Source organism: Pinus tabuliformis, chromosome Q (assembly GCF_031772625.1).
Source record: "Pinus tabuliformis cultivar Carrire ecotype Pingquan chromosome Q, CPIR1, whole genome shotgun sequence".
Lineage (NCBI taxonomy): Eukaryota > Viridiplantae > Streptophyta > Pinopsida > Pinales > Pinaceae > Pinus > Pinus tabuliformis.
In genome coordinates, this window is record NC_142296.1 from 157,117,909 (window position 1) to 157,406,266 (window position 288,358).

Consider the following 288,358-nt stretch of genomic DNA (forward strand, 5'->3'; position numbering starts at 1 on the left):
GCTACAAATGCAACTGGAGGAACTATTGGAACAAGACGAGGCTAGGTTCTTAGCAGAATTTCACCAATCATCGAGTAATGAAGGCAGAAATCATGGCACGATAGACACATCAAGAAGAAATCCTTCACAGTTGGAGTAAAGCTTTTGGTATATGTGTTGGCTTAGGGGGTCCTCACCCAGGTTCGTTAGCTGCGCCAACCAACAAAACCCTACACTACTGGCCCTTTTGACAACAACCCGCGTAGCACAAGCTGCAGTCTCAACAAAGAAGTATGGGGGATGCAAGAACCAAGTTTCTGCATCCAAAGACTAGTGTGATGTCTTTCAGCACCTCAAATCTACGTTCACGCAGATTGATAAAATCCTAGGGCACGTTGCTGCAACTCTGTGAAAACATCCTTCAGACCTTTGTGAAGGTCTACGATTAGTCCTTGTGGACCTCTAATAGTCTATTTGCCTACTTACGTGTATCAGAGAGTAGTCCTAAATTAATGTACGCGCAGATTTACTTAGGTTATTAGTAAACATAAGAAAATTCATTAGAGTCTTTGTGAATGTACTTAAACATCCATTGCGTACATTATTAATACTTATCTAAGAGGATCGTGTAACATTCAATCAATATTTCATAAATAGATCATTCATCAGCAGTATATAACATTAATAGAGATAAACAGAATACTCATGAATTCTCGGAAAAACTATCTTTATTGCTCTTCAATTCAAGGTTACAGACTCAAACTACTCTACGCACACAGCTGCAGGGGTTCGCGCACTTAGCTGAGGACTCTACCTAGGCCTCCATGCACTCAGTTGTTGAGCCTTTATTCTTCTATCTTACCCACTTCTTCTTGCTCACTACTACTGCCTTAGACTCTCTAAGACACACCTATTTATAGTATTTTTCATACAATTCCCTGGTCTACGGACCATGGGTGAATCTCAAAACCGACTAAAAACTTATCAAAACAAGGGGTTAAGCCCCTTTGACTCCTATTCATCTACACGCTCCGCATCCACAAATCGTAGAGGCTTTACATTATTTACAAAATTGTATCAAAAATTGGGTTATCTTAGCCCTAAACTAACCCAGGGGACCCCATCCCAACAGGCACCTAACACAAAGATCATGACTCGCCCTTGAGTCACTCTGTTGGTGCTGTGATCTTATGCGAAGACCCCCCAGCTCTACTTGGATTACTGCAACTTCAGCAGCGATCTGTGTCGCTGCCTATTGAACCTCCTCAACCAATTTATCAGTGGTTGGTCCATCTACTACCAGCCATATCATTTTTTGTGTTTGCTTCAATCCTTTAAACTTATCCTAAATGGACGTTGTGACCTGATAAGCCTCCTCTAACTAAGGTTGCAACTTGGCCTTTAGCAAGGCCTCCTTCTTTTGTGCTTCCTCCACCTGTGCCAGTAGTTGTTTTCCTTCCTGTAACTTGGCAAGGCGTTGTGTTGGTGCTAAGGAGAACACAGTCACCCTGACCTCATTATATTGTTGTTGTAGCTCCCTTACCTCTGTGTTTAATGTCTGTAGGTACGGATCCTCCTGCAAATTAGTCACTAGCTCCATAGCCTGCTCGAACAATGTCGCACAGTCAGTGACTGTGGCATCCAAGGTAGTCATGCCTTCCTTTATCCTGACTCTGCACTGCTCCTAGACCTCAGGCGAAGTCGTGGGTTGCAACTTCAGCTGCATCTCTATAATCTTCATGTTGAACTCGAAAGTGACTCATCCAACTTCTGCTTTAGCCTCCCGCACACCAGTGGCTAGTTTGCTCATTTTGGCTTCAAGCTATGCATCCTCTGGGATGTGAAGCTCAATCACTGTTTTGCATGCCTCTGCTACTATTGACTCTATCTGTGAACTATTTGCTTGTAGCGCCTCATTTTCCTTTAGAGCCTATGTCTTTTCAATGAACAATTATTGATTATTGACTTTAATTTCACTGACAACACTGAGTGCTCGCTATTCTCTGATCCTAAGCTCCACCACAACTCCCTGCAGAAATACATGTAGAGATTCAAGGGACAACGCAACAAGGTTCAGTCCCGTGTTCATGACTTGGTGAAGCAGTGCGCATGTTGCTCATTTGTTTTGGTACAGAGTGACCCTTCAGGAAAAGGGAAGACTCTCACATCCTGCGGCCAGGCCATCTCCATGATTGTATTCTTTCCTCGCGCCAGATTGGCTTACACACCATTCGTCTTCCCAACATCTTCCTAGACCCTAGTTGCTTGGAGCTGAAACTCTCGTAGATCCTTCTAAATGCCCCCTAATGTCTACATGTATTGTTTCTCAAACTGTTGCAGCACTTCTGTGGCGGTGTCCCACATTTTATCACCGATCTCATTGAGATCGCCCTCTATTAGTACCATGGGATCAACCTGGGTTCTATCTTATTTCTGCTTCTTCTGTGTTCCACCCTTCTGCTCCTTCCCACATAATTTCAAAATAAATGGGGTGCTCTGCCCCTCATCTCCTCCACTGCCTTGTCTTGAAAGCTCTTCTTCCTCTGTCTCCTGCGTAGGTGATTTATCACCTTTCGGGAACTCGTGTTGTTCTTTTTCCACCTACTCCACAACAACGCGTTCCTGCTCAATGCGAGCCTTAGCTTCCTCCTTTCCTTTTGCGCAGCAGAACTTCCCGTGCTCATGCTTGTTCCAGCATCTAACTCTGATGGGGCACGCCACTCTGTAGGCCATTTCGAGACAACCACCTGCACATCCGTTTCTGACACCAAATAGGGCAACTAGTGCCATTTTTGCTCTGGATCCTTCCGCACTTGAATATAGATTCTTTGGAAGTCATCCTTGAACGCCATATAGGCTGACAGTTGCGTTAACAAGGTTGGGGACAAACTCGGATGTTGATTGATTGCCATACGAAGATCCCCATAAGGACCCAAAATATCTTCGTTTCTGAAATTCACGTGGCATCCTTTGTAGACCATAAGGAAGCGAATTTTGCTACCTCCAACAATCCTTCCTCAAGCGGAGGAAATTGGCTATCCTCTGACAATTTCCATACAATGAGTATAATTGACTGCAACAACCAAGCGTAGTGAAATGGCTTGGTTTCATATTGGGCCTCTTGGCAATTTGCTAGGAACTCCTAATAGAGGTATCTTTCCTAATTAAATTGGATGCCTTTCACACACTGCACAGCAAGGGAAACTATAGGCGTCAGAACTTCATGCGTGCAACATTTTCTCATCACCTTCCCTGCTAAAATTTGGGCAGCAAATTTAACTACTTGGTCTGTTATGGAAATAATGGAATACCCTCGTGACATCTTGAGGAGGCCATAATCCTTCTTCATCCTCTCTGTAATATCTTTCTCCCCAATCTTCCACCAAACTCCTTATCTGGGTTCATGCCTTTATAAATTAGGTGCACGATTCTGTGAATTAGCATGTCTATAATGGCGATAGGCCCTCCTAGCCATAAACATCCATCATGCACTAGTGTGACAAGATGGCGCACACATCGTATTAATGGGGGTGCGGTGATAATGTGGCACCAACAACAGATTGAGAAACCCTAATTTCTCGACACCGCGGACCCATTCCTCCGTCTCCAGTGTTGTAACACCTATTTCTTCATAATAGACCCTTCGAATATGTTTTTTCGTCACCAAGTGTGGAAACTTAGCATGGTTTGCGATGTCCCAATCCTCCATTTTTAACAACGAGATCCTTGCGAGCCGCAGGCCTTCAAAAGGGACCTGCTCAGGTAGCAAGGGTGTGGATATTGTAAAATTCTCAGAATCCGGGTCCTTTGTGACCTTTGTTTTTCCCTTCTGCGGAGGGATATACTGAGGCATCCTTGTCATGGATTCCACCCCTTCATCATCAACATCCTCTGTTTCCTAGGCTTCTTTCGCCTCCAAGTCCACTACTCTCTCTGGCTACATAGCTTTCTTTTGCTTTTGTGTTTTGGTATGCTTCCTTGGGGATGCACACACTGGCACCGAATTTTTCTGCTTTTCCTTTGTTGTGGGTTGCTTCTCTTTCATTGCCGGTTGTTTATCTTTTTCCATGGTCTGTTTTGGCCTGGGCATGTTGGGTCCCTATAATACTAGTAATTACCCCATTACTATTGTAGTTGCATCCCTTAATAATATTGTTGTGCCCCTATTATCCCCATATTGTTATTACTGTGTCCCATAGAATCCCTCTATTGTTATTTTTGTGGCTTTATATTATTATTGTTAGGTCGGCTGGGTTATATTGTGACTCCTTAGACTCCTATATATAGAAAGGAGGTTTTTTCATTTGAATCATCCAAGAATTGTTCATTTATGTAATATAAAGGAGGTTACCCCCTTGAAGATGCTGAATTCTAAAGCGTTGATCTATCTTTTCTATCTTTTTCTTGAGCTGGTTTCATAACATTCGGTATCAGAGCTTTGGATTCTAGGGTTTTGCTGCTCCAAACAGGTCATCGTGGAATTTTCCCTATAACTTTTTTTCTGCAATGTTTTAGAAGTTTCAAATAAAACCCATTTGAGAAGAAATCGTGCTGAACCTTGAGTCAAAATTTCAGAGCTTTTCGCGCTATATTTGCGGAGATATGATCTGAGGAAGTTGGTCTTTTTGCAGACTCCTGAATTACATTCCAAACAGGTGACCTAGGAAAAATCGTCATAACTTTCTCTATGGGGATCGGATTGAAATTTCGTAAGAAGGTACAGAAAGAGGACGGACTCTAGTTTCTTGTATGTATTTTTCATATCCAAAGGTCTAAACAATGACTCATGGCACGTCGTAAAAGTTCACTCTACTGAACTAGTCTATAATCAAGTTGATGTGGGAGATTTCGTATAAATCTTCCTTGAAGAATCCAATTTGGGTCAGACTTGTGGCATTGGAAAGAGGACAAAAATGGCTACTGCAGGTCACAAATTTAGAACTAGATGATTGGAAATTACTGAGATACATCAGAGGAAATATCGAGCTCCTACAAAGTGAAAAAAGGTGTGTAGATTTTCTTAAATTTTTGCTTAAGCTTGGTTTGAAAATTTATTTTGAAAGAATTCAAAGGGCATAGTAGAGCATTATCAGTAACTGATGCCCCGAGGAAAGAAAATGCAAACACCTAGTAAGGAACCTGAAAGTTCTAGCATGACTCATGAAGAAGAGGAAGAAATGCTACATGATATATCAAAATTACAAGAACAAGTGCAACAAATGTCACTGTCACAAAAGCTAACAGAAGCTAAGATAAATGGCGTGGAAGCTAAGATGAATGGCATGGAAGCTAAGATGGAAAACTTGAAGATAGATTTGAACACAAATTTGAAGACAGCCATGGCAGATTTGAAGACAGATTTGTCAAATTTTCTACAAGAAATACTTACCAATGGTGAAAAGGTAGTAAAGGAAACTCATGATGCGAACAAAAGAAATGTTAATCATGATTTCTTAGACTCTAATGTGGGATCGAAAACCCACCATATTCCAAAAATCGATATGAGGAAGTTTGATGGTAAGGATCCCGCAACATGGATATTACAAATGGAGCAATTTTTCGACCTCAATAATGTGCAAAACACACAAAAGGTACGTATTGCAACTTTATATTTGGAACCAAATCAGTTTGTATGGTATCAATGGCTTTGCTCTCGTAAACAAATTATCACTTGGGCAATTTTTATGGAAGAATTGATAGCACATTATGAGGATACAAAAAGCAACATTTTTTTTTGGACAATCATTCCAAGTTATTTGAGACTCCCAAAGGTCTCCCACCTATTCGTGATCATGGTCATGCTATTCATTTGATTCCAGGAAGTGTTCCTCCAAACATCAAGCCGTACAGATATCCCTATGCCCAAAAGAGTGAAATTGAACGTATGGTTGCAGAAATGCTAGAGGCTGGTATAATTCAACCAAGTCAAAGTTCTTTCTCTGCTCTAGTAGTATTAGTGCGCAAGAAGGATGGATCATGGTGCATGTGTCTAGATTATAGGGAGCTCAACAAGCTCACTATTAAAGATAAGTTTCCCATTCCCGTCATTGATGAATTACTGGATGAATTGCATGGATCAATTTACTTCACCAAGTTGGATCTTCGTTCAGGATATCATCAAATCATAATGAATACTGAAGACATTCCGAAAACAACATTTAGAACTCATGAGGGTCATTATGAATTTTTGGTCATGCCTTTTGGCCTTACCAATGCACCTTCAACATTTCAAGGTTTGATGAATTCCATTTTCAAACCATTCCTTAGAAAATTTGTGTTAGTATTTTTTGATGATATACTAATCTACAGCAAGTCTTGGAAGGATCATGTTGAACATGTTGACAATGTGCTACAACTATTGGAGGAGAAACAATTATATGCAAAAAGATCCAAATGTTTCTTTGGAGTACAAGAGGTAGAATATCTGGGTCATATTGTATCTCATGAAGGAGTTAAGGTAGACCCTAGCAAAATTAAATCCATTAAGGAATGGAAAATCCCCACATCCATAAAGCATCTGCGAGGATTTCTCGGGTTGACAGGGTATTATCGCAAGTTTGTTAAGAATTATGGGAGAATAGCAGCACCTCTAACAACATTATTGAAGAAAGATGCATTTTCATGGACTCCAGAAGCAACAAAGGCCTTCGAACATTTTAAAGAGGCAATGTGCCAAGCACCGGTCTTAGCTACACCGGACTTCACAAAAACCTTTATTGTGGAATGCGATGCTTCAGGAAATGGAATTGGTGCTATTTTAATGCAAGATGAAAGACCCATTGCTTTTGAAAGTCGTCCAATCAAGGGAAAGTTTTTACACAAAGCTATTTATGAGAAGGAAATGTTGGCAATACTCCATGCACTTAAGAAATGGCGACCCTACCTAATGGGAAGACACTTCAAGGTAAAAAGGATCATGATAGCCTTAAATACTTTTTAGAACAAAGATTATCCTCTAAAGAGCAACAAAAGTGGGTCACAAAGATGTTGGGTTATGACTTTGAAATCATCTACAAAAAAGGGAAGCAAAATGTGGTGCCAGATGCACTCTCAAGAAAGGATGAGGATGTGGAAGCATTGTTGTGCGCCATTTCTATTATCCAACCAGATTGGATAAACGAAGCAAGGGATGAATGGAAGAATGACGAAGAAGTATGGGTACTTATTCGAAAGTTACAACAAGATTCCAGTACGTCTGATACATTTAGCTGGAAAAATGATTTTTTATGGTACAAAGATCGCTTATACCTCTGTAAGAATTCCCAACTAAAACAGAAGATTCTTATGGAATTGCACAGTTCTTCCTTAGGAGGGCACTCAGGATTTTTAAAAACTTACCACAGGGTTAAGAAGGAATTTTTTGGGATGGCCTTAAATCGGATATTCAAAAATTTGTGGCGGAATGTTTGGTTTGCCAACAAAATAAAGTTGAAACAATTAAGACACCGGGTCTATTACAACCTTTATCCATTCCAAGCCAACGTTGGGAGCAGGTTTCAATGGATTTTATCACAGGTTTACCCAAGTCTGAGGGAAAGAGTTTCATCATGGTGGTAGTTGATAGACTTACCAAGTATGCACACTTTTGTGCATTATCACATCCATTTAAAGCCAGTATGGTTTCTACTGCATTTATGGAAACAATTCAAAAGCTACATGGAAACCCAAAGATTATTGTAAGTGACAGATATCCCATTTTCATTGGAAATTTTTGAACAGAATTATTTTCTTGTCTTGGTACTCAGTTAGCTCATAGCTCATCTTATCATCCTCAATCTGATGGGAAAACTGAGATAGTAAACAAATGTTTGGAAGGATATCTTCGTTGCTTTGTATCTGATAAACAGATATAATGGGTCAAATGGTTGCCTCTAGCTGAATGGTCGTATAACACTTCCTTCCATACAGCAACAAAAATAACCCCATTTATGACACTTTATGGACATCAGCCACCATCCATCACATCATATTTAAGAGAAAATTCTAAGGTTCAAGCAGTGGAACATCACATCGAACATCAAAAACAAGTCCTCCAACTCTTAAAGGATAACCTCGTGTTGGCACAGAATAGAATGAAACAACAGGCAGATCAACATCGCAGCAAAAGAAGTTTTGATGTAGGTGATTTGGTATTCCTACGGCTACAACCATATAAGCAAATGTCCCTCAAGCAAGCTAAGAAGGATAATAAATTATCACCAAAGTATTATGGTCCGTACAAGGTGTTGCAAAAGATTGGTACTATGGCATACAAATTGGAGCTTCCTACAGCTTCTCGATTGCACCCAGTTTTCCATGTTTCATGTTTAAAGAAGGTTATAGGCGACAAGCTCCCAGTTCAAACAATATTTCCAGAACTTGACGAGGAAGGAAAAATTATATTGGAACCGGAAGCAGTCATAGAAACAAGAACTCGACAGCTACGAAATCGATCAATTTCAGAGTATCTTATCAAGTGGAAGAACTTATCCGCTGAAGATTCCACATGGGAGGATGAGAATTTTATACAGAAGCATCCAGAACTACTCAAGTGTTGAGGACAACACTTTTTTTGAAGGAGAGGGGCATGTTGGGTCCCTATAATACTAGTAATTACCCCATTACTATTGTAGTTTCATCCCTTATTAATATTGTTGTGCCCCTATTATCCCCATATTGTTATTACTATGCCCCATAGAATCCCTCTATTGTTATTTTTGTGGCTTTATATTATTATTGTTAGGTCGGTTGGGTTATATTGTGACTCCTTAGATTCCTATATATAGAAAGGAGGTTTTGTCATTTGAATCATCCAAGAATTGTTCATTTATGTAATGTAAAGGAGGTTGCCCCCTCGAATAGGCTGAATTCTAAGGCGTTGATCTATCTTTTCTATTTTTTTCTTGAGCTGGTTTCATAACAGGGCGACCTCGTGCCATGGGCACCGCAAGCGTAGCCTCTAGACTTGACACTTATGGTCTTGGTGCGTCGGACACAGCTACTTTCGAACTTAGGGCTTCGGCAAGGTTGGTGGCACTCATTCTCTCTATAAACAACTCGAGGGTTGTAGAAGAAATGTTTGTTCATGACAGGAATTCTTCCCAAAATGCTCAGTTCATGGGCGACAGACAGCGAAATTCACTAACAACTCTTAGAGTGCAAAGTGTTCTTTGTTGGGCTGGCACGCGTAATTTATAGGGGATTTTGAATTCAAGTCCGATCGTTCCCCACAATTTCTGATAATAAATTTTTTTTTGGCATTAGATTTTCAAAGGATTTTTCCTTAAATGCTGCCACCCCACTCCACTTAACCGTCTTCTGGCTGTCAAGTCATGAACAATAACTCCAACGGTCACTTTCCTGCTATGCTGTGTTGTACCTCCCCCCATGGTGCAGCTTCCTGGATTTTATCTCCAGCAGTCTCCGCGCAGCCTACTCACTGCGTTGTCCTCCAAGCTAGGAAGTGTAGTTTATAGTCAAGCGCTCCCTTGCAACTTCTTGAAGCACTAAGACTATCTTCTTTCCATATAGTCATTGTGCAGGATCCCCTGTATACAATTTCAACCTGCTCCCATTCACTCTTCCCAGGAAGGGTTCCCCATTCAGCTTCGCGAGCTGAACTACGCCTCCATCTGTAATTTCTTTGACAATATATAGCCCTAAGCAATGCATCTTGAGTTTACCTAGAAATTTAGTGAATTTACTATCATATAATACCACAAGATCGTTTACCTTGAATGTGTGAAGCTTGATATGGCGATCATGCCATGCTTTTTTGCGTTCCTTTTGTACTTGTTTATGGAATCCTACCAAAAATTGATCTTCTTCGAGCTCCATCAGTTGCGTGAGCTGATCCTCCAAGGCCTCATGATCTGCCATACCCGTCAGAGCTGCTATGCGCACACTAGGCACAATGTACTCCATCGGCATCACGACTTTGAATCCATATACTAATCTGAATGGCGTTTTCCTGTCATCTTCTTACAAGTAGTCCTATAAGCCCATAATACTGCAGGTACGTGTGCATCCCATTCATTCGCGTCTAGATTTAGAGTGATCTTCATAACGCCCAAATTGCCAACTATGCCCTTCAAATTTGAAAACTTAGTGGGGAAGAGATCCTAATATTCACGGAGTAACTCAGCGACTTTATCCACTGTAGCATCGTCCCAATAATCTTCAATTTTCATGAACTTCAGTTCTTCTTTAGTGCTAATGTTTACTTTCTTTGTCTTCAAAGGTGTAGAGATGTCTAGGTTTTCTATTTGTGGGCCTTCAACTTTGCGATGTGCTTCTTCCTCTGGAATATTAATGTTTCTCGGATCATCATCTTCCTCTTCAACGGTTACATCATAACATTCCAACGCCTGACACAGTTGGGTACTCCAGTCTGGTTGGATCCATTCCATAGGTTCCTTCGGCATTCTGAAGATAGCTGCCTTAATATCTTGTAGTGCTTCATTGATGCTCGTGAAGCCGTCTTCAAAGTTGAACGTTAATAAGAACCCTTCTTTCAATACATCCCATTCCACAGTACCATGGTGCAGCTCCGTTTCCAGATACCAATGCATGGGAATTGTATCCAAAGTATGGAAAAATACATGTACCCACTTTGGCTTCGGTTTTGTTCCCTGTGCTTTAGTCCATTTCACTAGGTGATCATGCGGATCGTCCTTCCATTACATTTCTCAGTCATTCTGGAACCAGTACGCCCAAACCATATCTTCATCATTCTTCTGTAGTCTTGCCATCCAACAAATCTATCCTTTTGCATACCCCACCATCGTGCATACGTAGCGCGCAGTTCCAACTCTAATGCTTAGAAGCAGTGATCCTCAGGGAATTCGTGCTCAAATTCATCCAAAAACAAATCTACATTAGTTAAACCATCGTAATAGGGTATTTTCCTTACCACTCAAGGAACCTCCACTGAAACCCAAAGAAAAAAAGAGAAATATATTCCCTCATCCTCCGGTCCTACAATTCCTAAGGTTTATGCCAAAAGAAGTGAAAGACTTAAGAAAACATAGCCTATTGCTAACCCTCCCACTGAAAATTTGCTTCCTATTGTGATTTCCCATCATGCTGAGAAGCCACTCACTTAGAGTTCCCCTACAGAAAATCATCCACCAAAGAAGACCAAGGGATGAATAAGAACCCTCTTTGTTTCAAATGTTCAAAGGGGGTAAAATACCACACACCAAACCCTTAAACAAATTAAGGTTGAAGATAAAGTTAAATCAAAATCCTAACCTCGCCAAGGAAGTAATAGATGTGGAAAATGTCCCATTAAAGGACCTGATAATAAACAAAGGGAAAACTGAAGGTTCTAAAAGTCAAAGGATAAAGAAACTAAAAACAAATCCCTATGGAAACTAAATAGAGCAAAAGGCAAAGAATGGACAAGGTGGACGTTCTTTTGGAGGTGGTCAGTACCCTCAGCTAGGAAGTTGATAGCCATTTTTTGGGTTTTTTATTATTCACTACTAAATTGAATTTTGTTGCTCTATCATTGATCATGCACCTGTCAATGTATAGATACATAACAACATAGAGGAGAGCTGACATTCGCATTATCAGCAAATTTTGCATAGAAGGGCGCTGACAGTTGGCACGTTAGCAAAACTATCGGTTCAGGCAAATAAAGGACTGACATCTGCAACATTAACGTATTGCAGTAGGGATGACATAGAAGACATAAGAAAAAAATAAACATGTTTTTGGAGGATGATAAGGTTGATCTACAATGAGGGAAAAACAATCATGATACATTTTCTTAAACCCATTTTCAACATAAATTTCCGCAAGTTATTTTGATTTTTGATCTTCTTAAAATATATTTTCATATGCATGTACCTAAGATATTTATATTTCTATTTTTGGATAACTATAATTATTTTTGAGCTACAAACATGTTTAATTTGTTTTAATTCTTATATAAGCAAGAACTGTAGAAGGAAAAAGGGTTGGTGTTTATTTGAGATATATCATCCTTGTGTATTTTTGAGTAAATCGTTAATGAAAACAATCTTCATGATCATTTACAGAAATTCTTGTGTTGTATTTCCTTGTCTGTCTTTTACTATGTTTTATATTTCCTCATGTCTGAAAAATTGAGTGTATGAGATTCAGATTCATATTTTATGCTCTTGTTTCTTTATTTCTCATACATTAACAATTGTTGTTCACTTAACCCTTACACTAATTTCCTTCATCTTCTTCTAAATCACGTAAGTATCAAAGGAATTATTGCTACCCTGCTTTTGTGTTTTTGTCATCGAAACTGTGTTTATATGAAACCTGATTGGGTTAGACTCCATGCACAATGGTAGTATTTCACATAATCCAATAGAATTTCAATCATTCTTCAATAAATTTGGCAATAGGACTCAATTATAAACCTTCTACTACAGTGACCTTGAATAGTTGAGTTTAGGAAGAGATCCCTCTCCAAGTTGAAGGGCCAACTTTAAACCTCAAAGAGGTTTGAGGTTACCTTAGAGGTTTTCGCACAGCCATGGTTTCCTCTAAGAAGTAACATTTTGGCGTCGTTTCCAAGGAGCGAAAGGAATATTTTCCCCACACTATTTATTGTTGAAAATTATATCTCTGAGGGAAAACAAAGTTTTGTATATCAGTTTGGCTACAAGGTGTTTGCTCTGGTGACTCCATTTTCAAGAATCCAGAGTCATAATCTTCCATGGTGACTGCATTATCATAAGGATTCATAGCTCAAATTATTCAATGGTTATTTCACTAGGCCAATGAAGAAATTAGATGTTGTTATTATTGTTTTAAGGTATGCAATTTTAGATTTTACAGTTATTCATGGTTTTCATAATCATCTACCCAAAGATGAATATTCTCTAAGAAATGGACCAAAATTTAGTGGTGATGATTTGAGCCTGACTTTGAAACATATCGCAAATTTTCATGACTTTATTAATCTTCTTAAATTCAAGTGTGAAGATGTATACATGAGATTATTTTATGATTCATTCCAAGGGAAGTGCAAAAATTGGATTGAATGTTTGTCTGCAAAGTCCATAACATCCATAACAAGATTTTGGGTTATCTTCTTGGAAACATGGATGGAGAAAAACGAATCTGTAGTAGATCATGTTTCCATTCAAGGTTTTAGAGAATGGAATGATGGGTATACTAATGGTGAAGTGGATAATTTTTTTTTTTTGCATTTTTGTCCTCTTATTTAAATTCATGCAAATGTAACTCAGAAGAAAAGGTTCATTTCATAGAAGAGTATTCCAAGGAAATTCAGATAGAGATTGTAATCTTAGAGGATCAACAAATTTTTCCATATCAAGATCATTCTTTTGGAATTTCTTCTCAACAACAACGAAAATACATATTGCTTCCCTCTCTTATTAAGAGTGGGGAATTTTATGTTTTGGATTATGAATTTCAAATAGAAAACATGCAGGAAAAGTTCAACCATGTTAATCAAATTACATAATACATTGAAGATCAAGCAAGATATGGCACCTATGACTTTGATGATCCTGTAACCATTTATTTTGAAGATTTTTTTAGTTTAAATTTTCAACCATGGTTTCAGTGTGAAGATCACATATATTCTGAGCTATCATTATATTATCAAGTTTTTATTTTAATCAACTATAATCGAGGAGTCCGATTTTCAAATCATCTGTTAGATTGGTTACATTCGAAGTTTCATATAACTTGAAGAAAGATAAAGTCAGTTGGTTAGAATAGGAACATTGTACATAAATAAGCTCAAAAGACAGAGCATCCTTTCATTTTGGAATTTTAGTTTTTAGTTTTCAGCAATCAGTGTTTAGGTTGAAATGAGAGTTCGAGTGTGGATTCGATTATAATAAACAATTTTTAGCTTTCACATTACAGTATAGTTTTCATTTGGTTTGGTTTGGTTTTAGATGATGATTGGACTAAGTTAGAGAGAATTTCACAGAGTAGGATACAGGTTTCAGGTAAGAAGTTGGAAATAGCTCACTGGATCAGGCCTCTGGTCTACGGGATTCTTGTTGCCATCCATGATCTATAGAATTCCCGTGAAGCCAGTTGTTATCACATTTTATTTTGAGTTTGAAATTTTTTAAGAAACCCTGACAGTTAGTGTCAATTTTTATTTTTATTTTTTGTAATAAACAGGAGAAATGTTGATAATGGGACTATCAATGTTTTTTAAGTTCAAAAAGTTTTTAGCAGGAATACACTGACAATGGAAGTGTCAACATCATCGAGTATTGCTAACGATAATTTCAATGCCAAAATAAAAATTTGAATTTTGATCTTTGAATTGCGCTGACACATTCCACATCAGTGACACAATAATCATTGCTCGGTCATGCCAAGAATAATCTGGAGGTGAAAGGTACGTTTGAAAGGAAGGTTTTCCACCACTAAATATGTATTGATGTGGTTTTTGTAAGTATCAAAGGGTTAAAATATCATTTCACCTCTCAAACAGTTATTCCTCCTAAAAACCTCATTGTTTATCCCATTTGTAAGTTTTGTTAGTTTATCGTTGGAGAGTTGTTCGTTTCAAATTAATCGGTCGAGATACAACGTTGGATCCTGGTCTCTCATGTGCATAATCGCCAAACCATAGGGATAATGGGGAAAAGAGGTAACCTTAACATAAATGAACCTAAAGGTCCCAACCTCTTGGAGATTTACCTAGATATACAACAGCAATTCCAGTGGGATAGGTGGCAAGAAAGTTTCCAACATTGCATTGATTACCATGACGTTGTGGCTCGAGCATTCACCCAGGAATTTGATGGTCACCTTGTGGAGGTAGGAGGGATTTTATTCCTAGTTATAGAGGAACTAATTACAGAGGTTACAACTATTTCTATGGATGGGGAAATTTTTTTCAAAAGCACGTTGTAGCCAGGATTGATGTCCCATTTTTCTTGAAAGTTGAGTTCAAATGAAGAAACTGGGAGGCAGGGGTGCAGATATCATTGCTGGAGGACAAATGGCATGGGATGCTACGTATTACCCAGTCATATTTCATGTGTGAAGGCCATTTTAACCAGGTAAATCTATACCATTTTCATTTATTAGCTCATCTAGCAGGACAAGTAAGAATGAATGCATGTTTTTATTTATTGGAGAGTCTCAAGCACATGGATGCTCATTTTCGGGCTATGGCAAACCCATCCCCTCATTTTGTTTATCACAAAGCCTTAATTAAGTTGTTAATTGAGAATCAATTGGCTAAAGTTGGCCGAACTTGGAGCCATTTCTTGTTTTTGGGAGGGTTTCAACCCCAACCCCCTAAGGCTAAATGAGGGAGGTAGAAGAGTACCAAATAGGGCATGAAAAATTAGGCATAAACCTCCCCTCGAGGCACCTCCACTGAAACCCAAAGCCGAAAAGAGAAATATATTCCCTCATCCACTAGTCCTACAATTCCTAAGGTTTATGCCAGAAGAAGTGAAATACTTAAGAAAACACAACCTACTGCTAACCCTCCCACTGAAAATCTGCCTACTATTGTGAATTCCCCTTATGTTGAGAAGCCACTCACTGAGAGTTCCCCTACATAAACTCATCTACAAGAGTATACCAAGGGAAAAGAAGTTGAAGTTGAACACCATGATGAAGAAGAACCGTCCTTGTTTCAAATGTTCAAAGGAAGTAAACTACCTCACACCAAGCCCTTAAACAAATTAAGGCTGAAGATAAAGATAAAACAAAATCCTGACCTCACCAAGGAAGTAATATGTTGTAACAAATTTTTGCACAGCTAAAATTTCAAATATTCTTGGATAAGTTGTTACAAAAGACTTTGTTGCCAGTATAGTCATATTTTTAATTGATGTTGTACACCTTGTGTTTAGATTCATGGGTGATCATAACAAGCTTATTCATTCAGTTATGCTTTAAATACATAAACGAGTTGATAAATGATATGTTGGGATTGAAGAGGAAAGATTCAGTTTTCGATGATGCAAACTCAATATTCTCAAATAAGCCTCTAGTTTGCAGAAGTAGAGGGACAATGAACACAGTTGTTCATGACCATCAAAAGGATGTGGACTAGAAAGAAATCATAGGTTCATTTCTTTATCCATCAACTAACTGTCAGGATCAAGGGGCGATGTTTCCTTGACTTTGATTTATCCATTAGATTGCATGATCATTTTCTTGAGCTTTGTCGATTGCATTATGTCATTTATGGATCCCGTGCTCTAAGGAAAGCATGGGAGCCGGAGTGTGAAATTTGTATATCATGGAGCATGAAATTTGCCTTGAAATAGTAGAAGACGAAGTGAAAGTGGTTTACTTTAAATAAAACTGGAATTGTAAGTCCCCGGCCTATGGCATAATAGCATCTTCATGGGAAGAACATGTCACATATTTACGCAAGAAGGGAGTGAATGATTATGCTGACTATACTAATACAGAAATATGTAAGACTCAAAGAGAGAAACAATTTGCTATTTATGTTGATGTTTCACGAGCAATGGTGAAGTTGAACGACTTTAAAATGAAAAGTTTAACTACACAGAACTGGTTGCCAAATAGTGAAGAAAAGTTAATTTTTGAGTGTCTTAGTATTTCAAAACCATCTGCAGTGAAAGAAAAATCTACACCATTGGTCACTCAAATGAGCAGTAGTTGTAGTGAATATTGGCATTGAAGCACTGCTGAAACAGAAAACTCTATTCAAAGAAAATGTAAATTTAAACGCCTATGCAAGCGCAAAGATGCTAGTCACGCTGAGGTTTCTGCATTTCCATCTCCATGTCAGATACCGTATACAAGAACAAAGAATCATGGCACTAGCAATGACATTATACACAAGAAATCAGGGCTAGAAAAAGAAAAACGACATTCAAAGATCACTGACCAACTATTCATTGATGAGGAAGCAGAGGTTTCTTCAGATAATAACTTGTCTACAAATGATAATGATGAATGTGAAAATAACATCAAAGGAGAATCAGAATCATATAGCTTTATAGACGATAGGGTAGAGCCAATAGTAGGATCTACTCAATCTGAAGGTGATATGGTTGACATAATGGCGGTCTACAGGAGGTCCTTATTTACACAGTCACCACTAGCCGAAGAGTTGAATCCCTGGGCTCATTCTTGTTGGACACAGGACAATGATGGGAATGGAAGTTCAGATCCTTCAGGAAGTGCTAATCCTTTTGTAGAAAACAATATTGGATCTCATACAAGATATTTGGCTACATCATCTGCACCAACTCTGATTCAGGACACAGATACTAAAACCTCTAGCTCTATGGGACGTTACAATGTTGTTGAAGATTCAAGGATAGTTGATGTCAAGCCTAGCTCAAGTGAGGAAAGACACAATAAGATGGAATCTAGAAACATAAAACTAAGTTTCTTCCAAGTTGATTCTACTGGAAAGTCAAATTTTCTTGAGAACTATGTACCACCATTTGCAGTGGAAAACTTGGGAGAAAATTTTAATAGTTCATCATCTAAAAAAAATGAGCCCAATGAGTCCATGGGTTGCACATTTGATGATGATATTTTTGAGGGCCTCGACCTTGATGCTCTAGAGGCAGAAGCTACTGAGATGACATGTTTGAGATCAAACATGAATGTTGGGGAAAAGCAGATGACATGTTTAGTGAAATCATGTTTGCCCAATACTCATGCTCTGGAGTTTCATTGTTCTGTGAAGCCAATTTCCTTCTTGAACAATGCCACTGACATCAAGCAGTCAAGTAGGACATCGATGGAAACATTTGTTGTAGACAATTGCATTAATGGAAAAGTTAATATGAAAGATCATAAGTTTACTGAAGGATTGAAAGAAAAGAACCAGGAAAGTATAAATGATGTGGATCTGGATTTTCTCTGCACACCTTCTTTTGACCTGGGAATATAATATAGACATCAGTCAAGGAATCCTTTTAGATTTCATATGTCATGTTGTGAGTGGTTTTTCTTCTCCCAAGACTCAAGAGTGAACTATAAACTCACTTGTTTATTTCGAAGTGATTTCAAGTGGTAATGCAGGAGCATCAGAGTAATTTTGAACATGGCAGCACTAATAGTGCTTCAGAACATGATGGTGCGCAAAACATGATAATGCTCAGAAATATGACAGTGTTGTTGCAGAACATGATATTGCTTAGAAATGTGACAGTGCTCTACATTGATAGTAAATGTTGTTGAATATATCTTGAGAGAAATAGAAATCATCAAGAGGAAATTTGTATGCATGTGTACAAGCGAGTCCAAAGGACATGATGAGGAAAATGCATGCTAGTATAAGTTGGAAGGTCATGTTGCATAAGAGGAATCATTGTGAAAACGACATAAGTTGAAAATGAAAAGGCATGAGCATTGGTAGTTGAAGCAGCATGAGAAGACCATTTGGAAGTGGAAGGCAGACATTTTGCTGAAGATAAATAAATAAAACATCAAGGAGGCAAGAATGGTGGCTTGCAGAAAAAATAGATGTTGGGTTGAAGAAGAAAGGAGATCAATGACTCACATCATTTTGAGTTTGAATCAACCAAATCTCGATGTCATAAAATTTAATGGAACGGTGCTCCTGCAAGGCAATATGTTCAAACCACTCATTAAACAAATCAACGGTATCAATTCATTACGGTGGCACTCTCTCGTACTTCCAGAAACCGACGAAGGTGGTCACATGAGTAGTAATTGGCTTTCAAAAAAACCTTATGCGGTTTTCTCGATGTGCACATAACTACAACAGTGGGACCCGAAATGAATTATTTTTTCTCGTCTCACTTGTAAAGGAGGCGGGCTTATTGTTTTTTAAAGGTTTCAGGTTTTATATTTTATATATATATATATATATATATATAACGTTGAAACTACCTTTTGTAATTTAAATTAATTCAAAATTTCTTAAAACTACCTTAAGAATCAGCTTTGAAACTGATTATAACAGTTAGGAAGTTAAGTTAGGCAACAAAATAAAAGAGCGAAAATTAGACGTGGGAAAAGGTTCGGAGTTCAGTCCTCATGATTGACTATTGTAAACCATAATTTTTTGGAAGCCTGAATAATTTATGTCAATTTGATTCCAACATTGGTGTTGCAATGATTGTTTTTCTCATGTGTCTCAACAATCATATATGTTTTTCCTCTCTCGGACAGTGTAAGATGCAGTTGGCACTTTAGTTTATGTTTTTAATGAATTTACTTCGTTGTATTCATTAAAATTTCATTGTAATCATTAAAAAATAATCTTGAAGCCCTTAATGAAGTGCTCCACATCCGGGAATCTCATCCATTTTATTCTTCTTCATCCATCATTCTTTCTACAGAGTTGAAGCAGAGATTCTTAATTTCAGGTGCCAAAACTTTGTCTCATTTTCTGCTTTACATCTCCACCCTACATGTTATAGACATTTTTGTGCCTTACAGCATTGAGCATGAAATGTTCATAATCTAAGGGATCCAAAGTCCCTAAACATGTTGTTCCTACCCCTAGAGGAACAAGGCTAACAAACCACAACAATTCACAGAAGTTCTCCACCAGAAACTGCTCAAAAACAAGTCAATTCAGGATCATTTCAGTGGCTATACTAGCTATTAGCACTGAATGTCAGAGCCAACACTGGCTACCTGCGTTGAATGTCAACTGGAACACTAGCTACCTGCGCTGAACGAGAATGGACAAGTGGCAGGCTCATTTCTCAAGGTGTCAAAACCCAGGAAGCTTCCAAAATGACACTTGCCTCAAGGAATTCGACTGGTGATGAGTAAGAGGTTCCAAATCTCCAAGTGGAAGCAAGAACCTCCAAGTGGACTCAAGAACTGACAGAGGGAGAGGACACTAGTCAGATCTCAAGCTGACTCATCCTCTCTCCAAACATCTATATATGGATCTCTCCTCCATGAGATCCGGAGGCTGGAATTTTGTTATTGCAAAGAATTGCTGTTGGTTTGAGACTGGAATCATTGGGTGCTTAATGCTTTGAAGGGGCTGAAGATAGGAATTCCATTTGCTGGGAAGGAGATGCTGGATTGGAGCCCTCTGGGTTGTATCTCTTCCTGAACCTTGTTATTCATCAATAAAGCTATCTTGGTTTCTCCTATATGCTGATGTATTTTGATGTATGAATGTATTAGTGTATTTGGTTTATCTCTAATCCTAAACTAGTTATGAATGTGAATATCTGTCTTTGTGTAGTGTTCTTCTCTTGTTGCAAGTAGCTGTTCTCTTGTCGCAAGTAGCTGTTCTCGTGTGATCTTGCAGGAAGTTGAAGCTGGATAAGCAAGAAGGCAAGTAGCTGTGAACACCCAAAGAGAAGAGAGACCGGATCGAGGGACAAACGGAAGACACCGGTAAGTCTATTGATCTCTCTTCTTTCACATTTCATAAAGGAAGAAACCAGCATAGCTGTACTCGTTTGTTGCTAAGGCACTGTCACACCTTAGGTGGATAGGATCGTCCTGCATAGGCATTTTTCCCCACAACAAATTGGCGACTCCGCTGGGGAGATCTGTTTAGTCATTTTATTTGTGTTTCTATCATTGTTTGTTTCATAGACTTGACAGCAACAATCGAACTGCATCTTTCCCGGATGCAAAGTAGACAGTTGCTGCTTTGATCCAATCGCTGGACTTGTCTATGATCTGAACAATGGACTCACAAATGATTTGATGATCCTTGTGATAGATCTTAGTAGCCCTTCAAAGCATCCCTTTGATTACACCTTGCTTGTTGCTTTTATTTGGCCTAAAACAGTGAATTAAATAGCAATCTGTGACCCAGAACCTGAGGGAAACGAGAGTTTCTCCTTCAGCACAGACCCAGTGAAGGGATTCTGCATTTCAACGCAGGTCCCGTGAAGGTTACCTGCGCTGAATGTCAAAACCCCTGTGTTGAGGTTGCGCTGAACCAGTTTGTCCTTGTGCAGCTGGGGTTCTCTGCTCTGTTTTGCCTTGTTTTGATCTCTGATTTTTGCAGCCTGTAACCAGCATAGGTACCAGTCTGATAACTCCTTTTCTCTGCTTAGATTCCGCCTCCTTTTGTACGAAAAGACTGTGAGTGTTTTTATGTGTTTGTGGCGTCATTTACAGTTTTCCTTTGCATGAGTGAAATAGTCATCCTGTAGCCCTTGATTCAGATCTGTTAATTGTGATCTTAGAAGAGAGTTCATTGGCTGTTTGCAGATTGATTATACATTTACTTTTGCTTATTGGTTTGAATTTGTCTCTTTTAAGTGTCGAAACAAGTCTTTATTTCGAAAATCGTTAAGTGTTGTAATCTCTTCTACCCTCTCTGATTTCGAAAAAGTAAACTTGTTTGTATTGATCATTTAAAAGCAAATTCAAAGTTGTACAAAAAGCTTTCTTTGTAGGCATCCATACTAAGAAAGCGGAAAACAAACACCTGCATTGTGCATTTGCATTTGATAGTTTGCATGTCTGATTTAGGAAAAGTGCATTAGAGTGTGCTGATTGCTCTTTGAGAAAAGATGGTGTCTTTCTTTTCCCTTAGTAGCTAGGATTTTCAAAGTTGAAAAGATATAAAGCTTGCTTATCATCTTTAGACTGCATTTAGGAATTTGTATCATACATCTCGTGGTGAACCTTGAAAGGAAAACTTCTAAAAAGATCAACCTAAAATAAATTGAATGAACTTAACAACACTTTGCAACACAACGCACAACATAGAGGTCTAGGCTAGAGACGTGTTCCGGCGTCGTTAAGCCTGGTGACTGTCGATCTCGTGGATGGTGGGTGATTCCTCCTGAGGGACGATAGCGCCAGTACTGATTGTGCTCCCACGTACCGTCGCGTATATATTGGGAGACCCCTATAAGCATAAAACCTTTATCCTTAGGAAGCCGTGTCGGCCGCCCTACTGATCGCAATGCACTGAACACAGCATTCAGGAAGATCGACCGCCCGTACCCTAAAAAGTATTCTGCGGTTTTGCGAAAAGTTTGGCACACCCTCTGCCTAGAACTCCAGAGCAGTTCCTTTTGGCCTTTTTCAGACTCTATAACGGAAAAATTCCATCCGAGCATTTGTCACTTCGGGCTCGTTAAAACATCGAAGGAGACTAGAGTCATCTTTAGCTTTTTCTCGACTCTTGAAAAGTGAAAAAGCAAGTTGTGTCTAAGCGTCGTTAAAAATTTATTTTAAACGAAATAATCATCACCTTTCCCCCGTTGATCTTCGAAGTTAGTCTACCTTCATCACAAAGTTCTTGTAGAATCGTTAGAAAATCTTTTGGATAGACTAAATATGTCTGAACAACCGTCGACATCCAGGACTGTGTCATCCGACACAGCAGCGGCAGAGCTTCCTGCCGCTACTCCAACGATGTTCGCTGGTATACCATCTGTCCCAGCAAATTGTCAACAACAAGCTGGAGTCCAATCAGAGACTGTTTCGACGACATGGTTAGTTCCTATTTCTTCATCCGGATTATCATCTGGTATTTATTATGTTGAAACTCAACAAATTGATCCAATGTGTCTTCAAAGGCCAATCTACCCTTTAAGTACTGGATTGCCACCATATGGAGGACAGTATGCCTTTTCATTGTTCCCCCCCGGAGAACAACCATATGGGAGTTTACAACAAAGTTTAGGTCAAACTGGAATTACATCCAGCGGATGGGTACCGATACTGCCTCAGCAACCAAGGGTTGCATATTCAATGCAACCAGTCCACCCTGTGTCGAATGTTGCCACTATGCCTGGTATGGTGATTGCGTCGCAAGTACAAGCGCTACCTGTTGTATGTCAACCCCAAGTTTCTCAGGTTTCCATACAACATCCTCTTGTCTCAACAACTCAATCACAACCTCCGGTTAGTGCCTCCTTATCTGGAGCGACTCAGGCTCAAACAAGTACTATGACTCCTCATCTTGGTCAATCATCCAGTATTGGACAATAGCAACTGGTCCAACAACCAGAGCTGGTTCAAACTCACCAACCCCCATTCCAGCAATCATATCAAGGACCTGAGCAACAAGTCTTTGTAAGTAATGGGCAATTGCATTTCCAAAGCGGTAATCAACAACCATATTATAATGGTTATGCTCATCAACCTTGTCAAAGTTGCCAGCATCAAATACATTATGCTGGTATGCAAAGACCCACTGCTCAGGCGATTCCATTTTATCCTGGGTATGCTTCGCCTAACCTGAATCAACAGTTGCCCTTTGTAGCAACTCTAGAATTACCAAATCTAAACCGACTGACGAATGATCCGATTGCTTATGCCCCTTGGTGGCCAGCGATTCCGCATAAACTTCCGTCAGATATTCCTAAATTTAATGGAAATCCGGGTGAAGATCCGTCGAATCATGTGATGACATTTCATCTGTGGTGTTCATCAAACACCCTGAATGATGATTCGATAAGACTTCGCCTTTTTCAGAGGACGTTAACGGGTCCAGCGGCAAAATGGTATATTGAATTGCCTAGAGCTTCGTTCGACAATTTCAATACCCTAGCCACGACTTTCTTAACCCATTTTCAATTACCGATAAGGTATGAAACAGGAACGGAACTCCTAACCAACTTCAAACAGACAACGGCCACTCACATATCTGATCATATACATGAGTGGCGACGTCGTCGTAGGATGGTAAAAACGTACGTTCCCGATCAGCTATTACCTGAATGGTTTATCAAGTCATTACTTCCTGCCATCACGGAAGATGTGGCAAAGGGGGGAGTCGTAACGGAAGAGCAAGTCATCGCTCGTGCGCAATATCTGGACTTGGTTTACACTCAGTCCGGCACGCTCTACGACAAAATACCTGATGCCCCTAGACCGGAATTCTCAATTCCTCCTCCTCCTAAATCAAACAATGACTCTCATGCCGGCGATGGCGTGATTGGCGCAACAGACATGAAATCGACAAAGGCTATATCTAAAAAGGCCCGTAAGATTTCCGGTCAAAATGCAAATGAGGAACTTCTTGCCTCGGAAGTAAGTGCCGTGTCGGACGACAAGGGAAAACAACTGAAGCAACCAGGGGGCAAGAAGAAAAAGAAAGGGAGAAAAAGGAAACCCCCTGCGGGGTGTCATATATGCGATGAGGATCATTGGACAGCAGATTGTCCATACAAAGCTGAGCTTAAAAGATTCTTTAAGAGTTCGAAAACCTCAGCTGTGTTGACTGATCCGTTTCCAAGCCTGGGAACCGAACTGGTTGCTAATCAAAATGCTTCCCGATCCCAAGTGCTTATGTTGTTTGTATCAAAGCAGCAAAATAATGCTTTGACGAGGAATAAAGATTACAGGAATCCAAAGCTGTCGAACAACAAGGCTAATGAACAACCTAGTAGTTCGACAACAACTTTGACCAAAGTTGTGCCACCCATCGTTCCTGAGCCAATGATAAAGTCGCAAAAGGGAGCAGTACACAAATCGACATTTAATCCTTGTGCCAAAATAGCACAGATAGAGGACCTGGCCCAATCGCCGTCCGCTATGTCGACACTTGAGGTACCGCAAAATTGCTTCTCCCAAGAACAAGCTTTATTATCAGTAATAGGTGGGATTGACCCAATGGATTCCAATCTTGTGGCCTTTAATCATAAAGGATATGACCCTCAGTTACCAGCTCAACTAGCTTTCCTTATTCAAGTGAAAGCCCTCAACAAAACTGTTCATCGAATAATTATTGATGAGGGGGCATCTACATGCATTATGTCGATGAGTTGCTGGAAAACTTTAGGATCTCCAACCTTGTCGCAATCTTCGACGACATTAAAAGCATTTGATGGACGGACATATACCCCATATGGTATTCTAAATAACTTGAAAGTTGAACTAGGAGGGAAAACAGTAGAAATTGATGTTGAAGTAATCGACGAAAACCTTGATTACAACATCCTATTGGGAAGACCCTGGATATATGCCATGGCAGCTGTTGTGTCGACCTATTTCAGAAAGATTGCATTTCCCTTTCAAGGAGGGATTACAATCGTCGATCAGCAAAACTTCCTCCCCAATGGTTCTCAAGTTACGGGAAGCATTCCAATGATCCATGGAAGTAATCATTCACTCCACAATATCGGAGTAGGTCTCCTAAAAGAACCTGCTTTAATGGGTACTTTTGCCCTACCGCCTCCAAGTAATCTGGCGGAAGTGGCCACAGTGGAATATGAAACCTTCTACATCTAATGGATTTGGACTCCGAGGACGGTTCTAATCTCGTGTCAACCTCGTTAAAAAATGAAACAAGGAAATCATGAGGATAGTTCTTTTACTGTGTCAACCTCATTAAAAAATGAAACAATCCCCTTTCCAAATCTCAAAGGTAAACCTTCATTCCAACCACCAAGTTGAATGCAATGAAGCTTGGGGGGCATGCATCTCGATTTGCGTTGTTATGCTGGGGGCATGCAAACTTATCATCGAGCAGTTTTAGCACACAGTTCATGCTCGTTAAAAAATAAACGCAAGATTCGAGCAGTTTTAGCACACAGTTCATGCTCGTTAAAAAATAAACGCAAGATTCGAGCAGTTTTAGCACACAGTTCATGCTCGTTAAAAAATAAACGCAAGATTCGAGCAATTTTAGCACATAGTTCATGCTCGTTAAAAAATAAACATAAGACCGAGAAAATGTTTCCACCCGCGTTTAAGCTCGTTAAAAAATGAACTACCCGGTAAATAACCACTGTGAATGTAATATCATCAGCCATTAAAGCCTTGGTCGTGTTTGCACCGTCACCTCCACTTTTCATTTGGCCGATCGTTCACCTCCATATGATTGTTTACCCATTTTGAGGAACAGCTGCGAAGAGTGATTTCACCTAGCCATCCTTGTGACACTGCCGTGATTGGAAAATTCCAACCTGTACCTGGAATCTGCTGCTAACCCTGTTTATCACTCGTTCCTCAAAAGACGAGTCTTCTTTAAGCTCTTTTCAACTGACTCGTAAAATATGAAAAGATTGCCGAGTTTTTGCCTTCCAGCTCGTTAAAGCGACCGGAAGAGCTATCCCTCCTCTAGATTTTAATCTTTTTGGACCTGAGGGATTATTGCACAAAAAGATCGAGCGCTTGTTTTGTTCGGCTCGTTAAAACTATCGAAAACTCATCCCTTCTGTATTGTTTTATACTTTTTCGGACTTAAGGAATTAGATGACGAAAAAGGACTTTTGGAGTTAACTTTACGTACCTTTTCAGACTCTCTAAAAATGAAAAGGACCGAGTTATCCTTGTCGTTAGACTCGTTAAAATCATTAAATAGCGACAAACTTGTCTTTAGACGAGAACGAGTTTCACTATCGCTAGGCTCGTTAAAACATAGCGATGGGCTTGCCCGAAGGGCAGGTTATAGAACAAGCATATGTTATCCTCCTCAAGCTTGACAAAAATAAAGAGGTACTGGTCAGCAATGACTGGGAAAAAATTGGGAGAAACTAAAGAAAACTTTGATGGTAGCAAGTCGCTCTTGAACATGACACTTTTCCTCCGTACCACAATCGGGTTGGGTTGTTTCATTCACCGGTCACATCCATGGTCTCGCCATACCATCCATATTTGGGGTAATGCTACCGATCCATCGTATCAGTGTCGCCACATGTTCAAGAGAAGTCGTTCAGAAAAAGTCAGCCGTGTCCCATCCACTTCCATACATTATCCTTCATCCTTTCATGACCGCTACCCTGAATCATATGTCACAGATCGTTTTCACCTCCATTAAAATCATTAGCTCCGTTCCGTGTCACTGATGTGGGATTCATTAAGGCCCTCCTTTGATGAATCGCTTCTTGTCGACATCAGCTCATTATCCAAGAAGTTGATCTAGGAACAACCCCTTCAGTACTTTGAAGCTTGCATGCCACAATGGCAAGTTTCTCACTTCCGGCGACAGGTATACATCAATGACCTTCGACTGAAAGATTTTGCGTGGTGTTCGACGCCAAGTCCTTTATTCACACCACGTGAATTGTACTACAGTACCTTGAGGGTCATTATCATTATCGGTGATTCCTCTCGCACTTGTTAACGGTTTACATCATTGACCGGTAATCAAGCGATGTCTTTCTATGTTCGACTTCAGAACATTTCTCACATGGATCGACTTGTACTTAGAGTGAAGATCGAACGAGTTTGAAGACCCCGGATCTAGTTTCATCCATCCGGGCTGCGATATATATTCAGGAAAGATAAAGACATTGACATGTACATCATTGCAGTAGATAATCATCCTACTCAAAGGATGATAATTTCATCAAAATTATCAGTCTACCACCAGACGATTGTCTGTTCTATGTACAGAAAAATGAATTTATAAAGCTGAGCATGGGAATGCCCGCCTCAGCTAGATCATGAAGGCAGTATGAAAAATAATGTATTGTATTGTATCTTATTACAGGTCTCCTCCCAGCATTGGATGAACTTCGGATCCCCCTGATAAAGCATTTCGCCCGATAAACAGCCTCATACTTTAGGGGGCAACTGTTATAGACATTTTTGTGCCTTACAGCATTGAGCATGAAATGTCCATAATCTAAGGGATCCAAAGTCCCTAAACATGTTGTTCCTACCCCTAGAGGAACAAGGCTAACAAACCACAGCAATTCACAGAAGTTCTCCACCAGAAACTGCTCAAAAACAAGTCAATTCAGGATCATTTCAGTGGCTATACTAGCTATTTGCGCTGAATGTCAGAGCCAACACTGGTTACCTGCGTTGAATGTCAACTGGAACACTAGCTACCTGCGCTGAACGAGAATGGACAAGTGGCAGGCTCATTTCTCAAGGTGTCAAAACCCAGGAAGCTTCCAAAATGACACTTGCCTCAGGGAATTCGACTAGTGATGAGTAAGAGGTTCCAAATCTCCAAGTGGAAGTAAGAACCTCCAAGTGGACTCAAGAACTGACAGAGGGAGAGGACACTAGTCAGATCTCAAGCTGACTCATCCTCTCTCCAAACATCTATATATGGATCTCTCCTCCATGAGATCCGGAGGCTGGAATTTTGTTATTGCAAAGAATTGTTGTTGGTTTGAGACTGGAATCATTGGGTGCTTAATGCTTTGAAGGGGCTGAAGATAGGAATTCCATTTGCTAGGAAGGAGATGCTGGATTGGAGCCCTCTGGGTTGTATCTCTTCCTGAACCTTGTTATTCATCAATAAAGCTATCTTGGTTTCTCCTATATGCTGATGTATTTTGATGTATGAATGTATTAGTGTATTTGGTTTATCTCTAATCCTAAACTAGTTATGAATGTGAATATCTGTCTTTGTGTAGTGTTCTTCTCTTGTCGCAAGTAGCTGTTCTCTTATCGCAAGTAGCTGTTCTCTTGTGATCTTGCAGGAAGTTGAAGCTGGATAAGCAAGAAGGCAAGTAGCTGTGAACACCCAAAGAGAAGAGAGACCGGATCGAGGGACAAACGGAAGACACCGGTAAGTCTATTGATCTCTCTTCTTTCACATTTCATAAAGGAAGAAACCAGCATAGCTATACTCGTTTGTTGCTAAGGCACTGTCACACCTTAGGTGGATAGGATCGTCCTGCATAGGCATTTTTCCCCACAACACTACAACTCGCATAGTCTTTGGCCATTCTGATTTAGAAGGCTAGGGTTTCTAAACAAGAACTTTTGGTTACAAGCCTTCATGACCTATACTTCTGGGCATTAATTTAAATATTTTATCCAATCTCAAAATGTCTCAGGCACTAGTTCCAACACAACCAGGGATTGTCTCCTGAGGTACAACATAATAGATGTGGACAATGTCCCATTAAAGGACCTGATAATAAACCAAGGGAAAATTGCAGGTTCTAAAAATTCGAAGGCTAAGGAAACTAAAAATAAAATCCCTATGGAAACTAGACAGAGCAAGAGACAAAGAATGGACAAGGTGTACGTTCTTTTGGAGGCTACCAATACCCTCAGCTAGGAAGTTGATAACCATTTTTTGGGTTTTTGATTATTCACTACTAAAGTGAATTTTTTCATCTATCACTGATCATGCACCTGTTAGCATTTAGATACAAAACAACACAAAGGAGATCTGACATTCCCATTGTCAGTGAAGTTTTCATAGAAGGGCATTGATAGTCGGCCTGTCAGAAAAACTATCAGTTTAGGCAGATAAAGTACTGACAACAACAACACCAGCGTATTGTAGCAGGGATGACCGAGAAGAAAACAACAAAACAAAAACTTTTTTTTGGAGGATGACAAGGTTGATCTACAGTGAGGGAAAAACAATCATGATTCATTTTCTCAGCCTCATTTTTAGCATAATTTTTAGCAAGTTAGTTTGATTTTTGATATGTTTAAAAAGATATTTTCATATGCATGTACCTAAGATATTTATATTTCTATATTTGGATAATTGTAATTATTTTTGAGCTATAAACATGTTTCAGTTATTGTAATTATTATATAAGTAAGAACTGTATAAGGAAAAAGGGTTGGTGTTTATTTGAGATATAACATCCTTGTGTGTTTTTTAGCAGATCATTAATGAAAACAGTCTTCATGAGCATTTACAAAAATTCTTGTGTTGTATTTCGTTGTCTATCTTTTACTATGTTTTATATTTCCTCATGTCTAAAAAGCTGAGTGTATGAGATTGGGATTCCTATTTTATGCTCCTATTTCTTTATTTATCAAGCATTAATAATCGTTTTTCACTTAACCCTTACACTAATTTCCTTCATCTTCTTCTAAATCGCTTGAGTGTCAAAGGAATTACTACTACCCTAATTTTTTGTTTTTCTCATCGAAATTGTGTTTATATGAAACCTGATTCGGTTAGACTCCATGCCTAATGGTAGTATTTTCACATAATCCAACCAAATTGCAATCATTCTGCAATAAATCTGACCATAAGACTCAATTACAAACCTTCTACTACAGTGACCTTGAGTAGTTGAGTTTAGGGAGAGAACCCTCTCGAGGTTGAAGGGTCATATTTCAACCTTAAAGAGGTTTGATGTTACCTTAGAGGTTTTCGCGCAGCGAAGGTTTCCTCTAAGAGATAACATTTTGGTGACACTTCCAATGAGAAAAAGGAATATTTTCCCCAGATGATTTCAATGTTGAAAATCAGATCTCTGAGGGCAAACAAAGATTTGTATATCGGTTTGGCTGCAAGGTGTTTTCTCTAGCGACTCCATTTTCAAGAATCCAGAGTTAGAAGATTCCAAGGTGACTCCATTGTCAAAAGGATTCATAGCTCAAATGATTCAATGGTTATTTCACTAGGCCAATGAAGAACTCAGAAGTTGCTACTATTATTTTATGGTATGAAAGTTTAGATTTTACAGTTATTCCTGATTTTCCTAATCATCTACCCAAAGATGAATATTTTCTAAGAAATGGACCAAAATTTATTGGTGATGATTTGAGCTTGACTTTGAAACATATGGAAATTTTTTGTGACTTCACTGATCTTCTTAAATTCAAGTGTGAAGATGTATAAATGAGATTATTTTATGATTCATTCCAAGGGAAGTGAAAAAATTGGATTGAATGTTTCTCTACGAAGTCCATAACATTCATAACAAGATTTTGGGTTATCTTCTTGGAAACATGGATGGAGAAAAAAGAATCTGTAGTAGATCATGTTTCCATTCAACGTTTTAGAGAATGGAATGATGGGTATACTGATGATGAAGTGGATAAAAATATTTCTACTTTTTTGTCATCTTATTTAAAGTCATGCAGATGTAGCTCAAAAGAAAGGATTCATTTCATAGAAGAGTATTCCAAGGAAATTCATATAGAGCTTGTATTCTTACAGGATCAGCAAATTTTTCCATATCAATATCATTCGTTTGGAATTTCTTCTCAACAACAACGAAAAGACATATTTCTTCCCTCTGTTAATTAGAGTGGGGAATTTTCTTTTTGGGAATATGAATTTGAAATAGAAAACATGCATGAAAATTTCAACCATGGTAATCAAATTACATAATACATTGAAGATCAAGCACGCTTTGGCATCTATGACTTTGATGATCTTGTAGCCATTTATATTGAAGAGTTTTTTAGTTCAAATTTTCAAGCATGGTTTCACTGTGAAGATCAAGTTTATTCTAAGCTATCATTATATTGTCAAGTTTTTATTTTAATCAACTATAATCAAGGAGTCTAGTTTTCAAATCAGATGTTAGATTGGTTACATTAGAAGTTTCATTTAACTTGAAGAAAGATAAAGTCATCTGGTTAGAATAGGAATAGTGTACATCAATAAGCTCACAAGACGGAGTATCCTTTCATTTTTGCATTTCAGTTTTTTAGTTTTCAGCAACTGGTGTTCAGGTTGAAACCAAAGTCCGAGTGTGGATTCAATTGTAATAAAACAAAATTTAGCTTTCACATTACAATATAATTTTCAATTGGTTTGGTTCAGTTTCAGTTGATGATTGGACTAAGTTAGAGAGAAGTTCACAGAGTAGGATGCAAGTTTCAAGTAAGAAGATGGAAATAACCTAATTGATTAGGCCTCAGATTTATGGGGTTCTTGCTTCCATCCATGATTGACAACATCCCGTGAAGCCAGTTGTTATCACATTTTATTTTGAGTTTTAATTTTTTTAAGAAACCTTGATAGTTTCAGTGTCAACAGATTTTTTTTTGCAATAAACAAGAGAAATTTTGATAATGGGACTATCAAAAAATTTTAAGTTCAAAAAGGTTTTAAGAAGAATACGCAAAAGATGGGTGTCAACGTTATTGTGTTTTGGCTGATAACGGGAAATTTCGATTTTTTAATCACACTGACACATTCCGCGTCAGCGACACAATAATCATTGCCTGGTCATGCCACGAATAATATGGAGGTGAAAGGTACGTTTGAAAGGAAGGTTTTCCATCACCGAAGAGGCATTGATGTGGTTTTTGTAATTATCAAATGGTTAAACTATCATTTCACATGTCAATTAGTTATTCCTCCTAAAAACCTCATTGTTTATCTTGCATAGTATTTTCACCATTGTCATTTGTAAGTTTTGTTAGTTTATCGCTGGAGAGATGTTCAAATTAATCGATGGAGATACAACGTTGGATCTCGGTCTCTTATCTGTGTAATCGCCAAACCATAGGGATAATGGGGAAAATAGGTAAGCTTAACAGAAATGAACCTAAAGGTCATGACCTCCTAGATATTTACTGAGATATACAATAGCAATTCCAACAAGATAGGTGGCAGGAATGTTTCCAGAGATGCACCAATTACCATAACGTTGTGGCTCGAGCATTCGCCTAGGGGTTTGATGGTCACTGTGTGGAGGTAGGAGGGCTTTCATTCCTGGTTACAAAGGAACTAATTGTAGAGGTTACAACTCTTCCTACATATGGGGAAGTGGTTTTCATAAGTCACGTTCTAGCTAGGATTAATGTCTCGTTTTTCTTGAAAGCCGAGTTCAAAGATGGAAACTAGAAGGCAATGGTGCAACAATCCTAGATTGAGGACAAATGGAATGGGCTGTTATGCATTACCCAGTCATATTTCGTGTGTGAAGGGCATTTAAACCGATTAAATCTATACCATTTTCATTTCTTAGCTCATCTAATAGGAAAAGTGAGAATGAATGCCTGTTTTTATTTATTGAAGAGTCTCAAGTACATGGATTTTCATTTTCAGGCTAGGGAAGACCCGCCCCCTCATTTTGTTTATCACAAATCTTAATTAAGTTGTGAATTGAAAATCAATTGGCCAAAGTTGGCAAAACTTGGAGCCATTTCCTGTTTTGGGGAGGGTTTCAACCCCAACCCCCTAAGGCTAAATGAGGGAGGCAAAAGGGTACCAAACAGGGCATGAAAACTCAGGCTCCCCTCAAGTCACCTCCACTGAAACCCAAAGTCAAAAAAAGAAAGATATTCCCTCATCCTCTTGTCCTACAATTCTTAAGGTTTATGCCATAAGAAGTTAAAGACTTAAGAAAACACAGCCTACTGCTAACCCTCCCACTGAAAATCTGCCTCCTATTATGAATTCCCCTCATGCTGAGAAGCCACTCATTGAGAGTTCCCCTGCAGAAACTCATCCACCAGAGCAGACCAAGGGAAAAGAAATTGAAGTTGGACCCCATGATGGAGAAGAACCATCCTTGTTTCAAATGTTCAAAGGGGGTAAAATACCTTACACCAGGCCCTTAAACAAATTAAGGCTAAAGATAAAGTTAAAAAAAAATCCTAACCTCACCAAGGAAGTAATAGATGTGGACAATGTCCCATTGAAGGACCTGATAATAAACAAAGGACAAACTGCAGGTTCGAAAAAGTCAAAGGCTAAGGAAACTAAAAATAAAATCCCTATGGAAACTAGACATAGCAAGAGGCAGAGAATGGACAAAAGGGACGTTCGTTTGGAGGTGGCCAGTACCCTCAGCGAGGAAGTTGATAACCTTTTTTGGGGTTTTTGATTATTCACTACTAAAGTCAATTTTGTTGATATATCCCTGATCATGCACCTGTCAGCATTTAGATACAGAACAACACAAAGGAGAGTTGACATTCCCATTGTTAGTGAATTTTGCACAGAAGGGTGTTGATAGTCGGCTTGTCAGCGAAACTATCGGTTCAAGAAGATAAAGGACTGACATTGGAAAAATCATCGTATTGTAGTAGGGATGACCGAGAAGACAACATAAAAAACAAAAACTTGTTTTTGGAGGATGACAAGGCTGATCTACAATGAGGGAAAAATAATCATGATGCATTTTCTCAACCCCATTTTCAACATGATTTTCAACAAGTTATTTTATTTTTTGATATGTTTAAAAGATATTTTCGGATGCCTATACCTAAAATATTTAAATTTCTATTTTTGGATAACTGGAATTATTTTTTATCTAGAAACATGTTTTAGTTATTATAATGCTTATATAAGAAAAAACTGTAGAAGGAAATAGGGTTGGTGCTTATTTGAGATATAGCATCTTTGTGTATTTTTTAGCATATCACTAACGAAAATAGTCTTCACGAGAATTTACAGAAATTCTTGTGTTGTATTTCCCTATATGTCTTTTACTTTGTTTTATATTTTCTCATGTCTGCAAAACTGAGTGTATGAGATTGGGATTCAGTTTTAATGCAGATGTTTCTTTATTTCTTGGGCATTAATCATTGTTGTTCACTTAAACCTTACATTAATTTCCTTCATCTTCTTCTAAATCACTTAAGTGTCAAACGAATTACTGCTACCCTGCTTTTGTGTTTTTCTTATCAAAACTGTGTTTATATAAAACCTGATTGGGTTAGAATCCATGCCCAATGGTAGTAGTTTCACATAGTCCAACTGCATTTCAATCATTCTTCAATAAATTTGGTCATATGACTCAATTACAAACCTTATACTACAATGACCTTGAGTAGTTGAGTTTAGGGAGAGATCCATCTCTAGGTTGAAGGGCCAACTTTCAACCTCAAAGAGGTTCAAGGTTACCTTAGAGGTTTTCCCATAGCCAGGGTTTCCTCTAAGAGATAACATAGGTGTTGTCTAATGTGCTACTACTCGAAGGGGTACCAATAGGGGTTATAAGGGATTCCAACAGGAATGACCTCCTCTTGTATTTCCTGCGTGTATGCTTCCCCAATCATAGGTTGATGTGCATAACAATAGATCTTTGTAATTTAAAGATGCCATAACACATTTATAGCCTTAAAAACGTTTTTGCTAAAATTGGTGGTGTGGTTGGCCCAAGAAAGTGCTATGATTCCACTTATAGTATGCTTAATCTGCAGAAAATATCAGAAGTGTGAAATATGCTAGAGATACTATAAAAAATAGCACAATGTGACGATAGGAAATGGAAATATTCTATTAAGATCTACAAAAGTATTGTTCACTTGCCTCTTCAAGGGGGAAACCTCTAGTAGTGAAGAGCTTAAATAAACAACACAAGACAATACTTCCCTTGCTATCTTTGACTATATATAGTTTCATGAAATACAAAACCCTAACTACTCATGGCCCCTTGCATAATGTGAGTTAACCACTTTATTTATTAGCTATGGCCCATTTATTCATCATCCTTAACTAAACTAACTAATTGTGGTCCCTTTTTTGTAATACGGGTCAACCACTTACAATCATCATTAATGTGGGTGATTGCTTATAGGCTTTATTTATTAAACTAACTAATTAAGACTCTTACGGGACCCCTTGGGCCTATTACATTAATAATGGGGTCAACGTCGAACCCTAATAGCCATGCACTAACTTATTTGCACCCCGTATTGCCCAGATACCTCAAATTCTTTGAATTCTTTTCTCTCTACCAATAATGTTTTCACTTCAAAAACCTTTTTTTCTCTTTAATCCTTGGGATTTTTAATAAGTTTCATATATTGTTCGAAAGGTCTTTGAGAGAGCTATCCAACTACACACTTTGTAAGAGCATTTGAGTAGGTCCAATATAGAAAAAATGCCTTCAAAGATAGGCCATTAAATCATACATCCAGTAGTATGCAACCACCAAAGGACACTGCAAAAATGAAAAGCACATCAGTAAACACCAACAAACTCCCCATGAACTTGTAGTCCCTTGACATCAATGACAACCAAATTTCCATTTGCTAAACAATCTCCTCTTTTGGCATTGATGGGAACATTGTCAACACCAATTGTCCAATGTGTGCTTGGTCACACTTTGTTGATGCTACTTGTTCAATTTATCCCTCTGTTTCTAAGATGCCAAAGGATGATCACACTCCCCCTTTGCACACTGTCCATTTTCTCCATTTTTTTCAAATGTTTGGGCACTTGTCCTCCTTTGACATCAATGGTTAAGGGTGTTGACTGCTTTTTCATCTATTCCACTATTAATAGTTGAAGAATCTTCCCCTAAGATCATGCTCCCTTGTAAAAGAATTACTCAACACAGAAATGACACCAATTAACAATGAATAGGTGGATACTAAGGAATCATGTAGTGGGCATTCTCATTGCCACTTGAACACACTTTTCTCCCCATAAAGAGGATTACTCTTGATGAATTAAGTTTTTTATTGAGGATTCAAATGCTCCCCCTGAACACTTCTCATAGCTTAAATATGCAACTCCTTTTCACATGATACAAAGCACTGAAAAAATCTCAATTCCATCATTCTTATCCTACAGTTTACTCTCTAAATTTCTCAATATGTTGATTATTTGTTAGTCCCCATACTAATTGAGTCATTTTGCTAAAGGAGATATCACTCCCAGTCGTTGTTTGAGATACTCAAATGTTTCTCTATGAAGTGGTTTGGTGAAAATGTCTGGAATCTAATAATTAGTGCCAACATATTCAAGCCTAACAACATGGTCAACAACTTGATCTCTTAAAAAGTGAAACTTAATAGGAATGTGCTTCATTTTTTAATGCATAACAAGGTTATTGGAAATACTTATTACATTGGTATTGGCACACATGATGGGGATATGATAATAAAATTCAACCTTGATATCCTTGAGTCTTTGCTTCATCCAAAGGATTTGAGTACAACAAGTAGTTGTTGTTATATACTCAACTTCAGTTATAGATAAAGAAATAGAGTTTCGTTTTTTGCTAACACAAGACACCAGACAATTCCCCAAAAAAAATGCTACACCACTTGTGATCTTTCTATCATCAATGCTACCTGCCAAATATGCATCAGTATATGCTCTTAAATTGAACTCTTTTTTTCTTCCATACCATAGAACAAAATCAATTGTACCTTGTAGATATTTGAATATCCTTTTGACTTCATTCACATGGCTCTCTTTAGGGTTTGATTGAAATCTGGAAACTAGACCTACAACTTGCATTATATTAGGTCTTGATATTGTTAAGTACAGAAGACTTCTAATCATTGACCTGTAAGTAGTCTTATTAGCATTAGGGGACTCATGATTATTTCTTAATTTGCATCCAATCACCATGGGTGTGCTAATAGGCTAGCACTCTTCCGTACTAAACTTTTTTAAAATTTCTTTTAAATACTTGGACTAGGAAATGAAAATACCTTTGTCTACTTGAGAGACTTGTAAGCCAAGGAAAAATGATAGTTCGCCTAGCATGGAAATTTCAAACTCCTTCTGCATTTCTTCAACAAACTATTGACCCATTTGTTCCAAATCATTCCCAAGCATGATGTTTTTCCCCCCAAAAAAAATCGTGACTTTCATTATACAAAATATTGAAAAATACATGTTGTAGATGTTGCGTAATGAGAATATGCCAAAATTGTGATCATGAAATCCACTTAGTGTATGAAGTTTAAAGAGTAGTTATTACATAATTGTAACTGAAAAAGTGAGAAACAAAATGATATATGCATTTTCGTAGTTCTGATAACCGACACAAAAATACAAAAAGAAGGTCCATCTATAATATGTGTAGAATCATGTAGTTGTTGCCGCCAGAAGATGATGCTCAATGAAAGTTTTGTCATAATATTGATAACACTCTTGTCTAGCCTTCTCCTGTATCAGCCAAGAACCACAAGGTTGATGCATTGCTTCCTTAGAAAGCATGTCATTAATCTGGTTCCTCTCCGTGTATATATGATGACAAGATATATAGTCAATTGCGATTTTAAAGAAATAATCATCCAGCAAATTTCTAAGTGTGTGCAAGTGACATTGTGATTGAAGTTTGAACCAATTAATGACAAGTTTGGAATCGCCAAAGATCTGCAGTTGTCGACATCATTTCTCAATGGAAAATATAAGGAGAAGTCTGAGACTATTGAGTTATGAGTAGTTATTTGTGCCTCTTCCTAAACCCATCTTCATCTTGAAATAATGTTCTTCATTTAAGTACAGAACTGCTCCACCACCACATCCATCATGCTATGTTGATCCATCAAAATATGCCCAAGGAAATGACCTGTCAATGGTTTCTACAATTATGTTCCTATTTTTTTTTGTTTTTGTTCATCTTCCGGGATTAAGTTGTATAAGGATTCTATATGGTAGCAGGTGAAAGTCCAGTTAGGGGCCTTATCTTGAAAAATGTGTTGATTTTGACCTAACCGGATACCCCAACAAACCAATAGGGGAAGGTTACGAAGCTTTGAAGGATGAGCTCTGTTCCACCATGATTCCCAAGATCCTTGTAAAGAGTCACCCTGCCACCTGATATTAATTGCTAAAGATTGAAATATCTAATTCCATATGTGATTTGTTGAAGGACAATGTAAGAATAGATGGTCAATTGATTCTATGCTATTCTTGCACAGAATACACCAGGATGGTCCTTGAAAGGATATTCGTTGTAAATTGTCCCCCGTAGGAACTTTGTTACACAGTAAATACCACATGAATAACTTTGCTTTTTCCGAACCCTTTAATTTCCAAAGTGGGCGTCACCATCAAACAATATTTTTAGGTTCTTTTTCAGCAAAGATGAAATGTATCCTTCTTTTGGTGTATATCTGTCATGCGAGGAGATTTCCCAGAGTAATTCATCCTCTCGATCTTGTATTCTTACATGAGCCTCTGAGAGGGAATTAATGGAATTGACCCAGTCCTAGTGCCAATGATCAGGAATCTATAGGTTCTGAGCTGATTTCCATTTTTTACCAAAGATGGTCAAATTTTCAGGGTTAACAATGTGATTTAGTGTCTGAATACCAACCATATTCAAGAATTGAATAGGTTTGGGAGGTAGAAAATGGGAATTACCACTACTTGACCATGCATCCCTTCTAATTCGAACCTTTACACTTGTTTCTATTCTCCATTCCAAGTATGATCTAATAGATTCAATGGAATCTAGTACAGATTTCCAAATTGTAGAGATGTCCAACCTATTCCATTTGGGCCTACGGATCCATTCCTCAATATGCATTGAACTAATTTTTTTTTGTATACCACTTTTTACCATAAACTGTTTGTAGTTAGAAGATGCCACCCCATTTTGGCTTCGACAACTTTTGAAAAGAATCTCAGGTTTTTCATCCCCCACCCTACCCATTTTTTTGGAGTGGAAATAAGATCCCATCTAACCCATGCGAATGTCATGCCTTTCTTATTCCCTCTCCAAAGAAATCTACATCATATTTTTTGGATCCTGTTTAAAATTCCTTTGGGGATTCATGATAATGACATCCAATATATAGGGATAGCCTAATGTTGATGGTGTTGGACCCGCCAACATGTCAGGGGATCTCCCCGGTAAGAAGTCCCAACTAGACCTCAGACCATTTGGAGTGGGATTCCAAGCATTGGGTAGTATGGTATTGTATAGACTATGATTGCATATAGAGGTAAGTGAGATGTCCTTGTTGGAAGCAAGGGTGTGACCTTGCAGCAAGTAAAGGAAGGTGCATGAAAGGATCTAACACACGGAAGGGGAGAAGAGTGCGCCCCTTAGAAGCATATGATAGTACACAGCTTGAAATGGAACACACGAGCTGAAAGACATCATGAGATCGAAAGAAAGATAGTCGACAATCCAAAGTGATGATTTATGCCAACAACATGCTTCGATATGATTCATACAAACACATACATAATAGTCCATACATACATGCGTAAATTACAACTACATACATCGTTAGAGTAATCAGGATAGTCGAACTACAATAACAATATATGCATGAAACGTGTTGGCTCTGTTATATTAAAAGAGTGAAATATCTAATCATACAAACAACCATGACAACAACTAGCCCCAACAGTGGAATGTTACAATCAGTTCCGCCTGCTCCTCCAAAGATATGTACTCACTCTTCACTGTGGAGAAGCCAAGGCTCGTTACAATACACTCCAAGCTTTCTCTAAGTTATACCTATCAGAATCTTGGCTCCCAAAATCCCGTACTATGAGTTATGAGGTTATACATATAGAAAATGGTGGGGTGACCCTTGACATTCCCCTTTATGACTTTTCACCTACCCCCATGACTCTTCAACTTACACATGACTGTTTACATTCTACTATCGACACTTGGTCTTTCACTTTACAACATGTTTACAATAAAATCTGTACATGTACCCATGTGAGACTAAAATGGGCTTGAGTAAGCCATGCAAGGCATCATTGAGACTCAAAAAGTTGTGGGAATACTAACTTGTCGACATCCTCTTGGTGATATATGGTTGCGAACTGATGCCAATCTTGGTAGTCTGTTATGGTGTCTGCGTACTCTGTGGTGACATCCTTCTGAAAGTGAAGTCTTGCCTCTGTTGCATTTGGGTACACTAATTTGGCACCTCTTTCCAACTCATTATCTAGCATGTGCATCATGGTCTTGAGTGAAACTAGACTAGCGACATACTAGTGCATAATGTCTGTGCTCATCTGAAAATTTGTGTTGGTGGCTATGCACATCAACTACTCGAAGTACATGTCTAGCTCCAGTCAGACTTGGTTCTTTGCTTTCTCCTCGATGAGTGTGCGAATAAATGGAATTGCATGAGTGCACACAATAACATCCATGCTCTTGAATAATCGTGCATGTGAAGCCTGTAAGCTAGTGATGAGCTTTGGGAGTTCCTCATAGTTCTGGGTCGGGCTGCTGATGTGTGCCTTCAACTCCACTACCTTTGGCTTCATCATCTTTGACAAGTACAACGGGGCTCCCTTGCATCTCATTGTCTATATCTGCATGTGATTGACAATAGTGTGTATGTCTGTCAAGATGTATGCTCTCCTAGCACAACGCTTCTGCCAACCATTAAGATGGACAACTGACTTATGCACGGTGACGAACTTGAAGTACAACTTTTGCATGATTGTCTCGAGAGATGATACTTCATCAAGTATCACTTTCTTCAACTTTGCTCTGGAGGATGTTGTAGATTTCTCTTCTCCCTACTTGGCCACTTATAGCTCCTTATCCATGTGCTCGTTCTTGAGTATCAAGAATCTCACACTTGAGCTGGTGGCTTCGGTATATGCCTTTGTAGCATCGGCCAATGCAGCTAGATATATGCGCACATTAGACACGATTCTCGAAAATGTGTAGGAGATGCATGGACATCCGGAGTGGGCACTCTGCGCTACTGCACAACTCTGTGTTGTGACTCATCAAAGGATATGTTGTGCACATCTACTTCTGGATTGTCCTCAAGGATTTCAGTATCTCCTTGATCACTTGGGGCTTGCTCTACTCCTGGATCTGGTGATGCCAGTGGAGTGACCTCTTGGTATTTGGGCATGAGGTCTGTATCCTAATCCTTCTCTGGCTGAACCACATCTGTGTCCATCTGTTCCAACATTTGTTCAATCTCTTGAGCGAAGTCCTACTCCTATGACTGCTCACCCTGTTTGTTATCTTCCAGTTGTTTTGATGAATCAATAACCTATATTGGTGTAGTTTCATCAATGTGTGTGCATTGCGCCTCCTACTTTCCCTGTTCCTGCTGCACTTCCTTCTCTCTTTTGCACAGCTCCTGTTCTTCCCTTAGTTGTTTCTTCAACTCATGCAACTTCTTCTCTGCATCCTCTAGTTTCTTCTTCTCCCTCTGTCTTTGTGCAATCCTTCTATTGCATTGTGGCATCTTTGCTTCAATATCCAAAGCTGCTCTTAATACAAGTGGATCTACTTTGAACTTGCAGCTTTTCTCCGCCTCTGTGTTGTCAGAAACCTTTATCTTTCCTTTGTCATGTGCAGGTCTGCTTCCCTCTATTGTCGATGTTGTTTCTCTCTTAGATATTGCTACCTTGTGCACTGCTAACCACTCTATAGCCACTCTGACTAGTTCATTGAGCCTTGAGGAGTTGTAGCAATATCTCCATGGGTCTTCCTCAAACCAATGACATGCCCCGTGGATCCAAGGATGATACACTCTCACATAGTGACCTTACACTAAGCGATGTGGTTCATATGGATTTAAACTTTTGGTGTCGAAGGTGAATCTCATGAATTCCTCTGTCTTGGCCTAAGCATGCTTGAGATTCTGGATCTCATACAACCCGATCTGCAAAGGAAGAGCGGGCCAAGGTGCCTTCTTCTTCTTATAAAGTCTTTCTGACAACCTTGTCGAGATGTGGTATGAAACCTCTTGCATGACCATCTTTTCTATGGAAAATTTTGGTAACACATGCAGAGCCTTCTTTGTGTTGTACACTAGAACGAAGGTGCCAAGGGGTGAGGCATACCAATCTTCTATGTTTAACAATACCTCCATCACTTCTTGTGGCATGCAAGGCGAATCCTGCTCAAAGATCATCATGTACACCAGGGTGGCGAAGTGGCCTGATAGTTGTAGTATAACTCCATGGAAGCTGCACTCGGAGAACAACCTGCAATAGATATGCACAGAGGTTTTTCAAGGTGTCCATGCCCAACCCAAGTCAGGGAACTGCTGACGAGCATAGATTGCATCAAGTATATAAGCGGACATGAAAATATTTTCTTGTTGATCCTTAAGCAGATGTTGTGCATTTGTTACTTTCCCCTTCAGCTGGAGAGCCAACATGTCAAACCAATTTAAAGGTCTTCCTTCGTTCGCCACCTAATCCAACACAATCACCCACCTTATAGGAAGGTCTATGTACTCTCTTGGTCATATAAGCGACGTGCAAAGATGACCAAGAACTGATACTCCTTCCACAATTTCTTTGTCTTGTATACTTGGTTGGGTGTTTTCCTAAACTTAGACAACTCTCTCACACAGATCGTCAAGATGTCTCTTGAGTTCGCATTGTTGCTGGGATTGGTGAAGGGTGCATCCATTGTGTTCACTGACTATAGCAAGTGATACATCTCTTGAAATTCCTCTTCCCTGAAGGTAGCAAGTTTTGTTCCACTGACACTTCTCAACACCATTGTCTCTGGATCAATATGCAAGACAATCCAGTGGATCATGTCCACACATGGAAACATGGGATACCTACATGCAACCTGGTACAAGCCAGACTTGTGTGTATTCACATAGACTCTATGGTCCTCCAGATTCTCCTCAAAGGTGCCTGAGAAGATGTCATTGATGTCCTACCATTTGATCTTGATATCCTTGTCTATGAACAACTTAGTGTCTTCATAGATGGGCAAGCTCATAAACACTTTCTCGTCCATATCTCTAGTTGTGCTTTCAATGGTGTCCTTTGACCTTGCTCTCTTGGAAGCCATAGTACCTATACTTCTGAGAGAATGATGAACACCTTTGATACCTGGAGACAGATCAACACTCATGGCAAAAGAATTGTCAGTTAAAAACCAAAAGCAACTCGAGGACTAACATGTAACACGCCTGGGTGACTGATTTGGAAATTTGTACAATTTTCACTGGGAGGCTAGGAGATTGATTGCCAGAACTGCGCAGAGCACAGTCCAAACTTCCAGTGAGCTAACTCACTGTTGAAACTATGCAGAGCACAGTCCATATTGGCCTATTGAAACTATGTAGTGCACAGTCCATCTTGGCCTATTGAAACTATGCAGAGCATAGTCCATCTTTTCCTGTGCGAACTGGGTGCATACATGAGTCAATGAACATGCATGTAATCAGTGAGTGCAGGATTCAGTAAAACGGGAAAAAAATGAAGTGTGTGAAGCGAGTAGCCGCAAAGATGATCGTTAGTGAAGAAATAGTGTCATGCATGCGAAAACAAGGAGATTCAATGGAAAACTTGAAACAATGCTTCTATAGGCTAAGATGAATTAAAATGACAACAAGCGTTCAATAAAACCAAGCAAACAACACTCACACAAACAAAATACAAAAAGCGACAGAAAGGAAGCAAAAGATATGAAAAGCAGACTTACTTGGAAAAAGTTGTGATGAGTGTGCCGAAGGTTCCTAGTTGCGATGGGAATGCCAGAGCTCGAAGATCAAAGTGAAGAATGAGCTCTGAAGCATCAAATAAATAGTTTTGACAAGACCAAGGCTTATGACATGCATGCCACAAATCTAGGAAAAAGCGACACTTGGCGGGAGGTTTATAAAACGACTTTTTCATGTAACCCCCAAATGCTAAAAATAGATCCCTAAAATTTAGGGATGCTTTTTGCTTTTTGATTTTCGGGAAAAAATTTCCATGCATGCAAGGAAAGATTGCACAGTCCTAGAGGGAACCGGTCAACTTGTGAGCACATGCAATAGACAACAAGCCTCATGATGACTTATGCGTAGTTTCTGGGTTGAGTGGCTCTAGATGCCCCTCAAGCTCTACGCAATTTATGGACTGAAGCCAAGGCTGCCAGCTAGAACTGCGCAAATTCTGAGAGCAAGCTCACGATGGGCTACTCTACACAATTTTCAAGGGGAAGGAAGCCTGCATGTTTTGCGCAATTTTGGAGAGCAACTGACTACCTGGATACTCTGCACAATTCTGGAGAGCAAGGCTAGTTTCCCTCCAGTTCTGCGCAATTCTCCAAGCCAACACAATAACCAGTTGAAGACCAACTCTTGGGAAGTCAGCATGTAGGTGAAAGGAAAACAAGTTAGGGGACACAAGATGATAAGCCAAAGAAAATCAATTGAAAGCATAAGTACCTAGGCAGTGCAAGACATGCTGCTAAAGATGGTTGGTAGGGAGGCTCCAAAATGAAGCTAAGGCAAATTTTGGAGGATGTTGTAGCCACTACAACATTGGTGACACAATGGTAGAAATCCATCTCTCTGAATGAACATTGTTTCATGAAAAGCAAGTCTAACTCCTCCGGAAGTATTTTTGGATTCTTTGATCATCGTGGTTTCCACACCAGCTTGAGTGAAAGATGTAGCACCTGTCATGCTCTTGATCGGTCAGTACACATTCCAAGCCAATTCAACTTATTTTTTTCGATTGGGGGTGAGGGGTATATTGGTGCACAATTAATATGACTGTCATAGTTTAAGTTTCATCTCTGGTGTTTCTCTGTTGCCAGCAGGCTTGGACAGTACCCCAGCGGAGTCATGTAGGAACACAAGCATCGCTCCGCTGCCAGCAAACCTCGTCACTACCTCAGCAGATTTACTTGCATCACCTCTCTGTGCAGGAAGCCTTTCTCTTCTTTTGCCTTATTCATTTTTTCAAAATTTTCATATTTTCATTTTTTCATTTTTTCATTTTTTTCATTTTTCAAAGAACTGTGCATATGCACTTATTTATTTCAGAGGTGGAAGAGGGATCCCGACTTATTGAGAGTAGAAGAGGTTGTTCCTTCAGAGAAGTATGTTATGTATACCTATGACATACTTGTTAAGGTTTTCCCCCTCACCTTACTCTACTTGACTAAGCTGACAAGGGTTAACCCAAAACAACCGACTAGAGTAGGTGGTACTAGTTAAAGCGCAAGTGTTGTGTTTTCACCAAGATTCACTTCAAACAGAACGTATTTTCCATTGGTGTATCATTGACTGAAGACAACAAGTTCTGCATAAAGAGAGAAGACAACAGATAACCAAGTGTTGATAGTTGTACAAGTCCTCTTGTACTTTACCCTGCTTGTGTTAAGAGTCTATCACGGTTTCATGCGAAACTAACCTACAGAAGTAAACAAGCAAGAAAACTAATAAAGAAAAGAGAAGAAGTGAATGTGTAAGCAAAGCAAGTAAGAAAAGAATACAAACAAGCAAAAAACAAACAAAGAAATAAAGCAAATATGCATGCAAGCAAACAAGACACAAAGTAAACACTACTCCTACTCCTAAGCTAACGGTGCATGGGTTTGTTCACGTGAAGTGATATTTCCAATGCAGCCACTGGCACATTGGTTGACCCATGTTGGTGAAGGCATCGTTCGCGAAAAGGGCAGTCAAGCGAACTAGTAAGCATGAAAGATATAACAATGAATACCCACACACTCTGAGTTTAAACACATCCACTGAAAAGAAAAGAGTGAAAGCGCAAGACAAGCACTCTGCGGACTTAACATGGTGTTGTGACACACTATGTGCAAATGATAAGCATGTGCACTCTCTTGAATGTGACAGACAAGCAAACATGAGAAAGAGAGACAACTTACATCTTGAAATTGTGCTTGATGTGTATGAGTCCTCCAATGCATGAGCGATGGGATCATGTGATTCTAGTGGAGGAAGTGAAATATGTGTATTGGATTGATCTTCAATGCATATAGATGGGTGATGAGGAGCCTGTAACAACCTCTGGGGTAAATGTGCATATAAAAATAATAATCGGAACAGAAATACAATAAACATATCAGCCATCAAAATCCATATATACATCAATACATTTTCACATGAAAATCAAGGGAATCAATTTTTCATTAATAAATGCAACGAACCAACCGGTGATGGGACTACCACATTCCACCCGACCATAGATTGGCTAAGCCAAGTCTCTCTTCAGCCAATCACCCCTATGCCATATTCCAAGCATGAATGTGGGACTCATAGAACACATCGAAAAACACGAATCAATGTGGATGCCACCGGAATTCTCCACCTACACCGTGAGGAATTTGAGTGCCTCCTAGTCTCTCGGGCTTTACCATGCATCCGCAATCTAGCCTAGGGATCACTACGCCCTACATCGAGACATACTCTTCAGGCTTTACTGTGTATTCCATCTCGCAATCACTAGGCCCAACGAAGAGAAAATCCACCTCTTGGCTTTACCGTATATCCCGCCATTCATCGACAAGGATTCCTAGGCCCACCGAGGCACACAATCTGGCTTTACCACAACCCACAGTTTGGTTCAGGGGTTACTAGGCCAGTGGCTTCGTGCATCCTCAGTCTGGTTCAGGGGTTACTAGGCCAGTGGCTTCGTGCATCCTTATTCTGGTTCGGGGACCACTGCCATCATGTGTTTGTCAATTCATAGATCCACCCCACTCAGCTTTGAATCCAATCCGGCCATCCCCCACAAAACACATGAGAGAACCCATCTCATCAAATCTATTAGGAAATGGTAAGGTTAGGCTAAAAATACTGTCACACCTGGAAAAACCCATGCCATGGTAGAAAAGAACCACATGCAATCCCATGCATGTGAAATATAGCAAGGAAAATACACATGCAAGTTGATACCTGCAATGAAGCTTGTTGTAGCTACTTGATTCTGCCTTTCCCTGCTTGATCTTTGCTTCCTCTTGCCTTCTTTTTCCTTTCTTGCACCAATTCCAAAGTTCTCCAAGAAAACTCTAAGTATCCAAGAGAATGAGAAAGAGAGAGAATAATGAGAGAGCTCCAAAGCTAAACTGACCAAGTCTTTCCCACTGATCCTCATAAGCCTTTTTATTAATGAGGCCTCCATTTTCTTCATTTTCCATTATTTTTCGTTCAATTTCCTCCTCACATGTAACCTATGATCTTTCACCTTCCTTTTCTCCTAATTTCCATTATTTTCATAAATAAATGTGCCAAAAATGCCTTTTTGCCTCTTTAAAGCCTTAGTCATTGCCTTTGCCAATTTCCTTAGCCATAAACAACCAAATGAACACCCTCTAGGATGTTTTGCCCACCATCCAGCTTGGAATACATGTCCCATCATCCATGGTATTTATATATTTTTACATGGAATTTTCACCAGAGTTGTTAGAGAACCCTCCCCCTTGGGGGAACACCATCCTCAGTGTTCAGTGACACCTATAACCAACAAGACTGCTGAAAACAAAACATACTGCCCATGGATATTTATAACACAACTCGTTGCAGTATTTACAATGAAAGACCTGCTCAAAATAAAAACATCATGACAACTTGACAACATACTTTATACTGGAGATTTATAACATAGCTCATTACGGTATTTATAATAACCACATATACATATACACATATGCACATTTTCTCAACCAGCAAATAAAATAATACGATGTCATATCAATCAATAAGGGAATCCAGAGGCTCATACCTCCACCCTCAAAGTAATACCATGATTCACCTCCTTCCCAGGAAGTCCAAAATCCCCTGCAAAGTCTAATCTGCATCCAATGTCCAACACTATAATCCTACGCCACTTGTCCTCCCAGCGAACAGTTACCATCTCATTGTCCCAGGGCACACTCCCAATATGCATCTGATTCCATCTGGCAATGCTAATGACCAAAACAAATCCACCCATGACCTTCCCTTCTTTGCTAAATAGTCCCTCGAGAATTCAGTCACCTCTTCCATGCAGTCACTCACCTTCAAAGTTCCACTAGCACCCGTATCCTAAGTAGTCCATCCCTTAGCAAGGCTTTCTCGCATCGGAAGATACAAAACCAAGGCATATACCTGCCTCAACACATCATATCGGCCATAACATGCTCATGGAAATCAATGGACAGTATTGGGTACCAGTGTCCCACAATGGCCTTGCTCCTGAAGTGCTTTACCAACATACTATTGCATGTTCCAATTTATTTTGCTGCTACTGCCAATTCTTGCAGTCGATTTCAACCACCCAATTGGGCATGTTCATGCTTCCTATACCAAGAACATAACTTCCATTAGATTCAAAATGAATTGAATTAACTTCATATCATACCTCATTGGTAGTTCATCAATAAGGTACACTTGGAATCCTGTTTGCTTCCTATCACAAGAAGTCAAACTAGCATCTTTGACCAAATCCACATGTATAAAAATATCACACCAGGTTAGCTCAAAACATAGCCATCAAAATCATAAATTATATGTAACCATAATAAATCAAAATCATAGATCACATGTAATCATCATAAACCAGAATCATAAATCACATGCATAATAAAATTGAAATACAATACCGATACTTGTCTTTCATTGATCCTTACTTCTGCCTTTCTCTTTATCCCATACGCACTCTGGATCAGTTGCCACACCTGATAATTTCCCTGTGCCTTCTCCTCAACCAGGTGCATAGACACATAGTGTGCATAACACACATACAACCACATGGCATACCATACCATGCAATATATGCATCTACACCTGACATACAACACATACACCTACACCCAGTGTATACAATACAATGCATCCATCTATACCCGATGTGCAATACCACCCATACATGTAACAACAGTTAGTAGAACACAACGAGTATGCACAATACCATGACTAAATGATGCACATACATAATACCGTATGCCCATAATACAACATGGATGACATGCACACAATACCACACATGCACCAGTACCATATGTGAAACATGTACACAGTACCACCGGTACACTGCACCACCTGCACAACATGTGCACAACATCACATGTACATGGAACCACCTGCAAAACATGTACGCAACGCCACATGTACACTACGCCATTGTACAATGTGTACACAATACCACATGTGCACAGTACCACACGCATGATGTGTATGCGACACCATATGTACATAGCATCACATGCACAACATTTACATAGCACCGCATGCTCATAGCAACCTTATGTGCAACATGTACATGACACCACATGCTCACAACACCACTTGTACATTCATGGACACAACACCATATGTACATAGCACCATATGCACACACACCGCATATATATCATGAAGATAATACAATATGTATACAACACCCCATATGCAATATTCGCACAACCCTATTTGTACCATCTTGTACATAACATTGCATAAATAACATGTACACATTTTGTGTATACACAATACCACAAGTGCACACATCATAGATGCAACATGTACAACATATACAACGTATGCACAACAATAGTACCACACATCTAAAACCACACTATCCTTACCAAGAAACCTTGCTTCTGGTATCTCATCCATGCTTATCCTAGCATGTCACAGACCATGCTGCTTTCACTTTGTTGATGTATCCCTTGGTATAACATGTCCATAACATAAGCATAGGCATAATACAAATATACAATACCAAATCATATCCACATGATACTAACCTCGTATATTTATCGTGACTACTCTTCCCAATTGATTCCTCGTAAGACTAGGAACCTCTTCATGTCGTTCTCCTGCATAAGCAATCATTCCTCCACAAGAAGGATCCCTGACAACCCTATCAGACAGTAACATAGTCACATGGATACAAACATACATATATAAATGTTAGCATAAAACAATCATGATCGTGTCAGACATTGACATACATACATGTATACATATATAAACATCAACATAATCATGATCATAACCAAATTTCCAGATAACATAAGGTCAAGGTTAAGAGAACTTCCTTTATTCATGCATGACATGCATGATATTGAGAACAACAGTTCCCAACATAGCCAAGGCATGTGACGCCTTAGATCCATTTACTCTACCTTTTCTAGTTACCTTTCTCATGTCTGCATTACTTATGTCCATTTACCACAATGGACCCAACCAGTCCAACTGAATGTCATAGTCTTACCTTCCGCTACACTTACTCATACACCGAGATCCATCCGTGTCTTACATTACCTATTGAGTACCACACAGCTCTCCTCAAGCTACATTAACTTTCCTCTTTCCCAACCAATTCCCCAGACTTAAAACAATAAAAGAGAAGACAAGAAAAAAAACCAAGAAGAAGACTATGAAAACCCGTAATGATATGACACTACTACAAAGTGGCAAGGCCTTGCACCAGACATAAACAAAACCGCAAATCAATCTCAAGAGACCAAAGGCACAAGACTGACACCATGACTCAATCCCCATGGTTCCCAAGGAAAGCGCAACCTGAGCCATCTTCAAGATTTCATGGCAACCTCTCTTTCCAACTCCCTGCATCATGCTCACACATGTCAACCACATGTTGGTTGACATGTTCCAAATATCAAGACAATCATATTTATTAGTTTGAAATCAACTTTTACAAACAATCATGTCATAATCCATAGTCATTAGACATAATTCTACAACTATCAACTACATTCAAGTACATATCAATTATCTCAATACATACATGTTAGTACAATCATCTTAAAACAAAATCATTTGAACACATACTTATATTAAGCAATTCATCAATCATTCAACCACTTGCAAACATACCATGTTAAATAAATCAACTAGATGACATAATAGGCACCAAACACTCAAATACCAAATAGACGTCATAATTAAACAACCAAGCACCAAATATACGACATAAGAAAACTCATACCTTAATGCATATATCAAGGGAGGTTATCTTGTCTACACAATAAATCTAGGTTAGCATGATACAAATTCACAACATATCAACGAACGTAAATCATGATAGCCCTAACAATAACTAACTAACATGTTCACGACATAAGCTCATAAGCATTTGTCGTTCATGCATAACAATCACATATGTATGATCAATCTAGATTAGTACGACACCATATCACAAATATGTCGGCTCATACCTGAATATTGCAACCATAACCATCTGCATAGGCCAAACCAGGTTAGCACAATACATATAACATCAAGATCTTCAATGCAATGAACATAACCATCATGCATATGACCAATCCAAATTACGACATCAATATCTCAATGAAATAACTCTAATCATCAAGTTAATAGCACATAACAACAACAAGTTAGTCTATCATGCTCATCAACGACATATAACACAACAATAGCAATGCATACAACTACAGGTTACTATCATTCTTGACTATCTAACACATGTGCATATAGCTACACTAGTCAACTAAGATCTATCATGAATGTAACCATAACATCAAAATACATGTACGTAAACCTAATGTATATAACCCTAATGCATATAACAATCCTTAATATACATACTTTCATGCCAAACATACAAAACTTGTATGACGATCTGCTCTTATCCCAAAGTCCAATGCCGCAACCTCATTATAATGATCTGCATCTCCTGCTCTATCTCAACCAACATATTAGCATCATAACATCTAATAGCACCATGATGACCTAAATTGCATACAATGAATTCAAAAGGCATGTTTGAATTACTATACATGCATAATCATAGCCACGACCATACATGCATAACAACAACCATTACTCCATTGTACACATTGCCACATGCAACCAACAATATGCATAAACAATACCAAATCAACTACACCTACGCATAAACGCATGTAGTCAAACATAAGCGATCAATTCTTGTAATCAACCTACAAGGCTGATACATGTAATCAAAATATTAAAAAATGTAGCCCAACATACAAGGATGTAAGTAGGTATCATGAAATCTACATGTAAGCGACATATAATCCATACACAGTCAGTCACATGCTTATTTCAAATACATTTCATGAAATCAATATCAAATTCTCCACGATAATTGTACTACAACCCTAATCCATCATTAAGAAAATGCAACAAGTATGTGAGTGTAAGAGACACACATGCAACTGATATGCATGCATGACCGGCACACATTCAATCAAGCATTCAAACAACTTAAGCATACCCCCTTCCTATCCATGGTCCACACTAAGGTAGAAGGAGGAAGCTACTATAATGGCCTGATCTCCAACGTCTAATTATGGAAATGGGATCTCCAAAGCTCTACTAAATTTAACCACACTTGAAAAGAAATTAATTTTTATTTCTCATACATTTTGTATGCAATTAAGTCAAAACATTTCACTTATTCCACTTGTAACATAATAACTAAAAACATGCCACTTTTCCATTTCCTTACATGCAACTTTCAAATTCCTTGCATGCAACCTTTCAAATTCCCTACATGCAATTCTTCAAATTATTTGCATGAAAATAGGCATAGATCAGCTACATCCATATTATCATACTACAATAATATCCCATCCAAAAAAACAACATTTTCTTCAAACAACTACTATACTATTACATTTGCATGTAAGCATTTCTTCAAACACTTTACATGCAAACTAATATAGCAAACTATTTGCATACAAGTAAGCATATATCAACTACAATAATACTATTACACATCAATACTATCCCCAACCACAAAAAACATACTCATTGGGGCATTTTATCAAACAATTTGTATGCAATTAATCATTGAACCATTTAAGCATTGCATCAAACACTTCGCATGCAAACTAATATAGCAAATGATTCAATGCATATATCCTAAAATGTAGTAGTACAAGTTATGGAAACTGAACCATATTATCAGTGGTATTTTTCCTCACTATGGTTCAAGTTTCAACTTCTGAGATTTCATAGATGAAAAGTTATAACAAAAATACCAACGCAATCCTATTTGGTGCACAATTCTAGGAGTATGCGGAAATCTCGACTTCCACCGGTCATATCTCCTACAATGTAGCGAATAAATGCCTGGAATTTTTATCACAATATCAATGGGATTTCCTCTCATTTTCTAAAAGAAAATCAGCTCCTGAGAGTGCCCAAAAGATAAGTTATAACAAAAATGTCAGTGTGACATGTTTGAGGCCTGATTTTAGGAGCATTTAGAATGCTCGACTCCCTCTACTCATATATCCTAAAATATTATGACCCAATATCTGAAATTTCTACCATGTAATAAGTGGTATGTCCCCTCAATGTGGACAATTTTTCAGCTTCTGAAAGCCTACAGAAGATGAGTTATTGCAGAAATTCCAACATGACCTGTTAAAGGTGCATTCAAGAAGGTTATCTTCCTTATATCATAATTCCTAAAGTATTGTCAACCAATATCTGAAATTTTTAACACATTATTAGTGCGATTTACCTTCAATATGGACAAATTTTCAACTTCTAATATGCCACAGAAGAAAAGTTATAACAGATATGACAGAAAGGTCTAAAATTTAACCTTTTTTCTTCATTTCCCCTATGATAGAACCCATCCAATCCAAGTGTTTGAACCATGCTATGATACCACTCTGTAACATCCTCTAGGATAAATGTGCATATAACAATAATAATCAGAACAAAAATACAATAAACATATTAGCCATCAAAATCCATATATACATCAGTACGTTTTCACATGAAAATCAAGGGAATGAATTTTTTATTAATAAATGCAATGAACCAACTAGTGATGGGACTACCACATTCCACCCAGCCATAGATTAGCTAAGCCAAGTCTCTCTTCAGCCAATCACCCCCGTGCCATATTCCAAGCATGAATGTGGGACTCATAGAACACATCAAAAAACATGAATCAATGTGGATGCCACCAGAGTTCTCCACCTACACCATGAGGAATTTGAGTGCCTCCTAGTCTCTCAGGATTTACCGTGCATCCGCAATCTGATCCAAGGATCACTAGGCCCTACATCGAGACATACTCTCCAGGATTTACCGTGCATTCCATCCCAGAATCACTAGGCCCAACGGAGAGAAAATCCACCTCTTGGCTTTACCGTATATCCTGCCATTCACCGGCAAGGATTCCTAGGCCCACCAAGGCACACAATCTGGCTTTACCGCAACCCACAGTCTAGTTCAGGGGTTACTAGGCCAGTGGCTTCGTGCATCCTCAGTCTGGTTCAGGGACCACTACCACCATGTGTTTGTCAATTCGGAGATCCACCCCACTCAGCTTCGAATCCAATCCAACCATCCCCCACAAAACGCATGAGAGAACCCATCTCATCAAAGCTATCAAGAAATGGCAAGGCTAGGCTGAAAATACTGTCACACCTAGAAAAACCCATTCCATGGTAGAAAAGAACCACATGCAATCCCATGCATGTGAAATCTAGTAAGGAAGATACACATGCAAGTTGATACCCGCAATGAAGCCTATTGTAGCTACTTGATCATGCCTTTCCCTGCTTGATCTTTGCTTCCTCTTGCCTTCTTTTGCCTTTCTTTCACCAATGCCAAAGTGCTCCAAGAAAACTCTAAGTATCCAAGAGTATGAGAGATAGAGAGAGAATAATGAGAGAGCTCCAAAGCTAAACTGACCATGTATTTCTCACTGATCCTCAGAAGCCTTTTTAGTAATGAGGCCTCCATTTTCCTCATTTTCCATTATTTTCCTTCAATTTCCTCCTCACATGCAACCTATGACCTTTCACCTTCCTTTTCTCCTAATTTCCATTATTTTCATAAATAAATGTGCCAAAAATGCCTTTTTGCCTCTTTAAAGCCTTAGCCATAGCCTTTGCTAATTTCCTTAGCCATAAACAACCAAATGAACACCCCCTAGGATGTTTTGCCCACCATCCAGCTTGGAATATGTGTCCCATCATCCGTGGTATTTATATATTTTAACATGGAATTTTCACCAGGGCTAGCCTTGGGTGTTTCAACAATTTCCTAATCATAAGTGAAACTAACCTCAGGAGAACGAGGGCCTAACATAACCACCAGCTCAGGCTGAAGTGCCTCGACAACCTGCGGGGTTTTGACTTTATCGATAGATATATCATCATAAACGGGTGGCTTTGATATATCAAAAACAACTGAATCAACATTGTGATCGAATATAGGAGTAAAGAGATCACGACAACTACAATTAGAAAAATCAATGAGTTCATCGGCATCCTCATGATCTGATGAATCCTAAAAAGGGGTGGATGAGAAGCAAGAATGTTCACCCTCTATGTCTCTGGAAAAGACAGATGAAATATCAAGTGGATTCTTAATGAAAGATTTGTCCTCGTCGTTGTCGAATGATGGGATGACATCGAGTGTTTTGCGAATGATCAGAAGTAGATGCATACGTGGATGGATTTATAGAAAGAAAATCAGAGATAGTAGAATCACCAAAGGTGTCAGGAAAAAGTGGAGGCACGGACAGAAGGATGTCATCCTTCACCGCAGGTTCATGCTCAAATTCCCAGTCATACTCATCGTAAATGACAGCGCAGTTTGGTTGTGCAACGCCAACTCCATCGACGACTTGAACCTCATTCACAACAAGTGTGGAGTCCAGAACCGAAGAACACAAGAAAATACAATCCAGAGGATCAACGCAATGCAGAGATGGAGGTTAAGGAAAAAAGTGCATATGAAAATCCATGGGCTTCCCAACCAAATCTACACAAAAATTAATAGTGAGGGTGGGAGGGTGTGACAGTTGAACAGACTTATGTGCACGCTCTCCCACGTCAATCTGCAGGGGCGGAGCTGTTTGATGAGGGGAAGGCAGACAGTCACTTGTGGCAGTGACTCTATCCACTTAAGATTGCGCAGCTCCATCACCGAAGTATGCTGAGCGGGTTTGAGATTTTTCTTCACTTTGGGACAGAGTGATTTGATATAGGCATACTCATATTTTTCCATAAGATATTGGAATTTCATCTGACTTTTCGAAGCTTGAAAAGAGAGTAGACAGAAGCGCTACCAAAATTCCATTAGAGATTCATGTGGGGCCTTCCGTTGTTGTAACATTTTCTTATCAAGTGCTTCAGGATCAAAATGATGAAAAACAAATTCTATTAGATCACTAAACTATTTGAATGAGTGCATGCAATTAGGAGGCAGTGTGCGACACCATAGAAATGGGTATTTGTGAAGTGTGTGTGCGAGAAACATACAAACCTCTACTTCATTAAAACCTTCCACATTCTCCATGAATGCATGGAAGTCATCTAAGTGCTCAGGCCAAGCCACTTCGCCTTCACCATCATACGCGAGTTCTGACAAGTCATCAAAGAACTCCCTCTCGACTTCAAAGGGATGTCCATTGGACAAACATTGCAGAGGGTTAACTATAACAATATCCATGATAGATGTGCGAAGATTCAAAACAGGATGTGAGGACTCAACTTGTCATCTAACCCTCCTTCTAGCGCCAGAAATGTTGATGGTGTTGGACCCACCAACATGTCAAGGGATCTCCCTAGTAAGAAGTCCCAACTAGACCTCAGACCGTTTGGAGTAGGAGTCCTAGCAGTGGGTAGTATGGTATTGCCTTAACTACAATTGTGCACATAGGTAAGTAGATGTCCTTGTTGGAAGCAAGGGTGTGACCTTGCAGCAAGTCAAGGAAGGTGCATGAAAGGCTCTAACACATGGAAGGGGAGAAGAGTGCGCCCCTTAGAAGCCTGTGATAACACATAGCTTGAAAGGGAACACACGAGCTGAAAGACATCACGAGATGGAAATCAGGATAACTGATAATCCAAAGTGATGATTTATACCAACAAAACTCTTCAATAAGATTCATACAAACACATACGGAATAGTCCATACATACATGTGTAAATTACAACTACATACATCGTTAGAGTAACCAGGATAGTCGAACTACAATAAAAATATATACATGAAACATGTTGGGTGTGTTATATTAAAAGAGTGAAAGATCCAATCATACATACAACCATGACAACCACTAGCCCTGATAGCTGAATGTTATCATTGCCACCTTCTCCTCCAAAGAGATGTACTCGCTCTGCATTATGGAGATGCCAAGGCTCGTTACAATATACTACAAGATTTCTCTAAGTTATACCTATCAAAAACTTGGTTCCCAAAATCCTGTACTATGAGTTATGAGGTTCTATATATAGAAAAGGGTGGGGTGACCCTTGACATTCCCCTTTGTGACTCTTCATCTACCCTCATGACTCTTCAACTTACACATGACTGTTTACATTATGCTATTGACACTTGGTCTTTCACTTTACAACATGTTTACAATAGAATATGCACATGTACCCATGTGAGACAAAAATGGGCTTGAGTAAGCCATGCAAGGCATCACTGAGACTCAGACAGTTGTGGGAAGACTAACTCGTTGACATCCTCTTGGTGATCGATGGTAGCAAATTAAGGCCAAGCTTGGTAGTCTGTTATGGTGTCCACATACTCCGTGGTGACATCCTTCTGAAAGCAAACTCTTTCCTCCGTTGCATTCGATTACACTAATTTGGCACCTCTATCCAACTCGTTAGATAGCATGCACATCATGGTCTTGAGTGCAGTCGAACCAGTGCCATACTGGTGCATTGTGTCTGCGCTCATCTGCAAATCTGCGTTGGTGGCTATGCACATCAATTGCTCAAAGTACATGTCTAGCTCCAGTTGGACTTGGTTCCTTGCTTTCGCCTCGGTGAGTGTTCCAATGGATGGGATCGCATGCATGTGCACAATGACATCCATGCTCCTGAACACTCGTGCATGTGAAGCCTGTATGCTGGTGATGAGCTGTGGGAGTTCCTCATAGTTCTGGATTTGGCTCCAGATGCGTGCCTTCAACTCCACTACCTTTGGCTTCATGATGTTTGGAAAGTACAATGGGGCTCCTTTGTACCTCATTGTCCATATTTGCATGTGATCGACAACACTGTCTATGCCTTTCAAGATGCGTGCTCTCCTAGCATAGCATTGTTGCCAACCATTAAGATGGGCAACTGACTTATCCACGGTGATGAACCTGAGGTACAACTTCTGCATGATTGTCTCGAGAGACACTAATTCATCAAGTATCACTTTCTTCAACTCTTCTCTGGCCAATGTTGTAGCTTGCTCTTCTCCCTTCTTGGACGCTTGTAGCTCCTTATCCATGCGCTCGTTCTCAGTTATCAATAATCTCACACTTGAGCTGGTGGCTTAGGCATATATCTTTGTAGAATCGGCCAACGCAGCAGGATGTATGTGCACATTGGATACGATCACTTGTTCTTGAAAATGTGCAGGAGATGTATTGACATCCGGAGTGGGCACTCTGCCCTACTGCACAACTCTGTGTTGTAACTCGTCAAAGGATATGTTGTGCACATCTACTTCTATATTGTCCTTAAGGATTTCAGTATCTCCTTGATCACTTAGGACTTGCTCTACTCCTGTATCTGGTGAAGTTGGTGGAGTGACCTCTTGGTCTTTGGGCATGAGGTCTGTATCCTGATCCTGCTCTGGCTGGACCACATTCGTGTCCATCTATTCCAACATTTGTTCAATCTTTTGAGTGAAGTCCTGCTCCTGCGACTGCTCACCCTGTTTGCTATCTTCTAGATGTTCTGATGAATCAATAACCTGTATTGGTGCAGTTTCATCAATGTGTGCACGTTGCGCCTTCTCTTGTTCCTATTCCTGTTGTGCTTCCTTCTCTCTTCTGCGCGTCTCCTTTTATTCCCTTAGTTGTTGCTTCAAATCCTGCAACTTCTTCTCTGCATCCTCTAGTTTCTGCTTCTCCCTTTGTCTTTGTGCAATCCTTCTATTGTGTTTTCGCGTCTTTGCTTCAATCTCCAAAGCTACTCTTAATACAAGTGGATCTGCTTTGAACTTTCAGCTTTTCTCTGCCTCTATGCTGTCAGAAACCTTCATCTTGCCTTTGTCATGCGCAGATCTGCTAACCTCTGCTACTGCTGATGTTGCTGCTCTCTAAGATGTTGTTGCCTTGTGCATTGCTAACCACTCTACAACCACTCTGACCGGTTCATTGAGCCTTGAGGAGTTGTAGCAATATCTCCATGGGTCTTCCTCAGGCCAATGACATGCCCCGTGGATCCAAGGATGATACACTCTCACACAGTGGTCTTCCAGTAAGTGGTGCGGATCATATGGATTGAAACTTCTAGTGCCGAAGGTGAATCTATTGAATTCCTCCATCTCGACCTCAGCATGCTTGAGATTCTTGATCTCATACAACCTGATCCACAGAGGAAGAGCGGGCCAAGGTGTCTTCTTCTTCCTATGCAGTCTTGCTGACAACCCTGTCGAGATGTGGTATGAAACCTCTTGCATGACCAGCTTGTCCATGGAAAACTTCGATAACACATGCAAATCCTTCTCCGCGTTGTACACTCGGACGAAGGTGGCAAGGGGTGAGGCATAAAAATCTGTTATGTTTACCAATTCCTTCATCGCTGCCTATGACATGCAAGGCAGATCCTGCTTAAATATCATCATGTACGCCGAGGTGACGAAGTCGTCTGATAGCTATAGTATAACTCCACAGAAGATGCACTTGGAGAACAACCTGCAATAGATATGCACAGAGGTTTCTGAAGGTGTCCATGCGCAACCCAAGCTAGGGAACTGCTATCGGGCAAAGATTGCATCAAGTATATAAGTGAACATGAAAATATTTGTTTGCTGACCCTTGGGAGGATGTTGGGCATTTGTTACTTTCCCCTTCAACTGGAGAGCCAAAATGTCAGACCAATTGAAAGTTCTTCCTTCATTTGCCAGCTGATCCAACACAAGCACCCAACTCTGTGGGAAGGTCTTTGTACTCTCTTGACTGTATAAGCGACATGCGAAGATTAACAAGAACTGATATGCCTTTTGCAATTTCTTCGTCTTGTATGCTTGGTTGGGTGCTGTCCTGAACTTAGACATCTCTCTCACCCATTTCTTCAAGATGTCTCTTGAGTTCACATTGCTGCTGGGATTGTTGAAGGGTGCATCCATTGTGTTCACCAACTGCGACAAATGATACATCTCCTGAAATTCCTCTGCCCTAAAGGTAGCAAGTTTTATTCCACTGACACTGCTTAACACCATTGTCTCTGGATCAGTATGTGAGACAATCCAGTGGATCATGTCCACACATGGAAACACGGGATACCTGCATGCAACCCGGTACAAGCCAGACTTGTGTATGTTGACATACACTTTGTGGTCCTTCGATCCTCCTCAAAGGTGTCTTAGAAGATGTCATTGATGTCCTGCCATTTGGTCTTGATATACTTGTCAATGAACATCTTATTGTCTTCATAGATGGGCAAGCTCATAGACACTTGCTCGACCATATCTCCAGTTGCACTTTCAATGTTGTGCATTGACCCTTCTCTCTTGGAAGACATAGTACCTGTGCTGCTGAGAGACTGATGAATGGTTGTGATACCTGGAGATAGAGAAACACTCATGGCAAGTAAACCGTCAGTTGAAAACCAAAATCAATTCGAGGACTGACATGCAACACACCTAGGTGACTGACTGGGAAATTTGCGCAATTTTCACTGGGAGGCTGGGAAACTGGCTGCCAGAACTGTGAAGAGCACACTTCAGACTGCCAGTGAGCTGACTAAATATTGAAACTGCGTAGAGCACAGTCCAACTTGGCCTGCTAAGGACTGGAAATGCACAATGCGTAGTTTCAGTCAGCATGACTGCAACCTGGGAAAATTGCATTTCGCAATTCCAGGGGCCAATTGAGGCACTACCTCTCAGAATTGAGCATATAACACTCTGGGAGGCCAGTGTGAGGTAGGCTCTGTGTAATTTATGGGAGAAAGGTAAGGCCTTCCATCCCAGAAATGCGCAGTGTAAGTCGGGCAAGGCAGGGTCCAGGCCAAGGCAGCTCAAAACCACCGACGGGCGACTGAAAACATTAAGGACTGAATGCATCTGTGAACTGGGTGCAAACATGAGTGAATGAACATGCATACAATCAGTGAGTGCAAGATTAAGTAAAATGGGAAAACATTGAAGTGTGTGAAGTGAGTCATCGCAACATTGATCGTTAGTGCAGAAACAATGTCATGCATGCGACAGCAAGGAGATGTAATGGAAAAATTGTAGCAATCCTTCTATAGGCTAACATGCATTAAAACAACTGAAAGCATTCAATAAAACCAAGAAAACAACACTCACACAAACCTAAATACAAAAAGCGATAGAATAGCAGAAAAAGACATGAAAAACGCACTTACCTGGAAAAAGTTGTGTTAAGTGTGCAGAAGGTTCCTAGATGTGATGGGAATGCCAGAGCTCCAAGATCGAACTGAAGAATGAGCTCTAAAGCGTCAAATAAATATTTTTGACAAGATCTAGGCCTATGACGCACATGCCACAAATATAGGAAAAAGCGACACTTGGCGGGAGGTTTCTAAAACGACTTTTGCATGTAACCCCCCAACCGCTAAAAATAGATCCTTAAAATCTAGGGATGTTTTTTGCTTCTTTTTTTTTTTATTTTTCCTTTTTTGGGAAAAATCTGCCATGCATGCAAGGAAAGATCGCACAATCCTAGAGGGAGTTGGTCAACTTACGAACACATGCAAAGGACAATAAACCTCAGGATGATTTCTGCGTAGTTTCTAGGCTGAGTGGCTATGGCTACCCCTCAAGCTTTGCGCAATTTCTGGACTGAAGCCAAGGATTCTAGCTAGAACTACGTAAATTCTAAGAGCAAGTCCGGTGATGGGCTTCTCTACACAATTTTGAAGGGGAAGGCAACCCACATGATCTGCGCAATTTTGGAGAAAAATTGGTTGCTTGGATACTCTAAGAAATTCTAGAGAGAAAGGATGGTTTCCCTCTAGTTCTGCACAATTCTCCAAGCTAGCACAAGAATCAGTTGAAGACCAAGTCTCAGGAAGTCAGCTTGTGGGTGAAAGGAAAACAAGTTAGCGAACACAAGCTGATAAGCTAAAGAAAACCAACTGAAATCATAAGTACCTGGGAAGTGCAAGACATGCTGCTAAGGATGGTTGGTAGGGAGGCTCCAAAACGAAGGTAAGGAAAAATTTTGGAGGATGTTGTAGCCGCTACAACACCTCCATAACTGACTTGATAAGAACTAATCTACCTGCCCTAGATAACCATCGATGATGCCAAACATTAATTATGCTTTCAATCTTGGCTACTAGCCACATCCAATCCACAATTATATATTTATTGGGCTTGAGCCGATACCCCAAATATTTGAGGCCATCTTCAAAAGTTGAATTCCTATATAGAAATCTCTATTTGGCATCGACTAATTCGTGTTGGGTACAATTCATGACAAATAAGGTGGATTTCCCATGATTTGTTTCCATTCATGTACCCTTGCAAAATAGATTTAAAATATTGTTGAAAATTGTAGAGTCATTGATGGCCCATTTATAAAAATGAGGACGTCATCTACAAAAATTAGATGAGACAAGGTAAAAGACTCTGCAATTTTGACACCTTTGATTCTCCCCTGTTGCCTTTCTTTTGAGATCAATCTTCTCAAACCTTCCATTACCAAGAGAAACAACAAAAAAAATAATGGGCAACCCTCCCTGAGACCACAATCAACGTGGAAACAAATTGATGTTGATCCATTTATAAGGATGTTGTATGAAATAGAGGTAATACAACACATTATCCAGTTAATGAATGCATGACGAAAACCTATATTTGTCAGCAGCATGTTGATGTACAAACAGTTGGTCCTATCATATGCTTTGGAGAGGTCAATTTTTAGGATTAAACCTTTCAAATTCTTAACTTTGATGGAATGTAGACCTTCCTGTGTGATACCAATAGCTTCGTGGATCTTACGGTGGTCCAAAATACAAAATTACTCCTTTGATATATGTCAGGATAGAATGGGCTTAATGCGGTTTGCAATTATCTTATAGATGCAATTTCACAGAGAAATGGGTCTGAAATCATTAAAGGAGATAGGCTTATTGGTTTTGGGAATCAAAGCTATGAAAGTGGCATTGAAAGCCTCATACATTCTCCCATTCACCCTACAATCCTCAATCACCCTAACGAGATCATGACCTATCAATTCAAAGAAATCCAAATAAAATTCAATAGGCCATCCATCTAGAATCAGACTCTTATCCTCTTTAAACCATTTCAGCACAACCTTTAGTTCCCCCAAAGACACTAGTTTATTCAAGTCTTCGATTACATCCTCATTATAAAATCGTGGAAAGAGACTAGCTACCTTTATCATTTATGCAATGGACGCCTCCTATGGTGTTTTAAAAAAATTGCCAAAGTGATGAATATCCATATTTGCTAAACTTTTAAAATATTGAACTGTGGAGCCCTCCTCATCTTCTAGGTACCAAATAGTGTTAAAATCCTTCCTTCCTCTAGCATGTTGTTGAAAAAATATGGTATTTTCATCTCTCGCTTGGAGCCAAATAGCTCTACTCTTAAGTCACCATGATTCTTTCGTTTCTCTTAATATCTTGAGCTCCTCTGCTTCTAGTTGTGTAATATAGAGCTTGGCTTAAGGGGAGACATATCCACCAATTCCAAGATCATCTAACCTGGCTAATTCAACTTCCATATTTATGAGGATTTCATCGTCTTTCTTTTTCTTAGCCTTAGCCGATTCTATCGTCCTTTGTTTAAGGCAAAAAAGGTTTCCTGCTAGGTGTGTCTTCGGAAATCTATCCCCAATTTGAGAGTTATCGTGCCATGTCTCTTTTATGATACGATGAAAGTCCTCATCCCTTAACCATGTCAAATTAAATTTGAATGGAGCCCTTGGCTTTGGGGATATACCAACAATTTCAAGGAATATAGGCGAATGGTCTGATATACCTCCCGAACCAACCCATTGCTTGATTATATCAATCTTGTCCATCATTGGTACCTTGATTAGGAACTGATCAAGACGCTTGGCTAGCGTAGTATCTCCTATTCTTCTATTTCTCCAGGTCAGTTGTATACACGTGACTTCAATATCAATAAAATTGTTATGCTTTAGAATCTGCTCAAAAAAGTCCATGAGAGAATCCATGAATCCACCTGAGCATGACTACCGCAATATTCTGCATGTCCCATAGAAAAGTTTAGTTCCCCCCCTAGAATAATGTTGTCTCCCTGCATGAAGGAAGATCCCAGTAATGCTTCCCAAAATTCGACACGATTATGACAGTGGCCATATATATTAACAATTCTAATATCAATCCCTAATTCTTCAGAAAACATATCCGCCATTAATACGCCTTCCCTCCCCCCAATATTCACTAATTTCATTGATCTGTGATTTATACCTATAGCAATGCCACCAGATCTATGACGAGCATCTAATGCGTGGAAGGTCCATCTTGGGGATATAACTTCCATGAGTTCGGTAATTTGGGTGTTGTCACCAAGTGTCTCTTGAAGAAAAATTACATCCAATATATCCAGTTCTAATAACCTCCTAAGGGTTAATTTTTTTGCAGGGATAGCCAACCCTCAGCAATTGAAGGATAACCACTTCATCTTGTAACCATTTTCAAGTTGCCTCTTGCTCTAAAAACCCTATCAAGTGATAACTATCTACCCTTCGCTACATCCACATTGGCCCTATGAATAGCCTTTGATATATTGGAATGTCTACCTCGAGAGGGTTTGGGGAGCTTTGGAGGAGATGATATACCAATGCCATAGCCAACCATTAAGGGTTGTTTGGATAAAGATCTCATGTTATATCTATGGCTAGTGCTAGTCTCAAAAGAGGTATCCTCCCTATCGAGCAACGATACTTGGGGAGAAACATGGATGGTAGTAGAAGGAGTCGAGCAACATATAGGAGACAAAACCGATGTACGTACAATCTATCTCAAATTACATAGAGATAACACCACCCCAGAATTTTATATAGGACAAAATGCAGAATTGCATAAATATGGATAAAGAGAAATATGAGGTTCCAAGGATGGGATAGAGAGATCAGTACCCGAAAAAGGGTCGGTTGTTGAAGCTCGAGCATGAGTGACCCTCGGAGATGGACGATAGGATGATGAAGCTTGAACCCCTTTGTTTTTGTCCCTCCCCTGTCGCTGATGAGCTGAACTTTTAGGACGCAGTTGGTTCATGTCAGTTGGGTTAGCTCCAAACCCATGAGATCTAACCTTCCCATCCAATGATTCCACTACCGACTTGTCTTTAGCAAGCAACGGACATTCTTTGTAGAGATGTTCGACTTCACGATACCTCCTACATCTAAATGGAACCCCCTCGTAGTCCAATTTCTACATCCTGGTCTGACCTCGACATTGAAGCTTCCAACTTTCCACCAACCCCTCTCTAATGTCCAGATGAACCAATATACAAGCATACGTCATCTTACCTGATTCTATGAAGGATTTGTCATAATCCAGGAACACCCCCAATACGCCTGAAAACATCTTCGGTCCATAATTGCAGAGGTAAACCTGACATTCACACCCAAATCAGGCCTTCCCCCAGTTGTTCTCTCTCTGGATAAAAAATATGAGACCTTCTCTTCAGCATCACAGGAACCATTTCAATATGCCATAATTTGGCCAGTACCCATGAGGCAAGTTCAACCCTAACAAACCACAAAGCAAACCAACCCATGGTCATAGTCACTATAGACGGAAAATTATCCAGAATCTGACCCCAGATCTCTAAGACCCATTTCTTAAGACGTGTCGAGGAGTAATTTCCCCCGCGAACCCTTCCTACCATAACAGAGTCTGTTGTTTCCATGACTTGGTCCAATTTGATGCCTTCTCCTAGGACCAACAGTCTCCCTCTTTCCCTAACCTCAGTACTCTTTGATTTCTTTTCTGATTTCTTCTGTGTGCCTTCATTTGTTTTCCCAGAGGATTGCGTAGGGTTTCCCTCTGAAAAACAAACCCTAGCCTCCTCCAAATGACATCCAGGATTATTATCAAGAATCCCTACAAAGCAACCCGAGGTCTGAACAAATGAAGTAATTTGGGTCTCTTGTGATATGTGGTCAGTCTCAATGCTCTGAACTTGGTCAAGTTCCTCACTGACTTGATACTTAAGGGGTTCTGGTTTACAAAATTGATTAGATACCCCTAAATTCCCTTCTTGATAGGGAGATTTGACACCATGGACATTCGTCGAACTAGGATTAAGGCATTGCTCCAAAAATTGTAGAGATGATGGGGATGAGATCGAAACGTCCTGTTGTTATTAGATGTAGTCAAATATAGGCTCCGTAAAATTCCCTGTGCTTTGAAACCCTAGTGAAACTTTCCCTGATGCCGACAAAATATTTTCAAATCCCATGGTTGTGGAGCTACCTAAATCCTTCTCTGTAGAAAGCCTAGATGAGGCAACATACATAGCCAGTTCCCCAAGAGCTCCTGGTGACTCCATACCGGGTTGTTGAGGTGGAAACTTTGTCTAGATTGGCACAAAATCTAAGGGGTCAGAAGAATAATCTACCAATTATTCATCCATCTCAGCTAAGGATAAAGACCTGTAGGTGTTTAGTGATTACCGCAAATCTCGAAAGATACGCCTACACACACCGATAATGCCTACCCGCACCCCACTCCTCTAGTGCGGACCATTCACAAAAATCCTCTCACCTCCACCCCGTACGGCCTTGACTGCAAGTTTCTATTGAAACTTAACCGAATCCTAACGATGACCGTAGGTTCACAACCTCGCACGACTTCAGAGCCATCTCTCTCTGATTTCTCTCAAGTACCCCAAGAATGATGTCATCTACATACATAAAAATGATTAGCATACTTTCATTATCAAATTTAATGTAAAGATTGTTGTCTGTTGTTCCTCGTTTAAATCCCTGTTGTTGTAGGTATTTGTCCAATATGGCATACTAAGCTCTTGGGGCTTGTTTTAGCTCATACAATGCCTTCTTTAGTCAACAAACTTGATTTGCATCTTCAAATAGCTGAAAACCCTTTGGTTGTTCAATGTATACTTCCTCCTCTAATTAATCACTAAGAAATGTTGACTTGACATCCATCTAATACACCTTAAATTTCCTATGACTTTTGGAAGCCATAAACATCCTAATAGCTTCTAATCTAGCTATAGGGGCAAAGGTTTATTCAAATCAATACCTTCTATCTGTGCATTTCCTTTACATACCAATGTGTCTTTGTTTCTTACCACCTCCCCTTCTGCATTTAGCTTGTTCTTAAATACCCACTTGTTACCAATGACATTCACTCCTTCTAGTTTGGGGACCAACTGCCAAGTGTTATTTTCTCTATCTTATCCAGCTCTTCATCCATTGCCTTTATTTAATGTTTATCTTTGCTTTCTTGATTGAAACATTTAGGTTGTATTTGAGACAGCAAAGCATGATTTTCCTATCTATGATTACCTATGAATTTTGTTCTTGTCTGAACTCACAATTCTTTCTCCAATTATTTGAGTTTTAGGATGTTGCTTTTGTACGTATCTAGATGGAGTTTTGTATTTCTGAGGGTCCTTTGCTTCTTATTCTTTTCTTCATCTCGTTCTTCTTAATCTTTGTACTCTTTGAAGACACACCCTCCATCACCCAATTTTTCATTTTCATGAGGTTCTAATGAATGTGGAAAGGCTTTATCTACTTTGACATCAATGCATTCCATGATCTTCTCTTCTTATAACACTTGTATCCTTTGATTTTAAGTGAATACCCAAGGAAAATACCCTCATCTACTCTAACATCAAATTTACCCAGTTTGTCACCATTCCTCTTTATGTAGCATTTGCTTCCGAAGACTTTGAGGTGTTTTACTGAAGTCGGTCTTCCTTTCCATGACTCATAAGGGGTTTTGTCACTATTTGGTATGATCATAATCATGTTTGATAAATACACATCAATTTGAGTTGCTTCTCCCTAATAAGTGTTTGCAACCTTGGCTTCGTCCATCATTGCTTTAGCCATTTATTGAACTGACATGTTGTTTCCTTACACTACACCATTATGTTGAGGGCCTTTAGCCACTGAATATGGTCTTTTGATCCCATGCTCTTCAAAGAATTTCTCAAATTCATGTGATATGAATTCTCTTCCTTTGTTCGACAATAAGCATTACTTTAATACATTTATCTTTATATCATGTATTAATTTCCATTTACATGATATTTGAAAACCACTTTAATAAATAATCATAATTTTTTAACTAATTTTTTTTTTTTACATTTTTTCTTAAAAACTAAAATTACAATAAAAAAAGAAAATGATAAAAATATAATTTATTATGTATCTCATAAAGTTTCTAAAAGAAAATGATAATTGGAATTATTTTTTTGGAATTGGAGTAGAATTCTCTGTTTGAAAATGTGGTTGTTGAAATGTAAAGTAATGTTTAATGAAAATGTCCTATTCAATTAGAGTGATTAGATTTTGAAAGTTATCAAAATTCAAAACTTAGAAATACTCCAAAGTAAAAGCCCAATATTGTCAAAATTAGAAATTTAAAATAATCTAGAAAAAACAAGAAAAACAATAATAAATTTATATTTTTACGGAAACCCTATCCATATAGGCTATCTGTATCTCAATTTGTAACTATACAATCTGTAAACAAATATGTCAACGCTTGCGTCACGCGCATTGAATAAGAGGAACCGGAGTAATTAAGTTCCTCTACTCCCTCCTCAGGTAGAAACATACCATTTACTGCACCGTCGCAACCAGATGAAGAGGAAGGGGACTATTAATGAGATAAATGATATTTTAATTTTTATTATATTTAAAATAGTTTATTGTATTATTGTTTTTTTGTTTTTTTGTTTTTAGTATTGGAATTATTTTTTTGGAATTGGAGTAAAATTCTCAATTTGAAAATGTGGTGGTTGAGGTGTAAAGTAATGTTTAATGAAAATGTCCTATTCAATTAGTGTGATTGGATTTTCAAAATGATCAAAATTCAAAACTTGGAGTAATCTAGAGAAAAAGCCCAATATTGTCAAACTTAGAAATTTAAAATAATCTGGAAAAAACGAGAAAAACAATAATAATTTTATATTTTTACCGAAACCCTATCCATATATCCGTATCTCAATCTGTAACTATACAATCTGTAAACAAATGTGTCAACGCTTGGGTCACGCGCATTGAATAAGAGACCTCGGAGTAATTAAGTTCTTCTACTCGGAAAGGGCTAACCAGCTTGTTATTGGGCATTAAATGTTCGTCTAGCTGCAAGCTTGATAATCATATAAAACAGAATAGGGACGGAGTGTTCAGAAAAGCACCGTACACTTCTATTTTATATGGCTATTGAACTTGCAGCTAAACAGACATTTAATGCCCAATAACAAACTCGTTAGCCCTTGCCCCTCTACTCCCTCCTCAGGTAGATACATATCATTTACTGCACCGTAGCAGAAAGGCTACCCATTCCATTTTGGGGTATTCCTTCCTAGACTCTACACATACATTAGTCATTAATTAAGGTGGTGTATTTAACACGATTTGTTCTCTCTCATGAAATCATTATATGATTAAGGTGGTGATTATATATGTATTAATTATTACTAGCTGTGCAGCAAACAGTACATGGTTGAATGAAAAATCGATGTGGGTGGTTTTGAAATTTATATAACGATGTGGGTGGTTTTGAAATTTATATAACGAAATTTTAATTAGTACTTTAAAAGTTAAATGCAATTTAATTTATTAAAATTAATAAATAAAATTAATATATTTTTTAATTAAATTATATTTTAAAATTAATTATTATTTTAAAAAATGTGAAATAAAGAAATATTGGTTTTTTTATTCATTACTAAATAATGAGAATATTGTTGCCTCTGGTATATAAATAAAAAAAGTCCATGGTCCAGATTCTAGACACAACTCCTGAATTGCCAAGGGAATTTTTACCCAAAAAAAAATCATTTTTAATGATGGTAAAGACTGATAGAAATTCATATAAGAGATTTTTACTCAAAAAAATCATTTTTAATTATGCTAAGACATGCTAGAAATTTATATCAATTTTTTTTTTTTAATTATTTTTTCATTTTCAATTATTAATTTTTATTACTGATTTAAAATTTATTTGTGAAATAAAAATATAATAATCTATGAAAATAATATTGAAAAATATAAATTTTAAGTCGGTAAATAAATAATTGAAATACAATTAATATTATAAAATAAAGTAGATTATGTCGAGCAGTTTTTTAGTTCATTATAATAGAGATGTTGTAACATAATGTTTAACATTTTGACTCAGTCAAATTACATAAAAATAAAAATAAAATTAAATAAAAAATTAATGTAAATATTTTAACTTTTTAAAATAAAATAAAATGAATAAAAATAACAAAATAAAAAATGACCCTATAAAAATAAAATAAAAAATGATCGGTATTGGCCTATGCTATTGAGAATCCATGGTATTGGCCTATGGTATTCATGTGGTATATAGCCTATTTAAAGGTGGAAATTAAACCAACCTAAATCCATCTTAACTCTCATCTACCAAGCCCCCAGAGGGATCAAATCTCTTGAGATGCAAACTTCTTTTAGAGCGAAAAGAGATTTGATCCCTCTTAGGGCCGGGTAGATCCAGAGTTAAGATGGATATAAGCTAATAATAGAGATGTTCAATTTCATCTAGTTTATAAAATTGATATTGCTTGAAAAATATAACCCTTTTCTTACAAAGAAATCAATAATTACATATAGCAACATTTTTTTTTTTTTTTGTTTACCTACACTAATATCTACACTACACTACTCAATACTCTATATATATTTATATATAATTATATTAACAATAGCCTTCTTATGATGACATATTAACACTAACATTTTTACAAGGAAAAATTATAATTATCATTATATATATAGTATTTTATGTTTTTAATGAAAATTTTGATTCTTTTCCTTCATAATTAGATAATGAGAATATTTTCTATCTCTTATATTAATAAAAAATCCATTGTCTATTGACATTGTTTCTAACCATGCATGAACCTTTTTTCAATGTGAATTTTTATCCAAAAATATCATTTTTAATGATGAATAAAAACATGTTTTATACTCATTTTTTTTCCAAAAAAAAAAAGACTTATAATTTTATTATTAGGGAGATATAAAATTGCATTTTGTTCATACATGTCTCACATGTATTTGGAGGTATGGATCGCAAGAGTGGAACTTTACATACATAAGGTTATGCCTTTACAAAAAGTATCACATAGATTAGTCCAAAACTTGTGTAGATATTGTTATTGTTTTACAAAAAGACTGTGATACAACAAACATTATATGATACTGTTTGTGTATGATATAGTATAGTATACCAAAATATATATAAAAATGAGTGTATGGGTCCGCTAGAAACTCGTCCATAAAGGGTTGATGATAAAATTCACATAAATTTTCATTTTGCTCCACCGCGATCAACTAGGACCCCATATCCATTGACACACCCTCTTCAGATAAAGCATTGGCATCAATATTTAGTTCCCTGGAAATATTAGATATGGAGAAAATATTAAATAGAGATTTCAATCTATTGATTTTTGTTGAATATGCATAATTCAAAGATTGTGACACTGATGGTTGTCATTGATCCAGTTGATCACCAAGGGAGAGTCCCCATAGACATGGAGAATAGTGACAACTGACTCTAGTGCATATACAAGAAATAACTTCAGAGCCATAAGCTCTACATGGTTGTTTGTACCATCACCTATACCCATTTTCATTCGACATAGATGTGTCTCACTAAGACGTAGTATCGCCCCTGCACCACATAGATGAGATTTGCCTAGTGAGGCACCATAAAAAAGTACCAGGGCAATGATTTGTCAATCGAGATATCAATTATAACTCTATAGGACTATGTGTCTTCGACTTGGGGGGAAGGCATAAAATAGTCAGGGACTTGTAGTTTTGATCTCGGGGGGGTGGGGGGGTGTACTTATCGTTGAAGATGGATCTATTTTGTGCTAACCAAATACCACACCATCCTAATAAAGGTATAACCTTAAAGTCTTTCACTTCTCTATTTGTGCTCCAATCTACCCATAAATCTAAAAGAGAGTTCCCTTGTCATCGACACATCGGTCCTAGTTTAGCAGATGTTAAAGACCAAACAACCTGTGTGTAGGAACAAGAAAGGAACCGATGTTAAATTATCTCCTCAGGTGGCCTACATAAACAACACTTGCTCGGGACTTCCTTTTTCATTTTCTGTAGAAAATCCTAGGTAGGGACCTTGTTTTCCAATATGCACCACATGAAAAGTCTGGATTTTGTTGGAGATTTTAGTCTCGAAAGATCTTTCAACACCAACCTACTTGATTCTATGGAATATGAGCTACAATAAGGAAAAATTAGCCTAATTTTGGGGTATAATGGCCATTCGTATAATGACACCATACCATCTCATCCTCTTCCTCATTTAGTCAAATGTGGATTTTAGTGAGTGCCCTGGTGTATATATTCCAGATGTCTCTATGAGCTTGTGGAAGGCCAATCTATTGGTAGAAATCCACACCTATGGTCTCAGTGGATTCCTTCCCTCTCCACAATTTGAGCAAATGTGAAAAAACCCCTTTCCTATAGACATTGAACTAGGTCCCCTAGTAAACGTTAAACCTCATTGAAGCCATACCACATATCAATGTTTTATCCTAAGGCGTGTGTCATTTCCTATCTTTCTTGTCTCAATGATGAGAAAAGAGGAGATAATTACTTTCTGAATAATTGAGCAATTTTGATGTGCTTTGTTTGGTGTTTGAATACAATCCTTGTCTCAATGATGAGCAAAGAGGAGATAATTACTTTTTGGATAATTGAGCAATTTTGATGTGCTTTGTTTGGTGTTTGAATCGAAGGTGAATTCATTTTTGATACTCATATCATTGTAACACATTTTTTTTTTCATTTTTCATTATTTTATTGTCCATTATTTTTAAATTATTAATATTTATTATAAAATTTGAAAATTGTTTGTAAAACAAAAATATAATAATCCATTAAAAAAATATAAAAAACTATAAATTTTAGGCAGATAAATGAATTATAAAAATACAATCACTGTTATAAAACAAAACATATAATAGAGATGTCCAATTTCATCTAATTTGTGAAGTTGATGTTTCTTCAAAAAAAAAATAACCATTCCTTAGGAGGAGATGAGTAATTTCATATAGCAACATCTTTTTACATATAATGATATCAACACTACACTACTCTATACATATGTGCATATAATCATGTTAACATATGACACATGAACTTACTCTTATTTATCTATCTATCTATATATATATATATAATTTAGTAAATAATAGTATTTTAATTTTATAAAAATTATTATTGAGTGAAAGTGAAAGCATATGAATTGAATTACCTATGAGGTGTAGACTAGTAGGTGAATCACCTATGAGGTGAGACTAGTAGGCTTGTTTGGGGTTTAATATTGGCCAGGCCATGGGGAGGGGCTAAGAATGAAAGTAGCTAGGGGGAATTACACTTCCTAATCTTGGTGATAAACATCCCATTATGACTCATCAATACCTCTTCCATATAAGGGGTTGGCCCAAACCTAAGCTTAGCCTAGACACAATATATATATGGGTTGGATTACATGAATTATTATGGAATTTTAATCCAATAAAAATATAGTCCAAACACCAATAAATAAATAATATATATATATATATATATATATATATATGAAATGAAATACAAGAAATATGGAGTTTTAATCAAATAAAAATTTAGACTAAATAATAATGGTGATGGGATAAAGTTGTATAATAAAACTATAAATAATTAATATGCAAATATATATTATCTATATCACTTTATTTATGGTTTAATATGCCATCACTAAAGTTGTATAATAAGACTATAAATAATTATTTAAAAGTAATTGTACACATAATTATTATGAAAATATATGTTATTTATATCATTTTATTTATGATTTAATATACTGACTATCTATTTATTTATTTATTTATTATTATTATTATTAGTTTAAATAGTTATGTTCTTTTTTTTTAACCATAACAAGTAGTATATTTATATATAAATTGTGCTCGTTCGCGTTCAAAATCGGGATTTTACATCAAAATTTCAAGCCTGCTGAAAGCTTCTGAAACTTCATTTGTTCCTCATCCCTTCCCTGAGAATTTTCCCCGTACTTCTTTAAAAAATATCCCATTGCTGGTAGCCTGTGGCTATACATTCTACAATACTGATATAGCAAATATTTACACGTATAGTTTTCCATAAAAAAAAAATAAAAAAAAAATAAAAACATTTTTAAACTAAGAGAGAAAACAGATTACTCCTCCATCAACGTTGGACTGTTAAGATCAAGTCTAGTGCATTCTTCTTCAGTCTCCGGGATGTTATCTTCCATTTTTAGCCTCAGATGCTCAATTTGTTGTCTCAGCGCATCCACCTCATCCTCCAGTTGTCGGATGTGCTCCTTCTTTTCTAGTTGATGCCCCTGCATAGCCAGTGCTTCCTTTTGCTGCTGGTGGATACACCTCTGCAAAATTTTCATACCTTCCGTTAATTCCAAATTCTCTTACACACAGTCCTTACAGGTATGCATGTTGTTGCCACCTTCCCGAGCTCTACCTTCCCTTGACCCCCGTGTCCTAGGTTGGCAGTGGCCCCAGGAACCGGACAAAGAACTTTCCTCCACTGAGTTACTTTGCACGCTCATTTTCTCCACCGAGGAACAACCAAAATGTCTAATCTCCAAGATACCGCGGACCCCCAACTTAGGAATGTTTCAGACAATTTGAATGGATCCTTTGGCTTTGGGGATATACCAACAATTTCAAGGAATATAGGCGAATGATCTGATATGCCTCCCGAACCAACCCATTGCCTGATTATATCAATCTTGTCCATCATTGGTACCTTGATTAGGAACCGATCAAGACGCTTAGCTAGCGTAGTATCTCCTATTCTTCTATTTCTCCAGGTCAGTTGTATACGCGCGACTTCAATATCAATAAAAATTTTATGCTCCAGAATCTGCTCAAAAAAGTCCGTGAGAGAATCCACCTAAGCATGACTACCCCAATATTCTGCATGTCCCATAGAAAAGTTTAGTTTCGCCCCCAGAATAATGTTGTCTCCCTGCATGAAAGAAGATCCAAGTAATGCTTCCCAAAATTCGACACGATTATGACAGGGGTATATATATTAACAATTCTAATATCAATCCCTAATTCTTCAGAAAACATATCTGCCATTAATATGCCTTCCCTACCCCACATATTCAATTTTTTCATCGATCTATGATTTATACCCATAGCAATGCCACCAGATCTACCATGAGCAACTGATGCCTGGAAGGTCCATCGTGGGGATATAACTTCCATGAGTTCGGTAATTTGGTTGTTATCACTAAGTGTCTCTTGAAGAAAAATTACATCCAATATCTCCAGTTCTAATAACCTCCTAAGGGCTAGTTTTTTTTGCAAGGATAACCAACCCTCTGCAATTGAAGGATAACCACTTCATCTTATAACCATTTCCGAGTTGGCTTTGCTCTAAGAACCCTGTCAAGTGATAATTGTCTACCTTCCGCTACATCCATATTCGCCCTATGAATAGCCTTTGATATATTGGAATGTCTACCTTGAGAGGGTTTAGGGAGCTTTGGAGGAGATGATATACCATTGCAACAACCAACCATTATGGGTTGTTTGGATAAAGATCTCATGTTATATCTATGGCTAGTGCTAGTCTCGAAAGAGGTATCCTCCCTATTGAGCAACGATAATTGGGGAGCAACATGGATGGCAGGGGAAGGAGCCGGGCAACTTATAGGAGACGAAACCAATGGACATACAATCGAGCTCAAATTACATAGAGATAACACCACTCTAGAATTTTATATAGGACAAAATGTAGAATTGCTTAAATATAGATAAAGAGAAATATGAGGTTCCAAGGATGGGATAGAGGGATTAGTACCCAGATAAGGGTAGGTTGCTGAAGCTCGAGCATGAGAGACCCTCGTAGATGGAGGACGAGAGGATGAAGCTTGAACCCCTTTGTTTTTGTCCATCCCATGTTGCTCATGAGTTGAACTTTTATGAGGCATTTGGTTCATGTCAGTTGGATTAGCTCCAAACCCATGAGATCTAACCTTCCCGTCCAGTGATTCCATTACCGACTTGGCTTTAGCAAGCAGTGGACATTCTTTATAGAGATGTTCAACTTCATGATACCTCTTATGTCTAAATGGAACCCCCTCATAGTCCAATTTTTGCATCCTAGTCCGACCTCGACATTGAAGCTTCCAGCTTTCCACCAACCCCTCTCTAGTGTCTAGATGAACCAATATACAAGCATATACCATCTTACTTGATTCTACAAAGGATTTTTCATAATCCAGGAACACCCCCAGATCATCCCCAACATGCCTAAAAACATATTCAGTCCATAATTACAGAGGTAAACCTAACATTCATACCCAAATCAGGCCTTACCCCAGTTGTTCTCTCTCTGGATAAAAAAGATGAGACCATATCTTCAGCATCACAGGAACCATTTCAATATGCCAGAATTTGGCCAGTACCCATGAGGCATTTTCAACCCTAACAAACCACAAAGCAAACCAACCCCTGGTCATAGTCACTATAGAGGGAAAATTATCCGAAATCTGATCCCAGATCTCTAAGACCCATTTATTAACACACGCCAAGGAGTAATTTCTCCCTCGAACCCTTCCCACCAAAATAGATTTCATTGTGTCGATGACTTGATCCAATTTGATGCCTTCTCCTAGGACCAGTAGTCTCCCACTTTCCCTAACCTTAGTACTCTTTGATTTATTTTCCGGTTTTTTTGTGTGCCTTCATCTGTTTTCCCAGGGGATTGCGTAGGGTTTCCCTACGAAAAACAAACCCTAGCCTCCTCCAGATGACATCCGGGATTATTATCACGAATTCCTGCAAAACAACTCGAGGTATGAACAAATGAAGTAATCTAGGTCCCTTGTGCTATGTTGTCAGTCTCGATGCTCTGAACTTGGTCAAGTTCCTCAGTGACTTGATACTTAAGGGGTTCTGGTTTACAAAATTGATTAGATAGCCCGACATTCCTTTCCTGATAGGGAGATTTGACACCATGGCCATTCATCGAACTAGGATTAAGGCATTGCTCCAAAAATTGTAGAGACGATGGGGATGGGATCGAAACGTCCAGTTGTTGCTGGATGTAGTCATATTAGCTCCATAAATTCCCTGTTCTCTTAAACCCTACTGAAACTTTCCCTGATACCGACAAAATATTTTCAAATCCCAGGGTTGTGGGGCTACCTAAATCCTTCTCCATAGAAATCCTAGATGAGGCAACATACATAGTCAGTTCCCCAAGAGGTCCTAGTGACTCCATACAGGGTTGTTGAGGTGGAAACTTTGTCCAGATTGGCACAAAATCTAAGGGGTCAGAAGAATAATCTACCAATTATTCGTCCATCTCAGCTGAGGATAAAGACCTGTAGGTGTTTAGTGATTACCGCAAATCTCGAAAGATATTATGATGCAGGAGCATTCAACTTAGAAGAATCATTGTATTTTATTAGACATAGGGGGGTCTTTTGTTTTAAGGAAGTTGGTTTCCTAAGTGTTGAATTAATGTAATTACCTAGGTTTTGAGTGATTTTAATGAAAATAGGAATTAATTAAGTATTGTGAAGCATATTGTAAATGTTCTCGAATGAAGGGGAACATGAGAGAATCAGGATAGTTAAGAGTTCATAGGAATTGATAGCTTTGAAAACTAATTGTAGATCTTGAATTAGGAATTAGTTCATGATTTATAGGATTGAGAGGATTCTTAGGTTTTAGTTGAAATTATTAAGGATTTGAACCAAAAATTGGTAATAGACTCCTTTTGTATAAATGTAAGCCAGAAAGGCATAAAAAAAGTTAGTCAAGTCAAGTTAGTAGTTAGAGGTTGTGAGTTAGAGGTTTGATTGTAAGCCTACAGGCAGATCATGAAACAAAGGCCACTGATATTGGAAATCAGGCCTGAGAGAAGAAACTGTGTAAATACCTGTTTATTAATACAAGCAACTCGATTATGAGTTTATGGTGTGCGTGAAGTTATGAGTTTTATGTAATTAGTGTAATTCTTTATAGTATATGTGCAGGTGAGGTTCGAGTAGAACACAGAGAAGAAGGGGAGTATGTAGGATTGGGGTTTGATCGATGAATCCATTCAAAGGATCCAAGTGAAATTCAAGAATGGCAGTGAATAAGAATACACGGAGTTAAGGAGGAAGTTGTGATGCAGAACAACTAAAGACCAGAACCCTGGAAGAAACCCGAAACCACAGGAACACTAAGAAATGGCCTAAACGCGAAGTAGGCAGAAAAGAACGAGAACCGTCAGATCATTTAGATCGACGGATATGAATGGCAGGATAAAAATGGTAGAGGAATAGACTGCAGGGAATAGGAGTGTATGGATGTCTTGATCATGGTCAAAGGCCCGCACTCAATCACAACCGTCGATCTAAATTTCAAACGCTTATGTCGAAGTCAACTACGGGGGTTGAGTTGTTTGGTAATCTGTGTGCTAGTTGAAGGGCTGCAAACCATAGGATTTGACGGCCTATGTTATCCAACGAATATCAGGCCATAAAGAGATCAGACTTTAACTTCAAAGGCAGACCTGAACTTTTATAGATTAAGGATTTATAATCCTTATCGGCTCCGTAAGGGTGGTTAAGTGTCACTCAATTTTCTCGTGTGATATCGCTATTGACTGTTAGATCAAGTGTGCCTTGATCAAATGGTGGAGGATGGCGATTGGGTTTGTTGATCATGTGGATCAACTACCGTTGGATTGAATGGTAAGATCAACGGCGTAGAGTGAAGTGCATGTGCAAAAAGGGAAAGTCAACGTGGGGAGTCAACGTGGGACGGTTGTTGTTCAATTGTTGAGTGGACTCGAGAAGTTTATCCACATGAGTTTATATTTATTTGGGTTATGGAGGATGGATGGAGATCACGCGACAGCCATTGATCCTATGGAGTGAACCCGAATAAGGTAAGCCTCGGTAAATGTGCAAAGGTTGAGGAAAGGTGAAAAGGTAAGTTCACGTGTGTTTTATGTGTATTTCTATTATACGAAGGTTATAATAGAAATAAAGCAAATAAATGTATTTGGGATAAATCGAGTTAAACCAAAGTTTAACCATGGGATGGTAAAACGAGCGGATGTTAAGAATTAACAAGAGGCTTAAGTAATAAGGGTTAAGGATTAATTAAAGTTTAATGAAGGTGGAGTATAAAGTACCGATGGAGAGGTTAATTAAGGTTTAGACTATTGAATAGTCTTTGAAACATTTCCGCATGAGATTTTATTAAGGGGCCTTAAACCTTAATTTATGAAGGTTTGACTAGGCAAGGAGATTGAAATTCCTAGGATGAATGAGATTATGCTTTTTATATGCATACTGTGGGTATTGTCGGCTTAGCCCGCCATCATTTTGGTATCAGAGCAGAATTGTGGTTGAAACATTTGGTATCAGAACAACACAAAGAAATTATGTGTGAAAATTTCTTTGAAAAGAATTTAGAACAGAGTTATGTTTTGAAGGTGTGTATATAGGTGAATGGTGATGAAAGTATGCAAGAGGAGATCAAATTCTAATCTGACAAACAGTAAGCGCATAGGGATAAAGTGTAGCAGAACTTGCAGATGCAAGGAAACAGAGGACAATCCATTGAAAGTGCAGGTGAATGGTAGAACAAGATCATGCATAGGTCTTGAAGGTGAGAAGATTGCAACAACTTAGAGCAAGGAGTGCTCAATTGGTTCCAGAGGAAAGAACCGGATAAATGCTAAAAGACTGAGCTAAGAGGAGAGAAGCTTAGTGAGGCATATGTAGCAAGAAGGAGACTTGTTACTACAGAGGTATTGTTGCATCTCACAAAGGAAATTCCACAGGGGATGTGTTGGGTGTGGAGCCTGATTATCTTATGTATTCAAAGGTATCTCCACATTGGACCCCAGTTCGAAATGGGTCGGCAACGCCGCCTATAAAATATTCGCTGCAGGGGGGGTCCAAGGTGGGGTGGCTGCGAGCTTTGGGGAGCCCCCCCCTGGCGGGGGTTTTTGGGGTAGCGCCCTCGAAGCTAAAAACAGATGTAAAATTTCCTTGTAAAAGTATAGTAATTTCTAGTCAATCTGGGCCGTTCATTAGGTGGATGATCTGACGCTAGAACTTATGTTTAGTTTAGGGTTTTTTCCCTAGAAGGCAACCCCTCTCTTTGTATGAGGGCATTGTATTGAGTCTGTGTAATATATGTGTATTCTCTGAGTGAGAACCAGTGAGGTGAAACTGTGAGAGAAAACAGAGGATATTACAGCGGATCTGCTGTAGGCTGTGTCTCCTCATTTTGCTAGATAATAGAAAGGAAGGATTGGCTGTTCAGGGTGGACGTAGCCCAAACTGGGTGAACCACATATATCTGTGTCTCTCTTGTTTCATGTGTTTTCTGTGTTTATATTTCTGCAATATTTTATGTGTTCCATTGCTCCGTAATATATAATTTTCTAACAACTGGTATCAGAGCCGAAGGTCTATTTGGTTGATAAACTCGCAGGAAAGAAGGTTTCCTCGTTCGAGTGGGAGCAATGGCGGAAGATGGTAAGTTTAGGGTCAAGAAATTTAATGACCAAAACTTCTCGTTGTGGAAGATGCAGATGGAAGATTATCTGTATCAGAAAGATCTGTACCTACCATTGGGCGGAAAAACAAAGATGCCGACGGGAATGACAGATGAAGAATGGAACCTTCTCGATAGAAAGGCACTCGGAACAGTACGATTGTGCCTCACAGCGTCGGTCGCCTTCAACATTTCGAAGGAAACAACGACAGAGGGTTTGATTAAGGCATTGGAGAAACTATATGAAAAACCCTCGGCCTCAAACAAGGTATTTCTTATGAAACGGCTATTTAATATGAAGATGTCAGAAGGTGGATTTGTTGCAGACCATTTAAATGATTTTAATACTGTTACAAGCCAGTTATGTTCTGTAGGGGTAAACTTTGATGATGAAGTTAGAGCTCTGTTATTCTTGTGCTCATTACCAGAAAGTTGGAATGGTTTAGTAATGGACATTAGTAACTCTATTTCTGGATCTAGTACTTTAAAGTTTGATGATGTTGTCGGTGCTATCCTTAGCGAGGAAATGCGACGGAAAAGTTCCGGTGGGACATCGGGTAATGCTTTGAGTGCAGAGTCTAGGGGAAGAAAAATGGAAAGAGGAAAGAGCTCAGGATATCGCAGTAAATCAAGGAAAGGCAGATCCAAGTCTATATCGGGGATAGTGTGCTGAAAATGCGGAAAGAAAGGACACCTAAAGAAAGACTGTAGATCTCAGAAGGGAAAAGAAGGAGATGCACAGCAAGAAAACAATCATGAAGCAAATGTGACAAGTGAGGTGTTACAGGATGCTTTGATTCTTTCTTTCAAAAATATTACTGATTCCTGGGTGGTAGATTCAGGGGCCTCATTCCATGCCACACCTGATAAGAAATACTTTCATGACTATGTTCAAGGAGATTTTGGGCAAGTTTGTTTGAGTGATGATAAACCCTGTAAAATTGTTGGAATGGGTAAGGTTCTTGTAAAATAGCAGAATCGAAACCAATGGCTACTAAAGGAGGTAAGGCATGTTCCAGATCTAAAGAAAAATCTGATTTCAACAGGGCAATTAGGCGGTGAAGGTTGTGTGACAACTTTCATAGATAAAGCTTGGAAGGTTACCAAAGGAGCCCTGGTAATAGCAAAAGGCGAAAATGTTGGTACATTGTATTTATGCAATGGTATTTCTAACTCTGTTAATGCTTTAACTTCCAAAGGAGCAGATGCAGCATTATGGCATCATAGGCTCGGACACATGAGTGAAAAGGGGATGAAGATTCTTCACTCAAGGAATTTGTTGTCGGGTTTGAAGAATGTTGATTTGGACTTCTGTGAGAATTGCATTTATGGAAAACAGAAGAATGTCAGATTTCTTAGAGTTGGGAAATAAAAGAAGAGCGAAAAATTAGAGCTTGTGCATACAGATGTATGGGGACCAACTCAGGTATCATCTCTCAGTGGCTCTCGTTATTATGTTACTTTTATTGATGATGCAACTAGAAAAACTTGGATTTATTGTATTAAGAATAAATCTGATGTATTTGATACTTTCAAGAAATGGAAAGCTTTGGTTGAGATTGAGACAGGAAAAAAAATTAAAGTGTCTCAGATCAAATAATGGAGGTGAATATTGCAGCAAAGAGTTTGATAGGTACTGTTCAGAGCATGGAATTCACAGAGAGAAGACAGTTCCAAGAACACCACAAGAAAATGGTGTGTCAGAAAGGATGAACAGAACAATCATGGAGCGTGCAAGGTGCATGAGATTGCATGCAGGATTGCCTTTACAATTTTGGGCAGATGTTGTAGATACTGTTGTTTATCTAATAAACAAAGGGCCTTCAAGTTCCTTGGATGGTGGTGTTCCAGAGGAAGCATGGACAGGTAGAAAGGTAAACTACTCTTTTTTAAAGCCTTTTGGTTGTGAGGCCTTTGTCCATATTGATAAAGAAAATAGAACAAAGCTTGAGGCAAAGTCAAAGAAATGTACCTTTATTGGATATGGTGTTAATGATTTTGGTTATCACTTATATGATTACGAAAATCACAAAATCATTAGGAGCAGAGATGTAATATTCAATGAAAAGGTCTTGTATAAGAATCAGTTGCAGGAAAAGAAACAGGAAAAAGAAAACAAGGAATATGCAGTTCTTGATGAAATCACTGAAAAAGTAAAGGTGCCTGAAAATAATAATAATCAACAACCACCACAACAGCAACAGGCACCCCAAACACCTGAAAGTGGTGTTAGAAGATCTACCAGGATAAGTAGACCCCCTGAACGATACTCTCCTTCATTATATTATTTATTGTTGACTGATTCTGGTGAACCCAAATGTTATGAAGAAGCAATGCAGGTTGAAAGCAGGAAGAAGTGGGAGGTAGCCATGGAAGAAGAGATGGACTCCTTAATGCATAACCAGACTTGGGACTTAGTTAGGTTGCCTGCAGGTAAAACAACATTGCAGAATAAATGGGTTTACAGGCTGAAGGAAGAAGATGGAGGAAAACAGAGGTACAAATCTAGACTTGTGGTGAAGGGGTTTGCACAGAAGAAAGGTATTGATTTTGATGAAATATTTTCTCTTGTTGTTAAAATGACTTCAATCAGAACTATTTTAAGTCTAGTAGAAATTGAAGATTTGCATCTTGAGCAGTTAGATGTAAAGACAACCTTTCTCCATGGGGATTTGGAGGAAGAGATAGATATGCAACAACCACAAGGATATGAAGTGAAAGGGAAGGAGAAACTAGTGTGTAGGTTGAAGAAGAGCTTGTATGGCTTAAAACAGGCCCCAAGGCAATGGTATCTAAAATTTGACAAGTTTATGTTTGAACAAGGTTATATTAGATGTCACTCTGATCATTGTGTTTATCTGAAAAAGCAAAATGATGGCAGCTATATTATATTGTTATTGTATGTAGATGACATGCTTGTTGTAGGAAATAAATGTGCTCAAAAGAAAATTAGAAAATTCATTTGCAATGAAGGATTTGGGCGCTACAAAACAAATCCTTGGTATGAGAATAAGTAGAGACAGGAAAAATCGTAAATTAACATTGTCTCAGAATGATTACATACAAAAGGTGTTGAAAAGATTTAATATGCACAATGCAAAACTAGTTAGTACACCTTTTGCTAGCCATTTCAAACTTAGTAAGGAAATGTGCCCAAAGACCCAAGAATACATGGATTATATGTCTAAAGTTGCATATGCATCAGCAGTTGGAAGCTTAATGTATGCAATGGTCTGCACAAGGCCTGATATTGCACATGCAGTGGGAGTTGTAAGCAGGTACATGAACAATCTAGGAAAGGAACATTGGATGGCAGTGAAATGGATTCTCAGATATTTGAAAGGTACCACAAATCAAGAATTGGTGGTTCAAACGTTTCTCTACAGGGATATGTTGATACAGATATGTCAGGTGACAGAGATAACAGGAGGAGCACTACAGGATATGTATTTATTGTTGGTGGAACAACTGTCAGTTGGGTTTCAAAAATCCAAAGTGTTGTTTCACTTTCAACAACAGAAGCAGAGTATGTTGCTGCTACAGAGGCTAGTAAAGAAATGATTTGGTTACAAAGGTTTATGGGTGAATTGGGTAAGGAGCATGATATGGGCACGTTATATAGTGATAGCTAAAGTGTCATTCATCTTGCAAAGAACTCAGCATTTCATTCCAAGAATAAACACATGCAGCTCAAGTACCATTTCATACAATCAGTGTTGGAAGATGGAGAGTTGAAGCTGGAAAAGATACACACTAGCCATAATCTTGCAAATATGCTAGCAAAAGTTGTAACCAGGGAGAAACTAAGAATATGCTCAGTTTCAATTAGTCTTCAAGGATGACGATGAAGATGAGAAACAGTCAGGTCCAAAGAGGAGTCATTGTCCAGCAAATGAAGCAGCGGTGGAGTTGCTATAATCAGTCTCCAAGTGGGAGATTGTTGGGTGTGGAGCCTAATTATCTTCTGTATTCAAAGGTATCGCCACATTGGACCCCAGTTCAAAATGGGGCGGCAACGCCGCCCATAAAATTTTCGCTACAGGGGGGGTCCAGGGGGGGGGGTGGCTACGACCTTTGGGGAGCCCCCGCCTGGTAGGGGGTTTCAGGGGCAGCACCCCCAAAGCTAAAAACATATATAAAATTGCCTTGTAAAAGTATAGTAATTTCTAGTCAATTTGGGCCGTTCATTAGGCAGATTATTTGATGCTAGAAATTATGTTTAGTTTAGGGTTTTTTGCCCTAGAAGGCAACCCCTCTCTTTGTATGAGGGCATTGTATTGAGTTTGTGTAATATATCTGTATTCTCCGAGCAAGAAGCAGTGAGGTGAGACTGTGAGAGAAAACTGAGGATATTACAGCGGATTTGCTACAGGTTGTGTCTCTTCATTTCGCTGGATAATAGAAAGGAAGGATTGGCTATTCGGGGTGGACGTAGCCCAAACTGGGTGAACCACGTATATCTGTGTCTCTCTTGTTTCATGTGTTTTCTGTGTTTATATTTCTACAATATTTTATGTGTTCCATTGCTCCGTAATATATAATTTTCTAGCAGGATGTGGGTAGAATTGCTAAGGAATAAAAGAAGCTGGTAAAAGATTTTGAATGAAAGCAGAATGTGGCAAAACCTTGAAGAATTCCAACAAGGGTTGGATAAAGAAGACAGTTGTGTTCTTAAAAAGTGCAGATGAGTTGAAGCCTAGAAGGAGTAGAGAAAAGTGCTCAAAAGAGGTTCCAGAGATAGAGAACCAAGTGCTTGCCAAAAGACCAAGTACAGAGGAAATCTTGGTGAGGTAAGTGGCAGCAGGGAGGACTTGCTGTTGTAGAGGCTTTAATGTAGCTCATAGTGAATGAGTGAGGAACTCATAGAGATGGAGAAGAAGATGACTACTGATAGTCATAGTGGAGGTTCTGAGGAAGACCACAGTAGAAGAAAAGTGAAGAAGGAGGATGCCAAGGCAAATGGAAAGAGAATGAGTCAAGAGGAAATTGACAAAGAGATTGTTGAGATGAAAGAACAACTCAATGTATTAATGATGATACTTGAGGAAAGCCAAAGACTAGGTTGGGTCTTGAAGAAGAATCCAGTGAAGTGGCATAAGTTACAGAGAAGGCTACAATAGAAGCAAGTAAAGTGGCTGATGGAAAAACTCAGAGAAGCTGAGTTGGAAATGGAAGTGTCCATTTGTGAACCAGAGCAGGGTGAAGTTCTGGGTGAAGATGAAGACTTGAAGACTGAAACTTCAAGTGAGACCAAAGGGTCACATGATTTTAAATCTGATAATTTGTGTATGTTTGCAGGTGAAACATGTGAAGAAGGACAATTTGCTGATATTGACATAAAGGAGGAAGAAGACAAGCAGAATCTAAATTTTGTTCTGAAAGAAGAAGTAGAGAAGGATATCAAGCAATCAAGTGAAGGACTTGATGAGATTGAAGAGAAGACCATTGAAATATTTTTGCGTCATGTAAAGGACTTGGAACAGTAGGAGGACTTGGTGATTGAATCATCAAATGAGATCATGAGGTCTTGTGGTTTTACAACTGACAAGTTGTGTGTGAATGCAGGTATTGCAGAAGACAAACCATCTTATGGAACTATCTTGAATGAAGCTGAAATTTTCCAAGCAAAGTATGATGATGACTGTCTTTCAAATGAAGATCAAGTTGAGTTATTACAGCAGAAGGAGTTCATAAATTCCTTGCTTAGTGGAAGAAATATCTTTAGTAGAGATGAGATAGTTATGTCTTATGATAAGGAATTTGCTATTGATGAGGACAAAGAGGAATTGATTTTCTTAAATGGCCAAAGGGAGAGTGATGGACAGACATCTAAAACTATCATAGAGATGGAGGATCAGAATGAAGAACTAGTGTCAACAAGAAGTTATACTTGTGACAAAGAAGAAGATAGTGAGGATTGTACAGAGCTTTTAGGAGAAATTCCAAGTGATATGGCAAATTTATGGCATGAGTTAAGTCTTTTAGAGAAAAGGCTAGAAAACCAAAAAGTAAGTGTTCAGGTGTAAAATCAGAACTGAATTAGAATGAAGAAGTTCACTACAGTGGACAAGGACATGAATACATTATTAAAACAGATGGTGTGGAGGAGAGACTAACTGATAGTCTTGAGAGTACTTTAGAGAATTATTTAAAGAATTCTTTAGAGAAGTTGAGTCAGCATACTGATGTGCTGATAGAGGAGGAGAAATCAGAGCAACATACTGATGTGTTGCCAAAGGAAGAAAAGGCACAGAAGCCTTATGATTTTTATTTTAATGATTTTTTGGTGAGTGCAGGTTTAGTTGCAGATGCTAGGTTAAATTTGGCACAGATGAGCAGCGAAATAAAAATGAACGAGGAAGATTCTATGGAAGTATTTAATCCATGGAACATAGATGTTCAATTGCTCGAGAGAATGCTGGATAGTCAGGATTCAATATAGAAAGAGATGATCATGAAAGAGGGTAAGGATGAAAGGGAGGCAGAACAAGTAAAAATAAGTGTAGGAAAAAGAGTAAGTGATAGAATTCGACAACTTCAAAGAGAAGAACAACAATTTGAAGAGTTAGTAGACAGCAGCAACAACCTGAAACAAAGAGAAAGAGGTATCAGTAAGTGGCAGAGTATGGACCAGCCCAAGGATGTGTTGGAAATGGAGATTGAAGAATTATGGCAGTTGATGATGAAACCGTCCATATGGAGAAGAACGACAACAGGAAGGATGATCAATCAGAACTTGAACCTGATTGACAAGGAGAGGAAGATGAAACAAAATATAGCTGACATACAGCAGCAATAAAGGTGCAAAGCATTCAGACAACTACAAACGAAAGTTTGGGACCCTAGAGGTTTTCTATGAACATATGAAGGCACATGATCATGAGATCATGAATGTTTTCTACTTTGGGAGTTTGATGGAGGAGCATTTAGCTCAAAAGAATCATTGTATTTTAGTAGACATAGGGGGGTCTTGTGTTTTAAGGAAGTTGGTTTCCTAAGCGTTGAATTAATGTAATTACTTAGGTTTTGAGTGATTTGAATGAAAATAGGAATTAATTAAGTATTGTGAAGCATGTTGTAAATGTTATTGAATGAAGGGGAACATGAGAGAATCAGGATAGTTAAGAGTTCATAGGAATTGATAGCTTTGAAAATTAATTGTAGATCTTGAATTAGGAATTAGTTCATGATTTATAGGATTGAGAGGATTCTTAAGTTTTAGTTGAAATTATTAAGGATCTGAACCAGGAATTGGTTATAGAATCCTTTTGTATAAATGTAAGCCAAAAAGGCATAAAAAGAGTTAGTCAAGTCAAGTTAGTAGTTAGAGGTTTGATTGTAAGCCTATGGGCAGAGCGTGAAACAGAGGCTACTGATATTGGAAATTAGGCCTAAGAGAAGAAACTGTGTAAATACCTATTTATTAATACAAACAACTCGATTATGAGTTTATGGTGTGCATGGAGTTATGAGTTTTATGTAATTAGTGTAATTTTGCATAGTATATGTATGCAGGTGAGGTTCGAGCAGAACACAGAGAAGAAGGGGAGTATGTAGGATCGGGGTTTGATCGATGAATCCATTCAAAGGATCCAAGTGAAATTCAAGAATGGGAGTGAATAAGAATACACAGAGTTAAGGAGGAAGTAGTGATGCAGAACAATTAAAGACCAGAACCTTGGAAGAAACCTGAAACCACAGGAACACTAAGAAATGGCCTAAACGCGAAGTAGGCAGAAAAGAACGAGAACCGTCAGATCATTTAGATAGACGGATATGAATGGCATGATAAAAATAGCGGAGGAATAGACTGCAGGGAATAGGAGTGTATGGATGTCTTGATCATGGTCGAAGGCCCGCACTCAATCACAACCATCAATAAATTTCAAATGCTTATGTCGAAGTCAACTACGGGGGTTGAGTTGTTTGGTAATCCGCGTGCTAGTTGAAGGGCCACAGACCGTAGGATTTAATGGCCTCCGTTATCCAACGGATATCGAGCCATAAAGAGATCAGACTTTAACTTCAAAGGCGGACCCGAACTTTTATAGATTAAGGATTTATAATCCTTATCGGCTCCATAAGGGTGGTTAAGTGTCGCACAAGTTTCTCATGTGATATCGCTATTGACTGTTAGATCAAGCGTGCCTTGATCAAACAGCGGAGGATGGCGATTGGGTTTATTGATCGGGTGGATCAACGACCGTCGGATTGAATGGTAAGATCAACGACGTAGAGTGAAGTGCCTGTGCAAAAAGGGAAAGTCAACGTGGGATGGTTGTTGTTCAATTGTTGTTCAACTGCTAAGCAGACCCAAGAAGTTTATCAACACGAGTTTAACTTTATTTGGGTTACAGAGGATGGATGGAGATCACACGACAGTTGTTGATCCTATGGAGTGAAATCAACGGTGGAGAGTGAACCCGAATAAGGTAAGCATTGGTAAATGTGCAAAGGCCGAGGAAAGGTGAAAAGGTAAGTTTACGTGTGTTTTATGTGTATTTCTATTATACGAAGGTTATAATAGAAATAAAGCAGATAAATGTATTTGGGTTAAATCGGGTTAAACCAAAGTTTAACCATGGGATGGTTAAACGAGCGAATGTTAAGAATTAACCAGAGGGTTAAGTAATAAGGGTTAAGGATTAATTAAAGTTTAATGAAGGTGGAGTATAAAGTCCCGATGGAGAGGTTAATTAAGGTTTAGACTATTGAATAGTCTTTGAAACATTTCCACATGAGATTTTATTAAGGGGCCTTAAACCTTAATTTATGAAGGTTTGACTAGGTAGGGAGATTGAAATTCCTGGGATGAATGAGATTATGAATTTTGTATGCATACTGTGGGTATTGTCGGCTTAGCCCAGCATCATATTTCTACACACACTGATAATGCTTGTCCGCACCCCACTCCTCTAGTCATAGACCATTCACAAAAAGCCTCTCACCTCAACCGCCTACGACCTTGACCGTAGGTGTCTATTGAAACTTAATCGAACCCTAACAGTGACCGTGGTTTCAAAACCTTGCATGACTTCAAAGCCATCTCTCTTTGATTGCTCTCAAGTACCCCAAGAATGATGTCATCTACATACATAACAATGATTAACATATTTTCATTATCAAATTTAATGTAAAGATCATTGTTTGTTGTTCCTCATTTAAATCCCTGTTGTAGGTATTTGTCCAATATGGCATATTAAGGTCTTGGGGCTTGTTTTAGCTCATACAATGCTTTCTTTAGTCAACAAACTTGATTTTCATCTTCAAATAGCCGAAAGCCCTTTGGTTGTTCAATGTATACTTCCTCCTCTAATTAATCATTAAGAAATGTTGACTTGACATCCATCTAATACCCCTTAAATTTTCTATGACTTGTGAAAGCCATAAACATCCTAATAGCTTCTAATCTAGCTACAGGGGCAAAGGTTTATTTGAATCAATACCTTCTATTTGTGCATATCCTTTACATACCAATGTGTCTTTTTTTCTTACCACCTCCCCTTCTTCATTTAGCTTGTTCTTAGATACCCACTTGTGAACAATGACATTCAATCCTTTTAGTTTGGGGACCAACTCCCAAGTGTTATTTTCTCTATCTTATCCAAGTCTTCATCCATTGCCTTTATTTAATGTTTATCTTTGCTTTCTTGATTGAAAATTTTAGGTTGTATTTGAGACAACAAAGCATGATTTCCCTATGTATGATTGCCTATGAATTTTGTTCTTGTCTGAACTCATAATTCTTTATCTCCAATTATTTGAGTTTTAGGATGTTGCTTTTGTATGTTCCTAGATGGAGTTTTGTATTTCTGAGGGGTCTTTGCTTCTTCTTCTTTTTCTTCATCTCATTCTTCTTAATCTTCATACTCTTTGAAGACACACCCTCCATCACCAAATTTTTCATTTTCATGAGGTTCTAATGAATGTGGAAAGGCTTTATCTACTTTGACGTCAATGCATTCCATGATCTTCTTTATTCTCTTGTTATAGCACTTGTATCCTTTGATTTTAAACGAATACCCAAGGAAAATACCCTCATCTACTCTAACATCAAATTTACCCAATTTGTCATCATTCCTCTTTATGTAGCATTTGCTTCCGAAGACTTTGAGGTGTTTTACTAAAGTCGGTCTTCCTTTCCATGACTCATAAGGGGTTTTGTCACTATTTGGTATGATCATAATCCTATTTGATAGATACACATCAGTTTGAGTTGCCTCTCCCTAGAAAGTGTTTGCAACCTTGGTTTCGTCCATCATTTCTTTAGCCATTTTTTAAACTGCCATGTTGTTTCTTTACACTACACCATTATGTTGAGGGCTTTTAGCAACTAAATATGGTCTTTCGATCCCATGTTCTTCAAATAATTTCTCAAATTCATGCGATGTGAATTCTCCTCCTTTGTTCAACGGTAAACATTACTTTAATATATTTATCTTTATATCATGTATTAATTTCCATTTACATGAGATTTGAAAACCACTTTAATAAATAATCATAATTTTTTTAGCTATTTTTTATTTTACATTTTTTCTTAAATACTAAAATTACACTTAAAAAAGAAGATGATAAAAAAATAATATATTATGTATCTCATAAAGTTTCCAGAGGAAGATAATAATTGGAATTATTTTTTTGGAATTGGAGTAAAATTCTCAATTTGAAAATGTGGTTGTTGAGGTGTAAAGTAATGTTTAATGAAAATGTCCTAGTCAATTAGTGTGATTGGATTTTGAAAATTATCGAAATTCAAAACTTGGAATAATCTAGAGGAAAAGCCCAATATTGTCAAACTGAGAAATTTAAAATAATCTAGAAAAACGAGAAAAACAATAATAATTTTATATTTTTACGGAAACCCTATCCATATATCTGTATCTCAATCTGTAACTATACAATCTGTAAACAAATATGTCAACGCTCGCGTCACGCGCATTGAATAAGAGACCCCCGAGTAATTAAGTTCCTCTACTTCCTCCTCAGGTAGAAACATACCATTTACTGCACCGTCGCAACCAGATGAAGAGGAAGGGGACTATTAATGAGATAAATGATATTTTAATTTTTATTATATTTAAAATAGTTTATTGTATTATTATTTTTTTGTTTTTTGTTTTTAGTAATTTAAATTTTTTTATTTAAATTGATGATGAGTTAGTTTAATAATAATTTTTCAAATTGATAATGAACAGTGTAATTTTTCATTCATTTTTTTCAAATTGATAATAAGCTAGTTCAACTTTCCAACAATTTTCTCCTTAAAAAACAATACCAAAAAATAAATATTAACATATTCCATCACTTTCTTTAATATTTAAAAAGATATTACCCCTTTCATTTTAAATTATTACTTCCTAAATTCTACACATACATTAGTAATTAGTCATTAATTAAAGCGTGTACTCAACACAGATTTTGTTCTCTCATATGAAATGATTAGATGATTAAGGTGGTGATTATATATGTATTAATTATTACTAGCTGTGCAGCAAACTCGACATGGATGAAAAATCGATGTTGGTGGTTTTGAAATTTATATAACAAAATTTTAATTAGCCTTTTAAATAATAAATAAAACTAATATAATTTTTTAATTAAATTATATTTTGGAATTAATTATTTTTTTAAAAATATATGAAATACAGAATATTGGTTTTTTATTTATTATTAAATAATGAGAATATTAGATATCATTTTTAGGATTCACCTAGGTTAAGTTATTCATCTATGATTATTTCCATGAGAGATAGTCATAACTCACTAATTTCTCATGATTTTTGAATAGTCTACTTAGCACTCGTTGCATTGGTGATAAAAAAGTTCACACTCTAGATTCTAGATACTGCTCCTAGAAAAACAACTCCTGAATTGCCAATGAAATTTTTAACCAAAAAAATCCTTTTTAATAATGGTAAAGAGATGATAGAAATTCATATAAGAGACTTTTACCCAAAAAAAAATCATTTTTAATAATGCTAAAGACATGCTAGATATTTATATCAAAATGTTTTTTTTTTACTGATTTAAAATTTATTTGCGAAACAAAAATATAATAATCTATGAAAATAATATTGAAAATTATAAATTTTAAGTTGGTAAATAAATTATTGAAATACAATCAATACTATAAAATAAAGTATATTATGCTGAGTAGTTTTTTAGTCCACTATAGTAGAGATGTTGTAACATAATGTTTAATATTTTGACTAAGTCAAATTACATACAAATAAACTTAAAATTAAAATTAAATTAAATAAAAAACTAATGTAAATATTTTAACTTTTTAAAATAAAATAAAACAAATAAAAATAACAAAATAAAAAATAACCCTATGAAAAAAAAATGATCTGTATTGGCCTATGCTATTGAGAATCCATGGTATTGACCTATGGTATTCATGTGGAATATAGCCTATTTAAAGGGGGAAATTAAACCAACCTAAATCCATCTTAACTCTGGATCTACCAAGCCCCCAGAGGGATCAAATATCTTGAGATGCAAACCTCTTTTAGAGCGAAAAGAGATTTCATCCCTCTTAGGGCTGGGTAGATCTAGAGTTAAGATAGATATAAGCTTATAATAAAAATATTCAATTTCATCTAGTTTATAAAATTGACATTGCTTAAAAAATATAACCTTTTCTTACAAAGAGATCAATAATTACATATAGCAACATGTTTTTTTTTTTACCTACACTAATATCAACACTACACTACTCAATGCTCTATATATATTTACATATAATTATATTAAAATTAGCCGTCTTATGATGACATATTAACACTAACATTTTTACAAGGAAAAATTATAATTATAATTATAATTATATATATGGTATTTTATGTTTTTAATGAAAATTTTGATTATTTTCCTTCATAATTAGATTAGATAATGATAATATTGTTTATTTTTTATATTAATGAAAAATCCATTGTCTAGATTTTAGACATTGTTTCTAACACTGATTGAACTTTCTTTTCAATGTGAAATTTTATCCAAAAAAATCATTTTTAATGATGAATAAAAACATGTTTGATACTCATTTTTTTCCAAAAAAAACACTTATAATTTTATTATTAGGGAGATATAAAATTGCATTTTCTTCATACATGTCTCACATGTATTTGGAGGTATGGATCGCAAGAGTGGAACTTTACATACATAAAGCTATGCCTTTACAAAAAAGTATCCCATAGATTAGTCAAGAACTTCTGTACATATTGTTATTGTTTTACAAAAAGATTGTGATACAACAAACACTATCTGATACTGTTTGTGTATGATATAGTATAGTATGCCAAAATATATATAAAAAAGTGTGTCTGAGTCTACAAGAAACCTGTCCATAAAGGGTTGATGATAAAATTCATATAAATTGTCATTTTTCTCCACCGCGATCAATTAGGACCCCGTATCCATTAACAAACCCTCTTCAGATAAAGCATTGATGATGCAGGAGCATCCGGACATCTCAATGAAAAAAATTAAAGGAAGAAGACAAGTGGACGATCACGTGGACAGCCAGGCCAACCACAACTGAATTCTGTTCAAGGAACTAAATTTAGTTAAAAAATTAGTTATAACTGAATGTATGTATAAAGAACTGAACGATTCCTGAGTGAATCAAGAAGAGAAAAAAACCGAAAATCCTGTGTGAGAGAGGAAGCAAAATGTAGTCGCTGGAGAGTTTTGATTAAGGCTGAAATGCCTTAAGACTGTAATTTTAAGTTTGTGCATAATACAAATGCGTTTGTGAATTTATGTCTTTGTGTATTTCTATTTGAATCGTTTTTCTGGTTTTCTTTTCAACTGAAAATGAAAATGTGAATGCCACAGAACAGGCATGTAAATACGCAGGGTTTTCGGTAGAGTTTGTGAAGAATTGAACGCGCCCATTGAGATAAGAACACCATGCTGGTCGGTGACACAGGAAAAGAGAAAAGAACGAAAGAAAGGGTTTCGGAGAGAGTTTAAATGACTAGATATCACTGAAGTTGTGCGCTCTCGGTCATCCTACTTCAAGAAACAATCCGATTCTTCGACCTTTGAAGGTGTTCGCCGACTCCTGGAAAATGATCTGGGACTGGAAACTTTCACGTTGGATGCATACCAGCAATTGATTAAGAATCTTTTACAAGAGAACTTCGATAGTTCGGAGGAGGAGGATGCCTCTGGGAATCTAACAGAAAATGAAATTGAAGCTGCGGACTCAAAATTAGAAAAAAGGTCCAGAAGTTCAGAGCCTTTAAAACAAAAAATGCAAACTGAATATAATGGCGTAAGTTGTCTCCCCGGAGATTACATTCGGCTAAGGGCGGTCACATGATTCCAAGGGCCCAAGTGGTAGTGGCAACCGGTAGAAGAGATCGAGCATAACGCGTCTGAATCAGGACCAGAAGAGAATCCAAAGGCCAATGCACCAATGGCGTGGCCGAGAATCTGCTAGATGTGTTGGACCAAGAATCCTCAGCGGAAGCATGTGTGGACTGAGAAGGTGCCAACTCCAGTTGCTGAGAAAGGAACGACCTGCACAAGAGGAAGCGAACCTCTTCTGACGGAGAAAGTGACAGTGACCCGAAAGATCAAGTGATTGCTGTTTTGGAAAGAAACAGCCAGGTGTTGAGCGCACATGAGGATGCACAGAATCTGATGATGATGATGAACAGATTGCCTGTCACAGGTTATCGGTCTTGTTGAAATCCGGAAGTAGCTGCCTGGCGAGAGATGTCTCTCATCGTGGTTAGATCAGTAGAAAGTGCTGCGCAATCAAGTTAAGGAGACTGTGAGAAGTCTCAGAACGGCTTCGTGGGCCCATAACCCACAGGTCCCAAGATCGAGGGCTTAAAAATACTGAAAATGAAGATCACCCAGACTTCGTTTTCATCAAGTGGTATCAGAGCGGGAAAGATTTCCTGCGGAGAGGAAGAAAGAAGGTACGAAGGAAACAAGAGGTACAGTTTTTAATTTTTAATTTATTTTGTGAAGGTGAGGAGATTGCAGCAAACCTAGAGCAGGAGTGCTCAATTGGTTCGAGAGGAGAGAACCGCGGAGATGCCGAGAGGACTAAGCTCAGCAGAGAAGCTTGGTAGGGCATCTGGTAGCAAGGAGGACTTGCTATGGCAGAGGTTTGGTTGCAGCTCACAGAAGGCAGTTCCACTGACGAAGTGAAACAGTGGATAGAATTGCAAATTGTGAAAGAAACGCATATGACCAGGAGGTCATAATTTTGTACCTCGGGAGCATATGACCAGGAGGTCATAATTTTTGTACCTCGGGAGTCTGATGCAGGAGCATCCGGACACCTCAATGAAAAAAATTAAAGGAAGAAGACAAGTGGACGATCACGTGGACAGCCAGGCCAACCACAACTGAATTCTGTTCAAGGAACTAAATTTAGTTAAAAAATTAGTTATAACTGAATGTATGTATAAAGAACTGAACGATTCCTGAGTGAATCAAGAAGAGAAAAAAACCGAAAATCCTATGTGAGAGAGGAAGCAAAATGTAGTCGCTGGAGAGTTTTGATTAAGGCTGAAATGCCTTAATACTGTAATTTTAAGTTTGTGCATAATACAAATGCGTTTGTGAATTTATGTCTTTGTGTATTTCTATTTGAATCGTTTTTCTGGTTTTCTTTTCAACTGAAAATGAAAATGTGAATGCCACATAACAGGCATGTAAATACACAGGGTTTTCGGTAGATTTTGTGAAGAATTGAACGCGCCCATTGAGATAAGAACACCATGCTGGTCAGTGACACAGGAAAAGAGAAAAGAACGAAAGAAAGGGTTTCGGAGAGAGTTTAAATGACTAGATATCACTGAAGCTGTGCGCTCTCGGTCATCCTACTTCAAGAAACAATCCGATTCTTCGACCTTTGAAGGTGTTCGCCGACTCCTGGAAAATGATCTGGGACTGGAAACTTTCACGTTGGATGCATACCAACAATTGATTAAGAATCTTTTACAAGAGAACTTCGATAGTTCGGAGGAGGAGGATGCCTCTGGGAATCTAATAGAAAATGAAATTGAAGCTGCGGACTCAAAATTAGAAAAAAGGTCCAGAAGTTCAGAGCCTTTAAAATAAAAAATGCAAACTGAATATAATGGCGTAAGTTGTCTCCCCGGAGATTACATTCCGCTAAGGGTGGTCACATGATTCCAAGGGCCCAAGTGGTAGTGGCAACCGGTAGAAGAGATCGAGCATAACGCGTCTGAATCAGGACCAGAAGAGAATCCAAAGGCCAATGCACCAATGGCGTGGCCGAGAATCTGCTAGATGTGTTGGACCAAGAATCCTCAGCGGAAACGTGTGTGGACTGAGAAGGTGCCAACTCCAGTTGCTGAGAAAGGAACGACCTGCACAAGAGGAAGCGAACTTCTTCTGACGGAGAAAGTGACAGTGACCTGAAAGATCAAGTGATTGCTGTTTTGGAAAGAAACAGCCAGGTGTTGAGCGCACATGAGGATGCACAGAATCTGATGATGATGATGAACAGATTGCCTGTCACAGGTTACCGGTCTTGTTGAAATCCGGAAGCAGCTGCCTGGCGAGAGATGTCTCTCATTGTGGTTAGATCAGTAGAAAGTGCTACGCAATCAAGTTAAGGAGACTGTGAGAAGTCTCAGAACAGCTTCGTGGGCCCATAACCCACAGGTCCCAAGATCGAGGGCTTAAAAATACTGAAAATGAAGATCACCTAGATTTTGTCTTCATCAATTGACATCAACACTGAGTTCCCCGAAAATATTAGATATGGAGAAAATATTAAATACAGATTTCAATCTATTGATTTTCGTCGAATATGCATAATTCAAAGATTGTGACACTAATGGTTGTCATTGATCCAGTTGATCACCAAGAGAGAGTCCCCATAGACATGGAGAATAATGACAACTAACTCTAGTGCATATACAAGAAATAACTTTAGAGCCATAATCTCTGCATGGTTGTTTGTACCATCACCTATACCCATTTTCATTCGACATAGATGTGTCTCACTAAGACGTAGTATCGCCCCTGCACCACATACACGAAATTTTCCTAGTGAGGCACCATCAAAAAAATACCAGGGCAATGATTTGTCAATCGGAATCTCAGTTATAACTTTGTAGGACTGTGTTGTCTTCGGCTTGGGGAGAAGGCATAAAATAGTCAAGGACTTGTAGTTTTGATCTTAGGGGGAGTGTACTTATCATTGAAGATGGATCCATTCAGTGCCAACCAAATACCACACCATCCTAATAAAGGTATAACCTTAAAGTCTTTCACTTCTCTATTTGTGCTCCAATGTACCCATAAATCTAAAAGAGAGTTCCCATTCCATCGACACGTCGGTCCTAGTTTAGCAGATGTTAAAGACCAAACAACCTGTGTGTAGGAGCAAGAAAGGAACCGATGTTGAATTATCTCCTCAGGTGGCCTACATAAATAACACTTGCTCAGGGCTTCCTTTTTCTTTTTCTGTAGAAAATCCTAGGTAGGGACCTTGTTTTCCAATATGCACCATATGAAAAGTTTGGATTTTGTTAGACATTTTAGTTTCCAAAGAGCTTTCAACACAAACCTACTTGATTCTATGGAATATGAGCTACAATAAGGAAAAGATAACCTAATTTTGGGGTATAATGGCCATTCACAGAATGACACCATACCATCTCATCCTCTTCCTCATTTAGTTGAATATGGCTTTTAGCCAATGCCCTGGTGTATATATTCCAGATGTTTGTATGAGCTTGTGGAAGGCAAATCTATTGGTAGAAATCCACACCTATGGTCTTAATGGATTTCCTTCCCTCTCCACAATTTGAGCCAATGTGAAAAAACCCCTTTCCTATAGACATTGAACTAGGTCCCCTAGTACACGGTAAACCTCATTGAAACCATACCACATATCAATTTTTTATCCTAAGGCGTGTGCCATTTCCTATCTTTCTTGTCTCAATGATGAGCAAAGAGGAGATAATTACTTTCTGAATAATTGAGCAATTTTAATGTGCTTTGTTTGGTGTTTGAATCCAATCCTATATAGAGAGAAGGTGAATTCATTTTTGATACTCATATCATTGTAACGCATTTTTTTTCATTTTTCATTATTTTATTGTCCGTTATTTTTAGATTATTAATATTTATTATAAATTTGAAAATTATTTGTAAAACAAAAATATAATAATCCATTAAAAACATAAAGAAAACTATAAATTTTAGGCAGATAAATGAATTATAAAAATACAATCACTACTATAAAACAAAGTGTATAACAAAAATGTCCAATTTCATCTAATTTGTAAAGTTGATGTTGCTTAAATAAACAAAAAAAACCATTCCTTAAGAGGAGATGAGCAATTGCATATAACAACATTTTTTTTACCTATAATGATATCAACACTACACTACTCTATACATATATGCATATAATCATGTTAACATATGACACATTAACTTACTCTTATATATATATATTTATATATATATATATATATATATATATATATATATATATATATATATATATATATAGATAGATAATTTAATAATTAATAGTAATTTAATTTTATAAAAATTTGTATTGAGTGAAAGTGAAAGTATATGAGTTGAATGACCTATTAGGTATAGACTAGTAAGTTTACTTGGGGTTTAGTATTGGCGGGCTAAGAATGAAAGTAGCTATGGGGAATTAAACTTCCTAATCTTGGTGATAAGCATCCCACTATGGCTCATCAATACCTCTTCCATCTAAGGGGTTGGTCCAAACCTGGGCTTAGCCTAGACACAATATATATATATGAAATGAATTACAAGACTTATTATGGATTTTCAATCAAATAAAAATTTAGACTAAATAATCATTATGGATTTTCAATCAAATAAAAATTTAGACTAAATAACAGTGATGGGATAAAGTTGTATAATACAACTATAAATAATTAATATGAAAATATATATGTTATCTATATCACTTTATTTATGATGAAAATATATATGTTATCTTTATCACTATAAATAATTAATATGAAAATATATATGTTATCTATATCACTTTATTTATGATGAAAATATATATGTTATCTTTATCACTTTATTTATGGTTTAATATACCATCACTAAAGTTGAATAATAAGACTATAAATAATTATTTAAAAGTAATTATACACTTATAATTACTATGAAAATATATATTATCTATATCATTTTATTTATGATTTAATATACTTACTATCTATCTATCTATTTATTATTATTATTATTATTATTATTAGTTTAAATAATTATGTTCCTTTTTTAAACCATAATGAGTAGTATATTTATATATAAATCACACCCGTTTGCGTTCAAAATCGGGATTTTACATCAAAATTTCGAGCCTGCTAAGGGCTTCTGAAACTTCATTTGTTCCCCATCCCTTCCCTGAGAATTTTCCCCATACTTCTTACAAAAATATCCCATTACTGGTAGCCTGTGGCTATACATTCTACAATATTGATATAGTAAATATTTACACGTATAGTTTTCGATTAAAAATAAAATAAACTGAGAGAGAAAACAAATTAGTCCGCCAACAACATTGGACTGTTAAGATCAAGTCCAGTGAATTCTTCTTCAATCCTCGGGATGTTATCTTCCATTTTGAGCTTCAGATGCTCAATTTGTTGTCTCAGTGCATCCACCTCGTCCTCTAGTTGTCAAATGCACTCCTTCTTTTCAAGTTGATGCTCCTACATAGCCAGTGCTTCCTTTTTCTGTTGGTGGATACACCTCTGCAGAATTTCCAGACCTTCCTTGAATTCAAAATGCTCTTGCACACAATCCTTATAGGTATGCATGTTGTTGCCACCTTCTCGAGCTCTACCCTCCCTTGACCCCCCCGTCCTAGGCTGACAGCGACCCCAGGAACTGGAAAAAGAAATTTCCTCCGCTAAGTTACTTTGCACGCTAATTTTCTCCACCGAGGAACAACCAGAATGCCTGATCTCCAAGATACCGCATACCCCCAACTTAGGAATGTTTCAGCCAATTAACCCAAATCTCGTGTTTTGTTGCTCAAACTCCCCCACCCAACTCAACCTACTAGCACAATCTTTACAACACTCAACATATCAACACCCAACTTCCACTCCCAACTGCATACACCACCTGAGACCACCCTGATGGTCAATACTTTGACCTGAAACCCGCAGCAATAGCTCAGCGACTCCAACTTCAGTCGATGGGCCTTCGCAGAGACCACCTAAGCATAAATTAACCAGAAACCATGACAACAAATCAAACTATTACCCCATTTAAAGAAGGTGCGGGTCTGTATTTTGATGCAGGACTAGAGATTGGTACTCACGAAACTAAGATCACAATCCTCCACCATAATTTCTCATCTATCCACCATAATTTCTCATATATTCTCATCGTCCTTCATCCTAACCGATGCCTTTGATCCAGGTGGATGTTGGTGGCCACCCACCTATCCCACATGGAGCCCCACAACTGTCTCTGTTAGTTTTTCAGTTTCCTTATTTGCAGGACAATTTACTATTTTGAGCAGTTTTTCGAGTCCTGAACTTCTGGAGCCGTTTTGAGGCCCTAAACGACGTTTTTTGGGAAATCTGGGAGCAACATGGAACCATGGACCAATGTTTCTCTTCCGAAAGTTGTAGTTCTCGGATAGATATTTCTAACGACATATTGTGCGCGTCAAACAGAGATAGTATGCCAAATTTACGACCCCGGGAAGTTGATGTACCAATTTACCCAAACGAGGCCCATAGTTTGGCATTTCATCTTCTAGAGTTAGGTTTTTGGATGTTTAGGGTTTTCCATTGTTTCTTAACAATAAATAGGTCTTCGAGCCTCATTGTAACAAAGTTCAAAGGCATGTAGCCGCCACATCTCTTCTCAGAGATAAACTACCATCGCCCTAGCTAATTTATTTCCATTTATGTTTGTAAGCATATTTCAGTATTTTGCAGTAATGAAATGAAGTATTATTTCTGCTACATATCTGTATTTGTGGTTATCATTGTAATTTGTTGTGTTCCTATTTAAATCCGGATCAGTGGTATCAGAGCGATATGCTTTTTCTCTGTTTTTCTTTGCATGTCCCCAACGAGGTCGGGATATAAGGAGTTAGCGCTTGAATTGGTCGAACCTTTGAAAGACCAGCCTCACAAATCTTGATGGCGTCCCATGGTGGATGAAAAGAAAGACGAGGGGCCAGGAGATCATATCCAAATCTTTCTCGAAGAAGCCCTCGAAAGACAAAGGAATGCGATGATGGACAACTTTGCCCAGATCCTTTAGCGGCTACCCAGAGGGGACGTATCGGCTTCCAATAGCTACTCTAGAAATGCCACACCATTTAAGGTACAAGTTAATTTTGAAATCCCCATCTTCGAGGGTCAAATAGACGCAGATGCTGTAGATAAATGGTTAAATTTGTTAGAAGGGTATTTTTTACTCATGATTTTTCCAGTTGGGAAAAGATTATTTTCGCTCTTCTCAAAGAACCCCCCACATCAGGGACTGGTGGGAAACCTACTACGAGCAGAAGGATGAAAGTAAGGGCTCATTATTTTTAGCCACACCCACATGGAATTCATTTTGGGATGCCATCAAGGAGCAGTATTACCCTGTAAAAAGCTATGAGGATAAATACATAAAGTGGACCATGTTGCGGCAAGGAAGGGACCAAGATGTGCTGGAGTTCACAAACATTTTTCATACCCTTCGCACACAGTTTGGTATCAAGGATTCTGAGCTACATTTGGTACTCAAATACCGCGGCTACCTACATAGGTGCATGCACGGCTGTTATAGACATATTTGGGCACTGCAACCCTAAACACATATGTCCATAAAACCAAGGGCTTCCAAGTCCCTAAAAGTTTTGTTTCATACCCTAAAGGAGCAAGGTCAACTGATTACATCATCTCCTAGAAGTTCTCCATGAAAAACTACTCAGAACTGGTCAAAACAGGACCATACAGACTTCCCAATGCTAAGGGTGCGATGCATCTCACCTGCCACATGCAAAAAGTGTGATGCATACTGGAAAGCCCTTTTGTAGGGTGCAATGAGCGAGAGCAGAAAAATGGCAAAAGCAGTTTGCTAGGTGGAGACCCTCAGAATCTTCTAGAAGCAGCTCATTTGACACTTGTCTCTCTGAATTCGCCCAGGGATGAGTAATAGATCATGAAATCTCCAAGTGGAACCAAGAACTATCAGAGAGATGACACTAATCAAAATCCGAGAAGCTGACTCACCCCCCTGCAAACATCTATATATGGATCCCTCATCCTAGAGATCCAGAGGCTGGAATTTTGTAATTTGCAAGGAAGTGCTATTGGTTTCTCTTTGAATACATTGTTGGGTGATCTTGCTTTGTATGAGGTGAAGAGGGCTTTCATGCTGGGAGGATGATGTTGGATCAGACAGCCTGGTTGTAATCCTATCTTCTACTACTTCTATCAATAAAGCTATTTGAGTTTTCCTTCATATGCTTGTATATCTCTGAATCTTGTTTGTATATGCGTCTATATGGTTAATGTACATCTGATCCTACATTATTAATGGTTATAGATCTCTATGCTTTGATGTTATTTTGATGCCTTTATTCTATAGGTGTTCTTTGAAGCGGGAAAAGTAAGGAAGGAGTGGCGAAATTCTGTCAAAGGGGAAAGGAAACAAGCAAGGAGCCAAGCGAAAGACTAAGGTTGGTACTCTCTGCTTCTTTCTCATCTATCTCTCATAAAGGAAAACACAAGTGACTTTAGTTTGTTTGTTTCTAAGATAGCTACGCGCCTTAGTGGGACTAGCAGCTCTAAATAGATACTAGTTTTCCCAATAACAAAATGGCGACTCCACTGGGGAGAGAAAACTTTGATTTCTTGTCTCTATTTTTTTGCTTCATAAACTACAGACGGAGCCTGAAGTTAAGCCAGCTAGCCTTCAAACTGCATTTGCTATGCAAGTGAAAAGTAGATCAACACTGCTTCAGTCAATCTCCGGGTTTGTTTATGAACTGAATAGTCGACTTTCAAACATCCTAAGTGCCCTGGTGGTAGCTTAAGTAACCTCATTAGATCAGTCCCTATACTTTGTATTTACTGCCTATCATTAGCTCAGCCTAAATCCCTGAACTAAGCTGCAAACTGTGACCAAAGACCAAGTGAAAGTCTCATCACTGGATCATCGCACTGTCTCCTTTTGACATTCTGGATGCATCACACCTCCCATGTGCAGTAGGTGGGATGCATCCATGTTTCCCTGTGTTACAGGTGCGATGATCAGATAAGACTGTTTCTGCCTCCAGATTTTCATTTTTTCTTCATTGTCTTCAGCTTTATTCAGGAGTTTTGTTGTCTGTGATCAGTGTATCACTGTTGAACTCCCCTTCCTTTGCATTATTCAGCCTCCATTGTATAAAAAATTGTGAATGTTTTTGTGTATTTTTCGCCATTTATAGTTCTCCTTTACAAAAAAGTAGCTTAATCGAAATGTCGTCTTTTGATTTGAAAGCGTCGCAAGTGTCATTTTCAGTCAAAGAAAAGAATCCTACTCTTTTTGATGGTCGATTACACTATTAATCTTGTATTTGATTTGAATTAATAGTATTTCAAGTGTCGAAAGCAGTTTTCAAATTAAAGTTGAAAGTGTCGCTCTTAGCCTTCCTTTCATTTTTGAATTCGAAAATTGTTAGTATTGTTGCTTTGAGAGAAAAGATAGTTCAGATTTGTACTTAGCATTCTTTTTGTCACTCACACATTAAGAAAGCAGAAAACAAATACATGCATGTGCATTTGCATTTAGACTACTTGTTGATTTTGATTTAGGAAAGTGCATCTAATGTGTCGTCTCTGCTCTATGTTGAAAGAATTTCGCTTCTCTTTCCTTAGTAGCTAGGATTTTCATTGCAAAAAGAAGAGTAAACGACTATTTATCATCTTAGATTGCATATTTAGGAGTTGTATATCTACATCACGCAGTGAACCTTAAAGGCAAACTTCTTAAGAAAGATCAACTGTAAAATAAATTCAATGAACATAAAAACGCTTTGGAACCTAATGCACAACATTTAGAAGTCTAGGCTAGAGACTTATTCCCGTGTTGTAGGTTGGGTGATTCCTCCTCTTTGAGACGACAAGTGCCAGTACGGACTTGTGATCCCACGTACCGTCGAGTATATATTGGGAGACCACAATAGGCTATATCCTTTATCCTTAGGAAGCCATGTCTACCGCCCTATCGATCGCAATGCACTGAACACAACATTCAGGAAGATTGACTGTCGTACCGTAAAAAGTGTTCTGCAGTTTTGCGATTGGTTTGGTAATCCCTCTGTCTAGATTTCTAGAGTAGTCTTTTTCGTTCCTTTTCAGACTCCTTAAAGGAAAAGGTCCATCTGAGCACTTGTCACTTCAGGTTCATTAAAAATCGAAGGCGACTAGAGTCATCTTTAGCTTTTTCTTGACTCTTAAAAATTGAAAAAGAAAGTTGTGTCAAAGCATCATAAAATTTATTTTAATCGGAATAACGTCACTGTTCCCTCGTTGATCTTAGGTTGAGAAAATGGAGTCCACCAATCAAGGATTTCCCCTTGGGGGAAATCCTAGTCCTTTCTCCTCTTGGGGAGATGTTGGTGCACCTCATATGGCCACATTGTCCCTTCCAGGATTGACAATTGGCCTGCCAGTATGGCTCTTCTCGACCTCTGTCATTCAAAGCACCGTGATTCCTAAGCAATCAAATTAGCAACTAGATGATACTAGAGTTACCCCCCAACCTTCTACTTCATTTGTTTCTCCCTCTCCTTCTTCCTCTCCGCTTGGTGAAGCTAGTAAAACTAAAAACCAAGTAATTGAGAAGAAGAAGAAAGGGAAGGAGAAGAAGAAGAAGGAGCCAACGGCAAAAAGGGGCAACCATACATCGTCTAGAAAAAATCCACACACTGCACCGTCCAAACCTAAATCTCCATGTGTCATCTGCAAAGGGGACAACTATCATCGAGATTGTCCTTGCGTCCCACAGATCTTAAGGGACTGGTCTCCTGCTTGCACAATCCGGTGTCGTCAACCTCTGACGATCATGTTGAGAGTACACTGTCAACTAGTGAAAACAAAGTCAATGGACAAAAAGGAAGATCTAAATTTCCTTGTAGACTGTGTGAAGGCGATCATTCCATCCACCGATGTCCCTTCCTAGATGAAGCTAAAAGATTCTTGGATAACCGTCCTACTTCACCGCTACGGCTTCCTTCTGGATACAAGAAACTCTTGCCGAGTCCATCACTAGTTGAAAATCCGACTGACACACCTTTATGGTCGGTCGAAGCATCTATCATTGAAGATAAACCCTCTGAGTCCACACCAAACCAAAGTAAACAAGTCGAGACGGCAGTCGACCTAGTCTTGTCTTTAGAAGGTTTACCTTCAGATGATACAGTCACCAAAGAGAATGAGAACGACACCGTTCAAATTATTTTCGTAAACACAGACTCCGATGAACATGCGGGAAATCTACCTGTTCCTTTATCGCAGGAAGGAAGTTTGTCAGAGATGTATCCGGCCGTTTATTTGGTCCCACCTCCAAGCAACCTAGTCGTTTCCTTCGATTGGAATATACTAGGTAGACCCCGTCTACCATCTAATTTACCATTCCGAATCATAGTGCAAACTTACAGAATGGTCATGGTTGGTACCATCATAGATGAAGCATCTTCTATGAGTATCCTTTCCTCATTTTCTTGGAAAGCGCTTGGTTCGCCTTCGCTTCTTCCTGAGATGCGAAATCTGACATGCTTCGACAAAGGAACCAGCCGACCGTTAGGGATCCTTCCAAATTTTCCTATAACTTTCAGAAAGAAAATCGTTTATCTGAACATGATGGTAGTCCAAGGACCTTTAGATTACAATCTACTCCTTGGGTGTGACTACATTTATAGCATGGGAGCTATTGTTTCCTCACTCTTTCAAGTGATGTGTTTTCCGCATGAAGGCAGAATGGTCCAACTCATAGACCAGCTTTCATTCCCTGGTTCACACATAGCTAATAGTCAAATGCCATCCCTAACTGGTCTTTTTGTGCAAGGAATGTCTCATAAATCTCCAATCTGTCCACCTGATGAGCGCTAATGATTCGGTGATTGTGACTGAAACCTAGGAGGCATGCGCCCTAGTCTGCTTCGACAGGAAAACCCTAGTTATAAGGTGGGTTTCTGCGTAGGAATATGACTAGTCTCACACACCCGTCCGTTTAGGAAAATGGGATTAGACTGGAATAAGATACCTCTGTCAGAAGGTAGGCCTTTCCCGACAGAGCAAGTGTTTTGTCTGCAAATTGAAGGGTAATCTGGAAACTCTACTTCATTATACCTGGAGGCATGTAAACCTTTTTGCATGAAAGTGAAAAGCGATCAGCGTAACTCTAACCCCATAGTTTTTACTAACTTCGACTGCTTGAGTTAGGTGATTGGTCTGATCAACCATTCACCTTTGCTGGGACCAACGGAAATGGCAAAGTAAAGGAGATGTTTCCCACTGAGAAGCTATCCTACCTAACCTTAGTAGTTCTTTAACCCCTAGGACAGTAGTTGGTCATTCCTAGCTTGCATACAAAAGGCTCCGGAGCAAAGTTTCGAATGGGGCAAGCTCCCTAAAAAATGAACCTATCGATGAGACATCCTTATTATACGACTGGGACGAGCAGTTTTATGTGAAGTTCAAGCTCATTAAAAAATAAACCTAGCAATGAGCATATGTTCCACCGGAGTTTAAGCTCATTAAAAAATGAACCCACCTTCTGTAAATAACCATTGCAATTGCATTATTATCAGCCTTTGAGCCTTGGTCGTGTTCTTACCATCACCTCCACTATTTTTTAGCCGATCATACGCCTCCATTTGATTGTTTACCCCTTTTGAGGAACAGTTGCGACGAGTGATCCTATTAGCCACTTTCTCTACACTGCCATGATTGAAAAAGTTCCAAACCTTATCTGGAACCATCTGTTATCCGAAAAAATCACTCTTTCCTCAAGAAACGAGTCTCCTTTAAGCTCTTTTCATCTGACTCATAAAATATGAAAATATTGCCGAGCAATTGGCCTCTCCAGCTCGTTAAAGTGATTGGAAGTACCATCCCTCCTCTAGATTTTAATCTTTTTGGACCTGAGGGATTATTACACAAAAAGATCGAGTGTTTGTCTTGTTCAGCTCGTTAAAACTATCGGAAAGTCATCCCTTTCGCATTGTTTTATACTTTCTCGGACTTAAGGGATTATGTTACGAAAAAGGAATATTGGAGTTTCCTTTCCATCTCTTTTCAGACTCTCTAAAATTGAAAAGAACCGAGTTATCCTTGTCATTAAACTCATTAAAACAATAGCGACAAACTTGTCCATGTAGACAAGAGTGAGTCTCACTATCACTAGGGTCGTTAAAACATAGCGACGGGTTTGCCCGAAGGGAAAATTATAGAACAAGCATATGTTATCCTCCTCAAGCTTGACAAAAATAAAGAGGTACTGGTCAGAAATGACTAGGGCAAATTGGGAAGAAAACTTGAAGAAACTTTATTGGTAGCAAGTCGCTCTTGAACATGACACTTTCACTCCATCACCATGATTGAGTTGCGTTGGGTTATTCCGTTCACTAGTCATATCACCATTGGTCCACCGTACCATCCACTTTTGGGGTTAATGCTACCAATCCATTTCAGTGTCGCCGATATGTTCAAGAGAAGTCGCTTAGAGAATTCACCAACCTAGCTTGTGTCTCATCCACTACAATACCTTCACGCTTCATTCTTTCATGACCGCCACCCTGAAACTTGTATCATCAGATCGTTTTCACCTCCACAAAATCATTTGCTCTATTCCGTGTCATAGATGTGGGATTCATTAATGCCCTCCTACGACGAGTCACTTCTTGTGGACATCAGCTCATTATCCAAGAAGTCGACCTAGGAACAACCCTTTCAGTACTTTGAAGCTTGCATGCCTCAATGGCAAGTTTCTCACTTCCAGTGACAGGTTTACATTAATGGCCTTCGTCCGAAAGATTTTGCGTGGTGTTTGACATCGACTCATCTATTCACATGACATGAATTGTACTGCAGTACCTTGAGGGTCATCATCATCATCGGTGATTCCTCTCGCGCCTGTTAATAGATTACATCATTGGCTGGTAATCAGGCGATGTCTTTCCATGTTTGACATCAAAACATCTTTTCACATGGACCGACTTGTACATCGGGCAAATATTGAACGAGTTTTGAAGACCTCGGATCTAGTTTCATCCATCGAGGCTGCGATATATTTAGGAAAATAAAGACATCAAATGTACATCATTGCTAACAGATAATCATCCAAACCAAAGGATGATGGCTCTACTAGAATCATCAGTCTGCTACACAGACGGTTGTCTGTCTATGTACATGAAAATGAATTTATAAAGATGAGCATGGGAATGCCCGCCTCAGCTAGATCATGAAAATATTACGAAGATAATGTATTGTATTGTATCTTATTATAGGTCACCTTCCAGTTTGAAAAACATCTGATCTTCATGATAAAGAATTTCACCCGACATCAGAAAGATTTATGACCTCATGCTTTAGGGGGCAACTGTTATAGACATATTTGGGCACTGCAACCCCAAACACATATGTCCATAAAACCAAGGGCTTTCAAGTCCCTAAAAGTGTTGTTTCATACCCTAAAGGAGCAAGGTTAGCTGATTACATCATCTCCTACAAGTTCTCCATGAAAAACTACTCAGAACTGGTCAAAACAGGACCATACAGACTGCCCAGTGCTAAGGGTGCGATGCATCTCACCTGCCACATGCAAAAAGTGCGATGCATACTGGAAAGCCCTTCTGTAGGGTGCGATGAGCGAGAGCAGAAAAATGGCAGAATCTGTGTGCTAGGTGGAGACCCTGAGAATCTTCTTGAAGCAGCTCATTTGACACTTGCCTCTTTGAATTTGCCCAGGGATGAGTAATAGATCATGAAATCTCCATGTGGAACCAAGAACTATCAGGGAGATGACACTAATCAAAATCCCAAAAGCTGACTCACCACCCTGCAAACATCTATATATGGATCCCTCATCCTAGAGATCCAGAGGTTGGAATTTTGTAATTTGCGAGGAAGTGTTGTTGGTTTCTCTTTGAAGACATTGTTGGGTGATCTTTCTTTGTATGAGGTGAAGAAGGATTTCATGCTGGGAGGATGATGTTGGATCAGAAAGCCTGGTTGTAATCCTCTCTTCTACTACTTCTATCAATAAAGCTATTTGAGTTTTCCTCCATATGCTTGTATATCTCCGAATCTTGTTTCTATATGCATCTATATGGTTAATGTACATCTAATCCTACATTATTTATGGTTATAGATCTCTATGCTTTGATGATATTTTGCTGCCTTGACTCTACAGGTGTTCTTTGAAGTGGGACAAGTAAGGAAGGAGTGGAAAAATTCTGTCAAAGGGGAAAGGAAACAAGCAAGGAGCCAAGCGAAAGACTGAGGTTGGTACTCTCTGCTTCTTTCTCATATATCTCTCATAAAGGAAAACACAAGTGACTTTAGTTTGTTTGTTTCTAAGATAGCTACCTGTCTTAGTGGGACTAGCAGCTTTGAATAGACACTATTTTTCCCGATAACAACGACATACTGATACGCTGTCAAAATTGAGCAGAAGTTTAAATAGAAGAAGCGAGACTTTGGATCTACGAATCGAAAGACTAAAGGAAAAAGCCAAGGTGGGGTGACCCAAGACAACCCGTCGAAGCCACAAGAAAAGAACAACACCACAAAGTCCAAGAAGGACATAGGAAAGTGGTGTGAGTTCCATAAGAGCCCCACTCAAAACACAAGTGAGTATCGGACGAAGCAGTTACTGGTGGCCGAGTTGAAGTCTTCAGAATCAGATTCATGTTCCAACCCTGAGTCAGAACCCGAAAGGGAAGCAGATCATTGATGCGGAGCCCAGCACCATTGTTCCCACCGCCAAGATCCAGAAGAATGAGCCTGAAGATCTAGAGGAGGGCGAGCGTATTTTACACTCACAAATATGGGTGAAGGGTTCGCCGCTGTAATTCATTGTTGACAGTGGGAGCCAAAAGAACCTCATTTTAGCAGAGGTCGTGAAGCGGTTGGGCCTACAGACTACACCGCACCCGCAGCCGTACAATATCAGGTGGCTTTACCAAGGACGAGATCTTCGAGTTTGCCAGCAGTGTCACCTTCCCTACAACATCAAGCCCTTCATAGACGAGGTATTGTGTGATGTTGCACGTTCGAATGTTTGTGATGTATTATTAGGCTAGTCATACTTATAGAGGCAACATGCTGTGTATGAGTCAAGGCCTCGCGCTATTATTATTACTTTGGGTAATTCATTATATAGGATACCGGAGGTAGCCCCACCTACCACCACCTCTTTGATCTCTACTAAGAAATGCGACAAGATCGTCTCCCAGACTAGTAAATTCATTTTCTGTTTGGTTCACTCTGAAAATAAGGAGAAGATCGTCACCACATCAATGACCCCCACGAAGGGTTCCTCCACGCAATAGCAGCAGCAGAGGGATACGGTCATGAAATAAGACAGGAACAACTTATCCTCACCCACAGGAGTACCACAAAAATTTCAGGTGGGAGACAAATTCTGGTTGCATCTGCAAAAAGAATGCCTTACAAGAACCCATCAGAAGCTCAAACCACTCTGACATGGTCCTTACACCATTACCAAGGTTGTGGGAAACAATGCTTTCAAGCACAACATTCCCTAATTCCTTCGCCTACACCAACTTTTCAATGTGTACTGCCCTCGACAATGCTTCCCACGATTACTAGACACATCAGAGATTGTAGAATAGCTCACCAGGGACCAAGTTCAGCAACAGTTTCCTCATCTCATGGAGGAAGTCAACGCAATGGGGACCATTTCTTCCTAAGTGGGGGGGGAGGAATGATCTAGGTGGATGTTGGTGGCCACCCACCTATCCCACATGGACCCCCACAACTATCTCTGTCAGTTTTTCAGTTTCCTTATTTGCAGCACAATTTACTATTTTTAGCAGTTTTTTGGGTCCTAAACTTCCGGAGCCATTTTGAGGTCCTAAACGACATTTTTTGGGAAATCTAAGAGCAACATGCTCCATGGACCGATGTTGCTCTTCTTAAAGTTTTAGTTCTCAGATAGATATTTCTAACGAGATATTGTGCACGTCAATTAGAGATAGTATGCCAAAGTTACAACCCCGGGAAGTTGATGTACCAATTTACCCAAACGAGGCACATAGTTTGTCGTTTCATCTTCTAGGGTTAGGTTTTTGGATGTTTATGGTTTTCCATTGTTTCTCAACAATAAATAGGCCTTTCAGCCTCATTGTAACACAGTTTAGAGGCATGTAGCCGCCACATCTCTTCTCAGAGATAAGCTACCATCGCCCTAGCTAATTTATTTCCATTTCTGTTTGTAAGCATATTTCAGTATTTTACAATAATGAAATGAAACATTATTTCCGCTGCATATCTATATTTGTGGTTATCTCTATAATTTGTTGCATTCCTGTTTAAATCTGGATCAGTGGTATCAGATCAGTCTGCTTTTTCTCTGTTTTTCTTTGCATGTCCCCAACAAGGTCAGGATATAAGGAATTAGGGCTTGAACTGGTCGAAACTTTGCAAGACCAGCCTCGTAAATCTTGACGGCCTCCCATGGCAGATGAAAAGAAAGACGAGGGGGTAGGAGATCCTATCAAAATCTTTCTCGAAGAAGCCCTTGAGCAACAAAGTAATGCGATGATGGAAAACTTTGCCCAGATCCTTTAGCAGCTACCCAGAGGTGACACATCGGCTTCCAACAGCTACTCGGAAAATGCCATATCGTTTAAGGTACAAGTTAATTTTGAAATCCCCATCTTCAAGGGTTAAATAGACGCAGATGCCATAGATAAATGGTTAAATCTGCTAGAAGGGTATTTTTCTATTCATGATTTTTCTAGTCGGGAAAATATTATTTTTGCTCTTCTCAAAGCAGCCCCCCACATCAAGGACTGGTGGGAAACCTACTGCGATCAGAAGGATGAAAGTAAGGGCTCACTATTTTTAGCCACACCCACTTGGAATTCATTCCAAGATGCCATCAAGGAGCAGTATTACCCTGTCAAAAGTGTTATAGACATTTTTGTGCCTTACAACATGAAGCATGAAATGTCCATAATCTAAGGGATCCAAAGTCCCTAAACATGTTGTTCCTACCCCTAGAGGAACAAGGTCAGCAAACCACAGCACTGAATAAAAGTTCTCCACCTGAAAACACTCAAAAACAAGGCAATTCTGGATCATGTCAACTGCTCCACTGAGCATCTGCGCTGAATGTCAAGTGCTCCACTATCTACCTGCGTTGAATGTCAACTGCAAAGAAGGCTACCTGCGCTGGGCGAGTTTGGACAAGTGGCACAGTCATTCCTCAAGGTGTCAATGCCCAGGAAGCTTCCAAAATGACACTTGGATCAGGGAATTCGACCGGTGATGAGTAAGAGGTTCTAGATCTCCAAGTGGAAGCAAGAACCTCCAAGTGGACTCAAGAACTGAAGAATAACTGAAGTGAGAGAGGACACTAGTCAGCTTCATGCCAGCCTCAAGCTGACTCATCCTTTCTCCAAAACTCCTATATATAGATCTCTCTCATGAGGTCTAGGGAGGCTGGAATCTTGTGAATGTAAAGAATTGCTGTTGGTTTGAGTTTAGAACTATTGGGTGATTTGCTTTGAAGGAGGTGAAGAGGAGATTTCTTTCTGCTGGGAAGGTGATGCTGGATTGGGCCTCTTATGGTTGTATCACTTCCTGAACCTTACTTCTTCCATTAATAAAGCATTTGAGGTTCTTCTATATGCATGTGTCTCAACTGTGTATTGTTATGCTTGTGTATTTGATTTATTCTAATCCTTAAATCAATTATGAATGTATGCTTCTTGTAGTTTCCCTCTCTTGCTATTTTGCAGGATCTTGGTGTAGCTGGGCCAGTGAAAGAGCAAGGAGCTTAGGGCAAGCAGCAAGGAGAGAAGATTGGATCAATCATTAACGAAAGACATCGGTTAGTGGATCTCTTTCTCCCCTCTTTTACATCTCATAAAGAAGTAATCTCAGATAGCTTTGCTTTGATTGTTGCTAAGGAACTATCACCCTTAGAGTGGGATAGGGTCATTCCGTATTGGATACTTTTCCCAACAACAAATTGGCGACTCCGCTGGGGATCGTATCTTGTTGGTTGTTTGTGTTTTTGCTATTCATTTCCTAAACACAGGGAGTACCGAATCGAACTGCATTTGGATCTTTCAAATGCAAAGTAGAGGGCAGCTACTCTAGCTCAGTTTCTGGGCATGTTTATGATTTGAAGAGCTGATCCACAAGGACTATGAACAGCTCTTAGTGATAGCTTTTCATCCTCCTTTGAGCTTTGAATCATCCTTTAGTGTGTACTTGATTGGTAGCTTTGATTTGGCCAAAAACTGTTGATTTTTGAGCAATCTGTAACCCGGAAACCAAGAGAAACGAGAGTTTCTCTCTTCATTGCAGGCACTGTGAAGGCAGTCTGCATTTCATCACAGGTCCCGAAGGGGCTACCTGCGCTGAATGTCAAACTGACAGTGTTCTACCTGCGCTGAACTAGTTTTGCCTTGTGCAACTGGGGTTCTCTGCTTTCTGTTGCCCTGTTTTCATCCCTGTTTTTGCAGCCTGTTATCAGTCAATGTACCTATCTGAAACCACCTTTCTTTGCCACTATTCCACCTCGGTTGTATAAAGAAACTGTATTTGTTCTTCTTGTATTTCTTACATCATTTGCAGTTTCCCATAACGAAAGTGAACTAGTCTTGCTGTGGCCTCTTAGATCTAGACCTGTGATAAGTGTCGTTCTGATCTTAAGAGTTAGTTTGTTTGCTGTTCATAGCTGATTGAGCTTTTGCTTTCGTCATATGGTTTGAATTTATGTATTTCTAGTGTTGAAACAAGTAAATCTTAAGGTGTCTTTTGATTTTGGACAAAAGCTTGTTTGCTTTCACTTGAAATTGAATTCAAAGTTATACAACAGCTTTCTTTTTGTAGTACACCAACATTAAGAAAGAGAAAAGAAATACCTGCATTGTGCATGTGCATTTTGACAACTTGCATGTTGATTTAGGAAAAAGTGCATTAGTGTGTGCTCTGTGATCTGTGTGAAAAGATGATGTCTTTCTTTTCCCTCAGTAGTTAAGATTTTCATAAGTTGAAAAGATTGAAAAAGCTTGCTTCTCATCTTTAGACTGCATTTAGGAGTTGTACCATACATCTCGTGGTGATCCATAAAGGCAAACTGCTAAACAAGATCAACCTAAAATAAATTTAATTTACATAACAACGCTTTGAAACATAACGCAAACACATAGAGGTCTAAGCTAGAGACGTGTTTCGGCGTCGTTAAACGTGATATCTTAGCGTTGAGTGGTTGGGTGATTCCTCCACGGTGAAGCGATAAGTATCAATACGGACTTGTGCTCCCACGTACCGTCGCGTATATATTGGGAGACCCCTATAGGAACAAAGCCTTTATCCATAGGAAGCCGTGTCGGCCGCCCTACTGATCGCAATGCAGTGAACACAGCATTCACGAAGATCGACCACCCGTACCGTAAAACGTATTCTGTGGTTTTGCGAAAGGTTTGGCACACCCTCTGCCTAGATCTCCAGAGTAGTTTCTTTTGGCCTTTTTCAAACTCTATAACTGAAAAAGTCCATTCGAGCATTTGTCACTTCGGGCTCGTTAAAACATCGAAGGAGACTAGAGTCATCTTTAGCTTTTTCTCGACTCTTAAAAAGTGAAAAAGCAAGTTGTGTCTAAAGCGTCGTTATAAAATTTATTTTAAACGGAACATAATCACCTCCTATTCCTGCGTTGATCTGTAGGTTGAGAACATGGAACGCACCAACCAAGGAATTCCCCATGATGGAAATCCTAGTCCTTTCTCCTCTTGGGGAGAAGTTGGTGCGCCCCACATGGCCACATTGTCGCTTCCAGGACTGACAATTGGCCTGCCAATTTGGCTATTCTCAACCAATGTAGTTCAGAATACCATGGTTCCTGAACAGTCGAGTCAACAGTTAGATCAGTCTAGAGCTGCCCACCAGCCTTCTACTTCCTATAACTCTTCCTCCAATCCTTCATCTTCGCAAGGTAGAGCCGGAAAAAGCCAAGCTCCCATGGAGAAGAAGGAGAAGAAGAAGAGAGAGAAGAAGAAGAAGGAGCCTAAGGCGACTGGGGGCAAGCAAAAGACATCTGACAAAAATCCACACACAGCACAGACCGGGCCTAAATCGCCATGTGTCATATGTAGAGGAGACCACTTCCATAGAGATTGTCCCTGTATTCCCCGGATACTAAGGGACTGGTCCCCTCGTTTTCACAATTCGGGAGCATCAACCTCTGATAGTCATGTTGAATGCTTACCGTCAACCAGCGAAAGTGAAGGTTCAAGACAAAGAGGGGGAGCAAGATCCCCCTGCAGACTGTGTGAAGGCAATCACGCCATCCACCGTTGTCCCTTCTTAGACGAAGCGAAGAGAGTTTTCGAAGATCGTCCGGTTTCACCGTTGAGACTTCCTCCTGGATACAAAAAACTCGTGCCAAGTCCTTCGTTGGTTGAGAATACAGCTGGCCCGCTCAAGTGGTCAGCTGAAGCGTCAGTCATTGAAAATGAACCTACTGAATCCAGACCGGACGAAAGTCCAAAGTTCGAAACGACAGTTGACCCGGTTCTCCCTTCAGAAGTTTCATCTTCGAATGACGCCGTCACTGAAGATTCATCTTCAAATGACACCCTCACTGAAGAGAATAAGGATGACACCATCCAGATTCTTTTCATCAACACAGACTTTGACGAGCATCAGGGCAATGCGCCCATTCCTTTATCGCAGGAAGGAACATCGTCAAGGTCATATCCGGCCGTGTATTCGGTCCCACCACCAAGCAACCTGGTTGTGTCCTTTGATTGGAACCAACTAGGCAGACCCTGGTTGCCAGCCAGTATACCATTCAGAATCATAGTCCAAATATACAGAATGGTAATGGCTGGCATTATCATTGATGAAGGGGCATTTGTGAGTATCCTTTCCTCTGTTGCTTGGAAAGCACTGGGTTCCCCGGCGCTTTTGCCTGAGATAAGAAATCTCTCGGGTTTTGATAAAGGAACCAGTCGACCATTAGGGATCCTCCCCAATGTGCCTGTTACATTGAAAGGGAAGACCGTTCAAATGAACGTGATGGTCGTTCAAGGACCCTTGGATTATAACCTACTCCTTGGACGAGACTATATATATTGCATGGGAGCTGTAGTCTCCTCACTCTTTAGAGTAATGTGTTTTCCACACGAAGGAAGAATGGTCAAGCTCGTAGACCAACTTTCATTTCCGGGATCACGCATCGCAAATACCAACCCTGAATGGTCTATTCAATCAAGAAATGTCTCCACCCCCAGTCCTTCTTCCCGATGAGTGTGAGTGATTCAGAAAGATGGGACTGGAACCCAGGGGGCATGCATCCTGGTCTGCTTCGGGCAGAAAAAACCCTGGGTATAAGGTAGAATTTCCGCGAGAGAATATGACTAGTCCGTACCCCGTCCGTGGATGGAAGAGGGGTTGTTCTGGAATAGGATTCTTTTGTCAAAGTTACGTGTTTGACAAAGGTCATTCACCCTTGTCTATTTCGGTAGACATTGCCGAGGAAGTGTTTTGTTTGAAAGATTAACGAGACAATCTTTGGGTAACCAGAAAGAGGTAAGCCTCCCTCAATAACACCAATGTTTTGTCTTTGAGTAGTGTTCTTCTCTTGTCGCAAGTAGCTGCTCTCTTGTCGCAAGTAGCTGTTCTCTTGCGATCTTGCGAAAGATCTGTTAAAAGTTGGGCTGACGAGAAGACAAGTATCGTATAGACCCGTTAAAAATAACGAGAAGACAAGTATCGTTAACATTAGACTAGCAAGACGACAAGTAGCTGTGAACACCCAAAGAAAGACAGAGGTGAGAAGGAGGAGGGGCAACCTTGAAATCTTATTTTATACCTGGGGGCATGCAAACCTTTTGAAGTGCAAGCTAAGAGCGGTTATTTATCTATTTTTTGGGTTAGCTGTTTCCGAACTTGCATAAAGAAAGGATATGGAGTAAAGCTTAGTGAAGATGAAACTCCTTAAAAAATAGAGATCTCACAGGGGACATTTCTTATCTTATGACTGGTATATCGAGCAGTTTTAGCATAAAGTTCATGCTCGTTAAAAAATAAACGCAAGATCCGAGCAGTTTTAACGCGGTCTTCATGCTCGTTAAAAAATAAATAAAAGCAGTGAGCAATGTTTCCTCCAGAGTTTAAGCTCATTTTTAAATAAAAAATGAACCTATCCCGGTAAATAACCTTTGTGTATGTAACCTTATTAGCCATAAAAAGCCTTGGTCGTGTTTTGCACCTGCCACCTCCACTTTCATTTGGCCGATCGTTCACCTCCATATGATTGTTTACCCATTTTGAGGAACAACTGCGAAGAGTGATTTCACCTAGCCATCCTTGTGACACTGCCGTGATTGGAAAATTCCAACCTGTACCTGGAATCAGTTGCTATCCCTGTTTATCACTCGTTCCTCAAAAGACGAGTCTTCTTTGAGCTCTTTTCAACTGACTCGTAAGATATGAAAAGATTGCCGAGTTTTGGCCTTCCAGCTCGTTAAAAGGACCGGAAGAGCTATCCCTCCTCTAGATTTTAATCTTTTTGGACCTGAGGGATTATTGCACAAAAAGGTCGAGCGCTTGTTTTATTCGGCTCGTTAAAGTTATCGAAAACTCATCCCTTTTGTATTGTTTTATACTTTTTCGGACTTAAGGGATTAGATGACGAAAAAGGAATTTTGGAGTTAACTTTATGTACCTTTTCAGACTCTCTAAAAATGAAAAGGACCGAGTTTTCCTTGTCGTTAGACTCGTTAAAATGATTAAATAGCGACAAACTTGTCTTTAGACGAGAACGAGTTTCCCTATCACTAGGCTCGTTAAAACATAGCGATGGGCTTGCCCGAAGGGCAGGTTATAGAACAAGCATATGTTATCCTCCTCAAGCTTGACAAAAATAAAGAGGTACTGGTCAGAAATGACTGGGGAAAAATTGGGAGAACCTCAAAGCTTTAATGGTAGCAAAGTCGCTCTTGAACATGACACTTTTCCTCCGTACCACATCGGGTTGGGTTGTTTCATTCACCGGTCTCATCACCATGGTCTCGCCAAACCATCCACATTTGGGGTAATGCTACCGATCCATCGCATCAGTGTCATTATATGTTCAAGAGATGTTGTTCAGAAAGAGTCAACCGTGTCCCATCCACTACCATACATCATCTTTCATCCTTTCATGACCGCCACCCTGAATCATATTTCACAGATTGTTTTCACCTCCATTAAAATCATTAGCTCCGTTCCGTGTCACTGATGTGGGATTCATTAAGGCCCTCCTTTGACGGATCGCTTCTTGTCGACTTCAGCTCATTATCCAAGAAGTTGATCTAGGAACAACCCCCTCAGTACTTTGAAGCTTGCATGCCTCAATGGCAAGTTTCTCACTTCCGGCGACAGGTATACATCAATGACCTTCGACCGAAAGATTCTGCATGGTGTTCGACGCCAAGTCCTTTATTCATACCACGTGGATTGTACTGCAGTACCTTGAGGGTCATTATCATTATCGGTGATTCCTCTCGCGCTTGTTAACGGTTTACATCATTGACCAGTAATCAAGCGATGTCTTTCCATGTTCGACTTCAGCGCAATTCTCACATGGATCGACTTGTACTTAGAGTGAAGATCGAACGAGTTTGAAGACCCCGGATCTAGTTTCATCCATCCGGGCTGCGATATATATTCAGGAAATATAAAGACATTTGACATGTACATCATTGCAGCAGATGATCATCCTACTCAAAGGATGATAATTTCAGCAGAGAATTATCAGTCTACCATCAGACGATCGTCTGTTCTATGTACCAAAATGAATTTATAAAGCTGAGCATGGGAATGCCCGCCTCAGCTAGATCATGAAAGCAGTATGAAAAATAATGTATTGTATTGTATCTTATTACAGGTCACCTCTCAGCGATTGAATGAACTTCGGATCCTCCTGATAAAGCATTTCACTCGATAAACGACCTCATACTTTAGGGGGCAACTGTTATAGACATTTTTGTGCCTTACAGCATGAAGCATGAAATGTCCATAATCTAAGGGATCCAAAGTCCCTAAACATGTTGTTCCTACCCCTAGAGGAACAAGGTCAGCAAACCACAGCACTGAATAAAAGTTCTCCACCTGAAAACACTCAAAAACAAGGCAATTCTGGATCATGTCAACTGCTCCATTGAGCATCTGCGCTGAATGTCAAGTGCTCCACTATCTACCTGCGTTGAATGTCAACTGCAAAGAAGGCTACCTGCGCTGGGCGAGTTTGGACAAGTGGCACAGTCATTCCTCAAGGTGTCAATGCCTAGGAAGCTTCCAAAATGACACTTGGATCAGGGAATTCGACTGGTGATGAGTAAGAGGTTCTAGATCTCCAAGTGGAAGCAAGAACCTCCAAGTGGACTCAAGAACTGAAGAATAACTGAAGTGAGAGAGGACACTAGTCAGCTTCATGCCAGCCTCAAGCTGACTCATCCTTTCTCCAAAACTCCTATATATAGATCTCTCTCATGAGGTCTAGGGAGGCTGGAATCTTGTGAATGTAAAGAATTGCTGTTGGTTTGAGTTTAGAACTATTGGGTGATTTGCTTTGAAGGAGGTGAAGAGGAGATTTCTTTCTGCTGGGAAGGTGATGCTGGATTGGGCCTCTTATGGTTGTATCACTTCCTGAACCTTACTTCTTCCATTAATAAAGCATTTGAGGTTCTTCTATATGCATGTGTCTCAACTGTGTATTGTTATGCCTGTGTATTTGATTTATTCTAATCCTTGAATCAATTATGAATGTATGCTTCTTGTAGTTTCCCTCTCTTGCTATTTTGCAGGATCTTGGTGTAGCTGGGCCAATGAAAGAGCAAGGAGATGAGGGAAAGCAGCAAGGAGAGAAGATTGGATCAATCATTAACGAAAGACATCGGTTAGTGGATCTCTTTCTCCCCTCTTTTACATCTCATAAAGAAGTAATCTCAGATAGCTTTGCTTTGATTGTTGCTAAGGAACTATCACCCTTAGAGTGGGATAGGGTCATTCCGTATTGGATACTTTTCCCAACAACAAAAAGCTATGAGGACAAATACATAAAGTGGACCACGCTGCGGTAAGGAAGTGATCTGAACTGACCATATACTAAAAACCGATGTAGAATTGATTAGCCATTAGTGATTTGAATGATAATTGAAAGCACGAAAATCGAGGAAAACTGCTGGAGTAGAGCACTTTACGACAATTGATAAATCATAATGAAGATGCAAAATAGAAGTGAAAACAATGAAAACATAGATATACCAGACAACAAGATTGATTACGAAGTTTGTCCCTGATGGACTACCTCTCTAGTTCCGCTTTCAAGATGGGCGACCATTTTATTAGGAATGAGAAGGAAGAAGTCGATTGCACAATGAATTAGATAGACTAAACTTGCACACATGCAAGTCTGACCTTTGTCATCAAATAGCTCTCTGAACCAACTTTCCAACGCCACTTACGGTTTCCAAATCCGACTCTGTATGCTCTGAAACATTGAAAACAAAATCTCATATGTCCTCCAGAACCTGCACATGAAATTTCAAAATCCACTCTCCTTTTCCTCAATGAGCAAATATGCCTTTTATAGGCCTGTAAGTACATTAAAACTTCTTTGACTCAAATTGGGGTGAATAAGATGACTTGAAGGTTGAGTTAGTTGATTTTAGCCACCTCAGGGGACACCTTAGGGTTTATTAAGGTCCTTGAATTTATTGAAAATCAATTTAATTCATAAAAAGCCAAATATAACCATTGGTTTACCCAAATACCGTTAGCGGTTAGCTAACTAGGCGGAGGTGTGTGATAGCTCTTGTGAGCGCTGGACAAAATCGTGGTTATCGCACCGGTGGTCCCACTCTGCGGTTTCAAAAACGGTTAATTGTATCCCTGATGTCGAAGTTCAGACGGTTTTGTAACCCGACGGTTAGGAACCCCTGACGGCTATACCTTTGTCTGTTCACATGCTACCCGTTGCGGCTTTCTCCGATACGATTAAGGTCTGCGATTCTCAAGCTTCAATGGCTTACCTCTTGTCCGTTCATATGGCACGGTTCTGACGCGGTCTTATACTCTGCGGTTAGGGACCTGTCATAAGGTTTTTATTATGTTTTGTGTTGTTTAAACATTGAATTGATCGAGAGCTTGATTGAGGTTAGGATTTTAGGTTTAGATGTAGGAGGTAATGGAATTTTAATAGGATTTTTACATGGTGTTAGCTTAGGCTTAGGTGTTGTAGAATTTGAATAGGATTTTCTATGTATTTTGCATAAGGAATTAGGGTTTAGGTATTTGTAGAACATGGTTAGGATTTAGGCATAGGTTTTAATCTTAGGAATAGGTTTTAGGATTAAGTCATTAATACTGAGATGTTGAATTTAGGATTTTCAGTCAGGGAAAATTTTAAGAACCCCTCTAAATTTAAAAATATAATAAATGGGCGAATCTCCATGGTATATAGGAAAAATGGAAGGCGATTTTATCAATAATATAATATGTATATATAATTTTTTGGCGAATCTCTCACCAGCCATGGCGAATATTTTACTCAATTATAAAAATCTTGTAAGATCTGGGCGAGTCTTTCACTAAATAATAAAGCTTTGTAAAGTCCTAGTGAATCTTAGCATAGGCTACATGCTGGTTTAATTCCCCCATTTAAATAGGCTACATTCCAGGTGAATACCATGGGTCAATACCATGTGCCATTTTGGTGAATACCATGGGTCAATACCATGTGCCATTTTTATTTTTATTAGAATATTTTACTCAATTATAAAATCTTGTAAGATCTTGGCGAGTCTTTCACTAAATAATAAAACTTTGTAAAGTCCTAGTAAATCTTAGCATAGGCTACATGATGGTTTAATTCCCCCATTTAAATAGGCTACATTCCAGGTGAATAACGTGGGTCAATACCATGTGCCATTTTTATTTTTATTAATTCTAATATTAGGGTTAATAATGGTTTTTTGCATGGTATTAATAACAATCTAGTCCATGGTATTTGTCCCATAGTATTTTGGACATAGGTTTCACCTAAATATGACCCATTTTTCGAGTGTTCGTAAATATAAGGTGACTTATGGAGTAAATATAAAAAAAAGTTTTATTTGTTTACCATACCTCTCGTTTATTTATATTTTTATTAATTTACCATACCTCTTTTACAAATATGGTATTTGGCCCATAGGATTCACTTAAATAAAACCTCTTTCTTGAGCCTTCATAAATAGAACGAGGGTTATGGACTAAATATAAAAAGAGGTTTTTTTTATTTACGATACATCTAGTTTATTTATATTTTTATTTATTTACCATACCTTTTGAGTAAGTATAAAAAGACGTTTTATTTATTTACCATACCTCCACTTTACTTATATTTTTATTTGTTTACACCCTTACATGTATATAAGGTGACTTATGGAGTAAATATAAAAAATGTTTTATTTATTTACCATACCTCTCATTTATTTATATTTTTATTAATTTACCATACCTCTTTTATAAATATGGTATTTGGCCCATAGGATTCACTTAAATAAAACCTATTCTTGAAAATGGGTGAATGGATTCACTTAAATAAAACCTATTCTTGAAAATGGGCTAATGGAAGGTTGTAAGTCCTAATTTCAAGGGCTAAATTTACCTTTTTTACCCTCTCCCTTAAAATAAGGTGGGTTATTTGAGGTGATTTGTAAAAATGTACTATGATACAAAATATTCGCCCACTAAAAATTTAAAAACCCTTAATTTCGCCAAAGGGCGAACATTCGCCCCTAAAATTATCCTTGTTTTCAGTCTAGAATTAAAAACCCTTTTTACATCTTTCGTCGCAATGTGACATAAGCCCATATGCAACGATAAACCCACGCACACCGTTGACTCCAGCTATCTTTGCAACGAAAACCCGGATGATGAACCTTTCCCATGACGATAACCATGTCGACACATCAAACGTCTGCGATGGACGAAACAACCCTTGTCGACACCAATCTAGCAAAGTCTAATGACAAAACACATGTCGTCGACCAATCCTGGCAAAGCTGTCTATGAACATAAGTCGACAGCCAGGTACAACACCACATCAACTGAACGCCATGAAAAACTATAAACATTCCCTGAACAACCTGATCATAACCAACACTGTCGATCTGTTGAAGCTGAACTGAAGCAACGACGACACTGAACGACACCCATGAACACTGATGACAACACTTTAAACACTTGTGCAACTGGATCGATGGATCCTCTTTGATCATTCCTCTCCACTTGAAAACTTTTGGACCACAAAAGTTTGACTAAACAATCAATCGATGAGGGTAGAACTCCCTCTCTTTCCACCTTGACCTGACGATGTACCAATACACTCGATTAATCATCTGTAAGTGATAACCCTGATGATGCTGACCATGATACCTTTCGATTTGGTGGCTTGTTTCATCCATCTGCAGTATGAAAAACTTGTAACAATGGGCAAACAACCTACTATCAACATGGAAATTGAATTCTTTCCACGAAGAATCATGATTTAGTGATTCGGAAACATCTTTGAAAATAGTATTTGTAGAACTTTGTTCAATACATCTGATGGGTATTAACAATCTACTTTCCTGAATAACTGAAATATTCAAAGACTCCTTTGATTTTGACTTCATCTCAATTACTTGACTTTATTTACTTTCCTGTTGACTGATTACTAAGTGAACTTGCTACACAGAACTCATCCAGCTATGATGTGAATATTGCTGCAACTTAGTTTGATTTTGAAAGTATCTAATTAATTGTTGATTTACTTGAATCACTGTTTCTTCATTGATTAACTGATATTTCCATTGACTAACACTTTCACTTAATGCATTATTTTTCAAATCATGATAAGGAAACTTTATATATACTTTTGAAAATGCTTTGTCATGAAAACTTATAGACTTCCTCTCCACTTGAAAAGAGGCTTCATTACCTTTTAAAGCATGTAATGATGATGCAATACCAAAGAAATGTAACCTTGACTTTCCCCAATACTGACTTGCGCACCTGAAACTGAAAATAAACATACCATCGAAAACCAGTCTCTGTTTAGACTCACATGTACCATTCCTTCCAATACATTGCTGATGATGATAGCTTCTATAATTCAGTTGAATGAATGAATTGAGATTCATTATGTCTTTAAGAAGATGTTCATAGGACATTTAAATGTATCTCATGTTGCTTATTCTATTCATGAATAAGATTTCTTGGAAAAGAATTAACCACCTTGACCAATTGATCTATAAACTGAATCTTGCATCTCGAACAATCAACCTTATGTTGTTCCTTAATAAGCATGAGTACATATTTAATTGAACTTATAAACTGCTTAACTTGATTTATAACAATTAAATCCAAGTTTGATTTGACTTTATGTGCCCTAACAATAAATTCAACCCCTTCTTTCTTTAGGTGATAAATATGTTCTCTTCTGTAAAACACTGCATCTCTATCATAAGGATAAGGACTTCCTAAGACAACTCCACATATGTTTACTGGGACCACATCTAAGTCCACTTCATCTGTACTTAGATGTAATTGCAAATTTTAACCGACACTGCTTTGTGACATGTATCTGAGTTGATTTATTAATCCAACCTAATGGATATGGTCTTGGATGATTCCGTGTTTCCATTCCCAATTGATTATCTATATGTTTAGATATTAAATTTGCTTGCGATCCACTGTCAAACATTGTGCCAATCTTTGTATGCTTAGAAGTTATCCTTATGTGGAAGAGTTCAACTCTTTTATCCTCATGTGAAGGATTTATGTTTGAAGAAGATACATTAGTTTTCGTACTTGAACCAGTATCATAAGTTTTCCCTGTCGTAACCATGGTGGTTATCCTCCTTTCATCACCTGAATCTGAACCTAGGTCCTGCTGGACTACTACAATGGCCTTGTTTTCATCCTTCGCCTCAAGGAACTTTTTGGGCTTAATTTCTCGATGAAGTTTCCAGCACTTCGATTCATCATGACCAATTCTCTGGCAATGAGAATAGGTAGGTATTTTCTTCTGAATGATAGCTGATTTCTTTCTCTTCGAAATGTTCTTCCCCCTACTATCACTGGAATCTCTGTTTCCCATCTCTTTGGATGAATGAGATGAAAACTTGAATGGTCTGCCACTTGATTCAATATGTATGGCCTAAACACACACCTCATCAAAATCATCAGGATTAAACATCAATAAAGTATGCTGCAAATATGAATGTAAACTGCCGATGTATTTTAACAAAGTTTCACATGTATCCAATGAAATACCAAGCACCAATGCTTTCTTCCTGAACTCCTGAGTAAACTCTTGAACACTCTGCCCTTTACCTTGCCTCAGATGCTGCCAATCAATAACAACTTGCTACATGTATCCTAAAGGATAGAACTGTTTCCTAAGAGCTTTCAAAAACTTAGACCATGAAGAGATGACTTTTCCTTTACGCTTTACATCTAGCTGAGTTTTACTTTCCCACCAGATTAAAGTTGTTCCCCCCATTCTAAGTGTAGCTAACTGAATTTTAGTTTTATCTTTAGAAATGTTCTGAATGCGACAATACACTTCTAACTGCTTTATCCAGTTATCTAACTTTTCAAGATTCATTTCGCCATCATAAACAAGTAACTCAAATTTAACATCAAGTTTCAAAAGAGATGTTTTCTTAGGTTTCTTTTCCGTTTCAGATTCTGCATTAGAAGAAGAAGAAGAAGAAGAGGATGATGGAGATGATGGAGGTGAAGGAGGTTTATCATCCTTGCCTTTACCTTTATCCTTCTTCGATGCCTTTGAAGAAGAAGCTGTAGCTCTCTCCTTCTTGTCTTCTTACTGTTAGCGCTCGAATTTGGCCTCAGGCTGAAAAAGACAAAATCCAAGGCAACATCAAACCACTTAGCCTCGTAGCTAGCCCTACGGGAACAGGAGAGGGCTCTCTCCGGGTCTATCTCGGCAAAAGGTTTTCAAAGGGCTGAGATGACCAATAAGGAACACGGATTTTAGGCTAGTAAACTGATAGGGAAAGTTTGATTTCAAATTTTTAGGGTTTTGTTGGAAAACTGAGCATAGCAATTTTGGGTGCGGGGATGAGACACAATTTTTGCAGAGGTCTTTTTGGGGCAAGGTAGGAGATTGTCTTGATGCCTTTGAAGGAAGGGAATGGATATATATGACTGGTGAGGAGCTAAGGAGAGCAAAAAACCATCGGGAGTTCTCCTTAAACAGATGAAAACATAGATATTAAGTAAACTTAAAGGCAGAGCATAGAAACCATGAATTCTACCTTAACACTTCATTTACTTAATTTTGCAGAAGAGAAGAGTAGGAAAATGATACACATAACAAACTTACAAGTACATGAGAGAAACACACCATCAACACAAATCACCACAGCAATCCCAAATAGTGTTGCAAAACCCTGGTCTTTCCTTTGCCAAAATTGCAGAGATACAAAGAGTAATACAGTCTAAGCTTATCCCTCAAGAGTCCAACCATGAAAATGACTAAGAAAGTACATAATATAGGCAAGCTAACACATTTCCTTGCCTCTAGGGGTCGAGCTCATCATCCTAGGAGCTATTTCAACCAATTCTAAACTGAGCACTACAATCTAGGCAATCAAAACAACTTGCCTCTATAAGCTAGGAAACCAATTCATTCATTAATTTTTTTCCATTTTATGAATGAATCTTCTAGAATAGGTAAATAAGTGTCATGTCAACATGAAATTACATTAATTACATCAAGGAGGGTGAAAAATCCCACCAAAAGTCAAAACTGGTCAAAGCTGCGTTTTCCTGAGCCGAAGATGAAAAATTGAGAAAATGTCCTGATGCGTAGCGCACCACTTCTCAACGCGTAGCACGCCTTTGAGCCCACTTTTGGGGCACTTCCTGGCATCCAAATGAGGTAAAAGTGGGCTTGTTGGAAAGGTCTGGATGTCTAATCTTCAGCCCAAGTGGAATTTCTCAATTTGGTGGCCATTTGCCCCTCCAAAAATGCAATCTCCCAAGACTGCTTCTTGTGTGTCCAAAAAGTGGCAGAAGGTCATTTTTTGCTTGTTTTTTGACCTTTTGAGGGCCCAAACCTCAATGAAATGTCTTGGAAGTGGCTGAGAAAGTGTAATTTGTCATGAAAAATCCAAAAATGCTGAGTTTTTGTGAAATGGACCTCCCCAACTTCAGGGTAGCGCGCGGCGCGCTACGTGTTGAGGGCAAAATCCTGTTTTTAGCAAAAAAAATTCAAAATTGACCAAAATTGCTCCAAATTTTCTGAATTTTGAGCTGGGGGTGTATCATTGAGCACCATGCTCCTTCAAGGAGGCTTCAGCCAAAATCTGAAGTGGATCGGGCTTTTTCCTTCGTTTTAGTGCCTTGGCCAAGTATCATATAGTACCTTCATTTTCGCTTTGCACACATGCATGCGGGCCCAATAATGATTCTTCATATGGTGGAGAATATCTTTGTCCCTGTTTGCCTTGGCTAGCAACTTCTCTAAATGAGTGTTCACCCGGATGAGCATAGACCCTTGCTCAATAGGTGTCAAATCACCTGGTCTCTTGCGAGCCAAGTTCCGGTCTTCTCGGATCCTCCGCAACTCTTCAAGAGTGTGTTCATCCTCTAAATGTTTGTTGCGCTGCTCTAAGTATGTGATTGTCCAATTTTCCATTTCCAACTTCTACTGCAACAAGTGATTTTCAGCCTTTTGTTGCTGAATGATCTCCTTTAGCTCTAAGCTAGGAGAGCTGATATCAAGGTCAATAATATCTATGTCTGGATCACCTGATGGCCCCTCATCAATCATGGGTTGCTTGCCTCTCTCCTGTACCTGTGCTGCTGTCGAAAGCGAGGCCCCTTCCACCTGATGTGGAGATAACACTCGCTGTGCTGATGAAGAAGGCGAGACCCCTTCCACCTGGTGTGGAGATAATACTCGCCTTGCAGATGCAAATAAGGCCCTGTGGCCTCTCTGATATGTAACTCATGTTGGAGTGCTGACATGCTCGGGCTCTGGAATGTGAAACTGATGTGAAGGCCCTCCCTCATCATGGACAATCTCAGGGGGTGGCTGTGGCACCATGAAGAAGTCGCGAGAAATGAAATCCTCCCAAGCAATACCCTGCTGTGCCAACTGATGCATCACTATGATCTCGATCAGTGCATAATGATATATACTTTTGTGTTGTTGTGCGGGGTTCTTCCTTTGCACTACATGCACCATCCTCTCTATATTTCGGCACATGAAAAATGGAATGATCATCATTCGTACCCAGGTGAAATGCATCAACAAACGGATATGGTACGAATATAAACGTGAAAATCTGCCCTCACAAGTGAAATAGCGCATAATGAGCCTCATCAAGGGTGCATACTCATCCCTTAGGAATCTGAAGGGAAAAACAATAGTTAGGTGTCTCATACATCCGGGTTTGATGTATGGTTGATAATGAAATCTGTCTAGCTGCTTGCGCTTGTTCCACTCCTCCCCAACATTTGGTATCCCGGTGGCTTGAGCAACAATTTCAGGTGATAGGGTGAAATCCACTCCTGCAAGGTTCACATGACCATTGTGCAAATGTAGGACAAAAAAGCGGACTAGTTCTCTGTGATGTTGAATTTGTGAGATCCGCTCACAATATGCAAAGCATGATTGATACTGAAAACATGTCATTGCAAGTGGACAAGCTTGCAAATGAGCCAGAGAAGTGGGCTCCTCCCTGACATGCCGACCACCCTTACCACCCTTGTGATGCCTCCTTGGCACTTCTACCTCTGGTGTTGAATCACTGTCATAACTCTGCTGATAATCTGATTCGGTTTCTGACATGGTTTTGAAGGCAAGATGACTGAAATGTATTGCTGACTTTGCACCCAATTAACTGTTGTTTGACTTTTTCAAATGCTGTCACCAAGGGGACATAAATACAAGGGAATTGTTAGGGATAGGGGAACATGAGGGAATTAGGGACAATAAACATAAATAAGGAATTTAGGGAAGGCAACATGGGAAATCACAAAATTGTGGAATTTTAAGGTGAAGTAGGGTTTGGGAATTTAGTAGGTTTTAGGGATTTTAGAGAGGAAAATTATGAATTTTTATTGGAAAATTTGAAGGAGAATGTTGATGAAAATGAGGGAAAAGAGGGATCACAAATGGGCAACCTTGGACAGCAAAAAAAAAATTGAAACCCTAGCACCATTAAGCCTTTAAATCTTCCACAACAATGTAGGGTTTTGACTCCTCATTTTTCATGGCATTTAAACATATTAATTTCTCATTCATCTTGCAAAACCAAATCTAGCCATGGAGGAGAGGCCTACCTGAAATTTGCTCGAGAGAAAAGAGGATTTGGTAGCTTGCTGTCAGTTTGTTAGGAGAAAAACCCAACGCGTAGCGCGCCTTGCCCAACGCGTAGCGCCCCTTTGACGCGTAGCGCACGAGCAATTTTGTTATGAGAAAGGCAGCCTGATGCGTAGCGTGCCCCTGACGTGTAACGCACCCTCCCTGATGCGTAGTGCGCCTCTGAAACTGCCGAATTTGCTCAATGACTCTTGAAATTGCCTTTGCAAGGATTCACTTAGCTTGTGAGAGGCAAATGAGTTGATAATGAAGAGTGATGTGCTTTTATAGGCTTCCTTTAGATTTTTATTTGCCCAAAACCCACTTTATAATGTTTGAGTGTTGACACTTTTTTTGAATTAATTGGCTCTGACTTCTGGTTTCCTTTCTTCAAAAAAATTAGTTGAAATGATGATTTCTTCTAAAATTTTTTGCAGGGATAGCTTCTAATATGCTTTGGCAAAAGAGACCAAGTCTGTGCTTCAACATTTGGAGAATTTGAAATTTTGACAATTTTTACAAAAACAAGATAATGACCTTTGATTTTTCAAAAACTGAGTTTTGAAAACAAGGTGAAAATGTAGCTGTACAATAGTGAGAATTATTGAAATGATGTTTTATGAAGGACATCCCTCTGGCCTGCTGGTCCTTTATGACCTCTCAAGACAAAAATTGACTCAACCCTGGACCTAAGACCTCGAAATTTAAAACAAGATGAATGACCCTTTGAAGATTTTATTTACTTGAACAAACCTAAACCAGCAGTGCCAAATAGGAGGGGAATAAAAAACACAAACTCCCTCCACCAGGGTTATGGCATGCCTAACAGAATGCAACATGATCACACTGATGGGACACCTAATCATGAAATGCAAAGAGCTTTGATCTCTGGTGGAGGGCTACTAGACCGACTCTAACATTGGCTCCAATGGGGATGGTAGCTCCTTGGAGATGCCAATAACCTCATACCTTTGGGAGAGCAGACCAGTGCTTTCAACCATTGGGCGATGGAGTCATTATTTACTCATTTGACACAAGCTCTGACAGCTTTAGTGACTGCAGTTTTGACTGAAAATTGGACACAACTTTGACCCAAACTAACTTAATTGTGGACAGAAAATGGACTGATAAAAACACCTTGACAAACCTCAAACTAACCAATCTTCATCTTCAGAATTATAGCCTTCACCGCGGGCCCTAGACTGAGGATGAAAGATCAGTACACACATGCGATAAAATAAGAATAAAACGGTATGTACAATGATGGTGACAGGAACAGAAAATGCTCAGACATGGTACCTCTTTAGCAGCCGACCATTGACCGACCCTCCGGGATAATCATCTCCGTTCATTTCCTTGAGAAGAAAAGCATTTTGGCCACGATATGCAGCGATCTTGTAGGGACCCTTCCATAAATTGTAAAATTTGCCGTGCTTCCCTTTGTCTTCATTCCGAGCATCCCACCTCAAAACCACATCATCTATTTGGAAGTCATTTGGTTTTGCTTTCCTGTCATAAATCTTCTTTATGCGCTCTTGCAACTTGAGAGTATTGTGAAGAACCTCCTCCCGTGTCTGTTGTAAATGAATCATTTGATTAATCCGCCTCTGCATGGGATCTTCCTCACGGCCAGCTTCTTGAAGCAATTTGACCACCGGAATAGCGAGCGAAGTAGGAAACACTGCGTCTGTCCCGTACACCAACTCAAAAGGAGACATGCCAATTGACTTTTTCTGACTTACCCTATCAGCCCACAGTGCATTCACTAACTTTTTATGCCAGCTCTTCTTATTGATTTCCAGCAACTTTTTAATGATATTTACTAAGGACTTATTTGAAGATTCTGCCAACCCATTTCCTTGCGGATGGTAGGCGGTAGAATGCCCCAAGCTGATATTGTATTTGTAGCAAAAGTCAACCATTCTCTTTGATTTGAATGTTGCTGCATTATCTGTAATTAACTTACTCGGACAGCCAAAACGTGACAGTATATTATTTTCAAGGAAAGAAATAATTACCGCATCCGTGGCCTACCGGGTGGGAATGGCTTCAATCCATTTTGTGAAGTAATCTGTAGCTGTCAATATCCATCTATGTTGTCCTGATGATGCCGGATGAATTTTTCCAATAAAATCCAAGCCCCACTGCTGAAATGGTGCGTTGACTTCAATTGGTTTGAGAGGCAATGGCTGTAATTTCTGTTTCCCTTGAAAAATTTGGCACTCGTGACAATTCTTGACAGCTTTATATACATCTGAAAACAATGAAGGCCAATAAAAACCTGCCCTTAGGATCTTATTTGTTGTAGTCTTCCAGAACAAATGGCCCCCGCAGTCACCTTTATGAAAATCTTCCATAACTGTTTTGGCTTCCTCCTCGATCAAACAATTCAGCAATATTCCACCGGGGTCTTTCCAATATAGTGCAGATTTGAGGATGCAAAACTTGGCTGCTTTCAACTTCAATTTCCTACTTCTATTTCGAGGCATCCCGGGAGGTGAAGACAAATTTTGAAGTACATATATAATATCAGCATACCAAGGAGAAGAAATAAAGATGTCAGATACCTGTTGTGCTGAATTCTCCTCATCTTCATCGGACATGGCAGCCATCAAATTGATATCTAGGACATGGAGATTTGTTTTAGCCATCAATTTGGCAAGACCTTGACCTTTGATCAACTTAGTGGGTTTAATTTCCACATCATACTCTAATAATGCAGTAATCCACTTACCTCGCCTTCCTTCCGGTTCTGCCTGTACTAAAACATCCTTTACTGCTGCGTTAGGAACATATGCAATAATGTGGGAATTCAATATATACACACGGAAATCCTTCAAGGCCTTCGCAAGCACAAGCGCTTGTTTTTCGATGATGTTATACTTCAATGCTCCGTCCCTTATAATACGGCTGAAGAAAGCAATAGGCTTCTCAACTCTGTCTCTTTTTTGCATTAGTACAGCTGCCAATGTGTTCTCAGAAGCAAATGAAAATAAAATAAAATCTTGTGTGTAATCCAGACTGATTAGAGTAGCGGCTGAAGATAGAACCAACTTTACCAAATTGAAAGATTTTACCGCCTCTTCAGTCCACTTTAGTTGGTTGTCCTTTTTAAGCATGTTTGTGATTTCTCTAAGATGCTCGGCAAGACTTGGAATGAAGCGACGCAGAAAATTCAACTTACCATTAAAGGAATGTATTTCTTTTTTGTTCCGAGGCTGCTCAATTTGCTGAATAGCTTCAACACGTGCAGGATCTATACGGATGCTGTCTTTGGAAATGATGTGGCCCAAGAGCTTTCCTTCACTCATGGCGAAAAGACTCTTCTTTGGATTCAGCGAAATACCATATTTTCTGCACTTTTGAAAAATCATTTTCAAGTGATATAAATGTTCTTCATCAGATTTCGAAAATAGAGTCAAATCATCAAGGTAAACAACTAAAAAGACATCTTTCTCGTTGGCAAAGGCCATATCCATTGCACGCTGAAAAGTGGCACCTGCATTTTTCAAACCAAACGGCATCTTTGCATAATGAAATGTTCCCCATGGAGTAGTGAATGCAGTTTTGTCACGATCATCCTCATTCACCAAAATCTGATTGTACCCGGAATAGCCATCGAGTAGCGACATCCTTGATGCTCCAACTACTCGCTGCAATATATGATCCATCTTGGGCAACAGATAATTGTCTTTTAAAGACACTTTATTCAAATTTCTGAAGTCAATGCATAAACGGATCTCACCGGTCTTCTTTCTTATGGGCACCAAATTAGATATCCAATCGGAAAATCTGATAGGTGCTATGATTCCAGACTTGTACAACCTATTCACTTCTTTTTCTATCAATGGTAGCAATTTAGGATTGATTCTCCTCAACTTTTGACGGAAAGGTTTCTGATTTGGCTTTATAGGAATAGTATGTTGAATGATATTAGTGTCATATGTTTTCAGATCTGAATAATCCCATGCAAAGACATTAGAAAACGAAGATAACAATCTGACATACTCCTTCTTTACCTTTGGTGACAACGACTTTGATAGCTTTACCATCATGGGATTCTCAGCTGCTCCAGTGTTTACTTCTTCAACACCTTCTTCAGTTGGTCTCAATGTCGGTTTGCGGGCCACATCATCTTGATCAAACAGCTCTTCCAAAGGAATCAATCCTTTAGGAATAAACTTGTCCTTAAGTTGCAGCACATCCATTTGATTTATTTCATCTGGTTCAGTATCTATGGAGATGTCCTTAAACTCACCTTCAATCTGCAGAAAATCTTTGATTTCTTCATCATCCTGGAAGACTCGCCAACATCGTTGATTATCCGGAACTGTGGGGCGGTGTTTCACATAAATCTCAAATTTGTTGCTGGAATTCATTGGAATTTTTAAGTTACTTGCTGCCTTGGCCAATGCATCAGCAACACCATTTTGTATGCGGGGCACACATGTCAAAGTATGTTCAGAAAATAATTTCAAAATATCTAGGACAACATTTCGATATGCCCTCATACGAGGATGTTTGGCCTGAAACTCACCTTTAACTTTCTTTATCACCAACTCGGAATCACCATAAACTGCAATCTTCTTTGCTTTCAACTTGCGAAGAATTTTAAGGCCAGCGAACAATCGAATGCTAGTTTATAAGAACACACTCTCACCTTGCTCGGGACTTTGTCTTGGGCAGAAAAGGGACTTCGAACCCACACACCAATACCAGCACCATCGCTGCCCACAGTGCCATCAAAATCCATGGTCCAAAGACCATCTTCATCTTCTTCCAACTGCTGAAACTGTGTTGCCTTTGTTTTTTCTGTTTGCTGCCCCTTAGCTTCAGCTGTTTGCTTCGTGGCAGCTGGCTTTTCTTCTCTTTCCTTTTGCAGAACTTCTCTAAAATTTTCAGTAATCTCTGGTATATCCTCTGCCTGAACTAACTGACTATCTATCTCATTAAAATTATCAGCAAACAAAACAAACGACTCCAAATCTTTATGTACATAATTTACAGGATGATTTATTGGCTTTTCTTTGCTAGTTATCATGTATTTCATCTTTTGCTCCCGATATAACTTTCTCATTTGACCGAAGACTGGAATTGTAGCATAAGAAAAATCTAGTTGAAGTGTACCTTTCAACTTAGCTCCCCAAGACCTTGAAAGCAACATACCAAAACACAGAGGAATATCCGCCACAACCACATCCATCAAGACATTCTTAGCTGGAATTTGATCTAGGCTTACCACCAAGTCCTTGATCAATCCGATACACTTTACCCGGCTGGAATCAAATGAATACAAATCATGATATTTTATTGTGATGTCTAATCCTAGCTTTTCCATGATTGCTTTCGGCATCAAATTGTGAGAAGCACCCGAGTCAAACATAGCATTATGTAAAACATACTCGTGCAACCTCAAACTGATATAGAAGGGAGGAACATCACTTTCAGGAGACTCACCATCTAAAGCTGGCCCAAAAATTAATTCCGGCTGATCATCTTCTACATTTACCGTGTCAAGCATTGGATCAATATTCAGAATTTTGGAAATTTGACCTTGGTAGCTGGTGTTTTTCATGATTTCAGTCAATGGAATAGACACTTTTAGCTTTGAAATTTCATTCTCCAAACTAAATGCTGAAACCTTTTCACCTTCTTTGGCCGGAACTTCTCTTCTTTCAACTTTATCCCTCATTGTGCTTGGTGGTTGATTTACCTTATCTGCTGAAGATGATTGACCTGCTGGGGGATCAATTATTTCTTTTCCGTTTCTCTGTGAGGAAGCTGAATCATTTTTTGCTGAAGTATCTTTCTTCTTCTGAATGTGATTTATGGGAACAACTCGATTTCTTAATTGTTTCTGCTGAGCGGACAAAGCATTGAGATATCCTCTTTGGTACTCCTCCGATTCTTCCTCAAGCGCTGCATCATTTGATAAGATATAATTCTCATCTTGATGGATGATGGAGTTTCTCACAAATTCTTCTTCTTCTGTAATATAGGTAGGCAGATCATCAGGAGTGAAAAATTGATTTTCCTCCCCTATAGTATCACCTTCATCCTCGGATTCTTGGCTAACAAAATTCTGCTGAAGAGGAGGTTTTATTTGCTGCTGAGCTGCTAACTCTTGTGCCCTTGTTTCACGCTGCTTAGTTCTGTATTGTGGCTGCTGCGGACCTCGGAAATTAGGATTGCGAATATGAGGTTCCGGCTTGTTGAGATGAGCCTTTTCGAGCATCCTTTCTACCTTGCGAAGGAGCTGATCTGATGTAGAAGCTTCTTCTTTGATTGTCACTCGTTTTTCGGCTTTCATCCTTGCTCTTTTATCATTCAAATTCGCTTCAACACTAACAACGATTTTCTGCATATCCTCCAAGGTAGGCGGATCTCTATCTCGCAGTGAATAAGCCATCTCCAGATCAAAGCCATCCGGGAATTTGAGAAGAGCTGATTTTCTAGATGGTCTTAAATCATATGGAATAGCATTGTAAACTGTGTTAAATCTGATAATGTAATCTTGGACATACTCACCATGATTGCGTTTGAGATTGTTGTACTCGGCATTGATCTGAAGTGGATCCTTTCTGATTTCCCATCGATCTAGAAACTACTTCTGAAGTTCATCCAATGTGGGTATGCTTCTAGCTGTCAAACCTCTGAACCATTTTCTTACTTCTCCTCCGAATGTTTGCACAAACAAACGCATAGTTACATCTTCTTCATCTATCTCATATAGATCAAAGAAAGTTGCCATTTTGTCTATATGCTGCTGAGCGGAAACACCTTGAGGAGTGCCATCAAACATGGAAATTTTACTCTGATAATCAGCTGGCATATCATGCAGATTTTGAGGAAGAGCAAGAGGGGCAAACCGAGCAGCCATTGCTTTAGGTAGATTGGGTATAGGAGTAGTAGGTGGAGTAGGTGTAGCTGTAGTATGAGGGGTATAGGGAGGTGTAGGCGGAGGAGAAGCGATATGAGATGAAGAGGGAGAATTGACTGTAGTTTCAGGATGTGTAACTATAGGGGATATAGAAATAAAAGGAGGATTGGTCTGTTCATGCGGAACAGAAGCCGTGATAGTAGATCCAATATTGACAGATATAGTTTCGAGGAAATCAACAAGATTAGTGACTTGGATATCTGTCTGAAGGTGTCTTAGGATGAAATTTCCAACCAATTTATTATGTCTCTCGATTTCAAGGGAAGCAGCAAAATCAGGGTTGAGAACTAGAGAATCAAGTGCACTTTCAGATTTGGTTTTGAACAGGGACAACTCGAAGCTCTCGTCAAAATCAATGTCTTCAAGATACTTAAAAATTGTTGGACATGAGTGAGATTTGAATATATGACTAGAATCTGAAGCCAGCTTGGATATCAAGGAACAAATAGCCAATCATCCTGTGAAAACTCTCAACTTATCATCAAAATTTTCAGAGTTTACAAATATACTGGGGTAAAATGCAAATGAAGTGCTGTATTCACAAGCTCACGGAGATGGACTGAAGCAGCATTTATCTACTTCCGCTTATGCAAAGCAAAAGCGTTTCGAAGGCTACCTGGCATAAATTCAGGCTCCGTCTAAGACTTATGAAATAAACACATCAACCCACAAACAAGTTGTTCTCCCCAGTATGGTCACCAATATGTTACTGCTCGAATTTGGCCTCAGGCTGAAAAAGACAAAATCCAAGGCAACATCAAACCACTTAGCCTCGTAGCTAGCCTTACGGGGACAGGAGAGGGCTCCTCGGCAAAAGGTTTTCAAAGGGCTGAGATGAACAATAAGGAACACTGATTTTAGGCTAGTAAACTGATAGGGAAAGTTTGATTTCAAATTTTTAGGGTTTTGTTGGAAAACTGAGCACAACAATTTTGGGTGCGGGGATGAGACACAGTTTTTGCAGAGGTCTTTTTGGGGCAAGGTAGGAGATTGTCTTGATGCCTTTGAAGGAAGTGAATGGATAGATATGACTGGTGAGGAGCTAAGGAGAGCAAGAAACGATCAGGAGTTCTCCTTAAATAGGTGAAAACATAGATATTAAGCAAACTTAAAGGCAGAGCATAGAAACCATGAATTCTACCTTAACACTTCATTTACTTAATTTTTCAGAAGAGAAGAGTAGGAAAATGATACACATAACAAACTTACAAGTACATGAGAGAAACACACCATCAACACAAATCACCACAGGAATCCCAAATAGTGCTGCAAAACCCTGGTCTTTCCTTTGCCAAAATTGCAGAGATACAAAGAGTAATACAATCTAAGCTTATCCCTCAAGAGTCCAACCATGAAAATGACTAAGAAAGTACATAATATAGGCAAGCTAACACATTTCCTTGCCTCTAGGGGTCGAGCTCATCATCCTAGGAGCTGTTTCAACCAATTCTAAACTGAGCACTACAATTTAGGCAATCAAAACAACTTGCCTCTATAAGCTAGGAAACCAATTCATTCATTAATTTTTTGCCATTTTATGAATGAATCTTCTAGAATAGGTAAATAAGTGTCATGTCAACATGCAATTATATTAATTACATCAAGGAGGGTGAAAAATCCCACCAAAAGTCAAAACTAGTCAATGCTGCGTTTTCCTGAGCTGAAGATGAAAAATTGAGAAAATGTCCTGATGCGTAGCGCGCCACTTCTCAACGCGTAGCGTGCCTTTGAGCCCACTTTTGGGGCACTTCCTGGCATCCAAATGAGGCACAAGTGGGTGTAGTGTTCTAGCTAGGGTACTAGACTAGACTATATTTATTATCGACCAGGATGCGTAAGCTTAGAGGCATGCGTCTAAAGTATATAGACATAAAGGATTGTTGGCTAAGTGGTTATGATGTAGGTCACAGTACTTCCTTACAGAAGATTGGGGTATGTTACCTATCATGCAAACACTCAGGTCACTCTGCTAACATACCTGATTACAATACTATCACTAAATGTTGTTACCAAATTAAATACTGAACCTAAACACTGTGTATCACTGCAAACCAAGTTTTCGATCTCCTTATAGAGACATCACACATAAAACCCTTGTTCTGCAAACACCCAGCATTCACTAATATTTACACAAGGTAAAAATATACAGAGATCATAAATGGATTTTGAAATAAAAATAAAGTTCATTACATTGCTTTTAAAAGACACACAGGGATCGAATCCCTTACAGGACGCGCTTCAAGATCTCAGTGATGACTGTTCAAGCATTACCATAAACGCAAACCATATACATTCAATTGAAATCAAGAGCTATTGAAATCAGAAACCAATCGTAACTACTGTGCACACCATATAATACCCTAAGTGCAAATAAAATGAAAAGAACAGTATACCGGTTTAACACAGGGCCCGTCCGCGTTCCAGAGGTATACTGGACTATATTCAACTGACTAGAAAATCAATGCACAAGACACGAGTCGTAATTGTAACTGGATTCTTAGTATTTAGTTCAAAAACTCTGTTTCAGAATGATACAACGATTAACCATCGTTCATTACATTGAACTGTATTTACATATGTCTATTACAACCATGTCATTTCGAAAATGAATGTACATTCGGAATATGGTTGTTGCCGCTTTTAGTACATCGAGATTTTCAAAATGTTTCTATCCTAACTGATTTCAAAAAGAACAAAAGCTAAATCAAATTAGAATGCGCTGCTGTTGCTGCCTTTGTCGCCAGTATGCCATGCTTTGACCTGTGTTGATCGCACATGTAGGAGGGTCGATTCTGCTGTAGGATAGGTGTTTTTCCATGCTTGGACATTCTACTTTTCATCCATGCCTTTCGCTCCAGCCTAGTTGTTGTGCCACATGTCAAACAATGAGCTAATTACAGGATGTTGGAACTTCCTGTAACCATTTCACCAAAAACTTCTAATTCTTTAACATAAACTTCCTAAATCAATTTCAATGCATTTTAATAGCTATTGGACTATTAACTAATCAATTTTCAAGGATTCTAAGAGATATATGATGAAAAGGAATGGGCAAATGATATGTTTTAGGAGGAAAAAGGGGGTCATGGGATGATACCAACATCTCTCCCCGACTTAAGGAATTAGCATGTCCTCATGCTATCCCCAAAGTGATTCCCTTGAACTCTGTCCCTGCCTGGATCTCTGCTGCCTTGAGCAATGTGTCCACATTCTTTTTCACCTGGTTATCTTTCTGACCCTTGAGCTCCTGCTTTAACCTTTTGTATTTTTCTTTGAGGGTCTTCTTCTGATTGTACCACTTAGTGGCCCAGTTAGAAATCTCCGTTTGCTCAGCCTGCAGTTCACTGATTCTATCCCTTAACTTTTCATTCTTCTTCTGAGCTTCTTTACTCTGCGCCCGGAGCATTTCATTTTCTCTCTTGATAAATTTTTCTAGCATATTAGCCTCCATGAGCTCTTCCTTTAATTCTTCAATTTGTTTCTCCAATTTCTTTTGTCTCTTAATGGGAGGTGGTGAACATTTTTCCTGCTTATTATTGCTTTCTACCTCTATATCAACTTCTGGTCCTGGTAGTGAGTCGTCACCACTCTCAACATCCATTTGTGCAGGTGCATTGGATTCAAGCTGGTCTTCTTGTAACTGGGCTTTTGGTGTCCTCCTTGTTCTTCGTGAGTAAGTGGTGAAAATTTTATCTTGTTTGGCCCTCTTAGCATCTTCCTTTCTCATGTTCCTGGTCCTTATGCTGCCCACAGGTAGAGGTGCCTTGCTGGCTTTGGATACTGGGATTTCTTCATCAATATCCTTCATGAACCCTGAGTCCTCTTGCACTTCTTCTTTATCTTCCTCATCTCTAATTTGATTAGCAGCTAGGAATTCTTTCCACGGTTTCCCTCTTCTCTGCAATTCATGCTCAATAAGAATTTTAATTAAGCCAAAGTGATATAGGCTCTTGTCTTCATTCCCCTTCTGCTTCTGGATAGTCTTGGACATCTTGGTTAAGCTTTGTAATAGAAAATATGGTAGATTGATAACACATTGTTTCTTCAAGTGGAGCAGTAATTTAATATGGTATAGATAGACAATACTGTAACGGCCTTCGCAGGTTATGAATTTTTGAAGGATGTAGACCATCTCATCCCAGGGATGCATCAACCAACTTCTGGGAACACCTTTCTTCCAGTTGACTGATGAGACTCTGGATCTAGACATAAACTGCGTCCATGATTTCTCTTTAAATTGTTTGGTTTTAAAATACTTCTCCCCTTCTGGACTAATCCCTATTGCCTGAGCTATAGTATCCTCTGAAACCCTGAATGAGAAGTTACCTATCATGGCTTTTTCTCCATTGAAGGTGAAAGCAAATTGCTTGGTAACCTCTTCATTACTTCCATGAAATTTCTCTAAGAATGGTAGCCACTGTATCTCTCTGAGAATTTCAATGCAATCTTCATGATATTGTGAACTGTCGAACACACTCGGCTCGACCCTATTAGTCATAGTGGCAGAGGGTCATGCTCTAACCCTTCTCTGTTTATGTTTCTACAATTTCAACAAAGAAATTTCAAATTTGTTACCTGGTGTATCGCTTCCCTTAATCTTCAATATGATGCTCGGTCGGTCGATTGTCTCATGACTGTGGTGGGAGTCGAAACAGAGTGGTTATATTTCCCTTTCTCGGCGCTCACTGCTTCCAATCCTCACTGTGTAAGTCGAACCCAAATGGTAATACTTCTTTCGGCACTCACTGCTTCTGATTCTACTTTGAAAGTCAGGGGAAATCAAATGCCAACGTAAGATAACTCGAAAATGATGGTGGGATAACCAGCTGTACTTACTCACAGTGTATTCATTTTTTTAGAACAGAGGGGTGTTGTACGCTTGCATAGATGTCACCACAAGAGCGCTGGGAGCGTATATATATAATGCTGGGTATGATTTCGGGGAGTCCCTTGAATCACTTGGGTACGTCGGGTGGTGGAGTCATGATTTGGCCGTGTGGAATACAATAGCCAGGCCGCTTTACATTTGTTTCTTTCCCCTTTTATTTAAAAACACAATCCACCACGTGTCCTGTTTCGGTTGGTATGTTGGTATGACTGTAGGATGTATGACAAGGTTGATGTGTTGGTAATGGGTTTAGAAGTATGAATAGGTTGAAGTATGAGAATGATGAGAATCGGTGGAATAAGGGATGATAGGAAATGTAGGTGTCCTTGAAATCGATCATAACAGTTCACAGTCATCAAATTTACATTAAAAATCAATCTAAGAAATTAAATGTTTAAGAATAAGAAACATATTACTCTTTTGTTGGTTATTGTTGTATTGACATGCTGAGTAGGACTAGTCCCTTTTGACTGTTCTTTTGCTTGTTGTAACAGGTCCTCTAAGAAAGATTGAATGCACAGGTCCCTTGAGAAAGATTTGAAGATGTAACAGGTCCCTTGAGAAAGATTGAATGCAACAGGTCCCTTGAGAAAGATTTGAAGATGTTCATGCAGCTCCTTATATGTATACATGTTCATTGAACTTGGGCATTTGATGGAGTCTTGGTGCCCAAATCCTTGTAGAAACTTGATGAAACTCTTGTAGAAACTTGATAAAACTTTGTTGAAGTAGCCCTTGGTGTCAATCTCTTTAACAGGTCCCTTCTGGGTGTCTTAAACAGGTCCCTTTACTGCTGGTGTTGGTAGCATAGATGTCTGGACAGAACAGGTCCCCCTGCATAATGTTTATAACCAGGTCCCTCTGAGATAAAACAATGACAAAACAACTTATTTATTGAAGTCAGGAATGTTGGAACAAGCTGCTTTGGAAATTTACAGTGAAGATATAGGATAAGAAATCTTTAAGAATTTACAATGGAGAGATAAAAGAACAAAATGTTGATGCCTCTCTCCCCGACTAAAATTTTGACTTGTCCTCAAGTCATGATTCAGCTGATAAATCAAACAGTGAACAAAAGAATTCATACCTGCCAACGAATTGGTTTTTCAAGTAGGAATTCGGGGTTAGAGTGTGCCAGAGGCTGGTTTTCACATCTAACCCATTATTATTTATATATATATATATATATATTTTTTTTTAGTTTTTGTTTTATATAAATTTATTTATTTATTTTATTTCTTTTTGACTCTGAAATTGAAATAAAAGAAACTAAGGCAGTAATACTGCAGCTGAGGGCTGCAGTATCTCAACCTCCCTTTGCTGATATAGTGTATGGAGAAAATCTTGCTTGCTGATGGGCTTGGTGTATAGTTTCAGGCGATGACCATTGACAGTAAAGGAGTGACCTTCTCCATCAATAGTTTTGAGCTTGACTGAACCATTGTCGTAAGCCTGAACAATTTCATAGGGGCCCATCCAATGGGTGGTGAACTTGGCTTTATGATCTCTGAATTTTGAGTCAAAAAGTAAAGCCCAGTCACCTTCCTTGAACTGCTTCTTCTTAATATGTGCATCATGCCACTGCTTCCTTTGTTTTTTCATGAGGATTGTGGTTTCCTCTGCTTTCTGCCTCATCTCATCCAGCTGGTTCAACTGCTGAATTCTTTCTTTTTGTGCTTGGTCCAAATCAATTTGTAAATCTGCAGCCAGTTTAAAAGTATGTATTTGGAACTCAATAGGAAGCATTACCTCTTTGCCGTACACCAACGGATATGGTGTAAATCCTGTAGTATCTTTCCAGGTAATCCTGTAAGCCCAGAGTGCATCTTTGAGCTTCTCTTCCCAATTTTTCCTGTTCATTGCAAAAGTTTTAGTAATGATCCCCTCCAAAGTTTTGTTTGTGGATTCCACCTGCCCATTGGCCTGTGGATGGTAAGGGGTACTTTTCCTATGCTTGATTTGGTATTTGTCTGTGATGTCCTTCACTAGCTTTGAGGTGAATTGGGTACCTTGATCAGTCACAATTTCCCTTGGTACTCCATACCTCACAAAAATATCTTCAAAAAGGAAATTTACTACTGTGTGTTCGGTTGCTCTAACCAGTGCTTTTGCTTCAGCCCACTTTGTGACGTAATCAGTACATACTAAGATGTACTTCTTACCATTGGAGGTTGGGTTAATGGGTCCTATAAAGTCTAGAGCCCATTTGTCAAATGGCTCTAAGTGAACTTGGGGCTGAAGGGGCATCTCATCGGTAGCTGTGGGCCTACCCATTCTTTGGCAGTTGTCACAACTCTTTACATACTTCTTGGCATCCTTGAAAATGGATGGCCAGTAGTATCCAAGAGTAAGAACTTTGAATGTTGTCCGCTTCGCTGCAAAATGCCCACCACACAGTTCATCATGGCAAGATTTTAAAATATCAATTACCTCATCATTTCTTACACATCTTCTAATAATCATATCATAACCAGTGTAAAATAAATCGCCATTAAGCCATGAATATCTAGCACTTTGTTTGACTAGTCTTTTCATTTCCTTTGCAGTAAAGTGTGGAGGTGTCCTTCCTGTAGACAAATAATTGGCCAAATCATCATACCAAGGAGTTACTATGGAAATTGCAAATAATTTTTCATCTGGAAAAGAATCTTCAACTGGAACAACCTCACCTGGATTTTGCAGTCTAGAGAGAAAATCTGCCACCTGGTTCTCTTTGCTTGGTCTATCTAACACCGTGATGTTAAATTCCTGTAACAATAGTAACCATCTGGTAACTCTGCCACTAGTTATTGGTTTATTCATTAAATTTCTAATGGCTGAATGATCAGTATGTACAAAGAACTCATAACCAGTTATGTAATGTCGGAATTTATTCACAGCATAAATGATGGCAAGTGTTTCCTTTTCTGTAATTGTATAGTTTAACTCTGCAGGTGTTAGATTTTTACTAATGAAATAAATGGCATAAGTACAAGATTCCTCTTTTTGGCCTAATGATGCACCTACTGCAGTGTCAGATGCATCTGTAAAGATATGAAATGGTAGGCTCCAATTAGGCCCTCTCAAGACTGGTGCGGTTGATAACTTCTTTTTGAGTTGTTCGAATGCTTGTTGGCAGTTCTCATTCCAGTTGAAAAGTACATCTTTGGTTAGAAGTTTAAACAAAGGTAAAGCTATCTTACTAAAATTTTCAATAAATCTCCGATAATAGCTTGCATACCCAAGGAAACTTCTTACCTCTCTTTGATTCTGTGGAATTGGCAAATCAGCAATGATCTGGATCTTTGCTGGGTCAACCTGGATGCCTTGAAAAGAAATATAGTGGCCTAACACTATCCCTTCGTTTAACATCATAAAGCACTTTTCATTGCTGAGGGACAGGTTAGCTTCAATACATCTTTTCAAAACTCTCTCAAGATTTTCTAATGCATGTTCAAATGAATTGCCATATACTGAAAAATCATCCATGTAGACTTCAACACAATCATGAATTAAATCAGCGAAAATAGCTAACACAGCTCTCTGAAATGTAGCTGGAGCGTTGCAAAGTCCAAATGGCAAAACATTGTAAGCATAGGTGCCCCAAGGACAGGTGAATGTGGTTTTGTCCTGGTCTTCTGAGGCGATCCTGATCTGGTTGTAGCCACTGAAACCATCAAGAAAAGAAAATGATGATTTGCCAGCTAGGGTGTCTAACACTTGGTCAATAAATGGCAGTGGGAAATAATCTTTGAGCGTTGCTTTGTTCAGATGTCTGTAATCAACACAAATGCGCCACTTACCATTTTTCTTGGGCACTATAACCAATGGGGATACCCACTGACTGTCAGAAATAGGATATATAAAATTAACTCTCAAAAGTTTTTGCAATTCCTCTCTGACAATATCTTGGAGCATGGGGTTCATTCTTCTCTGTTGTTGCCTCACTGGTTTAATGGTGCTATCTGTATAGATATGGTGAGTGCATCTGTCGGGGTGAATCCCATGCATATCGGTGTAGTCCCAAGCAAAGGCTTTTTGGTATTTTCTCAAGAGTTTAATCAATTTCTCTTGTTGAGATGAGTCTAGGTGATTGCCTATGTTCAGAGTTTTCCCTGGACTAATCTCTATGATCTGACTCTGTGTATTGGTGATGGATTGAACTGGAAAAATGTCGTGAAATGTAGTTTGCAAAGATTGGATGGTGCATGTTTCCTGAAAGTTTTGGGCCAAAAGTACATCTGCAGCATGATATTGTTCACTTCTCAAATTTTCAGACATATCAGGTTGAGAAAGGAATAATTCTACCAAATCATTATTGTCTTGTTCCGGGAAATCATAGATTTGGTCAATGCTAAAAACAGATTGTACTTCTTCTTTATCATTGAATTTATCATCAAGCCACAAATTGTGTGTTACTGCTGGTGATTGTGCTGATGGATAAACAGTGAGTTGTTTTCATTCGGTCCCTCTTGAAATGATCATGTTGCCCGATCGACATCCTATAAATGCATCAGCAGTTGCTAACCATGGTCTACCAAGGATGATAGGGTGTCCTCCTAAATTGGATTTGGGTTGAAGGACTAAGAAATCCACTGGATACTCCCAAGAGTCCAGTGAGACAATGATGTCTTCCAAAATCCCTTCAGGAATGACTTTGGACCTATCAGCTAGTTCTAGAACAATCGTGGTATGTTGCAAATTTATGAGCTGGAGTGTTCTCATGGTTTCAAGAGTCATGACATTGATTGCGGCTCCAAGATCTATCAAAGTGTTTGGAATCCGTATGTTGTTAATGATGGTGGTCACTTTGGGGATGCCAGGATCAACATACTTCTCCATGGAGATGGTATTGGTCATAAGGCCTGCTAAATTTCCTAAAACATGAATGGTTTGAGGATCAATCCTTTTTCTAGCAGGCTTCTTGAGGCACATGTCTTTGATGGCTTTGGCATAGATAGGAATGTCTTCTATAGCTTGCAGCAATGGAATTTTTATGTAGAGATTTTTAAGTTCATCTAAGACATCAAATTGTGGTATAGACAGTGGTGGTTTTATTTGGACCAATCGGTCTGGAAAAGGTGGATGCAGTGGTTGCATCTGTTTATCTTTGGTATTATTGTTTGGTTTTGTTTGATTTGTCATTTCATTTTCCTTTTCCGAGTTTTCTTCTTGCTTATCTGTTATTGGAGAATCTTTGTGGAGCACCCTACCAGACCTCAAATTAATGTTTTGCAAAGGCAGTGTGGAATATGAGGTTCCTTCTTCCACATTATAGGCTGGCGTCTCTGCTCTATTATTCGGATTTGGGACAGTTTGAGCAGGAATTTGAGTGGGTCTCGGAGGTTGTGAGTTAGCTGAAAATTGCAGTTGTGGTGCATTTGTTGGTGGAGGAGCAGGCAGTGCTTGTTGAGGAGGTTGAGGCTGATAGACAACTTGCTGAGGATACTGCTGATATGGTTGAGAATGTGATGGATACGGCTGTTGGTATTGTTGATATGGTTGTGAGTAAGGTGGGTATGATCGAGGATATGTATGATAAGATTGGAAGTACTGTTGAGACGGTCTCCATTGGTGTTGTGTTTGGTTTTGGTGCTGCCATGGCATGGGTACATTCCATGAGTTTTGTGCATACATTTGATCATTCATAGGAAATTGCAGATTTTGATTTGGAAACATACCTTGGGGTGCTGGCCTTGGCTGCCACGGTCGCTTTCTGCCCATGTAATACACGTTTTCCATCTCTGTATTGGCTGCCATATTACAGTTCTGCAAAACTTTAACTTTAGGACAGTTAAACATATCATGATGTTCAGTACAGAAAGCACAAACTTGGATGTTCTCTAGAGGGCAATCTTTTAATGCATGTTTCTTCCGGCATTTTGGGCAGAAGATAGCCATGATATGATCTTCATCTTCTTGTTTCTTCTTGGCTTTTAAAGTGTCAATTTGGTTCCCTAGAGTTCTTAATAGATCTGTTTTAAACTCTTCTAAAAGATTCCCTATTTCGGCCCTTGTGACACTTGCAGAGGTAGATTTTGTGACCCTTGATGACAGGCTTCTCTTTCCCATTTTAGCTTTACTCCTTGAATACTTTTTGCACAACTCAACGATTTCTTCAAAGGGTAAGGCAGAAATGTCACCTTTTCCCATCAAGTTGAGATCATCCATGTATTCCTCTCGGATACCTTTCAAGAATATTGTGCGGACCAGATCAGGAGGCATAGTTCGGTGTTTAGATTTTTGTAAGTTGTAGACAAACCGTTCTAAATATTCCTCTAAGGTTTCATCCTCTTGCTGACTCATTCTAAAGATATCATCTTTAGAGTCTTTGGATCTGCAATAAGGCTGATATTTCCTAAGAAATATTCTCCTCATGCCATCCCAATCAACTATAGCATGCTCACCAAGCCCCATGAACCATTTTAAGGTTGATGCCTTTAATGTGGCTGGGAACAATCTAAGCCTATGGGCATCATCTGTATAGCCATAAGTTCGACATACAATGTCAAACTCGACCAAGAATGAGTCTGGATCCTCTGAAGCCATACCATAGAAATTTGGTAGCACGGATGGGGGTATGTTTTTCATTTTGATCTCCTCATCCTCCTGTGGTTCATGTATAGGGAACTTAAAAGTTGACTCCTCTTTATCTCCTTGGCGTGGTACTGATCCAGATCCTTCCTCAGCCATTCTAATTGGTCTCTCTGTTTCAGTGTCACTTGGTGGAAAAAGGAGAAAGGAAGATTGTTCGGTAACTGTACTACTTTCTCCTTGTGTAGAAGGTCTAGGAAAGTGCTTCTTCTGCGATTTATGTGTGAATAAAGTTTCCCTCTCAATAAGAGTAAGTTTTTGTCCTGAATAAAATTTTTCTTCCAATGTTTGGATAACTTCCTCAGCTGGTGTTGTATTCCCTAGAGAGTCTGCTCCTGATGATGATGGGTTAGTTTTTAGATGGTGGGGGGTTTTTACAAATCTCCCTTGACTGTCTCTAAATCTAGGCATAAATGAACATGATTTCTAACTGTGTTTTTGTTTATTTTTGTGTGTTGATTTTTTTTTTCTTTTTGTTTGAATCCTTTAAGTACGCCTCCCCGGCAACGGCGCCAAAATGTAGTGTTCTAGCTAGGGTACTAGACTAGACTATATTTATTATCGACCAGGATGCGTAAGCTTAGAGGCATGTGTCTAAAGTATATAGACATAAAGGATTGTTGGCTAAGTGGTTATGATGTAGGTCACAGTACTTCCTTACAGAAGATTGGGGTATGTTACCTATCATGCAAACACTCAGGTCACTCTGCTAACATACCTGATTACAATACTATCACTAAATGCTTTTACCAAATTAAATACTGAACCTAAACACTGTGTATCACTGCAAACCAAGTTTTCGATCTCCTTACAGAGACATCACACATAAAACCCTTGTTCTGCAAACACCCAGCATTCACTAATATTTACACAAGGTAAAAATATACAGAGATCATAAATGGATTTTGAAATAAAAATAAAGTTCATGACATTGCTTTTAAAAGACACACAGGGATCGAATCCCTTACAGGACGCGCTTCAAGATCTCAGCGATGATTGTTCAAGCATTACCATAAACGCAAACCATATACATTCAATTGAAATCAAGAGCTATTGAAATCGGAAACCAATCGTAACTACTATGCAAACCATATAATACCCTAAGTGCAAATAAAATGAAAAGAACAGTATACCGGTTTAACGCAGGGCCCGTCCGCGTTCCAGAGGTATACTGGACTATATTCAACCGACTAGCAAATCAATGCACAAGACACGAGTCGTAACTGTAACTGGATTCTTAGTATTTAGTTCAAAAACTTTGTTTCAGAATGATACAACGATTAACCATCATTCATTACATTGAACTGTATTTACATATGTCTATTACAACCATGTCATTTCGAAAATGAATGTACATTCGGAATATGGCTGTTGCCGCTTTTACTACATCGAGATTTTCAAAATGTTTCTATCCTAACTGATTTCGAAAAGAACAAAAGCTAAATCAAATTAGAATGCGCTGTTGTTGCTGTCTTTGTCGCCAGTATGCCATGCTTTGACCTGTGTTGACCGCGCATGTAGGAGGGTCGATTCTGCTGTAGGATAGGTGTTTGTCCATGCCTGGACATTCTACTTTTCATCCATGCCTTTCGCTCCAGCCTAGCTGTTGTGCCACATGTCAAACAATGAGTTAATTACAGGATGTTGGAACTTCCTGTAACCATTTCACCAAAAACTTCTAATTCTTTAACATAAACTTCCTAAATCAATTTCAATGCATTTAGTAACTATAGGACTATTAACTAATCAATTTTCAAGGATTCTAAGAGATATATGATGAAAATGAATGGGCAAATGATATGTTTTAGGAGGAAAAAGGGGGTCATGGGATGATACCAACAGTGGGCTTGTTGGAAAGGTCTGGATGTCTACTCTTCAGCCCAAGTGGAATTTCTCAATTTGGTGGCCATTTGCCCCTCCAAAAATGCAATCTCCCAAGACTGCTTCTTGTGTGTCCAAAAAGTGGCAGAAGGTCATTTTTTGCTTGTTTTTTGACCTTTTGAGGGCCCAAACCTCAATGAAATGTCTTGGCAGTGGCTGAGCAAGTGTAATTTGTCATGACAAATCCAAAAATGCTGAGTTTTTGTGAAATGGACCTCCCCAACTTCAGGGTAGCGCGCGGCGCGCTACGCGTTGAGGGCAAAAACCTGTTTTTAGCAAAAAAAATTCAAAATTGAACAAAATTGCTCCAAATTTTCTGAATTTTGAGTTGGGGGTGTATCATTGAGCACCATGCTCCTTCAAGGAGGCTTCAGCCAAAATCTGAAGTGGATCGGGCCTTTTCCTCCATTTTAGTGCCTTGGCCAAGCATCCTTTGAGTACCTTCATTTTCGCTTTGCACACATGCATGCGGGCCCAATAATAATTCTTCATGTAGCGGAGCATATCTTTGTCCCTGTTTGCCTTGGCTAGCAACTTCTCTAAATGAGTGTTCACCCGAATGAGCATAGACCCTTGCTCAATAGGTGTCAAATCACTTGGTCTCTTGCGAGCCAAGTTCCGGTCTTCTCGGATCCTCCGCAACTCATCAAAAGTGTGTTCATCCTCTAACTGTTTGTTGCGCTGCTCTAAGTATGTGATTGTCCAATTTGCCATTTCCAACTTCTGCTGCAACAAGTGATTTTCAGCCTTTTGTTGCTGAATGATCTCCTTTAGCTCTAAGCTAGGAGAGCTGATATCAAGGTCAATAATATTTATGTCTAGATCACCTGATGGCCCCTCATCAATCATGGGTTGCTTGCCTCTCTCCTGTACCTATGCTGTTGTCGAAAGCGAGGCCCCTTCCACCTGATGTGGAGATAACACTCGCTGTGTTGATGAAGAAGGCGAGACCCCTTCCACCTGGTGTGGAGATAATACTCGTCGTGCAGATGCAAATAAGGCCCTGTGGCCCCTCTGATATGTAACATATGCTGGAGTGCTGACATGCTCGGGCTCTGGAATATGAAAATGATGTGAAGGCCCTCCCTCATCATGGACAATCTCAAGGGGTGGCTGTGGCACCATGAAGAAGTCGTGAGAAATGAAATCCTCCCAAGCAATACCCTGTTGTGCCAACTGATGCATCACTATGATCTCGATTAGTGCATAATGATATATACTTTTGTGTTGCTGTGCGGGGTTCTTCCTTTGCACTACGGGCACCATCCTCTCTATATTTCGGCACATGAAAAATGGAATGTTCATAATTTGTACCCGGGTGAAATGCATCAACAAACGGAAATGGTACGAATATAAATGTGAAAATCTGCCCTCACATGTGAAATAGCGCATAATGAGCCCCATCAAGGGTGCATACTCATCCCTTAGGAATCTGAAGGGAAAAACAGCAGTTAGGTGTCTCATACATCCGGGTTTGATGTATGGTTGATAATGAAATCTGTCTAGCTGCTTGCACTTGTTCCACTCCTCCCCAACATTTGGTATCCCGGTGGCTTGAGCAACAATTTCAGGTGATAGGGTGAAATCCACTCTTGCAAGGTTCACATGACCATTGTGAAAATGTAGGACAAACAAGCGGACTAGTTCTCTGTGATGTTGAATTTGTGAGATCCGCTCACAATATCCAAAGCATGATTGATACTGAAAACATGCATTGCAAGTGGACAAGCTTGCAAATGAGCCAGAGAAGTGGGCTCCTCCCTGACATGCCGACCACCCTTACCACCCTTGTGATGCCTCCTTGGCACTTCTACCTCTGGAGTTGAATCACTGTCATAACTCTGCTGATAATCTGATTCGGTTTCTGACATGGTTTTGAAGGCAAGATGACTGAAATGTATTGCTGACTTTGCACCCAATTAACTGTTGTTTGACTTTTTCAAATGTTGTCACCAAGGGGACATAAATACAAGGGAATTGTTAGGGATAGGGGAACATGAGGGAATTAGGGACAATAAACATAAATATGGAATTTAGGGAAGGCAACATGGGAAATCACAAAATTGTGGAATTTTAAGGTGAAGTAGGGCTTGGGAATTTAGTAGGTTTTAGGGATTTTAGAGAGGAAAATTATGAAATTTTATTGGAAAATTTGAAGGAGAATGTTGATGAAAATGACGGAAAAGAGGGATCACAAATGGGCAACCTTGGACAGCAAAAAAAAATTTGAAACCCTAGCACCATTAAGTCTTTAAATATTCCACAGCAATGTAGGGTTTTGACTCCTCATTTTCATGGCATTTAAACATATTAATTTCTCATTCATCTTGCAAAACCAAATCTAGCCATGGAGGAGAGGCCTACCTGAAATTTGCTCGAGAGAAAAGAGGATTTGGTAGCTTGCTGGTAGTTTGTTGGGCGAAAAACCCAACGCGTAGCGCGCCTTGCCCAACGCGTAGCGCCCCTCTGACGCATAGTGCACGAGCAATTTCGTTCTGAGAAAGGTAGCCTGATGCGTAGCGCGCCCCTGACGCGTAGCACGCCCTCCTTGATGCGTAGCGCGCCTCTGAAACTGCCCAATTTGCTCAATGACTCTTGAAATCGCCTTTGCAAGCATTCACTTAGCTTGTGAGAGGAAAATGAGTTTCTAATGAAGAGTGCTGTGCTTTTATAGGCTTCCTTTAGATTTTTATTTGCCCAAAACCCACTTTATAATGTTTGAGTGTTGACACTTTTTTTGAATTAATTGGCTCTGACTTCTGGTTTCCTTTCTTCAAAAAAATTGGTTGAAATGATGATTTCTTCTGAAAATTTTTGTAGGGATAGCTTCTAAGATGCTTTGGAAAAAGAGACCAAGGCTGCGCTTCAACATTTGGAGAATTTGAAATTTTGACAGTTTTTAAAAAAACAAGATAATGACCTTTGTTTTTTCAAAAACAGAGTTTTGAAAACAAGGTGAAAATGTAGCTGTACAATAGTGAGAATTATTGAAATGATGTTTTATGAAGGACATCCCTCTGGCCTACTGGTCATTTATGACCTCTCAAGACAAAAATTGACTCAACCCTAGACCTAAGACCTCGAAATTTAAAACAAGATGAATGACCCTTTGAATATTTTATTTACTTGAACAAACCTGAACCAGCAATGCCAAACAGGAGGGGAATAAAAAACACAAACTCCCTCCACCAGGGTTATGGCATGCCTAACGGAATGAAACATGATCACACTGATGGGACACCTAATCATGAAATGAAAAGAGCTTTGATCTCTGGTGGAGGGCTACTGGACCGACTCTAACACTTACAATTCTCCCAACATCTGCTGCATGTTTAAGAATGCCTGCTAAAACTATTCTTCACTCATCTTAGTCTTAGTGTTTTCACCTGCATCAGGTCCTGACATGCTCGATTTCTGAACAACTCGTCGCTTTCCAATCTCTCGATCGATCTGCTCAAGGATTCCTTCTCCTCGTTGCGACTTAGACTTCGTTAACATTCAATGGAAAACTCTACAAACGAAACTTGCTCTGATACCAAATTATATGATTTGAAAGACCATATACTAGAAACTGATGTAGAATTGATTAGCCATTAGTGATTTGAATGATAACTGAAAGCACGGAAATCAAGGAAAACTACTGGAACAAAACACTTTACGACAGATGATAAATCATAATGAAGATGCAAAATAGAAGTGCAAATAGTGAAAACACAGATATACCAAACAACAAGATTGATTACGGAGTTTGTCCCTGATGGACTACGTCTCTGGGTCCGCTTTCAACATGGGTAACTGTTTTATTAGGAATGAGAAGGAAGAAGTCGATTACACAAAGAATTAGATAGACTAACTTGCACACAGGAAATTCTAACCTTTTTCATTATATAGCTCTTTGAACCAACTTTCCAACACCGCTTACGGTTTCCAAATCCGACTTCGGATGCTCCCAAAACACTGAAAACAAAATCGCCTATGTCCTCTAGAACCTGCGCATGAAAACTCAAAATCCACTCTCCTTTTCGTCAATGAGCAAATCTGCCTTTTATAGGCCTATAAGTACATTAAAACTTCTTTGACTCAAATTGGGGTGAATAAGCTGAATTGAAGATTAAGTTGGTTGATTTTAGCCACCTCAGGGGACACCTTAGGGTTTATTAAGGTCCTCGAATTAATTGAAAACCAATTTAATTCATAAAAACCCAAATATAAACACTGGTTACCCCGAATGTCGTTAGCGGTTAGCTAATTGGGGGGAGGAGTGTGCAGCTCACGTGAGCTCTGGACAAAACTGCGGTTATCGCACCGGCAGTCCCGCTCTGCAGTTTCAAAAATGGTTAATAGTATCCCTATTCACATGTCGAAGTTCCGATGGTTTTGTAACCCGACGGTTAGGAACCCCTAATAGCTACACCTCTATCTGTTCACATGCTATCTGTTGCGGCTTTCTTCGATACGGTTAAGGTCCGCGGTTCTCAAGCCCCGACGGCTTACCTCCTATCTGTTCATATGGCACGGTTCCAACGCGGTCTTATACTCCACGATTAGGGACCTGTCATAAGGTTTTTATTATGTTTTGTATTGTTTAAACATTGAAATGGCTAAGAGCTTGATTGAGGTTAGGGTTTTAGCTTTAGATGTAGGAGGTAATGGAATTTTAATAGGATTTTTACACGGTGTTAGCTTAGGGTTAGGTGTTTAGAATTTGAATAGGATTTTCTATGTATTTTGCATAAGGCATTAGGGTTTAGGTATTTGTAGAAAATGGTTAGGATTTAGGCATAGGTTTTGATCTTAGGAATAGGTTTAGGATTAAGTCATTAGGACTGAGATGTTGAATTTAGGGTTTTCGGTCTAGAATTAAAAACCCTTTTTACATCTTTCGTCACAATGTGACATAAACCCATATGCGACGATAAACCCATGCACATCATCGACTCCGGCTATCTTTGCAACGACAACCCGAACGATGAACCTCTGCCACGACGACAACCATGTTGACACATCAAACCTCTGTGATGGATGACACAACCCTTGTCGACACCAATCCTGCAAAGTTGAACGACAAAACACATGTCGTCGACCAATCCTGGCAGAACTGTTGATGAACATAAGTCGACATCCAGGTACAACACCACATCAACTGAACGCCATGAAAAACTATAAACATTACTTGAACAACTTGATCATAACCAACACTGTCGATCTGTTGAAGATAAACTGAAGCGACGATGACACTGAACGACACCCATGAACACTGATGATGACACTTTAAACACTTGTGCAATTGGATCGATGGATCCTCCTGGATCAATAAGGGACCAAGATGTGTCGGCGTTCACAAACATTTTTCATACCCTTTGAACACAGTTGGGTATCAAGGATTCTGAGCTACATTTGGTACTCAAATACCATGGCTGCCTACATAGGTACATCCAGGAAGAGATGGAGTTCCTGAACATCTCCTTGCTCGACACGACGTACCGATAAGCTATCAAAGTTGATCTAAAGTTTAAATAGAAGAAGTGAGACTTTGGATCTACGAATCGAAAGACCAAAGGACAAAGCCAAGGCGGGGTGACCCAAGACAACCCGTTAAAGCCGTAAGAAAAGAACAACACCACGAAGTTCAAGAAGGACACAGGAAAGTGGTGTGAGTTCCATAAGAACCCCACTCACAACACAAGTGAGTGTTGGACCAAGCAGTCACTGGTGGCCGAGTTGAAGGCTTTAGAATCAGATGCTTGTTCTGACCCTGAGTCAGAACCCGAAAAGGGGAATGACAAAGGGAAGCAGGTCATTGACGCGTAGCCCAACGCCACTATTGCCACCACCAAGATCCAGAAGAATGAGCCTGAATATCCAAAGGATGGGTATCATCTTTTCCACTCACAAATGTGGGTGAAGTGTTCACCGCTGCAATTCATTGTTGACTGTGGGAGCCAAAAGAACCTCATTTCAGCAGAGGTTGTGAAGCGGTTGGGTCTACCGACTACACCTCACCCACAGCCATACAGTATTAGGTGGGTTCACCAAGGACGAGATCTCTGAGTTCGCCAGTAGTGCCGCCTTCCCTACAGCATCAAGCCCTTCACAGACAAGGTATTGTGTGATGTTGCACCTCTAGATGTTTGTGATGTATTATTAGGCCAACCATACTTATAGAGATGACATGCTGTGTATGAGTCAAGGCCTCGCATTGTTATTATTACTTTGGGTAATTCATGATACAGGATACCAGAGGTAGCCCCACCTACTGCCACCTCTTTGATCCCTGCTAAGAAATGCAGCAAGATTGTCTCCCAAACTAGAAAATTCATTTTCTGTCTCGTTAGCTCCGAAAATAAGGAGAATATCGTCACCACATCCATGATCCCCACGAAGGGTTCCTCCACGCAACAGCAGCAACAGAGGGATACGGTCATGAAATAACATAGGAACAACTTCTCCTCACCCACAGGGGTACCACACAAGTTTCAGGTGGGCGACAAAGTCTGGTTGCATCTGCAGAAAGAACGCCTTACAAGAACCCATCAAAAGCTCAAACCACACCAACACGGTCCTTACACCATTACCAAGGCTGTGGGTGTTAGCGCTCAAATCTGCCTCAGGCTGAGGAAGGCAAAACTCAAGGCCACATTAAACCAAGCTCAACCTCATAGCTAGCCCTACGAGGATAGGAGAGGGCTCTCCCCAGTTGATCTCGAGAAAATGAGCAATAGGATACGAGATGACTTCAAACTCGAAACTGATTTTAGGCTAGTAAATTGATAGAAAGGTGTTTTTTGATAAATGATTGGGTTTTTTGGGCTGTGTGGGGCAAAGACAGCAAGAGCAGAGATTTAATCAAAGACACAGATTACTCCTTAAGGCAAGGTAGGCAAGATCTTAAGCATCCAAACTGAAATGATATGAAATGGAAGGACTGTTAAGAAAGCAGAAAGGGGCATTAATGTATGAATCCCTTTCAGACAGAGGAAGAAACACAAAACATGAATGCTTCTCCAGGGCAAAGCAGTAAGCTGAATTTTACCCTTTTCACTCAGAAACATTCAAATTGAAAACGATTTATGAATGAAATGAAAAGCATTACAAGATACATATGAAACAGAGAAAAACATATGCCAAATTTCAAGCCACATGAATCTTATAAATCAGAGCTGTACTCTTCAATTAATCTCTATCAAACAACTGTACAATAAAGCTCTCTGTTCTCCTCCACGCACCACTCAGAACTCTCTACCCTTTTACAAATGATTTTCAATACATTAAATAAAACTCAGCTAGGAGAAAACAGATCGACCCAAAACAAGGGCGTTGTTTCAACTGAAATGATGAAAATAGGAAAGGTCTACTCTAAAAAGGAGCAGCGTTACATTTGTTTGTTGATGGCCAATTAAAGACATAATCTGGAGCGTAGACCATCTGAAATGCAACTGAGGTCAAAAATAGGCAAATCGACCCTATTTCGCTGCTTATGGTTGGTATTCTGCGTTTAATTTGTGTTTGACTGTCTATTCAATTCCATTACCGTTATACCACCCTCCCAAAATGTCACGACATGTGTCTCTGCTGAAGGCACGTTTCCATGCTGCCACATAGATACCCATTGTTCCAGATCACAACCCTGAAGACGAACATTCACCTTCCAAGTTTCATCCTTTGCAAATGCATTACTTTAAAGTTTCCCCAATCTATAGTTAACACCTCAAGACTCCTAAGAGTACGTAATGCTTCATGGATAGGAACATCCAAAAGAGAACTTGGAAAATGTAGTTCTACAGCCTTTATATACCTACGACACCGTTTAGCCACTTGCTCTGCAGTAATTCGACAATTCACAAAATTTAAACATCTCCAGAAGTCTTCATGAACACTAGCAGCATGCCAATGTCTACATAGACCGGCTTTAAAATGCAGCCCAAATCATCATAGTTAAGCATTTCCACATTATCCATATCATCGTCAACATTCTCAATATCCTTTCAGTTTGCAGGCAAATGCAGTAAATTGGCACGAATCTGGGTGAATAAGAGAAATTTCTTTGGCTCTGAGACTGTATGGGTAGCGCGCCTACCCAACGTGTAGCGCGCAGCAAGTGCGTAGCGCACTTGATATTTAACACGGGTTGTGGGCGTTATATGCATAGCGCCCCTTATATGGGTAGCATGCCTCCTCTGTGTCGTTTACCTTTTTGAAACGCTGGCGTTACTGCGCTGGATTTATAAAACAAGTTCTGTTCCCACATAGAATCGACCTCATGCTTAAATCTTTTTATTTCAGTTGTATCTGAAACAATTTGTCTTTCCTTACAAATTGGTAGCAACTGCACACAATTACCACTCAATATTGTCTTGTTGCTATCTATGACCTTAGAATGTTGATGTCTTGTGGTAACCTCCTCTTCATTTTCAGAATCAGCCACATTTCTGTTTCTTTAGTTGAAGATGATGAAGGGCACAAGGTCGTTTCGAAGGTAAATGCACTATAGTCTCCAGCTACAATCGCTTCAACTACTTTATCTTCACTCAATCTAGCGATTTCCTTAATGTAACTGAATCCATTAGAGTCAAGTCCTAAGTTCTCTTTCGTGCCCTCTACTGGAACTATCAAAACTTCATGTTTTCTTGATACACCTGCCTGTGTACTTGAAAACCTTTTGGAAATTTGAATAATAGTAGCCCCAACAACATCCAGCAGAAGCTGCAATTTCTCCTTGTAATCGTACAAATGAAAAACAACAAATGTGGTTCCACATAAGCATTCTTCTCGATGTTTTGGATCTGCAATCTTGAATTGTACAGAAAATCACCCACATTTTATTTGCCATGGAAGGAGGAAAGCTCAAGCAGTTCGGAATCTCTGAAGGTAAAGATGTTTGCCCCACCATGGCTTGAATAGCTTCCATCACATCATTTGTTATAGGAGAAGAATCTTCAACAATAAGATGTGTACACTCTGACATCCATTTCTCTGTTGCGTAGGCTCCCATTGATGACACAATGGTACATAAACCATGTTTCCAATTCAATTTTTCTAGAGCTGGTATACAGAATAAGAATGGAACGAAGTTCAACCTGAAAGTTGAATTATTTGTTCCAAACGTTATCAAGTCCCCGTTACTTAGGATTGTCTCCTTATTTTCTAAAGAAAACACAGGCTTTGAGCAAATTTCCTTGTTGACAAATGTGCCAAACTTTGAAAGATCCTTCAGGTGAATTTTTGGTGAAGGGATGCTTGAAAAGCACTACAAGGCCTTCTAAGAAGAGGCTGCCTCAACTATGATATCCGCATGCACAATTGAGATAGTTTTATCAGTTTGAATTGCCACTGCACAATCTTTCCAACCAACTTTGTATGTTCCTTGAGATATCAAATAGTAATTAAAATAGCAGACCCATCAAACACTGTAATGGCCAAAATCAGCGTAGATAGATTTTTCTAAATAATGCCCCACACAGGCAGAGTTTGCTAGCTTTCATTTTCACATACCATTTCAATATATTTTAAGGTAATTGCTCTACAAAATCAATGTCAAAATCTTATATATGTGAATTATAATTTGAATCCAGCATGAATTGTGACTACTCCGCCTGAAAGGTCTCATATTCAACTTTCTCAAAGCCTGCTTCCTTAATCATTTCAACGAACTTTTCCCGAGATGGAAAATTGCGTACGCTCTCCACTAAATATTGGTAAGACACACGATCCCCAGCAACAATTTATCCAATAGATGGAATAACTGAAAATGAGTAAAACTCATATAATTCTTGGAAACTAGGGATGTTGACATGGCTCAACTGAAGAAACAGAAATCTTCCACCCCGCCTTAAGACTCTGTATGTTGCGCTCAGATCTTTTTCTATATGTGTTTTCGAATCATGTTTAAAAGACCAATAGTACCCTAGAAAAGATGATGTTTCACAATGCTACGCCAGGGGCTTCTAATACCTTCAAAGTGCAAGATTTTCAAACAAATGTTTCCCTCTAAAAGTGAAGTTTCATTCTATGGAAATCCTTTAGATATTCCAAGTTTATTTATCTCCAGAGGTATCTGCTCTTCAGGTTTTCTCCAAGCAACATACAGTAGCTATGTCATCCTCCGTTGAATAAGCCACATGGTACATTCTCTGACTTCATATAAAGGAAACACTATATTCTAATTGGTGGAGTTCTTCTTAGTTCTGTCCTTCCAACATTTGACATGGCTGCAGCATTACCCTGTAGATCTCCAACTTCAGCAGAATCAAGAATATGCCATCTTATTTATGGAACTTTCAATACTTATGATAAGTCCTCCTGTTTACATAGATTGATGGGGCTATTGAACCTAGAAAGATGACCAGGGCCTGTATTTCGAAGTACTCCATGATGGAAGGCTTTAAAATGCAAATTTATTACAAAAACAAATTTGTCGATTTCTTTTCCAAAACAGAGTTTTGGAGAAGGATCATTTTCGAGCATTACTGATGATAAACTCTTGAAGTAAGAGACTTATTCAACCTCCCTCTAGTCTGCAAGCGTTATTTCATATTTTTGGAGACAAAACCCTGGACTCAAGAAGTAAAATGACTCTTTTTTGGACCACATTAACATCAGTGACTTCGCATAACAAGGAATGAACTTTGCAGAATTTGACTGTAGCGGGCTGACAAGACGGAGTCTAACATTGGCTCCAATGGGGATGGCAGCTGCCGCGTTTTGGAGGTGCCAAGAACCGCAGAGCTTTTGGAGAGCAGACAGTTCCTCTATCCATTGGGCAATGGAGTCATTATTGCGAAGAAACGACACGATTAATTTATTCACTGGAAACTGGCTGAAATGATTGAAAAACTGACTCGGAAAACTTCTAACTAAACTGTAATAAAACTGGAACAAAATGCTGCCTTTTGGCTGCTTATTTATTTAAAAAATTTACCCTACTTTGCTGAAAAAATAATAGATCAGGTAATACTGAAATTCCAGATCAACCATTCAAGTAAATCTTAGAAGAATGCTGCTTGAGAGTGTTTCAACCAGATCACAGATGCAATTGCTGGCAGCCCTACATGCACATAATGAGTCTGATCACGTAAAAGACAGTTTGATTTGTCAGTCAAACTGAAAAACATTTCCATGTACATCGCAATAGGATCGCGAAAGCCAGACTCCGTTTGCTGCCCCAACTCTGCAATACATACTTCCAGCTGCACACTGCCAATGCAAACATCTGTAGGAAACTCTATTATTTTTTGTTTCGAAGGAGGAAGAGTTTCCAAGAACTTTTTAGGGTCTCGGAAATCATATGACTGGATCTGCTCATTCAAATACTGAATCTCCTTCTCAATTCTTTCAACAACTAACTCACAGACACCAGTTTTAGCTTCAAGAGGAAGTTTTGCAGATTTCAAACATTGAAGCAAGGCATTGAAAAAAACTTCATTAATTTCAAAATCTGCTAACTGATTTCTTACTTCTTTTACAGCTTCACACAGTGCAGGGTTTGCCACATACCCTACCATTGCATGAATGGATCAGCGAGCACTGGAATGTCTGGATCGAGTTGGAGTCGCCAGGTGAATGTTTTAGCCTTCATATGTGTCTGACTTTTGTCCACCATCAGCATCAGATCTGCAACTTGATTTCATGTACTAGGGCAAGACAACCTTCAAGTCGAATGTCACATCAATAGCAAACCATCTTTCCCCAGTATGGTCGCCACTATGTTAGCGCTCAAATCTGCCTCAGGCTGAGGAAGGAAAAACTCAAGGCCACATCAAACCAAGCTCAGCCTCGTAGCTATCCCTTCGAGGACAGGAGAGGGCTCTCTCCAGTTGATCTCGAGAAAATGAGTAATAGGATACGAGATGACTTCAAACTCGAAACTGATTTTAGGCTAGTAAATTGATAGAAAGGGGTTTTTTGATAAATGATTGGGTTTTCTGGGCTGTGTGGGGCAAAGACAACAAGAGCAGAGATTTAATCAAAGACACAGATTACTCCATAAGGCAAGGTAGGCAAGAGCTTAAGCATCCAAACTGAAATTATATGAAATGGAAGGACTGTTAAGAAAGCTGAAAGGGGCATTAATGTATGAATCCCTTTCAGACAGAGGAAGAAACACAAAACATGAATGCTTCTCCAGGGCAAAGAAGTAAGCTGAATTTTACCCTTTTCACTCAGAAACATTCAAATTGAAAACGATTTATGAATGAAATGAAAAACATTACAAGATACATATGAAACAGAGAAAAACATATGCCAAATTTCAAGCCACGGGAATCTTATAAATCAGAGTTGTACTCTTCAATTAATCTCTGTCAAACAACTGTACAATAAAGCTCTATGTTCTCCTCCACGCACCTCTCAGAACTATCTCCCCTTTTACAAATGATTTTCAATACATTAAATAAAACTCAGCTAGGAGAAAACAGATCGACCCAAAACAAGGGTGCTATTTTAACTGAAATGATGAAAATAGGAAAGGTCTGCTCTAAAAAGGAGCAACATTACATTTGTTTGTTGATGGCCAATTAAAAGACGAAATCTAGAGCGTAGACCATCTGAAATGCAAATGAGGTCAAAAATAGGCAAATCGACCCTATTTCTCTGCTTATGGTTGGTATTCTGTGTTTAATTTGGGTTTGATTGTCTATTCACTTCCGTTACCGTTATACCACCCTCCCAAAATGTCACGACATGTGTCTCTGCTGAAGGCACGTTTCCATGCTGCCACGTAGATACCCATTATTCCAGATAACAACCCTGAAGACGTACATTCACCTTCCAAGTTTCATCTTGTTGAGATTGCAACAAGATGATGGAGCTTAGTGAAAAGAGTCGCCTTCACTAAGTGGGCCCGCAAGCAAATGATGGTGCAAGTTCTATTTTTGATCCCAGCAGGGATGATCACAGTATGAGTGATCACAGTGTGGGTGACCACAGTGTTGGTGATCACATTATGAGTGATCAAAGTCTTTTTTAGACTGGCTGTCAAAAATAGAAAAGTCAGATATTATTGTCTCATAATAATATTTGGACTATAAACTTGATCTTATTCTCTTGGAGCACTTCAGTTTGAGCTACAGATGTGGCCCATGCAACTGTCAGAAGGAAGTACGCTTTTCTTATGAGTCAGTTTAGTTGTTGCATGCATGACTTCAGTTAGAACTCAATCAGTTGAGTTTGGTGGAGTTGATTGTGGAGTTGATGGAGTTATGTTCAGTTTGACTTGGTTAAACTAGTTGTAGTTAGTCTAACTGCAAATAGAATAATGATGAGTTGTTAAACTAATTATTAACTCATAATAAAACTATAGAATACATCAGTTAACTCAGTTGCATGTCAGTGCATGTTCAGTTCAGCAGGGACAGGTGTTAGAGAATCAGATTGCTATCAGTTGTGACTATAGTTGTGCATCAGATCTTGCACAATCAAGGGATTGAGTATGCTAATGAGTTTGCTCATGTATTTGCCCAGTATTATAGCCTCTGCTCACGTCTTACACAGGGTGAGTGATTCTTTGGAGGTGAAATACGAGTTTGGTAAACCATTCTCATTTAATTCTTGAGCAGGTATTGAGCAGTGGAGGTAGGCAAGAAGTGGAATAGATTTGGAGATCAGATCTTAGCTATATTGTGTGTAACAGGTGGAGCTGGTACTGGATTGCTTGTGATAAGCATTGTAATTTGTAATGTTACATGGTTTCAATCATTAATATACAGATAGTGTGGGGTTTTTAGCAAGATGCTTTCCTCGGGTTACATACTGTGTTAATGTGTGAATGCTCTTGATGTTTTATTGTTATTGATGTTGCTATATTGATGATCAACATAGAGGAGCTTATGTATTGTGTATGTATTCCGAAATAGTACATGATCAAGATAATCTCTGTTGAATATGTGTTAAATTATTCAAAATTTCTACATGGTATCAGAGCTGTTGATCATCAGATCTACTATTCAGGAAGTGTTTACATTCTATTTCTTCAGGAAGAGTTTGTAATCGGGCCAGGTAGCCTATGGATTCATCCTTCCTTTGGAAGGTGAGATATCCAGTGAATTCCCATACAGTCAATCTCTGTACGAGAAATATTGTGTTCTCACGAATCTTAGATCCGAGGCGGTTGAGTTGGTTGCTGGTGGAATTCGAATTTGCAGCAATGTTTTCTTGGTGACAACGCAGTAATGTCTTTCAACGGATTGCGATTGGAGTATGCTCTTGAGGGCAACTCAAACTATATTGCATGGAAGGACAGGATGGAGGCAGTATTGGATGATAACAGGCTGAAGGAGTTCATAGATACGGATATCCCAAAGCCTACTGATGCTACTCAAGCTAATGCTTGGCAAAAGAAGACCGCAAAATGTCGAAGGATTCTGTTGGAGGGCGTGAAGGATCACATTGTGTCCAGTCTCCATGGAAAGGATACTCCATATTTGATGTGGAAATCATTAACAGAATTATTCCAAAGCAAGAGCGATCAGAGGAAGCTGGAGCTCAAAGATAAACTCAGAAACATCAAATGCGAGAAGGGTGACAGTATACCCAAGTATCTCACGAAGTTCACTCAGTGTCGAGATGAGCTGGGAAGTGTGGGGGTTACTGTCGATGATGAGGACTTGGTGAGCTTGGCTCTCCTTAGTCTTCTGAAGAGTTGGCATTCCTATCAGGACTCTATTAATGGTCAGGAGAAATTGCCAGGATGGGAAAGATTATGGTCAGATCTTGTGCAGGAGGAGATCAGGCGGAGTCCCAGGGACGAATCTTCGTCAAAGGGAGCTGATGAAGAGAATTGTGCTTTGGCTACCAAAGCAAAGAAAGGGAAGAGCAAGAAAGCTTCTCAGTTTGGTGCGAAAGGTAAAAAGCAGGATATGTCCAAGGTGAAGTGTTTTCACTGTCACCAGCACGGACACTATGCCACTAATTGTCCGCAAAAGAAGAAGAACAAGCAGGCTGCTGGATCTTCAGTAGGAGAGGCTCTAGCCTCTCAGTTTGAGCTTGATTTTTCATTGATCGCATGCTTGGTTTCAAGTGCGATGGGATGGTGTGGTTCTTGGATAGTGGTGCGTCTTTTCACATGACGGGAGATAGAGATTTGTACTCTGATTTGGAGGACAAAGATCTTGGAGTGCACATCGAGATGGGCGATGATGGTAGATACAGTGCGACCAGTATTGGTACCATTTCCTTTGAGAGGGAGTCTGGTAAACCCTTTGTATTGAAGGAAGTCATGCATTATCCAGGATTGAAGAAGAATCTCATCTCAGTGGCGATGTTAGAAGACAAGGGGTATGATGTTGTTTTCAGCGAGGGAAAGGCTTTCCTGCGCAGCAAGACAACTGGTGAGACCCGGAAGATAGGGGTTCGAGTGAGGAACCTTTATCAGTTGCATGTAGATGGATGCGTAGCAATGGCAGGCAAGGCAGAAGGATTGGTGAGCCAGGATGATGGTGAGTTGTGGCACAAGAGATTGGGTCACCTTCACCATGGAGCCTTGAAGATACTGCAGCAGATCACTACAGGGCTTCCTAAAGGCACACTTGTGTAGTCAGATCAGTGCAAGGGGTGTCTCTTTGGGGAAGTTTGTGAAAGCCACCTTTCACGAGAAGGATAGTCGCGCCACGATGATCCTTGAGATAATTCACACAGATGTGTGTGGACCTTTCTCAGTTGCTTCAACAGCAAAACACAGGTATTATGTGATTTTTGTTGATGATTTCTCTCGTAAGTGCTGGATATTCTTCATGCAGAAGAAGAGCAAGACATATTCAAAGTTCTGTGAATTCAAAGCACTGGTCGAGAAGGAGTCAGGGAAGAAGGTGAAGGCTCTTAGGAGCAATAATGGTGGTGAATACATCTCAGACGAGTTCAAGGATTTCTGCAAGGTAGAAGGGATTCGTAGAGAGCTCATAGCTCCCCATAACCCACAGCAGAACGGGGTTACTGAGCGGAAGAACAGAATGATTGTGGGTGCTGCACGGGAAATGTTGCATGATCAGGGCCTACCCCTTCACTTGTGGGCGGAAGCATACAATACAGCAGTTTATGTGCAGAACCGTTGTCCTCATAGGATACTTGGCATGAGTACACCCGAGGAGGCTTATTCTGGTAAGAAGCCTGATCTTTCTCATTTGAGGATTTTTGGTGCTAACGTTTACATGCATGTGACGAAGGATGCCAGGAAGAAGTTGGAACCAACCGCAGAGGCTGGGATATTTGTGGGGTACACTGATACACCCCACAACTATCGTGTGTATTTTCCAGACAATGGTAAAACTGTTGTGCGACGGGATATAAAATTTCAGGAGGAGAAAGCTATGAAGTGTTCGCTTGAGAGGGAGCTACACTTGCATGCAGATGACGAGCTATTAGTTCCTAAGGATTAGCTTCAGGACGTGGATCAACAACAAGATGAGGTTCATGGAGTGGAAGAGACCACTCATGCAGCGCCAACCATCAGAGGGTGAAAGCGCTTGACAGAAGCTGAGCGACTGGCTCAAGATGCAAAGAAAGTTGTAGGACCACCTACAGCCCAACGCAGGCAGAGACAGTCACCTGATCGGTACACTGGATACATGGCTCTTATGAGCAAGTGTGTTGTGACTGAGCCATCCTCTTTTGAGGAAGCTATGGAGGATCCCGCATGGGTAGACGCCATGGTGGAAGAGTATGATTCTATTGTCAGAAACAGTGCATGGGAGATTGTTCCTAGACCGGAAGGGAAATAAATGGTGGGTTCGAGATGGATCTACAAGGTCAAGTAGGCAGCTGACGAGAGTGTGGAGAAGTACAAGGCAAGATTTGTTGCCTGAGGCTTTTCACAGATAGAGGGATCGATTATGAGGAGACCTTTGCACCTGTCGCAAGGTATTCTTCCATACAGATGATTCTTGCTCTCTCAGCGCAGATGGGATGGCACATTCACCAGATGGATGTGAAGACTGCGTTCCTCAACGGAGTCATTGAGGAGGAGGTGTACATTGAGCAGCCCGAAGGCTTTGAGGTCTTCAGCAGCGAGTCGCATGTGTGCAGACTCAAGAGAGCGCTGTATGGGTTGAAGCAAGCACCACGTGCTTGGTACACACGGATAGACAGCTATTTCACAGGACTTGGATTCTCCAAGAGCGAGGTGGATCCTAACCTATACCAGATTGTGGTGGAGGGTAAGTTGCTTATCATTGTACTGTATCTTGATGATTTAATTCTAACGGGTGATGAGCTATTGATACTTTCATGCAAGAAGGATCTTGCTACAAAGTTTGAGATGAAGGACTTGGGCCTCCTTCACTATTTCTTAGGATTGGAAATATGGCAGCGCAGTGGTGGACTGTTTGTTTCTCAGGGCAAGTATGCTCAGGAGATACTGGAGAAGTTCAACATGCATGGCTGTAAGCCTGTTGATACTCCTCTTCCTGGAGGTTGGAGGAAGGAGGATGCCACTTCGGGAGAAGAAGTGGATGCCACTGTTTATCGATAGTTGGTGGGGTCGCTGATGTATTTGGTCAATACACGACCCGATTTATGCTATGCAATTAACCAGCTTTCACAAGCTATGGTTAAGCCTACCAAGCTCTTCTGGAAGGCGGGCAAGCATGTATTACGCTACTTGAGAGGCACATCGGGATATGGTTTGTGGTACAGACAGGAGGATGAGGTGAAGCTATGTGGCTTCACGGATGCAGATTGGGCAGGGAGCCCAACTAATAGAAAGAGCACATCAGGAGGGGTCTTCAGTATTGGATCGACCGCAGTTTCTTGGTACAGCAGGAAGCAGAGATCCGTGGCACTCAGTTCAGCGGAGGCCGAGTATATGGCAGCAAGTTTGGCTGCATGCGAGGCTATATGGATGAGGAAGATCCTGGTTGGTTTGTTTGGTTCTCATTTGGATCCTACTGTTATTTACTGTGATAACTAGAGTTGCATTAAACTCTGGCTAATCCTGTATTTCATGATAGATCTAAGCATATTGACATCAGGTACCATCATATCAGAGATTGTGTGCAACGGAGGATCATGTTGCTTTCATACATTCCAACGGAGGATCAGGATGCTGATATTCTGACAAAGGCTCTCACCAGGAGCAAATTCGAGTACCACTGAGGCAGGATAAGGGTTGTTGATAATCCATATCTTGTCGAGAGGGAGTGTTGAGATTGCAACAAGATGATGGAGCTTAGTGAAAAGAGTCGCCTTCACTAAGTGGGCCCGCAGGCAAATTATGGCGCAAGTTCTATTTTTGATCCCAGCAAGGATGATCACAATATGAGTGATCATAGTGTGGGTGACCACGGTGTGGGTGATCATAGTATGAGTGATCAAAGTCTTTTTTAGACTGGCTGTCAAAAATAGAAAAGTCAAATATTATTGTCTCATAATAATATTTGGACTATAAACTTGATCTTATTCTCTTGGAGCACTTTAGTTTGAGCTACAGATGTGGCCCATGCAGCTGTCAGAAGGAAGTACACTTTTATTATGAGTCATTTGAGTTGTTGCATGCATGACTTCAGTTAGAACTCAATCAGTTGAGTTTGGTGGAGTTGATGGAGTTATGTTCAGTTTGACTTGGTTAAACTAGTTGTAGTTAGTCTAACTGCAAATAGACTAATGATGAGTTGTTAAACTAATTATTAACTCATAATACAACTATAGAATACATCAGTATACTCAGTTTCATGTCAGTGCATGTTCAGTTCAACAGGGACAGGTGTTAGAGAATCAGATTGCTATCAGTTGTGATTATAGTTGTGCATTAGATCTTAAACAATCAAGGGATTGAGTATGCCAATGAGTTTGCTCATGTATTTGCCCAGTATTATAGCCTCTGCTCACGTCTTACACAGGGTGAGTGATTCTTTGGAGGTGAAATACGAGTTTGGTAAACCATTCTCATTTAATTCTTGAGCAGGTATTGAGCAGTGGAGGCAGGCAAGCAGTGGAACAGATTTGGAGATCAGATCTTAGCTGTATTGTGTGTAACAAGTGGAGCTGGTACTGGATTGCTTGTGATAAGCATTGTAGTTTGTAATGTTACATGGTCTCAATCATTAATATACAGATAGTGTGGGGTTTTTAGCGAGATGCTTTCCCCGGGTTACATACTGTGTTAATGTGTGAATGCTCTTGATGTTTTATTATTATTGATGCTGCTATATTGATGATCAACATAGAGGAGCTTATGTATTGTGTATGTATTATGCAATAGTACATGATCAGGATAATCTCTGTTGAATATGTGTTAAATTATTCAAAATTTCTACGCATCCTTTGCAAATGAATTACTTTAAAGTTTCCCCAATCTATAGTTAACACCTCAAGACTCCTAAGAGTACGTAATGCTTCACGGATAGGAACATCCAAAAGAGAACCTGGAAAATGTAGTTCTACAGCCTTTATATACCTACGACACCGTTTAGCCACTTGCTCTGCAATAATTCGACAATTCTCAAAATTCAAACATCTCCAGAAGTCTTCATGAACACTAGTAGCATGCCAATGTCTACACACTAGACCAGCTTTAAAACGCAGTCCAAATCATCATAGTTAAGATTTCCACATTATCCGTATCATCTTCGACATTCTCAATATCCTTTCAGTTTGCAGGAAAATGCAGTAATTTGGCACGAATCTGGGTGAATAAGAGAAATTTCTTTGGCTCTGAGACTGTATGGGTAGTGCGCCTACCCAACGTGTAGCGCGCAGCAAGTGCGTAGCGCACTTGATATTTAACACGGGCTGTGGGCATTATATGCTTAGCGCCCCTTATATGGGTAGCGTGCCTCCTCTGTGCCATTTACCTTTTTGAAACGTTGGCGTTACTGCGCTGGATTTATAAAACAAGTTTTGTTCCCACATAGAATCGACCTCATGCTTAAATCTTTTTATTTCAGTTGTATCTGAAACAATTTGTCTTTCCTTACAAATTGGCGGCAACTGCACACAATTACCACTCAAGCTTGTCTTGCTGCTATCTATGACCTTAGAATGTTGATGTCTTGTGGTAACCTCCTCTTCATTTTCAGAATCAGCCACATTTCTGTTTCTTTAGTTGAAGATGATGAAGGGCACAAGGTCGTTTCGAAGGTAAATGCACTACAGTCTCCAGCTACAATCGCTTCAACTACTTTATCTTCACTCAATCTAGCGATTTCCTTAATGTAACTGAATCCAATAGAGTCAAGTCCTAAGTTCTCTTTTGTGCCCTCTGCTGGAACTATCAAAACTTCATGTTCTCTTGATACACCTGCCTATGTACTTGAAAACCTTTTGGAAATTTGAATAACAGTAGCCCTAGCAACTTCCAGCAGAAGCTGCAATTTCTCCTTGTAATCATACAAATGAAAAACAACAAATGTGGTTCCACATAAGCATGTTTCTCGATGTTTTGGATATGCAATCTTGACTTGTACAGAAACTCACCCACATTTTAGTGCCATGGAAGGAGGAAATCTCAAGCAGTTTGGAATCTCTGAAGGTAAAGATGTTTGCCCCACCATGCCTTGAATAGTTTCCATCACATCATTTGTTATAGGAGAAGAATCTTCAACAATAAGATGTGTACACTCTAACATCCATTTCTCTGTTGCGTAGGCTCCCATTGATGACACAATGGTACATAAACCATGTTTCCGGTTCAATTTTTCTAGAGCTGGTATACAGAATAAGAATGGAACAAAGTTCAACCTAAAAGTTGAATTATTTGTTCCAAACGTTATCAAGTCCCCGTTACTTAGGATTGTCTCCTTATTTGCTAAAGAAAACATGGCCTTTGAGCAAATTTCCTTGTTGACAAATGTGCCAAACTTTGAAAGATCCTTCAGGTGAATTTCTGGTGAAGGGACGCTTGAAAAGCATTGCAAGGCCTTCTAAGAAGAGGCTGCCTCAACTATGATCTTTGCATGCACACTTGAGATAGTTTTATCAGTTTGAATTGCCACTGCACAATCTTTCCGACCAACTTTGTATGTTCCTTGAGATATCAAATAGTAATTAAAACAGTAGACCCATCAAACACTGTAATGGCAAAAATCAGCTTAGACATATTTTTCTAAAAAATGCCCCACACAAGCAGAGTTTGCTAGCTTTCGATTTCACATACCATTTCAATAGCTTTTAAGGTAATTGCTCTACAAAAGCAATGTAAAAATCTTATATATGTGAATTATAATTTGAATCTAGCATGAATTGCGACTACTCCGCCTGAAAGGTCTCATATTCAACTTTCTCAAAGCCTGCTTCCTTAATCATTTCAGTGAACTTTTCCTGAGATGGAAACTTGCATACGCTCTCCACTAAATATTGGTAAGACACACGATCCCTAGCAAAAATTTCTCCAATAGATGGAATAACTGAAAATGAGTAAAACTCATATAATTCTTGGAAACCAGGGATGTTGACATGGCTCAACTCAAGACACAGAAATCTTCCACCCCGCCTTAAGACTCTGTATGCTGCGCTCGGAGCTTTTTCTATATGTGTTTTCGAATCATGTTTAAAAGACCGATAGTACCCTAGAAAAGATGATGTTTCACAATGCTATGCCAGGGGCTTCTAATACCTTCAAAGTGCAAGATTTTCAAACAAATGTTTCCCTCTGAAAGTGAAGTTTCTTTCTATGGAAATCCTTTAGATATTCCATGTTTATTTATCTCTAGAGGTATCTGCTCTTCAGGTTTTCTCCAAGCAACATACAGTAGCTATGTCATCCTCCGTTGAATAAGCCACATGGTACATTCTCTGACTTCATATAAAGGAAACACTATATTCTAATCGGTGGAGTTCTTCTTAGTTCTGTCCTTCCAACATCTGACATGGCTGCAACATTATCCTGTAGATCTCCAGCTTCAGCAGAATCAAGAATATGCCATCTTATTTATGGAACTTTCAATACTTATGATAAGTCCTCCTGTTTACATAGAATGATGGGGCTATTGAACCTAGCAAGATGACCAGGGCTTGTATTTCGATGTACTCCATGATGGAAGGCTTTAAAATGAAAATTTATTACAAAAACAAATTTGTCGATTTCTTTTCCAAAACAGAGTTTTGGAGAAGGATCATTTTCGAGCATTACTGATGATAAACTCTTGAAGTAAGAGACTTATTCAACCTCCCTCTGGCCTGCAAGCGTTATTTCACATTTCTGGAGACAAAACCTTGGACTCAAGAAGTAAAATGACTCTTTTTTGGACCACAGTAACATCAGCGACTGTGCATAATAAGGAATGAACTTTGGAGAATTTGACTACAGCGGGCTGACAAGACGGAGTTTAACATTGGCTCCAATGGGGATGGCAGCTGTCGCTTTTTAGAGGTGCCAAGAACTGCAGAGCTTTCGGAGAGCAGACAGTGCCTCTATCCATTGGGAAATGGAGTCATTATTTCGAAGAAATGACACGATTAATTTATTCACTAGAAACTAACTGAAATGATTGAAAAACTGACTCGGCAAACTTCTAACTAAACTGTAATGAAACTGGAACAAAATGCTCCCTTTTGGCTGCTTATTTATTTACAAAATTTACCCTACTTTTCTGCAAAAATAATATATCAGGTAATACTGAAATGCCAGATCAACCATTCAAGTAAATCTGAGAAGAATGTTGCTTGAGAGTGTTTCAACCAGATCACAGATGCAATTGCTGGCAACCCTACATGCACATAATGAGTCTGATCACGTAAAAGACAGTTTGATTTGTCAGTCAAACTGAAAAACATTTCCATGTACATCGCAATAGGATCGCGAAATCCAGACTCTGTTTGCTGCCCCAACTCTGCAATACATACTTCCAGCTGCACACTTCCAATGCAAACATTTGTAGGCAACTCTATTATTTTTTGTTTCGAAGGAGGAAGAGTTTCCAAGAACTTTTTAGGGTCTCGGAAATCACATGACTGGATCTGCTCATTCAAATACTTAATCTCCTTCTCAATTGTTTCAACGAATAACTCACAGACACCAGTTTTAGCTTCAAGAGGAAGTTTCACAGATTTCAAACATTGAAGCAAGGCATTGAAAAAAACTTCATTAATTTCAAAATCTGCTAACTGATTTCTTACTTCTTTTACAGCTTCACACAGTGCAAGGGTTGCCACATACCCTACCATTGCATGAATGGATTAGTGAGCACTGGAATGTCTGGATCGAGTTGGAGTCTCGAGGTGAATGTTTCAGCCTTCATATGTGTCTGGCTGCTGTCCACCATCAACATCAGATCTGCAACTTGATTTCATGTACTGGGGCAAGACAACCTTCAAGTCGAATGTCACATCGACAGGAAACCATCTTTCCCCAGTATGGTCGCCACTATGTTAGCGCTCAAATCTGCCTCAGGCTGAGGAAGGCAAAACTCAAGGCCACATCAAACCAAGCTCAACCTCGTAGCTAGCCCTACGAGGACAGGAGAGGGCTCTCTCCAGTTGATCTCGAGAAAATGAGCAATAGGATACGAGATGACTTCAAACTCGAAACTGATTTTAGGCTAGTAAATTGATAGAAAGGGGTTTTTTGATAAATGATTGGGTTTTCTAGGCTGTGTGGGGCAAAGACAACAAGAGCAGAGATTTAATCAAAGACACGGATTACTCCATAAGGCAAGGTAGGCAAGAGCTTAAGCATCCAAACTGAAATTATATGAAATGGAAGGACTGTTAAGAAAGCTGAAAGGGGCATTAATGTATGAATCCCTTTCAGACAGAGGAAGAAACACAAAACATGAATGCTTCTCCAGGGCAAAGCAGTAAGCTGAATTTTACCATTTTCTCTCAGAAACATTCAAATTGAAAACGATTTATGAATGAAATGAAAAACATTACAAGATACATATGAAACAGAGAAAAACATATGCCAAATTTCAAGCCACAGGAATCTTATAAATCAAAGTTGTACTCTTCAATTAATCTTTGTCAAACAACTGTACAATAAAGCTCTCTATTCTCCTCCACGCACCTCTCAGAACTCTCTCCCCTTTTACAAATGATTTTCAATATATTAAATAAAACTCAGCTAGGAGAAAACAGATCGACCCAAAACAAGGGCGTTGTTTCAACTGAAATGATGAAAATAGGAAAGGTATGCTCTAAAAAGGAGCAGCGTTACATTTGTTTGTTGATGGCCAATTAAAAGACAGAATCTGGAGCGTAGACCATCTGAAATGCAACTGAGGTCAAAAATAGGCAAATCGACCCTATTTCTCTGCTTATGGTTGGTATTCTACGTTTAATTTGGGTTTGACTGTCTATTCACTTCCGTTACCGTCATACCACCCTCCCAAAATGTCACGACATGTGTCTCTGCTGAAGCCACGTTTCCATGCTACCACATAGATACCCATTGTTCCAGATCACAACCTTGAAGATGTACATTCACCTTCCAAGTTTCATCCTTTGCAAATGCATTACTTTAAAGTTTCCCCGATCTATAGTTAACACCTCAAGACTCCTAAGAGTACGTAATGCTTCACAGACAGGAACATCCAAAAGAGAACCTAGAAAATGTAGTTCTACAGCCTTTATATATCTACGACACCGTTTAGCCACTTGCTCTGCAATAATTCGACAATTCTCAAAATTCAAACATCTCCAGAAATCTTCATGAACACTAGCAGCATGCCAATGTCTACACACTAGACCAGCTTTAAAACGCAGTCCAAATCATCATAGTTAATCATTTCCACATTATCCATATCATCGTCGACATTCTCAATATCCTTTCAGTTTGCAGCAAATGCAGTAATTTGGCACGAATCTGGCTGAATAAGAGAAATTTCTTTGGCTCTGAGACTGTATGGGTAGCGTGCCTACCCAACGCGTAGCGCACAGCAAGTGCGTAGCGCCCCTTATATGGGTAGCGCACCTCCTCTTTGTCGTTACGTTTTTGAAACGCTGGTGTTACTGCGCTGGATTTATAAAACAAGTTCGGTTCCCACATAGAATCGACCTCATGCTTAAATCTTTTTATTTCAGTTGTATCTGAAACAATTTGTCTTTCCTTACAAATTGGCGGCAACTACACACAATTACCACTCAAGCTTGTCTTGCTGCTATCTATGACCTTAGAATGTTGATGTCTTGTGGTAACCTCCTCTTCATTTTCAGAATCAACCACATTTCTGTTTCTTTAGTTGAAGATGATGAAGGTCACAAGGTCGTTTTGAAGGTAAATACACTACAGTCTCCAGCTACAATCGCTTCAACTACTTTATCTTCACTCAATCTAGCAATTTCCTTAATGTAACTAAATCCATTAGAGTCAAGTCCTAAGTTCTCTTTTGTGCCCTCTGCTAGAACTATCAACACTTCACATTCTCTTGATACACCTGCCTGTGTACTTGAAAACCTTTTGGAAATTTGAATAATAGTAGCCCCAGCAACTTCCAGCAGAAGCTGCAATTTCTCCTTGTAATGGTACAAATGAAATGGCCCAACAACAAATGTGGTTCCACATAAGCATGCTTCTCGATGTTTTGGATCTGCAATCTTGACTTGTACAGAAACTCGCCCACATTTTAGTGCCATGGAAGGAGGAAAGCTCAAGCAGTTCAGAATCTCTGAAGGTAAAGATGTTTGCCCCACCATGGCTTGAATAGCTTCCATCACATCATTTGTTATAGGAGAAGAATCTTCAACAATAAGATGTGTACACTCTGACATCCATTTCTCTGTTGCGTAGGCTCCCATTGATGACACAATGGTACATAAACCATGTTTCTGGTTCAATTTTTCTAGAGCTGGTATACAGAATAAGAATGGAACGAAGTTCAACCTGAAAGTTGAATTATTTGTTCCAAACGTTATAAAGTCACCGTTACTTAGGATTGTCTCCTTATTTGCTCAAGAAAACATGGCCTTTGAGAAAATTTCCTTGTTGACAAATGTGCCAAACTTTGAAAGATCCTTCAAGTGAATTTCTGGTGAAGGGACGCTTAAAAATCACTACAAGGCCTTCTAAGAAGAGGCTGCCTCAACTATGATCTCCGCATGCACACTTGAGATAGTTTTATCAGTTTGAATTTCCACTGCACAATCTTTCCGACCAACTTTGTATGTTCCTTCAGATATCAAATAGTAATTAAAACAGTCGACCCATCAAACACTGCAATGGCCAAAATCAGCTTAGACAGATTTTTCTAAACAATGCCCCACACAGGCATAGTTTGCTAGCTTTCGATTTCACATACCATTTCAATAGTTTTTAAGGTAATTGCCCTACAAAAGCAATGCCAAAATCTTATATATGTGAATTATAATTTGAATCCAGCATGAATTGCGACTACTCCACCTGAAAGGTCTCATATTCAACTTTCTCAAAGCCTGCTTCCTCAATCATTTCAGCGAACTTTTCCTGAGATGGAAACTTGCGTACGCTCTCCACTAAATATTGGTAAGGCGCACGATCCCCAGCAACAATTTCTCCAATAGATGGAATAACTGAAAATGAGTAAAACTCATATAATTCTTGGAAACCAAGGATGTTGACATGGCTCAACTCAAGACACAGAAATCTTCCACCCCGCCTTAAGACTTTGTATGCTGCGCTCAGAGCTTTTTCTATATGTGTTTTCGAATCATGTTTAAAAGACTGATAGTACCCTAGAAAAGATGATGTTTCACAATGCTACGCCAGGGGCTTATAATACCTTCAAAGTGCAAGATTTTCAAACAAATGTTTCCCTCTAAAAGTGAAGTTTCTTTCTATGGAAATCCTTTAGATATTCCATGTTTATTTATCTCTAGAGGTATCTGCTCTTCAAGTTTTCTCCAAGCAACATACAGTAGCTATGTCATCCTCCATTGAATAAGCCACATGGTACATTCTTTGACTTCATATAAAGGAAACACTATATTCTAATCGGTGGAGTTCTTCTTAGTTCTGTCCTTCCAACATCTGACATGGATGCAGCATTATCCTGTAGATCTCCAGCTTCAGCAGAATCAAGAATATGCCATCTTATTTATGGAACTTTCAATACTTATGATAAGTCCTCCTGTTTACATAGACTGATGGGGCTATTGAACCTAGAAAGATGACCAGGGCTTGTATTTCGAAGTACTCCATGATGGAAGGCTTTAAAATGCAAATTTATTACAAAAACAAATTTGTCGATTTCTTTTCCAAAACAGAGTTTTGGAGAAGGATCATTTTCGAGCATTACTGATGATAAACTCTTGAAGTAAGAGACTTATTCAACCTCCCTCTGGCCTGCAAGCATTATTTCACATTTCTGGAGACAAAACCCTGGACTCAAGAAGTAAAATGACTCTTTTTTGGACCACAGTAACATTAGTGACTGCGCATAACAAGGAATGAACTTTGGAGAATTTGATTGCAGCGGGCTGACAAGACGAAGTATAACAATGGGAAACAATGATTTGGAGCACAACATTCCCTCATTCCTTCACCTACACCAAGTGTTCAATGTGTACTACCCTCGACCATGCTTCCCACCATTACTGGACACCTCATAGATTGCACAACAACTCACCAAGGACCAATTTCAGTAGCAGCTTCCTCATCTCATGGAGGAAGTCAATGCAATGGGGACCATTGCTTCTTAAGGAGGGAGGAATGATCCAGGTGGATGTTGGTGGCCACCCACCTATCCCACATGGACCCTCACAACTGTCTCTGTTAGTTTTTCAGTTTCCTTATTTGCAGCACAATTTACTATTTTTAGCATTTTTCGGGTCTTGAACTTTTGGAGCCGTTTTGAGGTCCTAAACGATGTTTTTTGTGGAATCTGGGAGCAACATCAGAACCAAAGTTGTATTTCTCAGATAGATCTTTCTAACAAGATATTGTGCGCGTCAAACAGAGATTGTATGCCAAAGTTACAACCCCAGGAAATTGATGCACCAATTTACCCAAGCGGGGCCCACAATTTGGCGTTTCATCTTCTAGAGTTAGGTTTTTCGATGTTTAGGGTTTTCCATTGTTTCTCAACAATAAATAGGCCTTCGAGCCTCATTATAACACAGTTTAGAGGCATGTAGCCACCACATATCTTCTCAGAGATAAGCTACCATCGCCCTAGCTAATTTATTTCCATTTCTATTTGTAAGAATATTTCAGTATTTCCCAGTAATGAAATGAAGTATTATTTCTGCTGCATATTTGTATTTGTGGTTATCTCTGTAGATCAGTGGTATCATAGCGGTCTGCTTTTCCTCTGTTTTTCTTTGCATGCCCCCAATGAGGTCGGGATATAAGGAGTTAGGGCTTGAACTGGTCGAACCTTTGCAAGACGAGCCTCACAAATCCCGACAGCCTCCCATGGCAAATGAAAAGAAAGACGAGGGGGCAGGAGATCCTATCAAAATCTTGCTCGAAGAAGCCCTCGAGTGACAAAGGAACACGATGAGGGACAACTTTTCCCGGATCCTTCAGTGGCTACCCAGAGGCGACGCATTAGCTTCCAATAGCTACTCTAGAAACGACACACCATTTAAGGTACAAGTTAATTTTGAAATCCCCATCTTCGAGGGTCAAATAGATGCAGATGTCGTAGATAAATGGCTAAGTCTGCTAGAAGGGTATTTTTCTGCTCATGATTTTTCCAGTCGAGAAAAGATTATTTTCACTCTTCTCAAAGTAGCCCCCCACGTCAAGGACTGGTGGGAAACCTACTGCGAGCAAAAGGATGAAAGTAAGGACTCACTATTTTTAGCCACACCCACTTGGAATTCATTACGGGATGCCATCAAGGAGCAGTATTACCCTGTCAAAAGCTATGAGGACAAATACATAAAGTGGACCACGCTGCGGTAAGGAAGGGACCAAGATGTGTCGGAGTTCACAAACATTTTTCATACCCTTCGCACACAGTTGGGTATCAAGGATTCTGAGATACATTTGGTACTCAAATACCGCGGCCGCCTACACAAGTACATCTAAGAAGAGGTGGAGTTCTTGAACATCTCCTCACTCGGCATGACGTACTCATACGCTATCAAAATCGACTAGAAGTTTAAACAGAAGAAGTGAGATTTTGGATCTGCGAATCCAAAGACCAAAGGAAAAAGCCAAGGTGGGATGACCTAAGACAACCCGTCAAAGCCGCAAGAAAATAACAACACCACGAAGTCGATGAAGGAGACAGGAAAGTGGTGCGAGTTCCATAAGAGCCCCACTCACAACACAAGTGAGTGTCGAACCAAGCAATCACTAGTGGCTGAGTTGAAGGCTTCAGAATCAGATGCATGTTTTGACCCTGAGTCAGAACTCGAAAAGGGGAATGACAAAGGGAAGCAGATCATTGACGTGGAGCCCAGTGCCACTGTTTCCGCCGCTAAGATCCAGAAGAATGAGCCTGAAGATCTAGAGGAGGGGGAGTGTCTTTTCCACTCACAGATGTGGGTTAAGGGTTCACCGCTGCAATTCATTGTTGATAATGGGAGCCATAAGAACCTCATTTCAGCAGAGGTCGTGAAACGGTTGGGCCTACCGACTACACTGCACCCGCAGCCGTATAGTATCTGGTGGCTTCACCAAGGACGAGATCTCCGAGTTTTCCAGCAGTGCCACCTTCCCTACAGCATCAAGCCCTTCACAAACGAGGTATTGTGTGATGTTGCACCTATGGATGTTTGTGATGTATTATTAGGCCAGCCATACTTATAGAGGTGACATGCTATGTATGATTCAAGGCCTCACGTTGTTATTTTTACTTTAGGTAATTAATTATACAGGATACTGGAGGTAGCCCCACCTACTGCCACCTCTTTGATCTCTGCTAAGAAATGCAGCAAGATCATCTCCCAGACTAGGAAATTCATTTTCTATCTGGTTAGCTCTGAAAATAAGGAGAAGATCGTCACCACACCCATGACCGCCGCTAAGGGTTCCTCCATGCAACAGCAGCAGCAGAGGGATACGGTCATGAAATAACACAAAATGAACTTCTCCTCACCCATATAGGTACCACACAAGTTTCAAGTGGGTGACAAAGTCTGGTTGCATCTACAGAAAGAACGCCTTTCAAGAACCCATCAAAAGCTCAAACCACACCGACATGGTCCTTACACCATTACCAAGGATGTGGGAAACAATGCTTTGGAGCACAACATTCCCTCATTCCTTCGCCTACACCAAGTTTTCAATGTGTACTGCCCTTGACCATGCTTCCCACCATTACTGGACACATCAGAGATTGTAGAACAGCTCACCAAGGACCAAGTTCAGTAGCAACTTCCTCATCTCATGGAGGAACCCAACGCAATGGGGATCATTGCTTCCTAAGGGGGGGAGGAATGATCCAGGTGGATGTTGGTGGCCACCCACCTATCGCACATGGACCCCCACAACTATCTCTATCAGTTTTTCAGTTTCCTTATTTGCAGCACAATTTACTATTTTTAGCAGTTTTTCGGGTCCTGAACTTCTGGAGCCATTTTGAGGCCCTAACCGACGTTTTTTGGCAAATCTTGGAGAAACATGGTCTATGGACCGATGTTGCTCTCCCCAAATTTGTAGTTCTCAGATAGATCTTTCTAACGAGATATTGTGCACGTCAAATGAAAATAGTATGCCAAAGTTATGACCCTGAGAAGTTGATGTACCAATTTACCCAAACGGGGCCCACAGTTTTGCGTTTCATCTTCTATGGTTAGGTTTTTGGATGTTTATGGTTTTCCATTGTTTCTCAACAATAAATAGGTCTTCCAGCCTCATTGTAACACAGTTTAGAGGCATGTAGATGCCACATCTCTTCTTAGAATAAGTTACCATCGCCCTAGCTAATTTATTTCCATTTCTGTTTGTAAGCATATTTTAGTATTTTACAGTAATGAAATGAAGTATTATTTCTGCTACATATCTGTATTTGTGGTTATCTCTGCAATTTTTTGTGTTCCTATTTAAATTTGGATCAACCTTCCTCCCACACGCTGTGTGAACAATTCAGAGCAGAGGGATTAAATGTTTCTCACTCTCTCCCATAATCTTACCTTCTCCTATGTTGGATCGTCGGTCATTGCAACAGTTTCTATGTCATGGAGTCTAGGATCTCATGACGTGAGATCTCCCAGAACCAAGTGTAGTACCTTTGTGATGGGAGCAGTCACGTTGTTGCAGCAATGTGAGCCTTTCAATTCCATGAGGCACGAGGATGGGTCGGGATGAGTAAAGGATGATGAGACAAGGACTGGGAGATGGAATGGACTAGAGAAGGGTGTCATAACTGAATGGAGTGGAGGAGGAACATAATGGAATAGAGGCTTATCAGAATGGGAAGGAGAAAGGTGACGAGAGCTAGGGAGGAGAAGTGAAATGGGAGATGAGGGGAGGGGGAGGAATGGTCGGGGGGGAATATAAAGAAAATGAATGGAGAGTGGGGGGGTAGGTAAGGGATATTGATTTACATACCCTAAGATTTCGATATTTCTTTGAATTCCAAATCTCTTAGTCGAGCCAAGGATGTCAACCTCAGTCCAATGTTTGGAACTCGTGACTATGATTAGGGAATGCATAGTGTTTCCTCTATCTCATTCATTATACTTCTTTTTGCATTCAATTGACAAGTCAAATTTTCTTGCTTATTTGCTTCCTAATTATTCCCTCTTAGGATGTGAAAGAATGACACCGAATAAAAGAGGGGAATCATACCTTGGGATCTCTGAGTGATTTGATTTAGATTCATGTCTTTTGCTGATGAATTGTATTTCATATGTTTTATAATCAACATTGGGTCTACTAAGACTTGGATCTTTTTGATGCCCTTTTTTTGAGCAAAGGAAACTCCTAGAAACATATCATAAGCCTCAGCTTTAGTTTTTGTCTTCCTACCTAGGCCTCAAGCATATCTGTCTTTGATGTTTCCTTCGGGATTAATGAGAATCCCTCCCCCTTCTACCACCACAAAATAGTTATGTTGTTGCTAAAAACTAACACAATCAGAAATTTATAACAAAAGGTACAATTGTATAAAATATTAAGGCAGTATTCAAAGTATGAATAATCTATCTGTATTAGGTGTGACTTGCCATCTTTCTTCATGTCATCCAATATTGCTTTAAGTAATCTAACAATCACCTTGCATAAATAAATTAGAATTTTTAAATCTACTTTTTTAATGGAAATGAATATAATAATATGTTTATGATGAAGATGGGGTATATAGAAGCAGTGTCGGTAGAAAACCCGAATTTTATGCAATATCTATTAATATTAAAGGGTAGAATAGAATTTTTTTTATTGCACATTCATGTGTCTCTTTTACGACAAACGATGTTGCATCTCATAGAGTTAGTTGTGGTTTTTGTAAAGCACATCTTATAAAATTTTATAAACAAACAATCACAAATTTATTGATGATGTATAGAGATGGATATCTTCCACATATCCTCTCAATGTTCATTAAGGTAGTTTTAATTGAAGAAAAATAATACTTATTACTACCATTACCATGTTCAATTTAAGCTTTGTTATCGACTTGGTTCTTGGAAATTAGGCAAATGAGTCTTTTCAACTATGATTTGGTCTATTACAAGAGATTATAGGCTTCTGGGATATTAGTTGGGATACAATAAGTGAAGACAATCATAATGAAGTAGCATGCAAGTTAATGTTATTGATTGTTAACAATATGGTTTTAGAAGCTTAGGAAAGTAAATCAATAAGTGTAAAATTGATTTACAACATTCATACATTGAAATTTGTTTACAATGTTACAAATAACTCCTAGACATAATGAAGTAATACTACACATGAAAATACATAAGAAACTCAATGAATGGATGTCATAATATATATCTTTGTGATAAAAATATCAAAAAACCATAAAATTAAATGAACAAACCAAGGAATGTCAATGTTAAAGAGCACAAAGGATTACTTATTATGTATAATATATTGCCCATATGAGAGCTACATTAAAATTGGATAATTATCACAATGAAGTAAGATAACATCATGTACTTTGGTCATGTATGGAATATGATTATAGAACCTAATTTCACAAAGACATGTATAGAACTCATTATAAAGATGGATGGTTGTTTTTAAATAATAGATGGTAAATATTTATGTGTGAACAGATTAACAAATGATAAATGGATGTGATACCTAATGATCATCTCAATACAAAATGAAAAAGATGAAAAAGATTGAAAATTGTCCCATTCTCCAAATCCAAATTGAGCATGACATAAATTACTTCATCTAACTTTTCTCATTTATATAATTCCTAATCAAGGTTGATATTCCGGGTACCTTCTATGTGTTCTCTCCAAGTTGTAATGTGGCTATGATGTGGCACTTTAACCTATTGTTGAGGTAGGATAGATGGTTTTCCACTAATTTTGTGCCAAAGGTATTTAATATGAGCATTAAATGACTCGAGTGATAAAATCCTAACATAAGTAGTTGTGCACACGATATCTAATGTTACTAGATATCGGTGTTGTCAGGCAAGAAGATGGCAAGATAGGGACTATGATATCGGTGTTGTCAGGCAAGAAGATGGCAAGATAGGCACTATGGTAAATTAGGCATGACGATGCTCCGATATAAATATTACTAATAAATATTAGATGCAAGTTAAAATTATACTCAAGAAAAAACAAGTTATGATTTATTTTAGAAATTGAGAATATTATTAATGCATTATAAATCTATCATTTCTAACTATCGAGATTTTGGAATTTCAAAAATACTAAGTTGAAAACTTTCCATTGTGATTACTTAACAAGAAGAGTAATATTTTTTAATTTATTTATTTTTAATTCATAGTTTAGTTGCACTAAAGTTATAAAAACCCTTATTTTAAATATTTTTATAAGTGGATAATATATATATATATATGATAGAAAGTTAAATTTTAAAAGTAATAAAATCATCAATTTTATATTATTTTACGATATAGTTTTAATATTCAAAAAATTGGACTTTAATTGAAATAAGAATAAGAATAATGAAGAGTTATGAATTTGATGAGAGTAAAGATAAGGTTTACGATACCAACAACTTAAGGTTTGTTATAGAATCAACAACGAAAACAAATGAAGGGATTGGGGTTCTCTATTTTTGCAATGTATTAGTTGGAAATGACTTGAATCGTAACCAAGTATTGGTGGCAAAACATGGTTGGGGAAGGAAAATAGTCAAAGCACTTGAATTAAGCGAGACTAGTGGCCCTAGTGCAACAATAATTGTCCCAGAGCAAACTGAGCTAAGAAAAATGCAACCACGACACATTGATATGTTGGCCCTCATTTTCTATCAAATTTTGCTTATTAAAATACACCTAATTTCCATCATTTTCAACCATATACCATCCATATACACCTTATTTTGACCAATTTATGCATATTTAGGTATATAAATTATGTTTTTCAATTTTTAGATATTTTTGCAAAAATTGGGTTTTTAGTGTATTTTTGGACAAAACTGAAAATTCCCGTAATGGCTCCATTGAAGTCATACTTGCAGGACACCTGGGCACGATCTGAGCATAGATATGGAAAGCTTGGGAACCAAGGATGGACGTGTACCTATTGGTTTGGTCAAACCAAGCTAAAACATGCCCGGTCAACTATGGTCAAACATGACCTGTTGTTCAGAAAATCCCTAGGAAATAGGCCAAATTTAGTATTTTTGGGGATTTTCCAAATTTTGTGTAACTGAATGGATGGATTCGACCAAGATAGATGGGATTAGGATAGATATGACTGTTAGAGACATTTTAGTCAAGTTTGTTTATTATTTCTCTATTTAAGCCAAGACTATTGAAGGCTTGGGTATGTAGAATTTTATGTAATTTGATTTTGAGACTCTTTGAAGACTGAAAGTTAATTGAAGAACTTGTTTCATTTCATTTGTTGTTTGTGCTTGAGTGAGTAATTGAGTTTGTTGTAGCTGAGATCTCTTCATGTGTGCAAGGCAAGGGTGGAGGGCCCCCACACCAAGCTAAGTGAACTTCTTGGTTAATTTAACATAATTTTTATAAACTAGTTTTTGCTTCAGATTTCTTTAGATGTATGAAGATTTATTATGATTGTTGAATGAATATTTATTTAATTCTAATATGCATATGAAGGGACAAACAAGAATTCAAGTTAAATTATCCTTCTATTTGATTATGAGCTATAATTGAAATTCATTCTCATTTCCTCATTGAGTTATTTCTGAATTCTAGTTTCAATGCAATAGTAATAATGATGGAATAAGATTGTAAGGAAGGACAATCTCGACCTCCTTAGTTAGGAGCCACTTCTCTCTACATTTTATGCATCATAAACTATTGTTAATCAGTTAATTTTTGTTTCTCTTCATGAAAGAAATATTGTAGGAAAGGACAGCCTGGATCTCCTTAGTTAGGAGTCTCTTTCCTCATTTACTGTATATTGAATCGGAAACTATTAAGTTAGATTTTATGTTTGTAATATGCACTTCCATCAATCTTTATATTTCATCTTCTAAAATTGACTACAACTAAAATCCTTATACTTTGGACATGCTTTCAAGCCTACAAACCTAGATTGATAATTAAATACTTGTGTTAATTTGCATAATAAATTGACCAAACATGGCACATGTATAACCATATGCTAACAACCTTCCCAAATATAAGATAACCCCATCTTGAATCCTGAGCTAATTTGTAATTAATCGTAATTAATTATGTTAATGGTGTTGTATTTCCTATCAATATAGATGCATTGTTATTGAGACAAGAATGAACTAAATGAATTCAGGAACAATTTATATGCAATCGAAATGTTCAACTAATAACTATGATGACATAGTTCATTGGCAATATACGTGCAAAAATATTAGCCATGATACTATGAGTGATGAAATGAAAAGGGGTTATGGAAAATTCCCTTTTCAAATCCTTACCATGAAATTTGAATTCAAATTCAAACATTTTCTTGATTGCTAAGAACTCATTGACCATGAATGGATAGGTAGTTGGAATAATTACCCTCATAATTATGGAAGTTAGGGTGGTCGCTGAAATAGTGCTCTATTATTTAAAGGAAGGAATGGGTTGAGTGTGTTCCTCGTACTTTGAAGTTGACCCATGGATTTCCATGAACACTGAGGTAAATATGAGGTTGCATAGCAATAAGACTGTATTGATATGGAAAATTTTGGAATTGGAAAACGACTTATAATAGAAAAGGGTGTGAAACAATCATTCATGCATGGAGAGACACAAACATATAGAGAAAAGAAACATGTGCCTAAACAATGAGAATCATGAGTAGAATGTTTCCAACCTTGGGTTGAATGATGAATAAATCATTATGGGCAACTAAATTGTGTTCTGAGTGCCCAAATATGCCCAAAAAAGTGCCAATCATAAATTGGGTCATTGTTGGTGTGTTATGGGCTCTCTAAAAATGAATGTTGCATGAAAAATGCTCATTAGGGAGCTCTGAAACATAGCTAAGTAATGGTGGGGGGTTCATAAATTAATTCATGTTATGCAAGCATGATAAGGATTGGGTAAGGAAATCACCAAGAGATTGTAGAATATTGGAGGGATTTCTATATTGCTATGTTATCTAGCCAAGGAGAATTTGAAACCTATAGAGACTTTGGGCCCAATAGGAAAAATGAGTTATTTGTTGCTTTTTGTTTGTATATGTGAAGGAGAGTTTCCTTCAACCATCTTAATTTTCCGAGTGTTAAAAGTTTTTCCCTTAAGGTATCATGGCCTGGCTAAGGGGTGGCCAATTGTTGAAAGTAGTGATGCAATTGAGCCTATGGTTGGGTTGAATACAATCCTTCCCATAATGGTTTCCAGCTATAAGTAATTTCATATAAGTACTTCCATGTTTTAAATGTGTAATGTGATGTTTAGTTGATGTTATGGAAAAGGTTCTCATGGTTGTGTATCTCACTTATTGGATGTTGAAATATGAGTTTGGTTTTGCATATACAAGGTGCTATGTGGAATTTTGATGGAAAAAATGAATAGATAATCCGTACCATATATTATTTGCATCAATTTCAATGAATTAATTATAATTGTCCAACCTTGATAAATAATAGTTCTAAATTCAATATCATAAATTAACATTAGATATATGCATGCAATGTTGCAATAATAAACTAAAATTAAACAACATAAAAATCAACATTTATTAAAATTTATATTAAGCTAAAATAAATGTGCAAAGACCATTAAAGGATAAGACTATTGAAACATGAAACACACCCATAATAGGTAGTTAATAAGGTTATGGTGTTTTATATGTCTATGCATATAGATGGAATTCTTAGGTGTATCTTTTTATTTCAATTAATTTAATAGGAAGAATACCATGTCCCTCCTTTTCTCAATCAAGTCATGCAACTAAATATGCAAGAATTTGGCTCCATTAAAAGTTAGGTATCTATACAAGGTAATAAACTTCAATAAGCTATGGGTAGAGTTAAGTTTCCGTCATGTTTTAGTGTGAAGCACCTATGCATCAACAAGAAATCAAGACATGTGTATTGGTTTGTCTAGCATAATGTGTTCCATATATAGATGTTTGAGCTAGATACATTGAGGGAATTCACTTATGGTGTAATGGTGTATGATAAATAATATATCTTAATTAAAAACCTTTGACTTGGACATGAACATAAAATAAACATTTCTTTAGATGTTGATTATCTTTAGGATCAATAAGGATTTTCTAGTGAAAATGGATTAAGTGCTTTGGATGACATTTTCGATGAAGATTAAGCATCAAAATATCACCCTTAATTATCCAAATTGGTGTAGTGAAATGACTTAGAATATTATGAGAGAGAATATTAAAAAAAAAAAATCATAGCATATTTAGAAGATATTTGTGTTAATGAATTTGAGTAATCAAATTTCCCACAAATTACTAAAAAATAATGGGTCTTTTCTTATTTTTAGTTTCATACCATTTTAAAATAAAAAATCAAATTATCATGGGTGTGTGGTTTAGTGACAAATAATGAGATGATTATGTACAAATATTTTTCCCGGGGGGTGGTGATTGAAAGAATAAATAAAATGAAGATATTTTTACCTTTGATACGAAATGGGAGACCTTAAAATATCTTTTCCTTAAATCTATTATTAGAATTCATAATTGATTTTTTTTTTGAATATTTCTCTAACATGGCACCAATCAATTCCACTTCGCAAGGTAGTGCATAACAAACAATATCTATTGCAATTTGAAACATCACCCTATCATAGTCAATAGGTATGATGGAGTGCTGCCATAGAAAATATCTAGGCAATCATATACAACAATTCCTAAAAAAATCCTTCAACTCTATAGCTAGCTAACACTTTCAACAAAGTATCATACATAAACCAAATTCATGAGAGCAATACAAATTATGTTTCGGTGTGGATTACAAAAGCAAGTTCTTAATTGAGAATTGTTGAACTTATCCTAAGCTTTCACTTGCTATAAGAAAAAAAAATTCCATACATAATATGAAACAGGTTAAGTGTGAAATGTTTTTTCCACGTCATTAGATCAATGAACCCAACTAACCCACTTCATTTACATTTTTGTAGAAATTATTTTCACAACAAATTTGTCTTTATATGGGTTGAAAAATGGGCTTATAGTTGGGATTACATTTTTGGATTTTATGAATGGATAACAATGATTGTTTAAACATTAGTGGATCTCATTTTTAATAACATTCATAACGTAAACTAATAAGAGAAAATGGAAGAGAAGAGAAGAGGGGAAAATAGGGGAAATAAAAGAGGAAAAGGTGGAGGAGAAGTGAAGGATAAAAAGTGGGAGAAGAGAATAAAACCTAAAGAAGAGGGGAACGAGGGAGAGATAAAAGGAGGAGAACAAATATAATGAATATAAATAATAAATAATAATAATAATAAAACTAGGAGACATAATTTAACTAAGGGCATGACCACTCATCTTCATGACTAATTAATGCATATAAGCAAAGCATCACAAGGTATTGTATTAATCTATATCACATATTTCATTAATTATTTATAAATTATTATTCTATATGGATTTCAACTCTTTGTCTTATATTAGATATTAAGTTAATGAATTAGGGCCTCATGCTTTTCACCACAAACATATTTTTAGTCATAATTTCAAGAAACACCAAGGAAAAAATCATTTTGTTTCAAGTTCAAAGAAAATGATAAATTGTGAGTTAAAGTATTAAAATAGTTATCAAAGAAGAATCAATATTGTAGGAAAATAAAGTGAAGTCATTGCTATTAAATATTCATAGAATGAAATCACTGCAAAGAATAAAAAACCATTAAGATCAATATGTATAAGGATTAAATAATTAATCAATTCACATTCATAAAAGTGATGAATATAATTATAATTAGATATTGTAAATTAGGATATATTGTATCAATAACACAACTACCTAGCCATTAGCATGGAAGAGGAGCAAGCCTGTTGTATCAAATACCTTCATTGTAATAAAAACATAACTTTTACAAGAGCCCATTGAGTTTGGTTCTAATTATGTTTGAATTTTGTTTTGTATATCTTAAAAAATAGCATGGTATCAAATAGGAAGCTTCTAACCAATAATAAGATAAGTGGAATTGAAAAGGGATTTAAAAACGAGGTTTCAAAAAGTAAGTGCAATTTAAATTAAATTTTTATGAAATAATTGAATTATATATATATATATATATAAAGGATGCAAGGAACAAGAATGGTAGGGAAAAAATGCTCACAACCGTATATTATTAGAATTGAGTAGTCAATTGACAAGAAAAGAGGCTATTACTAGGGAAGAGGAGTAAGAGGTTTGAAGCCCCACACACTTGACATTGCAAGTGCAAAACTAGAATGCACATTTCACTATGATAAAAGGATTAAAAAGCATGGACTCTATACTATCCAAAATTTGTCTCTTTCTCTATCCCACACCTACACATTACAATCTTCCTCGACTCCATGAGGGAAAGATTCACAATTCTTTGACAAATATTCTTTACAACTTTAATGATAAAATAGTGAACAAGGTAACAATCCCAAAAAAATCACATTTATAACTTCTTTCAATGCATGCATTTGTATAGTGACCTTCCAATATTGGGAATTTGGGCCCCTCCTCTAAACTTTAGCTCAGAAAACATTACCATCTTGTAATAACACAACTTCCTTAGATAGTTGATTGAACTTTGTGTTAAACTCTTTATAAATATGAGTAAAAGATTGATGATCAAAATTACTTTTACCTCCATAACTTGATTCACGATTGAAAATAAAAACTTATTTTGATTCATTTATTATTTTCCCAATTTATCAACATTTTGGAATCTCCAAATATCTACAAGAGTTTTAACCCCATGTTTACTATTGTTTTTAGAGGAAACCACAATGCATAAATCTCATCAGAATTATTTTTTCTTTTCCTAACAACATATTTCAAATAAATATATTGTGTAGATCCTATACATGCACAAACATATACACATATTCCATATAAAAAATCATAACCTTATTATCATAACAAGTTACACTTTTCATATGTTTCAAGAGCATAAGAAATATCAAGAAAGAGAAAAATTTGTGCTATAGAGTAATGGATCCACAACAACCTACAACATATCTCATATAATATTGCATAGATAAAATTGGCTTCACCAGAACACCTATATAACCCGAGTCCAAACATAATATGGCCTCCTATGAACCTATCCAAAATAGTCCAATATATTTTAGATATGTCCATTATGGGCATTAATCTAGTATAGTCTAGTGACAAAATGTAGATAAAACATAAGAATTGATTAACAAAATAAAGATAGAAAAATATTCCTAAAACTAATTATCAATTAACCATAGAATACCACAAATTTCAAGGTTGAACTTCATGGAATATGGTGTGATAATATTATGAGGATTTCCAATTTGTATCCTGCAATGGATGTCATCTTCCATATGGCATATTGCTACCAGCTTTGGATAGCACATATATGGAGGAGTTCCTTTCTCTATAAATGCACATGAAATAAATATAAGTAAAATGAATGGAAAATATCATATTCTCCTTTAGTAGGCATTGTATGGTGACATATGTACATCTGTGTTCATTCCCGAGCCACTTAATCATTGTCATCAAGTCCCCAATACTTATAACCTGGAAATACCTTTCTCAATGGCCAACAATAAAACAAGTTTGAGTGTCATAAATTTAGAGTAGTTGTTGGTGCCCTATCCTAACCCCACATGAAATGTGAAACTTTTTACGTGAATGATACCTCCAGTGCCACAAATGAAAGGTTCACTTAGAGAATCCCCATTGAAACAGAGCCAAGAAAAATCCCTATTAATATTCTCTACAACCATATTCCTATCTAAAAATACTTGCTTGTCTTATGGGAATATTTTTAAATTGTTAAGACCCTAAATAGTTCACTACAATATAAGAGTGAATCTGTCATCAAATAGACTTGAATTTTGAGCCTTCCAAATTCCCTAATAAATAATCTGAGGTAAAACTTTGAATGCCTTAACCTCAAAATTTGAACACCACTCGACATCAAGCTCATTCATTCGCACTTCGCAAGATGTACTTGGGTACCTTGGCACTCATTGACATTAATGGTGAGTTTGCCTCGCATTGGTTAACGACATTCATCAATGGTCGGTAATCCAATGACTTCTTTCCATGTTCGACATCGAGACATTCATTCACATGGAAAGAATTGTGCCACGATATGGGACGAGATGAAGACTATATGATTCAGGAGCAGATTATTTTGGAACAAATTCAGTAGCAGTAATAAAGGATCTACATTCTCGACTTCATCCATCATATATGCAACCAAGACACAGATCACATTCTTGTATTCTTCATTCCATGATTCAGCAGCAGGAGCTACACATTTCTACATATACACAGCTTGTCCACTCAGGTAAGTAAAGGTATGTTCTTTCCTAGCTTTTTATCATACAATTCCTTTAATACTAAAATTATAATTTTTGGAAAATGTTTCACCATGTTCATATTCACATCCATACTCCATTATCACCTTCCATATGTCATATATGTCCTTTCTACACATATCATCCTACCCAACATACTTTTTCTAACCAACATACTTTTTCCAAACAACTACTATTGCATTATGATTCAAATGTTACATGTTTTGCAAATAATGATCAAAGAAAGAAAGGTTGATTACATGTTTTCAAAGACTTTTGATGCAACACAAAAACAATGAAAGTATTGTTACACAAGAACCAATACTAAGCAAATTTTGGTTGTTACACAAGAACCAACCAAACTAATATGTTGCACTCGATTAAATGTTTTCAAAGTCTTTTGATGCAACACAAAAATAATGAAAGTATTGTTACACAAGAATCAATACTAAACAAATTTTGGTTGTCACACAAGAACCAACCAAAATAATATGTTGCAAGCAAATGTTTTTAAGAGAGAAGACTTTGCAAAAAGGAACAAAGTTGTCAAAAAGGAAATTATGTGAAGTTAAAAAAATCGACATCAGCCAGAGTTCATGTAAAAGCAAGACAATTCAAAAGATCAAATCATGATCAATGCAATAGATTGCATGAGGACATGCAATAACTTAAGTTGGGGAGTATGTTGGGCCTCCAAATTAACCTTAATTTTCACTCCATTTTCACCTTTTATCCTCATTTTGTCATCTCATTTCACCATATTATCATTACATAACCCTATATTTCCATTACCATATGAGTTTATATTCTCATTTTCCAAAGTTATTAATTTCATGTATTTAGAGTGAATTTATGATTAAAAGTTAGAGAAATAACATGTATTTGCTTATACCTAAAAGTGGCTTGAGTTTGATGACAAGTGTAGATCATTTGGAAGCTTCCAAGGCACCCTTATGTGGCCTCCTAAGATCAAATTCGAATTTCAACTCAAGAGGTGGACCATATTCCAAGGAGAAAGATCATGGAGATTTTGATGTGTCATGGGATTTGTATCTAGTATTTAGGGATAAGTTGAGACAAGTGTGGGTCTAGTAGATATTTAAGGGATCTACATTTATTGAGTAGATATCCCTAATTCATGTATAAATAAGAGGAGCATCCTCCAAATCATGTAATGAAGGAGGAGGAGAGAGAGAACAATTATCAGTTATTCATTAGCATTAGATTTATGTTCATTCAACATGAATAATACCATTTTCTCCAAATCATGAGTTATGAGTGTTGTTTGATTCTTAAGGTGTGATAGTTGTTCATGTGTGCTCATTGAGGAATGGAAGGATCCCCATACTGAGATAAGTGCACTTTGTTGTAAAGTAATGTTGTGAATATACTAATTTCAATTATGATGTTCATCTTATTTCTTTCTTGTAAATACTTGTAGATAATTTTAGTATGAATTCATGTTGTGGCCATGTTTTGTTGTGTGAAGGTTGATCTCCTTTCAATAGCTAGTTTTGATGTGAGAAGGAAAACCAGGACCTCCTAAGTTAGGAGTCCCTTCTTCATGAGCTAGATTAAATTGAAATAAGATTTACTTTCTCATATGCTTTCCTAGATTACATTTATGTGAATATTGATTCCCTTTCAGTATCTAGAGAAATCAAGTCCTCCTAAGTTAGGAGACTCTTCTCCATTAAGAACTGAACTGAAAACAATATTTACTTGCTTTCATTTACATGCTTTCTTTCCTGCTTTCTTAGGTGTTTGACAATGTTATTATAGAAAGATGGTAGAAGGACAACCAGGACTCTTGAACAAGAGACTCTTCTCTATCTTCTAAAGTAGAATAATTCCATTGATCAAACATTATTTTTATGTTTTCATAGAATAGATCTGATAGTTTAGATTTGTAATATGCATTTCCATTCTAAACAAACTTCTTACACTTGTTTCATCTAAGGTCCCATATATATTGGTTTGCTTCTAAGTTTACGATTCCCCGGATTGATAAATTAAATGATAGGGATTTAGCAGACAACTAAATCGCCCAACACACCATAATTAGATCCTTCTCTAGTATCTCGTAGAAACCTGAAAAGAAATCAACTGGCTAACGATTAGGACTTAAGTCTTTATCTTTTTGAAAAATGTATAAAGCCTCTTATGCTTTTCATTCAAGATAACATCTATTAAAACTTGATTATCATCTTCATCTAAAAAACTAGGAGAGAATTATGAAATCCTAACTACTTCCAAAATGGTGGTTCTTTCATTAGCATTGAAAACAAACTCTAAGTGAGAAACCCCAACACTAGTAATATCCTTGAAATAACTCACTTCTTCATCTATAGGGTTTTTTTATCTTCCATATAGAGTTATTCTTCTTTCAGAAGTTGGAATACAAATGAAAAAAATTGGTATTCTCATCCCACTTAGCAAGCCCAAGAGCCCTACTCTCTAATCTACATTCAACCTCTATTACATCTAATATCTTTCTCTTAGGATTTGTTCCATATCAAAATATCTTATTTAGACATCTTGGAGATAAAACCATTACCCCTAGCATCATACAATTCCTTTAACTTAGATTCATATGTTTAAGAACATTGTCACCTTCGATATTCCTTTCATGAACCCATCCAAATGCTACTTGCTTAAGTTTCTTAAGATTTGCTACAAACTATAAAGAGGTAGATACTTTGGAATTCTCATCAAAATAAACCCAATTGTTCTTTACCCACTATGTAAAATCCTCCTTAGCAAGTCAACTCAAATTCAGGGTGGTTTTCTCTGAACCCCCACCATTTCAATTAGCATTGATATATGGTATGGATCACCGCCAACATTGACCTACTCACTTAATCTGGCTAGAACCTCTATCAAATCCTTTGAAATAAAAAATTATCTAGCCTCTTCACAACCCTATTAGAGCCTACTGTTTTATTTCTCCATATCATATTAAGTTTCATGGGTTCAATATCAATTAAACCTTCCTCCTCTAGCTTCCTCTAAAAATGGTCAAAGAAACAATCAATCTGTGTAGAGAGACAACGAACCTTTTATTTTACCAATGAAAAGTTTAGGTCTCCTCCTAGATAATATTCTTTTACTTCAAAATCGTTATAAAAAAAGTTGATCCTAATACAAAACTATGCCATGATATGGGTTGTGCACATTCAATACCAAAAACCATCTATCCAACTCTTGAGAGAAGAGGAGCCAAAACTTCATTTAAAGGCCCATGAGTTGGTACACTTTGAAATTTTACTATGCCAGCCCAAGTCCAAACCCACAGACTTACCCCATATATCCACAAAAGAAAAAAACCCAACCCCCTAACAATGCATCCATTTCCTTAAGAACTATGTACCCCTTACACATAACTTCTCGTAGTAGAATAATATTTGACTTTTATGATTCAACCAACTGCTTAATAGCTAACTTCTTGAAGGGGCTAGCTAGTCCTCTACAATTTAGAGTTAAATATATCATAAAGAAACACTCTTTATGGTGTACATTTCTCTTAGTACCTGATCTAGTGACAATTGTTGACCCACAACCACATAATGTGCAACCTTCTCCTTTTCCTGATACATAAATGATTTATTCCCTCTTCCCCTAGACTTTGGCCCCCCTACTTTCATAACCAATCCATTCAAACAATCATAAGCCATCACCTTAGGCCCCCCCTTTTGAGGCCTAAAACGATACTTGACCTCGACTTCCTTGGTGACCAAGGAATCACCCTCACAAGAGCTGGTAAATTGCTCAGTTGATGGATCCTCCAATAATCCAAATCCATTGGAGTGCTCCAAAATTATCCCAACTATAAAAGAGGGATTTTTTAATGTAGAAAAAAAAAACAATCTCTTCTATTGAAGAACTTAAGCCACCCACAAAACGCACAACATTCGCATCGGATGCCCATGCCAATCAAATAGTCTTTGCTAGGGGGAATATTAAATGAAGAGGGAGACATATTTGCAATAACATACCTACATAGATTGATGGAATAAAAAACCAATTGTTCATCAATGACATTTTGTAAGGACTTAAGACTCTCCTAACATTGCAAGTGAAACGTCGACACCATTCTGATTAAATTCCATAGTCTTTGAAGTCTAATTAAGACCCAAAACATGAGCCCTAATTTTGACATTGCTCAAACACCCATAAGTGATCACCTTAGGGCCCCCATTTCAAGGCCTCAAATTATACTTGACCCCCACTTCTTTGGACACTAAATAACTGTCCCCACTAGAGTTGCTAACGTACTCAGTTGATGGATCCAATAATCCACATTCATGGGAGTGCTCCAAATTAGGTACCCTGACCATAATAGAGGGATTTTTAACATAGAACAACTAGAAATCCTTATATTTAAGACCTCAATCCACCCCAAAAAAGTCACAACATTCCCTATTAATGACCAAGATCCAGTCAAAGTGTCTTTACTAAGAGAAAGATTAAAATGAAGGAGGATATTTTGCAATAACATACTTGAAGAGACTAGTACATGGGGTGAAACAACAAACTGTTCATTAGTAACATGTTGCAAATACTTAGACTAACCCAATCTTGAAATTGAAGTATCAACACCATTATGGGTGAACCCCATAGCCTTTGAATTCCCATCAGGACCCATATCTTGAGTCCTAATTCCAATATCCCCATGTATGTCTTGCTAAATGTTAGGACTAGACACCACACCCATATAAAACTTGACATTAACACTAGGATCTGAGCCTATCCTAGCCACCAAAGAGGGACATGACCCATTCTTCTTCAACCAACACAATGTTTGAAATGGAGTTGACAAAATGTAATAAGATGGCCATGTTCATGGTAGCAATTGTGTCTAAAAGTGATCCCCATGTAGTTTAACATTTGTATATTTTTACAAGATCCCTTGTAAATCTCATTGGAGTTCACTAAACCATCTCGTAAATAATTTACACCAGAGTACATGCCACACACATCAAACTCATTTCCATGAAATATATATTTGCATTCAAGAAAATCCCAAGAGAACTCCTAACAACTTTGAATACATTAGGGGACCAAAAATCCAGTGGTAGGCTTGGAAACTTAACCTAAATTGGTGCTAAGTTAGATTTCCTTCCATGCATCAAAGAGGGGGATCCAATTGTTCAACAAGAAGGTATTTGAATCCCACAACCATAAATTGGATAAAATTTTTACCACATTTTATGTTAACTAGAACCTGAAAGTTATCCATCCCTACGCTACAACCAGAGAAATGGGACAATCACCCAAAATGCCCTTCCAATTAGCATCCATCCATGCCCATAGGCCTTATTTATCCATTATTTTTCCAAAACACTATCCCACTAATGTCAAATTTCCAACTACTATTGTTTCATTCATCTTTACCTCCTCACCCAAAACCAAATTCACTAGGGTAATTTTCCTCCTCAATGGACTTCCTTAGACACTTTAGAACTTGTCTCAAATTTTCCTGAGAACACCCTTCTATATAGTTAAATATTGGATGCACAGGAGAGACACCTTGAACTAGTGGATCAAAAAACATCTTGTGGACTGGACCTCCATAAACCTCAACTAATCTAAGATCCCTATTAATTTTTGGTAGAAACGAAGAAGTGTTTTAGTTTCTATGGTGTCTAAGAGGCTAAGGAACATGAGATCTCCAAAACCCATAAAAAATTTCGTCAGAAAAGACTTACAAACACCTCAATTAGATTAATTAGCTAATAATTAAATATTCCCTAAGTCTAACTTAGGAAAATTGGTTAATTAAATCAAATTAATTGAGGGAGGTTGATTTTGCTTTTGAGACTTCCATAAAAGTTAATTAATAGAGTCAATATGATCATAGACATTGTTTGAGATGTGATCATGACCATTGGTTTCCCAATAGAATATTATAAGAGAAGGTCAAAGGGTTTGGCGAAGACATCAAGTATCATTTGAGCAGTTCAACTTACCTAGTTGTAGTATTCAATAAGGGCACAGTTAAAGTAAGGGAGACACTGGGAAGCGAGGTTTCAACAAAGATTTGGGAGGGATTTTCTCCAAAAAAAAAATCCATAGTAATTTCCCATTTCTAGAGGCAGGAAGGAGATTGATTCAGTTTGCAGAAAAGGAGGTCGATTTAGCAATGTGAGTTAGACAATTCGTCCAGTGCGAGTTACAAGAGAGACCTGTAACCACCCCTCCCACATTTACCCAATTTCACCAGGATGTCAAGGTAAACATGAGAGGAGGAGCTACTATGACATAACTCGACCTCCTAGGTCCCACTAACGAAGTGAGGTCAACTATGAAAGAAAAAATGACATCTCACAACATTCTATAGGGCCAATAGGCCATTTAGAGGTTGAGTAACCACCACAGGTGGTCAAAATCTGATTTGGACACCCTTTTTGCTAACTTGGGCTCCCAACCGCATGCATGATAAGGCCTCCATGTAGTTGAGAGCCTCCAACCGCATGCATAAGCCTACCAGGTAGAGGTTGTGACCTAAGATGTCCAGTTCTAAGCATGCGGTCCCAGATTTTTAGCCACCATTTTAGGCCTACCTCCAAACCACTACCAATAACTTCTTGAAACTTTCTAGAAGCATAATAGACATGTCAACAAAGCTAAACATTCAAACTCACATCAAGAACTTGACCTATAATGACCAGAACATAACATGCATTTCATCAGCATATTGCAACCATGTACGATACAAGTCATAAGATCATATATGATCATAAAAGTCTCAGATTCATTTGAGAATCACCGAGAAGTCCATATTCCCTCTCTACATAGCTTCAACACCACTGGTTAGTCCATACATTCATCAATAGTTAAACAGTTCATTACAAGAGACATAGAAGATACACATAAGATAAACAACATATAACGAGAAAATAACCAGCATATAAACATATAAACCATGGAAACCAGGCCATAATATCACCAACATATTGCCAGTAAATATACATGAAGCATAAAGGAATAATATCTCTTATTAACATAGGAAAAATACCAACCAATTCATAGACTTCTACGTACCAAACGACCATAGATAATATGAACCAAAATCTCTCTTTCAGTGAATCACCCTTGCACCATATTCCAAGTGTGAATGTGAGATCTCATGGAATAAACCAAACAAAATCAAACCAGGGCTTCAAGAGGTCAAGCCACCTCAAGCCTCAACCAGTAATTCCACCCTATGGTCGAACATCACTAACACCAACTAGACCGATCTCTACCCATGTTTTCGAGGGCTCCAGGAACTAGTAACTCAACCCAAAGCCTTCTAGGGCTCTATTGAAGCCCCGAAAATCGGGTCTACAACAAGGGGGATACCCAACCGGTCCAGACCTTGGTAAGCAGCTCCTTTTCCATTTAGGATGGTGGGTCCGACTGGGGATATGGGACCAATTTCCCAATATGTGTGTGTGTGTTGAGAATTGATATTTCCTTTCTAATAATTTCTAAGTAAAATGATTTTATTCTAAATCTAATCTAACAATATGCAAAATGTATTCTAATGAACAGAAATATCTAATTCTAAACTAACCTGGGATTTAACCTTTCAATTATGCGATCTAAAATAGTTTCTACAGCAATTGGTAATAAAGATCATTCAATTGCTATAAGAAAATAATTCAATAAAGATGAACTGTTTCATATAAAAAGTTAGCCGAAAAGTTGTGAAAAACATATTGCATAATAAGTCATTCATATATTAAGCACAAATAGAATAGCCATCACCGTACAAAAGTGCCAAATTATAACTCAAGCATTCAGGCGTTCACATATAAATAACTAAACATGAGTATCACTTAAACACATAAGCAGAAATTGTTAAGAGATAAAAGTACCATTGATAACAAGTTCTACTCATGAGCTTCATCAATAATGATCTATCTCTTCTTAGTTCAACATCTACTAAGAGTACAAAAGTACAATTTCAGTAGCAGATATTAAACACATATATCAATAATCCTTGTTCCATTCATTCATCAAAACCTCCTCTGAGGGTGCAAAAGTGCATGTTCTAAGGAAACGTTTTTGACAAATTTCAGGACCCTTCTCTAAATGCATGAGAATAGTTGAAATACTATTAGCTAAATCCTAAAAATAGTTTATTACAAAAATATAGGAGGCGGTTTAGATGACCGTCCTCATCTAAGGCAAAAATAAAACTAAAACTAAAACTAAAACTGAATCTGGAAATTACTAACTATGTATCTGTTCTCTGTGGTTGCAAGCATTCAGCATCCGCTTGAGGAGAGTTGGTTGGCCAACCTCCGACTTTAGTTGTCCTACAAAAATAGAATCGACAAGTGTTGGCGCTATCTTCTCAGCAGAGTTAGTGAGGTGTTTGAGAGTCATGCATTGACTATGTGGTTTAACCAAGTACTTCCAGTTAGAATCCCAATTCAACTTGGTTAACCTATTGATGGTTTCTACTCTTTCTTCAGCCTTGCCTCCATCTGTTTTGTAAATGTTGTGCATTTGGGAGAAATTTACATAACAATTTAAATATATCCCTGTTAAATACCACCGTTTTTAGAACTCGAGTTTTGTTTTTAGCCTTTAGCACTTTTTCCTGCAATTTTTCAGACTTTCTGGTGATTGAGCGTTCAGAGGCTTTCCTTCTCAAAGGGTTTTGCCCGGCGATGCACGATTCATCGAAAACTGCCTCCGTTTCTTGATCTGGGCTTCCCTGGTGCCAGTTTTCGCCTTTTGCGTGTTTTGTTAGATGACTTCGGAAATTGAATTTTCTCCTTCTTTTCCCATTATACTCTGAACATTGCTACGTATATCTTTCTGTTTTCTGCTCCTGCAATTTACAAAATCAGGAAAGAGTAATGATATGAATAAGGTGACGGGAAAGCTTTAAATTTTTGAAATCATATAAAATATATCACCCTACGTGAACTGACTTCTTGATCAGATTGAAACCTTATGTCATTAATGATCATCAACTAACTTATTAAATTAACATTAATGCGCATGACTTGACAACGGATTACGAAAAACCTTTTTTAGAATGGCGTGCCCTACAAATCTATGATAATGCGATTTTACAATTTGATTTGCAATATCGCAGATCGCAATATCACTAATCTGTTATGTTTCGACATTCATTCATTACCATGCGTTTCTACGAAATGCGATTTGCGAGATTTGTTATCGCATATCGCCAGCTTTGAAGCATTTCACCTTAAGTGACATTTGAAGCATATGAAAACTGTGATGCGATGGGTTCTTTCGGTGTGCGATCTCGCATCACGATTTCGCATTTGTAGGGGTTTACTTATATGATGTCGTTATTTCCTTTTTTACGATGCGATGTGTTTATTATTAAGAGAAAGATTCTATTCGAACCTATCATAAAACTTAAGTCTTTTTTGGATTTTGTGGGTATTCTCTTGAGTTTATGATAGCAAGATTTATTCAAAAAGGAAATGGAAGTTCTAATTTTTGTTATTTTTTAGATGAAGGTTCCCCACTTATTTAGTATTGATGTCAAAACTAAAATAAGAAGGGGGGTTGTTGCTGGCCACAACAATTGGCGATTCACTTGGAAGAACCAGTTATCTCTGATTTTCTTTTGAATTTTCTAAACTTCCAAAATAAAAAGGATTTTGGAAAATCAAACTGTATTATAGAAAGATAAAGTATATCATGCTTTCAACTGTTAATGCTAGTTTGTTTCTTCTATGTTAACTTTGACTATTTACTTCCTAAAGCTAGTCATTGTATTTACATCAGCCACTACTTAGTTTGTAAAGATAAAAACAAAGTATCCTCTATAAATCAGTTTTAAATATGCTCATTTGTCGTAGGTAGAGCCTCTACTGCCAGCAAGCGTTCATAGCCTCGATAGGGTTACCTGTTACCCAACAATGATCTTGTATCCTACTTGGAGAAATATACAATTTTCAAAGAGAAATCCATATCCACACTTATTGCTTTTGTTTTCTTTTAATTATTAAAGAACAATGCCTTGGTTTGGTAGCCAAATTATGACAGTGCCACTCACTTGATTTATAACTTTGCTGAACAAGCTGGCTCGTGATGAGACCCCTTGTCTTTTGATTGCAACAATCTTGAGTCATTGCCCTGTTTTGGTATGCAGTTTTGGAAAAGTCAGCAAGCTATAATATCTATGAACATGATAAGTCGGCTCGTGATGAGACCTCTTATTCTTTAAGTTTAAAGTGCATCATTGGATTATTCCTTGAAGATCGTAATTCTCTGGGTAGGGAGGGAGTCATTGGTTCCTTAAGAATAGCTCTGGACGACAATTATAGAGTTTTTGGAAAGAGATTTTCTACAAAGAATCCTTGTTTTCGTTATTGATGCTTTTCATTGACTGATATAAAACAAATTCCCACTAAAGGTTGCTTTTTATCAAAATTCACAAAGTTGAAACTAGTATCATTTTCAAGCTTATAACCTTTGACTGTATCTTTCAATAGTAATGACCAATTTTCCAAATCAATTCTATTTATACAAGCGAAAAAAAAAAATCTAAAAGAAATGCTAGTCCTTTTGATGAATTCCAAACATAACAATTTACAACTGGTTTTATTACCTAATTCAAAGAAAAACTAATCTATATAAATAAGAAAATGATCTTCTATGGAAAATATTTTTTAAGGATTTGTCCGTTAACAGGTAAAGATTCTATTTTCCCTGTTAAATCCTACAACATAAAAGTGTATGGACCTATGATTTCCGCAATTTAGAATGGGCCAAGCCACATTCGTTGGAACTTCGTATGTTTTCCTTTTTCTTCGTGAGCCTTAAATACCATTTTAAAACTAAATCTCCAATTTGAAAGTCCTTTCTAGATACCATGTTTGAATCAAAAGAAGCTTTTACTAATGCTTGATGATGAACATGAGTTATTTTAGCCTTTTCTCGTTGTTCTTCTAGCTTAAGAATTTGCAGTTTTCTTAGCTGTAAGGATGAAGTTGGTGTTTCGTCAATAAATTTAACTAAGGCCAATGAGGGAACTGCTAGATGAGTCAGAAGAACCACTTCTTTCCCATAAACCAAATTAAAGGGAGAAGTGCCAATGGAGGCTTTCTGTGTTATTCGATCTGCCCATAAAGCATATGTCAAAGCTTTGTGCCAATTCTTATGATTTTGGTCAATGGTTCACTTAATAATTTTGATTAAATTTTTATTTGTTGATTCAGCTAACCCATTCCCCTGAGGGTAATAATTGGCAGAGTATTTGAGTTTAAAACCTCTTTTGAGTGCAAATTCAGTCATAGCATTGCCAGAAAAGTACGATGCATTATCAAACATTAAAGCAGAGGGTAAACCAAACCTCGTGATTATGAACTAATCTATGAAATCAATGATTTGTTCACCATTAGCTGTCTTAAGCGGAACGGCTTCTACCCATTTAGTAAAATAATTTGTAGTTGTAAGGATATACCTATGCTGTTTAGAAGAGTGAGGAACGATCTCACCTATTATATCCAGTCCCCATTGATCAAAGGGTTGATCGATATTGACTGGTTGCAAAGGCAAAGATGGTTTCTTTTGTCTTCTGGCAGCAGTTTGACACACTTGATATTTCCTTACATAGCTATGTGAATCTTTAAATAGTGTAGGCCAATAGTGCCCTACGCGCAAGATCTTATGTGTTGTAGCATCTCCAGCATAATTTCCACCAGCCGGTCCATCATGGAGTTCCTGCAACACTTTTTCAGCTTCAGATTTCTCAAGACATCGAAGGAGAACAGAATCATAATTCATCCTAAAGAGTACGTCGTTTACAAGTTGATATCGCTTAGCCTTCAATCTTAGAGCTCTTTTCTTTGTATAATCCAGGTTTGAAGGAGCATATCCATTCTTAAGATAAAATATGATATTAGCATATAATGACTCAACATCGTTTAGGCTTACATCATACATTTGTACTTCTAAAGATGGTATTTCGGAAATAAGCGATGCTCCGGCCAACATTTTGCAAAAGCCTTGACCTTTTACAATATTTGCTAGTCTAATTTCAGCGTCGTATTCTTGTAAAGCAGTAACCCAATTTGCTCTTTTGTCACCACACCTCTTTGTACTAAGAGATTTCTTACTGCTGGAAATGGTACTATGATCTTTGTATGGGTTTTAAGCAGAAAGGGTCTGAAGTGCTTGATCGCTTTGAAAACAGCATACACTTGTTTCTCTACGTCAGAGTAATTTAATTAGGCCCTTTGTAGATTTGAACTGAAAAGGGCAATTGGGGCTTCTGCCTTATCTTGATTTGCTTGAGTGAGTATTTCGGCGTATGATCTATCAGAGGCAAACGTATACAAAATGAAAGGATCGGAGAAATTTGGAGTTGCTAAAGATGGGGCGTTTACAATCGCTTTCTTAATCAGATTGAATGCTTCATATTCCTCTTGGCCCCATTTGAAGATTGAATTATTTTTAATCATTGCTTGTAAGGGAGATACAATCCTTGAAAAGTCCGGAACAAATCTTTTAACAAAGTTAATTTGGCCAAGGAAGGATTGCATGGCTTTCTTATTGTGAGGCAAGGGTATTTCGGAAATCTCCTTAATTCTATCGGGATCAATATGAATTCTAGATTTTGACACTATGAATCCAAGAAGTTTTCCTTCACTTAATGCAAAAAAGGACTTCTTTGGATTAAGTGAAATCCCATACCTTTGGCAATGCTGGAAGATTTGCTTTAAGTCTTTGAGATGATTACCACGTTTCTTAGAGTATACAGTTATATCATCCAAGTAGATTACTACTGATTTATTTACTAGTCCCTTAAATGCGATGTCCATGGCCCTTTGAAATGTGGCGCCAACATTGATCAGACCAAAAGGCATCTTTTGATATGCGTAAGTACCCCATTTGGTTTTGAACGTAGTTTTTAATTGATCGTCAGGATGTACTAAAACTTGGTTGTAGCCGGAGAAACCATCCAAAAAGGACATTAATTCTGATCCTGCGACTGCTTGCAAAATTTGCTCCATAGGAGGCAGGGGAAAATTATCCTTTTGGCAGGCGTTATTTATATTTCGGAAGTCAATGAAAATTCTAATGTCTCCATTTTTCTTTCTGACGGGAACTAAATTAGACACCCATCTAGAATGTCGAACGGGAAAAATAATTTTGGCTTTCAATAATTTGTTGAGATCAAACTTAATCTGGCTTTCCAGATTAGGATGGATCTTCCTCAGCTTTTGCTGGACAGGTTTTTCATCGGTTATCATTGGGATAGTATGCTGGATGATAGAAGTGTCGTAAGTCTTTAAATCATCGTAGTTCCAGGCAAAGACACTTTTGTATTGTTTCAAGAGACGAATATAAGATAATCTTTCTTCTTTGGTTAGGCCAAGACCTAAGTTGATATTCTGCAGCTTGGTATCAATTCCTAGATTTACTAATTCATAGTTCAGAGTTGAACTCTGAAGTTTTGAATTGGTAGATCTCTTGAATTTGTCTTTCAAATCATATAGGTCTTCCAACTTGACTATTGATTTTGGCATAACATTATTAGTGCTTTCTTGTTGCAACTGTTCGTCATGTTGGTCCTCGTCAATTATCTGATTAGTGTAAGATCCTTCTGATGTGAGGAAGCTTACAATATCAGGATCATCATTGAAAATTCTCCAGTTTGTAACATTGTCAGGAATTGAGGGTCTAAAGATTAATTCGATTGAAAATCTGTCTGGGCTATAGTCTTCTGAGGGAATGAGCTTGGAAGCTACATTTGCCAAAAGGTCAGCACTAGCGTTTTGGATTCTAGGAATTGATGAAATATTGAATGCTATAAAATGTTCAGTCAGATCTTGCACTAAAGATTGATAATGCTTCAAATGACCTGATAGACAATGTATAGTATTTCATACCTGTCTAATCACAATTTCAGAATCTCCGAAGACTTGTAGATACTTGATGTTTAATCTGATTGCCTTGTATAATCCTTGGACTAAGGCCTCGTATTCTGCAGTGTTATTGGTGCAATCGAATTTGAGTCTACAAGTTAGCATAGTTTTGTTTCCCTCTAGACTAACTAACACGCATCCTACTCCTACTCCATCATTAGACTTTGAACCATCAAAAAATAACTTCCAAAATAAAGATTTATTTATAGGACTATCTATAAAATTAACACATTTAGAACTATCTGTTTGGGAAAAGTTTTCTACTTGAGATAAAACAAAATGTTCTAAGTAAGGTGAAGTATGAGCATTAAAGTTTCCTACGAAAGAATCAACAGAATAGTTGCCAATTATATTGTTGTTGTATGCTACATGTTCATTCTTTCCTTCCAATTCTGTTACTATGTAATTTTGATGTCTTTCTCACTCAACCTTTATCTGATTTGGTTTACCATTATAAGGGAGCCACATATGTGACCAATCGGTAGCAAATTATCCATGAAGCTTTTTAGACCAATCCCTACTAAGAATTAAACCATAAAATTTTGGAATGTCTGCAACTAGAATATCAATAACTTGACATACCTTTGGACTCGATGACAGCCTTATGGTAACTTGGTTTAGTTCGCTGATTACTTCAACCTGTGACCGATCCAGCTGAACTATACGTACTGCAGACTTTTGCGGCTAAACATTCAAATTTTCACATATTGATTAGCCAGGATATTAGATGAGGCTCCTGAATGTACTAAACAATTATGCAAGTTTTTGTTGAAAATTTCATAAGAAGAAATGGGGGAGTATGAGATCTGGACCTTCCTCCAATTAAAACGACCTCGTTTGGATCAACTTTATTAGTCACATAAGTTGGAGGTCTTCCCATCTCTTGGGAAGCTTGTGAGATTACAGCTGCGGGCAAAGGTGCAACAGGTATCACGTGTAATTCTTTCAAAAGGAGCTTTTGTTGATGTTTTAACTTGCTCAATTCATGAAAGGTAATTTTAGCCCTAGTCTTCTTCATGTCTTCTACGATATTATACTCCATTTCATCAGAAACTATCAATGTTTTGGATGGAGTTGGTGAGTCGGATTGGACTGGGCTTGTTTGAGTCACTTTGGGTGACGTTTTCTTACCTGCGACTTTATCCTTAGATATTGAGCTTGCGCTCTTCTGTTTAGGAGTTGGTTGTGGAGGATCTAGCTAATTTTTGCTTCTGGTACTTACCGGTGATGCCTCTTGATCCTCTTCGTCAGGGAGAATGAAGTCCCACATTCCCTGCACTTCTACAACTTCTTCTTTAGTGGGCTCTTCATTGGAAACTCCTCTTCTTCTTCTTTTGATTTTGCATTTGTAATAGCATTGGGAGGTTTTGAATCAGTTGAAGGATTTTTTCTATAAGGCTTGTAAGGATTTTTAGAAGACGTTTCTGCTACTTGTTTCTTGATGTCGACCATCTCGTTAGACATGGTTTTCAAAACTTTTTGCAATCCTTCTAAATCGAATGGGTCTTTTGGTTGTTTTTCCTTGGGATCTTCTTTGAATGTGACCTTCTTTGACTTATGTTCATCAATAGCGTTTTTCTTTTCTAGGGCTATGATATGTTTTTCTACTGCTATTGCTTCTTTCATATTCTCAGCCAAAGTTGTTTTGGCAACTCTATCGACAAAGATTGCTCTATTTGATGGTAAAGAAGATATGTGCCATTCACTCCTAACTTCTTCGCTAGGCTTGGAAGCGGTAGGAATTTTATTCAAAAGTTTGTTGAAACGTGAGTTAAAATCTTTGATGGGTTCTCTTGTTTCGGCCTTAAGATTCGACATGTCATTAATCAATGTCGCAGTAGACCTATCATCACCAAACTTAGTCAAGAATTGTTCTTGGAAGATATCCCAACTAGTGATAGATCCGGATGGCAATGAGAAATACCAGGATCCGGCTGCTCCTTGTAAAGTATAAGGAAAGAGTCAGACAACAACATCTTCATTAGTGACTCCATTGAGATTTATAGATAACATGAAGTTGTTGATGTGTTCTTCTCCTAGCATGTCTGCTTCAGGATTAAACTTAGGCAACCATTTTTCAGGATGGACTGGTAATTGACTCAAGGGTGCAGGCATTAAAACTGCCCCTGGGTTATTCCATGGATTTTGGGCCATCGCTGAACTACTAATAGAAGAAAGTGCAGAAGATGTTCCTTATGATTGAGAAGATGAAGATATTATAGTTCCATGAGATTGTGCAGGAGATGTTGAAGTTCTAGTAGTATGTTGGACAATAATTTGAAGTGGAGGAGTGGATGGTTGACTTCGCAGTGGAGAGGTTGAAATGGATGATGATGATGAAAGAGTCTTGCTATCAGACCCTTTAGGTGATTTCCTTGCTCTCTTCCTTTTAGGTAGAGGTAATTCAGTTGGTTCGATACCAAACTTTTCACTCTGCAATCGGGTAAGAGGATGAGAAGGGTTATAATGCAAAGTCACACTACCTTGAGATATTTCAGATTTCTGGGGCGATATAGAAAATTGTTGAAGTTTATGGATCAAAGATTCAACTTCAGGAGGTTCAATAGTCGACTTCTCTGAAATGTTCGAGTTTGTGGTAGTGGCTATTGTTTTCTCGACTTCTCGATCAAGATTTAAAGGTTATAAGTGTGATGGAGAAGGTGGGGGAGATGTTGAGGGTGATTTACTCTCAGAATGGTATTTGGATTTAGATTTACTAGCCATTCATAGTTCAGACCCTCCTTCTAGTGCTAAATATGTTGAAGCCCCAAAAATCGTGTCTACAACAAGGGGGATACCCACCCAGTCCGGACCTTGGTAAGCAGCTCCTTTTCCATTTGGGATGGTGGGTCCGACTAGGGATATGGGACCAGTTTCCCAATATGTGTGTGTGTGTTGAGAATTGATATTTCCTTTCTAATAATTTCTAAGTAAAATGCTTTTATTCTAAATCTAATCTAACAATATGCAAAATGTATTCTAATGAATAGAAATATCTAATTCTAAACTAACCCGGGATTTAATCTTTCAATTATGCGATCTAAAATAGTTTCTACAGCAATTGGTAATAAAGATCATTCAGTGGCTATAAGAAAAGAATTCAATAAAGATGAACCGTTTCGTATAAAAAGTTAGTCGAACAGTTGTGAAAAACATATTGCATAATTAGTCATTCATATATTAAGCACAAATAGAATAGGCATCACCGTACAAAAGTGCCAAATGATAACTCAAGCATTCAGGCATTCACATATAAATAACTAAACATGAATATCACTTAAACACATAAGCAAAAATCGTTAAGAGATAAAAGTACCATTGATAACAAGTTCTACTCATGAGCTTCAACAATAATGATCTATCTCTTCTTAGTTCAACATCTACTAAGAGTACAAAAGTGCAATTTCAGTAGCAGATATTAAACACATATCAATAAACCTTGTTCCATTCATTCATTAAAACCTCCTTTGAGGGTGCAGAAGTACATGTTCTGAGGAAACGTTTTTGACAAATTTCAGGACCCTCCTCTAAATGCATGAGAAGGGTTGAAATACTATTAGCTAAATCCTAAAAATAGTTTATTACAAAAATATAGGAGGTGGTTTAAATGATTGTCCTTATCTAAGGCAAAAATAACACTAAAACTAAAACTAAAACTGAATCTGGAAATTACTAACTACGTATATGTTCTCTATGGTTGCAAGCATTCAGCATCGGCTTGAGGAGAGTTGGTTGGCCAACCTCCGACTTCAGTTGTCCTGCAAAAACAGAATCGACAAGTGTTGGCGCTATCTTCTCGGCAGAGTTAGTGAGGCATTTGAGAATCATGCATTGACTGTGTGGTTTAACCAAGTACTGCAGTAAGAATCCAAATTCAACTTGGTTAACCTATTGACGGATTCTACTCTTTCTTTAGCCTTTTGCCTCCAGCTGTTTTGTAAATGTTGTGCATTTGGGAGAAATTTACATAACAATTTAAATATATCCCTGATAAATAACACCGTTTTTAGAACTCGAGTTTTGTTTTTAGCCTTTAGCACTTTTTCCTGCAATTTTTTGGACTTTCTAGCAATTGAGCATTCAGAGGCTTTCCTTCTCAAGGGGTTTTTCCCAGCGATGTGCGATTCATTGAAAACTGCCTCCGTTTCTTGATCTGGGCTTCTCTGATGCCAGTTTTCGCCTTTTGTGCGTTTTGTTAGATGACTTCGGAAATTGAATTTTCTCCTTCTTTTCCCATTATACTCGGAACATTGCTACGTATATCTTTTTGTTTTCCACTCCTGCAATTTACGAAATCAGGATAGAGTAATGATATTAATAAGGTGACGGGAAAGCTTTAAATTTTTGAAATCATATAAAATATATCACCCTACGTGAACTGACTTCTTGATCAGATTGAAACCTTATGTCATTAATGATCATCAAATAACTTATTAAATTAACATTAATGCGCATGACTTGACAACGGATTACAAAAAACCTTTTTTAGAATGGCGTGCCCTACAGATCTGCGATAATGCGATTTTGCGATTTGCTTCGCAATATCGCTAATCTGTTATGTTTCGACATTCATTCATTACTATGCATTTCTGCAAAAATGTGATTTTCGAGGTTTGTTATCGCATATCGCTAACTTTGAAGCAATTCACCTTAAGTGACGTTTGAAGCATATGAGAACTGCGATGCAATGGGTTCTTTCGGTGTGCAATCTCGCATCGCGATTTCGCATTTGTAGGGGTTTACTTATATGATGTCGTTATTTCCTTTTTTACGATGCGATGTATTTATTATTAAGAGAAATATTTTATTCGAACCTATCATAAAACTTAAGTCTTTTTTGGATTTTGTGGGTATTCTCCTAAGTTTATGATAGCAAGATTTATTCAAAAAGGAAATAAAAGTTCTAATTTTTGTTATTTTTTAGATGAAGGGTCCCCACTTATTTAGTATTGATGTCAAAACTAAAATAAGAAGGGGGGTTGTTGCTGGCCACAACAGGCTCCAGGAACTAGTAACTCAACCCACAGCCTTCTAAGGATCTAGAACATTTGTCCAACCTGGTTCCAGGACAAGTAACTCAACCCACCAAGGGATCCATAACATTTTTCCAACCTACGCTCCAGGACTAGTAACTCAACCCAAGTTGTTCTAGGGCTTCCATAGCATTTGTTCAAACCCATAGACATAAGGAATTACAAGCCCCAATAAAAAACAATCAAGTGAAAAAACCCACAACACCATGGCTATCTGGGAAATGGAAACACTAGGCTACAAACCAATGTCTATCTAGGAAATCCTCCATTCCAATGACATAGCATAATCAAATAATAACATGCATATACCATGCATCCATAAATCAACAAGGAAATCATACATGCAACCTATTACCTGCAAAGAAATCCAACTATAGTTGTTGATCCACCTGTTCCCATGTGATTTCCTTTGTGTTCTTTCTACAAATCCAATGAAAACTAGAGTGCTTCAACAATGCTCCAGGATTTATCTAAGTGTGCAAGAGTATGAGAGAGAGAATAGAGAGAGAGAGCTCCACCATAGAACTCTCAAAAGCTGTGAATTGATCCTCATAAGCATTTTTATCATTGAGGCCTCTATTTTCATAATTTTCCTTCATTTTCCTCCTCATGCAAATCGTTTGACCTTTCATCTACCTTTTATCCTATTTCCCATTATTTCATTAAAAAAAATGCCAATTAATTCCTCTTAGCCTTTGCCAATTTCCATAGCCATTTATTAATCATCAATGATCCCCATCAATGTGTTTTTCCCAACATTCATATTGGAATACATGTCCCATGATCTTGATTATTATTTTATCATTTATTACATAGGAAATCAACTAGGGGTTGTTACAAACCCCTCCCCCTTGGGGGAACACCATCCTTGGTGTTCAATGACACTTATAAACCAACAAAACACATGTTTCCCATGTAACTTTATAACTCATCTCAATACAACATTTACATCATATCATACTGCTAAAGACAAACCTAACATATCATGAACACCATACCACTTATTGGAGTTTTATAACACAACTCGATGCGGTATTTACAAACATATGCATATACATAGACCTAACTAAAACACAACATCAAAACATATATCAAAGCACATCTGCTCAACCAATGAATACATAAGGATACATATCCCACATTTGATCATCCATTTTCCATGTAGCTTCATCAGGCCCAAAGTGCTTCCACTACACTTTAACTTTCTCAATTGCTTGATTATGGAGCATGAACATCTTTCACTGCAAAAAGCACTAATGTTCTGGTTAGAATTCTCTTTCTGGTTCCATATAAAATACAGACTAGTCAATCATGTGATCAACATATATCACATACTTCTTAAGAAATGACACATGGAAAACATCATGGAGTTTTATTTTCGGAGGTACTGCAATTCGTTAAGCTATTGGTGAAATCTCTCAAGAATCTTGAAAGGCTCGCAATACCGAGGTGCCAGCTTAGCACATGATCCAACCTTAAACTCCTTAAATACCCTATGATGATTTGCATAACTCTTCTGTTTATCCTGTGTTGCCTTTAGATTCTTCTTGATGACCTATATTTCCTATTCCATCTCTTCCAACATGTTTGGTCCAATCGGATCACTCCAACAGATGGGAGTGTTACAAATATGCCCATAAAGTTCCTCAAACATACTCATCTTCAAATATTTTTGATACCCATTGTTAAAAGAAAACTCAACTAGTGGAAGATACTATTCCCGCTTCCATTGCTGATGCATGACATACATCCTCAACATGTCCTCAAGAATCCTATTGACCCTCTCTTCTTGTCCATCTGTTTGCGGGTGATAAGTTGTACTAAAGGCCAACTCTATACCCAAACCTGAAAAATAACACTTTCCAAAACCTAGAAGTGAACTTCGCATCTCTTTCTGACAATATTCCTAATAATACAATGTATCCTCACTATCTCCCTAACGAAGACCTGAGATACCTCACTAGCTAAATTCGTGGACTTCACTGGAATGAAGTGAGCTACCTTAGTCAACATGTCCACCACAACCATAATAGAATCATGTTGTCTAGGTGTCCTTGGAAAACCTGTAATGAATTCCATGGAAATGACCTCCCATTTCCACTCTGGAATCAAAATCAACTATGACAAACCACCTAGATTCTTACACTCTACTTTTACTTGTTGATAATCCAAACACCTTGCAAAAAACTAAACCACCTATTTCTTCAAGTTCGGCTAATGATGGAATTTCTTAATCATTTTCAATGTCTTCTAATATCTCGGGTGACCTAAACATGGCTTAACGTGAAATTCTTGCAAGATAAGCTTCTTGAACTCGTTATTTTTTGACACCTAGATAATGCCCCTAAATCTGATCAAACCATTTTTCGTGGGATGATAGTCCACATCCTGTTCACTTGTACCCTGCTATTGTAACATGTGCTTAAGTTATTGGTACCCATCATCCTGTTGTCCTACCTACAGGATCCATTCCTATAAATCAGTCCCATAAGAACTCATAGTTTCTATGTGATTTACTTGTATTCTTTTGCTAAGAGCATCTGCGACCCTTTTCTCTTTACCCTTAGTGTACCTGATCTCAAAGTTAGACTCACTTATCATAGCCAACCACCTAGCCGGCATGGAATTCATATTTAGTTGGTCAAACAAGTAATTCATCCCATTGTGATCACACATCAAGATGAACCTCCCGCCAAGAAGATAGTGTCTCCACATCTTCAATGCATGAATGATCATTGCCAACTCAGGATCCTGCGTCACATAGTTATGCTTGTGCTCATTTAGTTTCCTTGACTGATAGCATACTACCTACCCTTCTTGCATCAAGACTCCACCAAGTCCTCTCTTGCAAGCATTTTTACATACCATAAACCCTTTATCTGGATCTACAATCTTTAGAACTGGAGCATTTGTAAGAAACTACTTCAACTGCTCAAAACTAGCTACACATTCCTTTGTCCATTCAATTTTTTTTCCTTTTCACTGTAAGGATGCAATAGGATCGGCAATCTGCGAAAAGTTCTTGATGAACCGCTTGTAATAACCCGCTAACCCCATGAATAATATGACCTCATCCACATTCCTAGGAGTTTCCCATTCCATGAGAGCTCTGATATTTTCTGGGTCCACTGCTATACCTTCCATGGAAACCACATGCCCCAAGTAATGAACCTCTATCTGAAAGAAATTTCATTTACTAAGCTTGGCATATAACTGATGCTTTGTTAGCAATCTTAACACTGCTGCTAGATATTATGCATGCTCTTCCTCATTCTTCGAATATATCAATATGTCATCAATGAATACTATCACAAACTTGTCCAGACAAGGACACAAGAAAATATTCATCAAACACATGAAATTAGTTGGAGCATTAGTCAAACCAAAAAGAACTACAACAAACTCATAATGCCCATACCTAGTCTGGAAAGCAGTCTTGTAGATGTCCTCTTCTTTGATGCGTACCTGATGATATCCTGACCTCAAATCAATATTCAAGAACATTTTGATCCCTTCAATTGATCGAACAAGTCATAAATCCACGACAAAGGGTACATGTTCTTAATCGTCACCTTGTTCAAATTCCTATCATCAATGCATAACCTGAGAGTACCATCCTTCTCCTTCACAAACAATACTAGTGAACCCCAAGGTCACACACTTGGCCTAATGTATCCTTTGTCAAGCATTTCCTTCAACTATAACTTTAGTTCCACCAATTCTAGAGTGCTCATCCTATAAGGTGCCTTCGATAATGGTGTTGCTCCTAGTACCAACTCAATAGAAAATTTCACTTACCTATGAGGTGGAAACCTTGAGATCTCTCTTGGGAACACATCCTGAAACTGCTACAAAACTGAGTACCTATTCAAGACTTCTGCATCCTCAGTATCCTTACCTTTGTCACTAGAGATATGAATTGCAAATAGCACACATCCTTTCTTCCTACTGCGCTTTGCTTGCTTAGCTGTAACCATTCTCACTGATGTAGGATTTTTCTTACCCTGCAAAATCCTCTTCTCTCCATCATCATCCAAGCACTCAATAGATTTATCATAACAATCTACATTAGTCCTCTAAATGTACAACCAATCCATATCCAATAGCATACTATATGATCCCAACAAAAGCACATTTAGATGCGTCGATGTAGACATGTCGTCCAACTCAAATGCACAAGATCTTACCCAATGATGAAATCTTTTCTTAGTACTTGTATCTAACTTCACTAACGAAGACTCTACATGCACTTATTTATTCAAACCACACTTATCCACAAGGTCAAGACTGATATAACTATAGTTAGATCCAGGGTCAATCAAAATAAAAATAAAAACTTGTTCACAAATCTTACCTTCCATCTTGATAATAGATGCTTAATGATCATCCTACCTACTATCCAATGCTGCATATATCCATGGAATATTTTGCCCAACATCCCCAACTGTTTGTGCTTCTTGAGAACTATAGATATGTGCTCTACCACCCTAATGTTGTAGACAATCTATCCTATGATGATCCTTTCCATAAGTCCAACACTATAAAAGTTTCCTACCATCACCCTTGTTCTGCTTGTTAGACTAAAACATCTATCCTCTATCAGCTAGATTGAACTTCTTGTGCAATGTTGCATTCTCCTTTACATCTGTATCATGTGGTTTTCCTCTCTTCTTAACCCACTTTCCTTTATTCTTATCATTACCTTTCCAATCCTTCTTAGACTCAAGCCTATGATTTGATTGCTCATAACATGCTTCAACTTTCTGATGGCTTCCTCTAGTGATATAGACTCATCAAACTCTCCCTTGTCCTTGAATAATACTGACAACCCACTTATGAATCTATGAATCTTTGCTTTCTCCTCCTTAAGATAAGGCACATATCTCAACAAATCCAAAAATATGCTAGTATATTCTTCATCGGTCACCGTTCCCATTTTCAACTCATAAAACTCCTTTTCTTTGTCACCATAGTATCTCTCAAATAGATACTTCTTCCTTAAAAGTCTCTCTAACTCGCTCCAAGTTAACTCCTCTTCTCAAATCCCTCTAACATTCTTCACATCTTCCATCAAATATCTACTTTTCCTTTAAGACTGAAAGTAGCTATCCTAGCCTTCATATTCTCTAAATAATCATGGAATTTGAAAAACTTATTCATCCCAAGAAACCAATCTTTTGCATCCTCTGACTTTTTCATTTCTCCATCAAATATAGGAGGCTTTGCTTTCTTAAACTCCTCTGGAAAGAATTGTTTCTCACTCTTCCTATATGGATGGTGATGGTGATGACGATGTTGTCTCTTTGAACTAGAACATGAATAAAACCCATGGTCATTACCCCTCCTGTTAGGGGTATCCAAGAATCTACCATCTATGAGTATATCATCCCTATCAAACATGTATCCTATTTGAGACCTGCTACCATATGCCCCATTAGTCCTTTCCTCTTGTCCATGACTGATCCTAAGTGGTCCTTGTCTCGACAAATTTGATAGACTCTGGAGAATCAATGCATTAACCTCTGCTTGCTTCTCTTATGCTCTGGAAAGTATTTCCTATGACTAAATTATTCTGTCATTATCCACCTTACAACTTTTGATCTCTACTTTCAAACTTCTCAATGTATTTTCCATGTCAGGGGAGTACTCATCACCATTTTGTTCATCTAATCTATAGGAAGAATCATGTGAACTACAATCCATCATTTTGCTTGTCATCTTTTATCCTCTACTTCCTGCAAACATATCGTGTCAGATAATGAAATATAAACATAATCAACATACCTCAGTGAAGTTTAGGGGAGGCTATCTCGTCTGCAAAATTAGTCTAGATTATCACGATACATGTATATACATAATCATAACCATATATCGACATCGTGCAAAATGAAACCAATTGCACACCATGATCTTATGCACGATGACCATAACCATGGCAATGCATGCATAACAAACACATATACAACTAACATACATGCATGACAAACACATTCTGCCCATCCAATCCAAGTGTTGAACCTAGGAGCTATGATACCATTCTGTAACCACCCCTCCCACATTTACCCAGTTTCATTAGGCTTCCAGGGCAAACAAGAGAGGAGGAGATACTATGATATGACTCGAAATAGTAGGTCCCATTAAGGAATTAGGGTTAACTACAGAAGACAAACTAACATCTCACAACATTCTACAGGGGCTACAGGTCACTCAGAGGCTGAGTAACCACCCTAGGTGCCCAAAATATGAGCTAGACACCCCTTTTGCTGACTTGGTCTCCTAACAACATACATGGAAATGCCTCCATGGGGTTGAGGGCCTCCAACCGCATGCATAAGCATATCAGGTAGTGGTTGTGACCTAAAATGTCCAGTTCTGAGCAAGCAGTCCCAAATTCTAAGCCACCTTTTCAGGCCTGCCTCCAGACCATTTCCCATAACTTCCTAAAACTTTCCAGAAGCATAATAGACATGCCAATAAAGCTAAAAATTCAAACTCACATTAATAACTTGACCTAGAATGACCAGAACATAACATACATTTCGTCAACATATTGCAACAATGTAAGCTATAAGTCATAAGAGCATATCTGATCATAAAATTATGAAATTCATCTGAGAATCACCAAGAAGGCCCTATGCCCTCTCTACATAGCTGCAACACCATTGATTAGTCCATGCATTCATCAGTTATCAATAGTTAAATAGTTCATGGAAAGAGCCCTAGAAGATACACATAATATGAACAACATATAACTAGAAAATAACCAACATATAAACCATGGAAACCAAGCCACAATATCACCAACACATAGCCAATAAGTATACATGAATCATAAAAGAAGAATAACTCTTATTAACATAGGAAAAATACTAACCAAGTCAGGGACTTCCACGTACCACTTGATCATAAATTGGCTGAACCAAAATCTCTCTTTCAGTCAATCAGCTTTGCACCATATTCCAAGCATGAATGTGGGATCTCATGGAATAATCCAAAAAAAATCAAACTAGGGCTTCTAGAGGCCAAACCACCTCAACCCTCAACCAGTGATTCCACCTCACAGTCGGACATCACTAACACCAACCAAATTAGTCTCTACCCAAGTTGTCCAGGGCTCCAAGAACTAGTAACTCAACCCACAACCTTCCAAGGCTCTAAAGTGTTTGTCCAACCCGAATCTAGGACTAGTAACTCAACCCATCAAGGGATCCAGAGCATTTTTCCAACCTATGATCCAGGATTAGTAACTCAACCCAAGTTGTTACAAGGCTTCCAAAGTGTTTGTTCCAACCCACATCCATAAGGAATTACAAGCACCAATCAGAAAACAATCAAGTGGAAAAGACCACAACACCATGGCTATCTAGGAAATGGCAAGGCTAGGCTAAAAAGCATTGTCAATCCAGGAAATCCTCCATGCTTATGACAGATCATAACCAGATAATAATATGCATTTACAATGCATCCATAAGTCAACAAGGAAATCATACATGCAGCCTGTTACCTATAAAGAAATCTAGTTGTAGCTGTTGATCCACCAGTTCCCTTGCGCTTTCCTGCTTTCCTTTGCCTTCTTTCTCCAAATCCACTAAAAACTAGAGTGCTCCAAGATTTCTCTAAGTGTGCAAGAGTATGAGAGAGAGAGAATAGAGAGAGAGCTCCACCATAGAACTGTCAAAAGATGTGAACTGATCCTCAAAAGCCTTTTTATCATTAAGGCCTCTATTTTCTTCATTTTCCTTAATTTTCTTTCAATTTCCTCCTCATGCAAATCCTATGACCTTTCATCTCCTTTTTCTCCTATTTTCCATTATTTCATAAACAAAATGCCAATTAATGCCTCTTAGCCTTTACCAATGCCTTTACCAATTTCCATAGCCATTTATTAATCACCAGTGATCCCCATCACTATTTTTTTCCCAACATTCAACTTGGAATACGTGTCTCGTGACCTTGGTTATTATTTTATCATTTATTTACAGAGGAAATCAAATAGAGGTTGCTACAAGACCACGCTTTAGTTGCAGGTTGCCAGAAGTATTTCCCGAAGGTAGAGAAAGTGGGTCTAGTAGTTGTTGGAGGAAATTTTACTTGTAGGGATGATTTCCTAGAGGTTGTACGAATATCCTGGGACCAATAATGCACATTCTAGCCAGGTAGTGTGAATAGGCCGAGGAAGTGCGAATTGCTTGGGAGAGGCCAGATCTAGTTGTAGAGAGAGACAATGAGTCTCCAGTTTATGTTGAAAGTGGAAGTCGATATTTACTAGAGGTTTTCCATTCTACGACAACCAATTGTAATTTCTCAAATTCCTAAATAATAATAAAAACCTCATCTACTGCACTGTTTTTCCCTTCAAGGTTTTTCCAGGGATATTTGTCCAACATAATTGTGTCAAAATTATTGTGTGTGCATGTTATTTTCTCAGTTCCAGTATTTTATTTTCCAGAGCATATTTTATTTGTGATGAATTGCAGTGTGAGTTTATAAATAATTATCATTAGTAAATTAATAAAAGACAAATAAACTGCATAAGCTAGGAGATAAATTTCTAGTTGTTGCAGTTCGTGGAAATTTCACATGGCATCAAAGTAGATTAGATCATATCATCTCTAGAGAAAATTTGGTGTAGATCATAGAGATATTTGAAGCACTAAAGAGTAGATCTGCACAAGCTAGTCATCCAGTGCGCATAACAAAGGAAACAATTTGATTTCCAGTCTAGGGTGGTGATTAAGAGGAAGTTTGAGTTGTCTTAGTGAGCAACAATAGATAGTGAGGTTGCCAGAAAGGATTGCTAGAGCCAGATCAAATTTCACATAACAAATCTAGCATAGAGGGTTTGCAACAAAAGGGTTTTACAACAACACATTAACATAGGGCCTAGAAGATAAAGCACACGAGGGTTTCAAGGCCCAATTTATTTATTTCTCTAGTTTATTTGAGTTTCACAAAGATTTTCAGAGATGACCACAACAAGATTGAGAGATAAGGATAGGTTGGATAGAGCCTCCAACTTTGTTATCTAGAAGGTCAGAATGTTGTTTTTATTGGAAAAGCATAGTCTGAAAGAGTTTGCTACAAAATTAATAGTTGTACCAACAAATCCCATCTAGTTTCATGAGTGCATGAAGGATAATGCCAAATCCAAGAGGATGATTCTCAATCGTGTATGAGATCACATCGTTTTACATACCACTACAAAGGGAACATCGAAGGAGATGTGGGATGCCATCGTCAAGTTGTACCAGTATCCATCAAAGAATCGAAATATGATCCTCAAGAAGAACTCTAGGACGATCAAAATGAAAAAGGGCGAAGATGTGACCACCCATCTCACCAGGATTCATGTTGCCAGAGATGAACTTGCTGCAATAGGAGAGAAGCCAGCAGATGACGAGCCAATGCATATAACACTCAATGGGTTTACCAAGAAATGACGTATGTTCGTCCATGTAGTCTTCGGGCATGACAAGCTTCTAGATTGGGAACACCTATGGAGTGATTTCACTCAGGAGGATCTGAGGCTTAGCTTGGTCGAGGGTGTCACTATTAGCAGTGGGAAAACAACAAAGGTGAAGCAAGAGGAAAACGTTGCCCTTGCAGGGATGGGAAAAGTGAATAAGGGTTTTAGCCGGGGACATGACTTGAAAGGAGAGAAAAAGAAGAAAGATATGCCAAAGATCAAGTGTTTTGGATGTGGTTAGGTTGGTCACTATGTCAGCTAGTGACCTAAGAGGAAGAAGGACAAGAAAGGGAAACAAGCAATGCCTTCGACAAAGATTGAGGATTTGTCTTCTAGATTGGAAGATGAATTCGCATTGATAACAGTTGTACCTCTAGGAGGAGGAGAAATATGGCACTCTAGCATATCAATTTAGGTAGGGTCCAAAGAAGGAGCAACAAGGTGATCTAAATCATAACCAAGGAGGGCTTGATTAGTAGATCAGATCCAATTGTTGTGTATATGATTCCTGAGGTAGATCATTAACTTTGCTATGGAAGCACAAGTATCAAAGTAGCAATGAAATATTGAGACTCATGATTTCAATGATAACAACAATGTAGAGGCAGTACAATGGCATTAGCAGTGTGAGATCAAAGTAGCGTAGTGGAAGCACACATTGATTCAACTACAACATGTAGTGGGAGGATAAAAGTAGTGTATTTATAGCATGGTGCACAATGATTTATAGAGGATTTTCTTCACATATATTTCTAGGTTCTTAATGGTAGAGGAAGATCATTTTATTTGTTAGGGAGGATGCAATCTCTCCAGGAGTGCAAGTTCACTGAGGCAGATGAAGTTGCATGGGAAACAAGATACCTTGCTAGTCAGATCAATTTGTAGAGGAGAAGCGATTCCCAATTAATTGTTCGATTCCAGTGGATGCTGAGTTATTTTCACAACAGTGCGAGTTTATCGAAGAGGACGCAATAAATTTTCAATTGGCAGTTGCAAAGGTCAATTCAGGATCTCAAAGGGAGGTTGAATTGATTTTGTGGGGTCAGATAGCTTCCGGGAGGTCAGATCAATCATTAGAAGTGAAGAAATGAATTCATTGGAGGTTTGTTAATGGAAATTAATTGTATCACAGAAGTTAGACACCAACAACATGGATTAGTTCAACTACAACATGTTAAGATCAACAGGTTGCAAATATACTCATGAACGCCTTAGGTAGAGCGAAGTTGGTCTACTTCAAGGAGTAGTGGAGAAAACCTTCTTCACTAAGAGGGAGTGTTAGTCTTTGGTAACAACAGACATGTGTTCTAGTCTCCATGGTGTCAATGAGGCTAAGGAACATGAGATCTCCACAACCTAGAAAAGGTTTCATTAGATTAGCCTTAAAAACACCTCAATTAGATTAATTAGCCAATAATTAAATATTTCATAAGTCTAACTTAGGAAAACTAGTTAATTAAATCAAATTAATTAAGGGAGGTCAATTTTGATTTAGATACTTCCATAAACGTTAATTGATAGAGTTAAGATAATCATAGCCATCAATTGAGATGTGATCATGGTTGTTGGTTACCCAACATAAGATTATTAAAGAAGGTCAAAGGGTTTGGAGAAGACATCGAGTATCATTTGAGCAGTTCAACTTACCTAGTTGCAGTATTCAACAAGGGCACAGTTGAAGCTAGGGAGAATTGGGAAATGTGGTTTCAACAAAGATTTGGGAGCAAATTTTCCGGATAAAATTTCCACTTTGATTTCTAGTTTCCAGAGGCAAGAAGGAGATTGATTAAGTCTGCAAAGAAGGAAGATGATTTAACATTGCGAGTTAGCTAGTTTATCCAGTGCTAGTTGCAGGAGAGAGCACGTTTTAGTTTCTAATTGCCGAAAGTATTTCCCGGAGGTAAAGTGAGTGGGCCTAGCAACGGTTGGAGGTAGTTTTACTTGCAAGGATGATTTCCCAAAGGTTGTACAAATTTTCCAAGACCAATAGTGCACATTCTAGCCAGGCAGTGCGAATAGGACGAGGAAGTGCAGATTGGTTGGGAGAGGCCAAATCCAATTGCAAGGGGAGACAATGAGTCTCCAATTTATTTTGACGGTGGAAATCAATATTTTCCAGAGGTTTGTCATTCTAAGGCAATCGATTGTAATTTCTCAAATTGCTGAATAATAATAAAACCCTCATTTGCTACACTAGGTTTCCCTTCAAGGTTTTTCCAAGGACATTTGTCCAAAATAATGGTGTCAAAATTATTGTGTATGCGTGTAGCATATATTTTCTGTATATTTATTGTGTATATTTTCTGCAGCATATTTTATTTGTGAAGAATTGTAGTGTGAGTTTATCAATATTTGTCGTTAATAAATTAACAAAAAACAAATAAAATGTGTAAGTTAGGTTATAAATTTCTAGTTGTTGCAGTTCGTGGAAATTTCACAATCCTTACCAATGAAACCTTCATATGATCCCCTAAACTCCCTACTAACCCTACCCTTCTAAAACAATTCTATTGAAACCTCATTTGGGGAAAGGTCTAGATGCAATTGACAATAAGCCTTGTGCCCGAGGCTTTATTCATGATCAATGGGAGGACATGTGTCACCTTCCTCACTGCTAAAACCATCCTTAGCTCCCAATACATCCAAATCCAACTTGGAAATCATAGCCAATCCTAACCTAGCAGGTAGTCGTGTCTTTGTGCAAGAGCACTAATAAGCATTGGCATCCTTGATGACATCCCACCACCCAAAACATATACCCACTTTGACACCTAAATGTGAAGTCCAAACATGTTTCAAAAAAGTGACCATGAGGTAGAAGACTTTAGCGATTGTAAAATATTTTAGACCCCCGTACCCACTTGGTGAGCTCCATACATAGAAACCTATACGAGGATCTTTGGTGTAGTATACATACATACATACATACATACATACATACATACATACATATATATATATATATATATATATATATATATATATATATATATATATTAACACACACACACAAAGATTTGTGCCCAAGGGGTTAGTTTGACTAGTTGTCACCAAGCATTTGGCTAAATTTTGTGCTAGCAGTGGCTTGATTCAAATTCCCTTATTTGGACTAACCATATGTTCAAATCTAGGTGAACCCCTTGGAGTCATTGGCTACCATTGTAGCTTGTAGTTGACATGTCCTCCATCTAGATATACTAGAGAAGGGAGAGGACATTGTAAAGTTTTCCATATATAATTAATTTATATATTATATGGAGGAAACTAAGGTATATTATACAATTCAATATGGATGGAACTTGTAACATAATATAACAATCATAAATCAAATGGAGATTCTTACTATAAAAATGAAAAAGAAAATCTCTCTCTCTCTCTCTCTCTCTCTCTCTCTCTCTCTCTCTCTCTCTCTATATATATATATATATATATATATATGCCAACACTCTCTCTCTCTCTCTCTCTCTCTCTCTCTCTCTCTCTCTATATATATATATATATGCCAACCCCCTCTCTCTCTCTGTATATGCCAACCATAATAATAAACTTAATGATAGTGCTAAAAGCTATATGCTTATGGATACCACATTAGCCATGTTTAGTAACCTCAATGATATTTCATATATTAGATATGATATTGGGTATTTAGTGGCTACTACTAATTTATTGAAACTACTTTCTGATCTTGGAGTATGCTTGTTTTTGTTGATGTAAGGAAATATTTCATATATTAGATATGATATTGGGTATTTAATGACTATTATTAATTTATAGAAACTACTTTTGATCAATTAATAGCTTGTTTTTGTTGATCTGAAACATGTTAATGACAAAGCAATGCCACAACTCAATGTTAAATCTTTGATATTGTACCAATAGAGACTTTTCCAATAGGTCTAAATATAGTAAACATTTTCCTACTTCGAAAATAAAAAAACATGTATATATTTTATACTTTTATAATTTTATTTCAATGGCCATATGACATGTAGGTTCATGGAGCATAGAGTAATTAGTGATAGTGTGTTTTGTTAAAACAATTCTTGGTGAAAAGATCACTAATTTAAAACCTTGTAAGCACAAATCTAGTCATGAGTGTGACATAGATTGGGTGGACACACTAGCCTGGAAAAAAACCATATGATGAAGATATGAATAATTTGTGATAGACTTGTGAATAAAATTGGATGGAGGAAGTTTTCATAAAGTTCTTAAAAAAAAAACATAACATGTGAATTTACTGAGTAGTTTAAAGAGGCTACAAATTTGGTAGGAAAACAGTGGAAATTCTGGTATGATATTTGACAAAATTTGGTAGAAATTTTGGAAAATTTTTGATGGTGTTGAATCTATTTCCACCATAAAAAAACATTCAAGTACTCGTATGATCAGAGTTTTTGAAAAAAAAATGATGAGATTCTGGCTAAAAATAACTTTTCCACGGGAATTTATGGGTTTTAATGTATACCGGGGGTGGTAGAATTGTACCCTGCCTCGGTATAGTCCCGTGTTCGACTTCCGGCTGGTCCATAACGATGCCGGAGTTTTGCTTTCGGAAACAGGACATACATGGTTCGATCTCCGGTAATCGTGGTGTTTTCACTATGTTTCGAGATGCATTTTAGTCCATTGCTGAATGATTAACTTACTGATAGAGATGTTAGTACCCGACCTGAAGTAGCTGAATGAATAGTAGTTCTGCTATGCGATTTTAGCAGAGAATGTTCAGGACTTCCACTGATATTATTTGCAGATGAGGAGGCTCAGAGCCTGATTTGGTAATGCTATAAAAAGACGAAGTATGAATGTTGCAGACAAAGAGAATTTGTATATCTGTTTAAGCTGGCATGGCAGGGTATAATCTCATTCTTAGTAATTTCATATAATAATTTGCTACTTGAAAGCCCAGGAGGCTATGCTATCAAGAGGAAATTGTGTGTTATTCCTAATTTTTTTCATGAAAAATGTTCTTGCAAATCGGCGTTTGTCACAATCGCATCTAGGGTTTCCTTGAATGGCACCAAGGGTAAATGCAGCAGCTGCTAGAGCACATGTACTCCTAATGAAGAGGGGCTTTACCAGACTTGAACACATGACTTCTTACGAATCTTCACCTTGAAATTGGTTGATTAAGTTTACCTTGAAATTGGTTGATTCCACATCACATCTTCTTAGCTTGGTAAAACACAAATTGTACATAAGAATCAAGGCCGCTACGTTGCCTATATAGCTCATCTAACTTACAGGTCATATTTGGCTATCCCCTAATGTTTTCTTAACCTTCAAATGGTTGGCCAGCCTGGGTTTTAGTTTTCCATGCGTTTGCATTTAATTAATACGGTGTTATTTGGCTATGCCTTTGATATTTTCTTAACCTCCAGTTTTCCTTGCATTTGTATTTAAGTCAACGTTGAAACCACAAACTAGTTTCATCTACAATGAAACTAGATAGATAGATAAATTAGTGGTTTCCTTTGCCTCTTTTATGGCCAAGGTTATGGTTCTAGAAATTGGAGGAAGAAGAGGGTTGACATTGGATTATAGCATTAAGAAGTAGGAGGAAAAAAAAAATCTTATAATTATAAATATTTTATTAGTGTATTGTTCAAGATGAAATTATGTAACTCTTTCCATGTTTAGCATGGAGTTGACACACTTTTTTTTATAGATAAATAAGCTCTTTCTATTGCATTACAAGAAATCAGAATTACATGGAGAACATCAACATAGCTTGTGCTTGCTATATAACATAAACAACTAACACTTCTTCAGTACATAGTTGACAAACTAACTCCACCAACCACCTTGAAACTTACAACTTGAACCATTACAAGAACATATAACCACCACATACAGATAAACAAAGCAAGAACGAAGACCATCTCCATCCATAGCGGAAACAGAACAAGAACCACAACTAACAGAACACAAGAACTAAAAATCGCTACCATCCATAAATGTTTGCTCCATAACCACAGGTGAGATAAGCTAGGAGCGCAAGTGATTAAGCCAATGATGTTGAAAAATGAAGCAAAAAAATCTCAATTTGATTTTGCCTTTGATTAAATTGAGAAAATTTGAATTTCCACATCAACAGACAACTTGGATGCAGTTAACTTGTGTGACATGGCTTGTGTCACCCAATTTACTCAATAAATTTGAGTTGGAGGAGTTAGAGTTCAGTTAAACATGTGTGATTGCTAATTTGTAGCAATCAAGGTCAATTATCTCAAGTTGTTTTCAATTAAACTAGTTCCAACTGTTGGAGGAACTAGTGGAAGTTTAGTTGTGCAGTGGGACTTTAGTCTAACTCAGTGATCATCCAGTTAACTGATCAATCAACACAAAATAGCTAGTGCATGCAAAGAATTTTAGTTCCCCAGCAGTGGTGGAGATTCCAAGGCCGTGTAACATTAGTTGTAGACTAGTCTTGAGTGTACAAGTTTTGCATGCAATATCAATCTTTGGAATTGCGCAATCCATTTTGGGAAAATTCCTAAATAATAGGGACCTAATTTCTCAAGGAATTGCGCAAGGAAATAGGGGCTCAATTTGAGGTAGAAATTGACTAACTCTAGACAGGTTATTCGTTTGCAGGTTGTGCTTAGTTGAGCAATGCAATTGTTATAAATCTCTATTCATCATATTAATGCAAGCAGGCAAGGGGTTTTTAGCATATTGTTTTCCCTTGGAAAAAATATTGTTTGCATGCATGTTATTTCTCATTGCATGTTTGTGATTGATGTCCTAAATTGTGAATTGAATTTCGGAGAGCAGTAGAGTAAATTTATGTCTTGTGATTTTGATTAAAATTTCATGAGCAGTTGTAAATCTACAACATGATTTCTACAAATGAGCAGTACATTGTTAATTGAGCACATTGAAGCACCATAACGTAGGATAATATCAAAATTTGTGCAATCTTCTTAATTATGATTTTAGAGAGGGAGAAAATCCCTTCTCTTGTAAGAAATCTTGTACCGACTTGCCGCACTTTTGTTTAGGGCCTTTAGCCAAATCTTTTACTAACAATTCTTTACCTTTTTCTTGCAACTCGTGAACAGTACGATTCACACTATTGTCTAAAGAAGATTGTTGTTTTTTTGTGCGTCATTCCTTTACATAAATTTCCCTTTGTTCTTTCAATAATTCTACCAAGTCTTGCGCAACCTATTCATTTAAAAGCCCCACCAGGAATTGTTCTTCAACAGAAAGGGACTCAGAATTCAATTTCGTTAATTGCAAAACGTTTTCAATTCCAGGTAAATCAATGCAGAACTCAATGATAATGCCTTCTCCAATTTCGCCTTCCATGGTCTTCCTCTTTTGGGGTTGTTTCTCTAGGGTAGAAGCAGAGGGGGTTATTCAACCATAAGAGTGTCATTTGACACATTTTGCCCCAAATCTTCCTCCATTTCTTCAAACATAGCAAAATATATTTTTCCCTCAAGTTTGTGCATGGGTTGTACATTCCTATCTCTAGCAGTCCTTCGAGACACTACTTTAGTAAAACTTTCATTAGACGACAAACCATTTTTAATCAGACAATCACGAAATAAATGACTGTGCTCATGACGATGTCTACAATGAAACAGAGCATGTTCATAGTCTAGGGTTTGAGTCCAGATTTGGCCTTGGTAATCAAGGTCAATCGATTCTCACAAGGATTGAGATACATTCATATATACACATAATCTAGCATAAAACATATTACGACCCTTCTTAGTTACTTTTGAAACCTTAACAAAAGAACCTAAAACGTTTCCAATACCTTCAAAAATATCAGGAATCCAAAAATCAATAGGAAGGGAATAGAGTCAATTAAACCAGAGCTGCCAAAAACTCTTCCTTGTTTGGATTAAAACACTCCTCCGAGTGACACATATACAAACCTATATTGTTAAAAAAATAAGGACCCCATAAAAAATATGCTTCTTATCTTCCAAATCTACAAAAATTATAGTAAAAAAAACTTTAGGGCCAAGTCATTGGTTGACCTCACCTCATGGTTGCCATTGTTGTTGGATCCACCTTTCTAGCTCTTTTTCAGTAGGCCATCAGCCCACAAATTTATAAATGAATGCATGGTCCTTCAACCGCCATTGATGTTCATCCAAATATTTAGGAGGAATAACGAATTTTGGGATTCCGAGGAGTGTTTAGAATGCATTTACTTTTTAACCGATCTTGCCATTGTGCACCCATGATTGACATGTCATCTTGAGAACCACTCCCACTCGCTTGGTTTCTAGACTTTCTTGATAATTTAGACCTACTAGAGACCACAACATTCCAAAAAGAGGGGGTATACCCCAGCTATAACACTCATCCCCCAACTCTCACCACATCGAAGACAATAACAACAAATACAAAAGTTCAGGGAAATATTGTTGAACCAAACCCTAACTACTTGAAAAAGACTCTATTGTCAAACTTCTCATTACTAACCAACATAGATTCATATTAACTCATCATTTATAAACATTTAGAAAGATTAAATCTATCAAAATGCAAACCTTTTTAATTTTTGCATTTTAAAAAAGTATACACCTCCGAAAATTTGATTCTAAACACTTCATAGGTGAACATAAATCTATATTTATAATATATACACCATTCGCACTGGTAAAATAGTAGGTGCCAAGGTATAGAAAGATTGGTGCATTATGATATCTGAAATTTGCTTTCGGAAACAGATATTCAAAGTTCGAGCTCATCAAATTGGGTTCTCTACGAGTTGAAAATAACAGCACCAGTGGTCTAGTGGTAGAATAGTACCCTGCCACGGTACAGACCCGGGTTCGATTCCCGGCTGGTGCATTCCGATATTTTCACCTTTTGCGTTCGGAAAGGTGCATCGAGAAATCTGAAATATGTTTTCGGAAACAAGATGTGCACGGTTCGACCTCCGACATTTGTGGTGTTTCTACAATGTTTAGAAATGCATTTCAGTCATGCCCCGAAACACCAATAATCATACATCGCTGAAAGATTAACTTATTTTACAGATGTTAGTACCTGACCTGAACTAGTTACTGGAATTATTCATCATCTTAAGCTGTTCTCCAATACAAAATGAGTATCTTAACTTTTTTGATATTTTTTTGTATATGCGTTTGTCTTGTTGCAGGAAGGGTTGCGGATTTTGTTTGTCTATGCAGTTCTTTATTACAGCAAGGAGTGAGGTTTGCTGATATCGATTAACGGCCGGAAATGCTTTTTAATGCAGTAGCTACATGGTGGAACCTCCCTCCACGGTCTATTTAAAATGCACGGTTCAATTGGGTTAAATTGGTGACGACTTTATATTGATATGCCGGTGGTGGTAAAAGGAAATGGGATTTCTAATGAAATGCGTGCATTTCCAAATGGGATGCAAGGGCGCTCTGTTATTCTTGACAGGGCGGGCAGGTTGTTGTTGTTCTGTGGAGGTTGGCTACGTTGGGAGAAGCGAAGAGCATATCGAGCTTCATTCCTTATTTATGGTAGGGTAATCGTCAACAGATCAAAACGTAATTTATTTGCTTTAATTCCTTTCTTTGTTATTGCTTATGAGAGAGTTCTGCTGTGTGATTTTTGCAGAGAACGTTCAGGACTTCCATTAATAGTATTTGCAGATGAGGAGGCTCAGAGCATGATTTGGTAATGCTATAAAACGACGAATTCTGAATGTTGCAGACAAAGAGAATATGTATGTCTGTTTGACTTGCATGACAGGGTATAGTCTCATTCTTGGTAATTTCATATCATTTGATAGAATAATTTGCTACTTGAAAGCCGAGCAGGCTATAATATCTAGAGGAAATTGTGTGATTACTATTTTTTCTCATGAAAAAAGTTCTTGGAAATCTGCGCTTGTCACAATCGCACCTAGGGTTCCTTGAATGGTACGAAGCGTAAAGGCTGCAGCCCCCAGAGTACGACATGTACTCCTAATGAACAGGACTTTACTGACTTGAACACATGACTTCTCAGGAATCTTCACTTTGAAATTGGTTGATTAAACAGAGTTATCTAACCCACCGACCTAAATTGTGTTATTATTTACTGTTATGACATGTATGAATGACAAATATCTATTTACAGGTCGTCCAGTCAAAGCAAAAAAATGAGTTGAAGATGGACTTATGATGGGATAGGATGGATGGACTGGGATCATCTCTATCTGCAGATCATAGAATCTGGATGGGACTTTGAAGGTTTCATTCAATTGCTTGTATCTTCAATATTACTTGAACTGTTTGTGCTTGCTGATTAATCTTTCCTTGTTGGAGGGTCTGTCTCTGTTTGTGTATGTTGTATGCTAGTGCTTCTGTGCAGTTTTCTTTTTTGTTGTTGGATGCTAAGTTTTCGCTGGCCGGCTTGCTTTCCCAGCGTTTCTGTTTCCCACTGGTTGTGATTCATTAAAATTACAGCGGAATAAGTTGTTCGGACTGCTTTTTTGTTTTGTTTTAAATATAATCTTCTTATCATTGCCCTGCACCTTTATTTACAGTACTAGAGCGGATTAGGACTGGACAGGAGGATGGAGGGTTATGATTGGAGTATATATGCAGATCGTTTATATTTACAGTGCCAACTGTAGATTTATAGCAACCTGATAATATAAATTTTAATAGAATTCATTTATATTTCTCAAAATATTCCAAAATCTATAATGAATGCAAAAATAACGTTACAACAATTAAGGTTTATAATATTCCAAACCTCTAAGAAATGCAAAAATAACGTTACAACTATGAAGATTTATATTGCTTCTAGGTTAAAATCATTTTGAATTTAAAAAGAAAGAATTCCCATCTCAGCATCTGAAGAGGAGTTTAAGAACATTGTGCAAAGGTGAGGGTGAGGTTTTCACTGAATTAAAGATCCCTTATTTTAAAATCTGAATATGAGTCTAATAACACTCTGCACATTTGAGCGTGAAGTTTACGCTGATTCTACCTTGGAATCATCATGATTAGCGTAAAGTGTAGACTGATTCTACCTTGGAATCATCTTGAATTCAAGCAGAAATAAAGTATTTTCCTCTTGGAATTTGAATGGGAGTTCTCAATTAAGAGCAGTGCACAAGTTTAAGTTTACACTGATTCTACCTTGGCATCATCTCGAATTCAAGAAGAAATAAAGAATTTTCCTCTTGGAATTTGAATGGGAGTTCTCAATTAGAACACTGCACAGGATTTTTCATTTGCAATTTGGTTGTTTTGTTAAAGTTGCATATATTTATGTTTCAATCATATATTTTTAAATTGGCTTTACCGTGTGGCTTAATTCTATTAAATCTTAAATTAATGTTTAAAAGTGTTGGATAAATTTGTAACATTTCTGTGTAACCTGTATGAAAATATATTGGAGTTAGAAATTTTTTAGATATCTAAATTATTATTCCAGATAATGTTCATCATTACATAGAATAACTTTAGTAATAAAATATTAAATTACTTAATAACATAAATTTTTTATTTTCTAATTTAATCTTGTATTAATTAGATGTTAGTTAATTGTATTTTTAATAATATAAACATCATATCATGCAAAGAATCATCATTAAAGTGACACAACAAGCCATCACATCATTGAGTAAAACCAACAAACGTTTAATTTTATTATTAACCGCTTGTGAGGGTATTCGCCCTTCACTCAATGGTTATAAAAGAATCCATCTTTTGACAATTGCTATAAAATATTGCAAAAAATATCATCTCAAAAACAACATAAATTGTTATAATCTATTAAACTCATCATGACATCATTTACTCACAAACCCTTCAACATTATGTCTTTAGGGTCTCGTTCTTGTCATCCGTGGATTATCCTATAGCCGACAATCTTTCAATCTGCATAGACCACTAATTTATTCCCCGCCATAACATTAACTTAGTTCATATTTATATGTCACAATTTTTTCCTACCACTACTATGGCCAACAACCTTTGATATCATGATTAAATCAATTATTAATCCCAATTCATAAATATACACTAGTGGTGCTTCACCATCTATTCATGTACATTCATAAAATGCAAACAAAATATCGGGACATGCTTCTTTTAACATTGCATATGAATTAGTTATAAGTGTATAATCTTCAATGCATTTCTATAAAAAAATACCACATTAACTGATATTCCCTTCACATAAGTCCACATTCTTACAAGACAAATCACTACAACTGTACATTCCTTCATAGTTATGATCTTGGTGCATGCGAATTACATAAACTTTATCAAAAGAACTAGCCCTTCAACTATTACTTTTGGTGCATACAAATACGTAAAGAAAGCTAACACAACAAATGTTGTTCCTATGCATGCAAATGCATATACATTCCAAAAGAAAGCTTAACACAATAGGGCATGCAACACATGTTTCCTTTTCAAATCTAGTATAATAGGACATGGGAAAACATGTTTTTTCCTCTCCATAAAGATAATATAATAAAACATCCAAATACATGTCTTATTCTCCAAAGATTATACCAACATTACCTATATATATTCCAAGGAAACCAACACTTGACTATGGTTTCTGTGCATGTAATTCATCGTATTTCCCAAAAATTATCTTCCAATGTATGCTAACACAACATGCTATCATTTCCCACATACAAATGTATATTCTTTCTAACAAAAGCTAATACAAATCTTGCATGCATATACATGATCTTATTCCAAAAGAAACTAACATAATAGTTATGATAGCATAAAAGTAATCACATATAAATTTTTCTAAAGAAATATAGCTCAATACTTCTTCTATCCATGCAAAAAATATATCTCTATAACACAATGATTATTCTTTGTGTATGCAAGAGCTTATCATAATAACCTTCTTTAATATACACAACACATATTCCCTTTTCTAGAATTCTACCATCATTAACTATTATTTTCATGTAAACAAATACATACTTTTTTTTTCGAAATGAAGTTAATATAACGTCATTTTTCTATCTTTCTACATGCAAGATTCTCATGCTTCCATTTCAATAAACTATCATAGCTAACTATATTTTAAGCATAAAACTCTTTTATGCACCTAAATCAAGAAATCAACACAATTCATCTAGCCAGACAATATTTTCAAGAATATTTACACAATAACTTTCTCTATTTACATGCAAAAACATATGCACTTGTAATTCATCTAGCCAGACAATATTTTCAAGAATATTTACATAATAACTTTCTCTATTTACATGCAAAAACATATGCATGTGTTCTTGTTCTTGTGTGAACGAGATTCATATGCATATTTTAAGAAAACAATCTGTATTGTTCATCAATTCATACACAAAACTCTTATGCTTGTCTTTCTGCACTCAAATCCTTGCAGACTTTCAATAAACAACATACAGATTCATCAAAACTCTTCCAAGAAAATTAATCTAATTAACTTTTCTCTTTTCCAAAAATCTGATAATGTATGCAAAGACATTTCACTTCGAAATCTAATACAATGATAGAGGTAATTAATTTTTTTTCAAGCATTAACATAAGAATTTAATTCAAGAATTCCGATATAATGGATATTATTATTGTGCACATATTCCTATTAAGATTCTATAGGAATCATGCTAATATCTCCAAGGAAATTAATAATCTATTTTTCTCTCATAATTTCCTGGCAATCTTTTCTTTAATGAAATAACTTATTTTCTTTATCTTTTCATAAGAAAAGTTTACATACATTCTTTTCATGAAAAAATATCATGATTTATTTAATCTTTTTGTGTGCAGGTTTCACGTGTGTTTTTTTTCCAAGAAAACAATATCCCTAACTTATCTTTTACCATACAATTTTTCTTTCAAGTAAAGTAATATAATTTCTTTATCTTTTACCATGCAATTATTTTTCAAGAAAATAATATAGTTTCTTTATCTTTTACCATGGAAAGCTCATATACATTCTTTATGAAAAGTAGTATGACTTCTTAAATATATTTTTTTGCGGGATTCACATGAATGCATTCTCTTTTCAAGATTAACAACATCCCTGTAATATATTTTTTAATAAAACAAAAAGGTTTCTTTGTTTTTTATATCTAAAGTTATCATGCATGTTTTTAGAAAATTATTGCATAGAAACCATGCAAAACCTTCCAATGAAATAATTAATTCCTTTACAATAAATATCCTTGAAACTTTGCCCACGGGGCTTTGGATTGACGGTGAATGGGTGCGCTGTTAAGGCACTCCTTGCGATAGGTCACCGGTTCAATTCCCCGTGGGTACTTAGTTTAGTCTTAACATAGAAAAAAAAAATATCCTTGAAACTTTCAAGAGTCTAGAGCAATATTTCTAATTAATAAAATAACCTATCATTATTTGCACAAAATACATACAATTTCTTTCCAAATAAGTCAAGGTTACTTATCTTTTGTGTGTAATAACCATGAAGTCCCATGTGTATGCCTCATGTTCAAGAATACCTTTTGTTGGAGCTGCAACATTCCTCACCAAAGTTGTGATGGACAATTCCTCGAGACTTCACGTGATGAAAACTTTAATTGATGAAGATGAAAGTTGTTTTTTTCAATTTACGAATGAATTTAAAGAACCTGTAAAACTTTTTTTTTCTCAATGAGTTATCATTTTCTTTATTTGATTCAAATTAGTTGCCAACTAAATCATAACAATTCTTGTTTTCAACCATTTCGTTAAACATGGTAAAAAAAATTGTTTCCATTGTGAATGTCATCATAAATGCAGTTTATAATGATATTACAAGATTTATGTCACAAAGTTGCATGGCAATAGCTTGAGTGATTTACCATTTGACCTGAGTTCAATGTAAAAGAGCGGCTATGGATAATTTAACTTTCACAACATTGATAAATCCATTTATAATGTTGTGATGTCATGATCACAGGGCGTTGTCTATTAACGCAGTAAATTTGCCCAGACATCAAAAATAATGCAGGGAATTTTTTCACAAAAAACTGATACCAGGAGTGCTTGAATCCTATTTTTGATGGTGGAAATGGATTCAACACTATCAAAAACCATTGGGGCACCCGAAATCTTGAAACTTGACAACTATAACTCGATATCCCAAAATTTCTGCCAAAGTTTTTGAAACTTGACAACTATAACCCGATATCCCAAAATTTCTGCCAAAGTTTTTCAAAAGCTTGTCGGAATTTCCATTATTTTCCAGGAAAATTTGAGGTTTTTGAGATTGTCCTTCCGATTAATCACATAATTAGTTATTTGGTCGAATTTTCAAATCAATTAATGTGATTTCATCCTCAAGACAAAGATGAACTACATTACTTGGTTTGAAATGACAACCAAATAACTAATTATGTGATTAATCTGAAAGACAATCTCAAAGATGGATCACAAAGGCTTAAAATCAAAAGTATTCATGGAGTTATGGAAATTGAACATTGATATTTTACCCAAAATTAAAATTATGGAGGTGGGGAGGTAGGAAGGAATAATGCTTGTTTATTAATTAGATTACTTTTGGAGTGGGAAAAGGGTATTGTTCAAGTGATAAATTGTTCAGCAGTGTATTTGAATAAGCAAAAAATATGTTTATAGAAGTTTTTATAGTGAAAGTTTAACGATAAAATTTTATTATTATTAATATATAAATAATTTTGTGAAATAGTGAGAAAAAGATACTATTTAAGTGATAATTTCTTCAGCCTTAAATAAGCAAAAAGTTTGTTTAGGAGAATACAAAATTAATTTCAATAATTATAATAATAGTAATATATAAATATTTTTTTAATACATTGTTAAAATATTAATATATACATAATTAAATTATATTATTTAATTTAAAAAAATAAAAATTATTATCATTCATATATATATATATATATATATATATAGATAGATAGATAGATAAACATTAATATTAATTTAGAAAACGTTATCTTATATTATTTTAGACTTTACATCTACACTCATTATTACTCTCAATTCAATGTAATCCTGAATCCATGACTTGAACAATAAACAAGATGAATAGCAGCGTGGTTGCTAGTTCCTGCCTAAGGGAAAAAGAAATATAACTTGGAACCCGTGGCAGCCATTCAGACACTCAACTACCATGGACCCACCTGGATGCATTACATGCGCTCTTGCATAATCATTTGGATGAATGTCACAACGAATGTTCGATTACTGGTGTCACGATGAATGTACTTGCTTTGGAGGGAAACATTGTAGTACTTTTTGAAATTGAGTCTGCTCATGAATTCATTGCAACCTAGTGAGTAAGGGGGTAGATCTGGTTAGCTTGGGCTTCCCCTATGGCTCTATGCAACTCATAAAATTGTGAAGAAAATAGCCATATCCTGCAAATATGAAAATGATGTTTCAAGCTTATAATTACAATGGAGTAGTTGTTTCTATTATTTGTGGAGTGGCCTCGTAGAAATTATTTGCAGAGCTGAGTGATGTTCAGGAAGTGTACATGTTGTTTTTTTGGGCCTAAGAAACATCATTTGAGCACAAATAGGGATCCCCAAACCAGGCGGTGGAGTTGGCCAAAAAATGGAGTTTTTGCTTTTGATAAATGACATCCTCTGCTATTCAAGTTCACATAGGCGTCCTCCATGATGTTCGATGGAAACAAATGGGGTCATAATGGTCATTACCCCGTTACTCTTGTTGTCACTAGAGCATAAAGCTAAGAAAAAATTGATTTTGGATAGTTTCGTGCGTAAAAGAAACCCTAAGGCATTGAACTGGCGCAAGCGTGCCAGTTGTATTAGAGGATCTAGTGTGGGCAGAATAATGTAGTTTTTCATTGTGCAAACCAGAAAGATTTACTGTAACATGATAACCGCATCAGGTGACTCCTGTTATCACTCCAAAATTTCTTCAAAGTTGTCAGAAAAAGAAATGATAGAGGTAACCACAAACCACTTTTGGAGATCAGGACCTAGCCTTCCTAATCTCAGAGAGGGCTCTCTCTTTATGATTTAACTTTGTTTTAGTTAATTAATTTTAGGCTAGTTATGGTTGCACTTGGGTTTTTATTTGAAATTGGGTGGTGGGATCACTTACTTAGATGAAAAGGGTTGTCTTTTACCATTGGGCTATGGGGTCAAATGTCAGACAAACAAGACTGGATTAAGTTCTAAAAACAGTGTCTAGAGGGCAAGATAGAGGAGTTACTACAGATCTCAAAGGCTTGAAGGTGAAATGGTTTCCAATTGGATCCAGGGAGCAATTAAGGGTTCCCTAGGCCGGATCATGAAGAGAATGAAAGAGGTCAATCAGGATGGGAGAGAAATTAAGGGTTCTCAAATCCAGGTATCAGAGGAAAACATATAAATGACTAACTGTGCAAAACAGAGTGTATTTAAACAAATTCTGAGCTAAATTTCCAGTTAATTCATTCAAATTCAAACAACAATTAAGTTTATGAAACACATAAGAAGGTAACAAAATCAGACAAAGAAGACACTTCACTGCAATAACTCATCTCATGAATCCTCTAGTGCAATCTTTTTATCACTTGCTCCAGTGTGTTGACTTGAAAGTTCGTACAATCACCCTTAGGTTTAAGATCAAAATAAATCTACAAATGTATAGCAATCCACCTTCAATACTTCGAACTATGGAGTATTTATACAAAAAGAATTTACAAAATATCTCAAACTACATTGAGAACTAATCTAGGAAAAGGAAATATCTTCATGCAAGAAGATAGAGACAACTATTGAACTACTGTTTGCTATCCCAGTTATTTAGGTTCTGTTGTCTTTTAGTCTTTGATCTTTTACCCTTTAAGCTACTTGGATGTTTGGTATTCACGCTGGATGTCATATTTACTTATAACCTTTCATCTGATACTCTTTGACCTTGCTATCCTGTCAATATCCTTTTACTATGCTCTTTTACTTTTTACTGTACATTTATAATTTTACTGTGTATTTCCTACAGTAAATCATTGAGTTTTTCCCATGTCTCGGCATCTTGTAATTGGATATTGAGAATTTTTCGATATATCTCATCTGCCTTTGTGTATTTGGAAAAAGTAGGCTTATTGAAAAAAAAGTGTTTTACCTCATGCTGGAGGTAAAACAAGTTTTCAAAAGTTTGGTATAATACTTTGCCTGTCGGTATGCCCTTCATGGATGAAGTGTTTACCTGATATTTGGCCACTTCCATGATCTTCTTATTGTAATCCTCTTGTGTCATTAGCTTATCATTTATAACTAAGGGATTTGGTAATCCCTTTTGCCTCAAAAGTTTGAACGTAACCATGAACCTGTCAATAGCGAGTTGCATGGTTTGACACTTATCCTCCAAGTTCAACATCAAATTTCTCTTAGTGAGGACTCTTTTGATTTCCAAAATTGTACTTGTCCTGTCAGGTATCTCTGGTTCTTGTAGCTCATACTTGTTCTTGGAGTTGAGGAAATGAATGATCCTTGTTGCCTCATCTGGGATATCTCCAAGTTCTTCTTTGACTCTCTAGATGGCTTCTGTAGCTTGCTTTATCAAATCAATTTGTTCAAAAATAACCTGAATGGATGGCCAAATATCATTGATAGAGTTAATGATATTGGCCCATAGTTGTTCCTTAGCCTGACCTAGAGGCTCATTCAGTGTCATCTCTTTCTCCAGGCTTTTGATTCTTTCAGTCATCCTTGTAGCCTTTTGTTGTTCTTCTCTGTGCATGATTTGGGCCAATTTGTAATCTGTTTCTAGGTTGGTGACTTTCTCCTTAAGTTTGTTCATCTCAGTGGTCTGAATGGACATTTCTTCCATTGCTTTGACCAACCTGTTTGCTTCATCACCTATGGAGCCTGTTGCTGTCGATCCTGTTGCTGATGTAGTTGGTGTAGATGTTGGTAGTGCAGTGGCCATTGGAGCAGTGGGAGCTAAGGATGCTGCCAAAGTAGAAGGTACAGTAGTGGTAACTATTGGAATGACAGTTGCAGGAGCATTATCAATACTAGCTTGTTTGAGCTGCATCAAGCTATCCAGTTCTTTCTCCATCTCCTTCAACTGATCATTCAGTTGCAGCACTAGGTCCATCATCTCTTCATGATTGCTCTGACTTTCCAAGACCTCCTTTGTCTGTGGGTGCTGTGAATGAGGTAGCTTAAGCTGTTTCTTGAGGGCTGCTATGTCCTCATTCTTCTTCTTGATTAATTTCTCTGTGGCCTTAATATCACTTGGGTCATGGCCCAGTTCAATGACCAAGTCCTCCAAGGACTTTATTCTGTTGTCTTTGGCCTGTGAGGAGGCCTTTTCCAGCTTGAATTGGGCTATCACATTATCCAATGAATCCTGCAGCTTGTAGGCATCCATGGCCTTTCCTGTGAGGGTGGAGTAAATCATTTCTCCAGCTTACTTGTGGAACTCTATCTGATCAATGAGATGAACATCCCTGGCCAACACCTCAAAATTAGTATTCTTGTAGTCTGTTGAGGTCTTTGGTTGTTGTACAATGGGCTGCAAAAATGACACCTGCATCTTGTTCGCTTTGATGTCAAAGGATGACATCAATCTGGTCTGGTTTGGTGGTGTAAGCTTGAGGTATTGGGCATATGTCTTTTCTTTCAACTTTTCATTCCTCATCTTTATTTCTTTGAATCTGTCTTTGATATCCTTTTCCCTGTCAGCTGGCCTGACAAAGGAAGAAACCTCCATACTCTGTTGTCTCTCTATCATCTGTGTGTTGGAGGTTGATGGTTGTTGTGTTTCCTCTGATGCAGCTGCTTCTTTACTTCTCTGCCTCATTGTCTCAGTGTCAGTCATTTCCAATGATTCAATGTTCTCCTCCTGTTCAGACACAAGATTCAACTTGGGTTTTTTCCTTAGCTCAAATAGCTCATCTATAGTCGCCATGGCAGATTTGGATGCCTCTTCCTTGTTCCTCTTATGATTCTTCTCCTCATTAGCTGGGGTTTGAAGCATAGGATGAACATTCGTTGTTTCTCCTAATTTTGGAACTTGCAGGAAAGAGCTCTGGTCAAATTGTTTTTCTAAATCAATCAGTGTGTTCTCAACATCCACAACTGTGTTGTCCATATCAATCAATGTGTTCTCCACCCACTCAGATTGGTTGGAAAACTGTTCAATGTCTGGTCTTGGGTGGTGGATGTAAGGTGTCAATTTGACCTTAAGTCTCAACTTGTTTATGACCCCATGAGGGTCATACTGCCATATGAAATTGTTTCTGAATTTCATATGTTACAGTAACCTGTCAGCCTCTGGACCAACCTCTCTATTGTTGAAAATGAATGGGCCCAATTGGTTTTTCACTTTGAACTGGGTTTTCTTCCTAGCAGATAGGAAGTGGACCTCATCAGAATTGATGATTTGTCTAAAATATTCAAGGGAAAATATCCTCATATGGGGGTATTTTGGCAATTTATAAGGGGCTAACTAGCAGCCATAAACTCTGATCTCAGTGTGGTTCTCGTAGAGGTACGAGTCTCCCACCTTGCTGTTCTTTGCCAATTGTAGCACTCTCTTGATGTCTTGGCTGATTCTAGGCTGAGTATCAGAAGTCAACATGTTCATGACTGGGTACACAAAGGAATCTATGAAGTCTTTGTAGGTGAATGTTGTGGAAAACATTTGGACCAAGGGTGTCCAGTAGACCACTGATCTCTCTTTTCCCCTGGTGTCCAACTTCTGGATGCTCACAGGGAACTTATCTGTCTGGTAATATAAAAACATATAAAACAACACTGAAGAGTATTTGAAAACTCTTTCAGTGGGAAGTCTGGTGAATTGTTCATGCATTCTGTCTGCAATGAACTGAGCATAATCATACATGATAGCAGGAGGCTTGCCTGGAGTGAAAATGGACAAGAAGGCCAGGATGACCTCATCCACATGCTCATCTGATGTGTATCCTAGGATGCATGAGAGCATGGTGACTATGTGTCTGCCAATTTTTGAGAAAATGGTGGCAACATAGGGTGGGGTATCTATAGGAGTATGGCGGTCTTCAATGATAAAATTCTGGAAGATTTGCTTGATTTTCACCTGGTCTAATGTGATGCATAAGTCTAACAGGTTTCCAATGGATAGAGGGGTCTAATTAGGGCTAGATTGGATTTGTAGCATTTGGTTGATTGACTCAAGTGTAATGGTGAATAACAACTGTTGATCTGGGGCAACAATAGCCCTTTGGCTAGGGACATAACATGCATGACAATAATGTACAATATCTGGGAAAGGGTGAACTTCTGGGCATGTGTATTTGGGTAAATTGGATTCCCAAAGGTTGATGTCATCTGCATGGTTCAAAAATATGTCTTACTCCAACAGTGGAGTTTCAGAAGGTGGGCTACAGTTGATATGTCTTTTATTTGGAAATCCCTATTTGATAGGGCCAAATGGTCAATGTCCAGGTGAGGGTTTGACACAGGTCTGACATCCAGAGAGGTCTGGGTAGCCATCTTATGGGGAAAGGTGTGAATTGGGCTTGCACAGACTGTAGAAGTGAAGCTTGAACAACTCTGGTGGAGTGAAAGGGTAGTTTGCAGGTCGGAAAAGAGGGGTTTGGGTATTCTAGGGGAAATACTCTCAATTCAAGGGAAAGATTAATTAAATTTAATTAATTACTGTTTGAATTGACTGTATGCTTTCAAATTGAGATGGTTGTTCTAGTTTTTTGTCAAAATACCTGGAAATGGTGGTATAGGTTGCAACTGGTTTCAATGGTGGCTGCAGAGGGTACTCTGGCTTCAGTTATGCACTGGATGGTTGAATTGGGCATCCAGAGTGTGTTCGAGAGGTAGTTGGCGGTCAAATTTGGTTGCAGAGGCTTAGGGTGGCGCAGGAAGGCTTAGGAAGCTTTCACAGAGCAAATGAGCAAAAAGGGTGAAAATGAGCGTCTTCGGCCTTTTAACTGGCAATGGTTAGAATTTGGCACGAAATTTCATAATGAACAGTGGGTGGTTTCAGCTTTTGGCGGGGAGGTGGTTTCGGGGGCCATCACACCGCTTTTGGCAGTCGAGCAGTATTTCCCCAAGAGCACGCGAGTTCACCTGAAGCTGCCACGTAACCGAAAGGGGCCTGAACAAAACCACTAATTTCGCGTGATCTCAGGCAGGTAAAGGTAGGAAAGGGAGTCTGCGCGATATGGATGTGTGCCGTCAGATCTAGGGGTGGTAGATCGGACGGTTGTCGCGTAGTGGAGCTGCACAGAGGGAACTCGGGCGGAGATTTGTAGGGCCCAGGGGATTAATTACAATTGATTTGTAATTATTTAATGAATAAATGGGGATTAAAATATAATTAATGGGTTATGGAGTGGGACCAAGGTTAAATTCGGCGGGATTTGTTAACCGCACCAGGGTGGTGGGTTAAATGGGTTTTATGTCGAGGAAATTTGAATTTGTGGAGTTAATTAAATAAAGCGGAAGGGAGAGAAAACTTAGAGTAAAGGGGTTTTATGGGGTAAAAGGGATTATGTCGAGAAATATAGGAATGGGGGAGTTAATAAAGTAATGCGGGCAGGGATTTAAACTTAGGATAAGGGTTTTTAGTGGGTTTTTAGGCAAAATAGGGAAATTAATAAGGGGAAAGTGGTTTCTTCAAAGGGGTTTTGAGTTGGGAAATGACTTTTGGAAGGTAATTTGCTAGGGAAATGTGTGAAACCAAGGGGCAAGGGTGAAAGTGAAGGGAAAAGGGTATTTTCTTCGAAAATGATGGGATAATGTGGAAATTAGTAAGTATGTAGTGGGCGATGAAATGGAATGAGGGGAACTTAATTAAATCAGCTTGTGAACATCCTTTCACTTTCATAATTGCTCATGCACACTAAAACATAGGATTAAGCATAATAAATGTGCTTTTGCTTCAATCAAATTTGTACTTCTGCAACCTTTCATCTACTTACCCTAACTTTTTTTCTTCACTTTATTGGGTGCATTTAAGCTAGCAAACCCTTTCTTTCCTTTTTCTTTTGAAAAGTAAACTATCTAATTCTAACCTTATATCTTCCAATGGCTCAGATTAAGCTTATGAACACATTTTATTTCTATACCTAACTATTGATCTGCCAAGATTAAACAGTTTGGATAGATCTTTATTCTTTATCTATAAACATGAAATTTAAAGCATGAACTAGTCAAGATTAAACAGTTTGACTATCATGGGTTGTGGCATTTATGACAAGCTGCACACAACCATTATTTTGCACAGTAAAGTAAAAAGTAGTGGCACTTGGACTTGCACACTTTCATGATCTGTTTTTTATTTGGGGTTCATATTTTTCACTATTTTGATCTTTTCTTATTCTTTTTGTCCTTTGATATTTCTTTTAGGACATACCGTCTTTACATTTTTTAATTTTTAATATGGAAAACATTTGCAGAAAAACAAAGGTATGTACAATATTACAAGATTAATTATAGCCAATTCAAAATTATGAATCCTATTATTATAGGACCCTAACAACTCCTAGAAGAAAGAAAGTGGGAGGCGGGATATCCTTTTTATAGAATTAAATATTGTACGTCATTTAAAATCCTGTACGTCGGAACCAATGAAAATGAATCCCATCGGATTTTTAATTCACCCAGGAATATTGGTATGAAGTATTGACTAGTTTCCAAGCTCAAATCTCGAACTATATCTTTGCCAAGAAATGAGAAGAGTATAGTATCACGTGCATGTACTTCTATAGGTGTGAAAAATAGGACCCATATTGATCCCTTCTCCATAGTCAGTACCATCATTAGCAACACGATTAGTTTGAGGTCCAACAGTCTATCCAGGAGGAAGAACCACCTTCGTTCACTAAGTTCCTGCAATAGCTAAATAAATTGAATTCAATGGGCATGAAAACATGCTTACTCGCCAATTTCACCCTCTTGGTTGGAACTCTCGGCATAAGACTAAGGCAGAATCCTCATCCATCATCCAACATTTCGAAATCCATCATCAATTGGACTCAGCTCCTCAACATTGAACTCTGCTGCTTGGAGAAGAAAAAATCTCTATGAAAGTTGGAGGTGTTAAACATTAGTCTGTCTTAAAATGTAGGAAGGTTAGACAGGCTTTCAGTTCGATGAGGGCAGCTTCCCACACATTAATTGATTGATAGGGAAAGCAAGCAAAGCAGGGTTCTTCCTTAGGTTGGGCGAACTCTGCCTTCTGGGGGATAAATAAGGCGCCTATTTACTAGTTAATCGGGGATCAATAAAGCTGCCAAGGGTAGAAAGCCATAAAGTAGCAAGCCAGATCCTATTCGAACCCCAACAAGCCAGCAAGAAAGAAAGCAAGTAGCGGGATTTCGGGGTTATCCCCCAGTTGTTGATAATATGTTTGAATTACTATATTTCTTAACTGGTATTACTACAGGTTATCAACAAACATCAAAGAAATCAATAATATGTTGGACATCTGCTTGATTATAGTGACAATAGTTCTTCTTCATTCCTTCTACTAGTGATTTTAACATGTGCTTGGCAATGGACTTTGTAAAAATGTTCATCTCCATTCTTCATGCAACAAATTTAATTTGTATTTAGCAACAAGCTTAGTTAAATGACTATTCTTCATTACTCATGCCGATCTATTCATGAATTTGGGAAATGTTATTTTCAGGTTCACACTCTTAGCTCATCATGAACCCTTCCGATGCATACTCCCAGCTTATACATCTGCAGGAAATGCATCAATCCAAAGAACACTGTGAAAATGATCTTGATCAAATGGAAATACATTTGGATGATTCCAATACCATTGGCAAGATAACAATCAAAAGTCATTTAGACGATCTATAAACAGTTGATCATCCAGAATTGGTGGTAGTTGTAACTCTGTTTCTTTTTCATTTTCCTTGCCTGGTGGAGTTGGTCTCTAGGAAAATGTTCAAGTAGGCAAAAGCAAGCCAAATAAGGGCTTCATGGATTGGTTTTCGTCCAAAAATCAGGGAGATGTGGAGGATGGTCAGGTAAAACATGGAAAAATGTTCTTGTTTTACGCCTGGCATCTCTCAACAAGCCAGAGACTCCAATGTTCATACTGGGATGCAATGGGATCCATTGCAGCAGTTGTGCATTGGGTTACATTTCCTTTTTTTTGTCTCTTGCTTTCAAGTGTTATTGCCAGTTTTTACGAACCTCCACATCAACTTTGAAAAGATGCCAGATTCTGGGCACTTATGTATATAGTTTTGGCATAAACATGCCTCCTCATGAGACCAACACAGATGTATTGTTTTTTTGTTGTTGTGGCGAGCTTGTGCGGCGTATACGATAATTGATATTTAATAAGAGTGGTTTGATGGTAGTGAAAATTCAAGGTCAGTGGATGGAAAAAACTTTTACTGTTTTGTTAATGGGAGGAAAACACTCCAAAGAGTAAACATTAAATTTGTATTCTCCTTCCGTTGTACGTTACTTCCATCCTCTGTCAGTCAGTCGTACCTCAACCACCTTTGTCACCTATGCAATTGGCTTCCTTACTGTGATTTGTATTAGTTACAATAATGTATAATCATGTATTATCGTTGTTGTAACTTGTGAATCAGAGGGACAAAGTGTTGCAACTGATAGTGCTGCAACTTGTAGAGTAGTAGCAATGCAAGTACCAGCAATCATATAATGCACAAATAGCAGTATCCAGGTAACTCATAAATAACAACATTGTGTTGAGACAGAAGGAACAATTAGTTTGAATATTCTTTCGAGTTATTTGTATTTTGTTTTATCAAGTAGACCACTATTAGAAATACATAGAATTGTTTTATGTTAAGCATAGGGCTTTTCATGTCGTCTATTGTTAATTTCCCTCATAACTGTACAAATCTCATCATCCATTTTACATGATTAATTTTTTATCAAGTGATCAATTTTAGGCTCAAAAATGAAAGTGCCTATAACTTCTTGAAACCAGCTCAAAATCGAAGAGCTTGCCAATCTGAATCCAATGCAACTTGAATTTCTCAAAACCGATATCGTATGCTCCTGATATCGCGTTCTAATCGTTTTCCCAAACAAGCAAAAATTTTGCAGGTACGCTGACTGTGCAGTTTTTACGATGACTGGGCAAACTGATTATACAATGTCGGCTAATGATAGGCATCCACTTGGCCTCTCCAGATTGGTCGAATTATGTTGTGTTTTGATTGGTGGGTTCGTAGTCCAATGGGTGGAAGCCATGTGGGTGAGTGGTGAGCAGCCACGTGGCCTCTCCATGGTTTGTAAAAAAATTATTTTATGGGCCGACCTTTCTCACAGGAATCGAACATGAGACCTCCAAGCCAATAGTCAAGTGCCTTACCACTAGGGCACACGATGGGTCTTATTAACCATAGTGCAAAAGCACTATATAAAGTTTCATGTATGCGAATTTGAGGGAAGGGGCCAAGGCTAAGCTCTAGCCCTCGTCCGCCCTGTTAGTGTCAGTCTTTCCAGCCTTCCTACAGTGATCAAATATGCTCTTACAAAGTGATTTTGGAGTGTCAAGGTCAAATTTTGTCATTTCAGTGAGTCTTCAAGCAAAATTTGGTCACTAGGCATTAGGTCTAGGGTTTGCCCAAATGTCGGTCTATGTCACCATTCAGCTTAGTTTATCATCATTCAGAGGGTTTTCATTGTCATGTCAGTGTCTAATGAGTCATTTCACACCTTGTTCATGCTTCAGTTGTGCCTAGGCAAGCTCATTTCCCTCTCCTAGGGTTTTGAAGCCAATTTCTCTTGGATGGTCAAGTCACCGGCAAAACTTGTTTCCTGATGTTCATACACCCTCCCCTATCCTTAAAATACCTTATCAAACACTTCCCAACACTCAGATCCCCCAAATTCCTCATTTTTTCACAAACCCTAGTTTCTAGCTACAACCTGGCAATTTTCTAGGTTGGGCCTGTGTTTCACTCTTTTGAACCCCTTCCTCTCACTCAATCTCTGAGATTCCACTTTTCCCTGCTTCCTAACATCCCTCCCTACTCCCAAAAATTTTCCCCAAGAATTTAGAAGCCCTCTATCCCCTTCATTTCGCTCCATTTCGACAAAATTCCTTGTTTCACACATCGGGACAAGTTTCACTAAAATGATGGTTCTGAGAAATCAAAGATGAATTTTGCAAAACTGAGAGAGGTTTTTGTCCAAAACATGCCAAGGAAGAGAAACCTCCTTCACTTTTTTCACAGGTGTCATGGTTTGAGAGAAATGTCAAGAATACCGTTGCCTCAGGAGAATCAAAGGCACCTCTGAAGTGACCTTGGGAAAATCAAGTTTTCTCCTAGCTTGGTTGACCAAATGACTTTCTTGATGGGTAAAATGATAACTAGACACAAATATATTTCCAATGAGCTATCATGAGCTCAATTTGGGGTTGAGGAAGGTATTCAAAAGTTGACTGCAACAACACTCTTCCTTGAGGCAGCCTCATTGGGCACTTTTTGACCAGTCTTGGGAGATTTGATTTTTTACAGGTCAAATCAACTCCAAATTGAAAAGTTCCACTTGGGTTGGAAAGTAGACTCAAAGACCTTTCCAACGGGCTATACTGTGCCCGATTCCGACACCAGGAAGGCCCTCAAACAAGGCTGTGAATGTGCGCGACCACTCAAGAGGTGCGCGCGACCACTCAGAGGCTCTCCTGCAGTGTTAAATTACAAGGTGCGCGACCACTCAGGAGGTGCGCGACCACTCAGGCTGTAAGTGCCAAAATCACCTCCAACTCACTCAAAATCTCCTTCAAACTTGCAAATTGGGTTGAGGTAGGCTCTCTACAAATTGTTTTGTTGGTTGATGGTGGTTGTGGATCCTCATGCTTGTGATTATACCTCCAAGAATGCAAGGAAAGAAGACATTGGTAGCTGCTTGTTCATGTAGGCATAATTCTAGGGTTTGATGTTTTTTCAAGGTGTTGATTCCCATCTATTCCCTCCATTGTTTCCCATTAAATTCACAATTGTTATGATATGTTTCTATCTTATCTCATTTGCAAAGAATATTAAATTTCCCATCCCCAGTACCTAAACCCTATCCCTCCCTCACATACATTCCCTAAACCCTAATGCCCTCTATCTAATCTACCCAAAACCCTAACAATGGACAATAAACTATCTTGAGCAGCGCAACAAGCAACTTGAGGATGAGAAAGAGCTGGATGAGATGTGGAGGATTCGAAGTGACCAAGTCATCAACCGTAGGAGGCCCGGTGACTTGGTGCCCAAGGAGAGGGAATCCATGCTTATCCGTGTGAATGCACACTTGCAGAGGCTGTTAGAGAAGGAAAACGAGGACAAGAGGCTGCTACAGAACATGAAAAATCATTATTGGGCGAGAATGCATGTTTGCAAGGCAAAAATGAAGATACTCCGAAGGAAGTTGTCCGAGGCCCGCAAGAGGAGGAAGAAGACCAATCCACTCTGTATCTTGGCTGAGGCATCACTCACTCACCATGATACTCATTAGTATCCTCCCAGCAGCAAACACAAGAAATTTTGAGGATTTTGAGGCATTTTTGGCATTTTTTAGCATTTTACAGGTTTTGGTCATTTGAGTGGTCTCACCCCCTGCGCGACCACTCATGGGGACAGCTCAGATTGAGGAAAACTCTACATATTTGGATTTTTCATGACAAAATACACTTGGATATGGATGGGTTTCAAATTTTATGGAGATTTGGGCCTCCAAAAGCTCAAAATACATGCAAATTTTGACTTTCTGCCCCTTTTTTGAGTTGCAGAAAGCTGCCTTGGGAGAAATGATTTTTGAGGGGTCAAATCAACTCCAAATTCAGAAATTTTACTTGGGTTGGAAAGTAGACTCCCAGACCTTTCCAACGAGCTATCTTGCACCTGATTTGGACACCGGGAACGCCTTCAACCAGAGCTGCAAAGGGGCGCGACCACTCCAAGGGAGGGGCGCGACCACTCAGGGAAATTTTGCCAGTTTGACCATTTCGGCTTGCAAAACTCAGTTTTTACTATGGTTGACTCTTAATGCTTGTAAATGATGGATTTTTGGATAATTTTCATGGCACATGGATACATTTACTCTCCTTTAACCCTTCTAGAAGTTTCCTTGATGTAAATAGTGAATATTAAATGCATGGATGGGTTACCTAAGTTTTAGAGGCAAGTTGTTTTGATTGCCTATTATCTAGTGCTTAGTTTAGAATTAGTTCAAACTGCTCCTAGGAAGCTGAGCTCGACCCCTAGAGGTGGGGAAAGGAGTTAGATGATCTATATTATGCCTTCTCTTACTCATTTTCATGGTTGGACTCTTGAGGGAGAAACTCTATTGTATATTTTACTTGTATCTCTGCAATTTGAGGAAAAGGAAGGCCAGGGTTTTGCAGACATCATTGTGGATTCTTGTGGATTATTGTGTTGATGGTGTGATTCCTACTTGTCATTGTAAGTGTATTTATGTGTTCCATCTCTTATTCTATTGCTGCCAATTAAACAAAAGAAGTGATAAAGTTTGAATTCATGCATGCCATGCTCAGCTTTCAATTTTGTTTAATATTTATGTTTTCCACTGTCTAAAGAGGATTCAAAGTCATTGTTTGCCCTCTTTAGCTCCCTCTCTTTCTTCCTTGATCATCCATCTCAGCTTAAGGCATCAGCACAAACTCCTTCCTTGCCCCAAAGACCCACCTGCAAAAACTGAGCTCAATCCCCACACCCTGAATTGCACTCCCTCCAATTGCCACCAAAAACCCCAAAAACTTTAAATCAACCCTCCTCATCAGTTTACTAGCCTAATATCTTTGATCCTAATTGGTCAGCTCACCCCATTGAGAAAATACCTTGAGTTTGACCGGAGAGAGCCTTCTCATACCCCGTAGGGCTAGCTACGAGGTGAAATGGTTTGATGTTGCCTTGAAGGTTTACCTTCCTCAGCCTGGGGTGAAATCTCAATCGCTAACATAGTGGCGACCATACTGGGGAGAACAAACTTGTTTGTGTGTTGATGTGTGTGTTTCGCAAGTCTTAGACGGAGCCTGAAGTTACGCCAGGAGCCTTCGAAAACGCTCTTGTTTTACATCAGCGTTAGTAGATAAACGCTGCTTCAGTCAATCTCCGTGAGCTTGTGAACGCAACACTTCATTTGCATTTTACCCCAATACATGTATCAAGTTCAGATCTGATTGTTGATAGTGGACAACGATCAGACACTGGCAAGGCTGAAATCATTCACTTGGCGACTCTAAATCATTTTCGAGATCAGATCCAAAGACTCCACTGGAGGATGATCCCGACCAGCAAAAACATGAAAGGAGAATATGGCAAAATCAGGTATTCAAGTTGGAATTTCATCCAAGACATTTTGTTCTTTGTCATAAATTATTTCTTCTCTTTTCCCAAGAATGTCAAGAAGGCTTTGCAAAGTATATTGTATTTGAGAAGAGATCCTCGGCCTGCAGTTGATTCTTTCCCTTTGAAGATTGTGAATACCAAAGATTTGCATGCCTTTGAGCTTGATCAAGATCCTTTTTCCGAATTTTGTGATGAACCTCAAGCGACCAAGTCTGATTCTATACCTGCTGTACATACCCATACACCTTGTAAAATTCCAGATCGGTATAAGCCTCTTGTTTTACCTTCTGTTCTTCATGCTTTCCCCAAAAACTATGATCTATACTTGCCGATGTTTGATGGTGAATGTAAGAATGTCAACGCTGAGCAACATGTCCAGAATTTTGAGAATTTTCTAGATCTTTTTGAAGTTGATGAAGAAGATGTCAGTATTAGGCTTTTCGCTCTTTCCTTGCAAGTTGAAGTGAAGAGTTGGTTCAAAGCCCTGCCTGATGCAAGCATTTCAGATTTCCAGCAATTCGTCAAAGTTTTTCTCGATAGGTGGATGATTGGGCAGAACCTTTTCTTGATTGTAGAAGAGTATAACCAGCTGAAGAGATTGCCAGGGGAGACAGTACAACAGTTTTCAGCGAGATTTAACCAAGTTTATTATTCAATCCCAGTTGATATAAGACCTACTCCTAGATCTGCTCTCTTGCACTATTCGGGTGCCTTTGATCCGGAGATGGAGTTTCAACTGAGAGAAAAAGATATTGCAACACTTCATGAGATGCAAAACAGTGCAGTAAGTGTAGAGGCGCATCTGCTGATCCGACGGGCAAGGTTGAAAGAAGAAGAGATGAAAAGCATAGATCAGGAAAAATCAACATCTCTAGAGGTAAAGCTTGATATTTTGGTAAGTGCAGTGGAAAAGATGATGGACAAGATCAACTCAAGGAATGCTTATGATGTTCAAGGCGCGCTGATTGAAGAAGAACAAGTTGCTGATCCAAAACATTTTGTTTCTTACCCTAGTTGTCGTAGTGATTGTTTTATAGATCATTGTGAAGAAGAGAGAGCTGTTGATATGATGTGTATGTTTGATGATGATTTGCCTCATTATGATCAGTATGATGATGATTATGTTCTCCAAACATAAGCTAATCTTGCAGACAAACCAACAGCTAGTTTGTGGGAGGAAAAAGTTCCTTTTCAGAAGCTTGAATACAATGTTCAGCTATCATATATCAGCTATGACAATGACGAGGAAAGTGCATCAAAGTTTGAAGTAAGTGAAGGATCTTTGCCTTTTTGTTTTGATTCATGTCAGTTCATCAGAGATAACTACCATGCAATCAGAAATCAAATGTCAACAAGTCTTGATTTGGACTATCTTGAGAGAAATGAAAATTTTGTTCAAGACTTCTCATATTCAGATTTGCAGCCCCCAAATGCTATTGGTTGTCAAGTTGCAGATGAAGGCATGGAAGTTGATATATTTGATCAAATGATACAAGAAGGTTCCCTACCTTTTTGTTTCGAATCATTTCAGTTTTTGAAGGGTAGATTGCATAGTAAATCATTTAATGTTGAGGATGAGACAGATAACAAAATGCTTGAGCAGCCTGTAGCATCTGATTTGCAGCCACCAAATGAAATTGAAGGGCAGATTACAGATGAAGGTATAGCAGCCGAAATACATGATTTGATGATGCAGGAAGATTCTATTCCCTTTTGTTTCGAAGCATTTCAGTTTATAAGGCAGAATCTTCATAAAATCTCTCAAGAACAGGATGAGCAGCATGTAGGTAATCATGTAATCACAATGGAACCAATAGAAATGGGATTGCAGCAGTCTTTTCAAGTTTTTCATGATCCCATAGCTGATGTTTTGGATGAGTTTTGCAGTGAAAATCTTTCTCCATTGACTACATGTGAGCTTGAAAAATGTGCTGATATGAATTTGATCTGGCAGCCAGTTTCTTCGTCATTTTCAGCAGGGGTCTCATCACAAGGCTCAGATCAAAGTTTGCATGCATGGTATGAGGAAAAGAGAAATAATCCATTGGATGAGCTAAGTTCCAGTGTGCTTGAATTTCAAGATCCTTATGCAGTGTTTTTGGAGGTGGATAGAGAATTCATATCATTCAATGGATCTGTTTCTAAGTTGCCATCAGAGTTGCCTTTCAGTAGTTCTCTCTTGTTGGTCATAAGTGAGAACTTGCGGAGATTTCAAACAGCAGATGAGATACTTACTTGGTTGCATTGGTTGTTTCATTTCACTTGATCAGGTGATGAATGAAACTGTTAGAGTAGGTTGTGATGAATAAGCTCCACTTTGAGCATCATTTTCAGTTTGTCGGTTGTGTTTAAGTATCGAGTCAGTTTCTAGTTGAGTCATGAGTCCTTTATGAGTCAATTTTTAGTCTTGTTGTTAAGTTAGTTTGTGTCAGTTTCCAGTCATGCATTTCAGCTTGAGTTTATGACTCCATTGTCCAATGAATAAAGCACTGGTCTGCTCTCCCAGAGGTCTAAGGTTCTTGGCACCTCCAAGGAGCTACCATCCCCATTGGAGCCAATGTTAGTGTCAGTATTTCCAGCCTTCCTACAGTGATCAAATATGCTCTTACAAAGTGATTTTGGAGTGTCAAGGTCAAATTTTGTCATTTCAGTGAGTCTTCAAGCAAAATTTGGTCACTAGGCATTAGGTCTAGGGTTTGCCCAAATGTCGGTCTATGTCACCATTCAGCTGAGTTTATCATCATTCAGAGGGTTTTCATTGTCATGTCAGTGTCTAATGAGTCATTTCACACCTTGTTCATGCTTCAGTTGTGCCTAGGCAAGCTCATTTCCCTCTCCTAGGGTTTTGAAGCCAATTTCTCTTGGATGGTCAAGTCACCGGCAAAACTTGTTTCCTGATGTTCATACACCCTCCCCTATCCTTAAAATACCTTATCAAACACTTCCCAACACTCAGATCCCCCAAATTCCTCATTTTTTCACAAACCCTAGTTTCTAGCTACAACCTGGCAATTTTCTAGGTTGGGCCTGTGTTTCACTCTTTTGAACCCCTTCCTCTCACTCAATCTATGAGATTCCATTTTCCCCTGCTTCCTAACATCCCTCCCTACTCCCAAAAATTTTCCCCAAGAATTTAGAAGCCCTCTATCCCCTTCATTTCGCTCCATTTCGACAAAATTCCTTGTTTCACACATCGGGACAAGTTTCACTAAAATGATGGTTCTGAGAAATCAAAGATGAATTTTGCAAAATTGAGAGAGGTTTTTGTCCAAAACATGCCAAGGAAGAGAAACCTTCTTCAATTTTTGCACAGGTGTCATGGTTTGAGAGAAATGTCAAGAATACCGTTGCCTCAGGAGAATCAAAGGCACCTCTGAAGTGACCTTGGGAAAATCAAGTTTTCTCCTAGCTTGGTTGACCAGATGACTTTATTGATGGGTAAAATGATAACTAGACACAAATATATTTCCAATGAGCTATCATGAGCTCAATTTGGGGTTGAGGAAGGTATTCAAAAGTTGACTGGAACAACACTCTTCCTTGAGGCAGCCTCATTGGGCACTTTTTGACCAGTCTTGGGAAATTTGTTTTTTTACAGGTCAAATCAACTCCAAATTGAAAAATTCCACTTGGGTTGGAAATTAGACTCAAAGACCTTTCCATCGAGCTATCCTGTGCCCGATTCCAACACCAGGAAGGCCCTCAAACAAGGCTGTGAATGTGCGCGACCACTCAGGAGGTGCGCGACCACTCAGAGGCTCTCCTGCAGTGTTAAATTACAAGGTGCGCGACCACTCAGGCTGTAAGTGCCAAAATCACCTCCAACTCACTCAAAATCTCCTTCAAACTTGCAAATTGGGTTGAGGTAGGCTCTCTACAAATTGTTTTGTTGGTTGATGGTGGTTGTGGATCCTCATGCTTGTGATTATACCTCCAAGAATGCAAGGAAAGAAAACATTGGTAGCTGCTTGTTCATGTAGGCATAATTCTAGGGTTTGATGTTTTTTCAAGGTGTTGATTCCCATCTATTCCCTCCATTGTTTCCCATTAAATTCACAATTGTTATGATATGTTTCTATCTTATCTCATTTGCAAAGAATATTAAATTTCCCATCCCCAGTACCTAAACCCTATCCCTCCCTCACATACATTCCCTAAACCCTAATTCCCTCCATCTAATCTACCCAAAACCCTAACAATGGACAATAAACTATCTTGAGCAGCACAACAAGCAACTTGAGGATGAGAAAGAGCTGGATGAGATGTGGAGGAATCGAAGTGACCAAGTCATCAACCGTAGGAGGCCCGGTGACTTGCTGCCCAAGGAGAGGGAATCCATGCTTATCCGTGTGAATGCACACTTGCAGAGGCTGTTAGAGAAGGCAAACGAGGACAAGAGGCTGCTACAGAACATGAAAAATCATTATTGGGCGAGAATGCATGTTTGCAAGGCAAAAATGAAGATACTCCAAAGGAAGTTATCCGAGGCCTGCAAGAGGAGGAAGAAGACCAATCCACTCCGTATCTTGGCTGAGGCATCACTCACTCACCATGATACTCATTAGTATCCTCCCAGCAGCAAACACAAGAAATTTTGAGGATTTTGAGGCATTTTTGGCATTTTTTAGCATTTTACAGGTTTTGGTCATTTGAGTGGTCTCACCCCCCGCGCGACCACTCATGGGGACAGCTCAGATTGAGGAAAAATCTACATATTTAGATTTTTCATGACAAAATACACTTGGATATGGATGGGTTTCAAATTTTATGGAGATTTGGGCCTCCAAAAGCTCAAAATACATGCAAATTTTGACTTTCTGCCCCTTTTTTGAGTTGCAGAAAGCTGCCTTGGGAGAAATGATTTTTGAGGGGTCAACTCAACTCCAAATTCAGAAATTCTACTTGGGTTGGAACGTAGACTCCCAGACCTTTCCAACGAGCTATCTTGCACCTGATTTGGACACCGGGAAGGCCTTCAACCAGAGCTGCAAAGGGGCGTGACCACTCCAAGGGAGGGGCGCGACCACTCAGGGAAATTTTGCCAGTTTGACCATTTCGGCCTGCAAAACTCAGTTTTTACTATGGTTGACTCTTAATGCTTGTAAATGATGGATTTTTGGATAATTTTCATGGCACATGGATACATTTACTCTCCTTTAACCCTTCTAGAAGTTTCCTTGATGTAAATAGTGAATATTAAATGCATGGATGGGTTACCTAAGTTTTAGAGGCAAGTTGTTTTGATTGCCTATTATCTAGTGTTTAGTTTAGAATTAGTTCAAACTGCTCCTAGGAAGCTGAGCTCGACCCCTAGAGGTGGGGAAAGGAGTTAGATGATCTATATTATGCCTTCTCTTACTCATTTTCATGGTTGGACTCTTGAGGGAGAAACTCTATTGTATATTTTACTTGTATCTCTGCAATTTGAGGAAAAGGAAGGCCAGGGTTTTGCAAACATCATTGTGGATTCTTGTGGATTATTGTGTTGATGGTGTGATTCCTACTTGTCATTGTAAGTGTATTTATGTGTTCCATCTCTTATTCTATTGCTGCCAATTAAACAAAAGAAGTGATAAAGTTTGAATTCATGCATGCCATGCTCAGCTTTCAATTTTGTTTAATATTTATGTTTTCCATTGTCTAAAGAGGATTCAAAGTCATTGTTTGCCCTCTTTAGCTCCCTCTCTTTCTTCCTTGATCATCCATCTCAGCTTAAGGCATCAGCACATACTCCTTCCTTGCCCCAAAGACCCACCTGCAAAAACTGAGCTCAATCCCCACACCCTGAATTGCACTCCCTCCAATTGCCACCAAAAACCCCAAAAACTTTAAATCAACCCTCCTCATCAGTTTACTAGCCTAATATCTTTGATCCTAATTGGTCAGCTCACCCCATTGAGAAAATACCTTGAGTTTGACCGGAGAGAGCCTTCTCATACCCCGTAGGGCTAGCTACGAGGTGAAATGGTTTGATGTTGCCTTGAAGGGTTACCTTCCTCAGCCTGGGGTGAAATCTCAATCGCTAACATAGTGGCGACCATACTGGGGAGAACAAACTTGTTTGTGTGTTGATGTGTGTGTTTCGCAAGTCTTAGACGGAGCCTGAAGTTACGCCAGGAGCCTTCGAAAACGCTCTTGTTTTACATCAGCGTTAGTAGATAAACGCTGCTTCAGTCAATCTCCGTGAGCTTGTGAACGCAACACTTCATTTGCATTTTACCCCAATACATGTATCAAGTTCAGATCTGATTGTTGATAGTGGACAACGATCAGACACTGGCAAGGCTGAAATCATTCACTTGGCGACTCTAAATCATTTTCGAGATCAGATCCAAAGACTCCACTGGAGGATGATCCCGACCAGCAAAAACATGAAAGGAGAATATGGCAAAATCAGGTATTCAAGTTGGAATTTCATCCAAGACATTTTGTTCTTTGTCATAAATTATTTCTTCTCTTTTCCCAAGAATGTCAAGAAGGCTTTGCAAAGTATATTGTATTTGAGAAGAGATCCTCGGCCTGCAGTTGATTCTTTCCCTTTGAAGATTGTGAATACCAAAGATTTGCATGCCTTTGAGCTTGATCAAGATCCTTTTTCCGAATTTTGTGATGAACCTCAAGCGACCAAGTCTGATTCTATACCTGCTGTACATACCCATACACCTTGTAAAATTCCAGATCGGTATAAGCCTCTTGTTTTACCTTCTGTTCTTCATGCTTTCCCCAAAAACTATGATCTATACTTGCCGATGTTTGATGGTGAATGTAAGAATGTCAACGCTGAGCAACATGTCCAGAATTTTGAGAATTTTCTAGATCTTTTTGAAGTTGATGAAGAAGATGTCAGTATTAGGCTTTTTGCTCTTTCCTTGCAAGTTGAAGTGAAGAGTTGGTTCAAAGCCCTGCCTGATGCAAGCATTTCAGATTTCCAGCAGTTCGTCAAAGTTTTTCTCGATAGGTGGATGATTGGGCAGAACCTTTTCTTGATTGTAGAAGAGTATAACCAGCTGAAGAGATTGCCAGGGGAGACAGTACAACAGTTTTCAGCGAGATTTAACCAAGTTTATTATTCAATCCCAGTTGATATAAGACCTACTCCTAGATCTGCTCTCTTGCACTATCCGGGTGCCTTTGATCCGGAGATGGAGTTTCAACTGAGAGAAAAAGATATTGCAACACTTCATGAGATGCAAAACAGTGCAGTAAGTGTAGAGGCGCATCTGCTGATCCGACGGGCAAGGTTGAAAGAAGAAGAGATGAAAAGCATAGATCAGGAAAAATCAACATCTCTAGAGGTAAAGCTTGATATTTTGGTAAGTGCAGTGGAAAATATGATGGACAAGATCAACTCAAGGAATGCTTATGATGTTCAAGGCGCGCTGATTGAAGAAGAACAAGTTGCTGATCCAAAACATTTTGTTTCTTACCCTAGTTGTCGTAGTGATTGTTTTATAGATCATTGTGAAGAAGAGAGAGCTGTTGATATGATGTGTATGTTTGATGATGATTTGCCTCATTATGATCAGTATGATGATGATTATGTTCTCCAAACAGAAGCTAATCTTGCAGACAAACCAGCAGCTAGTTTGTGGGAGGAAAAAGTTCATTTTCAGCAGCTTGAATACAATGTTCAGCTATCATATATCAGCTATGACAGTGACGAGGAAAGTGCATCAAAGTTTGAAGTAAGTGAAGGATCTTTGCCTTTTTGTTTTGATTCATGTCAGTTCATCAGAGATAACTACCATGCAATCAGAAATCAAATGTCAACAAGTCTTGATTTGGACTATCTTGAGAGAAATGAAAATTTTGTTCAAGACTTCTCATATTCAGATTTGCAGCCCCCAAATGCTATTGGTTGTCAAGTTGCAGATGAAGGCATGGAAGTTGATATATTTGATAAAATGATACAAGAAGGTTCCCTACCTTTTTGTTTCGAATCATTTCAGTTTTTGAAGGGTAGATTGCATAGTAAATCATTTAATGTTGAGGATGAGACAGATAACAAAATGCTTGAGCAGCCTGTAGCATCTGATTTGCAGCCACCAAATGAAATTGAAGGGCAGATTACAGATGAAGGAATAGCAGCCGAAATACATGATTTGATGATGCAGGAAGATTCTATTCCCTTTTGTTTCGAAGCATTTCAGTTTATAAGGCAGAATCTTCATAAAATCTCTCAAGAACAGGATGAGCAGCATGTAGGTAATCATGTAATCACAATGGAACCAATAGAAATGGGATTGCAGCAGTCTTTTCAAGTTTTTCATGATCCCATAGCTGATGTTTTGGATGAGTTTTGCAGTCAAAATCTTTCTCCATTGACTACATGTGAGCTTGAAAAATGTGTTGATATGAATTTGATCTGGCAGCCAGTTTCTTCGTCATTTTCAGCAGGGGTCTCATCACAAGGCTCAGATCAAAGTTTGCATGCATGGTATGAGGAAAAGAGAAATAATCCATTGGATGAGCTAAGTTCCAGTGTGCTTGAATTTCAAGATCCTTATGCAGTGTTTTTGGAGGTGGATAGAGAATTCATATCATTCAATGGATCTGTTTCTAAGTTGCCATCAGAGTTGCCTTTCAGTAGTTCTCTCTTGTTGGTCATAAGTGAGAACTTGCGGAGATTTCAAACAGCAGATGAGATACTTACTTGGTTGCATTGGTTGTTTCATTTCACTTGATCAGGTGATGAATGAAACTGTTAGAGTAGGTTGTGATGAATAAGCTCCACTTTGAGCATCATTTTCAGTTTGTCGGTTGTGTTTAAGTATCGAGTCAGTTTCTAGTTGAGTCATGAGTCCTTTATGAGTCAATTTTTAGTCTTGTTGTTAAGTTAGTTTGTGTCAGTTTCCAGTCATGCATTTCAGCTTGAGTTTATGACTCCATTGCCCAATGAATAAAGCACTGGTCTGCTCTCCCAGAGGTCTAAGGTTCTTGGCACCTCCAAGGAGCTACCATCCCCATTGGAGCCAATGTTAGTGTCAGTATTTCCAGCCTTCCTACAGTGATCAAATATGCTCTTACAAAGTGATTTTGGAGTGTCAAGGTCAAATTTTGTCATTTCAGTGAGTCTTCAAGCAAAATTTGGTCACTAGGCATTAGGTCTAGGGTTTGCCCAAATGTCGGTCTATGTCACCATTCAGCTGAGTTTATCATCATTCAGAGGGTTTTCATTGTCATGTCAGTGTCTAATGAGTCATTTCACACCTTGTTCATGCTTCAGTTGTGCCTAGGCAAGCTCATTTCCCTCTCCTAGGGTTTTGAAGCCAATTTCTCTTGGATGGTCAAGTCACCGGCAAAACTTGTTTCCTGATTTTCATACACCCTCCCCTATCCTTAAAATACCTTATCAAACACTTCCCAACACTCAGATCCCCCAAATTCCTAACTAACTGGGCAAGTTGATTGTATAATGTGGTCCAATGACAGGCTACCGCTTGGCCTCTCTATATTGGTCGAATTCTATTGTGTTCTGATTGGTGTGTTTGTGCTCCAATGGGTGGAAGCCACGTGGGCCAGTGGTGGGCAGCCATGTGACCTCTCAATGGTTGGTCAAAAATTTATGTTATGGGTTGAACTGCCACACATGAATCGAACACGAGACATCCAAGACAACAGTCAAGTGCCTTACCAATAAGGCACACAATGGGTCTTATTAGGCATAGTGAAAAAGCACTATACATTTGGGGGAAGGGGCCAGGGATAATCTCTAGCCCTCGGCCACCCCACGCCCACAAGACCGTAGGCAAGGGAGCCAAGGGCTAGGGCTTAGCCCCATCCTGACGTTTCGGCACCAACACATACAACCAACAAGACCAAGCCTTGTTATCCATGGACGCACTAAGGACTGGGCACAGAGGAAGAGACTTGGCCCAGGGTCATACCACACCACATGCAACCATAAACAAAGGTCAAAGGTGCCAACCCGGAGGTGTTAAGGGATGGGCCCAACCCAGGCCATATAGCTCTCGATGTGACCACATTTGTGGAGAATGGAATGCTCGGCGAAGGCGCTAAGATGTGGGGGACAACCCTAGGTCCAATGGACCTTATGTGACCCGACGTGAAGTGTTAAGGGGCCTGGCGGGAAGGGCGGGCAATTAGCCCAGTCCAAAACAAGCAGGAGACGACAAAATTTGTGCAAGATCTGCCGACTAAGACTCTCGGGAACAAAATGCACTTTTCAACCCCATAAGTGAGTTGCAGAGCACACTTTTTGGCTCAAAAACTACATTTTCCTCAATTCCAGGTCAGTACATGCGTTCTGGAAATTTTCTGGAAACTTTTCAATTTTTTATAGACTTACTGAGAGTGTTGTCAGTAGACTAGTTTGGGTACTTCATCTCTGTTTTTCATTCTCCCTTAGGCTTGGATTCACTTGATTTGTCTCTTTGAGGTAGGAAAAATCCCCCTAAGGTTTAGAGTACACCTCCACATTGTTAGGAAGAGATTTGCTGAGTGAGAAGTCTAGGGTTTTCAGCATTTTCAACGACTATTTTCTGGATCTGATCCATTACTTTTCTGATCTCTTGGATAGGTTTATTTTACCTTTTCTCTCTTTATAGTTTGGGTTTGCCTTTTTCCCCTTAGGATCCTCTTCAATATCCTAGGTCTTTGAGCTTCATACATGTCCTTTGCAGCATTTTTCACTTGTGATTTTTGTTGTTTGTCTGCATCATTTACAACAGATTAGAGCCTTTAGATCCCAATCCCTTGAAATTAGATCTTTTTGGCCTCTTCTTTGTGTCTTTGAGTTGCTTGTTTTGCCTTCTCTTGCTTAGCTACTTGGTAGCCATTGTGGGTGAGGTTTTGTGTTCTTAATTGACTGGTTATTTTTTTGTCATTTTCAGATTTATTTACAGTATTCCAGCATTTTTCTTTTAGCAACATATGGAATCATGAAACATGCTTAATTAACTTATCCACATGACACATCATTTTCACACACTCACACCTTAAGCGAATGTGAGCTTGGTTAACACTGCCAAGCCAATACTTGAAACACTATATCTTAATAAATCAACACACATAGATTAAGCCCACTTTGGCATCAGGGCCAAACAATCTTTGTAGTGTAGGTGTAGGGTCAATGGGATATGCTTCCAATAACACCCATCGATCACTTTTGATTGAGACATAGAAGTTGACATATTAGGGAGCTTAAAATCCTTCACCATCCCATGGTCAAAACTGGAGTGCTTCAAAAACCTAATTCAAAGGGAGTTAGGCTAAGTCATCGTGTGAGCAGCTCTCCTTGGGAGTACCCAACCCGTGGCAAGGAATTTTGTGCAGTGGTTGACTACAAAGAAGCTCAAGACTCAACCACCCCCGTGGGACAAAGGTAATCGTAGTGACCAATATTAGGAAAACATCTTATAAGACTGGCTGTGGGAAGCAGTTGGTCTTCTACCCCGCCATTCTTTGGACAACTCTGCTTGCGGGGATGAGATTCTGTCAAGTAAAAAGTTCTTTGGAAGGCCATCTGAAACAATAGATCTAGGATTGTTTGAGGATTTTGATCACCTATAGGCTAGAGGTATTTTTCTTTAATAAGACGTGTTTTCTTGTAGTAGAGTAACATCATTAAAATAGTTAGTTTACACTTGGCACCACTGCACTAAGTATTTGGTTGTTGTTTGTTTCTATTTTATCCCTACATTATCCTTTAGCCTAGACATCGTAGCACCTCGAAGGTGTTTTTCGTGTCAAATTCGAGGGATTCACCTTCAATTCCCGTTAGTCCATATTACTCCTCCCTGTCGAGTTCAAGTTCATCTTCCTAGTCCTCCATTGAGTCATCATTCTGATTCTATTGATTCATCTCGTTCATCTTCTAATTTCGTGCCTTCTCAACCCCATATCGCCATCATGTCAGGCACCAATGCGGGTGCAGGATCCTAGGGAGGTAACTTGATGGAAATGAGATTTTTGGGGTTAATCCAAAATCCCTTTCCTTTACAAAATCGATCCTGAGGCCTGTGGCTTATGGCCCACAAATCCTATCGGAAGCGTTCTTTAGGCCTTCAACCTTTAACCGTGGACTTACACAAGAATCAGAGCCATATAACATTATCGACTTTTATATTGGAAGCATTCTTGAGGTTGTTAAGCCTTAAAACCTAGCGGCCATACAACCATCGGAAATACACAGGAATACATGCGGAACCCATATCCGAGCCCGAAGGCCAGATCTCAAAAAAAATGTTGAGTCGCATCTAATGAAGCTTTGGTTCCGCTCTCGTATCACAATCGCATATTGGCTGAGTCCAATAATGCCAAGGCTCTCTACCGATGCGACATATCGGCGATCGCTCGTCGCAATCGCTCAAAGCCTGCATCCACCCACATGCCTCTATTTGTTTGTGATGAGATATGTGGTGATCGCATATCGCAACTCTTCTAAGCCCAAGGTCCATGTCCTTTGGGAATAGATCTTTACAATGTGATGCTGCACTGCGATATAATCCTGGTCATTGATCGTAAAGATCCAACGGTCCTATGTATTCTCAGCTGTTCCTTCCTTAACTTAATCTTATCCGCCAATTGAAGGATTCTGTGTTAAAACACAGTTCCGCCACAGTCTCTGCCATTCACGCATACACAGTTAACTCATTCATCAATGGATCACCATCACGCCTGATGGTCGATCAACACACCAAAATTGGGATTTAAACCCTCAGCGCATATATATATAACAGAAATGGAAAGAGAACATATTACACAGACATGCAGGAAATCCACAGAACACATATGTATTATATTATAAATAACACAGTTACAATTCTAAGGAATTTCAGCCTTAGGAACAGACTCACTCTCGACTACATCTGGACTATGCACTGATTACACACTCTATCTATTTCTCTGTGGCTCCTCTCTCTGAACACGCAGGTTCACGACACACATATATAAGAAACATTGTTGGAACGGATCACGGAAGGATCCGATCAATCCTCTAGCCAAAAACCCTTAAAGCACTCATACGCATGCATATAACACATGGTAGATTAGATTTTATAAAGTCTTCGAGGCTTATCCATTTCATACTTTAAATCTGTTTTAAAATAGATTTTTCCCTATTTTTCTCCCCTGGTCCACATGCTCCTCTTCCCTCCGCTTTGGATTCCTCCCTTTGACTAAGGGTGTTGGATGCTCTTGCATCAGACTCCCAAGGCACAAAAATTTATGACCTCCTGGTCATATGCTTCTCCTTGTCCTTAGCAATTCTACCCACTTCCTTCTTCAATGGAACTGCCTTCATGGTTTTCTGTGAGCTGCAACCAAACCTCTGCAGTAACAAGCTCTTTTTGCTACATGATACCTCACCAAGCTCTCCTCACTCAGTATTTTGGCATCCTTCAGGTTCTCTCCTCTGGAACCATATGAGCACTCCATGCTCTAGGTTTGCTACAATCTTCTCACCTTCTGCTGTCATTCTCTATGCGACAATAAGACCATAACTCTCCATACTTTATCAACTGTACCTCCTGCTCCTTCTTCTTTCTCTCTGGAGTCCTTTCTTTTCTCTTGCACGCAGAATCTTTGTCTGCTCTGATACCAAATGATGGAAATGAGATTTTTGGGGTTAATCCAAAATCCCTTTCCTTTACAAAATTGATCCAGAGGCCTGTGGGTTATGGCCCACAACCTTTAACCATGGACTTACACAAGAATCAGAGCCATATAACATTATCGGATTTTATACCGGAAGCATTCTTGAGGTTGTTAAGCCTTAAAACCCAGCGGCCATATAACCATCGGAAATACACAGGAATACACGCGAAACCCCTATCCGAGCCTGAAGGCCGGATCTCAAAAAAAATAGAGTCGCAACTAATGAAGCTTCAGGTCCACTCCTGTATCGCAATCGCATATCGGCCGAGTCTGATAACGCCAAGGCTCTCCATTGATGCAACATATCGGCGATCGCTCGTCGCAATCGCTCAAAGCCCGCATCTGCCCACATGCCTCTATTTGTTTGTGATGCGATATGTGGTGATCGCATATCGCAACTCTTCCAAGCCCGAGGTTCGCGTCCTTTGGGAACCGATCTTTGCGATGTGATGCCACTGTTAGCCCTGAGATGCAGCGCTGCCATTTTTGAAGGTTGAAAGAAGGACCCGGTCTGCCTTGTTGTCCTTAAATAGGGTCCCACATAGACCATTATCCCACTTCCTCACTTACTCCACTCACACTTCACTCCTCTCATTTCCTAACCTAACTTGTATATCCCGACAAAACCATATTTCACCTTATCCTAAAGAAAATTAACCCATAAAACCTTGCAAAACCTCACCTTTTCACCATATGCGCCATCCGCACATTTCCCGAGGATACCCCGCACCTACGTGTTCTCTGCCGTCGATCTACCCCGCCAATCCAATGGCCCACATCTCACCCGATCAATGCAACATGCCTGATCGTTCTCCACCATTAGATCATCCCCGCCAGATCTAACGGTCCTCACTCATATCGCACGGGCAACTAGCATGAAGAGTACCTGCCCGATGAGAGCGGTTTTTCTCTCTCCTCCGCCGCTACGTGTCGTCCATTGAATGGAATCGGGCGAGTTCTGACATTTACCACTTACGCCCGATTCCCTTCTGATAAAAACCACAACCGCCCTAGCCAAACCACCCCCGATTTTTATCGTCCGCACATCTCCTCCACCCGATAACTGTCTGATCTGCTCACCTAAGGTCTAACGGCCCGGATATGTTCTGCTCCCACCGTGACCTCAAACCTCCTGCACATAATCTCCGTCATGCATTTCCCCCCCGATCAGATGGCCCTCGTCCACGATCGTCCCCAATCGTCCTCCACCGCTCTTTCACCTCTCTGTCTGTTTTATTCAACACATCCATCCACCCATGCACTCCATACTCCATTCCCTATCTGTACCCAAAGAAGAAGGTGGCCAACCCTATCAGTCTGATGACAGTCAGTGCACTGAACCAAATTAACAAAAAGCATGACCAAAGGAAAAAGGACACAACACGATCCAACAAACAGAATTAAACAGTCATGGAGCTCCACTACCATAATCAAGCCAACTACCTAGCAGGACAGCACAGTACCAGAATTGATTAATGTTTTTGTGATGGGAAGGAAATTGCATCCTAGAATGCAATCAGACAGTTAATGCCAGTAGGTGGTCGATTAAGACATCTCCAGCCCTAAACGGCTAAAGATCATTGTAAAAGTAAACTATAAATAACCGAAAGCAAGATGTAATCAAGGTTGGTTGTTGTTGTGCGGTTCAACTTCTGGAGACTATAGATACTCTGTAACTTGCAACGTCTCATCTTCATTTTTAGAAATACAAGCTTCTTTTGTTGCTACATGCTCAATGTCCATTTCCCTTCTTTTTCTAAACTTGCACCTAGATTGGTTTGTTCACGCTTTCTCCTATGTCTAATGCTAGATAACTGTCATCTTATCTCTGCATTGGTGAATTGGATCTATTGTTGAATAGGTCATCTATGTTTCTTCTGTATCTAACGCTAGATAATTGTCATCTTATCTTCGTTTAGATAGATTATATTTACAAGTTTCATTCACTGGCTGCAGCTGGCCATCATACGTTGTGTATGCATCTGTTGGTGTGGTTAGTATTCTTCATTCACTCACTTAATCTGCAAATTATTGAGTGTTAGTGGTCTAAAGCCTTGTAGGCTAAGGGTGTTCATGCATATCTGGAGTGAAAACAGAGTTGAAGCGGTTGTCTAGCTTGAACCAAACCATCATCCATTCAAATAGTTCCTAGAACAATATTGAAGATTATATGTTACCAGGCATCTCCGAGCTACAACCTAGGAGATTTTCCTAAAGAGATAACGTTAATTGGCGTCGTTGCCAAGGAGAGGAGATTGAAGCTCAGCTTCCCTGGGAGAATGACATAGATCCAGCTTTGATGATAGAAAAATTCTAGACACATTTTTGGTTGTAATTATCTATCTAACGACTCTACTGGAGGTCGAACCTCTTGGCGACTCCACATCATAGTTCTGGCTCAGTTTGTGAGACATACTCAGAGAAATCCTTAGAAGTCACCAGCTGACCCAGTACCTGACCCTGAAAAGATCATCAAAGGAAGAAAGATATCACAAAAAGGAGCATCAGGATCAGGTAAACCTAAACAATCCTCTATACCTCTGCAAGAAATGCTAGTAATAGAACAAATACATGTTGAGAGTATAGCCTCTAACACTAGCAGTGAAGAAAAACTTTCAGAGATTCATAAAGCTCCTTATTATTTAGGTTCTCCTCTTGCTTTAAGCCCGAAGGAAACCTCACCTCCTATCCCTCATATTCCTTTAGTCCTGTCAGTCACTCCTCAGCTCTCTATCATTCAGACTGCCAGTACTCTTCAATCCACCATAGCCATGGCAGGTCCACAAGCACTCACCAAAATGGAAAGAATCATAGCTACTAGGTATGGACCTCTAGTACTGCCCACTCCTTTGAATGCAATGCCTACTAGAGAATATCAGAAATACATGCCTAAGTTCACTGGGACTGAAGGGGTTACAGTTGAAGAACATCTTGAGTCCTTTTATAGCTATGCTGATAATCTAGACATTAGTGAAGATGATGTGTGGATGAGAGTTTTTGTCCAGAGCCTAGATGGAGAGGCAAGAAAATGGTTCAGAGAATTGACCCCTAGATCTATAACAGATATTGAGGCCTTAGATGATGTATTCCTAAAGCATTGGGGGGATAAGAAAGATCTGCTCTACTATCATACTGAGTTTGGGAACTTGAAAAGGGAAAATGGGGAGTCACTTTCTGATTTCAATAAAAGGTTTAACCACATGTACAACAAGATACCAGCTAAAGTGAAACCCACCCCTACCTCTGCTAAGCTTACCTATGCCAATGCCTTCGATTCTGATTTTTGTCTACTATTGAGGGAGAGAAGATGTGCTTCTTTGGCTGAAATGCAGGATGCAGCCTTGGAAGTAGAGTCCAACATCATGGCTACAGAGAAACTCAAGGGACATGTTGACCAAAGGAGACAGAGGGGTGAATCTTCCTCATTTTCAGACCCCAAGATAGATAAAATGACCAAGATGATAGAGTCACTAGCCTCTGAAATCTCCAAATTAAAGGTTGAGCATCACCCTGGCAAAGGAAGAATTCCTAAAACCTTCGCTCCTAGAAATCCGAATCCATATAGAAGAGCAAATGAGCAATTACATATCATGCAAAGGGGCAAAGATGCCAATGAAGACCAGAGAGTGAAGACCCCTTTCCAGAATGTAGTCATGGAAGAGGAGCAATCTGAAGAAGATGATGAGATCCATTGCATGGAAGACAAAGGCAGTGCTTCCTTTTTTACCTTGGCTGCCTATGAAGAGTCGTTACTCAAGGACCAAACCAGCCAACAGTGGGATGGTGGGGATGTTCTACAAACTAAAGATCAGCGAAGGTATAATCTGAGGTCGAAGATGAACAGTGCCAAGGAAACCCCTGCCCAAAGAGCTGTTGTCCCTGTAGAACAACAAGCTAACAAGCAAAAGCAACTAGCAGCTAATCCCATCATTCTCAAAGCCCCAGCTCAAGAGGTAAGAGGTCCTGACAAGTTCCCTTCTTCTTTCAATTTTGAATTGAAAATCCAGAAGTTAAAAATATCTATACCTCTGATGGAACTGGTAAACAATGAAGCCTTTAAGAGACCCATCCTTGAAGCCCTTGAGCTTAAGGCCACACAAGCATCAAACGACTATGTGAATTTGCAAGATGACAAACCTGTAGTTGTGCTTAGCCCAAGGACTGAACCCTCTGATGATAGCTCCCCATCATTCTATGTCTCCTTGACTATTCATGACAAAACCCTTCACAATTGTTTGTTGGACACAGGTGCCAACCATAATCTAATGCCAAAGGCCGTCATGAATGAGTTAGGCCTTAACATCACTAGGCCTTATCATGATTTGTTTTCTTTTGATTCCAGAAAGGTGAAATGTTTGGGGTTAATCAAAGACCTAGCCATCACCTTGGCTCAGCTGCTCATGAAGAGCATGATGATGGATATAGTAGTAGCAGATGTTCCCCCTAAGTTTGGCATGCTTCTTTCCAGAGGATGGATTAAAAGATTGGGTGGAACATTACAAAACGATCTATCCTATGCTACTGTCCCAGTTTTTGGAGGTGAGAGTAGGAGATTATACAGGGAAGCTCAGTTAGCTTATATCATCAGTGATGAGAAGCATCCCACTAATCATCCCATCTATGCTGTTGACACTGGCTTTGGAGCCTGTATTCTCCAAATAGAAGAATCCCAATTGACCTCCATGCAGCTTAGGAAACCAATTTGTAAGGTCACAGAGGAAGAAGGTCCACAAATTTGGGAGATGTTCTTTGATGGAACTTGCTCTAGGGAAACTGCACGAGCAGGTGTAGTTCCGATATCTCCTACACAAGAATGCATACATTTATCTTTCAAGTTGACTTTTCAAGTCACAAATAATATAGCAGAGTACGAGGCTTTGATCTTAGGCTTGAACGTTGCTAAATAAATGGGCATCAAACATCTGAAGGTGTTTGGAGATGCAGACCTCATTATTCAATAGGTGAATCAAACATTCCAAGAGAGGCACCCCAGGCTGAAGGCATATAGAGATGAGGTATGGAAGCTCAAGGATTAATTCAATAGTTTTAGTATTTCATACATCCCAAGGGCTAAAAATCAGCTAGCTGACTCCCTTGCTGTGTCTGCTAGCACTTTTATCCCTCCTCTGCCTCCTAAGTTGACTTATGAAATTCAAGTGAAATACAGACCGTCCTTGCCTGACAATGTCAAGTATTGGAAATTTTTTGAGGATGATGATGAAGTCAATAGGTTTCTACAAATCATTGATGAATTCTCTGAAATGAAAATTGATCAAGGTAACGAAACTGTGGAGGAAGGCCATCAATCCCAGAAACAAAATTGGCCAAAACAACATTGTACAACTGCCTAGCAACCATATACCCAAAGGGCTGGTACCTCTAGATAAGCTTTTCAATCATAATGATGTACCTTATAAGCTTTCCCAGAAAGAAAATGAGTCTGCAGTCCATAGACACAATATAGGGAGTCCAGATCGTCTGAAATACATAAACCTGTCCACTCACTTGTCTGCTGCCCAAAGTTCTGAATATTGCAACCTGATGAAGCATTTTGCTGATGTCTTTGCCTGGGAATACAATGACCTTAAAACTTATGACAAAAACATCATCTAGCATAAGATTCCACTAGAGAAAGACACCATCCCTTTTAAGCAGAAGCTAAGACCCGTCAGCCCTTTACTGCTACCTCTGATTGAAAAGGAGATTAAGAAACTGTTGGCTACCAAGATCATAGTTCCCCTAAGATACTCAAAGTGGGTAGCTAACGTGGTGGCAGTAAGGAAGAAAAATGGAGAAATCAGGCTTTGTGTCAACTTCATAAATCTCAACAAATACTCTAAGAAAGACAACTACCCCCTGCCCAAAATGGAACATTTGCTCCAAAACGTTTCAGGGGCGAGAGTCATGTCTTTCTTAGATGGATTTTCAGGTTACAACCAAGTTGTTGTACATCTAGAAGATCAAGAAAAGACTGCCTTCACTACTCCTTGGGGCACTTTCATGTACTCCAAGATGCCTTATGGACAGGACCATTTATCATTGCTTGAGCTCAGATGAACAACAGTTTAATTCTGCAAAATTTAGAGCGAGAAGAGGTTTTTGATGGCCTAGTCAATGGGTGGTTTTTGAAACTTTATTTCGTTTAAGGCTTTAAAGCCTTGGTATTGTAAAAATGTTTTTCAGTTTTATTTCATACTAGTTAGACTCCATGCCCAATGAAACACTATGTAGTAGATTTAATCTTGTTGTTTACTGGAAAGGCAGTGGTGTACAGTTCTTGAAACCTCACAAGGAGGCTTTCATCCCTAGAAGGAGCCAATGTTAGCCCTGAGATGCAGCGCTGCCATTTTTAAAGGTTGAAGGAAGGACCCAGTCTGCCTTGCTGTCCTTAAAGAGGGTCCCACACAGACCATTATCCCACTTCCTCACTTATTCCGCTCACACTTCACTCCTCTCGTTTCCTAACCTAACCTGTATATCCCGACAAAACCCTCTTTCACCTTATCCTAAAGCAAATTAACCCATAAAACCTCACAAAACCTCACCTTTTCACCATATGCACCATCTGCACATTTCCCAAGGATACCCCACATCTACGTGCTCTCCGCCGTCGATCTACCCTGCTAATCCAATGGCCCACATCTCACTCGATCAACACAAAATGCTTAATCGTTCTCCGCTATTAGATCATCCCCGCCAGATCTAACGGTCCTCGCTCATATCGCACGGGAAACTAGCACAAAGAGTACCTGCCCGATGACAGTGGTTTTTCTCTCTCCTCCATCGCTACGTGTCGTCCATTGAATGGAATCGGGCGAGTTTTGACATTTACCACTTACCACCCGATGCCCTTCCGATAAAAGCCACAACTGCCCTAGCCAAACCACCCCCGATTGTTATCGTCCGCACATCTCCTCTGCCCAATAACCATCTGATCTGCTCACATAAGGTCTAACGGCTCGGATATGTTCCGCTCCCACCTTGGCCTCAAACCTCCTACGAACGATCTCCACCGTGCTTCCCCCCCCGATTAGACGACCCTCGTCCACGATCATCCCCAATCGTCCTCCACCGCTCTATCACCTCTCTGTCCATCTGATTCAACACGTCCATCCACCCATGCACTCCATACTCCATTCCCTATCTGTACCCAAAGAAGAAGGTGGCTGACCCTATCAGTCTGATGATAGTCAGTCCGCTGAACTGAATTAACAAAAAGCATGGCCAAAGGAAAAAGGACACAGCACGATCCAGAAAACAGAATTAAACAGTCATGGAGCTCCACTACTATAATCAAGACAACTACCTAGGAGGACAACACAGTACCAGAATTGATTAATTTTTTCATGATGGGAAGGAAATTGCATCCTGGAACGCAATCAGACAATTAATGCCAATAGGTGGTCGATTAAGACATCTCTAGCCCTAAACGGCTAAAGATCATTGTAAAAGTAAACTATAAATAACCAAAAGCAAGATGTAATCAAGGTTGGTTGTTGTTGTGCGGTTCAACTTATGGAGACTGTAGATACTCTGTAACTTGCAGCGTCTCATCTTCATTTTCAGAAATACAAGCTTCTTTTGCTGCTACATGCTCGATGTCCATTTCCCTTCTTTTTCTAAACTTGCACCTCGATTGGTTTGTTCACGCTTTCTCCCATGTTTAATGCTAGATAACTATCATCTTATTTCTGCATTGGTGAATTGGATCTGTTGTTGAATGGGTCATCTATGTTTCTTCTGTATCTAATGCTAGATAACTGTCATCTTATCTCCGTTTAGATAGATTAGATTTACAAGTTTCATTCTATGGTTTCCGCTGGCCATCATACGTTACGTGTGCATCTGCTGGTGTGGTTAGTATTCTTAATTTACTCACTTAATCTGCAAATTATTGAGCATTAGTGGTCTAAAGCCTTGTAGGCTAAGGGTTTTCATGCATGTCTAGAGTGAAAACGGAGTCGAAGCGGTTATCTAGCTTGAACCAAACCATCATCCATTCCAATAGTTCCTAGAACAATATTGAAGATTATATGTTACCAGGCATCTCCAAGCTACAACCTAGGAGAGTTTCGTGGAGATATAATGGCCACACTGCGATATAATCCTGGCCGTTGATCATAAAGATCCAACGGTCCTTTGTATTCTCAGTCGTTCGTTCCTTAACTTAATCTTATCCTCCATTTGAAGGATTTTGTGTTAAAACAAAGTTCTGCCACAGTGTCTGCCATTCACGCATACACAGTTAACTCATTCATCAATGGATCACCATCACGCCTGATGGTCAATCAACACACCAAAATTGGGATTTAAACCCTGAGTGCATATATATATATATATATATATATATATATATATATATATATATATATATATATATATATATATATATATAGATATCACAGAAATGGAAAGAGAACATGTTACACAGACACGCTGGAAATCCACAAAACACATATGTATTATATTATAAATAACACAGTTACAATTCTAAGGAATTTCAGCCTTAAGAACAGAGTCCCTCTCGACTACATCTGGACTATGCATTGATTACACACTCTATCTATTTCTCTATGTCTCCTCTCTCTGAACACGCAGGTTCACGACACATATATATAAGAAACATTGTTGGATTGGATCACGAAAGGATCCGATCAATCCTCTAGCTAAAAACCCTTAAAGCACCCATACGCATGCATGCATATAACACATGGCAGGTTACATTTTATAAAGTCTTCGAGACTTATCCATTTCATCCTTTAAATCTGTTTTAAAACAGCTTTTTCCCTGTTTTTCTCCCCTGGTCCACACGCTCCTCTTCGCTCCGCTTTGGATTCCTCCCTTTAACTAAGGGTGCTAGATGCTCCTGCATCATAACTCAGGTGCTAACTAGGGTGCCCCCACTAGCAGAACCCCAACCAATGTGGTAACTCCTACTCCCTTACTTCCTTTTGTCATTGTTTTAAGTCTCCCATATTTTAACCATCTTATCAATGATTCTCTTCTCCACGATCCCACATGGCCAAAAATTCCTACTAAACTCCCTTCAGACATCCCAAAGTTTGAAGGTAATCCTAGAGAAGATCCAACCAATCATGTTCTATCCTTCCATATGTGGTGTTCATCCAATTCTATTACTAAAGACACCATTCGTCTTCGGTTATTTCAACGCATGCTCACTGGAGCTGTTGCTAAGTGGTATGTTGACCAGCCCAGAGAAACCCATTCCACTTTAACGACTCTTGCCACAATTGTTCTTTCATATTTCCAGTTACCTCTTCGTTACGATACCGGTACCAAACTTTTGACTTCTTTCCGTCAAACTTTTGCCACTCATATTTCTGATCATGTTCAGGAATGGTGTAGGAGGAGTATCTGTAGAGCTCCTGACTTTGAAGACTGAGTCTACATGGATTGGTTTCTTAAATCACTGTTTCCCCCCATTGCAAAAGATTTCACATCATACTTTCCTCAATCAAAGGAAGAAGCACTACAAATAGATCTCAAAATTGATCTGATTTATGCCCAGCTAGGTTATGTTTACACTGTAATCCCTGATCTTCCTCAGCTTGGTGCTGCTGATGCGTCGGGGGCATCTCATGCCGCATATGGCATAGTTGGAACGATATCACAACCTTAGCCATATGCTCCACCTCAGTTGAGTTATGGTCAACATCAGGGAGGGACAAGTTCCATTTACAATTACCCCTCCCCTAATCCTCCTCGGGGCAATCCTTATCTAGGTTCCAACACACCATATGCATATCCCCCTCCTCATCAATAGATTCCAGGGCCAACTATTTATCTTCCTGCATATACCAATATTTCCCCATATCCCTATTATCTGTATGCACATCCTAGCGCTTCAGCCCCTTCAGCACCAACACCTCATCCCCCCATGTCTACCCCCACTTCGGCACCAACACCTCATCCCCCCATGTCTGCTCCCCCTTCGCCACAACAACCACCTCCTCCACAAGGACAAGTGTATGCTCAGCAGAGTGGACCCAATCCCCCTAACCCTAAGAAAAGGAACAAGGGGAAGGGTAATAGGAACCAACAGTCTCAAGGTAATCAAGGAAACCAGGGTCCTCCACCCAATGCCCCTCAAGGTACTTAACCTAATCCTACAACTCAGCAACAAGGCAGTCAGCATAAGCAGAACAAGAATCTTTGTACGAACAAACCTTGTGCTTGTTACGAAGTCTATGGTCATTATACCCATGAGTGTCCTCTTTGACCTCATATGCGACAAGCATGGGAAGCTCAAGCATCTTCACGAGGATTGCAGCCCACTGCTCCTCCTCCTCCTGCTTCATCCCAACCGATCGTGCTTACCAATCCTTTTCCTGAACAAGGATACATAACTGCTCAACCTACACAAGGTCAAGAAGCTCAACCAGATCCACAACCTAGTCAACGTGATTATCAGATTCTCATGATGAATTCTGATGAGGTAAATACCGAGCAAGTTAACCTCCAGACTCGATCATGCCAATATGACAAGCCACTTGCTAAGTCTGTGACTGAGTCCCAACCCAAAGTGTCTATTGAGCCTCTATCGTCACCCAACAGTACCTTACATATCCCTCAACCTAAAGTTGAGGTCATTCCCAAGATCCCGAAAGGTCCATTATGTCAAAATGTTGCTTCTACCAAAGTTGCTCATACATATAGCATAGTAGATGACTTGGAGTAGTCTCATGTTACCATGTCAACACTGGAAGTTCTCCAGACGTGCACATCACAACGAAAAGTTCTACTATCTACTCTAGGCTTCGTGGATCCTCAAGATGATTAGATGATTGTCTTTCATGTTAACAAGTCGGATAACCCTCCCTTACCTTCATCTGTTGCTTTCCAAATTCCAGGCTCCATTCAAAACGCCACTGTCCAATGGTTTATCATTGAGGAAGTCTCATCCACTTGTGTGATGGCCACCAGTGTTTGGAAACAACTTGGATCCCCTGGCCTATCCCCGTCCACCATCACTATGCACACATGGGACGGTCATCCTTCATAGCCCCTTGGCTTATATCGCAACTGCCTAGTCACAGTTGTTGACAAGACCATCTGTATTGACATCGAAGTCATTGATGCTCCCCTAGACTATAACATCCTTTTAGGTCGTAGTTATACTTACGCCATGTCAGTTGTCGCATCAATGATTCACCGCAAGATGTGCTTTCCCCATAATGGAAAGATCGTCACAATAGATCAATTGACATACTATGATCCAAAAGCCCAAACTTCACCTCAGACCAACATTTATTTCTTGACTGAAAATAAGATTGTCTCCTCTGTCTCTCTAGGAGTCTATAAATATTTCTCTTTTCTTGGTGCTTACTATGGCCCACCACCTACTCCTTCTAAGCCTATCTCATTGAGCGTTTGCATGCTCCAAGCATCACAGGTCGCCCACAAATGGGTTGTTGTGCCTTCGCAACAGTCCGCACCTCCACAACCTGTTGTGTCTAACTTAACTCCGCCTGTCGGTACAACTCCTCAAGGATCACTTCCTTCTCCTAGTATCTCTCCTAATCCATTTCCACCTGGAACCATTATCCCAAGCCTTAACCATCGTGGAGCAGTTCCTCCAGGTCACTATCCTTTTGATCATATTTCCACCTCCTTGAGTCTATTCTACACCTGTCATGGCTACGTTGAATCTACCCAATATTACCTTAGTGATCCCAGTCTGGTACATCGATCCTACCACAAACACTCCACCTAATCAATTGAAACCTTACACTGCTTTGACCCTGGTCCAATCGATTATTCCTACCCTTTTCGTTGCTTCAGTTCCTCAGCAACTGTTAGGTCCCTATAATACTAGTGAATACCCCATTAATATTGTAGTTGTATCCCTTATTAATATTTTTGTTCCCCTATTGTCCCCATTTTGTTATTACTGTGACCAATAGAATCCCTCTATTGTTATTTTTGTGCCCATATATTATTATTGTTAGGTCAGCTGGGTTATATTATGACTCCTTAGACTCCTATATATAGAAAGGAGGTTTTATCATTTGAATCATAAAAGAATCATTCATTTGTGTAATGTAAAGGAGGTTTCCCCCTCGAAGAGGCTGAATTCTAAGGCATTGATCTATCTTTTCTATCTTTTTGTGAGCTGGTTTCATAACATTTGGTATCAGAGCTTTGGATTCTAGGGTTTCGCTGCTCCAAATAGGTCATCATGGAATTTTCGCTATAACTTTTTTTCTGCGATGTTTCAGAAGTGAAACAAAAAACCCATTTGAGAATAAATCGCACTGAACCTTGGATCCAAATTTCAGAGCTTTTCGCGCTATATTTGCAAAGATATGATCTGAGGAAGTTGGTCTTTTTGCAGACTCCTGAATTACATTCCAAACAGGTGACCTGGGGAAAATCGTCATAACTTTCTCTCTGAGCATCAGATTGAAATTTCGTAAGAAGGTACAGAAAGAGGATGGACTTTAGTTTCTTGTATATATTTTTTAGAGCCAAAGGTCGAAACAGGGACACGTGGCATGTCGTACAAGTTCGCTCTATTGAACTAGTCTATAATCAGGTCACTGTGGTAGATTTGGCATAACTCTTCCTTGGAGAATCCAATTGGGATCAGACTGGTGGCATTGGAAAGAGGACATAGAGGGCTACTGCATTTCACAATTTCAGAATTGGATGATCCGAAATTAAAGAGATACATCAGAGGCAATATCAAGCTCCTACAAAGTGAAAAAAGGTGTGTAGATTTTTTTAAATTTTTGCTTAAGCTTGGTTTGAAAATTATTTTAAAGGAATTCAAAGGGCATAGTAGAGTATTATTATTGGTAACTGATGCCTCGAGGAAAGAAAATGCAAACACCTAGTAAGCAACCTGAAAGCTCTAGCATGACTCATGAAGAAGAGGAAGAAATGCTACATGATATATCAAAATTACAAGACCAAGTGCAACAAATTTCACTCTCACAAAAGCTAACAGAAGCTAAGATAAATGGCGTGGAATCTAAGATAAAGGGTGTGGAAGCTAAGATGAATGGCGTGGAAGCTAAGATTGATGATTTGAAGACAGATTTGACAAATTTTCTACAAGAAATACTTACTAATGGTGAAAGGGTAGTAAAGGAAACTCATGATGTGAACAAAAGAAATGTTAATCATGATTTCATAGACTCTAATGTTGGATCGAAGACCCACCACATTCCAAAAATCAATATGAGGAAGTTTGATGGCAAGGATCCTGCAACATGAATATTACAGATGGAGCAATTTTTCGATCTCAATAATGTGCAAAACACACAAAGGGTACGTATTGCAACTTTATATTTGGAACCAAATCAGTTGGTATGGTATCAATGCCTTTGCTCTAGTAAACAAATTATCACTTGGGCAATTTTTACGGAAGAATTGACAGCACATTATGAGGATACAAAAAGCAACACTTTTTTTAGCCAATTGATAAGTCTCAAACAAAAGGGTTCAATAATGGAGCACATTGAGGAGTTCCAAAAATTGAACATAAGGGTAAAAAATATTCCAGAGGAGCATAGGATTGATGTGTTCATAGGGACTTTAAAGGATAATATCCAACATGATGTTCACCTTTGGGAACCTGATTCATTAGAGAAGGCATTCAGGTTAGCAAGAAAAATGGAAAGCAAAATTATGGCAACCAGGAAGCATACCACTCACAACTATAAAGATGGAAGTGTTGTTGCCCCTAGTCTTCCACAACCTATAAGGTTGACACCACAACAATTGGAAGAAAAAAGAGCAAAAGGGCTTTGTTACAGTTGTGATAGAAAATACACTAAAGGTCATAAGTGTGCTGAGAAGAAATTATTCTACATAGATTGTGAAGAGGAAGAAGAAAAGGAGCAAGAAAGGTCAAAAGAAGAGGATATATTCTAGGAACAAAGCCTAGATAAAGAAGAAATGAATCCGACCATATCTTGTAAGGCATTGGCTGGAATTACCACTCCTCAAACCATCAAGATAGAAGGACAAATCAAGAAGAAAAAGGTAATAGTGTTGATTGATTCAGGAAGTACCCACAATTTTATTCATTGTAAGGTAGCAAAAGAATTAAATTGCTTCCTATATCCAGCACCAGAGTGTCAAGTGATGGTTGCAAATGGAGGAACAATAAACTACTCTGGAAAGTGCCATAATATCAAGCTATCCATGGGAGAATATGTATTGACTAGCCCAATGCTTTCCATTCCAATGGGAGGTGCTGATGTTGTACTAGGAGTCCAATGGCTACAATCCTTGGGTACAATAGCTTTTAATTTTCAAGAACTTTTCATGAAATTTTCTACGGAAGGAAGGGAAGTTGAATTAAGGGGTATTGCAGGGAAACTGTGAAAGATAATCAGCTCTAACGGTATGACAAAGCTTCTAAAAAAGGAACAAAGAGGTGTACTTGCACAATTATGTTCGCTAGATGTTTCCACATCGAAATCATCTATTTCTCCAGATCTCCAAAAAGTCTTGGACAATCATTCCAAGGTATTTGAGACTCCCAAAGGTCTCCCACCTATTCGTGATCATGATCATGCTATTCATCTAATTCCAGGAAGTGTTCCTCCAAACATCAGGCTGTATAGATATCCCTACACCCAAAAGAGTGAAATTGAACGTATGGTTGCAGAAATGCTAGAGGTTGGTATACTTCAACCTAGTCAAAGTTCTTTCTCTGCTCCAGTAGTATTGGTGCACAAGAAAGATGGATCATGGTGCATGTGTCCGGATTATAGGGAGCTCAACAAGCTCACTATTAAAGATAAGTTTCCCATTCCTGTCATTGATGAATTACTGGAAGAATTGCATGGATCAATTTACTTCGCCAAGTTGGATCTTCGTTCAGGATATCATCAAATCAGAATGAAGACTAAAGACATTCCGAAAACATCATTTAGAACTCATGAGGGTCATTATGAATTTTTGGTCATGTCTTTTGGCCTTACCAATGCACCTTCTACATTTCAAGGTTTGATGAATTCCATTTTCAAACCCTTCCTTAGAAAATTTGTGTTAGTATTTTTTGATGATATACTAATCTACAGCAAGTCTTGGAAGGATCATGTTGAACATATTGACAGGGTGCTACAACTATTGGAGGAGAAACAATTATATGCAAAAAGATCCAAATGTTTCTTTGGAGTACAAGAAGTGGAATATCTGGGTCATATTGTATCTCATGAAGGAGTTAAGGTAGACCCTAGCAAAATTAAAGCCATTAAGGAATGGAAAATCCCCACATCCATAAAGCATCTGCGAGGATTTCTCGAGTTGACAGGGTATTATCGCAAGTTTGTTAAGAATTATGGGAGAATAGCAGCACCTCTAACAACATTATTGAAGAAAGATGCATTTTCATGGACTCCAGAAGCAACAAATGCCTTCGAACATCTTAAAGAGGCAATGTGCCAAGCACTAGTCTTAGCTACACCGGACTTCACAAAAACCTTTATTGTGGAATGTGATGCTTCAGGAAATGGAATTGGTGCTTTTTTAATGCAAGATGAAAGACCCATTGCTTTTGAAAGTCGTCCAATCAAGGGAAAGTTCTTACAAAAAGCTATTTATGAGAAGGAAATGTTGGCAATACTACATGCACTTAAGAAATGGTGACCCTACCTAATGGGAAGACACTTCAAGGTTAAAATGGATCATGATAGCCTTAAATACTTTTTAGAACAAAGATTATCCTCTGAAGAGCAACAAAAGTGGGTCACAAAGATGTTGGGTTATGACTTTGAAATCATCTACAAAAAAGGGAAGCAAAATGTGGTGGCAGATGCACTCTCAAGAAAGGATGAGGATGTGGAAGCATTGTTGTGCGCCATTTCTATTATCCAACCAGATTGGATAAATGAAGCAAGGGAGGAATGGAAGAATGATGAAGAAGTGTGGGCACTTATTCGAAAATTACAACAAGATTCCAGTACATCTGATACATTTAGCTGGAAAAATGATTCGTTATGGTACGAAGATTGCTTATACCTCTGTAAGAATTCCCAACTCAAACAAAAGATTCTTATTGAATTGCACACTTCTCCCTTAGGAGGGCACTCAGGATTTTTAAAAACTTACCACAGGGTTAAGAAGGAATTTTTTTGGGACTGCCTTAAATCAGATATTCAAAATTTTGTGGCAGAATGTTTGGTTTGCCAACAAAATAAAGTTGAAACAATTAAGACCCCGGGTCTATTACAACCTTTATCCATTCCAAGCCAGCGTTGGGAGGAGGTTTCAATGGATTTTATCACAGGTTTACCCAAGTCTGAGGGAAAGAGTGTCATCATGGTGGTAGTTGACAAACTTACCAAGTATGCACACTTTTGTGCATTATCACATCCATTTAAAGCCATTACAGTTTCTACTGCATTTATGGAAACAATTCAAAAGCTACATGGAAAGTAAGTGACAGAAATCCCATTTTCATTGGAAATTTTTGGACAGAATTATTTTCTTGTCTCGGTACTTAGTTAGCTCATAGCTCATCTTATCATCCTCAGTCTAATGGGAAAACTGAGATAGTAAACAAATGTTTGGAAGGATATCTTCGTTGCTTTGTATCTGATAAACAGACACAATGGGTTAAATGGTTGCCTCTAGCTGAATAGTGGTATAACACTTCCTTCCATATAGCAACAAAAATGACCCCATTTATGGAACTTTATGGATATCAGCCACCATCCATCACATCATATTTAAGAGGAAATTCTAAGGTTCACGCAGTGGAACATCACATCGAGCATCAACAACAAGTCCTCCAACTCTTAAAAGATAACCTCGTGTTGGCGCAGAATAGAATGAAACAACAGGCAGATCAACATCGCAGCGAAAGAAGTTTTGATGTAGGTGATTGGGTATTCCTACGACTACAACCATATAAACAAATGTCCCTCAAGCAAACTAAGAAGGATAATAAATTATCACCAAATTATTATGGTTCGTACAAGGTGTTGCAAAAGATTGGTACTATGGCCTACAAATTGGAGCGTCCTGCAGCTTCTCGAGTGCACCCAGTTTTCCATGTTTCATGTTTAAAGAAGGTTATAGGCGACAAGCTCCCAGTTCAAACAATATTGCCAGAACTTGACGAGGAAGGAAAAATTATATTGGAACCAGAAGCAGTCACAGAAACAAGAACTCGACAGCTACGAAATCAATCAATTTCGGAGTATCTCATCAAGTGGAAGAACTTATCTGCTGAAGATTCCACATGGGAGGATGAGAATTTTATACAGAATCATCCAGAACTACTCAAGCGTTGAGGAAAACACTTTTTTTGAAGGAGAGGGGCATGTTAGGTCCCTATAATACTAGTGATTACCCCATTACTATTGTAGTTGTATCCCTTATTAATATTTTTGTGCCCTTATTGTCCCCATTTTGTTATTACTGTGCCCCATAGAATCCCTCTATTGTTATTTTTGTGCCCTTATATTATTATTGTTAGGTTGGCTGGGTTATATTGTGACTCCTTAGACTCCTATATATAGAAAGGAGGTTTTGTCATTTGAATCATAAAAGAATCATTCATTTGTGTAATGTAAAGGAGGTTGCCCCCTCGAAGAGGCTGAATTCTAAGGCATTGATCTATCTTTTCTATCTTTTTGTGAGCTAGTTTCATAACAGCAACATCAACAAGAGCTTACTCCCATTGCAAAATCATCTGGCAAGGGGGGAAAGCCTGAAAGAAGGGAACCCAAGAAAAGGCTCCCCCTAAAACTCCAGCTCTTCCTACACCACCAAAGCCTCTTACTCCTTGTGCTTTGTGTGATGTTGTTAGTCACGCCACAAATAACTGTCTTGAACTCCCTCATGTTAAGGATGTGGTCACTGATACCTTCCCTGATTCTAACATTCCCGAGGTGCATGTCCCCTTACCTGAGTCAGCTAAGAAGTTCTAATCGTTACGCACAAACCACCCTTGCGTTTTGTGTGATAACTATGACAATTATTCCCACCATTGTCCCCGTCTCGAAGATTTTCACGATACACTTCAAGTGCTTCACGAATTAGAGGCCACTCGTAATGAGTCCACTTCTCCTTTACCTGTGGATTCTAGTCCCACTTCTACACCAGAACATGAGGTCTCTACAACACCCATTGTGATCCCTCCCCCTGATGTCAAGATGACGAATATTTCTGCTCCTATTCTCTACCTGTCATCATTCATGAGATCGATACCTGGGAACTCCCTTAATGTCTCCTTTTGTGATTTTGTTGAACCTTCTTCAACGAACACATTTGTCTCAACATTGGTAGATATTCCATCTACTAGTCATATGTCTCCCACCTTTGACGATGCGTATGTGAACCTTGTCTCTCATGAAGAGGCTTCATGTATCTCTTCGCCATCATGTGGTCTTTCTTCCTCCACTCTGCCCATCTTCCATTCTGATGAAGACATCATGGAAGCTATGACCACCCCTGATTACCCTTGGGATGATATGCACCATCGTGCATACTTCCTTTCGCAGCAGACCCATGACCAATATGATGTGGAGTCCAAATACTTCATTCATAGTGAGGTCAATTGGTTCAATTACCCCTTACTTCGAACCCATGATTTCGATCCACATCCATCATGTGGCCATTACATTACCACTCAATGTTTGGGTAAGGGGGCATCTACTTTTGAGAGTCTAGGAGAAGCAATTCTCCCCAACCCTCCTAGTGCATCTGCTAGTGTCAACTCTAGTACCATTATTCTTCCCCATTTAGAAGAACCTCTAGAGTCTCATATCACTTCAGATCACTCTTGGGATGATCCACTTAATCATTCCTCCATATTACATCAACAACCCAGTCCCTTAGACATTGTTGTTGTTCAACCATCATGTTTTCTAGGTGAGCATCAGTTCATTATATCTGAAGCCACTCTTTGGTACAGTGACACCATGTATGCGAACCCAAAAATTCAGTCCATTTGATTCATATATGCAGTGCCAAATGAGATTGGTAATCCACCATTTCCTTTCTCCTACTGCACTCTCTAGTTCTTCCCATAAGAAGACATCCATAACATAAACAAATGGTGAACCACATCATCAAAATGTGTTTGTAGTCCACTACTCTAAATAAATCTGGTATGTGCATAGAATACTCCATCTATCCATACTAGGGGGAACATATGCCCCTCCATCTATTCATGATCCTGTGGACGATCTAGTGCCAGTTGGGTCAGGATGCTTGAATCCCTTATTCGAGCACTTGGAACACAATGGTGCTCCACAAACTCCTTCTGCTGGGGGCATCATTCCCACCTTTGCATACCAGATCAGTCCCCTCCATCACGTATGTTGGGGGAAATATCCCATGCTTGGGGGCATGATGATTCCCCCCTTAGCCACATTCTCACTTAATCAACAGAAGTCTCAGCCTAGACCCCAATGATCTAGGTATGGTTGATTATCCTTCCATTCCTTGGATAGTTTATCCTAAAGACCTCTCAGGTGAGCCATATACATATTTCCTATTGTAGACGATTGATACCGTATATTCAAACATTCTACTCTATGTGATGCCACACTTAACACCCGGTCCCCATGTTTGACTTGGTGGGCAGGGATGACCCTAGATCTTCTCTAGTAGTTCATTCTTGTTTTCCTATTTCCTTAATTCTTCACTAGGAACCATTCTTCCAAGAAGCATTAAGGTCATTTTTAGACAAGTAAGGCCACCTACCTGACACTTGCAGATCCTGATTCTCACGACCAGTTTTTCTACTATGATCTCCACAAGATTTAGGCCTTCTCCTCCTCTCCAAATTTTCCACAACTCACTATGCAAATGAATTGGACTTGGAGGCAAAAGCTCTTTTATAGGAAAAACCCTAGTTTTTTTTCTGTTTCCCATTGTGACCAAACCGTAGCTCCGTTTGACAAACTGTCAACACTGTTGGAAATATGTCACCGAGTTCTATAACGGGTCTCTCTTTGTTTTTGGTACTTTGACACTTCACCCAGAAGCCATTTTTGCCATGAGGTCTCACTTTTCTGCCTCTTAAAACCGAATCTCTTCATCTGAGCCATCCATACTCCGATACCACTTTACCTTTGCATTGGTTGAATCACGTGTCGATTTTTGTCATGAGTAACCATCAGTTACTCATGTTTTCATGGTCCCCACCAGGCCTCTCCCACGTGGCAACATCATCGAGTCACCCTTGTTCAGAGCATCCGAGATGTGTCACTGTTGTACTTATGGAGTCTTTTATGAGTCTCCATTCCGTCCCGTTACAGTGTTTCATTTGTCGTCATGTCATGTTTCTCTCATTTTTCTTATATTTGGCCTCCAGTCCTTCTGCTCTGTCTTTGCCGAACCCCCGTTTGAGTCATCGACCATCCCATCTGGAATCGACTCAGTCATTGCTAGGTCAACCACTTTTTATTATGCTATGACGAGGGAAGACGTCAATTCGCCATCCATCTTGTTTCCTTCCATCAGTATCCATGTCTTCAACCCATTAGCCACTTTACTATGTTCCCTCGTGCCTTTGTTGAGGATTCCTCATTGCCTTAACTCTGATGGGCTCTCTTATGTCGACCTCAGCACATTTATTCCAAAAGAGTGGTCTAAAGGGTGGTGTACATTGGTTCCATCTTCCATCTTTGTTCGGTGCCTCAGATCAAGCAAAGGGACTCATTATTGCCCTTTGATTTGGTTTTTTCTCATGTGCTCGACATCTATTCCTTATCGCACAATTGAGATTCGTACACTTGATGGTTCGGTGATCCAGAAGATTGTAGCAGTGATTCTCCGGTGTGTGTGATATGTTTTAGACCTCATGAGGGGGTGGCCCTTCAAGTAGCCCCCCACATGCTCGGATGACCACAAATGTTGATCCAGCCTCTGATGCAGTTCCACATATTTGAAGGGTTCGATTTCCGCTGCTTGCAGCACCCATAGCATGCATGTCTCCTCCAGATGATCCATTCTGACCTTCAGAGCCCTTTTTTGTTCAGCAGGGCTTCCTTGGTTGTGATCCCCCCTCCCCATGTCAGCGTGAGAGGTATATATCTCATGTACTCAAATGTTATTGTATTCAGTCTTGACCTATGTTTTTCTAGGCGCATTATATATATGGGATCCATTATATTATTTTATGGCCCATTGATGCCAGTGTATCATGTATCATGTATCATGTACTTTATAGCTCAGCCTCACATTGATGGGCTCACCATTATTCTTTGTTCTTAGTTATCTTGACGAGTATGAGTATGCCTCCCCTGCCTCACTTGAGATCATGTACTACCACATGTAAAGGAGACTTCATCAGTATTGTAGATCTCACCCCCTCCATTATTTGTCCATCCTTGACTTGCTTCAGATCTCTCTCTCTCTTTGAATCCCCTTTTGGTGTCTCGTGGAAGTGTAATTTACAACGTATTTCGGTCATACAATTTGCTCCTAACACTCATACGTGTGGGGGCAATATTTTATTACCAAAATATGATCACCTAGTCATTTCTAACTAGATGGATCGAAATACACCATGTAGGTTTAATTTTACCATAGTAAAATCACTTTCACTGTGGAAAATAGTTTAGTAAACCACTTTTATTAAAATATTTTCTGATTTAAATAAAAAAAACCCCATGAGAATAATTAGATAAATCATTATTTATTTAATTTTCTCTAGAAATAATTATTAAATCATTATTTAATAATTATTCCTTGTCACATTTGACTAAATCCCTTAAGAATATTTAAATAAATCATTATTTATTTAAATTTTCTTATTTCTGTTATTAAAATAATTATTAAATCACTATTTAATATTTTTTTTATTTCATACATTTCTTGTTTCTCGCGAAATAATTAATAAATCATTTTATTTGTTAATTATTTCTAAATAAAGGTATTTAACCATTTTAAATTCATTTTCCCTCTCCAATAAATATAATAAATTATTCCAAGTAGTTAGATCTGAATTTGGTTAATGATATTTTATTATTTTCCATTTTCAAGATTAACACCATACTTTGCTATATAAAGGAGGGTTTTTCATTCATTCTTCACCATGATTATAATCATCATCAACATTATCATCATTTTTCTTGAGCTCCCATTTTGAGTTCTTTTCTTTTGTTTGGGAATTTTACATTGAGAGAGAAGATCAATTTTCTAAAGCGTCCATCCCACGAAGGGGGACTTACATACCAATCTGTAGATTTACTTCACCAAGTGTTATCAATAAAAGATAATTCATTTAAAAATGTATTTCCAATTGGGTTATTACACTGGTTAATTTATATTGTTTCTTTCTGTTTTGGGTTATATCTCCTTTTACTGTAGGTTTCATATTTTTGTTTCAGATCTAAGACGACAACAACCATCAACATGTTGTTAGGGCCACTTGTCACCTGGTGACTTAAGTGAAGTATTTTTGGTACACCTTCCAAGAATTTTCACACTAACAATTACTTTCAATCTTAAAGGTAAAGTAGACATCTAGTGGGAAGGTGTGAAGAATGTCAGGGACATAAATGAGGAAGATCTGAATTGGAATGAATTTGAGCGGCTATTCAAGAAAAGGTATATGTCGGAGAGGTACTTTGATGACAAAAGAGAATTCTATGAACTAAAGATGGGATCCATGACAGATGATGAGTACACCAGTAAGTTCTTGGAACTGTTGAGGTATGTGCCTTACCTCAAGGAGGAGAAGGCTAAGATTCATAGATTCATTAGTGAACTACCGGTTGCATTCAAATATAGGATTTAATTCGATGACACTAGATCATTGGAAGAGGTCATTCAAAAGCTAAAGCATTGTTATGAACAATCGAAGCGCGACACTGAAACTAAGCTAAGTTGGAGAGGTAATGTAAATAACAAAGGAAAATGGGATAAAAAGTGAGTAAGACCACAGGGTACAGATAACAAGGAGAATGTTGCACCACCTACGAGGTTCAATGCATCAGATGAGTACAAGGACATTGATCTGAAGAAAAGAATAAGGATGGAGGCTGGAAGCCTATAAAATGTTGGACATGTGATAAAGATCATCACATGAGAGATTGTCCACAGAATCAGGGTGGTAGACCTCAGATATATAGTGCATAGGAGGCGCATATTGTTGGAGATGTAGGCCAGAGTATTCCCCGTATCTATACAGTCATGGATAACAAGCAGGCAGAACACCAGGCATCTTTCATTGAGATGGACGGTAAGAATTGTGGTCAAGTTATTTCTATTTTGATTGACCCTAGATCTAATTATAGTTATGTTAATCCTGACTTGGTGGATAAGTGTGGTTTGAATAAGGAGTTGCATGCAGAGTCTTGGTTAGTGCAGTTGGCTATAGGTACAAAGAAGCGAGTACATCATTGGGTAAGAGCTTTCACATTTGACTTAAATGGTATGCTTACATCAACACATTTAAATGTATTACCGTTGGGTTCATACAATATGTTATTGGGCATGGATTGGTTGTATCTACATAGAACCAAGGTAGACTACTATGATAAAACTGTTGAGTGTTTTGATGACAATGGAGAACCAAGAGTATTATAGGGTAAGAAGAAAGCTACATCAGTTCGGATTGTGACAAAAATGCAAGAAAAGTGTAGTCACAGGAAGGGGTGCAAGCTATTTGAAGTACACATTTCTAGTGATAACGGTAAGGAGGTTGAGGATGTGGATGTGTTGAACCGGTATCAAGTTTTGCAGCAATTTCAGGTTGTATTTCTTGGAGGACATTATAGAGTTGCCACCTCATAGGGAGGTAGACTTTTCTAT

At 38.6% G+C, this 288,358-nt stretch overlaps 1 long non-coding RNA gene, 1 other non-coding gene and 3 pseudogenes across 2 annotated transcripts; 2 read left to right on the forward strand and 3 right to left on the reverse strand.

The window, feature by feature from the left end:
* Nucleotides 1-63,457: 63,457 nt before the first annotated feature.
* Nucleotides 63,458-163,236, reverse strand: LOC149218729 (uncharacterized; annotated as a pseudogene).
* Nucleotides 163,237-169,733: 6,497 nt separating this feature from the next.
* On the reverse strand, nt 169,734-174,823 carry LOC149218730 (nibrin homolog; annotated as a pseudogene).
* A 332-nt stretch (nt 174,824-175,155) lies between these two features.
* On the reverse strand, nt 175,156-215,276 carry LOC149218731 (nibrin homolog; annotated as a pseudogene).
* A 14,238-nt stretch (nt 215,277-229,514) lies between these two features.
* TRNAG-GCC (transfer RNA glycine (anticodon GCC)) lies at nt 229,515-229,585 on the forward strand. The gene has a single exon. It is a non-coding gene; the product is annotated as a tRNA-Gly (tRNA).
* A 316-nt stretch (nt 229,586-229,901) lies between these two features.
* LOC149218733 (uncharacterized) lies at nt 229,902-231,316 on the forward strand. The gene is made up of 2 exons (XR_016248639.1): nt 229,902-230,250; nt 230,348-231,316. It is a non-coding gene; the product is annotated as an uncharacterized LOC149218733 (long non-coding RNA).
* The last annotated feature ends 57,042 nt before the right edge of the window (nt 231,317-288,358 follow it).